This window comes from Abramis brama (genome assembly GCF_963993115.1).
Source record: "Abramis brama genome assembly, chromosome: 25".
Taxonomy (NCBI): Eukaryota; Metazoa; Chordata; class Actinopteri; order Cypriniformes; family Leuciscidae; genus Abramis; species Abramis brama.
In genome coordinates, this window is record NC_139987.1 from 13,223,121 (window position 1) to 13,511,478 (window position 288,358).

General features: G+C 37.4%; 11 protein-coding genes across 23 annotated transcripts in view; 4 read left to right on the forward strand and 7 right to left on the reverse strand.

Annotated features, from left to right (window-relative positions):
• Nucleotides 1-9,506: 9,506 nt before the first annotated feature.
• On the reverse strand, nt 9,507-32,885 carry mtnr1bb (melatonin receptor 1Bb). The gene is made up of 3 exons (XM_084104256.1): nt 32,563-32,885; nt 32,210-32,456; nt 9,507-11,309 (listed from the first exon to the last, which is right to left on the reverse strand). The coding sequence occupies exons 2-3, from the start codon at nt 32,403-32,405 to the stop codon at nt 10,462-10,464; spliced, it is 1,044 nt and encodes a 347-aa protein (XP_083960382.1). The 5' UTR covers nt 32,406-32,456; nt 32,563-32,885; the 3' UTR covers nt 9,507-10,461.
• An 11,262-nt stretch (nt 32,886-44,147) lies between these two features.
• Nucleotides 44,148-108,416, reverse strand: fat3b (FAT atypical cadherin 3b). Its single transcript, XM_084103685.1, has 31 exons — nt 108,325-108,416; nt 104,474-107,773; nt 96,701-97,018; nt 93,267-93,328; nt 82,505-82,819; nt 82,174-82,384; nt 81,545-81,616; nt 80,795-80,931; nt 79,717-79,992; nt 78,892-79,102; nt 74,571-78,665; nt 73,860-74,056; nt 73,537-73,690; nt 72,568-72,801; nt 71,826-72,218; nt 70,951-71,165; nt 70,566-70,703; nt 70,152-70,295; nt 68,933-69,130; nt 64,835-65,112; nt 62,660-63,201; nt 62,355-62,486; nt 60,986-61,143; nt 60,246-60,720; nt 60,001-60,154; nt 55,503-56,296; nt 53,353-53,454; nt 51,175-51,234; nt 47,379-47,417; nt 47,062-47,127; nt 44,148-46,320 (listed from the first exon to the last, which is right to left on the reverse strand). The coding sequence occupies exons 2-31, from the start codon at nt 107,754-107,756 to the stop codon at nt 45,773-45,775; spliced, it is 14,001 nt and encodes a 4,666-aa protein (XP_083959811.1). The 5' UTR covers nt 107,757-107,773; nt 108,325-108,416; the 3' UTR covers nt 44,148-45,772.
• A 501-nt stretch (nt 108,417-108,917) lies between these two features.
• On the forward strand, nt 108,918-112,562 carry chordc1b (cysteine and histidine-rich domain (CHORD) containing 1b). Its single transcript, XM_084104870.1, has 11 exons — nt 108,918-109,094; nt 109,617-109,666; nt 109,771-109,827; nt 109,973-110,130; nt 110,332-110,435; nt 110,522-110,580; nt 110,682-110,752; nt 111,269-111,374; nt 111,635-111,754; nt 111,857-111,919; nt 112,214-112,562. The coding sequence occupies exons 1-11, from the start codon at nt 109,031-109,033 to the stop codon at nt 112,376-112,378; spliced, it is 1,017 nt and encodes a 338-aa protein (XP_083960996.1). The 5' UTR covers nt 108,918-109,030; the 3' UTR covers nt 112,379-112,562.
• Nucleotides 112,563-113,241: 679 nt separating this feature from the next.
• Nucleotides 113,242-116,392, reverse strand: kpna7 (karyopherin alpha 7 (importin alpha 8)). Its single transcript, XM_084104869.1, has 10 exons — nt 116,174-116,392; nt 115,939-116,079; nt 115,780-115,865; nt 115,427-115,695; nt 115,174-115,256; nt 114,824-115,087; nt 114,514-114,747; nt 113,802-113,984; nt 113,545-113,691; nt 113,242-113,388 (listed from the first exon to the last, which is right to left on the reverse strand). The coding sequence occupies exons 1-10, from the start codon at nt 116,261-116,263 to the stop codon at nt 113,299-113,301; spliced, it is 1,587 nt and encodes a 528-aa protein (XP_083960995.1). The 5' UTR covers nt 116,264-116,392; the 3' UTR covers nt 113,242-113,298.
• Nucleotides 116,393-118,290: 1,898 nt separating this feature from the next.
• On the forward strand, nt 118,291-157,548 carry LOC311076109 (ras-related protein Rab-38-like). 2 transcript variants are annotated; one of them, XM_084104007.1, is made up of 9 exons: nt 118,291-118,344; nt 119,858-120,596; nt 129,907-130,156; nt 137,039-137,274; nt 138,930-139,176; nt 139,401-139,569; nt 140,247-140,373; nt 144,459-145,398; nt 147,541-150,385. In XM_084104007.1, the coding sequence occupies exons 2-9, from the start codon at nt 119,912-119,914 to the stop codon at nt 148,415-148,417; spliced, it is 3,531 nt and encodes a 1,176-aa protein (XP_083960133.1). In that variant the 5' UTR covers nt 118,291-118,344; nt 119,858-119,911; the 3' UTR covers nt 148,418-150,385. The 2 variants fall into 2 exon arrangements, with proteins under 2 accessions (XP_083960133.1, XP_083960134.1); XM_084104008.1 differs by lacking the exons at nt 118,291-118,344; nt 119,858-120,596; nt 129,907-130,156; ... (4 more) ...; nt 144,459-145,398; nt 147,541-150,385 and adding exons at nt 151,564-151,828; nt 154,233-154,513; nt 155,766-157,548.
• Nucleotides 157,549-173,599: 16,051 nt separating this feature from the next.
• On the reverse strand, nt 173,600-185,813 carry tmem135 (transmembrane protein 135). The gene is made up of 15 exons (XM_084104353.1): nt 185,620-185,813; nt 183,738-183,865; nt 183,230-183,322; nt 182,576-182,609; nt 182,296-182,361; nt 182,079-182,125; nt 181,511-181,552; nt 181,195-181,362; nt 179,356-179,425; nt 178,949-179,116; nt 178,728-178,791; nt 178,578-178,654; nt 175,226-175,324; nt 174,831-174,898; nt 173,600-174,741 (listed from the first exon to the last, which is right to left on the reverse strand). The coding sequence occupies exons 1-15, from the start codon at nt 185,758-185,760 to the stop codon at nt 174,609-174,611; spliced, it is 1,398 nt and encodes a 465-aa protein (XP_083960479.1). The 5' UTR covers nt 185,761-185,813; the 3' UTR covers nt 173,600-174,608.
• Nucleotides 185,814-186,771: 958 nt separating this feature from the next.
• On the reverse strand, nt 186,772-194,270 carry cct8 (chaperonin containing TCP1, subunit 8 (theta)). Of its 2 annotated transcripts, XM_084104422.1 has the most exons (16): nt 194,111-194,270; nt 192,998-193,088; nt 192,818-192,897; nt 191,733-191,882; nt 190,685-190,865; nt 190,520-190,581; nt 190,279-190,416; nt 189,924-190,102; nt 189,739-189,805; nt 189,499-189,586; nt 189,106-189,221; nt 188,943-189,014; nt 188,700-188,864; nt 187,763-187,882; nt 187,508-187,639; nt 186,772-187,010 (listed from the first exon to the last, which is right to left on the reverse strand). In XM_084104422.1, exons 1-15 carry the CDS (start codon nt 194,168-194,170, stop codon nt 187,532-187,534), a joined length of 1,677 nt encoding a protein of 558 aa, XP_083960548.1. In that variant the 5' UTR covers nt 194,171-194,270; the 3' UTR covers nt 186,772-187,010; nt 187,508-187,531. The 2 variants fall into 2 exon arrangements, with proteins under 2 accessions (XP_083960548.1, XP_083960549.1); XM_084104423.1 differs by lacking the exon at nt 187,508-187,639.
• Nucleotides 194,271-195,558: 1,288 nt separating this feature from the next.
• On the forward strand, nt 195,559-203,932 carry map3k7cl (map3k7 C-terminal like). Of its 2 annotated transcripts, XM_084104424.1 has the most exons (5): nt 195,559-195,815; nt 196,267-196,348; nt 198,169-198,227; nt 200,335-200,450; nt 202,934-203,932. In XM_084104424.1, exons 2-5 carry the CDS (start codon nt 196,273-196,275, stop codon nt 203,112-203,114), a joined length of 432 nt encoding a protein of 143 aa, XP_083960550.1. In that variant the 5' UTR covers nt 195,559-195,815; nt 196,267-196,272; the 3' UTR covers nt 203,115-203,932. The 2 variants fall into 2 exon arrangements, with proteins under 2 accessions (XP_083960550.1, XP_083960551.1); XM_084104425.1 differs by lacking the exon at nt 195,559-195,815 and having other exon boundaries at nt 196,180-196,348; nt 202,934-203,244.
• A 320-nt stretch (nt 203,933-204,252) lies between these two features.
• Nucleotides 204,253-212,697, forward strand: bach1b (BTB and CNC homology 1, basic leucine zipper transcription factor 1 b). Its single transcript, XM_084104421.1, has 5 exons — nt 204,253-204,360; nt 206,260-206,510; nt 206,684-207,775; nt 209,524-209,730; nt 210,690-212,697. The coding sequence occupies exons 2-5, from the start codon at nt 206,271-206,273 to the stop codon at nt 211,131-211,133; spliced, it is 1,983 nt and encodes a 660-aa protein (XP_083960547.1). The 5' UTR covers nt 204,253-204,360; nt 206,260-206,270; the 3' UTR covers nt 211,134-212,697.
• A 10,665-nt stretch (nt 212,698-223,362) lies between these two features.
• Nucleotides 223,363-279,160, reverse strand: grik1a (glutamate receptor, ionotropic, kainate 1a). Of its 7 annotated transcripts, none has more exons than XM_084105166.1 (18): nt 278,485-279,112; nt 264,956-265,123; nt 264,132-264,389; nt 260,794-260,975; nt 260,410-260,463; nt 259,114-259,287; nt 257,365-257,508; nt 249,357-249,464; nt 249,101-249,145; nt 246,384-246,491; nt 245,843-246,046; nt 244,911-245,134; nt 242,329-242,447; nt 237,005-237,222; nt 234,643-234,868; nt 233,563-233,813; nt 230,985-231,137; nt 223,363-223,818 (listed from the first exon to the last, which is right to left on the reverse strand). In XM_084105166.1, the coding sequence occupies exons 1-17, from the start codon at nt 278,606-278,608 to the stop codon at nt 231,003-231,005; spliced, it is 2,742 nt and encodes a 913-aa protein (XP_083961292.1). In that variant the 5' UTR covers nt 278,609-279,112; the 3' UTR covers nt 223,363-223,818; nt 230,985-231,002. The 7 variants fall into 7 exon arrangements, with proteins under 7 accessions (XP_083961292.1, XP_083961290.1, XP_083961294.1 ...); XM_084105167.1 differs by having other exon boundaries at nt 223,369-223,832; nt 278,485-279,099; XM_084105164.1 differs by lacking the exon at nt 230,985-231,137 and having other exon boundaries at nt 278,485-279,098.
• A 5,260-nt stretch (nt 279,161-284,420) lies between these two features.
• Nucleotides 284,421-288,358, reverse strand: part of tiam1a (TIAM Rac1 associated GEF 1a) — a 62,600-nt gene continuing 58,662 nt past the window's right edge. For all 4 annotated transcript variants that reach the window (XM_084104697.1, XM_084104698.1, XM_084104696.1 and 1 more), the window contains 4 exons: nt 288,024-288,120; nt 287,529-287,616; nt 286,445-286,617; nt 284,421-286,134 (listed from right to left, as the gene is read on the reverse strand). In XM_084104697.1, the coding sequence (XP_083960823.1) occupies nt 285,617-286,134; nt 286,445-286,617; nt 287,529-287,616; nt 288,024-288,120 (876 nt within the window). In that variant the 3' untranslated portion in view covers nt 284,421-285,616. The remainder of the gene's footprint in view (nt 286,135-286,444; nt 286,618-287,528; nt 287,617-288,023; nt 288,121-288,358) is intronic.

Below are 288,358 nucleotides of genomic sequence, written 5' to 3' on the forward strand. Positions count from 1 at the left end.
CTCAAAATTCTGTTTAATTAACAAAGTTCAGGAGGAGCACATTCAGGTAATCTACCCAATCAGCGCGAAATGAGGCTTATATATAGAGCCGACTTCAGTTCCACACAGTTTTTCCCACATCCCTTCTCCACTCCCAACTATTCAGGCCAAATTCCAAGCTCAGTGCCCTCTCCTCGCACAGCACACCAAATACACATATTCTATACTAAATCTGATTATATGAAAGTGTAAACTCGTGAAATTGTGATAATTACAACATGCCGTGAATGCAGCTTTACAATGGCCGCCGCGGAATCGATAGATAAAGCTTTAAAAATCCAAGCGCAGCAATTTATGAAGGGTAATCCATAATCAAAATCCAAATGACAGGGAAGGGTCAAAACCACAGGGAAGATAATCAAACAGGGAAATCCTGGAAACCGGGCAGAAGGTCAGGACCATAACAATGGAGTCAAGCGAGAGCTTTCAGAAATGCAGTGTGTAACATTAACAAGACTTTGCAAAGAAAGAGCGAAAACACAGGGGCTTAACAAGCTAATGACACACAGCTGAACCTAATCACACCTAAAGAGTCAGGCAATGGGTACTGGGAAATGATGAGGTAGCAAAGAAGACGGAAGGAGTGTCTCTGGTGGTGATCATGGGCACTCCAGCTGGCAGATGTGGCATTATATGTTTGAGTCTCTGTATATATATATTATCAACTATTTTAACTAACTTTACAACTTTCACTTGCACTGATATAGCAAGATATTTTCTTCTTGCTGTGTAAATGCATTTATATACTTAACATTCTTCAATCTCTTAATCTCTAATTGAATCGTGCCGACTCTTGTGAGAAGTGAATCAGTTTCTTTATGTTTCAAGGCATTTGATTATCTGTTCCCTTCTGATGTCACACTTTCATGTGCACACACTCCATGAACTCAGGATCAAAGCTTGAGTTCACAGAGAATGATGATGATCGGCGTCATGGTACCAATAAATCTTGAATGAATTGGTTTGGTTTCGTCAACTCAATAATCCTTTAATTAATATGGTATGAGCCCCACATTTAAAACTCCAATCAACAACTGATGTATAGAACCAAGTCCCCATCCTACAGTTTTTCATTTTCAATAATCCATTACACTCAGAGATTTGTCACAATTTGGAAGAAAATATCTCTTTACTTGTGTTTCATCACAACTTTAAACTGACCTCAAATTTGCTCAGCTGAAAGTCAGAGCTCTCAATATGAACTGAAACATTTCTCAGACATTTCAAGGACCAAAGTATTACCTGAGCTATGCATCTCAACCGTCTCATTCATGTCTATTTTTGAAGTAACTCGATTCCTAAATTTTCCCTAAATTCCCTAAATTTTAGGGCTGCCAAAGTTAATGCTTTAACTTATATCCTGTAAATAAATTTAATGCCATACACTTTAAATGCCATACATGTAAAAAACTTTTTTTGTTAGTTTCAGTTTTTATTTTAGTTATACACTTTTTAATTAACATTTTATTTTTCGCTTTTGGTTTGTGTGTGTGTGTGTGCATTATCATATAGCTTACATGTACACTTACTGTATTTCTCTATCTCTTCGTCTCTGACCTACACTTAACTGCACATTAAACCTGATTTATGTTTTTGGTCTTCAAAAGTCCCCCTCCCCATTACACTGTCCTTCCTTACAATCTTTGTGTGCAATTACTCAAGCCTAGTCAAAGGAACAACAATAGTATTCCAAGGTCATCGGCAACGAGTTGAGCTGACAGTTGGCAGGCCGCACAGATACACAGTAATTTACTCTGTCCTTCAGGACATCTGCCTTTCAGGAACCTGCCACGCCACCAGAAACAAATTGTCTGTCATTACAAGCAGTGTCTTCTCTCCAGAAGAACCCAGCTGAGTTCAGAAGTGTGTACTACTAATTATTTTACTATGGTGCAGATGGCATGCTGGTACACCTGTGGTTTTGCATGTGCACTTATGGGTGATGTGACTTACAGGCATTTTGGTGCTCTGGGTTTTTGTTTGGGTTTGGGTCACGGTTCACGAGTTGATTTAAGGTCGCTGGAGGAAGTGAGGTTTATTATTTCAGGCCGTGGTTTCACACTTTTTCATCTCAGTATATACACGCAAACAAAAATGCATGCACACAGAGGGCCCAGGAGGTGTTTGGACTAGCACTGTCAAAATTAACATGTTAATGCATCGTTTTATAATACAGTGGTTTTTAATCCTGGTCCTGGGGATCCACTGTTCTGCACATTTTGTATGCCTCCTTTTTTACGCACCTGATTTAGATCATTCACATGAATCCGAACTCTTTAGGAGTGAGATCCATAAACTGAACTGAGTCACTGCGTCTGAAATCGTTTGATTTCATAGATACTATATAGATGTAACATGTATGCTCACTTCAGTTTTGGTTTCGTTTTCACTGTTCCATTCCTGATTTGCCTGCCTTCCTAGTTAGTTTCCCTGGTTTTTAATACGTTCCCAAACCCGTTCCATTTTTTCCTCACTCTTCCCATGGATTTAAGCTCTGCATCCTACAATCTCCTGCGTTCTGTGTGGATTTAATAAAGACTGTTTCGATTTTCTACTCATTCGTTGTGCGCTTCACTACAGCCAACGCGACAATAGTAGATAAGTATCCGATTTTGGATGCATCATGTGTCAGATTTTAACATAATTTTTTTAGTACTTAGTTAATGTGTTTATTCAATTTGACATTGCCTCTTAAATTGATAATTCACCCAAAAATGAAAAATCTGTCATAATTTACTCCCCCTCATGTCATTTCTTTTCTTTTCTTTTTTGTGGATTATAAAAGAAGATATTTTGAAGAATGTTGGTAATGAAACAGTTTTGGTGCCATTGACTTCCATTGTATGGACAAAAATAATAATACTTGTACAGTGAAAAAAAAAATGTACAGTGCTCCGCCCACAGTGAAATCTCATTGGTTCAAAATCATGCTCTTCATAAAACATCAGAATATCAATAGCATGCTCAGTGAGCAGACACAATTCTTGTTAGTGGAAACTAAGTTTGGGCCTAGTTAGGACACAGTCTTGCACACTAGAAGCTTAAGAGAAGTGTGGTTGTAATTGTAAACTAAAGCTATTTCTTTTTAATGGAAGTAAAAGCTGAAATAAAATAAAAGTATTTGATTAAAAAAACGTAAACTTTAAGCGAAAATTAGAAATGTTGCCTCTAGTGTGGTTTGAACCCACAACACCAGAACCACCAGCCGCAGCATTGGTTTTTTTTCAAACAGCTAAAGTAAAGCGCATCCTCATGATCTGCTGAAATGTTCTCCACTGCTCTCATTAAGAACCAAAAGGAGCTCTGTGTGCTGTTTCCTCGCCTTTATGTCCTAAATATGCCTCTGTAGTCATTAGGGTGATGAAACTTGAATGCAAAATTACTCCTCGGCAAGAAATGAATTTGTGTAGAAGCTGAGGAGGAAGCTTTTATCATGTCGTGCAAGATTCAGATCAACATTTGACGGCGGCAGTGCTGAAACCCAGGGCGATTTGTGTGTGTGTGTGTGTACGCTGGAGTGTTTTGCTTATTCATGCGTGCATGTGACATTTCATGAGAAGCCGTTTTACATCAGTGCCTGTCTGTGGCCATAGAGCGTTTCCTGTCTGCGGATTGGAGATTTGATATCACATTTTCACAAGCCCAATAATGTCCTTTGTTATTTTGGAAAGACAAGGTCATAAAATGTGACATCTAAAGTTTGAGAAAAGAGCTAACGGATGTCATGATGCGTCCCTGTCATTTACAACTCTTCCTCCTGTGCTGTGTGGGACAGAGTGTGTCTGTTTGTGTTTGTTTAACCCTGTACTGCATAAAGTCACCCTGAGGCAACATAAAAGAAACATTTTGTAAGCAGTTGTTTACTAGATGCTTTAATCCAAAGTGACACTCATTACACGAACAGTTTTTCTGTAGCGACCTGGGGTTTAATGTCATGCACACAAATGTAATGGTGATTGTTAATGACTCGCTTCTTTTTTCATTCTTGCTCTTGATAATATGCAAGGACGTGTGCTAGATAATATGTACACAAACACATAGATAGATAGATGGGTCCTTGAGTACAAAGTAGTAACGTCAGTCAGGGGATGATTTTGGTTGTAGATGTTGGATTTTGGTTGGAAAATAAAGTCGTCTTGACGCCAGAACCCGACATCGGATTGATGTCAGAAAAGGTCGGGTTGACGTCAGAACCTGACTGACGTCAACCAGTTTGATTGACAGTAAAACAAGTAATTTCACAGGTTTTGGAGTGTGATACTGATACAGATGAAGATGTTTCAGAGTTAGAGGATGCTTCAGAGATTGAGGAAAATGTTGTTGAAGATACAGAAAATGAATGGTCTATGGATTACTCTGAGGAAGAGGCTGCCACATCCACCTCCTTATCAGAGAGAAATGATGAATCACAGCAACCATCAAGCTTCGAGCGATGGATGTCAAAAGATGATAAAGTAGAATGGACATCTACACCACAAAAACAGCGAGGAAGACTACCAGCATCCATGGTTATCAAGAACATTCCAGGTCCGACGCGATTTGGTATCTTAAGAGTCAACAACATACACTCAACTTTTGAGCTGTATTTACAACCAATAGAGAAGACTATGGACTATATAGACTAGACTATGTTTGGTGAGAAATGGAAACTGCTTGATCTTACTGATTTGAATGCTTACATTGGATTTCTAATTTTAGCTGGAGTGTACAGATCATAGGGAGAGGCAACTGCCAGTTTATGGAGTACAGAGTGTGGAAGGCCAATATTTCGCTCCACAATGTCTCAGGAATGATTCCACATAATTTCTTCAATTCATTAATTTTGATGACCATGAATCCATATCCAGTCGTCGGGAGAGGGACAAATTAACGACAATCAGAGATGTGTGGGATAAATGGGTAGAAATTTTGCCTCATATTTACAACCCTGGAACACACATGAACGCCTCGTACTATTCAGATGGCCAGTACATTCCAAAAAAGCGAGCCAGATATGCCATCAAAGTATGGGCAGCCTGTGAATCCAAGTCCAGCTATGCCTAGAAAATGCAGATTTACACAGGCAAACCATCAGGTGGAGCACCTGAGAGAAACCAGGGGATGCGTGTGGTTCTACAAATGAGTGAAGGGCTGCAAGGTCACTGCATAACCTGTGACAACTTCTTTACATCGTACAACCTTGGTGTCGAGCTACTCAAGCGAAAGCTGATTTTGACTGGAACAGTAAAACAAAAATAACCTGAGCTACCCAGAGAGATTCTGAACATGGAGGGCAGAAATGTGCATTTGTCAAAATTTGCTTTCTCTGAAACTGCAACAGTTGTTTCCTACTGCCCCAAAAGAAACAAGAATGTCCTTGTGATGAGTACAATGCACAGAGATGCATCACTGAGTGCAAGAGAGAACCTGAAGCCAGAAATGATACTGGACTGTAATTGCCCTCACGAAAGGAGGGGTTGACAATTTGGACAAAGTTACATCAGCCTACAGCTGCCAGTGCAGGACTGTCCGTTGGCCTCTGGTGGTCTTCTGCAACATCTTGGATGTGTTAGCATATAATGCCTTTGTCCTGTGGCGTGATATCAACCAAACCTGGAATAAGGGCAAATTGAACAAATGTCGGTTGGAGCTGGGAAAAACTCTCATCACACCTGAGATCCAGAGACGCCTGCCCACCTCGAACACCAGCGGCTGCAGCTTTGGTTGAGTCCGCAGTCAGACCCACAGAAAATGAAGGAGTGAACAAAGATGATGAGAAGAAACGGAAGAGATGTGAGGTGTGCCCATCCAAGCGCGACAGCAAAACCAGCACCATGTGTGTGAAGTGCAAGAAATTCATATGCAGAAAGCACACACTTGCTCTGTGCTCATCATGTCAGAGGTAACTTCTTGAGTTTATGAAATGAGTCTACAAAACAAAAGATGAGCCACCTTAGGAAAAGTAAACATTATTCATTATACAGCTAAATTTAATTGTTCAGTTATGATGTTCTAAGCATAAAATGAAAAAAAAAATGTAAATGGAAAAAAAAGACAGTATTCTGTTTATTTTCAAATTTTGTCAAAACAAAACGGTTTTAAAAATGTTGTAATGTTTGACAAATGTTGATGTTAAAAGTTTACAGTGTGTACCTGAATCTTTGTTTTTTTTTCATAGTGTGATTTTTGAGGAATTGTATTGAATCAAATTAGGGTCAATCTGACCAGCTCCATAAAGGACACATAAAGGGTGCACACAGAAACCGAACTGCACAAAAATCGGTCTTTACAACCCTTTTCTTGTAACGGAGTAATATTTGACAGTAGTATCTGTACTTTCACTCAAGTAAGGAAGTTGTGTACTTTGTACACAAAGCATAAAACATACAACTTTTACAATAAAATATTTTCACTACACTACATGAACTAAAGCATCTATTACTGTAATAATAACTAAGAAATATGTGTCATCATAAGTCTCCATGCTTTGACTAAAACGCAAATCATTCGTAGATCATCCGTGACCAAACTTAAGTTCTTCTTGTTTAATACTTAAAGCTATTCATACTAAATGGCCTTTAGACTGCATTTCCAGCTATGCAAAGATTAGGCTGTCTAGATTATTTTAAGCAGGGGAGAGTAATATTTGTGTTTGATGTGTATGATGGTTGGGGCTGATTTTAAGTCCCAGTTCATCCATGAACTGCTGTGACCGCATGGTTTTGAGGAAAAAGCATGCAGACGTGAATCTCTAAAGGCATATGACAGGTGCATAGAGTTTTTCTGTCTTTGTAAAAACTAAAACTAAAGGGGTATTGAAAATGGTATTGATTGATTTATAAGGAGTGTTTTTGTGTCAAATTTAACTATGGCTGTTTTTTTTAAGCGTGTGTGTGAAGTGTACTTAACAATTTTTCATTCAACAGTGCTTTCATTTAAACAATACAGTAATGTACATTTTAAGGTGTGTTATAAAAGTAACACAATACATTGTAAACATGTTGCATACCAGAAAATTATATGTCTGTTTAACCTCCTCCATAAAGCATTTTCTTTTTTTTTATCATTATTATTTGTAAAAAAAACATGTACATTTTTTATTTACAGCACACAGAGAGCATTCAGAGTGCAAGACCAAGGGTCAAGGGCTTTTCTCAGAGATACAATATGATTGAGCTCAGACAGATGGCAATAACTCACCTGATCCGTGATTGCTCTCCCAAAATCCCATGCATTTTATTAGTTTTAATATGCCCTCAGTCTTCATGTGCATGTGCATACATTGATTTATATGCAAAGTGTTGTAAGCAAGCATATGTATGCATGTTCAAAGTGTTTACCAGTCTCTGGGGCCTTTAAGTGTGTTGCATAAATGTTTTGAAATGATGTTTCCTGTATGAGTGTGGGTAAGTGTTCACGTGTGTGTTTGAGAGATGAAAGGATGAGCAAAGGTAAATTAGATGTGCCTGTAGTATGATCATTTTCCCACAGGGCAGTTTTATCTGCTGAGAGAACCATTTAGTTCTCCACTTCACGCTGTGCTTTGAGGTTTAGTTTGAAGTAAAAAAAAAAAAAGAAAAAAAAAAAGAATTGTTATAATATTTTCTTTCATTAAACCAAAGAGCAAGATGAATGTGCACAAAAAAGCAGCACATTATACTATTGCCATTATACTATTATAGCACTCAAAGCTTCATGGTTTATGAATCAATACACCCGATTACCATGAACTACTAATTTGAGTATTTTTTGCTGCATAATTGTTTTATTTTGATCTTTTGGATATAGTGCTTTCAGTGTGTATGTTTGTGTGGATAGTTGTGTTAGCTTGTTTTTGTTATCTTTGGCAGGTTTTTCAAGTCGCTGTGTAAAGCATGATCGCTGTAAGGCGATAAGAAAGAAACTCAAGTTCAGAGTCTCTCGGCTCTCTGATTGACCCACGGCTGCAAAATCAAACCCCAACTTTATTCTCAAACGTCTCAAAACCAGTTCTGACCCACACGGGAATCATTTTCTCTATTTTCTTTGTCTCTGCATTCTTTCACCACTTTCCAATAATTTAAATGTTTTGAATGAGTAACTGTATAATAATGTTTATCTATCTATATACACTACCGTTCAAAAGTGTGAGGTCATTAAGAGGTTTTTGAAAGAACTCTTTTATGCTCACCAAGGCTGCATTTATAAAACTGTTAAAAAGTTATATTGTGAAATAGTATTACAATTTTAATTTTTTTTCTTCTATTTTAATAGAAAGTGATGGCAAATCTGAATTTTCAGCATCATTACTCCAGTCTTCAGGATTCGTTAAAAAATAGAAAGTTCAAAAGAACAACATGTATGTGTATCTTTGTGTATCTTATTTCACTTTGATCAACTTATAAATTAAAATATTAATTTTAAATAAAAAATTTGATTGTCACTCTAATTATGATTCTTCATTTAACAACCCTAACTGTTTTTGTGCCTAAAAATATGGCTCTGCAGTTACATAATTTGATAGTTATGTATAAGATAGATATTGAACCCTTAAGTAACTTTCTAATTATTTAGCTACTACTAGTAAATGTTACTATGTACAAGGACCCCCATTGTCCACAATAATATTTATATGTCCCCCTTACTCACATTTTTTTTTTTTTTCTTTATTGATCAATTTTCTTATTTTAAGTAATTTTGAGGCCCCCTTGGAAGTTTGTTGAGGCCCACTAGTGGGCCCTGGGCCCCTGGTTGAAAACCACTGCCTTAAAGGGTTTTGTCAGGCACTTCATATATCAAACCTTTTAGGGGTTCCCATCATGGTATTATTTTATGGATTTAGTTTGAAATAATCAATTTTGCTTTAATTAATTGTTTTTATTTTAATTAAATTGTATTAATTAAACTATTTTTATCATAAATATTTTATCACTAGAAAATAATGATTACCAGTTAAACATCAAAGTATTATGCAATCATTTCTCCTTATATAGAACATTTTTGGCATAAAGGGTTCTTTAAAATTGAGCCTTTATATATTGAACCCCACTGAACCTGTGTAGTTAACTTACAGTGTAGGTAATTTACATGTACTTTTTCAAAAGAGTAGCTTCACTGTGAGTTAACTACTTTAAATTATGAGTTGCTTGCAAAATAGCCTGAAATTGTCAATGACATTTACTTTCTTGACTAATTCTGTATTCCAAAGGCTTGTCTACTCCCATTGAATCTCAGCTACGGTTTTCAAACTGATTCCCTCCCTGAAACCCCTCCGGATAATGCATTCAGCAAATTGATGACAAGATCGCTCTCAACTTGGCCGAGTGTTTATGTTATCAACCACTTCAGTCCTCCATCTGCTGGGATGCCAGCCACACATCCCCCATAATTCCCTGTGCAGATGTGGCCATAAGGGGCAAGCTCATCCCAATCTCTCCATATAATCCCTTCACAGCCCATTCATACCAGAGAGAGGTTGCGCAATCACAGATAGACTTGGCTTTCATCAGTTTGGTTCCTTTCTTTTATTGAGGTCAATGGAAGAGCATGTTCTCACACAGCACAATGCCACTGCATGGAACGTCTCGTAATGTCGGGAGGATTAAAACGCACATTGTAAAATCAAGTAAAAAACAAGCACAGAGAACAACAGTGATACATTCGACTAATACTTTCCCTTTTTACCCTTCTTTTAATTGAAATTCCGGTAGCGTTTCGCTCCCAGATCATTTGTTGAAGAAATACACGGTTTCACAGTCATGCACGTTTCCTGGCAAAGTAATAACCCCAAAGTCATGAATGACATTTAATGTTTGACAGATAAGAGGTGAACACAAATTGAAACTGAAGACTGACTGACCGCACGCTGTCATCGTTCATTTTGAAAAAGCTAAATTTCTCTTTGTGGAATCCACAAGAGGTGCTTTTTTTGAAGTTTGTGCTTTATCTTGCTGTGCTGGAAGCTCTTCGCTCATTAAAGAGCTGTTGATGTTACATTTAAATTAGGATGCTCTCAGAATATCATCTGGTTCGATAAGACAAACGGATTTGGTATATCAGATACTTGCGGTCAATGTATTAACGTTTGGCACCTTGAATAAAAGCATTTTTTTTTCATATTTCATGTGAAAGTTCAAGTGTAAGGCAGAATTTCTGAATTGATAAATATGTGAAGCATACTGATATATACAACAGACCCACAAAATTGTACAAAATGTCTTCAATAAATAGTCCATAAATACATTTAAAAGGTACTTAATTTTAATATAAATTGTGAGTTAAATATTCCTTAATAATAGTGTTTTGGAATGGATCACAACATCAAAAATAAAACAAGCACCCTGAGTTGTGTATAATGGTTTTGTAGCATTAAAAACAGTCAAGTGTTCACAGTTCCAAGTGTATAAATTTGCTTCATGCATCCATGACGGTTTTCTTTGAACAGTGATTGGCTGAAAACAAAAGTCACTCGTTGTTATTGATGGCCGGCGAGGGTTTGCTCCTTATCCCATCTGTGCCGGCCCTGGAGGTCTCAGTCACAAACCTCCGAGGAATCCACACCGACGTCATGATCCGCACATACTCCTTTCGGAAGTTCCGATTGAGGAGTCCGTAAATGACGGCGTTGAGGCAACTGTTGAAATAGGCCATAAAGTAGCTGACCACAAAGAGCCACTCTGGAACACGCGGAGCCATGACCTTTGGGTTGATGGCCACCACCAGTCCGATGAGATTGAGCGGAGCCCAGCAGATCGCGAACAAAACGAACACCACGAACATGGTGATGAAGTTGCGCATGTCGCTGGGCCTCACCCTGGAGCGTTCCTCGCTCTTCACCTTCCGCCTCACCTGGATCACCAGAACCCAAATCCTCAGGTAGCAGAAGGTCACCACGCCGATGGGCACCAGGAAGTGAACCACCACCACGACCACAGTGTAGGAGCTGCTGGCAGTCTGCGTGAAGGTGCAGGAGTAAACGCGGGGGTCGTAACTCAGCGACCCCACGAAGAAGTTTGGAAGAATGGCCAGCACAGTGAGCGCCCAGATCAGGGCCACTAACAGCAGCGTGTTCCGGTAGCTGTAGAGACGCCCGTAGACAAAACTGTGACAGATGTAGCAGTACCGGTTGATGGCGATGCCGGTGATGTTGAAAACGGAGCCGATCACGCTCAGGCCCATTAGGAAGCCGCTGACTTTACACTGGGTGTCCCCCAGAGACCAGCCGTCGTGGAAGATCGCGTACAACACCAGCGGGTACGGATAGAAAGCCACCACCAGGTCAGCGAAGGCCAGACTGACAACAAACACGTTGCCTGAGCGAAAGAGAGCAAGAGAAAGAGGGCTTGTTAATAATCTTGTTTTTACCAGCACAATTTGATACTGTTGCCAGATCAATTTTACGTGAATCAAACATAAAAACCATGATTTTAACTTTCACAATTTGACTGTGACCAGGTAAAAAATTTGCTTTCACATGAATTAAACAAATCATTTTTTAAAAATATATATATTATTATTCATATTTACGGTAGAATTGTGTAGATATGACTAAACCGATTATCATCTTGAAGATTCATTTGAGGTTTGGGGTCGGTAAGATTTTTTTTATTATTATTCAACAAGGGTGAATTAAATTGATCAAAAGTAACAGTAAAGACATTTATAATGTTACAAAAGATTTCTAATTCAAATAAATGATGCTATTTTAAACCTTCTATTCATCAAAGAATCCTGGAAGAAAAAGTCATGGGTTAATTAAGCAGCAAATCAGCAGATTAGAATGATTTCTGAAGGATCATGTGACACATGAGTAATGATGCTGAAAATTCAGATTTGCCATCACAGGAATACATTTCATTTTAAAACATATTAAAATAGAAAACAGAAAGCTATTTTAAATTGTAATAATATTTCACAATTAAAAAAAATAAAAAAATTCACTGTATTTCTGATCAAATGCACGCAGCCTCGGTGAGCATAAGAAACTACTTTCAAAGACAAAACCCAAACATTTGAACGGTAGTAGGGGGAGACTGGGGACAGTTGCAACAAGTCTTATTCCTCCAATCAGAAACATGCATTTGATGATGACACTCATACTGCACATGTCAGGGCAGTTGCCAAGGACTTTGCCATCTGTCACACCACCTAATTCCGAAACTTACACACGAGGGATCAGATAAGTTACCGAGAGCAGGGTACTGGACCAGCAGAAAAGTGTTGGCAGCTGACTTATACTATGGGTTAAATCCCAAAGAGGTAAGATAAATATGCGAGAAAAACAAATTTTAACAAGAGAATTAATATGAGAGAGAGAAAGACAGAGAGAGAGAGAGGGAGGAAGAGAGAGAGATAGACAATATTTACTATTTACATTTTATTTCAGGTTCGGAAGTTTGCCTTTCAACTAGCCTTTCACGACAACTGCAACTTTCCCCCAAAGTGGAGTGAGACCAGTATGTCTGGTGTTGACTGGTTCACTGGCTTTCTAAAGAGGCACCCCACTCTCTCGATAAGGCGTCCCCAAGCCACGAGCCTTAATAAAAGTTTGTTGCATTGCAAATTGTTCAGTTCTTCCTGTCTGACACTGAAATATGGAGATAAATAAATAATACTATAATATTATACATAATATATATATATAATATAATATTATTACTATAATACAGTTAATATTTTCAGAATTCTATGCTCATTGAAACAAAAAGCTAAAGTTAATTAGTGAAATTTAAGGTATTTTTTAACATGTTGCAACCGTCCCTGATTGTGTTGCAACTGTCCTATGGGTTGGGGTCAGTTGCAACATCTGGCTTCTTCCGATGTGTCATATGTAATCATCTTTAAATGGTATGGGTAATTAGCAGACAGATGCAAGTTTAATATATGCAAATTTGGTTGGTCTAGTCCAAATAGTGTCTGAGTGAGAGAAATGCAAAAAGTGTTGCAACCGTCCCCAGTCTCCCCCATTGACACTAATTGTTCTGTTTTCATGGCAACTAGCACACATTTTATTTTTTGTGAGCTGTACATGAGAATCATTTCATGCGTTTATGTAAGTAGATTTATGTTGACTATTTCGCGGTACACACGTCACTTTCAACGCACCGTTTCCCGCCTTTTCCCCCTAAGCCTGTGTGGTGGCACTTAAATTGAATATAGGGGTAAACTAATGTGGATGACAAGTTGAGAACCAGAGAATAAATGAGAGAGGAAACAAGAATCAAGAATGACAAAGCTACTGAGTGAAAAGGAAAGAGAAAGGCTGAATCACATCACCTTCAAAAGCAGGATCTCCAGGGAGTGTGAAGCCTTTGATTACACTGTGACAGCAGAGAACACATCGCTCTCTAAAACAATGCACTCTGCCCTCTCATATTCATCTCATCCACGGTCTGCTGCGTTAAAACGAACAATCCATTTACTCACTTTCTTATGTTAAACAGTTATCATTTACAGATTACTGTATGCATAGAAACAGCTGACTGAGTCATCTTAGCCCTTTATTCCATTTTACTGGTGGCAAATACCTGCGTACAGACACATTTGCTTCAGATGCATGCATGTACAGTATATTGAGGTATCATTTTCAGAAAGTGATTTCCCAGGTAGAATAATAAAAGTGGAAAGAAGTGGAAAGAAGAATCTTACAAACACATGCAAGGTCACATTTTACCAAGTGATTAACAGATGTATTTTTCATAAAATAATCAAGTCTATTTTAGATTTTTGTGCATCATGATATTATTTTCATGACAAATAAAAAAAACATTTCCCCCCTTAACGCATTACCATAATGCGTCAGATATTTATTTATTTATTTGTTGTTATATTATTTATTTATACAAATTAATTTTAACTTATACAATTATTTATTTATATACTTTAAATCAATACGTAATACTAATAACATCACATAAACACAGCATACATGAGTAGTTTAAATACAATTCTGTAGTGAGAATAAGATTTGTCTTACAGTGAAGATAACTTTGGGGCAGGGACTCAAGTGGAAAAAAGGTCATTTCTCATAATTATTTAAAACAAAAATAATTAACAACGTTAAATATATTGACAACTCTGACTTCCTTACCAATTTATTGTAATTCCCTCACATTCACACAATTGTTTCATACTCAACCGATTTCTACAAAAAAAAAAAAAAAAAAAACAGTTCACAGAGACCATGGTCTACACTAGGTTTATCACAAGAGCAGGTAACAGTAAAGGAAACAATTTTTCTATGCCACTAGTTTCAAGTATATTTAGAATAACTGACTGCACCGTTTAGAGGGACAGTTTCACAAATAATTTGTTCTTCTAAGTTAACCAAAACAAGCCAATCTGCATATTTAAACATAACATTTCAGGGGAAAAGACTCTTGATGCAAATCATTAACTGGAGAAGTTCAGTGGTGATATGCTTTAGTTATTTTGTTTATCCTATTCACCTGCAGTGCCTTGTCAAATCTATGCAAATTAGCACATTGTAATTAGTTTGCACCTAATTTGAATATAAATGTGGCGATTGTGATGACATTATTATTGTGATGACCCAAATTTTACTGCATTCACCTGTAGTGTATTAGCCTGTATGGCCATGATATATTGCCTTATAAGTGTCAGCGGACAGAAGGAGAAAACACAGGTAATGCAATCACACTGATGGTTTATTTACAGGAAGAAGAGAACGAGCAGGAGAAACAGGTAAGCTTACACTGAGAGGTTTGGTTGAATGACTCAGCTTGTGGATAACTCTCTTTGTCTTTTGCAGGTGCCTGGCGGACCATGGTGACTGATGATGGTGAAGCTGGGCTGAAGAACAGGGATCTCAACAGGTGAGCAGAACAGGTAGTCGGGTAAGTTGAGTGGTAGTGATCAGCAAGACCAGACAGTGATGGTGTGGTGAGTGACTGACTGCTTAAATACTGTGATGGTGACAGGTTTGATGAATTAGAATTTGGGTAAGGCTGATCGAGTGGGTCTGGTGTAGGATAGGGCCCTATGAAATCCGTACATTTTTTAATTTTTCTGGATTTTTTTTTTTTTTTTTACTCCATTTTAATAGTTAAATTAATTTTAATAAATTAATTGAAATCATTTAAGTTATACAGTTTAACAAAAATTACACGTTTAGGGTCCTATGATATATGTTTTATTTTATGTTTTTCTCAAATTCTGATTTATTTTTACCAAATTCTGTGTTTTCTGTTTTAAGTTTTCTGGATTCCATTTGAATGGTTTAATTAATTATTTGAATAATCACAAAGCATCTCTAATTAATTGAATTAATTTAACAACAATTTATTAATTTAAATAAATTTTAATTTCTAACAAAAGTTTTTTTTATTTCAGAAATTCTGTGTTGTGTATTTTATTTTTTCTGGCAATCAAATGAAGGCATAAAACAATAATTTAATTGATTTTTAAATTAAATTAAATTAAATTAAATTAAATTAAATTAATAAACAATAATTAAAACAAAGTTTTAATAATATTTTTTTTATTATTATTAGTGTTATTATTACATTCAGACGTAGCTAAATTCTACTGTACAACAGTAATATAGCCTATTTCTGTTACAATTTCTAGTTAATCCGAACTTTTGACGGGTTCCCGTGAAGACCTTTGAGTTTCTGTGTGTTTGTGATGTGAAGTTTTTCGCAAATGAAACGGTGAAATGTGAAGTGACTCTCAGAGCGGCTCTGGAGATGAAGTTCATGCATTCATGTCCTCATACAGTGAGGCAGCAGAGGCTGACACGTGTGTGTGTGTGGTAATGAAACCACGTGTCTGCACCATTCATTCACATAGAGACAAGCAGAACATGCAGGATTCATATTTAAATAGTCTTTTTGCGGTTTAATATTCACAGACACTAGTCTATATCGCGATCAGCCAAATTCCGTTTTTATGACTGTATTCCACGATTCTGTCCACGTTTTCCACATCACGGAAATCATAGGGCCCTACCTTAGCTAAACCTTTAGCTAACTTATTACATTAGCTAGTAGCTCATGAGTGATGCATGTTAGCAAGGCACAAATAACTATATTTGTATTTTGGCTAATTCGCTGTAAAGTCGACTGGTAGAGAGTGAAGGCATCTGAACATGACAAAGTCTCCCGACCTGATGTTTAGATTTTTGTATATTGTATATTCATTTATTTTTTTAAAAGACCCTCAGAAAAAAGGAAGAAAAAGGGCCGGTGCTCAAGCCCCCTTTGATGTCTATGTGTGCATGTGCCTGCTGTGGGGAATATGTGCTTAATTATAATAATCATGCTTAATCATGCTAATTTACTTTATGCACAGATTGCTTTTTATTTATTTATTTATTTGTTTCCCTTTTTTTTTTTTTTTGGAGTAAAATGTGATCTGGACATATTCTTGCCGAGTTTCATGAGATTCACCTTTAAAAGAATAATAAATAATTGTATCAAAGTCATGAGTGGTGAAGAGCTTTAATCAGGCACACATTTTCCCCTCACTGCCTACAGCTTTTTCGACCTCCAGACCATTTTAACATTCAGTCAGTGCCTCTCTCCCTCCCTGCCCTAAGACTCTGGAAGAAACGTGAGGGCCATAAACATAAGAACCCCCATTAATCAGATTTTTTTTTGTCAAAAGCAATTCAAAGCATTTGACATGAATTTCGTCAGATACCACCAATAGCAAAGCGTATACAAACCAAAAAATAAAAAAATACAAATTGACACGGAGGAAAAGCTGTTTTTTCCCCCATCATTTTCAGCAAATGCCAAAAATCATTCCTGGCACTTCTCAGCATGACATTATAGAGATCATAACCCAATATTCTCTTCTGTTCATTGCTGTGGCCTTTAAAAATGATCCAAGAACCCAAAAACTGTTTCGGCCTCTCATGTTGAAATGACACTAACTTTTCTCTTTTCAGCCACTTCCTATTCTTAGCTTTGTTCACAGGATAAAACTAGCGAAATGATAAACACAATTACCCTGACCTACCTGAGCCCAACCTTTCATCTCAGTGCTTTCTTCTCTTTTCTTTAGACTTTTATCCCCATGCAGCCACTATAATTCAACCTGAGATGAAAAACATTCAAGGTCATACTGCTGCTCTGTAGATGAATGTACCATGAAATAATACACAACGAGACTCAGCTGCTATAAATGCCATTTTTGTGTTCACATATAAACCAACCTGTGAGTAACATACACAGTTTTAAAATCTCTAAAGCCAGTTAATGTTTCAACTTCATACATGGTATACAATCGCTATATAGGCTAGTCCTCTTACAAAAGGGCATGTGAATGAATGCCTTTAGTATTTTTATATTAATAATGCCTTTGGTCATATTAAAAGCTCCTGTTTATATTCATATTTTTGTATGTATATACTTTTATCAAAATATGTACAACATTTACAAGAGAAGATAAATGAGTAATGTGTTTGATTAATGGTGTACTATGTATGTGTGTGTGTGTGACAGAGCGAGACACAGCAATCTAGTCTGATGTGAATATGTGCACGTGACATGAATGTCTATTTAAAGTAAGAGTACAAAGAAATCAAAATTGAGTTGTGTTCATACACCTTTCCACATTCACACCTATCTACACCTTTTGACAAATACATTTTCATGATTTTCCATGACTTTTTCATTTCTGATAGCTGGTGAATTTTTTTATTTATTTTGATCTGAGCATAACTGAAAAAAAAAAAAAAAAAGGAAATCTTAATGAAAAAGATTTTTTTTAAATTGGCTGATAAATCCAGGTTTTCCAGGACTTTGGGAACTATAATTGAATGGCATATGAATGTCACATTCAACTTTGCATCTGGTCTTTGGTCTTTTTTACCATGTCCTGAAAAGTAGCAGTTTTGAACGTAATGTAAACATAAATGTCTTTGTCAGGTTTTCTTTCACACTGTAACTTTTCCAAATAGGAAATGACAGAGGAATCTGGGGAACAGTTGTGGAGACAGAACAGATGGGAAGGGTTCTTATGTCTATAAGGCTCATTATAAAAGCACTTGAGCAGGGTCAGACAGGTTTACGAAACCCTCAGAGTACAGTATAAAATGATACATGCATGGCCCTGCTCACCTGTCAAAGACTTTAAGCGTAGAAAAGAAGAGCTACAGCTGTAAGAGACGCAGACACTCCTGCTTCAACATGCCCACAAGACTGGTGGCCTTATTTGCTTTTCCTTAAGGATCTGGACAACCTTTGCAAAAAGATTTTGGGAAGCCATGCCAAGAGCAATATTAAATCTTGACCCTGACATTTCTAACCAATGCCTTTGAGGAATTCCTTTATTGTGTCCAGGCAGTTCATCCAGACAGGTACAGGAACTCTTGGGAATGAATGACCACACAAATCAACAGAATAAAAGGGAAATAGAGCCAATACAGGGCAGTAGTGCATCCCTCATATGTGGCTATTTAATATTTCCTTTAAAAGAAATTGAGTCAATGGTATGATTAATTCACTGTATTATTTATTATTTTTTAGGGTTTTAATCATGAATGTAATAAAATTAACCCCTTGGAAAAACCAAAAGGTCAGTAAATATAGCTAGAGAGAATAGACAAAAAAAGAAGCCAAATCATCAGCAGAAATCCACGCAGTCCTTTATGACTGATCCATGCAAATCCTATTTGTATTTCAGACACAGCATCCTGAGTTAAGTATTTAGGCTTGAAGTATTTAATTGCACTGTCCATGGTGCTGAAACCAAACTCCAGCCATGTCACAGTGCGAATGAATACAATTCACATTTACATAGCTTTCATTTCAAGTTAACAACACAAACAACGAGAAGGAGTAAGTTTATATAAACTGAAAAATGCATTCATATGAAATGCCATATATACACAACAATTAAAAAAAAAATTATTTCAAGTCTCTTTTGCTCACCCAGACTCATTTATTTGATCAAAAACACTAATATTTATTTAAAATAGCTGTTTTGTGGAAAATTTGATTTTTTGGGGGGATTCTTTCAAGAACAGACATTTAAAAAGAAACGCAGTCTTTACTTGTATTTCAGTGTATCCTTGCTGAATTTTTTTTTCTTTTTTAAATATAGGGATTATATAATTGGAGATACATTTTGCATTTCAAAAACTGAAGGAAAAAACTGTTCGCTAACAGAAATTCTTTCCAGTATCTTATTGAAAACATATTCAATTTTAATAATTTGGTGCTTGCCAAACAGAAGTTACTTCATTTTTTTATTTTTTTACTTTTAACGAAAAAACTGATTTATTTATAGTATTGTTTGTAATCTCTCTTACATACTATCAACATTGTTACTCTACCTTGGTAACAGAGTTTGACGGTAACATATATATATATATATATATATATATATATAACCCCAGAACTTTTCTTTATTACACAAGAAAGTAAGCTATTGGAAGGAAGAAAATGTGAACAGGATTGACTTCTGCTCTGACATGTTTCATGTTCCTCTTAATAAACCCAAAAGAAAAACCTAACTATGAATGATTTTGCTCAAAATAAAACTTATTTCAGAGAGTGAAAGGTGATCCATGTGTAATTAGAGGAAATTGAACATCTCCTGTTTTTGCTGAGAATGGCTTACGGTTCACTCTGAGCTCAATTCCACTTGAGTTCAAGAAGTGTAATTACTAATGGAGGAGGATGACCTTGAGGAGCTTCACATGCAGCCTCATTTATGTGCTCATTAGCACAGCATCTGCGCTGTTACTCATAATTGATAAAAGCTGATACCACATGCGACCTCTCCACTGCATATGATTAAGCACCAAGTAAAAAAAAAATGAATTGAGAAAATGTTACTGCAAATGAATTCAGAATATTGGTGTTGACACAATGATAATGACAGCGACTAAATTATTTTGTTGGCTTGAGAAAGCTAAAACATGCTAGCAGTGTGCTAATTTATATAAGAAACATCCCAGCAACATGCTAAAACATGTTAGCAATGTGTTAAATCACGCTAGAAACATATTAAAACATGCTGAACCAAACCAGCATTTACTGGTTTATGAATAGGGAGTCATTTTCCACTGTGGGGCTGATAACAGAGCTCTTTGGAATGTAATACAAATGCGTCAGTCGTTGCCTTGGTAATGAACGAGTTTACAGACAATATAAGATATATAGCGACCGCATTATGAAGGATGATCAGATATTTATTTTATTTGTATTATTAACTTGCGTTAACTTCACTCAAATAGCGCATTTGGCCAGTTAGGCCGTGTGTCCACCAAAGCGTTTTTAGCCAGCTGAAAACGCTAGGCGCTCTGCTGAAAACGCCTAGCTGTGGACGCTTGAGAGCGTTTTGGCAGCGTTGCGTTTTTTTCAGTTGAGACACTTTGCTTGTTATGATACGTAATATCCGCGAAAGTGTTATAAGTATCTCATTTCACACATATTTTGTTTCTGTGTTGATTCTATATATCAATGTCGATACAATGTAATGTATTTTCTCTGGCTCTTGTTTTAAATGATTTTGTTCCGTTATTATGCTTGTTGTTGTCATCTGTTGACGTTGTACAAGCAGAATGTGGCGGTTGGTCGGTGTGGTATTAGTCCCGCCCTCCTCCACTGTGATTGGATGGTTGGGTAAAAAGTGACAGTGATGAACGCTGCGTTTTACCCAAAGTTGAACATTCTTCAACTCTCGGCAACCTGTAAAAAACGCAGAGCGCTCGGCGCTTCAGCGTGAAAAAAAAACGCTCAGCGCCTCGCTACGCTCATGGCGTTTTAAAAACGCGGCGCTCCCATTGAAAACAAAAAAACACGCCAGCCGCGTGAAAAACCGCTTTGGTGGACACACGGCCTTACAGAGAAATGGCAGCCATGCAACAGACAAGTGACCAATCCTGAGTAGTAACATCACTACCCAACCTAATATAGGTCTGTCTGTCTGTGTGTGTGTGTGTGTGTGTGTTCATCATTAGAGGAAATAGACAGCAACATCAGGCATTATGCAGATCAAATTCAAACCTGGGTTACTTACAGCTCTCATATGTCATAGGCATGTCAAATACATTACCCACTGCTTTCAATGTATCATATCAGCAAAATGACCTGATCACAACCTTTTATCATTTCAAAAGGTTTTCATGAGTGAGGAGCATGGCATTAAATGTGTAGTTTAAATGTGTAAAGTATAAGCCTCGATCCTGAAAGGTTAAAGTCCTTATCAATATTAACCTAGTTGGAAATTATACTCAGTCCAGCAGTTACATTTTTTATCCATCCATTATAACATGCAGCAGGATGAAGGACTCGGTCAAGGCAAATTACTGAGGAACAACTTTTCTGTTCCTTTGGAGTGATGTATTCACAAGGTCATTTCACACTAGGTAAAATATGGAAATCATTTTGGGATATGTAGATGAGGACGGTGACATGTTTTTTGTTGTATTTTTACGGATTGCAAATTGTGGCAGGGGTCCAGTCTTTGGGGGTATGTGAACTAGGAATGATGAAAAACTGGACTGAGGCCCAAATAGAACACCAAGGGCTAATCTTAATTGGTACCCGGAAGACATGCACTCTCAGTAGAACCAAACGACAAGCACTACTGTTGTGCCCTTGAGCCATGGCCACTGCACTTCAAACAGCTCTCCTCACTATACCAAAGAATCCCAATGTCCTGAGGGGGCTCTATGATGCTATTACTATAGTATTTTCTTTATACAACCATCATCATCTTATTTCATTAGCAATTAATAAAATAAACTTACATGAAATAACAGATATTATAGTTGACTTATTATTATTATTATGATGATTTGAATATAAGTAGCTTACTGAAAATGAACCTGCTTATTTCATGACCAATTATTAAAATGAACTATTATACAATAATTATACTACCTACTTTTATTTCATGTCATTTCATTTAATTATCTCTTTCTCCGCTGAACGTTGCCAGCGCCAGCATTTTTGATTATTTTCACAAAACTTTCATGGCCCACAGAATATTTCGTTGTATACATATATCTGAACATACAATAGATCAAAAGAAAGAACAGGGTCTTTGCTTTTAAACAAAACACAACAAACGTGGATAAACTTGAACGTGGGTAAGTTTCATAAAAAAGCATAATTTTGAACAAAAAGCTGCATTAAAAAAAATGGTAACCTAAAAAATGTGCTTAATGAGGTAGCATCTTAATTAATTGAGTTTATTCAAATAAAAATCATTTTAAAATTACTGAGTCAACCTAAATATGTTAAGTTAGATAGGTTACACCAACAAAACAAAATTTAAGGGTAAAATCAGGTAGAAATTGCTCTTTAACGTATCAATTGCAGTTTACTACTTTTTTACAGTGTGAGAAAATTGCGTTTTTGTCCAGATCGTCCACTTCATCCAAATCGGATTCAGAACAATAAGAGTCGTTCCCTCTTCCTGGGTCGACATTTCATTTGGTAACATTAGGCAGTTTTGATTTATATGCTGTTTAATGTCTGATGATCAGGTTAGTTTACAAATGTATGCAATGCTGCTGTTTTCTGCTGCTGCTTCGCTTGATTTTGGATCTGGAGATTCTTTACTATTTCCAAAGATGCTTAATAGCACCCCCTACCTTATAACAGTGAAAACATGGAAAGCCAGAAAATTCCATCAATGGCGGGGAAGCATTGAGTCATAAATGACGAAAAATTCTGTCAAAGTATTAATTGGTCGTAAAATAACCAGGATAATTTTCAGTAAGCCATTGTGCCCAAAATAAACTCATGGAATTTCTCACACCTGATCACCCTTTTCGGGTTTACTTTGCGATAACCATTGAAACCATCTGTATAATATCCATTAAATAACAATACACAAATTATGTACTACACAAAGAGGCTCTCGTCACATTCAAATTATTGCTCTTCCTGCTCTAGAATTTGTAGTTTTCCTCTCAAAGTACAGTATAACTGCCGCCTGAGTTTCACGTCATTCTGCCAACACAAATTGAAAAAGACTACAGTACCACTTATATCAAACCACACCGGCTCCTTCTCTACAATCCACCCTGTGTTCAGACAGCCCACTCTGAACCTCTGTTCCTTCCAGCCAAACTCTATTACATCATTCAGCCCTTGGAACAGCCACATAAAAAACAATATCCTCGTTGAAGGCCTGTCAAAATGTCAACATGTTGACCTTTGACTCCTTCAAAGTGAATCAGATGAGTCATGGAGTAATGTAAATAAAATGTCTCAGATTATGTTATGTAACTGCAAACTGCAGAGTAAACGACTCAGAGGTTCATTTCTCCGGCTGTGGCGAAGATATAGTACGTGTGTGGTGGGTTTGCTTAATTTTTCTTTTTTTCTGAAGAGTGTGGGTTTTTATTTCATGCTGATGTAAAAGTAAAGCTTTAAAGGGTTTAAAATGCTTTAGGCATGCAATCTTTGATCAGATCAAACTTGGGGTTCATGAAATTCAGATTGTGAGCCTCAGCCCACAATTCTCAATGATCAAATGATTTAGTCAAGAGCTTTGCATTATTATCACTGGTTGTAGGGGGTAGAATGATGGATTTCATTAAAGTAAAGTGATCACATCATGCCCCAATGTACGCATACATAAATGGATCTCGAAAATCTTGACATGCAGCACTTTTTTTTTTTTTTTCGGGTCTCTGGTTTGTGAAATCGGGAAGGATGGGTTTGAAGATCATTTTGCTGTTTTATCTCATGCCAAGGTAATGTCAGCATGCAGCATGTAAAACAGAGCATTTGCCTAGAGAGAAAAGTAAAGTTTGCAAAGCTGACTTCAGCGTCAGTTTAGTTTTGTTTAATTTAACATGCTTTATTTTTTGTGCATTTGTTTGGCATTTCCACAAAAAAAACACAAAAAAAACACGCAAGATCACAAGTGACACCAGATTACTGTCATTGCAACAATCCAACTGCAAGACCTTTAGTTGAAAGTGTCTGCTGAATGATACATCCTGAGACAACAATATCATGGTCCAGTGAGTATCAGGGCTGTGTCTGTTAAATCGGACGGAGAGAGAAAGGGTGGACAAATATTTGTTTCATGCATTCAAATCCAAGAATCTTTCAAAAAGTTCAAAAGAGGCTGCCATCTTGAGAACAGACTGGCAGAGACAAACAGTTACTGCTGTGAACCTATCAAGTAAACATGAAAGCGAAGCCGAAACTCTGTCTCTTAGATGAACCTGCAGTAGAGCTGTTTGGTAAACCGTTTGGTAGAGATTTCTTTTTCTACCCGTTAAATTTCAAATTCCTCCCTTGGCAATGACATTTGCTGGTACATCAGTGAGGGAAAGACTGGATATAAAATATAAAAAAAGTGAAAGAAGGAATAAGGGACATGAGCAAAGTTCTATTACATTGGTGAAATGCTCTCCTGGTGCCACTATAGTAGATTGAATATAATTATATAATCTTCTAAAACCTCTTGAAAAAACAAGCCAAATTCAGAAAGGGAGATGCAATCACTCTTTCACAGGGGATGTAATCGACAAAATCACTTAACATTTACTGGGTCATTCATGTTATGAAGTACACTTTCGTGTCCCTATCATACAGTATCGTTCAAAAGGTCAGTAGGATATTGTTTTAATGTTTTCGAAAGAAGTCCGTTAATCAAATTTTTTAACTAAATCAAAAATAGTTGTAAAAGTAATATTGTGAAATATTATTACAATTTCAAATAACTTTGCTATTTTGAAATATTTAAAAAATTAATTTATTCCTGTGATGACAAAGCTGAATTTTCAGCAGCCATTTTGTCGCATGATCCTTCAGAAATCATATGAAGATTTTGTGCTCAAATTACATTTCTTATTATCAATCAATGTTGAAAAGAGTTTGAAACATTAAAAATGTCTTTACTTTTGATCAATTTAATGTGTCCTTCCTTGCTGAATAAAAGTAACATATATATTTTTTTAAATCTTACTAAAAAGTAATGTTTGTCAAAATATACAGAATAGAATATTACTTTAATTTTTCACCCTAATATCACAAATAGGACACTGAACATAAATGTGAAACTAAATATTTTCACTAGGGTTGCAATGTCTGGGTCCTATTGATTAACTTCTGGCATAAAAAAAATATTCCAAATGTTTCACTGTTTCACTGTTTTCCACTATATGAAAAGTTTACTTTTTGTCTTGTTGTCTTATTTTTGTCTTGTTTTTCAGTACAAATGTCTAAACATTCTTAAATCAAGACACATTTACTTGAGAAACAAAATTACTTAAGATATTTGTAACGGTTATGAACTTTTATGCCTTTTCTCAGTTTCTGTCATGTCTGGTTCAGTTAATTTGCCCTCAGTGTGTATCTTGATTAGTTAACCATTCACACCTGTTTCTGTTCTTCCTCATTAGTTCCCTTATAAAGTCTCCCTGTTCTGTTCAGTGCACTGTTGGTGATTGTATGTGTGAGCATGTACCTTCATCTTCTGGAAAAACCATTATTGTTTGGATCTCTTTGTCTTTGTGAACTCCTTTTAATTTGCCCCACGCAGCACCGTGACAGAATCACCGATCTCAAGAAGTGAAAGTTTGGTGGCATTTTCTTTTCCTCAGCCTTTTGGTTTCATTTTTTGTTTTAGTTTTTCAATATGAATATCCCCGTTGTCCTTCTGTTGTGTTTAGAGCAGGGGGAACAAACATTGGAGGACCACACGCGGACCTTCCTCGAGACTGCATATTTGACGCACTACCCGGACTACTGCCTCTGCACTGCTCATGCAGAGAGCAGTTGAACGGAGAAGGTCCGCGGGATAACTTTGCTGCCTTTGTGGAGTGGGTGCAGGTGAGCTGTAACTCTCCCTTCATCGTCTACCTAGGAGAAGAGGATCTCGCCAGCGCCCTTCCAGAGTCTCGTCCTCCCGAGACCACCCTTCTGGAGCTTCCACGTGTCATGCCTGACCAGCCTGAGCTTCACATCATGCCTGACCAGCCTGAGCCTGTTATTCACGTCATAACCGCCACGCCTGAGCCCTCGTCTCTGGCCAAGATGGCCGCCTTACCACCTGAGCACTCGGTGAAGATGGCCGCCGCCTCACCGCTTGAGCCCTCAGCTAAGATGGTCGCCGCCATGCCTGCCAAGCCAGAGTCTGTTCACGTCAGTCCTGCCGAGCCAGAGTCTGTTCACGTCAGTCCTGCCGAGCCAGAGTCTGTTCACGTCAGTCCTGCCGAGCCAGAGTCTGTTCACGTCAGTCCTGCCGAGCCAGAGTCTGTTCACGTCAGTCCTGCCGAGCCAGAGTCTGTTCACGTCAGTCCTGCCGAGCCAGAGTCTGTTCACGTCAGTCCTGCCGAGCCAGAGTCTGTTCACGTCAGTCCTGCCGAGCCAGAGTCTGTTCACGTCAGTCCTGCCGAGCCAGAGTCTGTTCACGTCAGTCCTGCCGAGCCAGAGTCTGTTCACGTCAGTCCTGCCGAGCCAGAGTCTGTTCACGTCAGTCCTGCCGAGCCAGAGTCTGTTCACGTCAGTCCTGCCGAGCCAGAGTCTGTTCACGTCAGTCCTGCCGAGCCAGAGTCTGTTCACGTCAGTCCTGCCGAGCCAGAGTCTGTTCACGTCAGTCCTGCCGAGCCAGAGTCTTCTGTCCCTGAGCATGAGTCTTCTGTCCACGAGCCTGAGTCTGTCTCTGAACCTGAGTCTGTCCCCGAGCCAGAATCCTCTGCGTCGCCTGTGCTCGTCGGCTCTCCGGCTCCACCCTGGTCTCCTCTCCCACCTGCTTCGCCCCCGTCAGTCGGCCCGTCTCCGCCCTGGCCACCTGCACAGCTGGCTCCGCCCTGGTCCCTCATGCTTTCTGTCTGCCCTTCACCTGCTCTTCATCCTCCTCCTGAACCCCCTCCCGCCCCCCGCCCCCCGCCCCCCGCCCCCCGCCCCCCGCCCCCCGCCCCCCGCCCCCCGCAGTTGGTCATTCTACAGCGCGAGGACGCGTCTTCCGGGAGGGGGATGCACTGTAAGGATTATGAACTTTTATGTCTTTTCTCAGTTTCTGTCATGTCTGGTTCAGTTCATTTGCCCTCAATGTGTATCTTGATTAGTTAACCATTCACACCTGTTTCTGTTCTCCCTGATTACGTTCTCCCTCATTAGTTCCCTTATAAAGTCTGTTCAGTGCACTGTCGGTGATTGTGTTACCTTGTGTGTGCGCGTGTACCTTCATCATCTGGAATAAACCACTATTGTTTGGATCTCTTCGTCTTTGTGAACTCCTTTGAATTTGCCCCACGCAGCACCATGACAATATTAAGTCTTGTTTACTGAAAATTTGATCAGAATACGCGAGTTTATGCTTAAGGGGAAATATCTGCCAATGTGGGTTCAGAAAAAAAAATCTTGTTAAACTTAATTTTGATGATTCTTTCATAAAACAAGACTTAATATCTTAAGTCATTTTGCTTCTCAAGTATATGTGTTGATTTAAGAATGTTTAGGCTATATATTTATACTGGAAAGCAAGACAAAAATACTTAAGAAAATCCTTTTTTGCAGTGTTTCCATTCTCTAATTGAATTAATTTAAACCAAACAAAAAGTTTTCTTGAGGATAGTGTTTTGATTAATCGTTTTATATTACCGGTATAATTCCCTTTCCATCTTTTTCATTAAATTCCTTTAACTATAATGACATTGTTCAGGAATTGAGGCATTTGCAGTTGAATAACAATAGCAATGGATTATGTAATATGTTGTATTTGTTGTTTTATCTCTAAAACAATCCATGAAATTTTGTATGATATCAATTTCAAAAGAGCCATGGGCAAAAAATAAATAAAAATGTACTACCTTTTATTAGCTTTCAGTCATCCTGTTCATTTTATTACTGCTGTGTAAATAAGATATGCTTAAATGCCTGACCTTGAAAAGTTTATTTTCATACTGTAGATATAAAGTTGAAAAAGTATTGTATAACAAGAAAGAGCCTACTATTTTGAAAATACTAGAAAAAAAGCGAGGTTGACTTCTTACCAGAGACCTGAGGTTATTGCTCAAAGGAACACACAACAAAAAGCGCAGAAAATCATCTGCTACATTACGGTCCTAAAGGCCTTGTGTTAAAAATCCTTGGTATTGAATGTCTTTAAAGTGCCTAAAAAATCTATGTGTTTTACTGCCCTGTGAGGAGGGTCTCCAGGCACTAAATAACAGCAGGTGGCCTGCTCTCTCCCTCTCTGAACGCTGTTCAGACAGGCTTTGGCCTGCAGTCCCTCCAATTCACAGCTCTCCAGTCCAAACCCACCTTCGAACAGAATTGCCTAAATGCACAAAGAGTTCAAAACAGATATAAAAGGGATTTGGATTCGTAAGAACGGCAGTCTTTCTTTGAAAGGCTCTGTTCTTCCTTTATTTCCCGCTTCTTCTTGAGTTTCTAAATGTCAGACAAACAAAGACCCATCCGCTTTGTTATTGGTGTTGATTTCTTTGGTCTCCCTGCGTGTGTTTCTGTTCGCGTGACAGGCAGAGGTGTTTCAACACTTGTTCGGGACATGAACACCCTACTGAGTTTCAGAGGCAGGCAATGAGGACAGCAGTTCAGTTATATTACACTCTCGCCAAGGCTGAAAAGCTGAGATGAGAAAATCAAGGAGAAATTCAAAATCCCACACATTCAGAGAGAGAGGGAGAGAGAGAGAGAGCAGAAATATACCTTATACGAGAAGCACCACAGATGCTGAGAGGCTTTGACAACTCTGCGGATGGACACTGACCCGATTTAGGTTTAATCATGCATAGCCCTGTGGCCGAGGAATAAGCATGAATGCACAAACTTCCCTCCGAACACAAACAAGAACCAAACACAATATATCTCTAAAGATTCATTAAAGGAATAGTTCACCCAGAAATGAAAATCATTCATCCTTATGTTGTAAAAGAAAAAATCCTTCTGAAAAAAAATACATATACAGTATATAACATAACACATACATACAGACACACAGTGCACAATCGCAATCATATTAATTTTTTAAATAAATTATTTTATTCAGCGAGGGTGTATTAAATTGATCAAATGGCAGTAAACATTTTACACGGTTAAATGCAGGTTGTTTTTTTTTTTTACTTTTCAATTCAATCCAGAAAATTCTGGGAGGAAAATGTATCAGGGTTACACAGAAATGTTAATATTATCATTATTTAACCATGCTAATAAAAATAAATTATTCTTGAGCAGCAAATCAGCTATTAGAATGATTTCTGAAAGATCATATGACACTGAAGACTGGAGTAATGATGCTGAAATTCAGCTTTGCGTCACATGAATAAATTAAATTTTTTAAATATATTAAAAATACAAACTGCTATTATAAATGGTAATAATATTTTACAATTTTATAAATTGCAGACTTAAGAGATATTTTCAAAAACATAAAAAATGTAAACAATGTCAGTAAAGTGTAGAGTAAATGTTGACAGTTTTCTATCCCTTTAAGTCCCAATATGAATCTGAACCTCAGATCTCTGACTTAATCAAAACTTACAGCTAACGTCATACCAGTCACAGTCATTTAGCGATCTCTAATCTTCTCCAAAGTCTTGGCTTCATGTCAAGCCTAAAGTCTTATTTTGTCTGACTTCAAGCTAAAATGATAAGACTACACTTCCCCAATCACAGCACAGAAACACTCAGTCTGTCTCATTTTCATGGTGTCCTGTGGCTTGCGATGCCATATTCACCACACACACACCTCAATGCTCACAAACGTGCTGACAGTCATGTTGACTACTGTAATATCCATACTCATGTGGCAGAGCAGGGGCCTGCCAGGAATCTGACTTCGCTTGGCACTCACCCCCCTTTCTAGAAACACGATTACATAACTTCACAGGGGACAGAGCAAGAGAGAGGGGCCAATGGACAGAAATACTCCAGAAGCCCTGGTTGCCATGTGCCTTCAAATGACAGCTGTACGAGTAACACTGAATGTGAACTCGACATGGAAGTCTGATTAATAAAGCATGGCAATCTACATCCCAAGCGAAACACATGGAGAGAAAGAGAAAGAGTCTTTTTATACAGTCTCTTTCACACCCGTCCTCTCATTAGAATGTGCTTGGTTATCGTTACCAGTCATAAATTTTTTATCTCCATGCTTCATATGGGGTGATTACAAGGTGAATCTGCTCACAGGATTCTGGAAACATACCATTAGACACTTCTAGAGAATAAGGCTTTCAGTTTCCGTTATTGCTCAGCTCCTTGCCCTTGTTGTTAGTTCACACAGCGCGCACCACTAAAGATTCAATTTTCTCCGTGCAGCATTTCGTGGTGTTTTAATGCCTCTTTGGGTGTTTGTGACAGTGTTATTACTTGTGTGAGATGCCTGATTGGCCCCGGTCATGACAAAAGACTGAAAGATGAAGAAACAAATTCTCCTCCTTCAGAGAAGATCCACTCAGGCGAGAGGTGAGAAGACAGCGGCAAAAATCTGACAGCATTCATACTCAATCTAATGAGTTGGTGACGCCACCTCCATGTGCTTGAATAGCTCTGGAGGGGGAAGGCAGAGAGAGTCAGGAGTGTTTATCAGACAGAGGGTGATATGAGACTGCTAGTGCGCCTTTGAAGCAGACAGGCCTGGCTCTTGCTCAATGCGAAAAAGCATGAGCTTTGAAGCGAGCTTTTGTGTGAGTGCTCTCCACGCGGGCAAAAAAAAAAAGGCTAAACACTAAGCTTTTAATTGTCTCAACGATAAATTATTGGTCAGCAAATTAGCCAAATTTAAACAAATGCACTACTTAAAAAGGCATTGCTGTCTTTGGTAAACATCAAAGACAGAATTATGTTTTGGCCAGAAACACGAGTTGGTGATGCTCCAGAGCGGCGTCTTCGAAAATCTGCTGAGAAATATAATAATAAATGTATCTCTACCACAGTGAAGCACGGGGAAAGAGTGTCATTGTGTGCGGACTACTACACTGTGAAAAGTCATTTAAAGCTTTGGAGTAGAGGAGAATATTGCAGAATGGCTTGCTTCCCACAAATGAGAAGTTGTTATCTGAGGAATGATCAGATGTTATTTTTTAACAAGACAATTGCAAAGACAACCGAAAAGTGGCTTGAGAACAAGTCTATCAGGCTCATGTTTTAGCCTGGTCAGTGTCCAGATTTGGACCCTAGTAAAATTTGGTCTCACATTAAACTCAAATGAACTGGGTGACATTTTTCAACTACTCATGAACTGTTGTAAGCCATTAACATTGAGTCACACAAACACTCACATACACACATTGTCAAAGGCACTGAAAGAGCTTGAATCTGTCTCTCTTCTGAATCCCTCTGTGTCATACATCACAAGTCCAGCAGCAGTTTGACCCGTTCAATTTGTTCAACTGCTCCCCTAAAACAGGATTATGTGTGAAAACACAATTTGTTCATGTGTTAGGGGGTCATTCGAGTGGGTAATTAGATTTAACATCAATTTTAAAACATCAAACGCACCCATTTACAATTAAATAAAAGGTCTAACAAGGCTCAGAAGGGTGCCAGATTTTTCACGGATGTACTCATCCAACTACGACTTAACTACAGTCATAAGTCTTTGAAGCCAAAACTGCTGAGAGTGATAAGCTGCTGTAAATTTTTCATGCCATGGTCAAGGTGAGGTGATCTTAACACTGCCTTAAGCTCAGACTTAAAAATGCTGAAACAAGGTGTTTCTCCCCAAAACTGTGAAGAACTTACGAGTGACAAAAATATTGATATGGTTGCTGGAAGCCTCAATTTCTTTATGCATGAGCACATTCAGTGCTAAAATGTTGCCTTTTAATTAAAATAAACTTGTAACGTTAGCTGTCTACTTCCAAAAGAAGCTGACTTTTTAATAGACTTTTGATGTTTGGGTACGGTTACATAAGATGTTTTGCCCATTTCAAGCCTTTTTTTTTTACCACTATAATGTAATTCTTCACTAACACTATATAAACACTCTGATGTTAGCAAATTACTCCATAATTGAGGAGTGAGGTAAATAGTTATGTGTAAATGGTTTACATTTTACTAACTTAAAACCCTAAAACACAGACGAGCATCTCAGAGAATAGAAGCACGTTTTTCACCATGTATAATTTACACTTAAGGCAGCATGTCAAAGGAGACTGGAGTCAAGTAAAGGGGAAACAAGTCATTTAGTACATTATTCATTAACTGTATCACCATTCACTGGCGTCTGTGAATCTCTTTATCAATGAAGAGCGCACGCACGAGTATATAGCACATAGAGATGAATGAAAGCTCACCAGCATTTCTCAGTTTCCGATTCCTGAACACCGAAATGATGACTAACAGGTTACCCAAAACATCCACCACAGTGGTGAAGATCAGCACGCTGGCCAGCACCGCTATTGCCCAGGCGGGGCGCGCGCTCGAACCCAACGCGCGACCGACGTGCCCCAATTCTGTGCTGTTCGTCAGAAAGGCGATATTTTCTGGCATCCCGGAACAACTTGTTCTCCGAGGTTTGGTTAGTAAAGTTGTTCACGGAACCTGAGGAAGTAAAAAGAAAAACTTCAGAACGGACCGCGCCTATTAAAGTAAAAGAGTACATATTTCAATATATCGTATATTTTCTTTGTATTGGTATTTCCCATACTTGTAAAAAGCGAGTCATTCCAGCTGCCTTTCAACAGAAGTTGGGAACAGTTGAGCCATGAATCTGTGTCGCCTGTGTTTGATCCGCGCGTCCCTCATTCCTCTCTCCAGAAATACGAGATAGAGTCCGTCTCAGCATCTTCTCAGCACCTCAAACTCATTTCTGTCTTGTAGTTCAGTTTTTTGTCTAGCGCGAATGTTCACTTTGCTTCCCCCTCACCTTAAAACTACTAAGGAATCCGACAGTCTTGGCGCCGTGTTGCCCCATGGCGACCGTTTCGTTCGCTCCAAGTTATTTTTTAAAGCAGCTGCTCGGAATTGTAAATCCAGCTCGTGATCAGAGGAGAAGCTGGCTAGATGATTGGCTCGCGCTCCGAACTGAGGCAAACCAGCGCATCTCTTATTTGCGCGGGAGTTGTCATAACAACTCATGTGCTCCAGAACTGCTCGCCTCTAAAATATATACTCACTTATGGTCTCAGGCAACAAGCCTGGCTGTGGTGGTTATGTGTTATTTTAAATATAAAAGTGTTTCATGTAACGAAAATGTTCTTGTGGTGACATATAAATTGGTTTTAGGCTATTCGTCAAAAACATGACGGAATCAAACTGTTTACATTAAGTTATTACAACAACAATTAACTTTAAGGATGAAATTAGGTAAATAGATCCTCGAGGTAACAATTTTAATACTTTTTACATTGTTTACAACTATATAGCACCTTAAATTGACATGAGTAAAAATATAGGCTACCTAGGTCAGAGTGCCAATGTTTAACCCCCCAAAGGATGCCAAAAAAAGACAACTGAGGTCTTACACATACTACACCGAATTTTTTTTTAGTCAGTTCAACTTTGAAATTTTACTTAATGTGGTAACATCTACAATGACTGGGTTTGTTGAAGATTTAAGATTACTGATTATAGCTGAGTTCAACCAACCTGAAAAACAAGGTTTTCACTGAACCATAACTGCCCGTAGATATAACCTAATATCTCCGGTAAAATTACTTATTAAGTTTGATATCATCTTTTTTGTTTTATATGATGAAAGTCCTTTTCCACGTTGATGTAAGTATATTCAAAGAATAATTCATTACCCAAATTTTTAACACACAGCTTAATTTGGCTTATAGTTCAAATTAATCAGTTTAGTTAGATTAACAGTGTAGTTCATCATTATGCATATATTTTATGAGCCACTAAGTAAAGTCAGATGTCAGTCTTGATAACACTTTGAGTGCCCACAGCCTAAGCACAAGTGCTACTCTTCAGCACAATGGTAACCACATAATTCAGTAACAGAAACTACTCTAAACATAAACGAACATTAAACATTAACAGAAACTACCTTTAGGCTACTGAAAAACACATAATATAACACTTAATACCTAAAATTACTCTCCTAATGCAGTCCCTTGCAAAGCATGCCGGGAACTACAGATCCACTGCCCAGAGCTGTAGCATCATAAGCCTAAGTAGATCGTAGAGCCTTTGCCATCAATGGTCTCTACTAGAGGTCTACACCCGACCAGATATTTTGCGCCGCGGGATTAAATTTCCGACTAAAAAACGGTAGCGGTCGGTAACTCTGGTGTAATTTGAACGGGAGCGGTTGGTCATTCAATATCACGTTCCCGACGCCGACGTTCTTTCAGAACAGCATATCTTCGCTTTACCTAATCTTAATCTTATCGACCACCCGGTATAGGCTACAGTCTGCCCTACATATTGTTCGGTTAAGGCCTACATATTTTGCTTAATGACATGTCATATTTTCTTTCTTTCTCTGACACTTTTCCTGTGTTGACAGCAAAATGTTACGAATTTTGATAATACGAATAAAAATAATAGCCTACACTTCTTCTTTTTTTCGCTGCGACATTTTTTCCCCTACTGTCTGCAGCAAAATGTTAAATTTTGTATATTGACAAGGCGAATAAAATAATAATAAAAAAATGTTTGTGCAGACTACATTTTTATTTTCTCTGTGAAAATGTACATGTGAAATTCTGGGAGATCTATATTAAGCGGGATGGTCGGGTCGGGAAGAAAATTATTCTAAGCAGACAGCGGGTGAACAAATAGTGTAGGCTATATATAGCGGGAACGGGTGGGTGCGGGATAAAACCCCAGCGGGAGCGGGACTTAAAAAACAGTCCCGCGCAGACCTCTAGTCTCTACGATCTACTTACCTCACGATGCTTTTGAGAAATGCAGACCTGGGCAGTGGATCTGTAGTTACCAGCATGCTTTGCAAGGGACTGCATTAGGAGAGTAATTTTAGGTATTAAGTGTTATTTTATGTGGGTTTTTTTTTTTTTTTGCGAGTTTTTATCTCACAAATCTGAATTTTTTTCCACAATTCAGATTTTTTTCTCAGAATTGCGTGATATAAACTCGCAATTGCGAGAAAAAAGTCAGAATTGCGTGATATAAACTCGCAATTGCGAGAAAAAAGTCAGAATTGCGTGATATAAACTCGCAATTGCGAGAAAAAAGTCAGAATTGCAAGATATATACTCGCAATTCTGACTAATTCTGACTTAATACAATTGCGAGTTTATATCTCGCAAATCTGAATTTTTCTCACAGTTGCGAGTATATATCTCGCAATTCTGACTTTTTTTCTTGCAACTCTGACTTATCTCAGAATTATGAGATACAAACTTTATGAGTTACAAAGTCCAATTCTGAGGAAAAAAAGACTGACTTTTTTTTTAGTCTAGGCTATATCTCGCAAATCTGACTTTTTTGCAAGTTTATATCATGCAATTGTGAGAAAAAAAGAATTGTGAGATGAGGAAAAAAAAGTCAGGATTGTGAGAGTGGCAGAAACAAGCTTCCATAGGCTGGTTTACTTTTTGAATTAATGTTATTTCAAAGACCCCTAAAATGGGTATATTGATTTTGCGTGAAAGTGTAAAGAAAATGGTTCAAATGCATTTATTCATAGGGTACATAAACTGGATGCTATCTAATAAATAAATTCAGTTAATCTGAATAAAAAATTTCATGAACAGTTGTTCAACAGTGTTGATGAATAGTGTCTGCTAAAATTTTACATTGACAGCACATTTTAAAATGAATAGCACTAAAAATAAGTTACAGTTATGATTAGGTAAGCAGAAAATTTAACAAAGCGAATCACAGCACGCGTTTTTACCTGTAGTCCATACATGCAGGTGACAGTTACATTCGTAAATCAAGCAACAGCGGCACCGGGTGCATTTACTCTGTGTCATCATTAGGTGGTTAAAATGACAAAATTGTTGCTACTGGGAGCTAGAAAAAAAAGGTTGCTTATTGATTGAAATTATTTAAGAAAGAGGTTTATTATAAAATGTTAAGTAAGGAAAAAAAAGTAAAACTAATCAATGTTTCTTTTTAAATATACTGACATTTTTAAAACTCACACACAAATTGATTACTCCAGGCATGTTCCGTTGGGTAATTAATTATAGCGATATAATATGATTTTTTAAATCCAAACACCAGAGGCTTTTTTTTACTCAGATTTCATTGGCCATTGATGATGTATTTTTACCATTAAGTGAAGAAGTCAACTGCTCCTCAGTTGACAAATACTTGACATGACTGCTATAACGATGAATCATAAAATCTTTACATTTTAATCCTCCCACCAGCTCAATTCTGAGCCCATCTGCAAAGGTTATGTTATTCTACCCGCCTAAGGTCACTTTAATAATTAGTAATAATGTTTCTAATTGGTTCTCAAGAGCTGCCTCTGCAACCAATGTAAACAACAAAAAACACTGCTTTCATCATCATGGAATTTGATTTCTCTCAGTTCATCCAACCTTAAGGCCTATTTATACTTCTGCGTCAAACTGCCGCCGTAGCTACGTCGTAGGCTGTGTGTAGCGCGCGTACCCTTCGGCGTACCCTGACGTGCACCTCTCCAAAAATGTAACAACGCGTCAATTCTACGCGGACGCAAGCGCTGTGATTGGTCTGCCAGAACCCCTCCCTCGGGGTTTCACATGCTCCCTAGGTGCACGTCAACGCGGACAACAACGCAGAAGTATAAATTAAAACCAACACGTTGCCTACGGCATATAGGCTCCGGCGTAGGTCCGACGCAGAAGTGTAATGAGGCCTTTACTCTACTTCCCCAGTGTTGTGTGCATGAAAACATCCAGAACTTGGGAAGCCAGAAAATTGTGTAGTGTATGGGTGTTTTTATGCACTATGCTTTAGCATTCAATTAATGTTATTCACTGTATTCACACACATTGAAATTACTATATACAGATGTCAACACAGTCTCAGGGCAATTCATAACTACTTTATATTTCAGTGTACGGCATACTGACTGGTTTTGGGGTGAGGTTCAGGGTGGACCTCTTTTTTCTTAAAATCGTACATTTCCATACAAATCAAATCATACAAATTCATACAAAATAGCCAACTCATATAATAGTTACATTTTCTGATGAGATCGGGTTGAAACTGCCCAAAAAACAAAATAATCCCATTGGAACACATTGAATATCTGGTACTCTCTTTCCATTAACTTTGCTACCACCAATGACTGTGGGTCTGTCCCAGTCCGCGTCCTAAGTCTGACATCACACGTCCCCGTTTCTGGGTCTAAATGCTCTATCAGATGCCAAAAGCCTTTGTCTCCATACCAATATCCCAGATGATCAAACAGTGATTCATCTTTTATGAATAATTAAAACATTGTGGGCCCAGAGACTGAAGTGTACATGGCAAGTTTATAAAAGCATACCTTAAATGTGCAATATGAATTGCAATAGCACTCATATTCGGCTGTTGCGATAGTATTCTCATGTGAAACAGGACCTGTAAACTGCACCATTCGCTGTCTTTGCACTTGAACACTTCGCTGAGTCTGAAATCGCATACTCTCTTAAGTAGGTAATTATTTTGAACAAGTAAATGTGTGTAATGTAATTCGGACATACTACATTCATCATGTTGCCATTGAAATGTGACCTGTCATGTGTTACATCCATCAGGTAATCAAAAGTACACACACTTGTGTTCTTCATCATAGATATGTATACGTAGAGTCCACATTCGACCACTCCAGACACGTCGGTGAGTCCGCCATCTTGCAACAGTCAGCGTGTCGTCACCCTGAACCTCACCCCCAAACATATGCATATACATATACATATACATATACATATACATATACATATACATATACATATACATATACATATACATATACATATACATATACATAGATGCCTCTTTAGTGGCCATTTTAATGGGCCACTATACGTAAGCTGGCTGCCATATCGAACGTAAGTATCTGCACCCATAGTTAGATGGTATGAATACTTTGCTCTTTAAAATAAACTTTTAATTGTATGTTTAGTAGTCTGCATAACAGACTTGTCAGATTATGGTGCTGATTTGAAATAAGTTATTTAAACATGAGTTTGGCAAGCAGTTTTTGAGATTTTGGTATTTCCTCATATCCTTAAGTATATAAGAGTTGGTCTTGTATGCGTAAAATCACTGCTCAGAGGCTCTCTAAAAATGGACTTTGGGGAAGTTGCTGATTTCTTGCACTGCAAGGTCTTAGAGTCAAATCATCCTGCTGGTAGATAACGGAATTACACAGGACGGCAAATAACTTTTCCAGAGCCATTCAAATCACAAGTAATCATGCTTTCTAACAAAATATATTTTGTCAGTACATATTTTCATCTGTCTTTAACAGTCATCAGTCACATGACAAATGCTCCAAGAAAACTGGCAGCCTCCAGATTGTTTTCTTCCTGCATCAGTCGAGCACCTGCCATTTGAGACATCTTTAGGTCAAATCGTACTCGTTTAATTATGAATATATTAGACTATGACTGACAGGCATGACAGTCTGAAAAAAAAGAAAAGAATGTAATTTCCCTCTGTTTTTAATGACTCCACTAATACTGGATGGAAGCATGTGTAATTACTGCATTGATCTAAGTCTTCTCACCATGGACACTCGGGTCTGTCGAAAATATCCTCAGGGTATTTTTCTTCATTCCCACTACAAAGTAGCATAAAGAATCTGAATTGAGACAGTTTGGCAAGTGGTATATTCAAAGAAAATGTGGTAAAACTGGAAGAGTAGAGGAGTAATGTCTGAACTGTGCTTTATATTTCAGTCTTGAGAAGCTGTTAAAAAGGAGAACGTAAGGCAGCTCTTACACACGATAGCAGGCATAACATTAGAAGCGATTACGGTTTTGCTGTGTTCTGCATCAGTGTCATGCCAGTGTCATGTCGGAGTCTTTTTTTTTTCGCATTGTAATGTATTAATTAAGCATTTTATCCCATAAACCCCAAAGGTTGGCTGCACTACATTTTTTTTCAGTATAATCATCAATTGTTTATAAGCGGAACTCTCAGAGACTGAGGAAATGCACTGGAAAATAGGGATGATTAAACTCAAGCTGAATAACTCTGGCACATGGATCTCCAGCACTGCAGGAGATCAGTTTAATGAGAGAGACTGCTATCTGAGGAACACTTAAACTAAAGAACAGAGAACATGGGCTGTGATCCCATTTACACTAATCAAAATTAAAAAAAAAAGTCTGTTCCAAACACTAGTGAACCACCTACAACAGCATTTGAAGACGTTTCCCCATGCTAAGGCTGTTTCAAATGTATTACAGTAACTGAGAAAGCAATCCCACGATGCACCACGACAAGCTTAGTTAAAAAAAGGTGGACAAAGCAAGAGAAATTTTGAAAATGATTTAAGATTTGATTATGAATACACATAAGTTAATAAATAAAGACATAAATTCATTCATTAAATGTATGTGCATCTGTATTTTATGCTTATTAGAGTATCATATTGTTAGCTTGGTAACATGCTAGTGTCCATCTCTATTGAAATCAATAGAGTCCTCTGTGGACTTCATGTGAATTTCTGCCTAGTGTGTCCAAAATGAGTGCCTTATGAAGTCCCATTTCAGCTAGGATGCATCCCATAGGCAGTAGAAAGCAAGGCAATTCACCATGTTTTGGAACGGAGCCAAAGTGTTCGAACTGAATTCAGATCTCGACCCTCATGTTCCTTGCGCTTACAGCCTCTGCGGTAAACAAAAACTTGTAGGAAATCTGAGTGACACTAATAACCTGCCACTTATTTATAGATAGGCTGAGTAAATAGGCAGATTTAGGAGGAAAAATAGGAAATTGGTGTCAGACTCTAAATCATTGCCATGCAGTTATGTTTTGCAGTATGAATCTGGAACCCAAACTCAGCCTTGAAGAGCAAGTCAGGACAACTGCTTTGTGAAACTAAATGGGTTGCTATTCAGATTTGATCCACAAACAAACAAGTGGATGTGTAAATAGAACAGGACTGTGCTTTATTAGACACATGTTGCCAACTTGTGTGCAACACCGCCTGCTGTTTGTATGGTAGTTAGTAATAAAATAAGCATAAAACAATCTGTAGTCTAATGCAAATATGATTATGCCTGGATTGGGTAATTACCAGGCCTACTTTGCTTTGGTGATTTAAGGACTCAATGGAGTCTCATTTGGAGCAGTATTTTATTGATTCAAAGAGGATCGGTTTGGATAGCTGAAGTTATTTACAAGCTGCAACATGGCTCAATGCTAAAAGTCTATCAGACAAGTTCAGTTTCAACAGACAGTGCAAAACAAAGAACTACAAAACAACAAACTCTAAACTAGCCTCAAGCGTGCCTTAATCCAGTGAACTCTTTATTTCGACAAGGTGCACTTATTCTTTTCTCTGTGGTCTGATTCTACTTTGAAACAAATATATATGTTATGTAACAATGAGTTTTGTGAATCAGCAAAGCAAATGCAGTTTCCCAGCCTGAGAGCAAAATGACTGACATAGTAGCTTGTTACATATTCATTATCTTACACATTAGCTTATACATAGAGTTTATGTTTGTTTACTCTTGAGATGTCAGGTATAGGTTTACAGTATGTATGACATTTGGCTGTTTTTATGAGCATGTCATTGAATCAATAATGCAGCCAATTCATTTAAACACTGATTCTTTCAGGAACTAAACAACTGATTGTATATATGAGTGAGTCATTAAATCACTGAATCAAATGATTCGTTCAAAACATTGATTTTTTTCAGGAACACCGTGTGTTGCTCGGAGATGCAACAGTTGATTTTTCTGTGGCTTTGTTTGAAGCTATTTTTTGGATGAGCAAAAATAGACAAGTGTGCCTTTCTCAACACCATTTCAAACACAATAAAGAATTAGGATACCATTGTAATGCAGCCAAAGATAAAGTACTATGAGAAACTTTTTAGTTCACTTCCAAAGTCTTTTGTTTCTATACTCTCACCCTCATTAACCTTGTCTTAAAGACCCCCTGTGGTGAAAATCAAGTTTTTAATGTTTTTTATATGTCTTTGTGGTGTTTTTAATATGCTTTAAGACAAACCATGTGCAAATTCATAAGTCAACACCATTGCTGAGTTTTTTGTCCTTAAAACTGCAGTGAACCAAAGACTCAGTTTGAAATCGCCAGTGTTTCTTACGTCACAAACTACCTTGTAACCAATCACATCACGAGGGGGGCGGGCTTTAGCATATCATTAACTGCTGCGAAACGGGAGTCTCAAGAGAAGCCATTACCCTGGTATATATGTCATTTTGGTGATCAAAGGTAAGTTTTTAAGGAATGAAATGATTGACTACAGGGGGATTTTTAGTTTCTTAAGTTTTGTCGTTGACGTCTGAAATGTAGGGTAGAGGAAACTTTTCCCAATTATCCACTCATAAAAACTGACAATTTCCCTACTTAAACTGTCAGAGAAATCTTCTCTACATGCATCAGCAAAAGACAAAAAGAGGGAATTTGGCACAACTGAGAGCTCTGTAAACATGGCTCTGTTGTCTGTATGTCTGTATATAAGCTTGTGACGTACAGTACGTGCATCTGTTCCAAAGTGGTGTGTTTAACATCCACAGTGCCAGAGCGCGAGTGTGTGTGTCTGTCAGGAGGCAAAGGCAGATGTTTTGCGTGGAGATGAGGCCTGGTTAGTGTGTCTAATCTGGGTATTATTCAGTAGACTGTGTGGGTATAATCACCCCTAACTCTCTCATGTCTCCGAGCAGAAACAGGGGAACGATAATCCAGCATCTCTCCCCCATCCCCTTATATAACCAGCCGTCTTTCTGTCAGTTGAGCGGCTGGCTCTCACTTGTTTTAAAAGTCAAAGGAAATGGTGCTCACGGAGTGTGGATTCCCCATTGTTCGGTATACTTTTAGATGTAAACACCAGTATTAATTCAGGGGGATTACGACTAGTTTCATTTCCTCTTAAATGATCCTCCTTGCATTCAGCATCGCACGTCTGATTCAGTGGAAGTCGACTGTGAGATTATGGCGGTTTGACCTTGCAGATCTACTTCTGTTTTGTTTGGGCATTACCCATCAGTCTTCTGTGGTGGAATTTCATTGGCATCATTTTGGAAATCAGTGAAATTGCTTCACTCACAAAAGAGACGATGGAAAATATTGATATTGTAAAGAGGTGCAAATGAAACACTACACATTTGAATTAAGCAATTTTGGGACGTTATTATGCATGTGGTGCATTTTTCATTTTACTCTTTTTGACAAACAAAAGTATCCAACCTGATCTCATAAGAAAACGTAATTATTTTATGAGGTCACAATTTCACATGAATTTGGAAAACTTTTAGAAAAAATGAGCCACTGTAAAATCAAAGCACTATCAATAGCTATGTGTCCATTCAAAGTTGCAAATTTAATGTGCTAAATTAGAATATCGCATAAAACATTTGCAAATAAAACACTGTTTCCATCCCATGTGTTCAAGAGGGGGAAAAATCACTTCCTGGGAAATTGGAATTAGAACATTTTCTCTGACATCATGACTTTTATGATAAAGACTAAACAATAAATGCTGTTATGTTATCTTAGGTTTTCATTGGTTATCGTAACCTTTAAGGATCATCTCCACTTGTACTATTTGGAAAATCTGCATCCCAAGGCATCATATACTGACGCTTTTGAAATTTCGTCTACATTCGACGCACATGGCACCCTTTAGCGTCAATATGAGACGCAGATAAATATGGGCCAGAAGGCACCTCCTAGCGGTCTAACCCTAACCCTACCCCAGACCTAAACCTACCCATAATCTGCGTCACATATTGACGCTAAAGGGTGCCATGTGCGTCGAATGTAGACGAAATTTCAAAAGCGTCAGTATATGATGCCTTGGGATGAGAATGCGTTGCGTTTATTTGATGTTTTCCATCAAGAATTGTCAATTGTCACAAATAAGTTAACTTCTTTTTAAAAAAAAAACGATGTTTAAATCGGACCTCGTCGTCCATCCAAACATTTTTTCTGATCACATGATCCGTCAAAGCAGTCACATGATTATTCTTTTGTTGCACATCGAGGAATTTATTCGGTAGGCCCTATGTGTTTTCATTAGAGTTTATGTTCATGTCTTCTTATTGAATACAAAATATCTGCTTCAATTAAGTGTATACGTTTTTTAATGCACATTTTTAGAATTTATGTGCATCTTAGCGATTCCATCCAGCGATTTTTTATTTTATTTTATGCCGTATCCCAACATTTGCGGGAAAATAGATTGATGGAACCATAGCTAATGAGGCGTAGGCAGGTTGTATGAAAACTTCGACAAAACGTAAAATAGTTTCAAACTGCAATGAGAGTGTGTTGAAAGCACCATTGAGGAAATGCACATTCAACTGGCCATTTAACCCGTTTTTACAATGTACAAAGTAACTCTGTAATTTTCACATCTGAAGCACGCACTTTCAAATCTGAAAAGACAAAGTGGTCATGCCTAATGATACACCCAGAGCATAAAAGCACAGAAACGCAGGATGTTTACAAGACCTCTCTGATGAAACCGGCGTACGTCCCCGTACAACAGAGAAAAGGCCCAGAGATAAAAGCGTCATTATGTTTCGATCATATAAGCTGGACTCCTGGAACCTTGCCCGTAAACAAGCTTTGGATTGTGTTGTCTTCTGTATAGTTGTTTCTGCAAAAGGAGAAATAATGCACTTTGAAATTCTATAGTGTCTTAAATTATTTGCATTCAACAGGAGTGTCCTTTTGTGCACTTGTTGATGTAACAAAAATGATGTACTGTAACTACAAAAAAAAAAAAAAGGCACATTTTGTATAAAGATGTTGTCTGCAACTGTAACTGCTGTGGCTTTCTGTCAAGCACAGGAAAGATTGGCTTGTGCGAAGGTTTGTTTTAGTTCATTATGTGTGCATACAGTATGATGATAACTTCAGTCTAAACTGCTCAATTAAATGTCAATCAGGAAGATTTTAGCAGGAGTAAAAATTGTCATCATTTGTAAATCACATAGATTTGCATAAAGGAAATGAGAGTTCAAAGTTTTTCAGGGAACAGAAGTTTTCTATCTTAGAGGAAATTACATAAACACGATTTATTCATATCTCTATGAAAAGATATGATGTGCATTTGTGCTGAAACTGCTTTACTATTGCGACATATCCAGCAATCTTTGTTAAATCAATATATAGATGATGCATATGGTAGTTGTTCTTTTATTTTATTTTACACTGGACAATGAATAGGATTTTATTCAAACATACAAGATGAGTTCTACACATTAAATAGACAACATCAACATGTATGAACAATACAGACCATCAGAACCCTCTGACCCACAGGGTCATCCTGAAAACCATTACAATAATCTGATTTATTGGTTTAATAAAATATTCTCTGGTTTAAAGATCTTGTTTACAGAAACAAACTTAATATAAAACAAAAATAAATGTTAAAATAAAACATTATTAACATCATGCTTTGTGAAATGACCCTGGACTCTACAAAGGCGCTATAAAACAACAACAGTAATAATATTAATAATAATTATTCCATAAGTCTATTTGTACTCACTAAAATGAGATATTAAAAATAAAACATTTTTCAAGGACAAAAACTTTTTTTTTTGTCATGGACCAAGAAAACTACCCTGAAAAATCTTGTGTCTAGATTCCCAGTCTGATTTTTATACTGCATATATTATATGGGCAGTTGCTACTGGGAATGAGATACAACGAGGCATCAGGTGAAAAAACATACATTCCCATTTGTAGCCAGGTAGACTAAACGATAAAAAAATAAGTAAATTAAAGCCACCTTGATGAGAAAGTCGCTTTATAAATACAACCTTTTCTTGTTCATAAAGTCTGTATGCTTCATAAGTCTTTAAACTATATGCATTAATCAATAAACACAGATGTTAAGCATACCAGCATGACAGTTTTGTGATCCTAAACTAAATAAAAATCACAAAAACAGCAGCATAAACAGCAAAACACCATGAAATGCCAGATGTGTGATGAGTGATTCATATGTAGTTGTCATGCATTACTGACGAGACATAAAGAGAGCACGTGAATACATAAACAGCTCTTCCTTTATGTGAAACACACCTGTGCGCTTTCTGTCCTGGAATATGCACAAATTACTAGATCCTTACAAACCCTGAAGCGTCGACAAAAATGTAATTAAACTGACTTTTAACGGCTTTTGCAGTCCATGGAATAAAACAGGTTTCCTTTCTCCATCAGACTGTTTTGATAGCAAAACATTGCCGGTCCAAGGATATACTTGGATATCTACTCAGAAGATCTGCCCATCCTTATGCAGAGCACAGAGTTTGTTGGACCCCTGGTTGAGAAACACTGCTGTACATGGATTCCATCAATAACACCTGTGGTTTGTCAATAAACACAGTAGCACCTACACAAACACATAGTATCACCCTGCTTCTCAGATGCGCTGATGAGAAAGTAGATGGTAAAAACTATGCATGTTCTCTCAAGTGATAGTTCACCCCAAAATGACAATTTACTCACCTTCATGTCATTCCAAACCTCTATGACTGGCTTTCTTCAGAGGAACACAAAAGAAGATCAAAAAGTCATACAGGTTTGGAACAACATGAGGGCGAGTAAATGATGACAATTCTCATTTTTTGGTGAACTACCCCTTTAATAAGGTACATGAAGAATGGTCACTAGTGTACAGTATGATTGAGGCTGTTTCGATGTTTCGATTCCAAAGAGATCAGCACACATCTTTAGGACGAGTCCTCAGTTGCATGAACACAAGCATCCAGATTAATTAAGGACTTGTTTGTCAATGGTCAGTAATACTCTCTCATGCCGGACAAAGATGTCTTTGGGCTCTGTCTACGCAAACGTTGGGCCCGGAGAGAAATTCTGCCCGGTCTGTCGATCTCCTGCTGGCTTCCGAAGGGGTGTGTGTCCTCCCAGACATGCGGACGTTCCTCCCAGGCTAGTAGAGGAGGGTAAGAGAGCAGGTATTGTTCAGGTGTGGATCGGCCCTCGCTAAAACCCAGCGGGCGAACAGTAGAGGCGATGTCGTAGTGATCCGGGCCGCGGTATTCTTCATAAACAGGCGAGTTGTTGTCATCCAGGGTTTGAGACGAGCGGAAGTCTCTCTGGCCCTGGTATCGTCGTAACGGGTAGCCAGTTTGCAGCGATAGGGTGCTGCCGTCCAACCGAACGCTGCCGCCCAGGCGGCTAGGAGTCCCACATAACCGTGTAGGGGTCAGGGGCGGTGGGGGAGCAGGAAGGGGTGGGGGTGGGGGTGTAGGGGTCTGGTCTCGAGGCGGTGATTCCAAGCCTGGGAGACTCGTGTCGAGCCACTCTGTCGTTTGCCATTGGTAGGCTGGAAAACACATGCAGAGTATCAAAAAGTGCAGAGGACTTATGCAAATTTCATTAGACGTAACTTTATGAATGTTGCACATTTTGCAATCTTTACACAAGTCTTCAATATTAATAATAATATTAATTATAAATAATAACAACTAACAACAATCATTATAATAATAATTATTATTATTATTACTACAGATACTACTACAAATAATAATAATCTACACTACTGTTCAAAAGTTTGGGGTTAGACTGGAGTAAAATTTAGCTTTGCCACCACAGGAATAAATTACATTTTAAAACACTTTAAAATTGAAAACAGTTATTTAAAATTGTAATAATATTATATAACAGTATTTGATAGATTAAAGGTTATATATATATATATATATATATATATATATATATATATATATATATATATATATATATATATATATATATATACATACATATACACATATATATATACACATATATTTGCGCACACACACATATATATACATATATATACATACATATATATACACATACATACATACATATATATATATATATATATATATATATATATATATATATATATATATATATATACACACACACACACACACACACACACACACACACACACAAAATGTACAAAAAAATGTTCTTTGAAAATTCTCCTTGATTATATTTAAATACACAAGATGCATTTTAGATAAGAGCTACCTTGTTTAGTACAGTAAACGCAGATGTGAGCTCTTACAATTCATTAAATACTTTTTGACGAATTTCAGGCATATCCTATCCTTACAGTGGAGGTGTGGGCTTGCTGTGAAAAGACATACATGTGTTTTGATGAGTTATGAGATGAAAACAAATGAACAACAAACAGCAAAATAAAATAAAATAAAAACAGACAGAACAATCGACTTGTTTATGCTTGATGAAATATTTGAAGATGGAATGTTCTAATATGAGGTGCATGTGAAGGTTTATAAATATGCATGACCATGTGAAACAAAGGGACAGATATTAGTAAAGTAAAATGAAACAATAAAAGCAAACATAAAGTGGACTCACAGGAGGTACTGTGAGGCTGCACATCACCCAGACCTGCAACTGTTAGAAGAAGAGGAAAATGTGACTAAATCAACATTCTAGCTGGCCCGGCCTGGCCTAAACCAATCAGATTTTAGCAATAGATAACTAGTAGGGGTGTAACGGTACATGTATCCCTTCCGAACCGTCATTTAAGTTGTTTCTGCTGTTATAATGAGACATAATGAGACGCGTGTCCTGGCTAATACACTAAAGGACGCTGTACTGTACCAACTAAGGGATTAAATGCTGCTAGGGGGAACAAACTGTAATTTGCAAGTTACTGTCTGTTCAAAATAAATGAAAAGAAACCTAGCAAGACCTAGAAACCTTGATTTTTCCTGTTGTACCGAACCGTGACCCCAAAACTGTGGTACGAACTTAACTGTGACTTCTGTGTACCGTTACACCCCTAATAACTAGTGAATATTATCATTACTCAATGATTTCCTTCTTAATTTGTACATGTAAGAGTTAAGCTTAGGAGTACTTAATTCAATTACAAGTTTTAATTAAAGTAAAAATAACAGCTAATTGATGTTTAATTAACATTAAAAAATATATTTAATGTCCCCCTGTGGTGAAAATCAAGTTTTTAATGTTGTTTATATGTCTATGTAATGTTTTTAATATGCTTTAAGACAAACCGTGCGAAAAGTCACAAGTCAACACCATTGCTGAGTATTTTCTCTATAAAACTGCAGTGAACCAAAGACAGTTTCAAAAATGTGGTTTGGAATCGCTGGTGTTTCTGACGTCCCAAACAACCTTGTAACCATGTGATCGTCACAGAGTGGATCTCTGAGCTGGTGAGAGTGAGTGGAGGCGGGGCTAATTTGCATATTCATAGAACCACCTTTACTAAATGAGGCAATGGTGTAGAGTTACATTCAAGCTATTTTAAGGCATGAGGAAAAAAGCTTAAATATGTAATTTTGTAGACTTTAATATTACAACAATATTAAAAATATTAATATGTGACCCTGGACCACAAAACCAGTCACATGGGTCAATTTTTTTGAAATTGAGATTTATATATCATCTGAAAGTTGAAAAAATAAGCTTTCCATTCATGTATGGTTTGTTAGGATGTGATAATATTTAGCCGAGATACTATTTGAAAATCTGAAATCTGAGGATGCAAAAAAATCGAAACATTGAGAAAATCGTCTTTAAAGTTGTCCATTTATGTTCGCGATTGTGCTTCATTCACTCACAAAAAAATATATTTTATATATTTACGGTAGGAAATGTACTAAATATCTTCATGGAACATGATCTTTACTTAATATCCTAATGATTTTTGGCATAAAAGAAAAAACGATAATTTTGACCCATACAATGTATTGTTGGCTATTGCCACAAATATACCCATGTGATTTATGACTGGTTTTGTGATCCAGGGTCACATATTTGTAAAATATAAATAAAACTGTATTACATATATTCATTTAAAATATATCTGAAACTTATATTAATTAATATAATTAATAATATAATAGTATATACTATCATTAATAAAATTAAATGAATCTGATTACATTAGGTGACACCAATGTAATTTAACAATAGAAAGCATCTTCAAGGTAACAACTGAAAGTTTACACTTTCAAAGTAAAAGAATGCTGGTTCAAGTCCCACAAAAAGTCTTTAAACCAGGAGCATGTCCTACTTGGGTAAATCAAACTGTGCTGTTTAGCATAACCAACAAAAACAGTCCACTTTCATCCAGACCTCTGAGAAGTAAGGTGGAGCTGCGAACTCCTCAGACAGCATGAATTACCATAGTGTGTGAGACTTTCAAGCAAACAGCTTGTTTTTGCACTGATTGGAAACAGCTTTGGGCTAGGGCAGGTTTAATTAGAGACTGGTTCTGGTGCGCTTCAAAACCAGGTCACTGCCACGGAGGATAGGGATACTGTTCTTCAGTAACTGAAGGGTAGTTCAATAGTTCAGGTTTTCAATGCAACTGGATTATGTGAGTGATTAGAGAGCGAGTCTAAACCCTGGTTTTATACGAGTTGTGCAGTTTAATTAACGGATTTAATCCCACTTTCTCCGGTGTGGACTGAACTCCCGCATGATTGGACACTTCGCTCTGGGATTTTACCTTTACCTTTTCATGCAGCATGGTTTTTGATCCCTATAATATTTAAACAGGATAACATAAAATATTACTCTACAGCTCAATACTTTCTCTCAATTGCAGCATTCTGTGGTCAGTTTTTTTTCTATAATGATGCTAAACTGTGTGATTGACCGCTGTATCCAGGCAACCGATTTCCTAGCAGCGCTGGATGTCTCCCGTATAGCTCTGTGCCCTCATTCTTCTCATATAATAAATAAATAAATGGACATGAAATATTGATTTGAGTTGAAAATGTTTAATTTGCCTAGTAGCTTTAATAAGCAGGTAAATCAAGGTCCTGATCACTTTTTGGATTTATTTTGTAATGATGATGTTACTATATTCATTAATAATATGTACATGATAATATTTTTTAAATTATTACTAAATATTTTTACTAAAAATGAAATCATACTCAAACAGAACAAACAATAATTTTAATTTTATATATAAATAATTAGTTTAAAATAGTATATCAATAATTAATTAAATAATATTTAAACAGAAAAATAAATAATATTTTTTTAAATCCTTTGGGGAAAAAACGGGATAAGTTTTAGTAAAAGCCCACTTCGAAAATTTCGTCCCGTCACAAACGACTTTTTTTTTTTTTGGGACAATTTTTGACAATCAGACAATCAGTCAATCTTTCTTCACTGGTTTGGTTCCAATCGGGCGAAAAAACCTACTAGTTCACAAAAGTAGGTTCAAAAATACCAGAATTCGTCAGGGCGAAGATCCAAGACACAAGTTTTGTTCACTTTGAGCCTGCGACTAAAGGCCTCGATACACTCACGGCGAAGTTCTTTTTTGTTCTTCATTTAGGGGTAAAACAAAGTTCGAAATAGCAGCGATATCCTGTTATCGAACATCTGACGCCGCCCATATTGCTAAGAGTGGCGTTTAAATGAATAAGTGCTGTGCGCTTTGCTCTCTCAATAACAAAATAAACAAAACAAACTTGAGAAAACAGCATAAGAAAAGCATCTGATCGTAGCAACGTGGATATGTTTGTTTGCACAAGCTCTGCAATTCACCACTCTAGTAAAGTCATGTTCATGTTTTCACTTGAGGACGTCTGACCTCGATGGACTGAACAGGAGAAATGATGTGGAAAAGATTTCCACGTGGAAGAAGGTGGAGCCTACGCGCACACCTACCTATTAAGCAATCACCATGGACCAATGGTGGTACAAAGGTGTTTGTCAGCCAGGGAGAACTTTTCTGGAACGTTTGCTTAGGCAAGCTGTTTCGAACTTCGTTTTGGCCTGATTTTGACAGAAATCAGTTCATTCTTCGATTTCACTTGAAGTATATCGGGACCTTAATGGTTTAAGTTATGGGTGATTTCATAGTTTTGATCGCTGTAGCACCACCTACAGGCTGACTGGGGCGAGCATTAGTGACGTTGTAGGCGGTGTGAGTACTACCAAGTTTCACGTCTCTACAACTTACGGTAGGGTCTTCCCGATCACTTTTAGGGCAGAATGTTGAACTTTGAAAATCCTAACAATTACAATAGGGTTTCAGCGCTATGCGTTGAACCCCTAAAAATAATATTTAAAACAGAAAAATAAAGAATAATATTTGTTAAATCCTTTGAGGAAAAAAAAACCCCATTCATTCAGTAATATGAAAATTGAGTCATACCTTCATTTTCAATGGTATCCACTGCATTATTTACCAGTCGTATCACTGTCACTATGGAAGCTAGGACATTAACAAGTGTAAAATGTCAGGCAACAATTGAATAAATGATCAAGCACGTCAAACCAACATCCAATATTCAATGAAAACCTTACATAAGCATTTATATAAATCACTTTGTCTTGTTTGTAATCCTCCAGTGTCATGAAATCAGCTAAACAAAAGCAAGTGGACCTCTGATGTGTCAGTCTTACATCTATTTTGTACAGCAGAACTGATAATACACTACTGAGTCATAATAGCAATCGCTTTTGGAGAGCATTTCAAAGGCAGATGGATTGTAATTACTGCTCTGACCTATTCAGGCTGTCACTATGTTAAAGCAGGGTACGGTTATCACTAATCCTCATGATTTCCTTTTGGAAAGATCAGACAATGCAAGTCATCTTAATTAGGTGAATGGAATAATCTGTTACTTCTGCCTAAAATTAGGTTATAATATTACGGATGGTTGCGTGAGAGTGTATGTATAGGTTAATGTGGTAATGTTGCATTTGTGTGTTTTTAATCAGGTCATTTAGGTATATAGATATAGGAAGTGACCCAAAGTTGACTTAACTATCAGTCTGTCCCTCACTAAAAGTTATCGTACAGCTTTAGAAGACTTGTAATATAGTGCTTGAGGTTTACTGACTATTCAGTCAAACTGCATTTTTCGTTCCATTGACTTGCATTCAAATGCATGCGAATGCGTGACATTGGAAAAGCAAGCTCATGCAAAGAAGTTTCGGATTTCGCTGGGTTCTAAAGTTCGAGTTTGGTAAACTCTAACCTCTGAATTCGTATTACGTGATCAATACGTCACGGCATGCCCTTTTAGCTTAATAAAAAGAATACAAACTTTTTTCAGTAAAGTGGAGTAGATTGTATGTTTTTGATTTTTTATTTTTTTTTGTTATGTGTTGAATTTATGTTTTTAAAGCTACACTGTGTAACTTTTTAAGTTGATTCTTAGCAAAAAACACTTTGTTCTATCAAAAGTATATGTGCTCATTCATGTGTAATTACTTCCACCAACTAATAAAGTATTCTCGTAAGCGTAAAATCTGCCATTTAGAATACATACGAGCGAGTCGCTCGAATGGCGGCAGCCATGTTGCGCCTCCATCTTGAAAATACATTCGCCAAAGAGGGACATACCTGGAAATTCAAGCTTCGCCTTTCGCGTTTTACACTCAGTGACACCGTGACGAATGCGAGGGGGAGATTACTCGCGACTGCCGGCAGATTTGAAAGATTGCTGAAGATGGAGGATCACGCCTATTTTCGAGGACATGTAGCAGAGTCTCCAAGGAAGCGAAAGAGAGAATTAAAACGTCAACGCGACAGGCAAATCAGCAAGACCAAAGTCAATATTGGAGTGTCAATATTAACTTTTCCCAGATGGAAAGAGCTCATGAGGAGCAAAGATTTTAAAACGGACGCCGAAGTTGCCTGCTTTCTTCTCGACAAGTAATTCAGCCTATTTGTGTAAATTCGAAGTTTTATAGTTGCTTGCAAAGTTTTGCAGTTATTTGTAGGTCTATCTTGTTAAGCTTGTCTGCCTGTGTATATAATCCCTTGTTTCACTTGTTCTCTGTCAGTCGTTGAATAGACATTCTCTGGTTTAGTGTTTCCACCTGTTCCGTGTTTTCACTTTGTTACTTTGTGTTCGCACTTTAAACCTGCAGGTGGATCCGCTTCCCAGCCCGCTTCTTTGCCTCAAATTCATTACAAATATTACATTACAAAGACAAAGCTTACGTAACAAACAGTGAAAAAAACATCAACGCAGAGGGTTCATTCATTATGTTATTTAAATTACTCTGTGGTTTATTCAGAAGCTTTAGTCTTGCCCTAATGATTTTTGTAGGATCATGTGGGATTTGGACTGTGAAACGTACAATATATATAGTATACAGCCTAATATTTTGATGGTTACAGTACTAACTGAATGATTAAAGCCTAATAGGAAAAAATGCCCTAAAGCAACAGTCCACCTTTTAAAAACATTTGCTGAACTTTTCCAGAGTGGCGAGATAAACTTCAAAAGTTCTTTGAGCAGTGGAAGTTTTTTTTTTGGAGGTTGTTTGGAGGGTATGTTAAGAACTTTGGACCTTGCGATGCATGAGGAAAGCTCACCACTGTCATCGCAGGAATCAGACTGGAAAGACCTGAGGGAGTGTGCCTCGCTGGTGCTGCTGTCGGAGAAGCTGGCGACAACCTCTGCTGCATTTCCAGCTTCTGCAGAAGAGTACAACAGCAGATCTTTATACAGAGCCATACACGTGCAAATACATGCATTTGTGCTATACAATACATGCAAATACAGTCATAACAAAAGTACATGTAACAGGGATCAACGATAGCAATGGTCCAGGGCCATCGAGAGAGTTGCTGTCAATGTCTTGGTCATAATTTTCCAGCTAAAGTGTGTTTATGAATTTATAGCTGTCATACAGTAATATTATAGCTGTACAAAATTGTTTAAATCTTTATTTTTGGAAAGAAATTTGAATAAAATAAAAAAATACAAAAAAGTATTTGAATGTATTTTTAAAAAAAGTAATATTGTGAAGTAGTATTACTAATTAAAATAATAGTTTTTTTTATTGTAATATATTTTAAAATGTTATGTATTACTGTGATGGCAAAGCTGAATTTTCAGCATCATTATTACTCCAGTGTTCAGTGTCACATGATCCTTCAGAAATCATTCTAATATGCTGATTTGGTGCTCAAGAAATATTTCATATTATTATTAATGTTGAAAACAGTTGTGCTGCTTAATATTTTTAAGTAATATATATTTTGTCAGGATTCTTTGATCAATAGAAAGTTGAACATCACATAACATAAATGTCTTTACTATCACTTTTTGTTTAGACTACTGGCCCATTTGCATTCACCAAACAGACATCTAATATCCAAAATCAGACATGCACATATGAACTAATGAAACAGCATTGAAAGCTTAATGCTCTCAATCTACGACATGCAAATCTTTCAAATCTGTTAAAGTTAAAGAGCAATAATATCTGTCCTACATTCATCCCAGACAACACACTGCTAAAGCTAGCAAACAGTTCGTGACAAATGAGTTTCTGCTTGAAGAAAACACTAACAAGACCAAGATCATTCGATTTAGAACACAATGCCCAGAGAAAATCTGTGGACGCATGTAACACGGTTACACAAGCGGAAGTGTAATAATCGCCCTCACACATGTACTAGCTGCCTACCTGCATGGCCAGACTGTTAAATAATTTATGAGGGAAAAAAGGCTCCTGTTGGCCTATTTCTACAGCACGGCTCCTGCTGGCTGCTATAGCATGGCAGATGGTTCTGATTACTATAAACTGGTTTGTTTTGAAACAATTTATGAGTCCCTGGTCAATTTTCAAGATGGAGCCAATTTGAAAATTCGCTAAATACGAAATCATAGAAAGGAGATTTGATTAAAACCCAGTTATTTTTCATAAAGAAGTGGCCAAAAGTGATGCAAGAAAAAAATTAACATATTCACTCTTTATTCACATATTATTAAAAATGTGTCAAAGATTATTTGTTAAACTGTGTGGACAATTCTTGGCCAGGCACAGGCAAAAAAAAAAAAAAAAAAAAAAAAAAAAGGGAAAGGGAAAAAATTAACAAACATGAGAGAACCAAGGAAATATTGATAACTGATTATGTTGTAGTCATTATATGCTTTTTCCTGTGAGCGTTTTGTTTTTCTATGCTTTTTTCGCATAGTAAAATAAAACCTGTAGCAGTAGTTTGCCTACTACGCCTACTTTTTGCCAGATAAACACCTTAACAAGTTTAATGTTTTGTTCTTCCTTCATATTTAAAATAGCTGCAAAACATGAAATATTTTCCTCATATTCTGATGATTTCATTGAACTTGTAGGGTCATTAAAAACAAATATCTCCTCCTGCCATCACTTTTGGCCACTAATGTATCTCATTGTAATTAAAGCATTATGCATAGCATTTATCATGTGGATGTTTCTGTTTGAATCATGCGGAGAGACTCTAAATGCTTCACAACCTCCTTTTGTGTGAAAGCCTCATGTTATCTCTAAGGTAATTGCACTCCATCACACATTATTGTACGACGGATTTTACGAATGGAGACCAGGGTGCATATGTATAATCTCATCCACACAAAGGCTGGCATTTAATTGGCCATGGGGAGTTATGGAGTCACGCTGAAATCGCTCTGGCTGCAGTTCTGTCAACCTCCGTTTGATCTGAGACGAGTGGGGTGTGTGTGCGCGCCACTCCATTACCCTCAGCTCTGTACGCTTCCCCTCCATTCGCCTGATAACCCCTGTCTTCCCACTCCAGAGCTTGGACTCGATGTTCCATAATGTTGTCTTCATCTTCGTCCTCCTCGTCCTCTTCCCACGGTGGTTTGCGGATAGGACTGCGTTCGGACGGGTTTGGGGACATGGATGAGGGAAGATTGGGCGCCACGCTGCAGACGGCCACACCTCTCCGTGGCATCCCGAGGATGTGCGGCGGATCCGCCTGGAAGGTGCTCATCTGGGGAGGGCAGGAGAGGGTGGCCAGCCCTCCTTCTGCCTTCTCCGTTCCCCCTCGAGGGATTCCCTGGCAGCAGGGAAGCGTGTAAGCCGTGGGGCGCACCATGACCTGGGGCGGCCCTCCTACGCTGTCGTTTCGGTAGAGGCTAGCACGACACTCGCCACTGACCCGGACGGCTTTGAACTCAATGCCCTCGGATCCCATGCCCGTCTTCTGCAGCATGTAGTTGGTCTCTGTGGAGATGCCCACTGCCTCCCCTCGGCTCCAGTCCTTCCGGAACACTTTTTTACGGAACGCGGCCAGCAGGGTCAGCAGAACTAGCACCACGAAGAGCAACACGCCGATGCCGATGATCTCTCCCGGTCCGACGTATGACAGCGCCTCAGCCTGAGTGTCTGGGCCGTCCAGAGACGGCTGCCCGCAGAACTGACCCTCGAAGCCCACGGTGCAGTTACAGTAGAAGGCTCCAAATGTGTTCACACAAGCCCCTCCGTTCTCACACTCCTCCCTCTCACATTCGTTCACATCCTCGTCGCATCTGTGGACAGAAGGATTTATTTGTGTTAGAAAGCTAGTATTTAATTCCCAATAGCCTATTTACTGTATACTGTGCAGTATATACTGCATACTATATATTAAAGGGATACTCTATCCAAAAATGAAAATTATCTCATCATTTACTTATGCAGTGAGAGTTTTCAGAGTGAATTTTTATTGTCATAGCACAGCAACTGCGCTCATTAAAATTACAAGTGATTTACTTCTAGCATCTAACCAATGCTGTATCTCAATACTAGTTTTACTTGATCTTAGTGCTGCGTTCGACACAATAGATCATAACATACTCTTAGATCGACAACAAAATTACACTGGTATTCAGGGACAGGCCTTATAGTGTCAGTAAATTATGGAGTGCCACAAGGATCTGTGTTAGGCCCTCTGTTATTTTCAATATATATGCTGCCAATTGGTAATATTATAAGAAAACATGGAATTAGTTTCCAAGATGACGCTGCTGATACTCAGTTATATATTTCATCACAACCAAATTAAATCTACAAATTATCCAAGTTGAAGGAGTGTGTTAAAGATATTCTATTAAATTCAGATAAGACAGGTGTATTACTTATTGGACCAAAAACCTGAACACAGAAGCTCTTAGAATACAATTTGCATTTGGAGGGATGTACTGTTACTTCATCCTCTACAGTTTAAGACCTGGGTGTTATATTAGACAGCAACTTGTCTTTCGATATATTACAAAAACAGCTTTCTTCCACCTCAGAAACATCACTAAGCTACGGAACATGCTACCTGCTTCTGTTGCAGAAAATGTAGTTTCATGCATTTATGACCTCTAGACTAGATTACTGTAATGCATTACTTGCTGGTTGTCCTGCATCCTCAATAAACAAGCTACAATTAGTCCAAAATGCAGCTGCTAGAGTTCTTACCAGGTCAAGAAAATATGATCATATAACACCAATTTTATTATCTCTACACTGGCTACCCATTATGTTCTGTTTCAATTCCAAAGTAGTGCTACTGACCTAAGGCCCTAAATGGTTTAGCTCCTGTGTATTTAACCGATCTTCTATGACCCTACTATCCATCATGCTCTTAAATATTACAAAACTCTGGACTTTTGGTAGTGCCTAGGATATCTAAGTCACTAATACTAAGTCCACATCATCAGGAAGGCTATTCATCAGATGACGCAATCTCTGAATCTGCATGCACCACTGCTCAATTTCTATTGGATTGTAACCAATGTTCACAACTTGTAATAATTACTTTAATGTGCTCATTGTTTCTGCCTAAAATTAATAAATGATGTCAGCTAACTGCATGATTTGTATTGTCTTAGAACTGTACATTTCTGACATATGGACATTAGTTTTGACACAGTCACCTCTGATAACAGATCACTTTAAATTGTAATAGACATGCATTTTCTGTAAAGCTGCTTTGAAACGATATGTATTGTGAAAAACGCTATACAAATAAATGTGAATTGAATTCAAATAAAAGTGTTAATTTCTTCTTCTTTTTTTTAACTTACTGAACTCAATCTTTCAACGGTAGTGTTGGTAATTTGTCTATACAGAAAACTGCCATACAGTATACAAATATACTATACTTACTTCACACACACACTATACTTACTATAAACAGCATGAATAATAACTACTATGCTATTCTGAACATAGCATTAGTTTCTCTCTCATTATCTGATTGGTTCTCAGAAGCAGAGAGAAAGAGAGAGGTTTTTTGCTGCCTTTAAAGATTCATACATTTTCATATTTAGCAGAACTCAAATTCCCAACTGTGCTGCAAATAGCAAATATGTGATGATCTGCTTTTCAGAGACCTCTTAACTTGTACTCTAAGTGCAAGAAATTTCAACGACTTTCTCAAGTGAGCATAAGAGAACATAATGAGAGGGTTGTTTGAATTGTGTAACATAATGACACAGCTGGAAATGCAGAGAAAGTAGTTATATTGTAGTTATATAAAAACAATTATGTTTTTATTACTTTCTCTCCACAATATAAAAGGCCATTTTTAAGGAAAAAGGTTCAGGTCACAGTATCCAATTTTTCTCAGTCAGTTTTGTTCAGGTGTAGGTTTAGGTCTGCTTAAAGAAACAACAGCATCATCTAGTGGATAAATAACTCCAATTCATCTATATGAAAAAAAAAAAAGAAAAAAAAAAAAAAATCATCATAGCACAAAGAAATTAGAGAAGCCTTAATGGGATTTCTGTGATGGATTGCTCTAAAATCTGTTCTTTATTTACTAAGTGATTTTAGTAATTAGTGATAAAGGTCTAATTAACACAAGTAAACAACATACCCATTTTACAGTGTCACGCATTTATTGAACCAGTAGTCGAGGTCTCAGATGGAAAACAGAAGGTGAACACTAAGGATAATGACTTTCAGAAGAGTGTAATTAAAGTGAGCTGCTGGTTACCTGCTCTCTACAACACAATTCTGCTCAAATGCAAGGGATTCTTACCAAACATTATTTCAGAAGAAACACAATTTCACTTTTGTATCGAGATAAACATAAATATCACGTCCAAAGAATTCTAACTAAAAGCAATTTAACAAACAAAAATATAATATTATTAGCAAAATTGTAATTATGTTTTTGATTGTCAAAAGACAAAATACTTTAAACAGCTTTTAATGTTTACCAATCACGGAAAATAAAGTCCACAGACTTTCAGATTTTATGTTTTAAATACTATATTATGTACATGTACTATATTAATACATATTGTATTGGTCTTAGATCATATCTCATGAAAACTATTTGGTGATTAAAACATGACTGGTAGACATTAATAACATATTAAGATATATATGACCCTGGACCACAAAACCAGTCTTATGGGTACATTTTTTTAAATTGAGATTTATACATAATCTGAAAGCTGAATAAATAAGCTTTCCATTTATGTATGGTTTGTTATGGTAGGACAATATTTGGCCGATATACAACTATTTGAAGATCTGGAATCTGAGGGTGCAAAAAAAACAAAATATTGAGAAAAACGCTTTTAAAGTTGTCCATTTATGTTGGCGATTTTGCTGCATACACTCACAAAAGTAAATTTTTGATATATTTAAGATAGGAAATTTACAAAATATCTTCATGGATCATGATATTTACTTAATATCCTAATGATTTTTAGCACAAAATAAAAATTATATATTTTTTGACCCATACAATGTTTTGTTGGCTATTGCCACAAATATACCCGTGCGACTTATGACTGGTTTTGTGGTCCAGGATCACATATACACACACTGTATATTATTCTTAAAATGTTATTGTCTACCAATCATGTTTTTAAAATGAAACCAAAAATTAAACATGAAGTTTTCAGTATTTTAGAAAGATTTAAAAGACTTATCTCACTCACCAGGTGGTTTTATTGTATTGGACACATAATATATAACCTCTTAAAAAATATATAGTTCAATGTATTATATAGGTTGACCTGATCTATTGGGTTATTCCAATAAAATAATATGCATTATTATATAAAAATATATTTAAAACATTTAAATATTTATAAATATGAGGACTGAGGACTATTTTCCCTTTCAGGTCTCATATATTTGGTATTAACTGTCTGTGGTGTGACAATTTGAAAAGGTCTGACATGTACGCAAGATTGGTATATGGTTACAAATCACAAATAGTACATGGAGAAATAAAATGTCTTACATGAGTCCTGTGAAGCCTTTGAAGCAGCCGCAGAGGAAGGTGTTCCCCACAGCCTTACAATCACCCCCGTTCTGACAAGGTGAGGGCATGCAGGGTGACACCTCCACCTCACACCGAGACCCCGTGAACTGTGGCAGGCAGCTGCAGGAGAAATCTGAGGACAAACGCAGTAAGAACCAAGACTTAGAAGTCAAAGCTAATCTGAACAACTCTACTGAGTGTTATACGCGCTTTCTATTTCTCACCACCAGAGGGCAGCTTTGCACAAGAAGCTCCATTCTGGCACGGCCCTCCGAGGCACGGATCAGGAAATAAAACACATCCCAGCTTCACGTCACTCAGCCCGGCTACCTCTGCGTACCGGCTCCTCTTATTTTGTAAAGGGAGCTCATTCCCATTGAGCATGATGGACCCGAGGCACCCTTGGAAGCCGCCTTGAGCCCGTGGGGGCCTCTGCCCGCCTCTGCCCACTGGTCTGTTCAACACCTGAGCCCCGAAGAATAGCGTTCCGTCTGCAGCCAGGGGCCAGATGAGGACAGGGGCCCGCGCAGAACGCCGGCGCTCCACATAGCTGTCGTCCAGAGAAAGGAGAGTGTAGTTACTGGTGAGTTCCAGGGTCACGGTGTGCCAGGACCCGTCATTGATCGGACGACCGGAGATGCCCAAGCTGTCCAGTCTGTTGTCACAGTCCATCTGAAACCACAGACGTCCTTCCTCTATCTGAACAAACACAGACACACAACCACTCACTAGAGCAAACAATCAGACAATTCCAAATGAAGTTTTTGCACCTATGAAGATGATTAATGAGTGATGAGTCTTTCATTGCTCCCTTTGCCAAGCATGTTCCACATTGCTACATTATGATACGCAATGTTGATTTTTGCATTACAGTAAAATGTGGGGGGAAAATGTGCTTAAGCGACAAGAAATGCATTGATAAATATAGTGTGTGTGTGTGTGTGTGTGTGTATTCACATCTTACCTTGAGAAGTGTGCAGGGGTCAGCGCGTGTGTACATGATGACTCCTTGGCTCTGCAGCGTTCTGATTCTCAAGCCCAGCTTCATGTCTCCGCACTTATCACTGTCCGTCACTCTGTATTTGATGTAACTGTTTCCTGCAAAACTCAAAGATGTCTGGCCTACCAGCACAAGCATAGAAATCAATCAGTCCAAGTAAAAGCAACACAAAAAAAAACTTTTTCACAAAAGATATAGAAGTGTTTGACCTCAAAAATGTACACTAAAAATGTAACTTGAATATGCACCCATAGGATATCCCACAAGAGAGAGATGTTATTTGAAAGGAAATCAAACTGCTGAAGGGGCTCAAAATAAAAAATTCTATATGGTATCATTTGTATTATATCATGCTATACACTTTCCCCAGAGTTTATGTTTGTTTGTTTTTAACGCCATGCCAACTTCTGTGACTATTTTCATGGAAAGAAAAATGTATGGTAAAACTATATCAGGTGTTTACAATTTATTTTTGCTAAAAACTCTAAAAGTATATTTGGTTTAACTTTGTTAAAAATTTCTTCAAACGAGTTAACTGAATAAAAAAAGGTTTCTCACAGGGTTAAAACCAGCACAATGTAATAAAACACCCTTCAATGACAAAGAGTTTTGAAAGAATAAACATTTTGGTAGGTCTTCTATATATATATATATATATATATATATATATATATATATATATATATATATATATATATATATATACACACACACACACACACACACACACACACATATATATATATATATATATATAAATGATAGTATGCACACATCAATCTCTATACTCTTTAAAATGAATGCAAATACATTATGGAGTAACAAAGGAAAGCAGTTTCATTTCTTTTTTGTATGATTTAAAATTTGGTATGGGCAGTAGTAAAATCTAATATTTAAATAAAATGCACTTGATTTTTTAAGAAAATATTTATGTAAAACTATTCCCTTTACAGTTAAGAACCAAATGAATACAGTTTCAAATAAATATATGTAGGCCTACAATGAAAATCAGTGAGAAATATTTATTTGTAATATTTCCAGGAAAGTATATACATAGCTTTTTTAAAAACAGCTTTTCCAATGCTGTTAATGTATTTGCCGTCACTAATAAATATATAAATATTTTAACTACTTCCTTTAGCCTATATGCTGCAACTAAACACGTGACAAACACTTGAATATTTCCCAGCTCACAACTCACGGTTACATTCTACATGTTAAAAGTGTTGCTAACCCCCTTTTTGAAATATGAAATGCTGCTTTAGCCAGGGTCAAAAGTGGCCTTAAGCCAGAGTTTAAAAATGAGCAGCGTGAAAACATATTTGAGTCTAACCTGCGCATTTGTCAAGTGTGTCAGGCAGACACTGACAGAGAGAGGGCGCTGTGGGGCTGCTGCGCACACACTGCATGTCTGACGGACACGTTTGGCCATCACAAAGCTCTAGAGAAGATGGACAAATTCCTCCTGCAATGGGCACAAAAAGTAAGAGAGCAAGCAAATGGATATTCTGCGACTCAAGCCACTGCTAAAATTTAATCTACAAGGATAAATAATGCATACTATGAAATGCATCCTAGAATAAATATTTGAATTAGTTTAGCCCGTTTTATCATTGGAGACTGCAGCAGAGCTCTAACCTGGGCATGTGCACATCTCTTTGCTGCTGAAGCGTGGCGACACGAAGCTCACTCTGGAGGTGGTGTAGGTGACCAGGCCGATGGGATCGAGACTGAGGGTGAGCTCACAGACTCTCTCCTCGCACTCAAGCTCCCCTGAGCAGCTCTGATCCAGGATGTTGACCACCCGCAGCGCTCCCTTTAGTAAACCCTTCGCCTCTTCCAGCTTGAGAGCCAGTTCCCCTGGGCCCACAAAACCCCCATCCGGAGTCTCCATGGCAAGAAGCACCTCCAGCTGACTGGAGCGACTAATTGGCTGCACTCCCAAGATGTGGAGGGGGTCTGGCCCGTCGATAACACCCGTCCCATCACCAACCAGTGAGCTGCGGAGAACCTTCTTCAGGTCTTCCATGTAAACACCCACAAAATCCTCAGGGGTCAGGTCTTGGAAACGCAGAGTCACTGCATTCTGCACCATCTCATCTGTGGCTTGCTCCACCTGGACACTAACAGCCACTGTTACAGAAAACCGTCCATCACTGACTGTAGCGTTTAGGGAGTACCTGGGAGAAAACACACGGTGTTACAGATACAGACAAGGTCATTATCGTAAACTAAAACAAACTAATAAAAAACATTTCTTTCTCTTTTTAAAGATTTATTTTTGGCCTTTTTGGCTTTGTTCGGATACAGATGCAGTACAGTTTTGAGAGAGGACAGGAAGTGGAGTAAGAGAGAGAGGGGGGTGGGGTCCGGAAAAGGACTACAGGCTAGGACTCGAAATCGGGTCGCATGAAGCGCTGCCCATGAGGCTACTGAAAACACTATTAAAAACATTTCTGTTAGTTGAAATAAAGCTGAAATAAAATAGAATAGAAATATTAGTTCAAAAATGAAAATTAGAAATGTTGCATTAGCAATAAACTGAAATAAATTTAAGTTTAGGCACTACAATTATTAACTGGAAATATATAAAAACTATAACTAAAACTGTAAAAAAAAAAGAAGAAAGAATTAAACCCAAATAGCAATATATATATTTTTTTAAATGACAAAAGCACAATGAAATCACTAAGAATTAAACTAAAAGTAACATGTAAACTAAAAATATAAAACAAAAGCAAAAACTAAAACTAAAATAAAACCTAAAATAACACTGGTTACTGATTATTATGAAGCAAATTTGCAGTTTTACAAGCACAAAAACATATGTAGAAATATACATTGATTATCCAATAATATTATGATTTCAGCTTATATCTGAATCTGCTAATTAACCAATTTATTGCACTGAAGAAAGAGAGATTTATTTTTCTTTAACTACCAGCACATTTAATCGGTTTATTTTTTATTAAAACTAAATTTAATTTGGTTATATACAAGTTCACAAATAGTCTGAGAAACTATTTACAATGCAACATTTTTTTAAATGTCTAGATTTGGTTGTTTTATGCTTGTCCTAGAAAATTAATTATTACTTAAAAACTATGAAATTGTAAACAAAGAGTGAAATAAACTTATCGACTTTTCAATGTGAAAATGATCTACGTTATATCGAATTACACACATATTGACAGTGCCATAGCTGTCATTTCCACCACATTCGACAATTTTGCACCAATAGTTTTTTCCCCCAATAGAAAAAACTGATTTGTAACGCTTTACAATAAGGTCTAATGCATTAACTAACACAAACTAACTATGAGCAATATATTTTTACAGCATTTATTAGCATTTAATGTTGGTTAATATAAATGTTTATGTTCATGTTAGTTTACAGTGCATTAACTAATGTTAACAGATAAGACTTTTGACCTTAAAAATGTTTTGGTAAATGTTGAGATCAACATTAACTAAGACTTGTAAATGCTGTATAGGTATTGTTCTTTATCATGATAACTAATGTTAACAAATGAAACCTTATTGTCAAGTGTTATACCGAATTATTTTCATCATTTACAATCAAGCTGTAATTTTGTGAAATAATGCAACAAGCCTGAAAAGTCTTCATAAATGCTAGCAATAAAGCTGTACGATTTGCATTAGCTAGTCATGTTTGAGGACATGCAGGACTATTTAAACTTTAAATAAAACAAACTAGTGAGAGTATATTTTAATATCAAGGTCAACAAGGTCACAAGTGCCCATTGTTGAAGAAATACACACTTGACTTAAGGTTGTTTCGAATTAATTTACCTTCCAGGCTCCAGGCCATTTTGTGCCACAATCTTCCCGTCCTGTCTGTTAATTTTGAAAAGACTCTTAGTTTGTGGTCTCTGACTGAAAGAGAGAACATCATTCTCGTCTCGGTCTGTGGCATAGATCTTCCCTATAATCCCGCCAGGAAACACATCTGCTGCCATGACAATGTTGATTTCCAGTGGGAAGGCCACAGGTTTGAAGAGGCTGTCTCCGATGACGCGCACAAACACAAAGGATGTGGAAGACAGACGAGGCTTCCCAGAGTCACGCACCTTGTTGACAAGGACAAAAACACATTGTACAATTCTAAAGCTTTAAACTAAAGAACTGTATTCAATTCCTTAGAAATGTCACTGCAGCTATATTATAATATTAACATGCCTAAGACTTTTGCACGGTACTGTACATGAGTGGTTCTTTATCTACAGACACTTTTATGTTAAAGGAGCTGTATGTAAGATTGTGGCCAAAACTGGTACTGCAATCACTTTCAAATTACTGTAGAGCGGTGTATCCCCTCCCCCTCCCCCTCCCCCTCCCCCCTGACTCGAGGTTGCCAGATAGGCTGCAGGATCCAGCAGGAACGTAGGCTGACACGTAGCTGTGGTAACTAGAGCAGAGCTGGCAACCCGGATGCTGAAACACTACTGACTTTGTGATTGGTAGATAGGTGGAGGGTGGTGCATCAGGCCAAAACACAACATGACAACATCAACATCAGTTGAGGGCTGCAACTATCACTTTTTAAATGACAATATCCTGGCCGGACTACTGTTGTCAGTGATATAAGTATTTGAAATGAACATGATTTCTTAATGTCTAGTGACATATCAGGGCCATTTTATGATTAATTGAAATACATTTCTTACATACAGCTCCTTTAAAAATCAAGGTAAATATCACTTGTGGGTCCGTGAACCTTCTGTTAATTTGATTTTCTACTTAGAAATAAAGAGAAATAAAGAGAAGTGAGAAACGGTTTGATTTTTGTTTTAAGAAACGTAAAAATTAAAGTTTTTCGTACTTTTAGTTCATGGGTAAAAAATGAGTTTATGCTTTAATATTTGTTTTGAATGTGTGGGCGGCCCTGAAACGGCACTTTAGTCTACTGTCCCTATTCTTCTATACTACATGGTATACGCAGTAACCGTGAGCTCAGATCATTTTCTATAGAAGATACATGGCAGGCGAGACAAGTTTGTTCACGAGAACTACTAGTGGCGCTTACAAGATAAAAAAATATATATATATATATATATATATATATATATATATATATATATATATATATATTTTCACGGCTGATGCATGTTACTGACAAATCAGAGTTGATTTAATTCATAACAATAAAACGCCATTTGGCTTTATGTGATCTAAAACAACATGGAGGAAAATGTTACTCATTTTTATTAATTTTATTCTCAAAAAGCCTATTTAAGAAAAACCCCAGATGCAACATTTCACTCGCTATTATAAGCAAAACATTTTTATTTAATAATAACATTATTTGTGTTTCATGGTAAAAACCAAACCCCACATAAAAATAACTAATATTATTTATAATAAAACTCTGCTTAAGTTTTCACCATAATAATTAGTCTACTGGAGTGTCTTAATGCCCAATTATAGGCTGGAATTATGGAATTACTTTGGAATTATGAACTGAAGCGAGATCATGTTAATGCCTTACTGTCGCTATTCCAGATAATTCAAGTCCTGCATCCATTCAGTCTTCCATGTAGGATATAGTTTGGGGAAAAACCCAACTAGTAAAATGTGTACAAGTTTAATTTAAAAATAGCACTTTAACTAATGGGAGTGTGAATTAAAGGTTGTCCTCACGGAGGAGGAATGGTATCAAACAGTGGAGAGAATTTAATTGGAAGTGTTTTATGAGGTTTTTCATCACTCCTTATTTGAAGAGTAAACAACTTGGGATACCTCAGGACTGTTGGAGGGACTGTGGTAGTAGGGACCCAAACCACGCCCACATCTTCTGGACATGTCCTAAAATTCAACCATTTTGGACTATCGTTAACAATACATTACAGAAGGTGTTGGGATAAAATTTCCCAAAGGAATGTAAAGTTATGTTTCTCGGAAACATCACAGAAAGTGTGCGGAAGGAGGACCTTTATTTATCCAAGATTTTATTATCTGCGGCCCGAAAGGCTATTACTAGACTTTGGCTCAAATCGAACATCCCAGATCAACGGCAATGGACAAGTTTAATTCAAAGCATTTTTATAATGGAAAAATTAACCTACACTATAAGGTTAAGAGAATCTTCATTTAAGGAAAAATGGAGAAAATGGACCCATTTTCTGGCCCTAGAGTCTGCATAACTGTTCTTCCCAATACAACTGTACACTGAGTGTTAATTTTGTGAGATTCTACTGATTGGGTTTCTGGTAAACTTGTGCAAAAGATGGTAGAAGTATTGTATATGTAAGGTTTATTGATCAGTGATTTCGATGATCACAGTTTTACTTATTTTTGTATCAATTGTACTAAATGCCTCCTCCTTAGCTTCCTTTGATTTTGTTCAATGTACAGTATGTTACCTTTTTTGTTGTTGTTGTCATAAAACTCCAATAAAAATGAAAGTATATATAAAAAAATAGCACTTTAACTAATGTAAGTAACTCATCAGAAATGATCTCCTCTGCTGAATCAAGTCACATTCTTCCTCTAAGGTAGACTAAATTCAAGGCTTATTCCTTACGGTAAATTATTCCAAAAACAATGAAAAGTAGCCTATTTAGTAACCTGATGAAGCTAGGTGCTTTGTTTTATCGAGGTGATTATGGATGATTATCATATAATAGCTTGCACTTCGTGTGTGATAATGAGCTCAGACAAGATCGACTGTACATGTCAGATGTTTTGCTGTTTGTTCACAGTTTGCCCACTTTGTTTTTCATTTTGTTGTTATTTTGAGTGTATACAAATAGAAGTAGACAGTTTTGAATGATGTCTTACTCTTATCTATATGACTAAAAATGAAGAGTATTTTAAGTTATTTCCGCTGTTATCAAGAAACAATGCAAGGAATCGCACCAGTGCTCCGCTGACCAGAGAAGTGTGTTGTTATGCTGTAAACAAGATGTATATTGGCAAGAAATATAAGCAACAGTCAAACAGTATGAAGAAACATTATTGTAACTAATTTGCAGAGCAGTAGCTACATTAGATCTTTATTCTGCATGATGGGGCAGACAGTAGGCTATATAGAAGACAGGGTGAGTTGAAAAGGGGTGTCTCAGGACCACCCATGCATGCAAAACAAATATTAAAGCATAATCTCACATTTTTTTTACCCATGAATAAAATCTAGCTTCATTTTAATTTTTCCATTTCTTAAACAAAAGGAAAAATAAAAAAAATCAAACCATTTCTCGTTTCTCTTTATTTCTTTTTAAGTAGAAAATCGAATTACCAGAAGGCACACAGACCCTTGTGAAGAAAATATTGTTATTGTGTGTCATTCCTAATCAAATTATAATTGGGTCAAATAATATAAAAAGTGGTATTTTTTGTTAAATTATTTATAATTCATTATTTAGAATATATAAAATGAGTTATGGAATTAACCTTAGAAAAGTCATTCCAGAAAAGTGCTCATAGTTGAAGAAACACCCACATGTGATTTCAGTCATTCTGAACTCACTTTTAAAGTCGCAATGAAATTAAAAATGGACAAATCTTATTTATTTATTTTTATGGAATATTAAAGTACTTATTATAAATGATTTATCTGTGCACATCTTTTTTTTTAAATTCATGTGCCCTCATAATCTTTAATCAAAATAACTTCCCCTCCCTCGTGCAGCGACATCTCTTCTCTGATGATGTTTACTGCCGTGAGGGCGGGACAACCTGTCACTCACATGACATCACAGCAATAGCAAACCACAACCATCCAATCAATTCAAGAACAAATTCAAGTCCCACTCAAAAACATTTCTTGCTCGAGAAGCCGTTTCACTCGGTTATACATCACAATAGGGAACCATCTATCCCAACTTCTGTTTCATGTTGACTTTAACAGACATTTTACTTTTTTGAGCTGTTTTCTGGAGTTGTACTAACCTGTAGCTCAAGCGTATACTCCCGCGTTGCATCTGGACCAAACTCTCGACTTGTCCGTAATTCTCCATTCTGGTCCAAACTGAAGGCATTGCCCTCATTTCCAGACACGATGCGAAACTCAAAAGGTGCCCCATTTCTAGAGGAGTCCTTGTCAGAAACTGACAGTGTGAGGATGGTAGTTCCTGCAGGCTTGTTCAACTTGAATAAAAAAAATAAAAAAAACCAGAAATAAGGTCTCAATTCAAAAAATTCCTGAAGAGAATGTGAGAGGTGCTTGACCAGTCTTCAATGCTAGTGTGCTGTGGGTAATTGGTACGACTAGGGGATTTCTTAGATACTTTATCATCCTGGAGGTAGATCATAAGACATAGCTCTCCTCAACAAGCCGTACAAATCATTTCCATGGGGAGATGAGTTTTGTGCCGAAATGTTATACTTTATCTCATTTTTTTCTGCCTTCTAACATAAATATTTATGTATTTGCTCTGAAATGGCTTGAAAGGCTGATTTTTGTTGTTAGAGGACCCTTCATTTCAACCAAGTAAATGCTAAATGTTAAGAGCATTATATAAAATACAGCAAAAAAAAAAAAAAATTCTTATAAACAATAAAAGCAAAGAAGAATTTTTTATATTTTCCATATATATTAAGCAATATTACAGAACAATATTAGACATAATAATCATAAACTGCAACATTGACCAACATGCACTACCAATCAAAAGCTTGGGGTCAGTAAGTTTTTTTTAAGAAATTAATACTTTTATTCAGCAAGGCCACATTATTGATCAAAAGTGACAGTAAAGACAAACTGTGTTCTTTGTACCTTTCTATTCATCAAAGAATCCTGCAAATCTTGTAATGTTTCCACAAAAAATATTAAGCATCACAATTTTTTTTAACACTGATAATAACCAATCAGCATATTAGAATGATTTCTGAAGGATATTGTACACACTGAAGACTGCAGTAATGGCTTCTGAAAATTCAGTTTTGCCATCACAAGAATAAATGACATTTTAAAATATATTAAAATAGAAAATTGTTATTTTAAATTGTTATAATATTTCATAATATTACAGTTCTTACTGTATTACTGATCAAATAAATCCAGCCTTGGTGAGAATAAGACACTTCTTTCAAAAGAATGAAAGCATCTATTTTATGTATGCGACAATGTCTATTGCTGCAAATAAAAGAGTTAGACTGTGGCTCACACCTGAATCACAGCTGAAGCATTAGCGGGAGAGAAGATCGGCGGGTTGTCGTTCACATCAGCAATCTCGATATTGACATTCACAGTGGTTGACTTGGCAGGTGACCCGCTGTCAAATGCTTGCACAGACAATGAGTAGCTTGAGACCTTGTACAAGTGAGACAGGAGGATAAATGTCAGGCAAAAACAGTTTAGAATGACTCAACTCTTATTAAATGTCTTTTTTAGAAGAACAAGACTGTCCGCTCACCCACAGTCACACAAAAGCCTCAGTTTCAATCCTACATTTGCCTAATTAAAGACTTTACGGCTGATTTAAACATAATTGGCCGAAATCATGCAATGTCTCAGGAGAGTGTCTCGAAGAGATGTCAAGATTCATTAGTCAAAGTACCCAAGCTCATTCCAAGGACTAACCGTCTCTCTGTCCAGTGCCTTGTTAACTTTCAGAAGCCCAGTGACAGGGTCGATCCAAAACTGGTTGTCACGGTCCCCTTTCAGAATGGAATAAGTTATTCGCCCATTGATCTGACTGTCCAGGTCCTCTGCAAACAGCTGCACATAACAAATAAGATAAAAAGCCAAAAATCCCTGAATTTATATGGATCATGAAGCAAATTACACCCTCTTACGATAAATTATATTACAGCTCAAGTACACAGTACAAATGAATAACTAGCGTAATTCATTAAGGGGATTTATGCGAGCAATAAGCTTGATTATATGCTAGCTGTGAAATTGAAATTATGTCTGTGGCTAATTAAATGCCAATGAAGTGGCTCGGCTAATGAGAGAACTTTACCCTTGTGACGGTCTCTCCGATGGCTACGTCCTCGCTGATCAGAACATTGTAAATGTCCTCGCTGAATGAAGGCGAGTTGTCATTGACGTCCAGTAGCTCTATGGTCACTATGGTCCTGGCCGTCAAGGGAGGCGATCCGCCATCAAAGGCCTCGACATTTAGGAAAAAGTCCTTGCAGAGCTCATAGTCAAGATCGTCCACCACAGAAATAATGCCTGCAATCATACGAGATATGAGTCAGAGCAAAGCCAATTAATTTATATGCATATGATAGATGCCACATTTACATATCTTTCAATACAAAGGCTCCTTTGGATGCAAGAAAAGCAAGAACGTTTAGCTCACACACAATAGCCAAAAGAAAGCACTGTACTTCCTTGCGCCTTTAAGAGCTTAATTCTCTTAAAGTACAGGTTTAAACTAAAGCACATTATTCTTTTGTCAAAACTGAATGAATGGAAAGTGATATAACTATAAAAAGTTGTTATATTTCAGGGTTTCCACTGACTGCCTACATATTTTTAAGAGACAAAGAGCGATCTCAGTAACTGTTCCCATGTTTTCTGCATCTTAAGCACGATTATTAGAATTTTGTGGAGCATTCATAACTAATTTTCCCAATCGCTGCACTTATATTGTGCTGTTTTAACAGACACAATTTGTCAAATCATAATGTCCTGTCTAGAGTCAATAGACTCTCTTACATTTCTCTCAATGATTCATGAAGAAAGGAAATATAAATGACCTGACAATAAGCCTTTGTCTGTGTTAGTTACAAGTAAGTTCTTGAAAGAAATTGAACTAAAAACTGCAAAACAATTTCAAACCAGAAATAATTGTTTTATGTGCAGAAAACATCCGTCTCCCCGCCTTGCCTGTTGATTCATCGATGGAAAACTTTCCCAGCTCATTTCCAGACAAGAATCTAAAGTAGATTTCTGCATTCACTCCAATATCACCACTCGTGGCAAAGACGCGCAGCACTTCTGTTCCTACAGTAACATCTTCAGGCACTGTGGCCGCGTAATCTTGCTTTTGAAACACAGGTGGGTTGTCATTCACGTCCAGAACCATGATGGTGAGGTCCACCTGAGTGGAAAGCGAGTCATCGGCCCCTGCTCGGTCAGTAGCCTTGATCCTGATCGAATACAAGTCTTGCCTCTCTCTGTCCAGAGACTTTTCCAGGATCACCACACCAGAGGATGGGTCAGTGGAGAACATACCATCAGCAGAGTCAACAAGTGTGTACACAATCTTCCTGTTCAGACCTGGGAGAAGGCATAAAAAAAAAAAAAAAAAAAACAGTTTCCCTCTAGAGATTAATGTTTTATGATCCAAAAAAGGATCATTCGCTAAATATAAGGGCTTGCAATGTGATATGCTGTACCTCATCTAAAACAATTTTAAACACAATTTTGTTATTTGTTAATTATTGTGAGAGTTTTATGAGCTTATGTTTTCAGTTTTCAAAATCAAACCGTAGGACTATTTCAAATAAAATGGTGAAGGCAAAAGAGGGTTGAAACGGTTTGGAAAAAAGAGATGGTGACCAGTCACAAGACCACTTATATATTCATATAAAGTTGAACCTAAATGTTACACGTGTGAAATACACACCTTCATCTGGATCATTAGCCTGAAGGCGTGTGATCAAGGCCTTGGGCGACGCGCTCTCATATACACTCGCCATGAACCGTGTGAAGGCAAATGATGGTGCATTATCATTAACGTCCAGAATGGTCAGAGAAATTTCAGAGCGACAGAACAGCCCTCCTCCATCTGTAGCCTGCGCTACCAATTTATAACCCGCAGTTCTCTCCCGGTCCAACAGAGAGGCCGTCTTCAGTTCACCTGGCACAAAAAGAGAGAGACATAAGAAAAGCCTCACAGGATGGATCTCAGAACCATGGGCCAGAGTTGCATTAAGTAAAAACTTCAGTGAGATGAATAAAAGATACTGTAAATGATGGATGGCGGTGCTAAATATTTTTGTGTCTCATAAATGTTTCATTCAATCAAGCCTAAGGACGTCAATGAAGTAATCAATAAATCAATGCTGTCTATCTAAAGATGCTTTAAACTTCCAAGCAATCTGGTATTGTAACCAATTACTTAAAATAATCTAAAGGCTGGAATGCAGTTCACAACTTTTAAAATCTGAACAGTTTTTTAAAACAATAAGCATCATACACTTGCTGAATTTGAAAATATTTACAGAAAACAAACGGGCAGAATTCACTCAATGACACAGGATCATACACTACCAGACTTCTCAAATCACTTTGAACACAAAATCATGCATAAACATGCACATTGTTGCTAAGAGACAAATGACAAATGTCAAACATGTTTGATATCATCAGACTGGAAGGAATCAGTCTGAGGCAAAAAAAAAAGAAAAAGAAGAAGACTTTTTGTGAAACCTGTCAACTCCGACTGCACAAAATCTGCAGACATGCTCTGACTTTATGCAACTAGTGTTGACTCCTCCAGTGCAAAAATCATGTAGTGTATTCAAGCCTTAAGACACTGAAAAAAGTGTAGAGAGTGTAAAAGCAAGTGTGAAAGAAGTTTGTACAGAAATACCAGTATTTGCATCCATGTAAAAATCTTCAACTCCAATGCCAAACAGAGAGTACTGAACTTCTGCATTGACACCAGTGTCCAAGTCTGTTGCACCAATTGTCAGAATAACAGTATTAATAGCCACATCTTCTGGAAACGAGGCCTCATATTGAGTCTAAAAAAATAATGATGAAAAACTATTAAAACTGTGTATTGAATTCTTAATACAAAATACATTTGTGTAAAAAGACTTCATTTACATCAGTATGCAAGCATTAAACATGGCAGTTGTTAACTTGGGCTGTATGAGATGACAAATGCCAGCCTAAATCAATTGCTCAGACCTGATTGCAGATGGGGCTGTTGTCATTGGCATCCATGACAGTGACCTCTACGCCTATGCGGGTTACAAACAGGCCGTCACTGGCTGTGATATTGAGCAGGTATTGATCCTGCTCCTCTCTGTCCAAAGGCCGTTTCACAAAGACCTTCCACTCCCCCTGAACAGGAGCCAGCCCAAACACCCCCTTGGGGTTTCCTCCTGAGTCAAAAAGAATGGCCACAGAATTGAGATAAATGAGCAAGGAAGATTTGTAAAACTCTCTGACAGAAACCAAACTATCATGTATTTAATTTCCATAAACACATAACAATGTTTATATGCTGTAAGATATTATTGTTCTTTAATTGAAATAAAACAAACATAATATTTCAAACTATACTGAACACATCAAATAAAAATTTGTGCTTACACCCATCAAAATAAGTCTAAGAGCATGCTAAGTGAACCGAAACACTTAGGGACACTTTTGGAGAGGGTATATAAAGTATCCCAAGTTATTGAAAACAATAAACTGAGCTTAAATCTAACAATCTGTTCACATCCCCAGATGGTCTTTAAACAAAGTAATGTGACACATAAAGCAGATGGCTCTTTACTCATATAGCTTTTGCACACTTAGTTCATTAAATTAAACCCTTTCAATGTGATTATCTTTCCCGGAGAGCCTCCGAGAGCCATAAATCATCCTCCAGTGGCCTACTTTAATACGCACCTGTGATATGGAAGCTGACAAGCCGATTCTGATCAGAGCTATCCCCATCACGAGTGCTCAGCACTGAAACCACCTCCCCCAGTGGGTCACTCTCTCGCACAGCACCTCTGTAGTACTCCCTCTCGAAGGTAGGGGGGTTGTCATTGACGTCTGCTATTGCAACAGTCACTACAGCTGTTGAGGATAGTGAGACACCTTCACCTAGATCAGATGCCACCACGTTGAAGGTGTAAGATGGGCACATCTCATGGTCCAGGTCACCGAGAGTAGTGATCCAACCAGTCTTGCTGTCAATAACAAACATAGCACCGGAGACAGATTTAGATCCACTTGCTTTGTCCTGGTCTTGGTTTATGGTCGGGCCAAGGCTGTAATTAACCTGTCCGTTAGAGCCCCAATCAGGGTCAAGTGCTCGTACCTGGATAACCCGTGTACCCCTAGGCATGCCCTCCATAACCATGGCCACATAAGAACTGGTTCCGAATAATGGTTTGTTGTCATTCACATCTAGCACCTTCACTTCTACATCTACTACAGACATAGATTCAACCAGCGCCTGCCTCATGGTGGCAGCAACTTTGAAACGGTAAATGTTGATGAGTTCATAGTCAAGGGGGCTAACAAGCCTTAGAAGTCCAGTTTCTCTCTCGACCAAAAATGTCCCACCCAGGTTACTCTCCCCAGTCTCTCCATTTACCACAGAAAATGAGGCAGTCTGACCAGGACTTAAGTACACTGATCCCAAGGCTGTTCCAACAGGTGTGTCCTCTGGGACTGTGTAAGAGTACTGGGGCTGGGTGAAGGAGGGCACATTTGCATCAGGTGGTAAGACATGAATAAATGCAGACACAAGGGAATGTTTGGCTGGGATCCCGCCATCAGTAGCTTTGACAAAAAAGGAGAGGACCGTTCCTCTGAGATGTGCCATGCTTCCCTTTGTGACCATCCAGCCACTGTCAGGCTCAATCTCCAGCACATCTACTAGAGGAAGCTTTGCCTCACTGTACAGCGAGTAGCTAACTCTGCCATTGTCGCCGGCATCTGGGTCCTGAGCCTGGATCTGAGTCACCAGCGATCCCATTGGCATGTTAGCCTTTATGCTAACTCTATACTCCATAGCCCTAAAAAGTGGAGCATTATCATTCTCGTCAGCAAGAATTACCCTAACGGTGCAGAAGGATGCTCTTCCCCCACCATCAAGTGCCATTACAGTTAGCACAATGTCTCGGTTCACTGGGTTCTCTCGGTCCAGTTTCTGAGCTGTCGTTATTAGACCATCAGCTCCAATGTAAAACTGAGTCTTTCCAAGGTCATTGATAAAAGAAAACATGATCTGACCAAAAATCCCTGAGTCCTCATCTGTGGCACGCACCTGAATGACTCTGGTACCTGCAGGGGCATTCTCGCGGACCTCTGCCAAGTAGAACCGTTGACTAAAGACAGGGCTGTAAAGGTTAGCCCCCATGACTTGAATGTTCACCTGTGCAGTGTTGGTGAACACCCCATCTGATACAGACACATTGAGGTTGTACGCTGTCCGCATCCCCTGTCTGCGTTGGCTGGACAAGGAAATGACACCTGTCTGGGAGTCTATTATGAAGCTCATTTTCTCATCTCCAGAGAGTATGCTGTACCTCAAACTCTCAGCATCTGAGCTGTCTGCATCAGAAGCCTGGACACATGTCACAATGTGCCCTCTGGGAGCCAGTTCGCTCATAAAAGCTTCATAAAGTGGTTGGCTGAAGGACGGTGGGTTGTCATTAACGTCACTCACCAAGACGGTGACAGTGACTTCACTGCTCTGGGATGGGGAACCATTGTCTGTTGCCCTAACGATAAAGCTAAAGCTTGGTGTAAGTTCATAGTCCAAAAGACGGCCCGTTAACACGAGTCCACGTGTGCTGTCAATGAGGAAGTAGTCTGTGCTGTTAAATCCATCAGAGAGGATCTGATAGTTAATCACATTGTTTTTGTCAGAGTCTTTGTCTGTTGCCAAGAGTTGTATCACGCTAGAACCGATCATTGAGTTTTCTGACACAGTGGTGGTGTATGAGGCATTGAGAAATGCAGGGGCATTGTCATTTACATCCACCACAACTATGTCCACATCTACTTCAGATCTGGCTCCAGTGAGAGTGTCCATAGACCTGACGGTTAGCCTGTAGTAGGGTGTGGTCTCATAGTCTAAAGGATATATGACATTAATCACACCACTGTCAAAGCCAATGTCAAATTGAAAGGAGGGATCCCCTTCCACAATAGTAAATATAATGTTTTGGCCCTCTGGACTGGTGGCATTTATGCATAAAACGGGAGTGGACACTGCAATGTCCTCTCTTACTGATATGCCATAAAAAGACTTGTCAAACACAGGCATGGCCTTGTTCACAACTGTAACTGGAAGCTCAACAACAGTGAACAAGGAGGGGTAGCCTGCATCACGTGCAAGGACGACAAGTGGATATTCAACATTGGACAAGTCTGCATCAAAGGCCCTTTTAAGAGTAAGTTCCCCAGTGAGCTTGTTCACTTCAAATTGTGGATGGTCCTCCTTAAGCTCATAATACACAGCTCCATTTATCCCTTTGTCCAAATCTGTCGCGGACACCTGGAAAATGGGTGAGCCAGGTTCTGCATCAACCTGCACAGCAGCATAATATGGAAGGCCTTGAAACTCAGGAGCATTGTCGTTAACATCCTCAACTTCTACTCTGACGGTTACTCTAGCAACTCGCAGCTGGTCGTATTCTCTACTCACTTCTACTACCAGCTCATACAGTTCCTGTTGTTCTCGATCAAAAAGGACTCCTGTGGTTTGAATAACCCCTGATGTGGGACGAATTGTAAAGCGTGTCCCTGAATTCAAAAGAGTGTACTTTAGTGGTTCATTTAAGCGGTTTCCTACAGCATTTATAATGCTCACGGTGGTAATGTTCAAACTATTCTCCAGTACAGAGGAGGAGTAAGAGGTTTGACTGAAAAGGAGACCACTGTCCATAGCCTCCCTGACCACCACAGTCACAAGTGCTGTGCAAAAGTACCGCCCATCTGACACTTTGACATTGAAACGATAACGGTCTTTGGAGAGTTTTTTGTTTTTGACCGTGAGGACACCCGATGATGGATTTATTTCAAAGTGCTCCAAGTTGCTATCAGCCAAAGAATACATCAAATCAGTGGTCATGTCTGGATCAGTGGCTTCTACTCTCAGAACCTCAACCCCAGCATATGTTGGAAGAAGCAACACAGTGTCATAAGCTTCTTGTGAGAACTGAGGGGGAGAGTCATTGACGTTCGCAACTCTGATTAGGACCTTGGCTGGCTTCTCAGCTGTTATCTGAGGTCTACCACTGTCCCGCACATTAACAGAAAAATAAAAAGCACTGAATGTTTCATAGTCCAGCTGGGCTATAGTTCTGACTGAGCCTGTTCCCGAGTCCACAGTAAAGAACAATTTAGCTGTGTCCTCCACAATCTGGAAGATCAGGAGGGCATTGTGATTCTTGTCAGCATCTGTGGCTTCAATTACCAAGGGCTTTCCATCCTCACTCATCACCACACTATTGATAGGGGCTGCCTCACTGATGGTCCCTTTATATGTGAGCTCCTGGAAAACTGGAGGATTATCATTTTCATCAACAACCTGGATGCAGACAGTGACAGTGGAGGCAATCCCAGCCATGTTGACAACCTGAATGGCCAACATATATGAGGAGGTCGTCTCAAAGTCTAAATCCCTTTGAGTTGTGATGACACCTGTGTAACGATTTATTTTAAATCTCCTTTCTTCATTCCCTTGTTTAATGTCATAAATCAGTATGGATCGACTAATCGCACAGACCATTAAGACAAAAGTCCCGACAGCAACATTCTCCGTAATCTCAGCCTGGTATTCTTGTTGGGCAAACTTTGGACTGGAGAAATCAGACAGAGAGATGGCGATCCTAGCAGCAGTGGTGCTACTTAATGCCGGTGTACCTCCATCTGTAGCTCTCACAGTAAGGGTATAAAAACCCACAGATGTAAGGTCCAGCTCTCTGGCTACTGAAATTATGCCAGATAGTGGATCTATTCCAAATAAGCCACCAGTGTTGCCTGAGAAAGAAAAGAAAATGACACATGCCTGTCAGTTCATCATGAAAAGTGGCATTTCAGGTAAAGGATATATCAAAGATAAATCTTAAGATGCATGACATGTTAAAAGAAATGAGCTAATGCATCACACTCAGCGGCATAGACAATCAGTTACTCAAAACAGCTGAACAATGGAAATGTTATCAGGGAGCGTAATAAATTCAAGAGCAGAGAACATGGTGTTTACCTGCATCAATTGAGTAAACTATCTCCCCGTTTCTCCCTGAGTCTCTGTCTAGTGCGATCACCTGCAAAGCTGACGTTCCTGGTGGGGCCGACTCAAACACTGTACTGTCATACATAGTGCGAGTAAAAAAGGGTGGCTGGTCATTGGCATCCTCCAAAGTCACAATAATACGTGCCAGATCTCTGTAATAGGGAAATTCTTGATCTTTAACCTAAAAAAAGAAAAGGAAAAAAAGGAGGAAACACAGGGCGACAGAGCTGAGGAGAAAAACTAATAGTTTTTGCATGGAAAAGATTTGTGAAGAAACAAGCAAAATGAGAAAAAAAAGGAATAAAAAAGACAGAAAGGAACAGTTAAAAATGCAAACTGTCAAAATATAAAAGTTGGTATGCTGAGCTTTATTTCTGATAATTTAAAATACTTTAAAATACTGTACTAAAACCAGGAAACAAATAGAACATTTCTAATTTTGAACACAAAAAAAATATGTTATGAACATTTAAATATTTTCTGAATCATGCTGTATAACAAACATCAGGTTTTACACACACTTGTGGAGTCCATTCCACCATGTCAGCAAATTATTTAGCAATTAATGGTAATATAATTTAAGTATTATATTAAAGTATTATTTTAAAAAAAATATATATAATTCTTAGGAAAAATGCAAATAGTGAGGCATTTATACTAGTGATCTCAGACCTTTGGACCCCACTGTATGTCATAAGTGATTTTAAATCTAAAACATGTCATTTCACACATCAACTAATCTACCAATATATTGCAACCTCAGTTCAGTCGTATTATAGAAATCTTGTTTCTTACCATAATAGTAAGGATGTGTTGAGTGCAGACCTCATAGTCCAGTCGATCTGCTGTGTACATGACACCAGTACCAGGATTGATCCGAAACATCCGCATGCTTGCCGGATCAACGCTGCCATGGATGGAGTAGCTCAACTTTGCCCGTTCATCCTTGTCCCTGGCCCGGACGCGCAAGACCTCAGTGTCGGCTGGTGTATCCTCAGACACCAAGACTTCATATGTACGCTCAGAGAAAATGGGAGTGTTGTCATTGCTGTCCAAAACCTTTATGTAAACCTGTAGATACAGGGGACAGAGTCATTTTTACCTTTTCACATAGAAATTCATCTAATTTAAACAGATCCCTATAAGTAATCTACACTGTTGCAATATGCACTGATGTCAAAACAGCTCAAGTAAAGCAATAAGCCCCGCAAAGCCGTGTTTTACAGTGAATTTAGAACAGCTAAGGGGCATTGTTAACTGTTCTAAATTGTAAAACACGGCTTCAAAGGGCTTATTGCTTTTATAAAACGGTATTTTATTCATAAAATAAACACCAGCAACAAAAAATATAACGTTATAACACATTTATTCCTCCGCCAAGCAATTTAGTTTGCAAAGAGGTTGCTAAGCAACACATACAGCAACAAAGAATCACAAACGGCAGTTGCGCAGTAATACTAATGTTATGCGGTCACAGGTGTATGTTTGTTGAGTAATTTACAACGGCTTCGAACGCGGCTCAACCAATCAGAATCAAGGACCGGGACTATCCGTTTTATAATAAGAAATAGAAAATGCACATGCTAGAATGACAATACGATGTGGGTTTCTGGGACACTGAAATACTCAGCAGCCCCTGGCATATCTGAAGACATATTCAGTGAAGATTATATAGATCTCTTTCACACAGCAAACTCACGTTGATAAAATTAGATAAAAGTTGGCACACTGCTTAACATCTTAGAGATGTTTCTCTCTTGGATATTTCAACCACAGCTACCAGGAATACTGTTTTTGCTAGTTTCTTGAGAAGTTAGCAGTCTTGATTCTGTTAGAAAAAGTTTCCAAGATGTGTATACAACTAAAAATATACCTGTGTAGTGGCTGTGTTGGTCCCATCTGTCACCTGTACCGTCATGTTGTATAGTGATTGTGTCTCTGCATCTAGAGGTCTGGCTATTACTATGGTCCCCATCCCTCTCTGAATATCAAATGGACCATCATAGTTTCCTATTACACCAAGAAATCACAGTTAGCATGACCTGAAAAATGAAAAGTGATAGAAAATGTTGGATGTTTATTTATCCAACGAAGAGGTAAAGGTTTAGCAGAAAAGGATCAAAGGTGAACACTCTACCAGTCAAACTGTCATGCAGTTTTGCTCTTCTGTGAAAAATAAATTTTTTATGTTTCACAGCGATTCATCAAAGTTTCACAGCATTCGAAACATAAACCGCTTTATGTTGGGATCTTTCCCATCAGCCTCGGGTCTCTTATCTTCGACTCCCACAAACATCTGTCTCAGGTACAAGCCTCTTCCCGGCAGATTCTCAAATCATTAATTCAGGTCCATTCTGACGGATAAGGGCAAACTTTCTGAGCATCTTTAGTATTCATTGCATGCATCTGTTCCAATTCCACTCAATTTCCAATGCACTTAAATGAGATCAGAAGACCAAAGTCTGGAAGGAATCTCAGCACTCAAAGTGTTTACAGGATTGAGAGCTTCACGTTTGTCCTGCGGCAAATGGAGTTTTTAAAGCGAGTATCTAAAAGTATCAGATAAACTAGCCAAACCTTCACGCTCAGGAAAATAACTACAAAATACTGACAGTTAGCCTACCGCTGTCAGATGAACAGTTTCCACCACAGGAGCTCTGTGGGATATAAAACATCTCCCGTGACGTCCTTCCACCTTCTCAGAGACAGATCCAGATGAAGGGAAAGAAAACAGAAAATTGACATGGATGTCAAGAGCTCATATTAAGCTAAACAAATTCAAAAATGACTTTTTAAATGCTTATTCATTTGGGAGTTTTCCAACTAAATAACACAAGCAATGCCCCCATCGTGGTACTACATCTGCAATGCTCAGCAAAATCCTAAATACTGAGAGGGTTTAAATCAAAATGACCCTCTTTGCATAGTTTAGTTGACTAACTTTACCATACATACATCATCTGTTGTCCAACTATGAGCAGAAAATATAGGTGCAAATGATAAATATGTAGAAGAGTTGTAAGCAACGAGCAAATGGAGTAAATCATTGTCAGCATTGTTTACCATATAGGTCTACTCCTTTAAATTACATTTACATTTATTCATCAGCACGGTTTTATCCAAAGCAACTGAGGAATGCAACAACACAAGCGATTCATCCTAAGCAGACATTAACATCAGTAATATTACGGACATTAAAGTTTGCAACCCGACTTAATTTATGACTGGAACTGCTGCATTATTGATGCTCACCAATGATGTCGAACCATAAAGGAGTTGCTGTCTGCCAAACTGAGACCTCTCCAACTGATTCATACACTTTGGCGTTTTCCCCCACTGTGAAGTTGTAAACGGCTGCGGCAAATCGCAAGGCCAGTGGCGAAGGCACGGGCTTCCGAATCCATTCTACATGCAAACGGGTGGTCGACCACTTCTGAGGGGTCCCATTGTCAATGGCTTTTATCTGAGGAGGGCATAGAAAATATGAAGTAGAAAAGGCTGAAAACTTTATGCTACTAAATCTGCATATAAAAAAAACGTCACTTTTTTGTGAACTGAAATACCCATCTGTCTGGTACTTTACCGTGAGAATATCAAAGCCACCAGCCGTGACCATCTTCCTGGAAGACACCATGGCTGTCTTAGCATCGATAATGAACTTGCCATCATCATTTCCATCCACAATGCTGTATGTTAGATCTGCATTGGACCCTTCATCTCGATCATGGGCGAAGACTCTGTAGACAGGGTCACCGCGTTTGTTGCGGTCCCGCTCCAGAAGGATGATGCGGTACACCGACTCTTTGAATTCAGGCGCATTGTCATTCTCATCCTGAACATGCACTATCACCCAGACAGTGGACTGCCTAAAGGTCCCTCCTCCATCCATAACTGTAACCTAGATAAATACATACAGTATAAACAAATTATGATGAAAATGCACAGTTTGTGAAGATAAAGTTAGTTTTAACTTCAGTGCCAATTTTAACAAGTCAAGGTAGCTGCATGTACAGTTTTTGATGGGTACGTTCACTCATTGTCTCTTCATGCATTCATGAAACGTTTCTTGAGCATCAAATCAGCATATTAGAATGTTTCTGAAGGATCATGTGACACTGAAGACTATAATTATGCTGAAAATGTATTTGGAATCACAGGAATAAATTACATTTTTAAATATTTTAAAATAGAAAACGGTTATCTTAAAATGTAATAATATTTCACAATATTACTGTTATTTTTCATCAAATAATTGCTAAATAATTAATAAAGTTTATCAAATCAAAATCAAATCAAATTTTCTTTCAAAAACATTACAAGAATCTTACTGACCCCAAACTTTTTAACAGTAGTATATTATTGGTCCATTTTTCTCGGGTTAGTCTTTATTGCATCTGCAATGTACCTTTTCAACTTTGCACTACAAAATATTTTCCATTAACATTGCACATTTTAGAGTATTTTATTTCTATCCTGTAACTCGTCCCATAACTCCTCAAAAAAATGCACAAAAATGAAACCTCAAATTAAGCAATCAGACTTTTGATGTACAGACATTAAAACACCCTAGCAACCTCACAGCAATGTGCCAAAAACCATTCAAACATCTTAGCAACCCCATAGCAACTATACATTTCTCTGTGGTCAAGAGACATAAGAAGGCTATGCATAAAAAAAATAAAAAATAAACTCTACTCAAAATCTATTTTAAAATAAAATAGAAAAAAAAGATAAACTCAGGCGCATTCTTCAGAAAAGAACGCAATTGATCTCACTCTTCTACATGGAGCTCCACTGGATATTCCCAGAACTTATCAGAGACTGGACATAAAAAGAGCCAAGGGGCAAATTACACCACTGCAAACTCACAAGCAGCAGATCATGAAAGCCTCTATGGACTAAATCTTTAATGGGGACCCTCCGCAGTCAGCGCTAACACACTGGAGATGCTGATGCCAGGGCTGCTCTCTCAAAGCAGGCACCTTGAGGCGCTAGATGTAAGATATGAACTTTGAAACTAGAAGCCTTCTGCAGAGTGAATCATCATTTAGTGAACATAGAAATCAATGGCCCTCATTCCACTCTGTCCATGTAGAGCAGGGATCACGGAGAGCCACACCCATCCCATTGATCAGCGCTACTGTACTGCCCTCATTGACGGATCATTAATTTAAGGGCTGCTCAACAGACTGTATGAAAATGTGCACATCTGCACGTGTTTTGGAGTTAAATAAGAGTCCTTGGTCAGTATACGCTGGCTTTATCCTTTCTGTCACTCATAATGCAGGTGTAGGCTAGACGTTTGCTCTACTGCACCTTATTAAAAATCACATGGAAACATCATTGCCTTTACACCCTGGATGTGTAAACCCAGTCCTCACTCGATACTACAATTGCTTCCCCCTTATATTCAATGAATTCAATAGGTCACTGGTAGCAGCTCTCTATTTTGTTCAACAGACAAATGTGTTCCTAAAATAGATAAATAAACAAGTCAGTGTGTATCCTATATGATTATCAATAAAATACTTGAAGCTATTGAAAATTAATCATTTCAACTTTTATATTCTAATCCTATGGCTCAAGTTAACACTAACAAAGTGCTGTCAGACAGATTTTCAGTAAGCAGAGGCTGTCGTCAAGGCTGCCCACTCTCGCCATTGCTATTCTTGAACCACTGGCTGTTGCTGTGAGAACTAATGCTAACATACATGGTATTACAATAGGTCCAGACTAGAGGAACATCGTATATCCCTTTATGCAGATGATGTTCTGCTCTCTTAAATATCCTGAGACCTACTGATGCAATTCTTGCTGTAATTGAAAAATACAGTAATTTTTCAGGATATAAGATTAATTTGGACAAATCTCAAGCTCTGTATATGCATGTTCCCTGCGAAGCAGTTTCAAATTCCCCCTTTCATTTAGCACGTTCTGGATTTCAATATTTGGGAATCAATATCACACCTGATTTGGAAAATCTGTTTAAAACCAACTATCCCCAGTTAATTACAAAAATTAATCAGAACCCATCAGATTGGTCGACGCTTCCAAATTCTTTTCTTGGCAGGATTAATGTTATAAGAAAGAATATTGAATAATATATTGAACTTTCTGTTCCAAAACTTGCCATGCTACGGATTTTTTAAAAAAAAGATTAATTCTTTGGTTTCAAGGTATATTTGGAATCATAAAAAACCCAGACTCAAACTTTCAGATTTGATGAAACCAAGGGAATTAGGTGGGGTTTCGCTCCCCAATTTTCAGTTATATTTTTGGTCTGCACAAGTTAAACACGTGTTAAATTGGTTTCTTAATGATCCGATTCACGCTGGACTGGGACTGAATCTTTAAAGATGCTTTCCTAGACTGTTACTCTTTGCCATTTATTCATAATATACATAAAATGTAATCTCTGACTAATATTTTCACTGTGACTAATACTCTTTTGGAGTGGAAGGATGTTAAGAAATATCTAGCTATTTCAAATAAGCTGTCTCTCAAGTCTCCTATCGCACTCAATCCTGATCTTCCCCCACCCATACAGAATACTGGTCTTCTGACCTGGAGGTTGAGAGGAGTGTTGGAGTTTGGTCATTTATTTGATAATGATCAATTGAGGTAATTTCAGTCGTTAAGGCAGGAATTTAACCATCCCAGTAATGATTTTTATAAATTTCTTCAATTACGGCACTTTTTAGAGTCACACTTAAAAGAAGGCAATATACGATTTAATCTTACTGAAATGGAAAAGCAGCTTTTCTCTTCATTTACTAAGAAGAAGATATCTGAGTTATATACATTGCTGTCTAATGTTTGTCCTTCAACTTTTGACTCTTTGAGGGTGATATGGGAAAAGGACTTTCAATTTTGGCCCACAAACAAAATGATAAATTTATTCAAAGGACTTATCTAACTCCAGTTCGCCTTCATAAAATGTTCCCCAATTCTTCTCAATTATGTTTCAAATGCAGGGCAGACATTGATACGGCGATGCATGTGTTTTGGGATTGTGATAAAATTAAAGGTTACTGGAAGGAGATCCACAAAATTATTCAAAAGATTACTGGAAAGATTTTTGCATTGTCTCCAAATATATATCTTCTGAACTGTAAAGCTGGTCTGTGCCTTGATGGTGACAAAGAAAGTGTACTGAATTTTTGTTTATATTTAGCAAGAAAATGTATATTACTACTATGGTCAACTCCTCAGATACCCTCAGTCAACATGTGGATGAGTCAAGCTGCTACTCTTCTATCTCTAGAGAAACTAGCATATCTGCATCAAAGATCTAGGGCCCTATCTTGTACCCAGCGCAATTGACTTTGTACACCGACGCATGTTTCATTCCTATTTTGCACCCGCGCAAAGCACGCTTTTCCCTCCACAAAAGCACGTCGCTAAACTAGGGAATGAACTTGCGCTCCCTGGGCGGTTCAGCGCAAAAAAGGAGGCGTGTCCCGGCGCAAACAATCCCTGGTGCTATTTTACTGTTCCATAAAACAATTGCGCCACTGGTCAGAAAAAAACTAGTCTAAAGTCATGCTTGACCATAATGTATAGCGTGCACAACGCACATACACTTTGATTCTCTAATCTACACAGAAGCAGCAGTTTTCATTTTTGCAAATCATATTATTACAAACGATAGATAGATAGATAGATAGATAGATAGATAGATAGATAGATAGATAGATAGATAGATAGATAGATAGATAGATAGATAGATAGATAGATAGATAGATAGATAGATTAGATAGATAGATAGATAGACAATTTATTATAAATCTTTATCATACATCTAGCTTACACATTTACCCACATTATTATATGCCTGTTTAATTTGGGTGTGTTTCTCCATCCCCAATGTCACTTCTCTCTCTTTTACGGCCGTGACGAGAGCGTTGCTCTCCTCGGCTGTGAACCGCTCCTGGCACGCGCCTGGCAAATCCGCCGTTATAATAGCAATCCGCCATGGAAAAAGCGCGTCTGCTCTTAAAGTAGAGCTGAAACAACTAATCGATTTAATCGATTAAAATCGATTATTAAAATAGTTGTCAACTAATTTAGTCATCGATTAGTTGCTAAATAACTTTTATTTGCCATAAGCGGCTCATTTCGTGCATATTTTAAATCTGCGGTGACCAAAGTGTGGCAGTTATGAGCCACCGGAGGTTTTACTCAGCCAGGGGTGCGTTTCCCGAAAGCATCGTTAGCCAACTATGGTCGCAAGTTCCCTCGTTACCAATAGAGTTCAATGGACATTGCGATGAACTTGCGACCATAGTTGGCCAACGATGCTTTCGGGAAACGCACCCCAGTACAGCAGGAGAAGTAGTGAATAGCCAATAGCTGGCCTTGTTTTATGTCACGTGCTTCCCGCACAGCGTCTCTGCAGCATTCAGCGAGATGGCGGAGGCAGGCGGCAGTGGAGTAAGCTCGAGAAAGAAAAAAGCGGAAGATAATACTAATCGAACGAAGCAGCATTCGGCAGTTTAGGATATCGCACAAGATTTGTCAACAAAGAAAACATTTCATCACTGGAGAGTTTTTTTTTCGACACCATCGTATCAATTTTGATTAATATGCACGAGGGAGGGAGAGAGAGAGCAAGACAGCGCTCGGGTGAGTGCGCGCGCGCGGCCGGGGCGCTCTCTCTCTCTGCTTGTTCATATATGCCCTGTCAAGCGCGCCCTGTTAAACTGACAGGACTTAAAAACACATGCAAATGATACACTTTCACTCTATGATGGTTAAACTCTGCAATTAATATTTTTTTCGAACCGCGTCATAGCTCATTACCATAAAGTTGAGCTACTATCAACTTTCTGATTGATTTCACAGCATAAGCTATAAAGCTGTTTCTCAGGTATAAGCTGCGTGTTTACAGGAAAAAATAAAATAAAATGCAATTTACTACATCTGTATTCTGTTTTATTCTTATTCTTCGTGAAAATATGTTCTGCAAGATTCCTTAATAAGCTTTGTTCGGGATGTTAAACTACTTTAGGAGACCTAATGACTGCCATGGTGAAAACATTATCTGAAATCTCCTTGTGAAATTTGCTAGAGTACATAACGTTATGGGTCAGTGTTTTGATTGCAGAAGAGTTCGACAAAGGATTACTAACACATAATAAAACACAACTCCAGGTATGTTTTTGATGTGGATATGAATGCAAAATGGTTAAAATCTCTAAAAAGTCTATGTTGAATGATAAAGACCCTTTGTTAATAATTTACTTGGGGAAAAATGGGCAAAACTAAAATATAAGTACATAAACCGATTAATCGATTAATCGTAAAAATAATCGCCCGATTAATCGATTATCAAAATAATCGTTAGTTGCAGCCCTATCTTAAAGGGAATGTGAGATGACGCTCTGATTGGTTTATTTCACGTTACGCCCAAACCACACCTATGAATAATGAAGCTACTTCAGACCAACCCCTTTTAGATTTGGGTCTGGCGCAAGAGCCATTTATCCCGCCGGGAAAATAGCAACAGCGCCGAGACCCGCCCACAAAGTTACTTGCGCTTTGCGCTTTGACACTTGCGTTTCAGATCGTTAAAATAGGGCCCCTAATGTTTTCTGGCGCACTTGGTCTTCTCTATGGAACTTTCTTGAAGATGCTCAGTGACTGATATATCCTTTTAATTTTTTTTTTTTTGGTCTATAAAATTTCTCTTTTTTATTTACTTAGATATGCCCTGTTGTATTATAACTATTATTTCTATTTTTGTTATGATTTTATATGCATATGTATGAACATGTATATCCAAAGATTGTACGCTAATATTTGGCCGTACGTGCTATTATGAGATACCAGTATCACTGTTGTGTTATTGTAAAATAATAATAATAATAATAATAATATTAAAAATAATAATAAAAAATATAAAATATAATAAAAAAAGAAAAGTAATCATTTTAAATTTCTATCAGTTCTATCATAGTTTTAGTACTTGTGACTATTCATGGAAGTACATGATTTCAACATTCCATGAACTGATAAAACTGCCCTTGAGAATCAATGACAAACTGCATGTTTTGCTCCTAAAAGGAAAGTTATTTTTAATTGTCTTGCAATCATGTAATTCTAAACCTGTATGTTCTTATTTGTTCAGTATGATAAAAAGGAGACATTTTAATGAATAGACATGCTCCTCTTTTACATACAATGATAGTTCATGGCAGCTCTGACACACACTCACAAAAACACACTGCAAAATATAATAAAAGTAGTATGATGTGCACTAGATTGCTATTATCACTAGTTCAGTGAATTCCCACTAAAACCTTTCCCTCAATTGGAGCTCATAAACACATTCACACTCATGTTCAAATTCAAATATGGCACCAGGTTTAACATCATGTGTCTTGACATGTCTTGAAATAGAAAATTTGATATAGAAGTATTTGATAGAAGTCATTTGATAAGAGCTTAAAGTCTTTTGTGTGTTTGAAGCTTAATAGCTATGAAAAGAGAAGCATACATTCTTTGAAATTACTCTTGAAATCCACGGGTGGGGGGTGGGGGGGTAATGCAGTGAGTGCACTGAGTAATGCAGTGTTCCATTCAACTCAGAATTTGTAACTTCCGTCAGTTCTTTCAAAAAAGCATTTGAAGTCAGTCCTACGGTGGCCGAGAGGTGCAAAACAAATCACAATTACAAAAACAAAATAACAATTCAGAAAACAAAATAACAATTCAGAAAACACAACGACAATTTAGAAAACAAAATAACAATTCAGAAAACACAACGACAATTTAGAAAACAAAATAACAATTCAGAAAACACAACGACATTTCAGAAAACACAACGACAATTCAGAAAAAACGGAAAAGGTAGGTATATTTTGAGAATGACGTACTTATCACTGATTGGACGAGATACCTGTCAATCAAGAAATTTGTGATCAACTTTGTTTTGCTATGTGAAAATAGAACACATTAAACTTTACTTTGAAGAAGGACATTCATGTGCCGTGATTGTGGACATGCTGGCGACATACCACATATTTACTATATTAATAGTGTGTCATGAGTTTGGTATGCCTGAGCACATGGTTAGCATGAGTGTTTCGCGATTAGCGCGATAGCCCGCTATTCATTATAACTGGTCATTATGTCGATGTTATTTGAGTGTATGAGAGTACATGATGTTGTTTCAGTCTTATTTTGTTTGTAAAAAGCATGAGATTAGAGTGTTACTACAGCTGCCACACGTCATTCTGGGGCTAGCTAGAGCATGAGAACTGCACAGAGAGAGTGTTAAATAGCTTGTTGATCATATTTTGCCTTCTAGTGTGATGGAATGTTTAAAGTCACTTATGTGTGCAATGGTCATTACTGTAAAAAAAAGTGATATACATGTTGAGAATGTATGTTTTGAGCTTTTGTTATGCATATTCTCTTATGCTTCATTCTGAGTAAATACACCAACAAAGAAGCCATCACTGCAATGCTCTCTTTTATTTCATTTTTCGACATACCACGACATTAAAAGCTGCGTCGACCAGGACAGTTGTTCGGCTACCGGACAATGTGGTTAGTACTTCTCTGCAGAAGTTGCGTGTTAAACGTGATGACATATGCGGCTGCTGCAAGAACTCAACCCACCAGGGATAGAACAAGGACACGTAGATTCGTTAGGCGTACCTATCACTCCACGGGACCGAACTTTGCTCCATGGCACGCTGATGGGTACGATTTGTTTCTACCGGTACTTCCAGACAGTATCGCTTGATTGACAGGTATCTCGTCCATTCAGCGATAAGTACGTCATTCTCAAAATATACCTACCTTTTCCGTTTTTTTCTGAATTGTCGTTGTGTTTTCTGAAATGTCGTTGTGTTTTCTGAAATGTCGTTGTGTTTTCTGAATTGTCGTTGTGTTTTCTGAATTGTTATTTTGTTTTCTAAATTGTCGTTGTGTTTTCTGAATTGTTATTTTGTTTTTGTAATTGTGATTTGTTTTGCACCTCTCGGCCACCGTACAGTCCTCCAACTTGGAAGTATCTGATTTTTCAAAGGTGTGTGTATGAAAGCATGCAAACAAAGCAACACCCAGGGAGATGGTACAACAGTTAAGGATAAACATTTCCGTTTAATGAACTAAAATGCATCAGAGAGTAAAAGTTCATATAATACCAGTCAATAAATCCTGTTTATCAAACGCTTAGAGCCAGGTGTCTAAAACACAGTAAATCATCATCTCTATTAGGGATGGGAACCGAGAACCGGTTCTTCTACAGAACCGGTGGCCAGAATCGATTCCTTGGAACCGTTAGCATGCCTCCTTAACGATTCCGCTTATCGGTTCCGCTCATTCAAATGTGACACGACATCACACACGTGCTGCGTTGTTTTGGTTCAGAACGTAGCAAACACTATGAGCAAACATGGCATCGAGGCAGAAGCGCTCTGACCGCGTCCTAACTACATGCGACGCGACGGCGCGACACGCAATAAAAAGTATAATTTTCCATGTTAATCAAAGTTTAACCAGCCGCGACACGCGACGATTCTATTTGAAACGTATCCTATTTTACTGCGACGTCGCGCTGGAACAACAATCTCAAAGTGTGGCAATGATAATATCAGGTACTATTTTTGTGCTTTATTTAATGTTAAAAGCGTGTATAATGTGACTGAATATCATTTAGTGCTCCCAGCTTTGTAGCTGTAAAAACAACAATGGATAAGTCCCATCAGATCTTGAAATTAAACAAATGGAAACAAAAACGTTCAAAATGTGAAGAAAACCCGTGTATTATTTGACAAAGATTGTTTTAGTAACTCAATAGCCTAATCCAAATGAGCACTGTTAATATTCCAAAAGGCACAAGCTCTTCCTTAACTGTTGTCAGTCTGTGTTCTTAGTTTTTATGGCACATAAATGGCAGTTTTATTTATTTTTTTGTCCGGACCAATGAATGTGAAAATTATCAATTTCCTAATCCTAAGGCACTCTTCTTGATAATCTTTCAAGGCACACACTAGCGTGCCGTGGCATACTGGTTGAGAAACACTGCCCTAGGCTATAGGTCCCTGGACTTTACTTTGAGAAGTAGCTCACCTACTTTTAGGTTTGTTCTGAGGTTGCTACACATAATTTGTGTATACTCTGTGCTGTGTCTTCTGATCAGATATTAAAGCGAGTTAATACAAACAAATTTGTATTTATTCCCTCACCCAATAAGAATCGATAAGAGAATCGCTAAGGAATCGGATCGATAAGCAATATCGATAATGGAATCGGAATCGTTAAATTCTTATCAATTCCCATCCCTAATCTCTATTAGACCTGCAAATCAACTGCCATCCTTAAAAAAGCTATGCTATGCTCTACAATTTGATTGATGATTTTGACAATCAAATACCTGTAAAGCTAAGCAGTAGCATTGCCTTTTTATTTCCTTATACACTACAGTTCAATAGTCTGGGGTCAGTATGTTTTTTATTTTAAAGAGATGAATACTTTTATTCAGCAAGGATTTTTTAAATTTACCTAAAGTGACAGTAAAAACAATGTTACAAAAGATTTCTATTTAAAGGGGCTATGTGTAGGTTTTTACTTAAAAAAATCTTTAAGATACGAGTTTTCATTTGTACATGTATGAGCCAACCATGATGTAATAAAAAGAATAACACCTTGACTGTCCACCACGGTTGCCTCTATCAGCCTATAGGCTCAATTGTGTGTGGAGGAGTCGGGCCCGAATCGGCGCGAAAATTCACAAAATGTGACGTCATGCGCGTTCGCGTCTACTTGGGCTTACATCCGTACAGCACGGCAGCCATTATTAGTAAGCAGCGGCAATCGGTAGTGTTTTCAAATGGACTCTGCGGATGGAAAGAAGCGAACAGCCTCCAGCACAATTCAGACACCCAGGGACACTCCTTGTAAGTTAAAAAAAAAACTGGCTGCAGTTCCTCTAACGGCCACTGGTGTCAGTAACGGTTAGAAATTTCAGAACCTGCGCAATGCTCCTTTAAAATAAACACTGATTTTGTTTGTTTTTTTACTTTCTATTTATTAAACAAAATATTAAGCACAACTGTTTTCATCATTGGTAATAATAAGAAATGTTTCTTGAGCAGCAAATCAGCCTATTATAATGATTTCTGAAGGATCATATGACACTAAAGACTGGAGTAATTAGTCAGCATCATTGCTTAAAAATGTAATAAATTACATTTTAAGATACATTAAAATGCCAATATCAAGTAGGAACATCCCATATTTGAAGTTTGAATAAAACGCAGCATTAATAGTTTTTTTATTTTTGAATGAATTACTTCTTTAAGGTACAGTCAGATGGGTAATGTATACAGTACCTCTAGGAAGTGCTGTTCTTGTTGCTCTCTATCCAGTTTCCTTGATGTGGTAGTGATGAGTCCTGAAAAACATTTTATTTATTTTTAAATGACAAAACTGAATAAACAATGACTTTCATGACAATTGTGCGATGTAAGGGCTGCAACGATCAACGAGGAGAGCCGCTCCACTCGACAATGATTAATAACATGTCAGAAAGGGTGCATAAATTCACACAACATTGTTTGTTTATTTCAGGGGGGAAAAAAGCAGCTCAAGAGACAAGCGTCTAACGTAAACCCACAGATGGCATCTCGTGAATGCATTATTTTCCAAACCCCGGTGGCTGTAAAGGCTTTAAAACACTTCAGTGCAGACAGAGCAGCAGAAATTGAGAGCAGGAAGACATTCCTGAATATGAATGCTTCCTTAAGGCACAAGACATCTGGATGATGGAGTCTGAAGGTAAATAATTTTAAGTGGGTCTATGGGTTTGACAACAATTCCTGCTGTGTGGACATGTTGACAAGCTGCAGAAAAGAGGGCTTATTTACCCACCCTCATATAGTACAAAGCCTGTGTGACTTCCCTTCTTCTGTGGATCAAAAAAATTGTACAAATGTACAAAAACTTAAATTTAAATCTGTTTCACATCCAGATCTTTGAATATAGCACACATCAGTTGAATGGATAACTTCTATAATACTTTTTTTTTAATGTGCTTTTTCATCCTTTTTGAAGCTCGAGAGCTTCAGTCTCAATTTACTGAGAATGTCTTTTGTGTTCCACAGAACAAAGTGATATGGAAGATTCTCTGAGAGTTTTTTAAAATATGCTGTATATAACCCATGTGCAAATGTATTGCAAATTTCAGCATTTTAAAGAACACTGCCACCATTTTTACCTAAAATAAATCTATTGCACGTGATTTCTGAGCCAATGATTCTCAGTGAAATAGCCATGGCAACAAAGAACTCCTGATGGCACAGGTTGACTCGCACTGCTGGAATCCACAGTATTCCCTAATGTGTGCCATCCAGAGAGACTCAATTAGAGAAATTAGAGAAGCTATGAACTCACAGAGACGTTGAGGAACCAGTGGTTGTGAGGAAAGAGCAAATGATTTTTACTCTTAAGCCATCCATTTAAATATACTGTAAAGATATTTTTGGCAGGGCATTTGTAACTAAAAGAAATTGTAAAAGATATGACTCTATTAGAGGCAAACTAATAATCAAACATGCACTGTCTATTTTCAGGGTGCAGTAATTGTTTGCTGGCTTAGTCACAGCACATTTGTTTTTATAAAAGAGCTCACAATGCAATTTATCTGAACACTTAGGCTGAGTTCAACAGGCAATCACAAAAAGAGAGCTAGATAAGTGGGGAGCAATTACAACGGCTTTTCCCAGCAGTGGCTGAAGCTAAAGTAGAATCTATGACTGCAGCCCAGGGGCAAACTATAAAACACTCAAGGTTTGATACCTTTGGGTTGATTCAACTATAATTTCATTCCCTTCCAGGTTTTTTTTTTTTTCTTTGTATATTTCATCCTTGAACACTCATACTTGTCCAAAGGCCCGCTTTCATAAAGAGTGTATGTCATGGAGAAATACAGCATTACTTCTCTCCTCTCCACATATCAATGCATGCACACACTCACTCACATCTCATTATATATATTGAGTTAGATTTATTGAGCTTAAACCTAGTATTCCAGTGTAAATATGTGCTGCCACATGCTGCCTTGAAGGGATTTGCCGATAGTAGAATGAAAAGCTTTCCTGCTGGCACCAAACCTTGTTTAATTAATTCACCGACTACTGCTGCATACATAAGCTCCCATGACTCACTTCTTAAATGACAAGGAAAGCAGCACCAGGGTGTAATCGGCAGTGCAGAATGCACCGAGCACGCCACGGGATAAGAACTCTGCATGTGTGTTAACTCTTCACACTAGAATGTTCTGACACTGAAGCAGATTACAGCCTGTGCTTGCTCAGTTTGTTTGGTAGTACTTGTGAAAGGATCTGTGAAAGCAATAGGAGGTTTGTACTGGGGGACACTGTAATGAAATTTGAAATTTCTTTTTTGCAAATTCAGAAGTAAACTAATTATTTTTTTCATGCAGTATTTCCTGTAGATTAAAAATGCAAATGAGATAAAATGCAAATGAGATAAAATGTAAATCGCATATACATACATACATACATGCATACGTGTGTGTTGGTCAAAAGTTAATTTTTTTTTTTTTTTAACTAAGTCTTTTATGCTCATCAAGCCTGCATTTATTTGATCAAAAATACAGAAAAAAAGCAATATTGTGAAATATTATTACAATAAAAAAAAAAAAATTGCTTGTTTTTTTTTATATGCTTTGAATATAATTTATTTCTGTGAAGCAAAACTGAATTTTCAGCATCATTACTCCAGTCTTCAGTGTCACAAGATCCTTCAGAAATCATTCTAATATGTTGATATATTATCAATGTTGGAAACAGTGCTGCTTAATATTTTCAGGATTCTTTGATGAATAAAAAGTAAAAAACAAAAACAAAAAAACACATTTATTTAAAATAGAATTTTTTTGTAACGATATACGCTACCTTTCAAAAGTTTGGGGTCAGTAATTTTTTTCTTTGCTTTTTTGAAAGAAATTAATACTTTTATTCAGTAAGGAAGTGTTAAATTGATTAAAAAAGTGATAGTAAAGATTCATATTGTTAGAAAAGATTTCTATTTTGAATAAATGCTGTTCTTTTAAACTTTGTATTCATTAAAGAACCCTAAAAAATATCACAGGTTCCAAAAAATATTAAGCAGCACAACTGTTTACAACATTGATAATAACTGAGTCAAATCAGCATATTAGAATGATTTCTGAAGGATCATGTTATACTAAAGACTGGATTAATGATGCTGATTAAAACCATTTTTTTCAAATTATAATATTTCATATTACAGTTTTTTTCTGTATATATATATATATATATATATATATATATATATATATATATAAACAAATATTTATATAATATTAAAAAAATTTAAATGACATTTATGCAGTATAATCTTACAAATATTACTATTTTTTATTTCTATAATAAAAATGTAAATTACATCAAATGTAATTTGCATATGTTTATGCAGGATAATTGTATAGATCACTTAATTACTAAATGTGTTCATTTAGTGATTACTTCAAATAAACAATAAATAATGTATATAATATTATAAATTATAATGATTCTAATGATATATGATTCTCTGCGAACATTGATATATGCAATTAACTGCGATTAATGTACTTAATTTAGCTATAATTAATTTAATTAAAATTAAGTCAATTTGAAGCCCCAGTTATACAATGAAAAGTATAAGAATTTATGGGATTTTTTTGTTTGTTTCTTCATAGGGAAAAAACCTGTGTTGGAATCCATGGAATCTACCTTACCTGTGTTGGAATCTATGGAAAAGAAGTTCTGAGGATTTCCGGCAGTGATGCGATACATGAGACGGCTATCTGAAGCGGAAACGTCAGGGTCCCGGGCTTGGATACGGACAACAGGCACATCTTTGGGAGAGTTCTCCATGACGTACGGGTGGTAGATGGATTCAGAGGTCAAAGGCGCATTATCATTCACATCCTCCACTTGGATAAACACCTCAATAGAGGCAGAGAGCGGCACCACACCTCGGTCTGTCGCATATACCGTTAGCCAGTAGGAATCCTGAGTCTCGCAATCTAGGGTGCCAGTGGTGTAAATCATTCCTGTAAGAACAGTGGAAAAACATATTCAATATCGATCGCCTTTTTTGATGAATTCAACAAGAACTACTTCACACAGTTTGCGAGCTTTTATGACAAACTATTTTTATGGCACACCAACTGCTATCAGTACTCTAGCCTGAGTGAGCTGGGAACATTCACTTATTTTTCAAGCTATCCATAACTTGGTTTGTGATTCAGCTACACATCAAAAGCATCCGAGCCCACCATGAGTCAAACTTTGGTGTCAAACTTTATTAAACTGTAATGCGCCCAACATTTTGAGGAGATTAGAGTCAGACTGAAAGATTAATGTTTTTAGAGGCACTCCCAGAAACCAAAGTCAGTTCAGCAGAGTGTTTCAATTCCAGAGCTGGTGTGGTTTGTTCTGTCTAAAAGTGTAATTTCTCTTCAGATTTTCTCTGGGGAAATTTACTCGACTGTCAACGATACCTGAGACCAACCTAAAGCAATTCAGAGATTTTTTTATATATTTTTTTTATTTGGCAATAGCTTCATTCTCCTACTACAGTCCATTGCCTACAACTAAATTGTGAAAATATTAGACGCATATAAAAGTATCTTCAATAAATTATTCAATTTGGCAATGAGCTAAATCACTGGTATCAGGGTCACTGGGGCTAGCATAAAGATATGACAGTAACTATGATTTACAGCTTTCCTCCATATTGTGTGAATGCAGTTCCTTTCATTTAATTTCCTGTAGATTAAAAATGTAAATTATTTATGCAGTATATAAGAGCTTTCAATTTAATGTTGTTAATTTAGTGATTCATTCAAAAAAAATAAAAAATTGTGCTAAATAAATCAGATGTTTAATTATCAACACTTTAAATTATCCTCAGAATTTCTCAGCAAATATTGATATATGTAATTGACTAATTTCCCTATATAAATTAAAAAATTTAGTCAATTCACAGGCCCTTTTATATAATGTAAAATATACGATTTTAAGGGTTTTGTTTGTTTGTTTCTTCATAAAAGGGGGGGGGGGAGGGGGGGGTGATCAATGCAAGTTTCTTTTTCCAGGGCAATTACAAAAAAGTTCAATAGCCTAGATTTTAAGGTATGCAGGTATAAAGAAAATGTATAAAGTCATTTACTGGTCTTCTCTATATAACATTGTGTCAAACAGTCTGTTTACACTTTAGGTGTAATGCAGTTACACTTTGTAGGGGACATGCTTGCTGAGCAGACAGATTTTTGGCTGGTGGTGTCCAATCCAAACTGACATCTTGGACATACCACTAACTTTAGATGGGCTGGGAATCCCACCGCAGGGTACAACCGCTCCATTCAGAGACTGTATGACCTTCAGGTCTTCAGCATAGCACATCTAATCACTCCTGACCAAAGTGCTGGCTCTGCCATTCTATGATTAGGAGCACTTCGACATTGCATTACGGGCACATGTAAATACGATCACTGATAGGAAGGGGCATCACTGACAGAATGACCCATTTCGTGGCTGTGCTATGCAATGCGATGAGTCGATTGGTCAACCATGGCACAGAACAAAACCACTCATGCGCAAAGTGATTCAGCCGAGGGGATTCTGACCCTCACAGTCACTGGGAGCTGGAAAAATAGCAGAACTCACACAGCAAGCAGGTTCCCTGATACTTACTAAAACCTTAAAAGCATTTAAAAGTAGGACACCCAAGGGGACAAAGACACAAAGGATACAGGGACATCTGAAGCTGACTGAATGGTTTGTCAGTGAGCTAACACAGTGTGACAGGTCAGTTTGCCTAAAGGAAATCTGCTATATTCACAATACACACCTTCAAAGAAAACAAAGCCAGTTCCCCTTATAAAACTTCTCAGTCATCCTTTTAAACAGAGAAAAAGAGCACACAAAATATAGATGGAGCAGACAAACATTATCTTAAAAAGTATTTTGGACTCATTCACTAATAATTTCATACAATTTGCATATTTGTGTGTGCAAGAAAAAAAATAGATCTCGTGCAAAATTTCAGATGGCTACACATAAACTTATCGCGTTCTAATGATGCTTTCTAATTAACGGTTGCGGATAGTAATAAAGGAGTGCATGCCCACATCTGGTAATTTGCATAAAACATGCCAAAACTAAGGGCTTTCCGCACAACCTCACCTTTTCTGAAAGCATGCTCAAGATATTGGAGTACTGAAATGTGTGCCATTCTCAAAACAAGTTTAAAACAGTTTTATTAAAAATTATTGTTGGTTTAACTTTAAAAAGTAAGCAACCTGGTTGCCTTAAAATTGAGTTAATTGAAACTAAACATTTGAGTTAATACAAAGAAAGAGATTGGTTTAATCAATAGAAACTCAATATAGTATGGATCAATAGAAACTCAAAATAGTATGGTGTCTGAAAAACATCAGCAAATCTAAGTTGATTTTACAAAAGAAAAAGAAAAACTTGTATCATGATTTCTGCATGTTTGCATGCAGATTTTACGAGAGTCATAGTAAATTAAGCCCATCCTGAATTTAGTAAAGCATAGCATATACCAGAAATAGTAAGAGGGGTGTGTTAGTATGCGACTCCACATATTATGTCTGGAGTCCCAGATATTCTAATAATTTACATGTAAAAAATAATAATTGAAATTAACCTTTTATTCACCCTTCAGTCCTCCTTTGACTAATCAAAACAGACCATTACTAATAAAAAAATATTACAACTTTTTAGGACATACATATGTATATAAAGACTTTAAGACAAGCCCTGTATAACATTTGCCCCAGAGGGTTGTTCCATAAAACAATATTAGAATACAAGCCAGGCTTATTTTGGTTAGTCAGACTTATTGTTGGTTTATTCTGTTTCATAAAGCAAACTTAAAATAGTTCAGACTCAGTTACTCTGGCAACTTATGCTGGGAAACTAGCCTGGTCCATGGCAGGCTAACTGTCAGGCTAAGCCTGAGTTGTTACACCGTTCCTCTAACACTGACCATCAGGAACACAATGATATTACCACTGACACTCTGTCATACCATTAATTTATTACTTTATTAACCACTATATGTCCAAAAATAAATATACAGTATACAGGAAATCTACTTAAGGCTAAAATGATAAATGAGACAATATAGATATACAAACGTGTTCAATTATATTGTACATAAAATGTTTATGTTAAAATTGTTAAAAATACACTTACTTGTAGGTTTAAAATTAAGCAATAAGCCCCGCGAAGCCGTGTTTTACAGTGGATCTAGAACAGCTAATTTAGGCACGACGTGGAGTGGAGAAAAAAGGAATAAAAGACAAAAAAAAAATATAAATAAATATTAATAAAAATTAAACATTCACATATTTATATCAAACTCTTATAATGACACATAATTCCTAATAAGTTATTCAAGTAATATTATTAAATAATAACAATATTAAATTAGTAAATAAATAAAATAACAAATAACGAGAATTAAAAGGGGGGGGGGGGGGTATATAAAAAAGATAATTCATGAAATATGTATTCCTTTATTTTATAGAATATTCTTTGATTTTAGATAAGCCCATATCTTTTCAAAATGTATACTTTTGCTCTTAATTTCATGTTATCCTCTCCATGGTGTACTTTATAAACTAAATCTAACCAATCATTTAAAACTGGGCATTCTTGCTTTCTCCAATTTTTTTTTTATTGCTGTTAAAGCTGTAATGCTCAGCATTCTAAATAAGTATAACTCATCTTTATTAAATAGCATAGGTCATATACCCAAAACTATATTTTGTATCTTTATTATATTTGGTTTCTTGAAAAAGTTCTTCCCTGAATTACTTGTGTTCATTTTTATTATTATTATTTTACAAGTATAAAATATATGAGTGCAATGAGCTATAAGTTCACCGCAAATTATCCAACATCCTAAATATAAATTATTATAGTTAGAAGATATTTCTGGTGTTATAAAATATTGCATATTAATTTTCCAAGCAAAGTGTATATTTTAATCAGAATTTTTGCGGTCCTATTTGGCGAGCATGCGCGCAGCAGCGCTCGTTCAATGTGAAGTTTAGCAGCAAAGTGGAAATATTTGCAAGACTTTCTAACATTTACGGGTGGAGAATATACCTGTGAAATGTAAGTTTTGCACTGAGGAAAACACCATGTTTCAAACGCATAAAACAGCACAAAATATAAGCTGTTTGATGATGGATCGATGGATCGGCTATGGCTGCTTAAGAAACGCATGCACACGCAATTATCTAGACTAGATAAACCTGGATCAAATTAGTGGGATTGCGTGAACTTCAATTACCTTTTATGAAATCACATTAGCCCCAACTTATTTGTTTGGTTCATTCAAGTCAGGTGTTGGAATTTAATCCTCGCTTTTCTAAGCGGCCTTTATGGAACAACCCTCAGGTTACCAAGCTAAAAGATTTGTTTATGACCAGTTGTCATAAGCAAAAGTCAACACTTAAATGAACATTTCGAGCTATTTAATCCCCAGACAGAAGAATGAAAAATGTGCCAATTCATCTAGATGTTTCCAGCTAAAGTTAATTTGATAGATGGAGAGAAGGTTCACTAATGAGCCGTTTCTTCCTTTAAGCATGCTAGATTTGTTATACTGCAATAGAAGTAAATTGGGGTGCAATTCAGCCTGAAATTCAATCAAATGCACTCTTATTACATCCACGTCTTGCAACTCAGGGAATATAGGAAACATATAGTCCTAAAATAGCTAGCGTTTTCTAGGAGTAAACAACCTTTGAAATTTGCAAAGATGTTAAAAACGTATTTGAAATTAGCCTTTTAGTATCCACAAAACCCTTGGCATGAGATAACTATTTAACCTCAGTGACAGTGTGGAAAGTTCATTGATATCATTTCACATTCCACACTTTCATCATGTTCAAAAACCTTTCAGCCAAACTGCTGTAAAAATCAATGTCACACAAGCAAATAATGCTCACGCTCAGTATACAGCGCTCTGCTTCTATACATTCATACACTGTTAAACAACATCAGTCGAGTCAGAAATATGACAGATGGCATTAAAAAAAACAGGAACAGGACTCTACAGACTCAGACATATTTTCCACAGTTTTGATTCAAAGACTCCAGCTTTGATGCTGAGGATGTTTTGATGGATTCCCACAGGTTCTGATGCTGAGGATCAGAAATTCAACAAAACACAAGGCCTGTCCCAGCTCAAATTAAAGAGACACAGATTTACACTAAGTGCCTGATTTTGTAAAACATTTGAACACGAGATGCTAATTTGCTGTTGCAAAAGCAACTAGAGCAATGCAAATGATTTGACACGATGCAATTGACTTTCAGCTGATTGTGAATCTCAAACCACATATCATGTCATTGAAAACAGCACTAAATCCATCTGCTTCTTTTGCTTTACAAGCCATTGCTTTTAGCATTTATCATTATTCATGAAAGTCAACCAACAGGTGTGTATTCTAAACATCAAGGGCTGCATATGGAGCTAGAAGGCAGAAAATCGCTGCCGTGTCCTTCAACTAACAGACTTAAAAGGATGATTATGTATTAAAGAGGTCCTAATTATCCTCTATAGCTAGTACTCGCAAATTACAGAAATAATCATTTCAAATGCAAAACAATTCTATTGCTATTGCTATGCAACAATTGACGCACATGCTATTTATTTTGATAGCAGATGTTTTGCTGCAAATAAGATGGTAGCCTTGATGTAATTTCATATTATTCATACCATTTGGTGTCACCATTTTAATTCCAAATTCCCTGAGAAAAAAATTATAGTTCATATTTTAAGATGTAAACAATAAAATATTCATAACTTGTCAGAATTTAGAACATAATCAAGCAGAACTTAGCCATCAAGTCATCCTTAATACCTACAAACAAGATCAAGTGCAGTTATTTTCATGCAAGGTATCTTCAATTATCAGGAAATTCACAAGCATCGCAACTAAACATGCTGAAAAAGCATTTTTCTTTCAACATAAATCTTTTCCCTTTCCCTCTCATTCTACTCCAAATCTGCATCTTTGTTACGGTGAGAGAGACGTTTCCTTTGTATGCCATGCAGGCATTAAAAGGAAAACCCTTGATATCTCCCCTGAATTACAATCAAAGTTCAAGAAGTCTGTAAGAGGAAGTGGGCTTGTGGTAAAGATCCTCAACTCCCATACGCTCCAAAAATGTGTTATCTTTCAAAAACCTAAACATAATACTTCAGTTTTGTGCAGTGTTTGGGGATGTGCAGCACAATCGGTCCTTTGTGCAGGTCTCTAAGAGATTTTGACATAACCTGACTCTGGAGAAAAAGAGGCCAAATCTCAGAGGCAAATTAGAGCTGAACTTGTTTCTCGACAGGCGTCTGAGTGAGAGTGCACTCTGATTTATTTCCCAAAGTGTGGGCAGGAATACCAATGCCTGCTCAAAGCAGCAGAGTGCTCTGCCGATAAGGCCTTCATAAATCCCACCAGCCTTTTTAGTTCACTTTCGCATCTGCGCAGAGACTTCCTAAATCGGAATCACTCTACATACAAACTATGAACTTCAACACGACACATCTCGTCTGGTGACCAAGATCAAGTGGGTTTGATTTCTGCTTATTTGGAAGTGTATTGCATGAACTGCCCACTTTCAATCATCTCAAAAATCTAGTGACAATGTCAAGGACTCATAACACACCATGCAAAATGACAGCTAAACGAATGTTGGTAGCGGATATGTGGCGGGCGTGCTGAGCCAATGCCACTGTCCTTCCTTGTCCCAGAAGTTTTACTTTGAAGATAAAAGACAACTCTTGTTCTCATGTATCCGCTTCCACTACAACTTGTCTTTTGCTGCTGGTAGGGCATTCAATTCTCTGTGGAAAATCCATGCTCATTTGAGGTTCTGGCACAATTGTGCACCACTCGCTTACTTTAAACACGGGCCTGATTAACAGGCTCAGCCTAATTAGCTGACATGTGAATGGGGAACCACAGTTACATCCCACTGCCCGTTGTAGTTCTCTAATCAATAGTCATTAGTTGTAATTAATAGTGAAGCAGGCACCACACAACAAGTTGTGCAAGTAACTGAGCAGCTTTTCTTCTTCAATATTGCAAATATCAGATCTCACATAACAGATTTTGAAACACAGACCGTGTTAGAAATCACAGAAGAACACTGATTCAAACCACACAGAGGTTAATTCCTACCTTTATAGGTCAGTGGTCTTCTCCAGTGGCAGCAAATTTCAGAGGCAATTGTAGACTCAGAGCACAAATTCATTGCCAAGACAAATAACATCACATTGACCTTTTAATACCATTCAGTCAGCACACTGCAGTAAAATGTTAGGGCATAAATTCACAACCATGTTCACAGGTTTTGTTTTATTATGCAAGCATCGACTCAGGACTGGTTAGTCATCAAAAGAGATAAAACATAGTAGACAACACAACCAAAAAGCACATAAAGAATAAAATTATAGGTACCTGTTTCATCATCAATGGAGAACCTTCCAAGACCACTTCTAGTTTTGATAGAGTATCTGATCACTCCATCTCTGCCCTTGTCATCATCTTGAGCAGTCACCTGGAGGACACTTGTTCCATGACGAGAGTTTTCCTTCACACTTCCCCTCACTGCAAATTCTGAGAAGTATGGCTCATTGAGGTTCTCATTGACATCAATGACTTCCACTTCAAGATAAGACTCAGAGCGAAGTTTCACTGGAAAACCCAAGTCCTCTGCAACCACTGAGAGATTGTAGAATTGTTGCTTCTCATAGTCCAGGTCCTTGGCCACCTTAATGGCGCCACTTTCAGCATGGATCTTAAATGTCCCATTGAAGTCATTGGACAAGGAGTATTTCACCCATCCACCAGATCCAATGTCTGGGTCTTGCGTTTGCAGCCAAGCTATAACTGCACCTATAGGAATGTCTTCCAACACACGGCAACTGTAACTCCTGGGAATAAACATAGGGGCACAGTCATTTATATCCTCGAGGTACACTCTCAGGGTTGTCTCAGAGAACATCTGATTCCCTCTTTCTGCCTTATCTCTAGCCTGAATTTTGAGGGTGAAATCCGAGATGGACTCCCTGTCCAACTGACTAGACACATAAACAGAGCCGGTCTCACTGTTAATGGCAAACATATTGGTGTTTGTTAACAAGGTGTATGAGATTTCACTGTTCTGACCGAGATCATCATCTGAGGCTGTGACCTGGATCACTTCTGTGCCGAAGGCTGCGTTCTCTGGTACAAAGGCAGTATAGCTCTTGAGGGAGAATTTTGGGCTGTTATCATTCACATCATCAATGTTAACTCTCAGCAATCTCCAGCTGGATTTCTGTGGAAGGCCCAAGTCATACACAGTTATGTTAAGGAGGTACCGATCTGATCGCTCACGGTCCAGCGGCTGATAAATGTAAATTAGGCCACTTTCCATGTCAATATTGAAGCAGCTGTCGACGTTCCCATCTGATATGACATGCAGGACACGACCATTGAAGCCAGTGTCACCATCATTCGTGTTCACTTGAAGTACACTGGCTCCCACAGGCATGTCCTCTCGAACTACAATATCTGATGGAAAGGATTCAAACTGAGGCGTCTGTCTGTTGACAGAGAACAGATCTGTGTAGCCTTCATCCACTTTGGATTTGCTAATGGCAGAGGCTCTTTTCAAAAGTTTCTCAGCTAACTTTTGTGCAACTTTTGTGTCTTGACAATTAAAACTCTTTGCTGCCATTCTGCCTCTGACTAATGATATATTTACAAAGGTGGGTTCGGAAAACAGCTCGGAATCTGACGCAGCTATCATCAAGTTGAACTGTTCGTTCTTTACAATTTTTGCAGTGAGGGGTCTTCTTAATGACAACATCCCAGAGTCTGGGTTAAGACTGAAGACATCTTGCTCATTTCCAGACATAATCTCATATTTAACCAGCCCAAGCTCATCAATATCAATGGCAGACATGGTGATGATCATCTGGCCCACAGGAAAATCACGCCCTATCGTACCTTTACAAGACACGCGCTCAAAAAGGGGTTGGTTGTCATTAATGTTCAACACTTGTACCGTGACATTGACTTCACTTTCTCGTCTATAAGGCGAGCCCCAGTCTGAGGCTCGGACGGCGAACACGTATGTCTCCAAAGATGATTCAAAATCCAGTTCTGTGGATGTTGTCAGCTCTCCTGTATTGGGGTTGATGATGAACGGGAGGGGCTGAAGGCTGGCTATGCCGTATGTTATGCACCCATTGTCACCTTTATCATCATCCACCGCTGATACAGTGAGAATGACAGTGCCAATGGGGATGCTCTCATTGACAGAAACATCATAAGACGTGCTCGTAAACATTGGGGAGTTGTTGTTAGCATCCTCAACTGTAATTTGCACCTTTGCCGTCATGCCACTCACTATCTCCATCACTTTCAACTCAAGGAGCTCCTGGCTTAATGTGGTAAACTCTTGCGCTGTTGAGATGACACCAGTGAGTGGATTAATGATAAAATAAATTGAATCTGAGGTCAGGCTTAGGGCGTAACTGATGACCGGCGGTCTTGGAGATATCCTCACAGTCTCTACTATGGTCCCTGGTGGTGCAATCTCGATAATTGAGGTTTTGTAAATCTTCTTTTCAAAATTCACCTTCACAGACTGTGGTTTTTTCACCAAGAGCTGAATAGTCTGAGTGTTGGAAAATCTTGGTGGTGTGCCTCTGTCTTTGGCTTGAAAAGTGAGATTGCAACCATAAGGAAATTTATCCCAGTTGACCGTTTCAGACATCTTCAGCTTGTACTCATTTCCAAGAGGAGCTCTGTCAAGGACAAACTGCTCCTGCGGATCACCTGCAATAATGGCAACCCACTCAATTTCTCCATTGGGTCCCTCGTCCAAATCTTCAACAGTAACAATGGCGTATACTGGCTCTTTGTCTGATATTTCAGGGTAAAGTGCAATTGCTTTCAGTGCTGGTGCAAACTCATTGATACGCACAACACTGATCACTAGTTTGGCTGTACTGCTAATACCACTGTTCCCATAAACCTTCATTCCACGATCCACTGCTAAAACTTCAAGGGCAAATCTGCGGTTGCTATCTGCATTAGGCTTGGCTGTGAGTGATACCACCCCACTGGTTGGGTGGACAGCAAACTCCTCCACATCGTCTTTGAAGAAATAGTAAAACTCGCCATTGGAGCCGATGTCTGCGTCAGTGGCGGTCACCTGAGCCACACTTGCTCCCAACGGAGTACTTTCTGGAATATCAATGACATAAGAAGTGGGAGAGAACAAAGGTCGGAGGTCGTTCATATCCATAATTTGCACATTAACTATCACAGAAGCCTCCAGCATGCCTTTGCCGGTTGCCCTAACTGTTAATGTATAATTATCCTGCACTTCGCGGTTTAGGATGGCAGCACTCCCACCGTTAGTCTGTATGCGGAGAAAGCAAAAGTCCCCCAGCACAAATTCCTCAGCCTGAAACAGCCCCTCATCGTCTCCAGATTCAATTAAATATTTGATGTCCAAAGGGCCCAACTCAGATAGAGCAATCCCCATTTTAACCTCAGTCCTAATGTATGACCGAGCTGCAGAGTTCTCATAAATGGTGGCATTGTAGATGGAGGCAGTAAACTGAAAGGAGGAGGACCCTCGCTCCTGCAGTTGCCCCAAACAAGGAAGCAGGTAAAGGAGCAATAAGAAGAAACTGGTGAGGCAGATCCCCATACTGCCCCCTGGGCAGCTGTTTATAGCCATGCCATCATCCAGTTACCCTGCAAATAAGAGAAATATGCAGTAAACCATTTCAATCTAGGGCATTTATCTCATCAAGACATATCCCTATTGCTCAAATAAATGTGATGCCAGTTATTTATTCAGAAGCCCTTGGTTTGGATTAAATCGTTTGGACAAAAAATATGATAATAAATACCTGACCCTTTTCTCATTGGAGTTAAATGGTAGCCTAATCTCACTGCAAGATTTATAATAGCAACGAGGAGCACACATGACGATTAATCATCCAAAACAAATGTGTAAATACTCACAGTAAATAATTGAAAGAAATGTGCAACAAGAGAAAATGTGTCTAAATTACACAACTACAGTTTGACATTATATTTGTATTGCATTTAAAGTGAATAACTTTGATCATGTCAAACAAAACCTATCCTCTCAGATGCACGCACGACTCTACATTAAAATACGGTTGTAATCAAAGGAAACTTTCAACGCTGTGGAGTCGTAAAATATGTTTGTTACCGAGAGCGGGCAGTCTTGTTCTCCGATATGTAGTGCATCAAAAAAAATGTGAATGAGCTCTTACCTCTGGCTTAATGAGAAAGAAATCTCTTCGCTACAAACATTCAGGAGCCCGCTCTGTGAAACTACATCCTTCACTTCTCTGCCATACAGGACTCACTGCCACTCACAGTAGACTGTAATCAGTGGAACGCGCACCTCCTAAAGCGCGCTCACGAGCGCACGTTATCCCGTGAATGCGCAAACGAAACCGGAGTTGGTGTTGTTGCTGCTGTCCCATTGCAACAATAGGATGTAAACATTATCTAATACAAACATTAGCCAATTAGAATAATGTGTTTACGCTACATAGAGCGCACAAAACAATTTATGTTCTTTAAAATATCGCTAAAACGTATTTATTGTTATTTTAATATAAAAAATAACATGTTCATGGTATGCAACAAAATAAACAAAAACAATAATTTCATGTGACAGAGTGAAATAGTACTGAACAAGGTTCGTTTTCATGCACAGCCTTGTCTGTGTTTTTTATTTAAACTCCGTTAGGCGGTGCATCTCATCTCCCACTCATCCCGTAATTCCAGTTCCGAAACATTCCGAAAATACACGATTGGAGCCGAAGCTCTGAACGACAACTTACGGAAATTCACGAAAGATTCCGGAAGAGACCTCACGACGGGAAGCAGCAGCGGCTAGCTAGTAAAGACTTCGGACCATTCCCTTTTGACCACGTTGTACAACATACTTTTGCATTTTTGTCAAACATTATGTCTGTACTGTGTTATAATAAAGGATGTGGACAACGTTTTGACCCCGACAAGAATTCGGATGGTAAGACTTTAGATAACAAACGATAGCTGCATTGCTATGACTGATAGCAGGGTAAATTTGGAAAGAAAACCACTTGTGTTTAACAACATTTATTCATATACATATATTATTAACAAAACATGACCACGTCTAAAAAGGGTCAGCTATTAATTTTATTGGAACGTTATTTAGCATGTTAATGTAGTGAAGCATCTACAATGAAGCTGGTCATAACGTTTGAATGATGTTCAATCAATAGCACAGACTTCGTAAATTAATATTTGTTTTATAGATGGCTAGAATACAAGCGTTATATAAACGTCTTAATGAAAAATCCTGTAGTTGAGCAGTTAGCAGCTAGAGGAGTAGCAAACTAACTATAAGCTGCACATTGTGTGAACATATTTTTTTTTTTTTTTTTTTTTTGCAGAAAAAGTAACATATAGATAATAACACAAAATATAAACTGTGTGAACATAATATAGACAAGTGACTATATTCCTGTGACGTCACATTTCAGAATCAATCTCTTCTTATCCATAGATTCATGCACATACCACCCCGGAGTGCCAGTGTTTCATGATGCATTAAAGGTGTGGACATTCAAAAAGATCAGTTTACTTAGGCTATTTATGGGAAATATGTCACTGTTACTCAGAGTTAAACCTATTAAATTGTGTCTTGCATCGCTTCCCAGGGTTGGTCTTGCTGCAAGAGACGAACAACTGACTTTTCAGATTTCCTCAGTATTGCTGTGAGTGCTACAACTCGTCTGTGATGAGAATGAATGATCACTTTCATAGACAGAGTTGTGTAATTGCTCATATAAATTATAAATATCTAATTATATTGAAATGGCTAAGTCTTGAAATGTTTGTCTGTATTTATGAATCTCTTAGGGTTGCACGAAAGGCCCTCATAATCAGGAGAAGCCCTCTGAGCCTGTTAAACCAGAGGTAAAGTTCTCTGCGGACAAGAACGTGAATGACGTGAAGCAAAAATGTGATGAATGCATAACCCAAACACCAAAACCTCTGGAGTCTATTCAGCGACCAAGGTAAAAATGCACTTGGAAAGTACAGGGTCTTCCCCATTTGTATCTTCCAGCTCATTAGTTCAGATGATAAAGTAATGCAGCATTAAATCTATAGAGAACAAGTTATTCTCATTAACAGTCCACCCAGCCAAAACTCACATTGATGTTAGAACCTCTTAAGGATAAATGACTGAAAACATCCATTTTTAATTGTTTTTGTAGTCCAGATGAGCCTTTCTCTATTCTACAACGGAAGATCTCTCCTTCGCTCAAACAGGCTTTAGAAAAGCTAAAAATAACTGAAGAAAATGCACAGGAGATAAAAGGTAAGAAAAGCCAGACCCTCTTTTTCCCTACCTGTCTATATTTGTCTTCTAATCTGATGTATTTTATTTTCTTTCTTGCATTATAGAGGAGGATAGTGATGAAATTAAGATAGGGACGTCCTGTAAGAATGGAGGCTGCAGTAAGGTACTGTTCGCACTCTCTGCTTCTCCGATTAGAAACCATGGCACATAAAGTTTCTTTAGTTCATTATATAAACAATGGATTCTCATTCTTTTGTTTTCCAGACATTCAGCGGACAAGCCAGTGATGACGAGACGTGTTTGTATCATGCTGGTGTACCTATCTTCCATGAAGGGTAAATTAGCATCCGATCAAAACTGAAAATGACTACTAGAAAAGTGTAGATGTAGAAATCTCAGATATATCTGCGGATTCTGCAATTTAGGGTACGTTTACCCGACAATGATGTACTGTTTTTTCCTTAGCGTTTTCTGCGTACAGGCGACAACGTTGTCAAAACGATCCCCATTCACACGGATCCGCGAAAACGACTAAAACCACTGTATTATGTTGCCAGGCCAGTATTTGGCGATGTCACTTTGTAAAGAAACACTACGTGCCTATAGACTGAACACGAAATTCGCATGACGTCATCATTTTCACAAATTCATGTTTTTGTTGTTTACAAGGAGACGATAAAAGTAACTGTTTTGTACACAACCCGATTTCAAAAGTTTGCGTTTTCAGGCCCCCAAAATGCAGTTGTCATGTAAATGAACGGCCAAAAGGTATAAAAAGTTTTCCGTTTTTTGGTTGAAAACCGTGCCATGTAAACTGCCCCTAAGTCTTTTTTTATCTTTCCTCATAAAAGGATGAAATATTGGAGCTGCTGTAAGAGGAAAACCTCAGACTTCAACACGTTTCTGTCTCTGGAGGGCTGTACCCGAGGAAAGCATCAGTGGAATATGAAAAATACAGTAAGTGCCTACCATGAGATTTAAATGTCAAAGAACTATATTACTTGCATTGGATTTTTCCCCTCTGCATTTTGTAGATGGCAATTATACTGTATTTTTACATACTCTCCAATTAAACAGTATCACAACACTGTGCAGCTCTAGCAGGCCCAAATGCTACTTTCAAATTAACATAATTTGTTGAAGACCAAATTATTAAATACGTTTACATGTGAATATTGTTTGAAGTGGAGGATGACATTTTTTTTATGTGTGTACAGGGAAAAAAGGTTGTACCATGCAGGTTTGATTGGCACCAAACAGGAAGTCAGGTCATCATTTCCATTTATGCCAAAAATTCAATACCAGAGCTGAGCTCGGTGGAGGGGAACAGTACTGTGGTAAGACATCAAGGCAAAATTATTTGCAAAATTCTGTATACTGGTAGTTATATTTTATTTTCCAAATTTTCCAAATAAGGCTATTTTTTTTATTCTTTGCAGCTCAAAATCCACATTATATTTGAAGGAGAGAAAGAATTTGAACAGCAGATCAGTTTGTGGGGCGTGAGTATTCAGTTGTAAAGTACTTTTATCATACTTTTTTTCATTAAAGCTTGAAGTGAATACATTTTGTGGCAGTAGTGTTACTGGATAGAATAATAATAAAAAAAGGTTTCCCAAAGTTGTCTCTGCATATGAAAAAGTATTGTAATTTCACAATATTTTATATTTTCATGTAGTTCTGGTCCTAAAGGAATTTCCACTCCAAATCATTGCTTTAATATAAACTTCAGCACCACAATACAAACAAAGCATGACTTTAATAATTTTAAGATTGTCTGTTTGCTTTTACCTAAGGTGATCGATGCAAGTAAAAGTTTGGTGAACATGATGGCTACCAAAATTGAGGTTTTGTTGAAGAAGGCAGAGCCAATGTCATGGGCCCGGCTGGATCTTCCACCTCCTCCAAAGGATAAAGAGAAAGAAAAAGATGTTGACAGTGAGGATGAGTGTGATGATTAAATTAAGAGACTGTAAGAGGACCAACATTCTTAGCTCTGAGTGGGAATCATTTTATCTTATTGTATGGTTTGATGCATAATGAAGCATGAATGTTATATAAATTCTCAAATCTTTGTCCAAGGTCAAATTATAGATTTATTGTACAGAGCATGTTTAGAGGGTTTTTTTTTTTTTTTTTAAGAAAGCTCTCACAAAGAACCATCAATTACTCTGAATAGGTTATATTGATTCAGACCAAAATGTGTCCAATCCTAGTAAGTGGAGCATTTCACATTCCACGTTTTCTGGCTGAAGCAAAGAGTCATTAAAGATGCATTCATTAATATTGGTTTATTTGGAGTTCACACTTGCTAATGTGTCAAGCTGAAAGAACACATTTCTCTTCTATAAGATTACTTGGTATTCAAAATTATTGCTGTGAAACGGTTACAATTTGCCAATTTAAAGACACCTGATACAGTAGTCCAGGATTTGTACAAGGGATAAATCTGTTTTGGGAGGGAGTACATTTTTCCAAAAACAAAAGATGCTCAAGCATCAAGTTTGATTTGAATCATTGTCTAAAACTATCGAGCATGTTAATATCTATATGTTATGAATTTAGGTGATCCTGGAGACGTGTATACTTGACTGGTCTTAGTTTATACCGTAATGATGGCACAAAACTAATGTTACAGTGGTTAACCATTGCCAACACCAAATAATACTTACTGTAAGCCATTTGTCATGACTCAGCACGTTAAGTGGCTCTGGTGGCATTTACAAAAAACAAATCTAAAACTGGCACGATCTTTCATGAAAACTTGTACTGTACAATGCAGTTGCCTTGCCGCCCCCCAAATCAAGAAAAATAGGCCAGAACATGCTGCAAAAATAATCCTTTATTCAATTGAAGCTTTAAAAAAAAAAAAAAAATGATATCAAAAGTCAAATCTTTTTTGGACCTCAGATGCTCCAAAGACAAAGTTTGTGTCTGTGGCTTCCGTTGTCAGGCACTGATCTTCACCATCCTGAGAGCGTCGTGGGAAGACAGAGGGTAAAAAGAAATGGTGAATGGTTTATGGAAAATGTCTTAGTTTTCCCAGATCAAAGTGCATTTGCAAACAAAAGGATTATGAAAACATTTGACAAACTTGCTAACAAAAATGAAATTCAGCGACACCCACCTCACTGAAATACTTCTCAATAAGAGCTTGAGCCGCTCTATAAACAGTATTGTTCTCATGGTTTTGAAGAAACTCAATTCGATCCAGCCCTCCCACCTCCTCCACCAACAAACAAAGCTTATCCACCTCACCAAGTTTCTCAGCAGCCTGCAGAAGGTACACAGTTGATATTTTAGCATCTCACAATGCAAAGCACTGGGAGTTGCAGGAGGGTTTTTGCAGATTTCTTTATGAAGCCACACACACTGTGAACTCACCAAGAAAATGTTATTTATAGCATCTAGGATGACCAGGACAGTCTTGGTGTCTTTAACTTGAAGCAAGTTCAAGATGGCCTCTAAAGCACCACACTTGACCAGATGAACAACTTGGTCTACGGTCCCACCACTTGTGTAGTTAGTCACTGCCCATACTGCCTCTCGCTGGGTTTTGAAGTCACCCTGCAAAACAAGGAGTTTGAGTATCCCAAAGTGTCAAGTACTGGCCAAACCAACACTGAAAAAGCACATTGTATTTTGGTACGCAAGACATTTTAATCACCAAATTAGACATCCATTTATGAATCCCAATTAGAAGAATACACCACAAAATATTGGCAAACTAATGCAAAAATCAGACCACCACTGCGGCCCAAAAAGGTTTTGGTTATCAAAGACAAATCATGATATAACCACAAACATTAAAAACAGAATTTCTTGCACAAGACATTCATTGTAATGATTTGCTTGTACAAGCTCTTTCCATACAATTACCTCAAAGATTTGACAATGCATGTTAGAGTATAGTTTTCCCAACTAGAAATGAAACCACATTTCAAAGGGCCTCAGGAGGGACTACTTCTATAATTGGCCTCATTTTATGCCCAGCTTTAGGAGAAGCATGCAATCACGTTGAAACCAGAACGTTTTATAGGCAACTCTGCGGGGGCAGAAAACTCAACATAAAAGCAAGACATCAGTTATGACATACATTCCTTAGGAGATCCACCAGAGGAGCCAACAATCCACACGTGATGAGCTGTTGAATCTGTTGGCAGGGTCCAGCTGCAATGTTGGACACTGCCCAAGCTGCCTCCTTCTGAACACTGGACTTAGGGTGTCGCATCAGCTGGGGCAAGGCACTCAACACGCCTGCATCAATGGCCGCTTGCGTCTGCAGGTCTGAACCGCTGACAATGTTCCCAATCGACCGTAGGGCTGGTGTCTAGAGAATATTAGTGAAACTCCTCTTAAGTGGCCCAACATCAAGACCAAAAAGGTAAAAACACTGGAGTACTTACCACCACAGAGAGTTCCTCAAAGCCCAACAGCTCAACCAACCGTGGAAGAATTCCAGTCTTGATGACCACGTCAATTCGTTCATTGGGTCCATCGGTGAGGTACGAAATGGCCCAGCATGCATCAGACAGGACGGATTTGTCACCGTGGTGGAGCAGTTGGATTATGGAGGGGAGCATTTGTTGGACAGCACTGAAACGAGGGAAGGGATTCTTGTTCCTACAAAGGTTCGACAGGGTCCATGTAAGGTTGCGAAGGTACCCCACCTGCAAAACATTTTATGTGGTTTACATTCTGCATGTTTGTTTACATTTGCCATTTCAGAGATGTGGCGAGTCGAGAAGAAACTCACAGGAGCATCTGGTGTGAGCCGTGCCAACAACGCAGGGATGACGCCACAGTCGATCAAGGAGTCTCGATAGGATGGACCATCACCTAAAATGGAAGCATGAACACTGGGGCAAATGGTTCCACAACTTCAGAGTAGTACAACTAGCACAGTTTTCTACAAAATACCCAAGTTTCACCAAACATTACAGTGCAAGTGTTCAACCTCCATATTCTTTTAGGATGTAGAGGCCCCCTGAAGTTCAAAGTATCCTCACCTGCAATGTTGCCTAAAGCCCAGACAGCCTGTTCACTGATGTTCAGCATTGGTGAAGCCAGCAGGGCGATGAAGGCTGGTACCGCTCCATGCTCTACCACTTGCTGTGTGTGCCAAGAAGTGCCAGATGCAACATTAGTAAGGGACCAGGCAGCCTCAAACTGCAGCATAGGGTCATCGTTCCTCCCTAGAAACTCCACAAAGCGAGTCAGAAGTCCTGCTTCAACGATCTCCTTAAGGGGAGGGTTCCTCTCCCGAGAAAGCAGCTTCCTGTAGGGATCAATTTGAAGGCTGGTAATGCTCTGTAACATGATTTGAGATGACTGCTAGTCAAGTTAAGATTGGTTACTGTACCTAGCTGCTTGACAACCTTGTCTCTGCATCTCTGGGCTGTCAGCGTTCACACTTGCAACAATCTCTTGAATCGTTGCAGATATGACCTTAACAAGATGAAAACAGTGAGATAAAGTATTGTAAAAACGGGTTTTAATTGAAGGTAGAAGTAGTAAACACCTGTTCGTTGTCAGTGTTAAACTCTGGTGACAGAGGTTCCTCATCTCCTAAGGATGAAATATTTCTCCTCTTCAGAATACTTTCAACCCTATGAGCTTTTCGAAGCTCAACACATTCTGCAATTCTGCGGTCACGCATTTTCTGCAAGCAGAGATAGGGTGAGTGAATCAATCAAGAGATTAAGGAGAGAATTGTTGAAAGTGGAAAAAATAGCCAGAATGGATGCACAGCTCACCGTTGGCTCCTTGCCCTTATTTTTGAACTTCGACATGCGTTTATCAGACAGATTTTCAGTAGGCATTTTGACACTCAATGCACTAGCCATAGGCAAATCACTCCTAACAAACTTCTACAGGAGGTTTTAAGATGAAACGTTACAATAACTGCTAAAACAGAACTGACAGCAGGAGTTTGTGTACAAAACAGATCTCTCAGCGCTAGACTCAACTGCAATAAAAATTTAACCAGCTGCAAAGAGCATTAAATAGACAAGTACAATTAGAATCAGGTGATATTAATTTATAGCCTTGGGACACACCTCAGATCAGAGGATTCACCCTTTGTTTGGTGTGTATTAGATGTTCTTTCACGTTTTAGATCACACAACTACAGTATAATAATTATAAAAGTCAGTCAATAACCATCTAATGCCACAACCTAAGAAAAATATAATTTTTATTTTTTTGAAATGTGTGCCTGTGAAATAAAAAAGTATGTTATTGCCATCTAGAGGCCAATAGTGATATAATAAGACACAGAAAAGCTGCTTGTCTTCATTGTCTTTTTGAATGAATGTCCCTTGCAGCCATATATATATGGTATATATATATATATATGTGTGTGTGTGTGTGTGTGTGTGCGTGTGTGTGTGTGTGTGTGTGTGTATAAACCATTTCTATTGAAGTACATCAAATATGAAAAATAGTACTATACATTTTACCTAAAAATACATCTATATATTTTTAATAAAACCTTTAAATACATTACATTTTATTAATAATACAATATCTGATACCTCAACTTCATAGTGTCACTTGGATTTGCTCCGGAAAAACTTAGTATTACAGTATAAAGTATTACATATTTTACAGTTAACGGTTGTATTGCTATAACTGTAGGCCTGTATAGCATGACTAGTTTTGAATGTGATCTACATCAGTAATTCAAGTGTTCAAATGAATATGTAAAAAAAAAAAAAAAAAAAAAATTGATTACACTTGTAGTAAAATAAAGAGATAAATTTTTACATTTCTTACTTGTCTTACTCAAACTTCTCTCTTCTGTACAGCAAAACAATGTCAGAAGGACTGGACACAACCACAGAACTGTCAAAATTTTCTCATTAAAACGAGCTACTTGGATAGTCTGTTTTTTTTTATATATAGTATGGATTGTTTAGTTTAAAAGTGAATCAAATCACATCTAAATGTATTTTTAAAGCGCCAGAGTGTACAAAAGTGCAGTACAAATTTTATAAGGATAAAAAAAAAACAACCTCATATTAGAGAAATAAATAAATAAAAATCAATAATAAACAAACACCACAAATGCATCTAATCCAAACCTAATGGTCCTTACAAAGTAGCAAAGGCCTCATCAAACAAATACGTCTTGAGAAAGGTTTTAAACATGTTTACAGAGCTAGAGGATCTAATAGACATAAGTAAACCATTCCACAACTTAGGGCCAGCAACTGAGAAAGCACATTGTAAAAGTGTGCAACTGAATAATATTAATGATAAAACTAAATTATACCCTGTAAGTTGTGAGTTATTTCTGGTCTGCTGTTGATGGTATAAGTGACTAACTGATCTGATTGTGTTGTGGGGTTGTAAAACCAAAAGGTTATAAACAGCACTGACATGATAAATTATATCATTTTTTGAGTTACCAGATGATGGCGCTGTGCCCGTATGACTAAGGGAAGTGGTCAAAGTTCTGCATCAGTCCTTATAGTCACTGCAAGAAATATTTAAGAGAAAAAAACTAATAAAACCGGTCAAGGAATGACCAGATTCTTGAACCTTTACAGCTTTTTAAATATGACTTTTAATTAAAAAAACAGCGAATACTGCAATGGACGATAAATACCTCTATAGTTTGTAAAACAGAGAAGTTTATGGGTATACAAAATAAAAGATCACTTGACAAAAAAAAAAAAATATATATATATATATATATATATTTTTAGACTTTACTTATACAAAAAGAGGTGACTGTGAGTTTGTAACTTCTGTATGGTTTTCATCTTCATGGACTGTTAAAACAAGATGTAAATATTTAGAAAAATATATGTCACGTGACGCGCGCGAGAGTTGTTGCTGAAGTGAACGCGCATCGCACGCGCTCATACACCCAGAGACACTCCAATTGTGAGAAGAACACGAGCAAAACAACGACCGAACGGTAAGTTACATTATCACTGGTGTTTTCATAATCATTAGCGTTGGTATTTAACACTTTTCAATATATGTCTAATGCCTCACGCTTAAATTCATGGTCATGTTTCTGATGATTTGAACGGTCATGTGCTTCCTTAGTGAGTTCTTCATGTAAGTTCTTGATTATGTGTTATGGCATTGGCAACACATGAAGTGGTATTCCGCCACAGTGTGATTTTCATTGCCATACATAGATTCAGATTCACTGGATTATCAGCACCATATATTTCAGCACCATGGACAGCTCATACAACAGCGAATGCTTATTGGATCGTGTAACTTTTGAGTCTCGCACCTTAATTAATCAATCTATTAATTAAGTAATATCTTGCTAATGTTTAATGTCTCTTTTAAATGAACTATTACATGAACAAAATAATGTACAACAGCTACAACAAAGAAAAGAAAAGAAACCGTTCAACCATTAGCAAACTGTCTATACAGTATGGATTTCTGTGTACTATTGAGTTACTGTTGGTGGTTTGTCACGAATTCAATTTAACGGAATGCACTTTGTAAGTCTCCCCAACAATAATGTGTTTAAGGAATTCAGGGTTTTCTGTCGTTTTGGAAAACTTAAGATATCCTGTCCAGTCCTGGCTGTTTAAAAATGCATCGTAGTTCCTTTGAAGTTAGAGCGCAAAACATACAATAGCAATAGAAGAACATAAATAGTGCATCTATGTCCCAATACCAACTCTGTGTTTTGAACACAGAATTGAGTATGAAGAATCAATCTGATTAAGTATACATGGGGTTCTGTGTTCATACAGTGGGGTTCTAGTATGTTGCAAACAAAAAGTATAGTATAAATCCCTCTCCCGTGTTTTCTTGACGTGACGTCATTTGGTATGATTTCTCCATGTGATCTGTAAAAGTATGAGATATTGCCCTCAGGTCATATATATATATATACATATATTATGATATAATGGCTGGCTTATGGCTTATAACCAACAATCATTCTGGGGAATTCTGTATTTATCCCTTTAAGCTGTGTAACTCCTTTTTAATCAAATTAATAATTCATTTTGAGTAATGAAAAAGAGGTTAAGGGTAAAGAGGCAGTATAAATATTCAGTGGCTGCAAATCTGCATAAGATCATTATCTTCTGGGTCTCGGTGTTTTGGAAAATCTCTGAGGTTATGAATACATGAATCTGAATCAATACATCTTTTAAGATTTGCATGCTTATTGTTTCTAACAGGTGTTAATGATGCATCCCATTACTGAGATCCGACTGGAATAAGCACGTTTCACGAACTTCTTCATGTGCGTTTCAACTTTGTTTTCCTCCTGATCTCGAGATATTTAGAGGAAGGCAGAAAAATCCTCACTCTTTAGAATAAGACGTTGCCCTGGCGACAGCTCATCCTTATCACGACTCTCACAAATATGCACCTCTGTGATTCAGTGGGAGGTTGATGATCTCTAGGGATATTGCTCTGAATATTTCTGCTTCTTGTGACTCTTTCAGATGCCCTGAGGAACCTTCTTGTATTCTACACTCTGATCTGAGAGGGCCGAGGAAATGGGGATTTTGCATTTACTGTTGTTTGTGCTGATCGGAGACAGATTGGGTCCTACACGGCCGGATAATTTAGCGAAGGCCCAGGCGAGCGAGCGACGCGTCTTGGCCCACATCCCCGGCGACATCATCATAGGGGCGCTCTTCTCCGTCCATCATCAGCCGCCAGCCGACAAGGTTCACGAGCGCAAGTGCGGCGCCGTACGCGAGCAGTACGGCATCCAGCGGGTGGAGGCCATGATGCACACCCTGGACCGCATCAATGCGGACCCACACATCCTACCCAACATCACGCTGGGCTGCGAGATCAGAGACTCCTGCTGGCATTCGGCCGTGGCTCTGGAGCAGAGCATCGAGTTTATCCGTGACACCCTGGTCTCGGCCGAGGAGGAGGAGGGCATGACCAAGTGTTTAACTGAAGATGGAGGGACTCCCATGAAAGGGAAGAAGCCCATTGTGGGGCTGATCGGGCCTGGGTCCAGTTCTGTGGCCATCCAGGTTCAGAATCTCCTTCAGCTATTCAACATTCCCCAGATTGCGTATTCGGCTACCAGCATGGATCTCAGCGATAAGTCTTTGTACAAGTACTTCATGAGGGTGGTGCCCTCCGACGCCCAGCAAGCCAGAGCGATGGTGGACATCGTCAAACGATACAACTGGACCTACGTGTCTGCCATTCACACTGAAGGTACGTGATCTCTCTCCTTAGAGAAGCATTTTTCTTCACGGTTATCATGAGATTTTCCAATGCCTCTTAGAAGAACTGAATCTGCCCTGAAACTCTTTTAGCTCTGGAAGTTGAATTTCTTCCTCATATTAGTATTTCACAAAAGTCTTCCAGTGAAAAACACAGATCTCCACCAGCACGTAACACTATTATTTAACCCTTGTGCATTGTTCAAATTTACTACCTTTCGTTATGTTCGTGGCTGAAAACAGCCACTACATTAAACTGCTGTAAAAATGTATCAGATAAATATATTTTTCAATTTTTTTTGCATAAATCTATTAATCAACCTCAGTCCTGCTCAAAAATACTAAATGTTTAAAAAAAAATCAGGATTTTAACTCTTTAATTGCCAAATACGTAAATGATGTCACCGATTTGGGAAAAAAAACACACAAAATGACTCATTTTCAATATAAAATGTGATTGTGGACTGGATTTTTTTTTACCTTTTATCACAGTCTTGGACATGTCAAAGATTAGAAATAACATTGGTTTTGATGCATTGTTAGTTTTTCTGCAGCATCAGATTTTAACTTTTTCTCCCTCATTTACTGTTCGTGGCTGTTTTTGCCCCATTGACTTCCATTATAACCACATTTTTTGATTGCAAAGCCATGACACCATATAAGCATGCATTTTTGATTGTTGGAGGTTTTCCCTGTTGGGAAGAGGTAAAATTTGTAATTTTTACTGTTGATAACCAGGTGGCACCATTAACCCTTTAGATAGGCCTGTGCAAAAAAAAGCTTAGTTTCTGGCTTTTACATGGAGTTATATGGAGTTTATATGGAGTATAATAGCATAATAAAGTGTGTGTGTGTGTGTGTGTGTGTGTGTGTGTGAACTCACCTTGATGCGTCTGAGAAAATCAAAATATGCACCTCAGCTCTCAGAACTACATGGAGTAAACAAAAACAAAGTAAGTGTATTTATGCATCTGCTGCCTTTTGATGGTGAGAAATGCAGACTAAACAAAAACAAAGCAAGTGGATTTAAACGCGTGCATGCAAGCCTGCTGGTCATTTGATGGTGAGAAGAGCAGCAAGCAACATGAGAAAGGGCTTGACTTGTAGTGAAGTTTTAGAGATGATTATGCAGCCTGACCCTTCCAGCGAGCTGCAGGATGTATTGTCTTCTCCCTCTGACACCACAGACTCAGGAGAGTCAGATCCTGATTTGGATGTGGCACCCTCATCATCCTCTCTAGCTTCCACTGAAGGCGAGGAGGATTCGGAGGATCCTGGATCTGGGTGGATTGGGAGAAATGGCGAAGCGGAGACAACTCCCTTTCTTCATCCTGCCAGAGGCGTGACTCCAGGGCCGACGCGCTATGCCATCACAAGGCATAGTCATACATGTTTGTATGACTGTACAAACATGTATGTGTTGACGCAAGTCATGCTGACAATGAGGTCAATCATCTCCTCCGTAAAAAACAGATTGAACACGGAATCCATGTTCTGGGCCCTTGCGAAGGCATAGCGCGTCGGCCCTGGAGTCACGCCTCTGGCAGGCTGAAGAAAGGGAGTTGTCTCCGCGTTAGTGGAAAACCACACTTCGCCGTTTCTCCCAATCCACCCAGATCCAGGATCCTCCGAATCCTCCTCGCCTTCAGTGGAAGCTAGAGAGGATGATGAGGGTGCCACATCCAAATCAGGATCTGACTCTCCTGAGTCAGTGGTGTCAGAGGGAGAAGACAATACATCCTGCAGCTCGCTGGAAGGGTCAGGCTGCATAATCATCTCTAAAACTTCACTACAAGTCAAGCCCTTTCTCATGTTGCTTGCTGCTCTTCTCACCATCAAATGACCAGCAGGCTTGCATGCACGCGTTTAAATCCACTTGCTTTGATTTTGTTTAGTCTGCATTTCTCACCATCAAAAGGCAGCAGGTGCATAAATACACTTACTTTGTTTTTGTTTACTCCATGTAGTTTTGAGAGCTGAGGTGCATATTTTGATTTTCTCAGACGCATCAAGGTGAGTACACACACACACACACACACACACACACACACACACACACTTTATTATGCTATTATACTCCATATAACTCCATGTAAAAGCCAGAAACTAAGCTTTTTTTTTGCCCAGGCCTATCTAAAGGGTTAATGGTGCCACCTGGTTATCAACAGTAAAAATTACAAATTTTACCTCTTCCCAACAGGGAAAACCACCAACAATCAAAAATGCATGATTATATGGTGTCATGGCTTTGCAATCAAAAAATGTGGTTATAATGGAAGTCAATGGGGCAAAAACAGCCACGAACAGTAAATGAGGGAGAAAAAGTTAAAATCTGATGCTGCACAAAAACTAACAATCCATCAAAACCAATGTTGTTTCTAATCTTTGACATGTCCAAGACTGTGATAAAAGGTAAAAAAAAATCCAGTCCACAATCACATTTTATATTGAAAATGAGTCATTTTGTGTGTGTTTTTTTCCCAAATCGGTGACATCATTTACGAATTTGGCAATTAAAGAGTTAAAATCCTGATTTAAAAAAAAAAAAATAGTATTTTTGAGCAGGACTGAGGTTGATTAATAGATTTATGCAAAAAAAATTGAAAAAAATATTTATCTGATACATTTTTACAGCAGTTTAAAGTAGTGGCTGTTTTCAGCCACGAACATAACGAAAGGGTAGTAAATTTGCCCACGGTGTACTGTTGAGTTTTTGAAAAATTTCAAAGCATTTTCCCAAAATATGTGTCAAAATAAGATTTGTCACCAAAAATCATTCCATTTGCTGAAACACAGAGAAAGTTATGGCCAAATTAAGACTCAAAAATACCCCGTAGTGGATGAAAACATCCCCAACAGCACATAAGGTAGTGCTAAATCTTCCACATTCTCAAAGTGAGAGATTTCCAGAGGGATTTTTTTTAGGTGATAATGTATCACTCTATCTGTCGTGGTTCACCTTTATCTAGGCCTAAACAGCAAAATCTCTTTATTTTTCATAGAGGGAAATGACACATCACAGTCCTTATAAAGTGTGTATGTCTCATATGCAGAATGTGCCACATATAGTCAAGATCCATTATTTTTAAGTACTTTTTTTATTAAATTATACTTGGTTAGAAAATATTTAACACCGTTTAAACTGCACAAAGTCAAACTCTATATCTTGGAGTATCATACTATTGTAGTTTTTATAAATATTTTGAATTCGTTTTTATTTTTATTTAGTTTTGTTTTCATTTTAATTTTAGTTAAATTTTGTTGGGTGTTCTTGTAATTGTATTTATTTATTTTAATATAACTATATAGTAGTGCTGGCAACAATCCAAAATAAAAGTTTGTGTTTACATAATACTGTGTATAATTATTTTGTATATATAAATACACATGCAAGTTAGGCCTATATATTTAAGAAAAATGTGTTATTTAAATATAATATAAATTATGTATAAATATATATACAGTATATACATGCAAATATTTCTTAAATATATACATGCGTATGTGTTTATTTATGCAAAATAATTATGCACAGTACACACATATATTATATAGACACAAACTTTTATTTTGGATGCGATTAATCACGGTTAATCGTTGCCCAGCACTACAGCTTTTAATCCTTTTTATTTGAGTTTTTTACTGTATATTAGAAACTGTATATATCAAGCAGATTGGCTGAAAGATTGATGATCTCACAGACAGGTGTTAATTGCCAGCAGGTAGTTAAATGTGGAGCCCACCACAGTTTTCACCCACATACAGAACAGGGAGCTGTGAAAAGCTCCATGATGTTGATTTATTTGCTTGGATATTCTGTAGCTCCTGTTTTTTATTATATCATACTTTGACATTTGTAATTTCTGGGCTCATTTGTCGGCTATATTAATAAAATGGACCAAATGTTTGTTTTGATTTGATTTGACTGGTTTTTAACCAGCTTGTCAATCACTGAGCACCAATGGAAAATAGGTGTTTTGCCTTGTTTTAGATGAAAATAACCCTTGAAATGCCTTTTAAAAAGTATGTTACCGTTTTCTCTGAATTGCTAAAACACTAAACCACATTTTCTGAACCACATTCTAAATAGCCTAAACCAATTTGCTGAATAAATCACTCTTTCTGTAAAACATTAAAAAAGTTCAGGTAAAGACACCATTTGCAATTTTTTTGCAAAACTCTAAACACATTCTCACTCACTAAAACACATTTCGCACTGTGCAACTACAACACAGTTGTCATCGTTTACACTCAACGACTCAAAATTGTTCACACTTGTTTCTAATGATGTGACCAAACCAACTGTACATAATACAAGTCCGTTCAGAGTGCCTAAATTGACTCAAATGTTGCACTGAATGTTTATACAAACAATGGATGGAAACGATGTAAGAGGGAGAGGAGGAAGAGTATGTGTAAGAGGTGGTGAACAAGGAGGATGAGAAAGAGCAAGGTGTGCAGAATGTTGTCAAGGCTGGATCTGGCATTCCAGAGGGTTTTTCCCTTTGCCTGGCAAAAGACGACATTTCCGTTGCCAGCCGTTCTTTTTAGTCCTTAAAATGCGATTTCTGCAAAAGAAAATATCTCCCTTTGCTTTGAACTTTGAGCGTTGTAACTTTGCAGATGTTATTTATGCTCAAACAGCAACATTACACACTAACTAAAGTTAAAAAAGTGAAATCATAATCAACCACCCCTTTAACCTTTTTGGCTTTTGCAGTCGGGTCACTGTATTTTTACAGTATGCAAGTGCTGAATATACAGACATTCAATAGGCCTACTATACAGTATTCAGTACAATGCTATACTTGCAGTGCATACAGTATCCAATTTGTTCACCTTTCTACTGTAAGTTTTTTGATGTAGTGTATAATGAGCGTTTATAATATTATATAATATCGCTATGTGTATGATCGGTAAGCATTATTTGATTTTGAGCACAGATAAAATGCTTTTGAGGCAATTGTTTGATTTTGCCAGAGGAGTCAGATGTTCTCTGAGTGTAGTTTGAAGATTTGGTTTTCTGTTTAAGGTTTTGAGAAAGTGGGTGATGGTTTCGACAAACATGTTTTGCAGTAATGAAAGCTTTGTACATAATAGTGAGATTTACTGCATTAAGGTATTGATGTGCAAAATGACGTGCCAAGCAGAATCATCCCTTCCTGCAGATTTGTCTATCTATTGTTTCATCATGTTCAAGAGTGTCTTTGATGTTTGCACACAGCGCACACAGAATGAATGGTTAATAGCCACGTTCACTTATTGTGTTGCTGCTGTGCTTTTGTTTTGGCCTTTTTTTGGCCTCATGACAGATCACAGAACAAACAGAAATCATTAACTGAAAGGCGACCATGACGATCATTTACATCTTTAGCTCTGTTTTCACTGTCTGTGGGCGTTTAATGAATTTTCCCGTTTGAGTGAACACACTGTTTAAAGACTTGTCTGCAGTGTCTGTCTCTCTGTAGGAGGGAAAGAGACAGTTGACGTCATCAAAATATCTGTTACTGTGTGCAGAGGTCATATTAGCCACATTTGTTATCGCTTCTTATGATCAACCAATTGGATTTTGAGACCACTTGATTACTGCTCTTTATCGATGAAATGCCCGGAAGATATTATGTAACTCCGATTTTTTAAATTATATATCCATTTTTATCTGAGACAGAAGGTTCTAGTGAAGTTTGAGCGCAGCAAGAGAATGAATTCACCGAACTGGCAGAGAGGAATGGAGTGAAAGATTTGAAGAAGTCCTTCCTTGGGGAGAGAGATTAGAGATGGAATCGTGCGCATTTGGAAGTGCATTTCTCAAATCTTATTCATCAGAAGGATGAGATGCATTTGAAAGTCATGAAGTTATACATGGGTGACACACATATATGATAATTTACACAATGGCATTAAAGTAAACAGAATGTCTGGTGCTAAATAACCTGTCATTGCTCGGTGAGGGATTGAGAAATCATTCTGTTGGTTTTGTTTTTATTTTTCCAAATTTCGATATTATCGTACTGATTTCTGTAATTGTAGCAAACATTTTAGAACGTTTTATAGTGAGGCAAACCACAAAACATTGCAGAATCCATCAAATCCATTACTAATACATACTGATGCTTGCGTTGTTGCTGTTTTTTGTCATTAATTGGCATTTGTTAGTTAAAAGATTACAAAACAACATTTAAAGCTAGGTAAAGTGTTACAATACTAGCTAATATTTCACATTTTATCATACAGACAAGACACTATACTTTTCAAAAGTTTGGGGTTGCTAAGATTCTCTCTTTATTCTCTTATGCTCACCATTTCTGCATTTATTAAGTACAGTAAAACAGTAATATTGTGAAATATTATTACAACTGTTATTATTTGAAATAACTTATTTGCAATTGTAATAATGTAATTTATTCCTGTGATGGCAAAGCTGAATTTTCAGCATCATTGCTCCAGTCTTCAGTGTCACATCATTCTAAATAATTTCAGAAATCATTATAATATGCTGATTTGCTGCTCAGAAAACATTTATTATTATTAATGTTAAAAACAGCCTTGATGCGTAATATTTTTGTGGAAACCATGATTCATTGATGAACAGAAATTTTAAAAGAACAGCATTGATTTGAAATAGCATTTAATAACAATAAAACAAAACATTATAATTGGCTTTACTGTTACTTTTAATCAATTTAATAATATATGTATATATATATGAAGAGTTCGGATGCAAAAGCCTCTAAGTGCCATCTGAAATTTTCTTCTAGAATGATCATTTTTATCAAGCTTGTATATTTAAGTTGCAAATTACCTATTGTCATTTAAGTGAAATTACTGAACTTAAATATACAAGCTTTATAAAAATGCGAAAAATTTCAGATGGCACTTAGAGGCTTTTGCATCTGAACTCTTCATATATATACATATATATATATATATATATATATATATATATATATTTCATCTTTAATCTTGCACCCCAAGCATTTGAATGGCAATGTACATTATTAATATATTGAGACATTATTAATGAGAACACACTAAAATGTACTGCATAACAGTACAGTTCCTGTACAGTTGGTACAGTTCCTCGAAACTTTCATGTTAGGATGAATAACAATGGACAGTTTTCCCCTTGACAAACACAGCGTACTCGCTGGAATGCTAATAGCGAACTGGGGTTAAATGCTTTCCTTTGGGACGCAGTGGTGATAGGGCATCTCAGAGACTTAACACCCCTGCAAAATTTGAACCTGCAACCTTTAGGTTACAAGTCCAGACTGTTAACCACTACGCTCACTGCTGATGTACTGATTTTTATTTTATTTTTTTAATTAATAAAGCTCAATCACTGATAATCTTCATTACCAGTGCTCATACTCTTGGGTATAATTAAGATTTTTTTGTGCATTGATTTGGAAGAAACTGTGAAAGTAATGTTTTGGGGGGATGAAATTAAGCTGTATGTTTGCTTTTTATCAAGCCATCTCTGCAATTGTATCAAATTCGCACCTCATAAAATGCGTGAAGACTGGGAACATTCCTCACACAAAAGTAGGTGACCTGATTTTTATGTAAATTGGGGGAGTTTACCCCTGACGCTTTGTGAAAGAGGGGCACCATGGCCTGTTTTTCATTAGTTTTTCTAAGCATGAAAAAGTGAAATCTATTTATGTTTCTTACTAAATATATACAGGAAGCAAAGCACAGAACATGGACACTTTTATAGAATATAGATGATTATTTTGGAGTCTTTGCAGTAAATCTGACATTACATTACTTTTTTGTTCAACAGAACTGCTTGAAAGGGTAATTTCATGAGAAATCTACATTTCCATGATCTCTCAAAATAGTGTTCAATGTTCTATTGAGAAACTCACATAATCTCACGCTTTCCTCCACTGGCCCATTCATCATTTTCTGGTAATAAGGAAAAAATAGGATATATATTATTTCTAAACACCAGAAGAAAAAATGATGAGAATAAAATGTGAGAATGTCAGTCAAACCTTGTGCTGTTCTTAACTGTGAGTAGCAACTATGACTCATTTCCCCCTGAAGATTTTAACCAAGTCATTTCAGCATGATTTTGACAGGTTGAGCATCACATTTTAGTGTGGATTGTTTTGTGCACCAATCAACATGTTTGTGACATCTATTGCTGTCACAGAGTTACATTATAGCTGTGCAATTTATATTAAAAACACAATGACTTATTTTATATAAATATTTTATTGAATCAATGTTTAATCAAAATGCTAATATAATATTATATATAATATAATAAATCATATAATATATTTTTCAGACACTTATATAATATAAGCACAACATAAATAAATGCATTTTATAATATAATATAATATAATATAATATAATATAATATAATATAATATAATATAATATAATATAATATAATATAAAAATATATAATATAATATTTAAAAAAATGCAATACAATATAATATAATGGCAAAAAGTGATGTCCGGCCAAGTAAAATTGACATATTCACCCTTTATTCAAATATCGTTACAGATTTTGCAAGCATTTTGGGTAGATTGTGCTTGGAGTCAGTTGTTTTATTTGTGAAAACGCAATTAAACATGCAATGATATACAAATAAACAAATAAATTATTAACACATGCAAAAACAAGAGATCCAACAAAATATTAATAACTGATTATGTTGTAGTCAATTTGTCACATTATTGTCATGTTTAGTTTAATTAGTTTAATTTAATTTAGTTTTATTTTGTCACTGTGTTTGTTCCAGTTAATTATTAGTTTACCTTCCTTGTTTTCATATGCTGCCTTTAGTTTCCTGTGTTCCTATTCCTCATAAGTTGTCATGGTTACAGATTGGTACACCTGGTTCTTGTTGAGTTGCTTGTTATCTCTTGTATTTAAGCTCACAGTTTGTTCTGTTCGTTTTTCTCTGGCCTGGATTTTCTCTTGTTTGGATAACTCTTCCTTGTTTTGTTGTGTTAAATAAAGTATCTTTAAGTGGCAAGCTATCTGTTCACTCACTTCCTTCATCTTCCTCCTCAACTCCACGTGACAGCTGTAGTTTGCCAAATAATTTAGTCAGTTACATACCTTAACCAAGTTTAGTTTTGTTCTCCCTCATATTTAAAATGCTTTAAAATTATCCAATTTTCCTCACATTTTGATGGTTTAATTGAACTCGTAGGTCATTAAAAATAGATATCCCCTCTGGACATCATTTTTGGCCACTACTGTAATATAATCTAATACAGAACTATATAAATTATCATTATATATATATATCGTTCAATTTCTCAATCTTCAGGGAACTATGGTGAGAGTGGAATGGAGGCCTTCAAAGACATGGCAGCAAAGGAGGGCATCTGTATCGCCCACTCTGACAAGATCTACAGCAATGCTGGAGAACAGAGTTTTGACCGTCTTCTCGATAAGCTCAGAAGCCACCTGCCCAAAGCCCGTGTGGTGGCGTGCTTCTGCGAGGGCATGACCGTGCGTGGCATCCTCATGGCCATGAGACGCCGCCGCCTAGTTGGAGAGTTCCTGTTGGTCGGCAGGTGAGTAACCAAACACGTGTACTCCATACACATGGATTTCTATTCTTGACAGACGCTTTCTTATCAAAGAAACAGCCAGAAAACACTCCTGAAATTGTGCCTGCGGCAAGCACTCTGGGCAGTTTTGGAAAACAAATCTATTTTTTTCTCAAATTGTATTAGAAAGCTTACTCACTTGAGAAAGATTGTAGGAGAGACCAGGGCTAGTTGCCACATGTGTTACTCTAGAGAATGTCTCAGAGTAGATTTGTTTTTGAGTAGATTTGTGTTTGGATGTTACATTCTGTTTTGTAATGACTACCCAATCTCATTAAACATTTCCACTGTTACTGCTTGTTGCGGCATGTTATCAAATGGGATAAGTTTTCAAAATAGAATCCATCTAATTTACATTTGGGCTTTTGATATATCAAATACACTACTATTTTGAGGTCTGTACATTTTCTTATACTCACAAATGCTGCATTTATTTGATCAAAAATACAGTAAAAACAATAATATTGTGAAATAATATTACAATGTAACTATTTTCTATTTAAATGTTTTAAAATGTAATGTATTTCTGTGATGACAAAGCTGAATTTTCAGCATCATTACTCCAGTCTTCAGTGTCACGTGATCCCTCAGAAATCATTCTAATATGCTGAGTTGATGCTCAAGAAACATTTCTTTTTATTATCAATGTTGAAAACAGTTGTGCTGCTTAATCTTGTTGTGGAAACATGATAATTGTTTTTAAGATTTCTTTGATGAATGGAATTTGATGAACAGCATTTATTTGAAATAGAAATCTTTGGTAACATTATAAATAACTTTGCTGTAATTTTTGATCAATTAATGCATACTTTCTGAATAAAAATATTAATTTATAAATAAAAAAAAAACAGAGGCTATATATGCAAAACTAAAAAAACAGACTATTTAATGGTTTTTACTGAGCCACTAAAGGGACATGGTGATGGAAAAATATATATTTCAATGGTTTTGAATTCTCTCAAAAACATTTGCGTTCCCTCGAGAAACTTCACGTTCGCTCGCAAAGAACACAAAAGAGTTTGGGAGTTTTCTCAAGAGAAAGCAAACATTTTGTGAGCGAACGCAAAATTTCTCGAGAGAACACCGAAATCTTTTTTTTTCCATCACCATGTCCCTTTTAATTTTTTGTTTCTCCACAAAAATGTATTTATTATAAAGCACAAAATTAATCAATGAACAACAAAAATGTGTAAAACAAAGTACTAATATAAAAGTAAAAGAAAGATAGAAAAAAACTGTTGTTATAATTAATCAATTTTATAAAAGTATGCATATGTGTGAATATATGTGTCCTAGAGTAAACATACTGTATTTGGATGTTTGATTCAAAACCATTATAGTAGTTATGAGATATAGCGCATGTGACAACCAGCCCCGGTGACACCTTTCTTCTGTATCTTCTTCACCGCCTGTTACCTTCTGTCCATTTAGTGCTTTTTCCACAGATATTGTGGGTCAGAAAGGGCCACACCATGCATCAGGCAATTCTGTTGGTATCTCAAAGAGACTGTGTTTACCTTTTGAATGTCCACCCACGCCTGTTGATCATCATCTGCATCTCTTTGCTTGTATGTGTGTGTGAGAGACAAAATCAAGATGGATCAAAACATGGAAGCAAGGCTCATCTTTCTGTCTGTTATCACCACAAATGTTGCCATCACCATCATCATCACCATTATAGTGAACAATCATCTGAAGCAAGGTATGTGATTTATGATTGTTTTAGAGATAGGCACTTGATTCGTGTAATGATAATGACTCCTCTTGAGTGAGCTTATTGACTCTGTAATCAAGACTTGAGAGGTGCAGTGACACCCAACTAATTCTGTAACACTGTATCTGTTTCAACAAGTACAGACTGTCTCTTAAACTCTCTTACATTTCAACTTTACCTAACAAACACGTCATAGACGCTTAAGCTATTTGTGAAAGATTGCTTATTTCCCATTCAATGACTTATAAAAAGATAATTGTATATGACAGATCCTGTGAAAAGAGTATTTTAAGAGTTTGACTTGGCATCGACATCTTGAAAAATGTGCACGTGCTATTCATAGTGTCAAATGAAGTAAGAAATGATTCTTCCCATTTATAATCTCCTGGAGTGTGACATCTAAATCTATTTTTAGCTTCACCCCCAATTCAGTTCTCACTGTTCCATTAATAAATCGCTTATGGATATTAAGGACTGAAATAATGTATTATGTCTTTGAGATATTAAACTAAGAATAATCCCTCCAATTTCTGCTTCTGTTCAGGAGCTCTTCGGTTTGGTATTGAGGCATTCGCTGACTCTTAAAAGTGAAGTGTCTTTTTTTTCAAAGATAAAATTCCTTATCCTATCCCAGTTTTATATGCAGAGATGCCTATAGGTAAGTTCAGTTGAGTATCAACAATATCTGTCTCAACCAATGGTGTATTTTTGGGGTGGGACTACCTGTTCATCCAAACAATGGAAGACATGCAGGGGCTGTTGGGAGCGTTTGGGAAAACATAATTCTTTGCAGTTCTGTTTAGTGCTTCACCTTTAAGGATGAGCTTACATTAAATGGACTGGATAAGAACACCTTCTGCTAAATGTAAATGATGGGGAAAAAATTTATAATTACTGATATATCATACCTTCAACTGGCAACCGAAATGGCAACCTAATAATGGTAACAGCTAAATGAATTGGTTTTATTAAATATTGTAAAACGTATGCGACATAAATATGTGGAAAGAGAGAAGCTGATATTTTTAATTACACTGAATCAACAAAGTACATTAATTTATACCAGTGCATTATTTATATGCTATTGTAGTATTTATTAATATTTATTAATAATTAGAATTAGCTCTCATTTTTCAGAGCATTCACTTTCATCATGTTTTGTTTGTTTTTTAATGTTTCTATTTAGCTTTAATTTATTTTTATTTCTGTTTAAGTTTTAGTAATTTTAGTATTTCAACTGAAACTTATGTATTTCAGTTAGTTGCCAAGGCAACATTTCTAATTTTGACTTTCTTAATTTTGTTTTTGTTTTTCATCAATTTTTTTTTCACCTTTATTTCTTTGACCAAAAACTGCTCTTTAAGGTAACAATTGCAAGTTAAACTCTCTAAAAATCACCATTTTTAAGCATGTGCTTTGAATATTTTGCTTTTCTTCTCTAAAGAAATATTTTTGTGAAATTTTGATTTTTGATTTAATCCGGATTTAATATCCAATAATTTGCTTTGGCGTTTTTTTTCAGTGCCCATAGTTTTTCAAATCATAAACAAACTCCATTGTTTTGAGATCGGCTCCTTTAATAACTTCGTAATCGGATAATATAAACCTGCATGCGCCTGGAAAATCTTTGTTTTGGTGAAGTTTAATGGCATTTGTTCTGTGGTAAAGGCCTATATTTCAGAATATTTAAAGAGGATCTATTTCAGAAAATGGTGTCATGGTATTCTGGGCCTCGGGGCATTCCAGACAGCCTGGATGGGCTGAGAAGATGCCATGTTTATGGGGGTGCCAGTGACTGTGTGTGTGTCCATGTGTATGCGTGGGTGAGGTGTGCTTGTGTGTTCATGAGTGGATGAGTTTATGTGTGTGTGTTTGTTTGATGAGGTGTCAGACACCAGGGAAGGTAGCCGAGTGTTGAGGGTTTTTTTTTCTTTGGTTCAATGAGAATCTGGCCACTGTGTCTCTGTTCCAGTTACTTGATCTCTATGTGGCTGCAAAAGTGATAAAGTGTCTCAAGACATTTTAAAAACTCTCCACGTTCTTTCTTTGGTATCTTGGCTGCTTTCTGATTTCATTCATTCACGTAATGCCCTGCATATGCATGTTTGCTTCATTGGCTTTCATTCGTTAACCCTACTCAGTGGCTTCAATTCACCAAAAGCCAAGGTATGGCAAACTTATGACGTCATCAAATGTCCCTCATATTTTCTTTATTTCCTAACTCTATGAATGCTGCTGCTGCAGCCATCCTCAAATATCACAACAAGCACATCTACACATATTGAAGCCATTTGACAAATTGAAATGCATGAAATTGATATTCATGCAAAGACATAGCCAAAACATAGCAAAACACAACCAAAATGCTGTTGACAACAGCGCCAAACTTAAAGGGATAGTTCACCCAAAAATATAAATTCTATCATTAATTGCTCACCCTCATGTCGTTTCAAACCCGTAAGACTTTCGTTCAAGATCTTTTTTTCATGAAATCTGAGAGCTTTCTGTCCCTCCATTGGAAGAGACACAATCGCTATATATGATAAACAGGTTTAATTTAGGCTTGTGAACATTCATCAACTCACACATCAGTTGTGATAAACGGAAGCTCAAGCATGTTCGCTTGACATGCGAGAACCAATGAGGTTCATTCTCGTGTGTTAAGCAGCACATTTGAGCTTCAGCAAGAACCAATGAGGTTTGTTCTCACGCGTCAAGCAGGTTCGGTTGCGCTTCTGTTTAAGTTCAATGATCAGTGTTTATATGTGAATAAAAGTCTACATTCAATCTGTTCATCATATAAAGTGACCGTGTCTCTTCAGAAAATTTGCTCAATTCATATGGATTAGTTTTACGATATCTTTATAAACGTTTTGAAGCATCAAAGTGTTCATTGCATAGCTGCCAACGGAGGGACAGAAATCTCTCATATTTTATCAAAAAGATCGTCATTTGTGTTCCGAAGATGATCGAAACTGGTTTGTAATTAATTTGTGGGTGAGTAATTAATGACAGAATTTTCATTTTTGGGTGAACTAACCCTTTAAAATACGACAAGTGTGTGTCCAGTGCGTCCAAAGATGAATCGCATATAGCTTTGATTATAACCCAGAAAATGAGACAGTTTGTTATAAGAATGAAGAACTTTTCAAGGACTTTCAAGTACTTCAAAACTTTTTCCAGCACTTCAAAGCTCAAAAGTCTTATATTATCCAATTTAAATGTTATTTTTAATATGGTGACCAAAAACATTTTTTGTTCATCCTTCAAAGATCGTCCCGATTTGCAAAACAATTGTTACGAAAGGCTATCTGAAAACATCTGCTCTCAGCAGCCTATTGACAGCCACGAAAGCAGTGATGTCCGAGCTCTGCCGTTTCACAACTGAATGGCTTTCAATTATTTACTAACGAGCAGTTTGCAGACTGTGCCCAGCCATCTGTCTGTAGTGAGTGAGAGGACACTGCATTGTATTCTGTTGTATTATCTGTCGAATTGTTCATCAGTGAAGTGTGCACAAGAGCTGATCCATGGCTGATGAGGGCTGATCGGACTCCACCCCGGGGATGGATAAAAATGTAACCTAATTTAATCACTTTGCAGCTTATTTGCAGCATTTGTTGGTGTAAATGTGTTATTATTTTCTGTCCTTAATACAGCAGCATCCCACATAGGCGTGTGTGTGTCATTCCTCTGTGGGCTAATTGTTAACGGATTAAAACTGTGATTCGTGTAGATTCCAAAACGTGAAACGCCCACAGACATGTTTTTCCTGAAACACTGATGTATAAAGCGTATATCTTTTTATAATTATTATTATTTATTTATTTTATTCTTTATTTTTCATTTTTAATTCTCACTAAATCCAGATTTGGTGTTTTTGTTTTTATGCTATACAAGTTCTGTATCTGGTTGAATAAAATAATAGAAATAAAATGAATCAATATTCTTTATGCACATGTAAACGTAATAAATGTTTTTATTGATATAGACATTTTATGAAGTCTAACCATAGTCATATATACATACATAGGCTCTGTGACAAAAAAAAAAAAAAATTCTCAATATTTTTCACACTTTATTTTCCAGAAGATATTCAAGCTTGATATTATTATTGTATTTGAACTGATTTGGTTTTTAGGGTATTTTTTAATCATTCAACCTGAGGAACTTTTATCAGACCCAAATCAATTGAATCAGTGTTCATTTAAACCGTTTCACTTAAACTGACCGTTCAAAAGATCCATGTACTGTATTCATGTACTGTTAAAATAGCTTTAATGTCACCTACGCAAGTTATAACACAAAGAGCAAGAGAGAAATGTCCTGTTTGTTGATTAATATTATTTGGCACCAATATAAAATCAAATATTCCGTAAATCGCCCCAGCATCATTTTGCAGTATGCACATGATGCTTTAATGTGCTGTAAATGCTGTCAGACATCTTTGTAAAGACTGTGGCGCGGTTGCTTTGGCATTTTTGTTGTCTTTGTAAGTTTTCCTGCAGGAGCAGTGGGCAGAGGGAGGCTGACCCGCTGGGGTCAGTGTGTGGGTTTACTGAGCTGTTCAGCTCTTTTCCATGAGATGATTCAAGCTCCTGCTTACATGCTCCTCTATGCTTTCCCTCCCATTGCTTTTGCCTCCAAGGACAAGTTATGAAAGCCTCTCCTTACCTACCATGAGAACAAAAATGATACCTCCCACACACTGCTGAGTTGTGTAACATTTAGCGCCGTGAGTTTAGGAAGTGTTAGAGAACATATAGATGGAGAGGATGCTGAAAAGTATCATTTATTTTGTGTGTGTTTGTATTAAAGAGGAGGACGAAAATAGATTAATCTCTTGTCATCCAAAGATCCCTTTGTTGCTTAATAGGGAAGCCTTGGAGCATATCCATCTCATGGAGAGGTTTATTATACCCGCCAGAGTCTGTGACAGTACTGTCAGTATGAAATACTGGCCGGCTGTGTCCTCAAGACCTAATTCGTAGTGTAACCTGGTCATAATAACTACTGGGCTTTGGCTGTTATGTGGGTCAGTTTGGACTGGGAGGCTCCCTGTCTGTGTCTCAAGGGAGTTTGTTCTATAAAAAAGCCGTTCATTACTCACTTGTCTCTTGCACACTTTGCAGCGACGGCTGGGCTGACCGCTATGATGTCACTGATGGCTTCCAGAGGGAGGCAGCTGGAGGAATCACTATCAAGCTTCAGTCTGCTTACGTCACATGGTTCGATGATTACTACCTGAACCTGCAGCCGGACACCAACCTCCGGGACCCCTGGTTCGTCGAGTTCTGGCAGCACCGCTTCCAGTGCCGACTGAAGGGTCATCCTCAAGAGAGTCTCAAATACAACAAGACCTGCACCAGTGAGTGGAAGATGATCTCTGACCATGACAGACCCACAGCTTACATGATTTTAGGACATTTTAACTCTTGTCTTTATCAGTTCATCCATCCATGCATGCATGCATCCATCCCTCCATCTGTCTGTCAATCCATCCATCCATCCATCCATCCATCCATCCAACCATATACCGTATACATCCATTTGTTTTTCCATCAGTTGATCTGTTTATCTATCATCTCTCTCTCTCTCTCTCTTTCTCTCTCTCTCTCTCTCTCTCTCTCTCTCTCTATCTATCTATATATATATATCTATATATATATATATGTCTGTCCATCCACCTGTCTATCTGTCTGCCTGCTCATTATTTCATCCATCCATCCATCCATCCATCCATCCATCCATACATCCATCCATCCATCCATCCATCCATCCATACATCCATACACCATCCATCAGTTATTCAATCTATCCATCCATCCAGTTGTCCATCTATCCATCCATCCATCCATCCAATCACCCATCTTTCATTGCATCTATTCATTCAATTCATTCATTCATCCATCCATCCATCCATCCAGTCGTCCATCCATCCATTCATCCATTCATCCATCCATCCATCCATCCATCCATCCATCCATCCATCCATCCATCCATCCATCCATCCACCCACCCATCTTGCATTTCATCTATTCATTCAGCTATTCACTATCCATCCAGTCATCCATCCATCCATGCGCCTAAGTTATAGAACTCATTACCTGCATCTATTAGGAATTCTGCTTCTTAAGACGTATCTTTTTAAGCTTTTAATTTATAATGTATTACTGTGTATTTTTTTTATAGTAATTCTTTTTTTGTTTGATTTGTTATTTTGTTCTGCACATGTTGTAGTGCTTTGAGTTTTAAAAAGGCGCACTACAAATACAATTTAATATCATTATTATTATCCATCCATCTATCCATCCATCCATCCACCCGCCCATCTATACATTAGTATTTTATTCCATCACTGAATTCAGCTATTCGTCATCCATCCAGTTGTCATTCATCTATTCATTCATCCATCCATCAGCTATCATCCATCCATCTGTGTTGCTGTCTTTCATTCTATCTGTTCATTCAACTATTCATCATTCATTTATCCATCCATTTATCTATACATTCATCCATCCACCCATCTATACATTAGTATTTTATTCCATCAATTCATTCAGCTATTCATCATCCATCCAGTTGTCCATTCATCTATCATTCATCCATCCATCCATCATCTATCATCCATCCATCCATTCATGTAGCAGTCTTTCATTCCATCTGTTCATTCAACTATTCATTATCCATCCATTAATTCATCCATCTATAGTCTATCTGTCCATCAATCCATTTATCTGTCCATGTCTTTTATTCCATCAATTTATCTATTCATCCATCTATCATCCATTCATCCTTTCATTACTTGATCTATTCATCCATTCGTCCATTTATTCATCTTTCAACAAAAATGTTATCAAATGAATTACAAAATATCAGTATATGCTGAGAAAAGCCCCCAAATGATGATAAAGACATTACCATGGCAGATGAAAGCACTGAATCGATATTAATAAAAAAAGTGACTTTAGAATTCAATATATTGTTTGTTTCATTGTTTGTTTTCACTACACCATTTCACAGAGAAAGAGTTGCTCCGACACCAGTATGCTCAGGACACGAAGATGGGCTTTGTGATCAATGCCATCTACTCTATGGCTTACGGCCTGCACGCCATGCAGAAGTCTCTGTGTCCAGGCTATGCAGGCCTCTGTGAAGCCATGCGGCCGATTGATGGAGGTAAACTCTTAGAATTCCTCATGAGGACAAACTTCAGTGGTGTCTCGGGAGAAGTAGTGCTGTTTGATGAGAACGGAGACTCCCCGGGGAGGTAGGAATCTTTCATATTCTGCTCCATTCACAAGTCAGAATGTGCTTCTAAACTCCTTTCAAAGATAATGAAAACAATCTCTCGCTGATGTCATTGTGAAGTAATTTTCAAAAGTATCTTCCTTCAGACTGAATGGCTGTATGGGCAAACCATGTTGATGGTTTTAAGAATGACTCTAGGTTAACCATTTCACGCCCATGACATTGCTTTTACATGTGTTTTAGGTATGAGATCATGAACTTTAAACAGATGAGTGAGGAGGACTATAGCTATATCCACGTGGGCAGCTGGGACAACAGTGGGCTGAAGATGGATGACGAGGAGATTTGGGCCAACAGCAGTGCCATCATCAGATCAGTGTGCAGTGATCCCTGTGAAAAAGCTCAGATAAAGGTGAAAAATGCAGTGAAGGAATCTTTGTAAAGAAAAATGTGTTATGTGAGTGTGTATGTGTGTTTTTTTTTTTTTGAAATACACAGACTTTACACAGACTGTTTAATGTTGCTCAGAGGTGGCATTAATGTAATTTACACAGCAGTTCTAACTGCATATTGTTATACAAGGGGCTTAGGTGGATCAGAGCAGGCATAATTTAGTCTGGCTTTTATGCTGCAATGTGTTTTACACAGAATTTTGAGCAGGCACAAAGCAGCCTTAAGTCAGCTGTGTAAAGATGCCTTAATATAGCCTTTTTTTCCTCAAAAACCTGATATCTCTAATCATGTGGCTTAATAGGAGAGGTGTTTTCAGCAGAATTACAAATTTGAGTGTGACTTACATTTTTGATTGCAAAGCGCAAAAAAAAAAATCCAGATACAGACTTATGCAAGAGTCTGAGCCATCTTTAAGGAGGAGACTATCATCTAAACTTGGAGGTGGAACTTTAGCCACTCAAAACACCTTAGGAACCACATATCAATGCACTAAAAACCACTTAGAACCCCTTATTAACCACATAGAGGTGCGCTGCAACCACCCACAACAATATAGCTTTGTGGTGGTGGCTTTGAGAGCAAGCATTTTCTTCACAAAAAAACTATAACATGACTGGTCTGTTCTGACCACCTCAGGTTATCCGTAAAGGTGAGGTGAGCTGCTGCTGGACCTGCACTCCGTGTAAAGAAAACGAGTTTGTGTTTGATGAATACACCTGCCGTGCGTGTGAGCTTGGATCCTGGCCTACAGATGACCTCACAGGTGATTCTACATCCACTTTCAGAGCAAAATGTTCTTCTTGTAGTTAATCTAGAAGTCACAACCGTCTTTTACCCATGATTCTAAAATGCTTAGACCAGCCACATAAGCTTATCATCTTGTACAACAGTGTGTGATATAAGTATCTGGGTCACGGAATAACATAGGAGACCCATTTATCTCTTAGAGCGTTATTTGAGAATCTGGACCATGGCAACTTAATGCCAAAAACAGAGATTTGGACTTGGCGGGGGTGCCCGTCAGAATGTTCCAGAATTGCTGTCAAGCGTAAGCCCTGTAGCAGCAGTCTCTCAGCATGTAGTACATTACTGAGAGCCGAGGCCTCTCTGCTATTCATGCGAGAGCCTGAGTGCCAATTTTCGACATTTAGTAGCAGTTTATTTTATACCATATATTTATTTTACAAGGATCTTCAATATAGTTTATGCACTGTACAAAGACTCTGTAGCAAAGATGGCGCACATGTAAATATATAAATAGGAGAAATCCAAATGTTCAATGTGGCGGCTACAGTCTCACTTAAAATTAAAGGGGTGGTATAATGCCCTTTTCACAAGATGTAAAATAAGTCTTTGATGTCCCCAGATTGTGTATGTGAAGTTTTAGCTCAAAATACCCCACAGATATTTTTATATAGCATGTTAAAATTGTTACTTTTTGATGGTGAGCAAAAACGCATTTTTTGTGTCTCTTTAAATGCAAATGAGCTGCTGCTCCCAGCACAGAGGGCGGAGCTACAACAGCTTGCGTCCTTAGCAGCTTCGAGTACCTCACACAGACATGCACTGAAAATGTAAAAAACTTTTAGCCTTTTATGTTTAAACCGGAGTCTGACAATGATGGAGAGACTCAAGAAGAAGTGACAACATGTAGACAACATTTCTGATTGGTTAGTTGATGAATTTATGTAGCTTATGTGTAGTTATCTTCTAGTCATTGATTAGCATATTCTGTCATGATAATCTATAAATCGTATTCCTCTTAAAAACTGTATTTTTCAAGCTGATCTAGCTAATATGTAGACGCTAAAATTCTCATAATCAAGAGTAAATGGTAAAACTTTACAATATAATATGTTAACACTAATCAGTGCATTCGGTATCATTAACTAAAATCGAGCAATACTTGAGTAATTAATAAATACACTCATGTATTATATATATAAATATATATAATAAATATATATTTATTAACCTAGATTTGTATTTGGAAGATGAAAGATGAAGGTATTCCCCAATAAGTATTCCAGAATAAGTATTTCCCAATATCAGCTAGATTTATTCAACACAAGCAAACAACACGAAACTGTGTGCTACGCACAAACAATACTGGACCATGAGTGATACAAACTTAAATAGACAGAGATATTGAACTAAATCATAAGCAGGTGTGATGATTAATCAGTGTCCATATAAACTAATGATTAACTGGAAACTGAGACAAAGGAGAACATGTAACAGATGTGGTCAGGGAGGAAAGGTGGGGGCTTGGGAGGGTGTACAAGGAGCCGATGAAGGGCTGATGAGAGGAGATTGTGAAGGGCTGGTAAAAGCAGGCAGGACAGACCAAGGAGGTGATGGAGGAAGAAGTCAAGGAGGAGATGATGGATTAGCCGGGTGGTGATGACCCAGAGCTCAAGCCATGACGATAGCACGTGGAGGGAGGAGCCAAGGTGTTGACGTGGCCGACGACATCCGTGGGACGACCGACGAAGACAGAGCCGATGTTAGGGGATCCCATGGCGCAGACGGAGAGCTGATGGGCTTGAGTGACATCGCTGGCTCTGGAAACCAAGGCAAGGGTGCAGTGACGAGTGTTCGAGGTGAAGCCCGAGTGCTCGAGGATCCAGGAGAGAAGGCGGAGCCCGCTGGAACCGATGGGGTGGAGAGACGGAGTGCCGCGGATGGCTCATAATTCCGAGGCACAGGCAGGGTAACGGCTGACCAAGGTGGAGCCGGAGATATGAGGGTCTCTGGTGGAGCCAAGGGAGGGAGGAGCCAAAGCGAAGCCGACAGGTCGACAGGACGAGGTGGAGTGAAGGAATCAGAGGCCGGAGGCGGAGCCAAAGGATCCCCTCGCTCAGGCCAGGCAGGTGGTAGCATGACCTGAGGCTTCACGTCGCTGCAAGGCGTCACCAGGGAAGGCAAAGGGCTGCAGGCATCCAGCAGAGGCGGGGCTGGAGGACTGGCTGAGCTTTGCAGTGATGGTGACAGAGGTAAGTTTGAAGGGATCAGTAGTGTTATTTGGTGTTTTTGCTGAACGATGATACCGTTTCTCCACTGGCTAGAACCAGCGCTGATGATAGTTCTGCTGATGACTCTGATAATGAAAGTTCAGGGTGGGACAGGGTGGGACGCACAGCTTCAGAGTCCCAATCGATCAGCCAGTCCTCTGTGTCAAGCTCCACCAGGACAATGTTTGCCGGCTCACACCCCTGGTCTGACTTCCGCTCCGGGGCGTTATTAGGCACTGTCGTCATACTCAGGGTTCGCGGTGGGCGGAAGCTCTCCATCTGCGGGGGGCTCTGGCGTTGTCGTCTCCATGGTTAGGGGTGGTGGTGAGCTGGGCTCTGGGTTTGGCTGCGGTCTGGATCGGGGGTAGACGCTCTACTGGGAGGTCTACTGGATGGTAGTAGTTAGCCCTGACCCAGAAGAGGGACTTTAAAGTCTCATCATCGAAGGTTGTCTTTAAAGCAAGCTGACTGAAATGAAGGTCAAAGTCCATTAGAGGAAGTTCTTCTTGGACTAGGGAAGCGATTTTTGCTGCATAATCCATTAGTGGTCTGGTATTCTGTAACAATCCCAGGTCAAAGATGATGAAGAAAGCAGAATCCCAATAACAGCTAGATTAATTCAACACAGGCAAACAACATGAAACAGTGTTCTATGCACAAACAATACCGGACCATGTGTGATACAAACAGAGGAACTTAAATAGACAGAGATAATGAACTAAATGATAAGCAGCTATGACGATTAATCAGTGCCCATATAAACTAAAGATTGGCGGGAAACTAAGACAAAGGAGAACATGTGACTGAAAAAACAAACTAAAAGTCCATGGAAATTAAACTAACTGAACAGAACCGTGACAAGGGGGTTCTTCAAAACATATTTAAGGTCAGGGGATTGGCTGACAAAAAAGTTTGGAAATCCTTGATCTAGATTAGTGAATGTGGTAAAAAATGTTTGATCATTGTGAGAGTATGATTCATAAACTAATGTTAAGTAATGAAACCATATTGTAAAGTGTTACTGTTACTTGAATATAAGCATTAATGCATGTGCTTTAGCTGGACCAGTCTGAAAAATACTGTTTTTGAGTTTAAGGAGCACAATTTATGCTGAAATTAGTGTCATATTTTATTCCTGATTTGAAACGTAATTAAAGTGTAATTCCGTCAAACATTTACAGAGATTTTGGAGCATGAATAACTGCCCTGGGGCATTATAAATATGGCTGCCGATTTCGATGACTTGCCCTAAAGGGACTTTCACAAAAGCCTTTGATAATCATGGAGATAACTTTCCAGAGTAGCTCTTGGTGTCACTAGTTTGGGACTGACAGTTTATCTAACCTGTAAAAACAGACCAAACCTTCACAGTCTCATTTGATCAACCTCATTGAAGGCTATCCAAATTAAGACTCAGTTTCATCCTTATTCTCTGTCTCTTGATGCAAATCGCACATGCTAAATATATCAGCGCTTGTTGATGTCAGCCTGTAATGCATAATGCATGATGCTTGGTTGAACGGATGGTTTTGTTTGTTTTTGCACAGTTTTATAAAGTTGTACAGTAATTCAGCCGCCAGTTTTACTGTGTTATCTTCATAACGATGGATGTTCTCCTTGCAAGTTTAAATGTCACACATCATTGATTCTAAATAATCATAGGCAATGGCATTATAACGACTTTTTTTTGCTTAAGCTGTTTATTTAACTTTTACAATACTATCAGGAAAAAGATACAGGAGGATAGTAAAACATATTGTCCCCATTAAATAAATAAATATATAGACTTGTAGTAGTGCCTAATTACATTAACGTCGAAATTCTTGTCCCTCAGGCTGTGAGCCAATCCCGGTGCAGTTCCTTCTGTGGGGAGATCCTGAGCCTATTGCCGCCGTGGTCTTCGCCTGCCTTGGCCTGCTCGCTACCATCTTCGTCACTTTAGTCTTCATCAGGTTCCACGATACGCCGGTGGTGAAGTCCTCCAGCAGGGAGCTGTGCTTCATCATCCTGGCTGGCATCTGTTTGGGGTATCTGTGTACATTCTGCCTCATCGCCAAGCCGCATTTGGCCTACTGTTACTTGCAGAGGTTAGGCATCGGGCTCTCGCCTGCCATGAGCTACTCAGCCCTGGTCACCAAGACCAACCGCATCGCTCGCATCCTCGCGGGCAGCAAGAAGAAGATCTGCACCAAGAAGCCTCGTTTTATGAGCGCCTGTGCCCAACTGGTCATCGCCTTCATACTGATCCTGATTCAGCTGGGCATCATCGTGGCGCTCTTCATCATGGAACCTCCACAAGTGATCTACGACTATCCGTCCATACGCGAGGTGCACCTAATCTGCAACACCACCACACTCGGAGTGGTGGCACCTTTGGGCTACAACGGGCTGCTCATCCTCAGCTGCACCTTCTACGCCTTTAAGACCCGCAACGTCCCCGCCAATTTCAACGAGGCCAAATACATCGCGTTTACCATGTACACCACCTGCATTATCTGGCTGGCTTTCGTGCCAATTTATTTTGGTTCAAACTACAAGATAATCACCATGTGTTTCTCCGTTAGCCTCAGCGCCACTACTGCGCTGTGCTGCATGTTTGTACCCAAAGTCTACATCATGTTGGCCAAACCTGAGAGGAACGTACGCAGCGCTTTCACTACGTCGACAGTTGTGAGGATGCACGTGGGTGACGGGAAAGCTGCCTCGGCCGCTAGCCGGTCTAGCAGCTTGGCTAACCTGTTCAGACGGCGAGGCTCTGGCACAGACACAGTAAGGTCAGTATGAGAGCAGTGTTATTTTAGTATTTTTTTATATACTGTACTAATAGTATACTATATTTACACTAGAAACAACCTTGTTGTGTTATTTTGGTTTAATGCTGTGAAGCTGCATTGATGCAATCTGTATTGTGAAAAGCGCTATATAAATACACTTGACTTGACTTGACTTGACTATATACTATTTTAGCTTTTATTAATATTTGGATTTTTATACATATTTTCAGTTTTTGTTTTAATGTTAATGTTGTTTTGTTATATGCATTTGTCATTTACCATTTAGGTGTAATTTTATATTTATTTCAGTTTCATCCTTAGTTTTTGTCACAAATTTTAATGCTTTTGTTTAGCTTAAGATTTATTTTATTTTATTTTATTTTATTTTATTTTATTTTTCAGTCACCAAAATTGTTTTGAATAGTTTAAGTTGTTAATAATCCTGCATGATAGGTTTCAAAAAAATGTTTGGTCATAATTGCAGACTTGATTTTTTTTTTTTTCAGCTATCTAAAGTTGAGTATTGACATCTTATTTTTTCATTTATGCTTCTTTGGTTTAATTGGATTTACACTGAATGAATTTAAGGATAATGAGGCATAACGTGTCAATTATTTTTATGTCAGTTTTGAAAATCCTTTTTTTCCTCTTTATAATAAGATGATGTGCAGTCACTACTCTCAAATGCAGAAGCCGCTTCTGACAAAATAAATAAATAAATAAAGCTCACATTAAATCTGTTTATCTCTCAGTAATGCCTGCCAAAGGTTTGCTTTTGAGGATGAAAATGAGTTTAGACTGAAAATGAATCAACTCTCCAACTGAGCATATTTTAGAGCACATTAAAAAACTGCCAATATTCCCCTCGAAAGAGAAAAAGAGCCCCAACCAATTACCCTGTCTGCCTGTGAATCATTCCTGGAGCAACTTGAGTAGTTTCGTGCATTTGGGTTGATGGGTCCCCAGGTGCATTAGGAGAACTGAAGTTAGAGATTTCCTGTCTGAAGTACAGGACTGGATGAGGGTAATTGCGCTTGGAATGGATGGATTTAAATGGCTAATGGTAGGGTCAGTTCTCTCTTGCCTTTAGCTTTAGGGCCCTATTTTAACGATCAAAGCGCACGGTGCAAGTGCACTTTGGGCTTGTCCGAATCCACTTTTGCTAGTTTAACGACAGGAAAAATGGTCGGCCCGCCCAGAACATGGTCTGAAAGGGTTGTCCCTATTCTCTTAATGAGTAATGGGTGTGCTTTGGGCGTAACATGCAAAAAAACAAGCAGAGAGTAATTTTACATTCCCTTTAAAGGCCAGTTGCGCTCGCGCCATGGTGGATTCGCTATTCACATAGCAGAATTTGCAAGCGGAAAGACTGAACGTCTCCAGAGAGCAAACAGATTTGCTTGTGCGCGAGGTTAAAGCGTGCAAGCAGACCCTCTACAGGACAAGCCGGATTCCACCATATCTTTATGTACACAATATTAATCTTATACATTGTAATCCTTTTATTTTTTATATTTGGTTAGTTTGTGTGCTGCTGCACAATAAGCAGAGTACACACGTAGTGCACCCGCCTTAAGGGTGCACAATACTAACGTGCTCTTTAAATAACAAAAAAAATAATAATTTAGTTGCCTCAAAATAGCAACGCACCAACAATGCATCTGAACACACCTTGTTTTCAGACAAGCACGCCCATAGGCGCACAAATAGGTGCAAATGTATTTGCTATTTAAACAACGTGGCGCAGGATGTGAAAATGATAACTGCGTAGGGCTGAAACTAGAAAAAAACACTTGCGTCGCGCCTGCCGCTGCATTGCACCGTGTGTATGATAGGGCCCTTACTGTTTCAAACTAGCAAGGGCGTAGCAGCCATGTGGGGGAAAGTCCCTCTTCATTTTTTGGTGATTCTGTGCCCTGCATAAATCCATACCAAAAGTCTATAAATTCAGTCTCAATTTCTCCGTTTTGGGAAGGCTCTGTAGTTGCTCAACTGATATACACTATATTGATATATATACACTTTATAACATTTAGTACACTATACTGTACTATACTAAATATTAATTATGTTAAATTGTTATGTGTATTTATGTATATTTAATTAATCAATCAAATACACATTGCTGTTTTCTTTCCACAGTTCCAATGGCAAAACGGTGACTTGGGCACAGAACGAGAGAAGTTACAGGCCAAACCTGTGGAAGCGGATCTCAATCCACATTAAGAAAAAGGAAGAGGCCAACCAGACGGCCATTATTAAGCCCTTCTCAAAGGGCTGTGATCGGCCACCAGACCAGGTGAAGCTAGCATACGACGGGTCTCAGAAAAACCAGCGCTACCCTGTAACCTACCACCCCCGGACCCCTTCGCCGCTGCCGACCGTGTGTCAGCGACCTCCGCTGCAGAGGTGCGAACTGGAAGAGCGCGATGAAGAGCGTGCGACAGTGGTGACTATACCCTCATACCTGACGGAGCGCTTGCATCATGGCGGCCCGCCCCAGACCTCCATCATGGATCAGATCAGCTGTGTGGTCAGTCGATTCACGGCGAACATCAGTGAGCTCAACACCATGATGCTGCCCGGGTCACCGCCGGGAACAGCCGTGAACACCACCGCCCCGGTCCCTAGACCCTGCTCCCCCTCTTTCCGTATCCACCCGCAAGAAAGGCCGCATCCCACCACTGTCACCACCTACGCAGATGTGGTGGCCGTAGCAAACACCAACCCTCGTTCCGCGGTCGGCATCACCGGGGGCATCATAGCCGGTGGGAGTAGCAGGGCTTCACCTGCCAGCCTTTTTGACAGCACCTATGACTCCTCGTGTGCGGTCAGGACCACTGATTTTGAGGATCTGGGCGCCTTGACACCACCTTCGCCATTCAGAGACTCCTCCGTGGACTCGATCAGCGAGTCTCCCACATCGCCAGCCTCGGAGCTGCCGCTGTGTGAGCCCTGCTCCCCAATATACGACCAGCTGATGCTTCGGCACTACAGCCAGAGCTCCTCTTCACTCTGAGAGATTATTCGGAGCGCAGGAAGGAGACTGAGAGGCAATTTCTGAGAGCGTGCATCTGCTTAGATTGCAAAACCCAGTTGTAAATGTCAAGGAGTGTAAACTCTTAATATAGAAGCACTCGCTGAGGACGTTTTATGGTGCTTGGAATCCAGCCCGTCCTCAAAATCCCGATGTGCGTAGGGAAAGGCACTTCACCAAACTGCTTTTCAGATAATTAAGGATGTACTTGATATGCTCTCGTGCTCTGACAAAGTTTATGGCCCTTCTTGCCAAGAAGTTACTGATTTTGGTCAGTCTGTAGACCGGAAGATTTAATAACATTCCAACGACGTCAATCCACACAGGTGTGTAAAATAACAAAACTCCTGCTCCGGGTGATGTCATTTTTATCTCTCCTGTTGCCTGTCAGCAAGATGTCTTAACGTCTTGCACGATTCTTCACATACAAGGGAAGTGCAAATGTTTGAATGTAGGACCAAATTGAGCCTTTGAGCGCAAAGCAGTTTGTTTAAATATTGGTCATTTTCTTTATAACCCTAGTTTAGAAGTTGCATGTTGTGCCACTTTATATAACTAAAATAATATCTATTATTATATTTTTCTTAATCAATCAAATAGAAGGAATGTAAGGGCAAGTTTATTTAGATACCGCAGAAATCTGACATTTATTAATTTATATAAACATGTCCCAGACTATTACTTGAAGTATTTAGTGATTAATCATTTTAATTTGAAACATGTAATTTGAAATTTTAGGAAATGATGAAAACTGATAGTTGATACAAGAAAACTCAACTTTTTACACTATCATTCAAAGGTTTGGGGTCAGTAAGGTTTTCATTTAATGAAATTAATACTTTTATTCAGCAAGGATGCATTCAATTGACAGTAAAGACAGTGTTATAACAAAATTCTGTTTCAAATAAATGCTGTTATTTTGAAAAAAAACGTATCATGGTTTCAAAAATATTAAGCAGCACAACTGTTTTCAACATTAATAATAATAATAATAAGAAGAAATGTTTAGTTGAATGATTATTTGAAGGATCATGTGACACTGAAGACTGGAGTAATGGCTGCTGAAAATTCACCTTTGCATCACAGAAATAAATTATAAATTGTAATAATATTTCACAATATTACTGTATTTTTGATCAGATAAATGCAGCCTTGGTGAGCATAAGAGACTTACTAACCCCAAATTTTGAATAATATAAGTTAACAAGTGATTTATACATAAAGCAATATATATGAATGCAGGGCCTATTTCAACAAATATAAGTATATGATTTGCAAATCATTTCCTTTTTTTTTTAATCCACTCAGGCTTTTGTTCCAAATACATAAATACAGTAGATGAGCCAAAAACAAAGTGTCATTACACTGTGGACATGATTCTTACACAGGGCATTACAGTTTTTGTTGATAAAACCTATAAAACACATTAAAGTCTCTATTAAAGATAAGATTTTTTTTTTGTATGAACTTTATGAACTACTTTAGGCTAAAATGCTCAGACTTAGAAGAATCGCACATTGTACCTACCAACAGACATCTATATTCTTTTAATCAATGTGCAATATTCTTCTTGAATATGTGTAATGTAATATGGTCATGTTTGCATGCAGAACAGTGCCATTAGCTAAAATAAGTGCTTAATGTTCTTTTGAGAACTTTTGTACATTTTCTATAAGTCTTTTGCATTTTTCGCTCTTTGCCTTTTCTGACAAGATGTTCATAGAATGTAGATTTCGACCGTGTGTGTGATGTATTTTTCTACTAAATATTTGTGCTTATTCAATATGATGGTCATAGTGGATTAAGCTTTGTGACAGTGGGACGAATGTAGCTTGCAATATTTCTGTTACTTGGAGGTTTTATTTATGTTGTGGATAAGTATTTTTTATTTCTCTTCAAAGCGTGTAAAAAATATTGGTTTTACCTGAGTGTTATTAAAGGGGGCTCAATTACAAATGTTTCTCTCTTTTTATTTTAATCGTTTAAAAAAAATATTCAGGGTGAATAGTTGGAGTATTGAGGTATTTGGAGATGCTGTGCTCCAAGGCTGGAGTTTGCGTGGTTGTGTTATTTTCACAGTTTCCATGATTAAGTGTGGAATGCAGTTCCACCCCCTCTTTCGTCTCTTCCTTTATATACTTCTTTCTCCCTTTATGTGAACAGTACATACATAGTAGACAGACTGATAGATAGACAGACAGACAGACAGACAGACAGACAGACAGACAGACAGACAGACAGACAGATAGATAGATAGATAGATAGATAGATAGATAGATAGATAGATAGATAGATAGATAGATAGATGCCTGTAGACAGACAGACAGACAGACAGATAAATAGATAGATAGATAGACAGACAGACAGACAGACAGACAGACAGATAGATAGATAGATAGATAGATAGATAGATAGATAGATAGATAGATAGATACTCTAGTCAGACAGACAGACAGATAGATAGATAGATAGATAGATACTCTAGTCAGACAGACAGACAGACAGATAGATAGATAGATAGATAGATAGATAGATAGATAGATAGATAGATAGATAGATAGATACTCTAGTCAGACAGACAGACAGACAGACAGACAGACAGACAGACAGACAGACAGATAGATAGATAGATAGATAGATAGATAGATAGACAGACAGACAGACAGACAGACAGATAGATAGATAGATAGATAGATAGATAGATAGATAGATAGATTCCTGTAGACAGAGTCAGACAGACAGACAGACAGACAGACAGACAGACAGACAGACAGACAGATAGATAGATAGATAGATAGATAGATAGATAGATAGATAGACAGATAGACAGATAGATAGACAGATAGATAGATAGATAGATAGATAGATAGATAGATAGATAGATAGATAGATAGATTCCTGTAGACAGAGTCAGACAGACAGTCAGACAGACAGACAGACAGACAGACAGACAGACAGACAGACAGACAGACAGATAGATAGATAGATAGATAGATAGATAGATAGATAGATAGATAGATAGATAGATTTCCTCATGAGTAAACGCAGAATAACAGGTAATCTTGCCATGAGCAAACATAGCTTGTCTGACAGCTGGTCACAAGTTTCTCCACGCCCTGGGCGGTGCCAGTTTAAGTTCAATGACAGATGACTAGGTAGTGTGATTAACTCTGGACACACACATGTCCTCAGCGATGCATAGCAATCAGAAAGAGCATTTGTATAAAATTCTTGTCATCGGTGATTTGGGAGTAGGGAAGACCAGCATCATCAAACGGTATGTGCATCAGACGTACTCCGCAAACTACAGAGCGACTATCGGGGTGGATTTTGCGCTCAAAGTTCTCAACTGGGACTCAGAGACGGTCCGGCTGCAGCTGTGGGACATCGCAGGTAAGAGAAAGTATATAGACTACAGTAGCGAGTCAAAGCAGGAGACACATCCGTGCCAGCATTTATTAAACATATGCTGAAATAGAATGAGAATGAAGAAAGTGCCCTACCTCACGTGATGGAGTTTATTCCATTAACACACTGAATATTAATGTAGGCTAACATAACGTCCTTACCATAGTAGCCTAAATCTAAACCATAGATTCCGCCGAAATGTAATAGTTACTGTTACTTACAAAAAAATGTACTCTGTAAAAATATTAGTAATTTTAATGGAAAATAATTTAACTGTTTTTGTACATAATATTGTGTAGGCCTATTATTATTTAGCAAAGCATATATTTAAACTATTGTTTAATGTTTTATAAGTAGCCTAGGTAAAGTGCCTATAATTGAAGGCACTTTGAAGGTAAAATACATAATTAGATGTTTTGTTGGCAGCCTGTACAATTAGGAACTTTAAAATAAAGCCACCAAAATGTAGGCCAATAGTTTTATCGTAAATAAATTAGTTATTTTGGCTGTTTTGTGTGGTTAGCGGTGGAACACTGGTCCGTAAATGTGCAGCTCAATTTCAATATTAGATTAGTCCATTACGACTTAACAACGTGAAATTTAATGTTAGTTGATCTTATTCTGCAACCCAAAACAGAAGTCTCTGCTCTTCTATGTTTATCGTCCTCCTCACGTGTCAGGCACGCGCAGCTTAAAGAACTCGTTTTCCGCGTGCCCGCATGGAAAGGTCTCATGTGAGAGAGATAAAGCACGACATTGTGGGGAAATCTCTGTAAGCAAACCACGGGTTAGTGTACTTCCAGTTCCAGCACTTAGGCTACTGTTGAGAGATGAGATGATAAACTGTCATACATAGTCATAAACTCCGCATGGGCTTCATAAACTCCTCGTTGCTGCCCTGGAAGTCACCTGACATACAATTTCATGAAGTGAAACATGCTGAGTTCATTTTCCTTGTTAGTGACTAATAGTTTTCTCTGAACGCACGCACATGTTGCCAAGTTAGGTGACCATAACAATTTCATCAAATTTAAGTCAACGATAGCAGTAACAGCAGCACATCTTAAGTTTTCAAGTGCAAATGATTTCATAAACACAACTTGATTGATGATTTACATTATAATCCATTATTCATAATTCATTGTTGTTGTTGCTGTAGCCTACAACACCTGTGTAATATCTCAAAACCCATATGGATTATCAAAACCAATACAGCATCTCGTGTTTCGTGGTTCATCTAGTGTGAAACAGACTGCTGTCATACTCATGGAGATCAACATGCACCTCCTGATTCTAATTTGAAATAAATAACAGAACTAACTGAGGGAAACAGCTGTCCTAGGAAATGTTGTGTAATGTTGGCAGCCCAGAAGAGTGGCTGCATTCAGAGTCAGACAAGAGAAAGGCACACAGATGGAATGTGCCATTAGCTGGAAAAAATCAGCAGTAATGAGCATATTCGACTGAATAAGAAAGTTTGCTGTGAATAGCGCTCAGAACGATGCACATTGCTGGAAATTACACAATGAATTGTATAGACTCATGTGTTTTTGTCCTGTAGATTCATTATAATAAATGTAATCATGCCAAATTTATCTTGGCACAGGCCTTTTCTTAGAATTTGAGAGTGTCTGGCATGAGCTGCTAAAATATCTTACTGTGTCTGTCTATGCAATTTATTTATACAATATACACTAGTGTAGTGTTCAAACGTCACTAAGATTTTTCTGAAGAAATAAATAGATTCATTCAGCAAGGATGCATTAAATTGATCAAAAGTGACAGTAAAAAAAACAAAAAAAAAACACAGTGTACCAAACTGTACACTTTCAAAGAGCTCAGATATAATACAAAGAAAGAAAGGGATAAAATAAGAGATAAAACGAGGAGAAACAAATAATAAAAAAATATAAATGCTGTTCTTTTGAAATTTCTATTCAATAAAGAATCCTGAAAAAGCTGTATCAAGGTCTCCAAAAAAAAAAATAAAAAAAAAATTGTATTAACATTGATAATAATAAAAAATATTTCTTGAGCATCAAAACAGAATGATTTCTGAAGGATCATGTGACACCAAAGACTGGAGTAATGATGCTGAAAATTCAGCTTTGCATCACAGGAATAAATTACAAGTAGAAATTTATTAAAATATAAAAGTTATTTTGAATTTTAAATAATTCTTTCACAAAATTACTGTTTTTGCTGTATTATTTATCAAATAAATGCAGCCTTGCTTGGTGAGACTTCTTTCGAAAACAAAACAAAAAAATCTTACCAACCCAAAACTTTTGAACAGGAATAATATATCTGTGCTGCATTTGGCTTGTTGTGTTGTGCTTTTCCCAATTGTTTTGTACCTTTTTTCCTCCCTCTCCATCTGCACTGGAAGGTCAGGAGAGGTTCGGGAACATGACGCGGGTTTATTACCGGGAGGCCGTGGGGGCATTCATTGTTTTTGATGTTACCAGACCCAGCACGTTTGAGGCAGTCTCCAAATGGAAGGAGGATCTGGACTCAAAATTAATACTTTCAAATGGCCAGAGTGTCGCCACAGTGCTCCTGGCCAATAAGTGCGACCAAAATAGAGACTTTATGACTAACAACGGCCTGAAGATGGACCAGTACTGCAAGGAGAATGGATTTGTGGGCTGGTTTGAGACGTCTGCTAAGGTAAAATATAACATTTGCTGTGATTTTAGATGGAGCAACAGTAATGACAGAGAATGTTTGTGTTCACACTTACTAATATACAGAACCATGGTATAGTGAGGGTTTTAGATGCTAATACCATACCATACCCTAATTGTATATATGCCACTGTACTATATTCACTAAGTGTATTCATGTATGGAATTTAAACTAACAAAAGACACGTTTTTGGACATGGTATCAGGGTAATACGGTGTTTTGCATGGTATTCTTTGGAGTACCTTGTAATACTATGGTTTATGAATATAGTAATCATCTCTAGTGTTAAATATCAAATACCATGGTTTTACCATCTGTTACCACCACCAGGGTACCGCCACAGTACTAGTTTGGAAAGTCATTGGTTGATTTTTATTTCACTGATTCAACATTAGTCTTAGAATTCATATTTGTCCTTTTGGTGTGAATAGTGCGTCACGCAAAAGCACGTTTTTGTATTTGCAGGTGTATTTGTCACCAACAATAAATTGAATCCAATTGTGAAAGTGTGTGGAGGATTACCAACAAAGAGAGTTTGCCATGTGATGGCTGCCCGAATATTTAGTCCTAACCCTACCCATAAGTAAGGGAAATGATTGGTAAATAACACTGATGTAGAAGCACCTCAATTGTAATCCTAAACTTGACAAACTGTAAACTTGTCCCTCAAATCTGATTGGTTGATTGAACGTTGCACTTGGCGAAATCACGTTCACAATAAGCGGGGACCCCATTTATGTAGGCTACAATAAAATAGCTTTTCTCGCCTGCTGACCGCATACTAACAAATATCTTTTGATATAACTTGTATTGTCAGAACCTTTAGCGCTTGATTAAAGCTTCTGATTGTAGCTTATTAATATTTGCACGCTAATTACAGCTGCCACTCACATGCAGAGCAGTTGCCGAGGGAAACGGGAGAATGGACCTTTGGTACATGTAGGCCATCTCATTAAATCCCATTGAGATGTTTCAAAGGCATATATTTATTTATTTATTTCATTTATTTTAGAACCTCTATCCATTCTTAATGAAGAGTCCAGTCAGTCTTAAATTAATCTCCAGCTATGAGCATTTTCATGGGTTTTAATAATTCATTCCTGTTCCCAGGTCAAGTTCAATGGGAGATGAGATCAAACACAGTCTCCTTCCCGAATGATCAAACTGAACATTTTGAAACCTGGTAATCAAAAAAAAGTTTCATGTATGTTCTTTCTCTCTCTCCAAATTTAAGGAAAACCTCAACATTAACGAAGCTGCCAACTTCCTAGTGAAACACATCATTGCCAGTGAGAACGATATCCTGAAATCAGTAGTTCCAGATACCATCTCTCCTCAGCTCAACTCTGGTAAAGAAATGACCTGTTCTGCATGTTTCAAACCTTGAGAGGAGGTGGCAACAATGTATGGCAGCAGCATTGGTGGTCCTTGGACTGAAGAGGATGTAGATCTTCACATCAGAATCCCTCTGATTCCAGCACTATTGTCGACCATCGAAAAGTCGCAACCAGCAGAAAGATCTGTCCGTTAGTTACACCTGTCTACAGCATTAAATTACAGACACTTTGAGCTTGCACATAGAGTAAATGTATTCATGTTTGAAGCTGCACCTTATGTTTTTGTGAGTGAATTGTGTGAGTTCTGGACTAGCATGCTTGACTGCACAAGGTGAGAGATGAGAACTTCTCTCTGTCAGACTCAGACATATGACTTTAGAAGTCTAGAGTCTTTTAATCAGTATGTAATATAGTTGTGTGTGGTTCTGGTGGACTGGGGTTGTCAAATGAAAATGTACAACATCAAGATATTTTCAGAACTGGTTTGCATCTGCATTTCAGCTATATTTCTGACTAAACTCAAAAACATTTTTAAAGACCCCATAAAGTTGCACTAAGAGCAGTTTTATTCTCTCTTTAAGTTTAAGTAGGACATACCACAGGGCTTGTTCTTTTTCTTTCTTTCTTTCTTTCACTTTTTTGTTTAAATAAACAGGTATGCTTTAGTTATGTCACGAGGTGGTACAGGTGGTATTTGTGGGAGGGATATTCTCACTCTAGAAAGCATTTGATTGGACAAATATATGTGTAGTGCAGGATGAGTCATCAATATTTTGCTTTGGATTTCTCATCAGAGATAACTGCTCATTTCAAAAGCAAAAAGTTTTTGTTAAAGTTGGCCCAGACTTTTTCAATTATTTAGCCTGCTTAAACTCCGCCCCTTTCTTACAATTGATTGCACAAGCATTAAGATCTGCCTCCATCCAATCAACAACCAATGGACCAAATCCCCGCCCAGCTTTCTTTTTCTTTTTCGATATTCCGTTACACTTGGATAATATACGTCACAATACAGAAAAAAAGATACTGTTGACACTGTTAATGGACTGGCATGCTAAGATAAATACTATTTTATGGGATTTTTATCATTTTAATTCATGGGATCTGAACTTGCATTCTGATGCTTGCATGTCTAGAGTGTTAATAATCAGGCTAAATGTCTATTAAATGTTTGCAGAGAGTAGATATTTCAAACTGTATCTCTAAAAAGAGAGCTGCCAACCTCTTCCCTCATCCACTCCATCTCCTAACACCCTGGCTCTTCTTATCTACTGCCATCCTTCCCCCCTTCACTCCTATTCCACTCTCTGCATCTCTCAGTGATTCAGTGTATGACTCATTGACATTATATAAATCTCCCATGATTCCCTACATCACCATGTGCTTTATTTAAATCCTTTAATGTGTATATTGATCCACAGCCTTATCCATCTGCACCTGCTGCAAACAGAGTTTTTTATTCTCAGATAGTATTTGTCTATGTGGGAGGTGTTGTATATTAGGGATTGTATTGTTTTGTATCATTAAATAAGTGTTCGTGAGCCATTTTGTCAAAATGTTGTCAGTTGTTTCAAAGTATGAAGAAATACTTTATGCTATGTCACATATTCGCTTGAAGAATGTGTGGTATAATGTCTACATTTAAAGCTATAGAGTGAAATAAATCTCTTGTTTTGTTGACTGGATTTTAATTCTTACAGGATTAGCATTATTAACATAAAAGTTATTATCACCAATTATATTTAAGTGCATGTATAACAACATAAACGTGATCTTTCAGGTAGAATAACAGGCTGTGGGAAAGCTAGACAAATTACAGCCTTGTAGTTATTTTCCCACCTATACTCAACTCTTGTGTTATCACCATGACAACTGCATGGCGCTTTTTTTGCGTCCAAGCTTCTGCAGGCTATACTTTTGTGCTTTGATTCTTCATAAAGCTTGAGAAGGTGATTCATACCAGGTTCCTGGAAATCCTTACAAAAACCCAAAATTCAGAGAATTCACTCAGAACACAGATTCAATCGATAATGTGCCTAGCACTCACTTTTTCTAGAATGAGAATTCTAGCGAGTGTTGAGTTCATTTATTTGCCATGCAAGCTAGATGTTCATGGGTGAGGACACCAGTGCTCTGAGAACCTTTGTGTCCTCTTAATGGACCACATGACTGCATCTGCTTTTCTCACAGGAATTAGATTTGACTACCACAGGTTTCTGGAAAACACACAGGCTTTCTCATAGTCACATGAGTGCCATTACTCAGCACATAAGAGCTTAAGAAGAGAGATAGAGAGTGAGGTGAAAGTAAGGTATTATCCTCATGGACTCTTCAAACTTGCCTGATATATTCTAAACTTAATTTTTGCAAATACTCTCCAAGCTGACGAGTTATTTGTTCTCTATTTTTATATCTGTAGTCACAATGATACAGTTACTCTAAAAGTATTGTCGAACTCCTAAAAAATGAAATTCTGGAAATTCACCCTGACTGTATGCTGTCATAAAAAAACTTTGATTTAGTGATCCGAATTCACTGGACATAACATGCAGTGAAGTGTAAAATTATTGTTAGATTACGTAAGTATACTTACATTTTGTTTACTTACTATTCTGAAGTTCACAACTTTCAAGAACACAAAACTTTCTTATACTTTTAAGTCGAACCAACAAGCATAACAGGTGAGTTGGATGGTAGGTGGGGATTTTGAGTCATTTGAATGACTCTCGACTGTTTTAATCCATTCCCCCCAAAAATTCATTTGTTTACTGATTTGTTCCATTCACTGATCAATTTGCGGCAATCCCGTTTTTTGGAGGCCACAGAGAGTTGGGGACGATCGCGTGGAGGCCGAGGAGGAGACAAGGTTTCTCTGGCTGCCCTTGAGTCTGAGCAGAATTTTGACTGTCAGGAGGATGATTTTGTCTCGCTGGATGCAGACAAGAAATGCTCTGCCTATATTTTTCAAGCAGGGAAGATCATGTCACTTTGCATGTCACCTTAATCAAACACACCTGTCTGTCACCTGTTATGCCCTCTGCATCCTCAGGATTGGCATATATCGGTGGATTTGCCCGATGCATACTGCCACAGTCCACCCGGGCACAGAAAACTTTGGAGGTCTCCGTCAACGGGATTGCCTACAATTCCCTAGCACCACTCAAACCTGTAAGATGTGCAGAAGCGGTGTTGTCTCTGCTGTGTCATCAGAACATAAGATTGTTCGTAGTTCTCCTGTAAGTAGTTCTCGTGGTGCTGAAACACTTGGCCCAGCAGGGCAAACATGTGTTGGTCAGAATGATAAATACGACAGTGGAGTTGTATATAAGCAGGCAAGGGGGTACTCGCTCTCTTCCCCTGCTACAATTGGCACGGACAGTCCTGATATGGGGCAGACCTGCGGTCCCCCCTGGAGTGGCATTTGCATCCTCGAATAGTGGCGCAGATCTGGGATCTGTTTTCGGCAGGGCCGATGTGGATCTTTTTGCGCCTGCAGAAAACCGCACTGTTTTCTTGATTATGGACAGGAGTGCCCAGCTGGGGGTGGATTCCCTGTCTCATGTATAGCCCAGGACTCAGCTGTCCGCTTTCCCACCGGGGGAACTGATACAGCCTACCCTGGAAAGGGTGCGGCGGGGAAGGTCTGTCACTGATTTTGGTGGCTACTTTCTGGCCAGCAAAGACATGATACGCAAGCATCATGACGTTGCGGTTAAGGACAGCGTGGTGTCTTTCCCTATGCAGGGACCTGCTGTCCCAGGCAGGAGGCAGATTCTGCACCCTCTACCTGAACAGTGGTCTCTAGGGGCCTACCTGTTGAGAAGGAGAATCTGATAGCTACAATATGGAGCACTTGCATTTTGAAGTGCGTTGTGTTGAAGTAGCGCGTATTTGAAACTTGGGGCAGGCGAAGATCTTTGTTTCCGTTTCATTGCCCAATTGAGGGGATATTAATTTCTTTTCCATAGGAAGGTCACTCCCATTCCACTCTGGAAGTTTATTGGATGGCCGTTTCGGCTTGTCATGAGGGCATTAATGGTGCTGCGCCAATGAGCGTGAGCCTTTCAAAGTATACTCTTTTGGTTGTGCGAGTGGAAAGATGCATTTGGCGTGTGTGGACTTTTTCCAAGTGCTCAAGTCACTCGGAAATGCTCTGTTGTACATCCACCGTCCGCACGGACACAAAAATCGGGCTGAAGTATACTTTGGGCTTTAAGAGGCTCAGTGTTTTTAGGCTGTTATAAAAATTAATGGTGCCGTCATGACCTGATCATAGGTCTGGAGGCTATGTGTGAACCTCTGTTTGAGCCTTTAGAATCCTTGAATCTAAGGATGCTGTCATTGGTACTGGCATTAGCGAAGCGCGTTGGTGATCTTCATGCACTGTTGGTGCATCCCTCTTGCATCCAATTTGCGTTTGGTGGGGTTACGTTAAAACTGGGCATACTATATGCCTAAAGTCATGTCGGGAGTGTGCTCTCATTCAAACTGCTTGCCCTGTAAATCCTCTGACTCAAAGGAAGACAGGAGACTTGCTTTGTGCCCTGTGCCCGAGTTCTACGCAGGTCCATTGAGCAGATGCAGGCTGTGCACTGACAAGCTTTTTGTCATCTTTCCAGTGGTTCGCATTGGATTGTAGAGAGCTATGTCTATAGCACATAAGACGTTGCCTGCAGGGGTGCGTGCACACTCTACAAGGGGCATGGAAACATTATGGGCATGGTTTAAGATTTTCGTGCGGCTGCCAGTTGGGCTTCACCACACATGTCCGGTTTACAGACTAGATGTCACTGTGGCAATGGTAGCTTAGTCCGAGCTCCCCGCAGGTACTTTTTACCACGGGTCATCGCTCCCTTGAAAAGGGAAAAGGGGCATGTGGTTGTGCTGGTCCCTTATGTTTAGTTCAGCAAATTTGCGGGTCGGGAATATATGTCCCATGTCATGTGTTGTACCAAGTGAACCGACTGAATGAAAACGTTGAGTTTTGCATATAACTACTGTTCCCAGAAGGAGGGAAACGAGGTCCAACACCTCTGAACCCTGCACAGTCGGAGGCTTAGTGAAGAGCTGGACTGAACAAAGGGAATGTCGCATGTGTCTGCATTTATATGCTGTGGACAGGTAACGTCGTCATTCGTCATTGACCTTTAAGGCGTGAATAACGGTGTCTTCAGCAAATGGCTCATGAGCGTGATATCCCAAAGTCATATGTTGTACCCCGTTTCCCTCCAGGAAACAGTATTTATATGCATAAATCAACATTCGTTGTTGCGTAAGTATGTGGGCAATGAGAGTGTGTCTTTTATGTGTAATGAACACAGAATGAGTCATTGAATCATTCGCTGAATGAATGACCATGCAGGCATTTTACACATTTACCATTTTTTTTCACGTATCACCACTATTGGGAGTGTTGTCTCATGAGTGTTTATGTGATTATCAATTGTCTACGAAAAAGAAAACACTTTGCTTTCCATAACATTTAGTAGTACATTTCTCCTAGAAAACATTAGATCAAATCAAATTAAATAATACAAAAGTAATAATTTGCATATAGCTCTTCTTAAGAAGATACTATTAAAGAAATCCCCATCTTCTAAACAGGTAATTGTAATAATGATGGAACAATTTAAGTCATGGCAACATTTAAAAGGATAGTTCACCCAAAAATGAAAAAAAATATCATAATTTACTCACCCTCAAGTTGTTCCAAACCTGTATGAATTTCTTTCTTCTGCTGAACACAAAAGAAGATATTTTGAAGAATGTCAGTGACCAAACAGTTGATGAACCCCATTGACTTACATGGTATTTTTTCCCTCCATACTATGGAAGTCAATGGGGCCTTGGGCCAGTTTGGCTGCCCATATTCTTCAAAATATCTTCTTTTGTGTTTAGCAGAGGAAAGAAATTTGGTTTGGAACAACACGAGGGTGAATAAATGATGACAGAATTGACATTTTTGGGTGAACTATCCCTTTATCTTTGTCCATTCAAGGCATGTAGGCTACTTAAAATAATTAAGTAGCCATACAAAACAAAACAAAAAACAAAGCCAAGCAAACTGCATTTTCAACAGCAGAATATAAGCATGCTAAAATAATTTATGCGCAGGAACTAGCTTTGGAGGCAGACTGCTCATAATAAGTCTCAAATTCCAGCGAGTGAGTGAGCGAGAGAGAACGAGTGAATGTGATGGAGAGAGTGAGGGTGTTACTCCTCTCTAACTGTGACAGATACCAGCTGCATCAGGAGCAAATTCCTCCTCAGCCCTTCATCAAAAAAAGTCTGATTAAACAGTCTTATTAATTTGCTGAAACATCCCCATGCCTTTGTCGTTTTCTGCAACTCTCGCAGATACGCAGAGATAAAGATGAAAGCAGAAAATTGAGTTGGAAGGGGAATTTTGCACATCCTGCGCAGGACGCCAGGAGGACGTTTTTAGATCCAACAAGATGCTTAATGACATAATTGCCGTTCAGGTGGTGCCATTGAAATAGAATAGAAGAGCCTTAAATGTGGCGTTTATGGGGGAGTGGACATTTGCATGGCTACCTATGTTTATTAAAAGCTCTATGCGCTTCTCTTGAGCTCTCCGAACACTTCACATTAGCTGTGCTGGAGAGAGCATCCCACACACAGACACCCACACAGCCTGACACACAGACACTAATTCTCTCTCTCATATAAAGACACACACACACACACACACACACACACACAGAGTTACTCTCATATAGAGAGACACACACACACAGTTAGATGGAGATGAGCACACATAAACATCCTCCCACTCACATACTTTGCATTGTCCAGACTTATAGAGATAGAAATCGCTTTCTTATTTTCCTCATACTGTGGCAGTACCATGTACTGTACATGATGTAGCCTACACTTCAAGGATTATGATGGTACTGCCATGATAAGTCCAAAAATATTGCACTGCTATGGTTTGTCCTAAAAAACATGGCATTGTGATGGCAAAACAAAACAACAACAACAGAAACCATGGCACTAGTGTTGTTGTAAATGAAAAAAAAAGTCAAAAATGTCTCTCAATTCTTGAAAAAAATTAGATAAAACAATACTACTTATAATCAAATAATAAAAATGTGTAAAAAATATACTGGAGAGATATCTAACATAATAATAATGATTTATTATTATGTTAGATATCTCTAATTATGTTAGATAATGATTTATTATTATTAAAAATATGTGGGAAATATACTGAAAATATATCTCAAATTTAAACATTACAGTATGTTCATGGACACTGCAGTTTCTAAAATGTCTTTCTCACTTCTTGAGAAAAAAAATTAACAACAACAATAATAAACATTATTGTTTTAATTTTTGTTAGTAGTATTAAACAATAAAATGTGTGTAAATATCCTAGACATATTTTGCATATAATAATAATAATTATTATTATTATAATTATGTGTTCAAATATACTGTGTGAAATATGTATTGCATATGAAAATGGCAATGTTCACAGACACTGCAGTTTCTAAAATGTCTTTCACGTCTTGAGGTACATTTATATCTGCAGTGCCGTACATCTGGTGGCCAGTAGTGCAATTTAAACCCTGATGCACACAGTCAGAGGAAATATTGTGACTGATGGAGAGATAATAATTGATACTGATTTGATAGATTCAAACTAACACGTATCCAGCAGTATACTGTATAACTATAGTTCATCTCGTGTATTGATCTTATCAGTCAGTCACTCCAAATGTGAGAAAATGGCCAGTTTCACACTAAGTTTCATGGATAGAGAAACTTTGTGTGAGAAACTGTGTATAAAGATATCAGATGTGTTTAGAATAGCATTCCATCACACTATTCATACTATTTTTGCAGCATGCAATACTATACAATAGGCAGTGTGTAGTGTATACTGTCCAGTATGCAGTTCTCTTCTATTCTAAACACAATCAAGTTCTTAATAAGAAAAAGATGATCACTGGATTTTGTTGGATCTACTGGGTTTAAATCATAACAGACAGAAGAGCTCATTTACTTCTAATCAAATGCTTTTAGGATGTTTAAAAAGCCAGATATTGTCCATTATGATGTCCATTCCTTTCTTTTCTCAGACTGTTTCTCATGTCTGTAGCTATAAGAGTGAATCACTTGACTGGTATTAGCAAGACAAAACACTGACCTAGTTAATGTGTGGATGTGAGCAGGGCTGATGCCTTGAAAATGCTGTTTTTTAATTCAGCTTGTCAGACTCCACTAATGTAAATCCACTATCAGGGTCTATAACAGCATTTGTGATGATTAACATGATCAGCATTATATTATACATGTTATATTTTAAAATGTATTGTGTACTAGTTGTTGGGTACAATAAAGATGATCTTCAAAAACTGATGACACATCCCTTTAAAATCTACAGAAAAAAGAGTGGCGCCTTTAATGAGATTATTATTGCAAGATGCTTTTTTAAGCAATCAGACTAATGATTTTTGAACTGGCAGATGATAAAATGAAAAAAAAAATATTGAGACCAGAACCTCATCTTCTTGTACTTCATCTTGTTGTCAATAAGCAACAACCATAGCAACCACGTAGCAACCATTCAACTGGATAGCAATCCTAGCATCCACTCAGAACATCCTAGTAACCATATAGAAACCATAGCAACCACAAAGCAATCACTCAAAACACCCTAGCAACCACATAGCAAACCTAGCAACCATTCAAAACACCCTTGCAACTGCATAGCAACCCAAGCATCCACCTAGAACATCCTAGCAACCATTCAAAACACCCTAGCAACTGCATTGCAACCACTCAGAACATCCAAGGAACCGCATAGAAACCCTAGCAACTACTCAGAATACCCTAGCAACTGCAGAGCAACCCTAGCATCCACCCAGAACAACAACTCTAACAACCACTTAAAACACCCAACTGCATTGTGACCCTAGCAACCACATAAACCACTCAGAACACCCTAGCACTGCATAGCAACCCTAGCAACCACTCATAACACCCTAACAACCGCATAGCAACCCTAGCAACCATTCAAAACACCCTAGCAACAGCATAGTAACCCTAGTAGCAACCACATTACAAGGTGCCCAAAAACACTCTCAAAACCTTAACAACCACATTGCAATTGTGCAAATGTGTCACAATCTGCAAATGTGTCAATATTTTAAGGTTGGTGAGTCATCATATCTATTATAGAAATGACATTAGTTTAATTTCCTGTTTAAAGATGAGTAGAATGATGCTGATGAAGTCATGATGCTGAATATGCAAGTTGTCCCTGTTATTGGATCAACTCTCAGGGCTATTTCAGGAATCAATGAACACATTTTGTCTCTTCTGTCTGAAGTGACAGATATTTGACAGCCTTCTAAATGTATGTCAGTCAAAACAGGCTGTGCTGGAGGAGGATGTGTGGTGACGACATCAGTCGAGCGCAAGACTGAATCTTTTACTGCTCAGGTGTGTGACGTACTTGTGTTTTCCTAAAACAGCCCTTCAAAATATACTTCGAAGATTATAAATCCTTTGTTAGTCCAGTAATAAGACAGATTTGGTTTCAAAATGTTGCATTAATATTGTCATGTTTTGTATCTCATTGATCATTTTCAATTCACAAAGTTGCAGGGTTCATTGCATGCCATTTTGTTCAAATCACAGGTCTGTCATTGTCTTGAGGCAAGACTAGCACACCTCCTTCCATCAATAAGTGGGACATTTGAAATAGACCCCGGAGTGGACTCTCAACGGACTAGAGTGAATCAAGAGCAGCCAGTGCTCAATATAGAATATAGATTCATGTTAAATGAGGTACAGACCATACAGTATATGCCTGCACATATCCCATCAGAGCTAGAGAGCACATCTGTCCAATACAGCTGCCTGTCAATAATTACAACTGTACAGCTCTGAGGTCAGTGTGTGTGTATGTGTATATATACACCGTGTATACGTATGCATAATGTATTTACAAACTTTTATGTAAGATGCGATAAATCAATTTGACAGCACTAAATTTTAAATATAAAATAAATAATATTTAATTTTATTTTATTCATTTAAGAATTGTTTGTCTCTGCTATCTGAACAGACCAATGAACCTCCAGGCGTTGTTATTCCATGCAGGCAGTGTTATAATTGTGACAGCACTAATATTTAATCATTTTTATACTTTGACAAAAAATTAAGCCACGTCCACAAAGTTTTTGTTTGATTTTTTTGGGATAACGCTTGTATGATAAACAATTGTTGAACAGTGTTGAGTTGCCACCATTTAGTGTAAAATCTGCATCCTAAAGCAAAACCAGCCTAGGTCCACAATTGTGAAACAGAGACAGCGAGACTACAATCAGACCCAAGCGACCAAGAAAAAACCTGTTTTTCCCCATAAAACACAAGGACAGTGTCATGGCCGGAGATAATGTCCTATATTGGCTGGTCTAGTGACTCACTGGCTCCAGTAAGCTCATTTATGTCTGCCTTGGCCTCTCCATCCACTCTATGGCACCAGACAAAGTCAAAGGGGGTGACATTTTGTCCCAGATTTTATGGTTATGTTGCAGGTTTATGAGGACCACACAGCAGTAATGTGTAATGTTTAACTCCGTTTAGGTCGCAGAGGGATCAGAATACAGCTAAAAATGTCCTGACTCATTCAGTCTACTCCGCATCCAAACCATTATGGGAACAAAAACTGTTCGCAGTTTGGTTTGCATTGCAGTGGATTCTGCAAATAGGCCATAGAGCAGAGGTGTATAATCAGCTCTTTCCTGTAATTAGACAGAGCACAAGTGAATGAGAGAGGACATAATGTGTCCCGTTCTGTTCTGTTTGGCACTCTTGGGCCTTGCCCTCCAGACATGTCTAATAGGAAGAGAGTTTAATTAAAAGAGAGAAAGAATGAATTTGGATGTCTCCATGATGAATGAGCTGTGGAGGGCGGTTCGAATATTTAGTAGTGATGAGGTGGGCAGCGATTGAAAGCGTTCGGCTTTTGATTCATTCACAATATTTTTCTCATAGAAGGGAAAAGTTGTCAGTTTCTAATCGCATAAGAGTAAGTAAAAGTAAAACCTAAAAGTGTTATTTAACTGCACTCTCTCTCTCTCTCTCTAGTGACTTAAAGCAGATTTGTTGACACATCTGAATGACATATAATGGTAGTTTCTGGCATAAATGGGTTATTCCTATACAGTTTGGTTGATTTTGGAATGAGCAGGTTTGTTGAAAACATTTTTTAGTCTTGTCAATAATGTCTGTCTATCTTAAAAACACACTGGTCAAGCTCAGGCTATAGTAGGCCTATAACCTAAAAATCCTGACCAAATATTTTACAGTTCACAATCACATTCTATGGAATTTGTCCACCCTGTTACATGACTTACTTACAATGCAGTGTAACAGGGTGGACATTTTAAGCTAATAAAGGCCATTACTAGCTAAGAAAGACATGCTAGCAGAAGATTATCATTAAAGAAGAATTTGAATAGATATATAAAATAGATTTTCATGTCAAAAACATTTTCATGTCCAGTTTAATTTGACACAACAGGGTGGACATATTATGTTTTATGCTTGTTAAGGAAAAACCTCTCTGTTTTAACCCCCTTTGGTCGGCTATCGCGCCGGCGCGATAGGCTCGTTTTTTTCCGTATCAGTGCAAAAAAAATAATAATAATAATAATAATTTTTATCTTATATGCTTGTGTTATACATCAATCGATCATGTTAAGTGTGTATTATTTTTGTGTATACTCACAATATAAACAAAGTGTTGTTTTTTGCCAAATAAAGAAAAATAAACATGATGCAAGTTCTGCCTCCTCTCTGTCAGTGAAGTCCATTCTGAAACGCGTCCAAAAATGAACCATAACTCAGCGAATACTCAGTCAAACAGACATACAGACACACAGGCATGAAGCTTGAATTCTCTTCTTGAAGTTTGAAGTTTTTCCATTGAGTTTTCTGCGTATAGACGACATCATTGTCAAAACGACTGCAAAAACTACTAAAAAGGCTGTATTCTGCTGCCAGGCAATTATGGCAATAATGGCGTTTTCAAAACTTTGCGTTTTCAGGCACCCAAAATGTCATTGCATGAAAATAAAACGGCCAAAGCGTGTAAAAAGTTAAGTTTTTAGTTGAAAACGGTGTCATGTAAACAGTCCCTAAGTGATCAGCTGTGTCCTGTTGCATTAATTGTTCTAATTAAACACAGGGAATAAGTAGTATCAGCTATATCCATTGCTTCTGCATTCTGAGTCTTGCGTTTGGGGACAAAACACATAAGCCAGAATGAAGATGAGGGAGCTGATTTGGATGCTAAAGAAAAGAGGAACTCAATTAGAGATAGCCTATAGGACACACAGTGGGCATGGCCAACAGTTTGGAATGTTCTGAAAAAGAAAGAAACCACTGGCATCTTCAGCAACTGACATCAACCAGGGGTGCATTTCCCAAAAGCATTGTTTGCCAACTTTGGTTGCATGTTCCATTGAACTCTATTGATATCGACGGAACTTGCGACCATGGTCACATTGGCTTTGGAAAACACACCACAGGTCGACTGAGGATAAACAACAGCAGCTGATGACAGACAAATCATAAAAGCTGTGAAAAAGAACCCTAAAATAAGTGTCAGTAAAATCACCAATCTCCAGAAAGCTGAAATGGTCTCACAATCTACCGTTCACAGGAGACTTCGACAGAATAATTACAGAGGCTACACAGCAAGATGCAAACCTCTGATCAGCACCAAACATAGAAAGGCCAGATAAGAGTTTGCAAGAAAGCACAGAGATGAGCCTGTAGAATTCTGGAACAGTTTAATGGACAGATGAGACAAAGACGAACTTTCATCAAAGTGATGGGAAAGCAAAAGTGTGGAGGAAAAAAAGGAACTGCAAATGATCTAAAGCCTCATCGGAGGTAGTGTCATGGTGTGGGCATGCATGGCTGCCCTTGGAACAGGTTCGCTCATCTTTATTGATGACTTAATAAATGATGGCGGCAGCAGAATTCAGAAGTGTACAAAACCATCTTGGCTACCAATGTTTAAGAAAATGCCACCAGACTCATTGGGAAACTCTTTAATATTGCAAGAGGACAATGACCCAAAACACACTGCCAACTCAATCAAGGAGTTTAACAGGGGAAAGAAATGGAAGGTCTTACATTGGCCAAGTCAATCTCCAGATTTAAATCCTACCAAACATGCATTTCACCAGCTGAAGAGGAGACTAAAGGCAGAAACTCCCCCAAAAACAAGCACTTGGCTGCATTATAGGCTTGGAAAAGCATTTCAAAGGATGAAACCAAGAGTCTGGTGATGTCTACGGGTCAAAGACTCACTGCTGTGATTGTGTGCAAGGGATTTGCAACTAAATACTAGCTTCTAACTTGTACATTTGCAATGGGTTGCAATACCCAATACTAAAATTAAAATAATATAATATAAAAATGAAATAATAATATAAAAATGTAACTAAAACTGGATAAAAGTCCTCTAAAAGGCTGTAATTGTTACTTGAGCCCTTTTCACACAGCGCGATGATCCCGGGAAATTGCCGGGAAATTGCCAGAATGCCTTGTGTGAACGCAAACACGACCCGGGATTGATGCCGGCATCGATGCCGGGTTGGGGACCTAGTAACATTGCCGTGTTCAGTCCCGGAACGCGCGCTGTGTGAACAAAAGCCGTAATAATGCCGTGTCATAGTGATGACGCTGAAGCCAGGATCGTTCGCCAGCTGTGAAACGGTACGTAATGCGCAAGTTTATGATCGAATCAGAGAAAAAAATGCACAAGCGTAGTTTCTCGAGAGAGAAATCACAGCTCATAAGCAAACTTAAGATGCTGCTGAGACATTACAAGTCACATCGATGTCACGTGTCTTTACGGGATTTTTATGGGTTGTGTGTGAACGCACTCTAAAACGTATGTGTTGAAACAGCTAATAATGAAATGTGACATTCTGTACTTTTGACTCATATTCATGCTTTAATCATATTTAGAGATTTCTTGACTCCTGAGCAAACGGAACAATTTTGTCTTAGTTCAACCAAAAATGGAAACCATTTTCTCACCCTGATGTCGTTCCAAACCCATAAGACTTTTGTTCATCTTCGGAACACAAATGAAGATCTTTTTTGATGAAATCTGAGATCTTTCTGTCCCTCGATTGACACTTTTCAAAAAGTAAATAAAGAGATTGTAAGACGTTTGAGCTTCAGCAAGGACCAATGAGGTTCATTCTCGTGTAACGCAGCACATTTGAGCTTCATCAGGAACCAATGAGGTTCATTCTCAAGTTACGCAGCACGTTTGAGCTTCAGCAAGGACCAATGAGGTTCATTCTCAAGTTACGCAGCACGTTTGAGCTTCAGCAAGGACCAATGAGGTTCATTCTCATGTTACGCAGCACATTTGAGCTTCAGCAAGGACCAATGAGGTTCATTCTCAAGTTACGCAGCACGTTTGAGCATGAGGTTTGTTCTCACGCGTCAAGCAGGTTCGGTTGAGCTCCTGTTCATGTTCACTGATAAATGTATATATATGTGAATAAAAGTTTAAATTCAATCTATACATCATATAAAGCGATCATGTCTCTTCAGAAAATTTGGACTAAACCGTTCAATTTATATGGATGGATTCATATTGAAGGAAAAATTCTTTGTCTTCTATTCTTCTGTGTTCCGAAATGAAATCCTTATGTGTTTGGAACAACATGAGGGTGAGTAATTAATGACAGAATTCTCATTTTTGGGTGAACTAACCCTTTAACGTCCCAAATTCCAATACTTATGGAGGGCACTGTATAATAATCTCCAAATACTTCTATAATAACACTGGCTTTCCTCTGCCTGATTTTAAAATCAAATAAGCTGCCATGCAAAATGCCCCATTACTTTTTACAAAACAGACTTTCAATGAGGAGGGGATTACGAGTTAATGAATGTAGTGAGTAGTATTAATCTCCTCAGCAGTCTGCCTGGAGTATTCCTCACTCGATACCTGCCAGACTCATTAACATCCCGGGTCTCATTTAATAAATGTGTTAAAATAGGCTTAAGTAGATTAGATTTTATTATAGATTTTGTCTGCCGGTCCATATATTAAAATCCCTGCAGGTCAGCCAACCGCTCTTCTGCGACGGTTAAAGCTGGTAAAATATTCTCAAGCCAAATCAATCCAAAGTGTAGCGACAACACACGATGACTTCTCTGACATCAATACAACAGCAAGCAGACATAACCGCATCACTTTGATCAGAGCATTTGTGTGGCCTCATTCTGCCATGGATCCTGACAACCTGGAGGCACAGGCAAGAAAGGACATGCCATGATTAGGTGTGCATCTGAGGCTAACCACACACACACACACACACACCTCTCGCCGGTTTCTAACAAACATGACAGCTTGACATTGCACCTGGGTTCGATTCATCTGGATCAGGTCCCAGACAAGTGTGAAGAAGAGAGACAGCACTGGAACTGAGACAAAGAGAGTTTGCAGCCCTCCTAGTAACCTTGTAGAAACGTTGCAGCTTTTGTACATTTTGAGGAATGCTCAGCTGCTGCATGTACAGTATACGGATGATGTTCAATAAATGCACACTCTGGCCGCACACATTCACACTCTCATCCTTCAGACTGTTTGATGAGATTCAGTTGCCATGGAGACAGCTGAAAGTGATTGATTGGCCAGCACCTGAAAAGTGCTCACCGAAACTTCTAGATCAACCAGTTATTTTTAAAGGGCCCTGTGGGAAATCTCAGCATGAAGGACGTGAATCAAGAGAAAGTTTGCTACATCAGTGCTGAAGGTCACTGCAAAGATACTGGCACAATTAAAGACGGCTCTCCCATTTGCGTCGCACATTAATGCGTAGGTTTGCTCTAGAAGTTTGCGTTTGCACTGTTTTGAGACCACAGCATGGATATCTGTCCTTCAGCTCTTTCTCTGGTTAAGAAATAACCGTGAAAATGAGAATCGTCACCAGAAATCGGAGATCAAATTAATATTTATCCTTGGAGATGCGGTAAGGACAGTCTTAAAAGCATCTCACATCCCTTTTCCATCAACAGAACGGAGATGAAAATGAAATGGAATGGCATTCTTCTTTTTTGATAAATGAATAACCATTTATCAAAAAAGAAGAATGCCATTTCATTTACATGCAGTAGCATGACATCAGCAATGTCAAGGTCACTGGTTTGATTCCAAAACGTACAGTGCATTAAGGGTGCACATTTTATCACTGAGCTGCAGTATAGTCTGGCAAATATATAAATGTAGAGGTCAAATGTCTTTTTTGAGCGTTCTGAGTTTTCACTTATCCGCCAGTTCAGATGAATCATTGTTCATGAACAGGCATGAACAGATCCTCTCTCAGGACTAGACATGACTCTCACTGGGCCGCTCAGAGGGCCGGAGACTGGACAGAAAGTCGAGAAGCATGGACACAAATGCTTGTCTGTAACTAAAGACAATGTGAAAGTGAGAGGACAAAACAAAGCAATTTGTAACCATTTCGAAGACAATTTCTGCTGCGTCAGGAGGATCATGTGAACTGAATACAAAGTGCAACACTGAGAAGATTCAGAGCCTCTCCTCGATGGACAATTACTGAATTTTGTCATCCAGGGCCATAATTTAAGATACAATGAATATATATATATTTTAAAAAAAAGTCTATTTAGGATGCAAATAAACAAAGTTTCAGTATTAAGTTGGTCTACTACTAGAAATAAAGATACTACTATTATCATCTCTGTTTACAAATAAACACCTATATTAGTCTTGCAAATGTTTTTAAATTAATGAGCACTCATGGATTCAAATATTGGATGATCTGCGATTTAAACGGAGTATAACATCGCCCTCCAGTGGACGTTTGAACAAATCGGTTTTATAGTTTTTTTTTTCAATGTATCACTCATCAAAATAGCATCCGTTACTATCAAACCAATCTTTAAGAAGACAACATGATAATTTTTTTATAAAAAGAAAAAGTGATTATTATAAAAGTCATAATTATATATTTATTAGTCAGTCATATTGTGTAATAATATTACAATTTAAAAGAACTTTTGTATATTTGAATACATTTTAAAATGTAATTTATTCCTGTGATGCAAAACTGAATTTTCAGCATCATTACTTCAGTCTTCAGTGTCACATGATCCTTCAGAAATCATTCTAATATGCTGATTTGATGCTCAAGAAACATTTATTATTATCAATGTTGAAAACAGTTCTTGTTCCTTAACATTTTTGTGGAAACAATGATACCATTCAAACATTTGTGGTAAAATTACAAAAAAAAAAAAAAAAGAGCAGGATTAATACTTTTATTCATCAGGGATGCATTAAATTGATCAAAAGTGACAGTGAAGACATTTATAATGTCACAAAAGATTTTCTGTTTTTTAATAAATGCAAAATAATTGCTATTCATTTAACTTTCTATTCATCAAAGAATCCTGAAAAAAGTATCACAATTTCCACAAAAAATTATTCCACCGTTTCACAACCGTAAAAATATATTATTTTGAAATATTTCACTGTATTTTTGATTAAATAAATGCAGCCTTGTTGAGCAGCAGAGACTTCACTCAAAACATAATTTTTTTTTAATGTTGCCAAACTTTTGACAGGCACTGTGTGTGCATGTGCGTGGGTGCGCGTGTGTATATATATAGCTAAATAAAACACTAGACCTTATTTCATCTGAACATTTTTTAATATAAAAGCTTTTGCTTTTATACAAACATCAAAGACATAAGGCTTTCTTTTTTTCTTTTTACATAAATTACATTTCAAAAACACAGCAATACTGCGATTATATTGTCAGATTTTACACTATATTATTATTAATAAAAATAAAAATAAAAGATTTGCTACTGAAAATGATGGTGAAAGTCCATTAAGATGAGTTTTAATCTACTTATCTCTCCTGAAAGAATATTTGCAAATAATAAATCTGCAATAAAAGGTGGGTAGTAAATGTGTAGTTCTATACTAATAACATTCCATAAAAGCCTCTACTTACCAGAAGGTCTCAAATTATCTGTACAAGAATTAAGTGCACACTAAAGACAGAAGAGATCATACACAACCCTGATGTCAGCAAGATCTTTTTACATTGGCTGAACCCGCATTTCCTGACTATGGCAGACAGTTAATTACAGATTTGATCGTTTTTGGTAGGATTTGAAATGACAATGACCAAAAATAATCCAGCATCACCTTTTAAGATGGCCGACGTTGTGCTGTAACAACAGTCCGAATTTTCTAACTAAAATTAAAAATGTAAATCATTTTATATTCTCAAAGCCGATTAGTTAATGCTACAGACTAAAAAACACAGAGGTTGCAGGTCAAATCCGAAACAGTTCAGGAATTGCTGAGTTAGTGTGAACACATTCCTAGTCTGTCATTCTGCCCTTGAGAATCCAATAAGCCACCATTATCCTATAAACCTCAAATCATCTTCAAATGCTTATAATGTGCGTACAGAGAGGTCACATCTTGCCTGCGGTAATTACATTGCAAAATGTTTCAGATCCATATTAACGTAAACGTATAACTGCCTTTACACTTTCACTTCACATTTAATGAGCGCCAGGCCGAGAGAATGTAAGACAGAGAGATTGTGTGCAAGAGCTTTCCGTGCCTTCGTGCCATTGTTGGTCTATGTGAAGACATCTCACAGGTATCCACGGGTCTGTCAGCCCAACTGCACGTCCATGTCGATGGGACACAGCACGTATCTGGGGTCAAGTTTAGGCGTGTAGTCACCAAACTGTCTGGAAGCCTCGGTTCCGAAAACATCAAGCACTTTTCTGTTCATCAGAGCAAACCTGGACAAAGAAATCATAACTTTATGTGTTCAACAATTCATATGCATAATGGGACTTGATAATCAATCAGATTTTCCATTAATACTCACCTGCCCTTTGTCAGCCGCAGTAGAAACTTCCAGTATGATGGTCTCAGATTTTGCACTTCCATGACCGCCTGATCAGATCCATCCAGGACATATCAAACAAAATTATTTCAAAATAAATCACATGAACTATGGGCATGTTTCCAGTAGGTTTTTGAAATTGTCTTGAATTTATTGCTTTGTAATTTTAAACCTGGCAAACCTATTTTTGCCTTACTTTAATTTAAACCGCACTTGGCGTGATTCTCATTCAGTTCATGACGGAGTCATCAATAAGTCACACAGGCACAAACAGCTTCTGCATTTTAAAGTAGTTTGTATTTTCCCTTGGTGTAAAACTGTCCTTGGATATCCAGAAGGTCCTTTTAGGTAGATTTTAAAGAACATTTTAAACTCACCGCTTGAAAACAGATGGCGGTGGAGATGGCGTAGATTATGGTGTCAGCTTCAGGGAAGTAAGGAAACCTGCCTGCCTCGATCCCTTTGAAATACAATGTCTAAAAAGACAGTGAACAGATTATTAACAATGTATACACATACACTGAGTTATATTTTAAATAAAAAGAATAATTTTAATGATTAAATAAAAAAATAAATACACTGAACAAAATGATAAACGCCACTTTTTTTTTGCCCCCATTTTTCATGAGCTGAACTCAAAGATCTATGACTTTATCGATGTACAGAAAAGGCCTATTTCTCTCAAATATTGTTCACAAATCTGTCTAAATCTGTGTTAGTGAGCACTTCTCCTTTGCCGAGATAATCCATCCACCTCACAGGTGTGGCATATCAAGATGCTGATTATACAGCATGATTATTGCACAGGTGTGCCTTAGGCTGTCCACAAAAAAAGCCCACTCAGTTTTACTGTATTGGGTGGGGGGACCCTTTAAAAACACAAAGCAAACATCTATGTGTGTGTGTGTGTGTGTGTGTGTGTGTGTGTGTGTGTGTGTGTGTGTATGTGTATGTGTATGTGTGTGTGTATGTGTGTGTGTGTGTGTGTGTGTGTGTGTGTGTGTGTGTGTGTGTGTGTGTGTGTGTGTGTGTATGTATGTATGTATGTATGTATGTATGTATGTATATATATATATATATATATATATATATATATATATATATATATATATATATATATATATATATATATACACAGTGCTATGCATAAGTTTAGACACCCATGCTAAAGTTGACTAAAAAGAGGAATAAAAAATCATCTTTTGGAAATTGAACTTAATGCCTTAATTAAAAAAATTAGGAAAAATCCAACCTTTAAGGACACCAATTTTCTTTGTGAATGAATAATGTATCGTAAATAAATAAATGTTTTTCCTTAAAATACAGGGTGCATAAGTTTGGACACCCTTATATTAAATTCCCATAGAGGCAGGCAGATTTTTATTTTTAAAGGCCAGTTACTTCATGGATCCAGGATACTATGCATCCTGATAAAGTTCCCTTGGCCTTTGGAATTAAAATAGCCCCACATCATCACATAGCCTTCACCATACCTAGAGACTGGCATGGAGTACTTTCCATAAGATCATCTCTCAATGCAAATCAAACTAGCTATTAGGCTAACTGAAATAAAACCATGCCAATCTCTAGGTATGGTGAAGGCTATGTGATGATGTGGGGCTATTTTAATTCCAAAGGCCAAGGGAACTTTATCAGGATGCATAGTATCCTGGATCCATGAAGTAACTGGCCTTTAAAAATAAAAATCTGCCTGCCTCTATGGGAATTTAACATAGGGGTGTCCAAACTTATGCACCCTGTATTTTAAGGAAGAACATTTATTTATTTACGATACATTATTCATTCACAAAGAAAATTGGTGTCCTTAAAGGTTGGATTTTTCCTAATTTTTTTAATTAAGGCATTAAGTTCAATTTCCAAAAGATGATTTTTCATTCCTCTTTTTAGTCAACTTTAGCATGGGTGTCTAAACTTATGCATAGCACTGTATATATATACAGTGAGGAAAATAAGTATTTGAACACCCTGCTATTTTGCAAGTTCTCCCACTGGGAAATCATGGAGGGGTCTGAAATTGTCATCGTAGGTGCATGTCCACTGTGAGAGACATAATCTAAAAAAAAAAATCCAGAAATCACAATATATGATTTTTTAACTATTTATTTGTATGATACAGCTGCAAATAAGTATTTGAACACCTGTCTATCAGCTAGAATTCTGACCCTCAAAGACCTGTTAGTCTGCCTTTAAAATGTCCACCTCCACTGCATTTATTATCCTAAATTAGATGCACCTGTTTGAGGTCGTTAGCTGCATAAAGACACCTGTCCACCCCATACAGTCAGTAAGAATCCAACTACTAACATGGCCAAGACCAAAGAGCTGTCCAAAGACACTAGAGACAAAATTGTACACCTCCACAAGGCTGGAAAGGGCTACAGGGAAATTGCCAAGCAGCTTGGTGAAAAAAGGTCCACTGTTGGAGCAATCATTAGAAAATGGAAGAAGCTAAACATGACTGTCAATCTCCCTCGGACTGGGGCTCCATGCAAGATCTCACCTCGTGGGGTCTCAATGATCCTAAGAAAGGTGAGAAATCAGCCCAGAACTACACGGGAGGAGCTGGTCAATGACCTGAAAAGAGCTGGGACCACCGTTTCCAAGGTTACTGTTGGTAATACACTAAGACGTCATGGTTTGAAATCATGCATGGCACGGAAGGTTCCCCTGCTTAAACCAGCACATGTCAAGGCCCGTCTTAAGTTTGCCAATGACCATTTGGATGATCCAGAGGAGTCATGGGAGAAAGTCATGTGGTCAGATGAGACCAAAATAGAACTTTTTGGTCATAATTCCACTAAACGTGTTTGGAGGAAGAAGAATGATGAGTACCATCCCAAGAACACCATCCCTACTGTGAAGCATGGGGGTGGTAGCATCATGCTTTGGGGGTGTTTTTCTGCACATGGGACAGGGCGACTGCACTGTATTAAGGAGAGGATGACCGGGGCCATGTATTGGGAGATTTTGGGGAACAACCTCCTTCCCTCAGTTAGAGCATTGAAGATGGGTCGAGGCTGGGTCTTCCAACATGACAATGACCCGAAGCACACAGCCAGGATAACCAAGGAGTGGCTCTGTAAGAAGCATATCAAGGTTCTGGCGTGGCCTAGCCAGTCTCCAGACCTAAACCCAATAGAGAATCTTTGGAGGGAGCTCAAACTCCATGTTTCTCAGCGACAGCCCAGAAACATGACTGATCTAGAGAAGATCTGTGTGGAGGAGTGGGCCAAAATCCCTCCTGCAGTGTGTGCAAACCTGGTGAAAAACTACAGGAAACGTTTGACCTCTGTAATTGCAAACAAAAGCTACTGTACCAAATATTAACATTGATTTTCTCAGGTGTTCAAATACTTATTTGCAGCTGTATCATACAAATAAATAGTTAAAAAATCATACATTGTGATTTCTGGATTTTTTTTTTTAGATTATGTCTCTCACAGTGGACATGCACCTACGATGACAATTTCAGACCCCTCCATGATTTCTAAGTGGGAGAACTTGCAAAATAGCAGGGTGTTCAAATACTTATTTTCCTCACTGTATATATATATATATATATATATATATATATATATATATATATATATATATATATATATATATATATATATAAATAGACATGAAAAGCCAAAAGCAAACACTGAACCAGACACCATTGAGAAGCCCTACTCATTTGAAACCACTAAAAAACAAGATAATTCTTACCTCCACTAGTTTAGAGAAGAGGTACATGGAGATAGTGGTGCTCTTGTAGAAGAACATTGACGTACCGGCAAGAAAACCTGAAAAGATGGAGAAAAAGGTGAGAATCTCTAATGGCTGTGCAAAAGGAAAGGGGTTCAAAACACAATTTACCTGCTATGAGAGCATGGAGCTCGTCGTCCAGGTTCCGCATCCATCTCAGTAAACAGCTTGTGCCCTTACATAAAATGGAAGTGAGATGAAGAGAGAGAAATATCACATCTGAAAAATAGGTTACTGAGAAAGGTGAAGGAAACAAAAAACCCTACAAGTTGCAGAGAATCTTCTTGTCTCATAGGAAAGACAAGCACTGGATCTTAGTGGAGATGAAGTACCTTGTATATACTGACAAAAGATCCCAGGAAAGCTCCTAGCTGGAAGTTCTCTTTGTTGTAGAGCAGCCAGAGCAGACGAGAAGGTTTGGTGAAGACCTGTCTGAATGCTGATGGAACCTTCAAACAGCACTGAATGAGGTAACCCACGCTGAACATTCGGATGAAACCCTTTAAAAACACAAAGCAAAAATCTCAGAAGCTGCTCTCCAGAAAACATCCAGCAACTTCACATCAGCTGCCAGTTAGTGAGCAAAGGGCACTGCTATTTCAACAGAGCCTTTCCCCCAGATGAATGCTACACGTTTATGCATTCGCATTCGGTCTCTCTCCCATTTTAAACACATATGCTCAGAACAAACAGATGGATGGTTTGAAAGACAGCAGGTTTGGTGGTCTCAGACTCTTACTTTAACACAGTAGGAGATGCAGTTGTCCTGATAGTGTTTGCAACATCTATGCCTGGGTCCATGTTTGCATCTAAAGGGGACAACACACACACAATGAATGCAAATGCACAATACCTTATGAAGCAGGGGAACATTCACACATGACAATGAAGCTGACTGCTGACTGAACAACCAGGAATAAAAATCAACTCACAAAGTGGCAAATGAAAGTAAAACCATTTTTTCCCATTATAAATGTATAAAACAGCACTGTATGAGGTAGTAAATTTTTATTTGTGGACAGTAGGGCTGTGCTCAGAATGTCGATACAACGATACATCATGAACTCCTGACGATACGCGTTTCGATTGTGTAGCGTGAGAGTTTGAGAAAACCAAGTTAAATTTAAGTTGTTACAATTTTTGCTTTTATGGAATGTTTTAAGTTTTGTTTAGTCATTGAGCATTGTTGACACGCTTCAGTGTCACTATAATTGGCACTATAACTGTCATTTTAGTTATAGAGGCAGAGACTTTAAAACCATAAGGAAGAGCCATTCTAAACATTTTTGTGACAATTTTTTTTATTTCATTTAACTCATTGTTTTTTTTAATGACAAAAACTAAATAGTTTTTCAGTTATCACAACTGTTATAACACTGGTTATTCAATAAACAGATATTACTGTTACTAAACTCTGCTCAAAAGAAATTTAAATTCCAAATTGATCCATATTGTGATCCATATTGTATCGTGGCTTTAGTATCGTGATGCGTATCGTATCGTGACATTGTTGGTGATACACAGCCCTAGTGGTCAGTAATAAAAAAAGATATAAAACAAAAACAAATTAATACTTGTATTGATAAAGGACGCATTAAATTGATCAAAAGTGACAGCAAATACATTTAGAAAAGTCTTATAATGTAAGAGATTTCCAATTCAAATAAATGCTGTTCTTTTGAACTTTCCATTCACCAAATAATCCTTAAAAAAAAGCCTCACGGTTTCCACAAAAATATTAAGCAGCACAACTGTTTTTAACTTTGATAATAATAAGAAATTATTCTTGAGTATTAAATAAGCATATTAGAATGATTTCTGAAGGATCATGTGACACTGAAGACTGGAGTAATGATGCTGAAATTTCAGCTTTGCCAGCACAGGAATAAATTACATTTTAAAATATATTAAAATAGAAACAGTTATTTCAAATTGTTATAAATATTTCACAATATTACCGTTTGTAATGTATCTTTAATATCAATGCAGCCTTGGTGCGCATAAGAGATTAAAAAAATCGTATTGACACCAAACTTTTAAATGGTATTGTGTACGTGTAGTGATATAATATATATATATATATTTTATGACATTTTTTTTTCTCAAATATACATGCAGATTTGGTTTTAATTTGTATTTTATATTTTTTTCTCAAATATACATGCAGATTTGGTTTTAATTTGTATTTTATATTTTTTTCTCAAATATACATGCAGACTTGGTTTTAATTTGTATTTTATTACTGTGGTCAGTTAGAATAAACTGATCTCATAAGTTCTAAAAGTCATTCAAAAGAAAAAGGAATAACACCACATTTGATAAAAGAGTATAACTTAGTTCACAATTCATTTATTTTACTTTGACAGTTCTAAATATCTTTTTTTCTTAATTTTCCATGAATTAAAAAGTCTTTAAGTAATTATGTCAAATAAAAAAAACTGTCTTAACTCAGTTTTAATGTTTAATTATATAATACTTTTGGCAGAATTGGATAGAATTAAATACATTTTTCTGTCAAAAATACCGGTCTTGAATACAAGTTTGAAATGTATGTTTTCTAGGTGTGTATCTCACTCACACAGAGTCTAGGAGTTTGCGTGTAAATGCTGTGATACAGCTCCCCCTGGAGGCAGGCGTGTGCTCTGGTCTCTCATCCGGTGGCTGCGCGTCTCTCTCTGAACCCTGTGCGTACGCGTGCTCAGCCAGGCTAGAGTGTGTCGGGATCTCCTCCTTCCCAACTATAAATCTGCCACAGCCAGACACATAATCTCCTTTAGCAGCCTGACATGACTTTAAACTCTGAACAAGGTGTTTCCTAGGGGGCCGTAGGATTAACAGAAAATCCTTGGGAATTTAAGTAGTATGTACAGAAGTCATATAAATTATAAACTTACTTTAAAGAAGAGAAAGCGAAGCCATTCAGTCCGTCTTTGCATCTGAAGATAAAACCAGAAATGGAAAGGTCAAAGTTTGTAATCGAACAACTATATATGTGTTCTGAAGAGTGTGCTTGTCCATCTTAAAGGGATAGTTCGCCCAAAAATGACAATACGGTCATCATTTACTCACCCTCATGTTGTTCCAAACCTGTATGAGTTTCTTTCTTCTGCTGAACACAAAAGAAGATATTTTGAAGAATGTTGGTAACCAGACAGTTGATGGGCTCCATTGACTTCCATAGTGGTTTTCGTCGATTGGGACCATTAACTGTTTGGTTACCAAGATTATTCAAAATATCTTTTGTGTTCTGCAGAAGAAAGAAATTCATACAAGTTTGAAACAACTTGAGGGTGAGTAAATGACAGAATTTTCATTTTTCGGTGAACTATCCCTTTAATGCTGGTCCTGGAGAACCTCAGCAAGTCTTGGAGCCTCTACTAATGAGAATGAGAAATAAATGAGTTAACCAGTGCTGGCGTCTTCCAGAACCAGGGTTGAGAACCAATAAGCTGACCAACATACCTGAAGAAAAACATGTAGAGGGATGCAGTCAAGCAGAAGAGAAGAACCTAAGGGGAAAATTTTTTAAAATATGAGATAGACATCAAACAAAACGCTGTGATCAGGTTAAAAACATTTCTGTTGCTTTTAATCAATTGAATGCATCTGTGCTGAATAAATGTATTAATTTAATTATAAATAAAAAAAATCGTATTAATGGTAACGTAAACTAACGTACCTCTCCATGTTTCATAGGCTTAACGAGACCCCTCGTGACAGCCATCCGAAAAATCGTCTCCGTTGCCTGGAAATAACACAGAGCACTTTAGATCAAAATTAGCTAAGGGTTCCTTGAAACAGACAATTTTTGATCACAGCTTTCCAGAAACAGTCACATAACTGACAGATAACAGATGCAATGTTGACAACTGCCAGGAAATGCTCAAGCAAGTATGAAAAAACTGTCGAGAAGACTTAACACAGTGGAACTGAAAAGAAGCGATGCTGAATCGTCTCACCAGGTTTGCCATGTAAATTGTAAGAAGTCCTCTCCTGCATAAGAACACAGACGAATTACATAGGATATCTCTAACCTTTTTGCGATGTTAAGGCCCAGTCACACAAAGGACGATAACAATAAAGTTTTAATAATCAATAAAGAACGATTAAGTTTTAATAAATGTTTTAATTATATGAGAAAAGATACATCCACACCACAACTATAACAATAATTACACAGCAGAAAAATACTGTTGGAATTACTTTCAGAACAATTTCCCAGCTGATAAATGATAAAAACACTGACATCCAATCAGAATCCACCTGACTTTAACTCTTTCCCCACCAGCGTATAGATCAAAACAAAGAACAGAGCCTTTGCTTTTAAACAAAAGAAAAAGTTTTATTCTAGCTTCATGCATTCTATTATCAACAATTGAAAGTGGGTTTCATAAAAAAAGCAACATTTTGAACAAAAAGCTGAGAAAATCAATCTTTTTCCCCCAAAGACTATAACGTGCATAAGCACTGCTTTAATCACTTGTTTCTGCTCTTTTTTTTTGCCTGTGTTTTGATCCGGAGCTTCTCTACTTTTTCAGAAGTTGTGTAATAAATGTAGTTTAAACTTTGCATGAAATTTGTGTAAAAGGAAATCTGAAAACGTCAGGGCTAACCTGCTTTTCCGCTCTATTAGTATGGCGATGTATGAGGCCGGCAGTGCCGCCCCAAAGCCGGCCGACCAGGAGTAGAAACGTCCCAACAGCTTCCTGAATAATGGAAGAAAAAGAAAGGAAACAATGGAAAGGACAGTAGGTCATTTATATTCATAATCTACACAACAGAGCTATCTGACGTGCTTTCAACCGAGGATAATATCGCTGTTGAGTATTTGTCTCATTTTGAAGGGATTTCAATGTATTCACAAATTAAGTGCGCTTCATTCCATTGAACCGGTCATGCAGAATAACAGTCATAAATCCAAAAGTTTATCTCAGTACATAATTTATTTGATGTGTCAATGGTCTTAACAATCCTATTTGGACGAATATGAGCGTAGGCTCTGAACAGCTGATAAGGACATGGATTCAAAGGTTGCTTTACAGCTCTTGTTGCAGCAACAGTACACGTGGGACAGCAAACATTTCCAAGTATTGCTTGTTAGCAGAATTCGGTTAAGATTACCGGAGAATGCAGAAAAACGCAATGTAGAGGCCTCCATTTGCGGTCAGGAAAGACGTGGATTGCAGGATCTCAGGAAGCAGCCTTTTCTTGTAATAATCTTTTTTCCTCCTTCTTAAAATGGCTGCAATCTGGAACACAGAAAAAAAAAAATCTATTGAATGTTGAGGATATTTCCTGTTATTCAGATAAATCCATTTCGGATTTTACTCTGAGCTTTTAAAGTCACCTTGTCACATTTTTATGGAATATTGCAGTATTTATTATAAATGATTTATCCGTTCACAATCACATCATTTTATTAAAGTAATGCGGCCTCGTAATCTTTGATCAAAATAACTTCTCCTCCCTCTTGCAGTGACATCTCTTCTCTGATGATGTGTTTTACTGGCGCGAGGGCGGGACAACCTGTCACTCACATGATCAACCAATAGCAAACGACAATGATCCAACCATCCAATCAATTCCCCATGGACAAAATCAAGTCCCGTCCTATATTTTTTCTTGTTTGAGAATCTGGCAACTTCAGTTTCATGCCAACTTTAAAGGAAAAAGAATGCACTGAGAGCTTATGTGGCACAATAGACTACAGTACAGTTTCAATATGACATTGGCTGTAACCTTTGTCGTGGCATTACACAAACACATTGGTTTCTGTAGATGCTGACACTGTGGTTTGTCATCCAAATACCACTGACCTACTGTCTAATGATAGACTGACTGAGCCATAGTTTTTGCGAAACTGAATCGAATGCCAGCACTGCACTGCAACCCTACAGTTCAGGTGTTGCACCACTATGAACTGGATGATCCCTCTATCAGATCTATAAAGACTGACAGCCAGTTATGCCAAGTCATCACAGGCACGTACATACAAGATAACATTCCCTGATTAATAAATATACTAATGTGATGTGCCATTTAGCCAATCAAAACTGACAATTCCTTTTTTATGGAATATTGCTCTATTTATTATAAATGATTTATCAGTGCACAGCATTATTAGGGCCAGAGCACAGATGGTTGCTAATTACCAGTTTATTTAATAAGGCAAAATTCGTGAACAAATCGTTCAAGCAGGTGTGACATCAAAATCTATCTCCCAATGAGATTATGACTCCCCTGCTTCTCCCTATGCCGGTTAGGATTAGGATTAGGTGTGAGCGTTAGAGATAGGGACCAACAGGTAGGGGCACTGAATCAATCAATCAGAAACAAGTGTGTCAAAATTTCGCTAGAAAGATTCAACCGATTTATTGAAAAGATCCAAAACTCCAAAAACGATTCGTTCACGAATCTGATTGGCAAGTTTTAATGTGAGACAGTGAACATCCTGGCCAAATAAAACATCTGAACCTAAACCTTGCTTTGATAAACTAATAGTTCATCTTAAATCTGCAGTTTCAGTTTAATGAGAATGACTGTGCAAATCTAACAGACAAACCAGGCAGTTTATCATCAAATTAAGTATGTCAAGCATCATTTCAATTCACAACATATTTCAAAGAGGACTGTAATGCGGAAACGTGAACATTAAACAATAAGACAATGAACAATGAAAGCGAAAGTGCCTACGTTTTGCACAAAGTTACGCAAATGAGCATTTGACAGTTTGATCAGTATCATTCAGCAGCTCTCTCTCTCTCTCTCAGCTCATCCGAGCATGTCATCAGATTAACGACCTTTCCTGGACGATTTGAATGCTAGTAAATGTAAAACACGACGGGTTGAGACAGACTTTTGTGTTTTTATTACTAAATAACTTAGCAACTGTTACGGGCCCTCGCTCGCATCGTCCTGCAGGACTCTGATGTAACTTAGCTACCAGGCTAACTGCGCCCTTGCCAGGGTAAATTAACGTTTAGATCCGCGCAAATACACTCACCAGATACAGAGGAGCGTATATCTTGAATGAGACCTCCAGAGCACCGGCTGTCACCTGGAGGGTGGAATTCGTACATGAGGTACTCCATGTGTGCCCTATCTCATAGCAGCTATGCGGTATGGACTTACTGAGAGCAGCCATGATTAGTACCGCACGTCGCGAGCGCGCGTCCACTGTTTCTTGCAAGAGCGCTCCCGATAAACGCGCGCGCACCCTGGAAGGTCAGATAATGACAACATGACCAGATACCATAACTGCAACGGTTATTGTTTCCACACAATAAAAATCATTTAATTGATTATGTAATAATTATTATTTGTTAGTTACAATATAAGTGAACAATTTTTAATGATATTAATTATTTAGCAGACAAAGCGCCTTAAAAATAACTAGAACAGAAGCAATCAAACCAACAACAGGGCAACAATATGGAAGCGCTGTGACTAGTCCCAGTTAGTCCAGCACACTACATGTAATTACAGAAAGATTCGGAACATTTCTCATAACTAAAGCAAAACTAAAGAACTAAAGCAAAACATTAACTGTGGTAACCATTTTTAGCTGGAGGGTGTGATGTGATGTATAATCGATTTTTAATAATACTGTCTTTGAAATTACCTTTTTTTTTATGCATTCATTGCTATAATGAATCTGATTTTTTAAGATTTCTAAATATTGGCACCCCAATAACAGTTAGCAAACACATATCTATAAATTACATACAAATTTAGTTTACTATATAAATTAGTGTGCGCCAACTTAACAATTAGCAAATCTGTCTATATCTGTAGACTTTGATATAACCAGACCTCCACAAACCACTTGCACTAGTGCTTTTTTTTTTTTTTAAACAAACATTTATAAAAGCTACTTAAATGTCCTAATTGAACTAAGGCTTAATCCTGGCTTAATTTAAACCCTGTCTGAGAAACCTGGCCAATATTTTTTGGGGAAAGGATTGAATCAACTCAGCACAATAATAATCCAATCTGCACAAAAATAGTGCTGCAAGGACTCCCATTACTATGTAGAGACATAGTGTTAATTTAACTTTATGAATATAATAACTCATTTTCAAGAATATCAAACTGTTGCAATTACACTGCATTTTGTTATACACCAAGAATTATTTAAAAGAAATGCCAAGGATGCTGACAGCTCAAGTGCCTTTATTGGGACAAGAAAAACAGCTCAGAGCCACTCATTGTTAATGTGGATGGCTTCTAAAAAAAAAAAAATACAAAAAGAATGGGGTAAGATATTAAATACATAACACTTGAAAAGCTAAGACGATGACAGAGACACACAGGCTAGTGACATCAGTCATCCTCATCCCAGTCCTTCTTTCCTTGTGGAGCTTTGGGTCCACCAGCCGGCTTGGCCATTATAATCTGTGGGAGGAGAAGCAGACATAATCAGACACTTAAAAGACTAGAGTAAAGACGCACAGTGCAAACGTTAGCAGGGGAAAATCCTGAGGAAAAAGTGTTTTTAGTGCATGCGGCATGCAAGTAAACTGCACTAAAATCCCCAGATGACATTCAAAGTGTCACAGAGACTGAAGTTAGTGATGCTTGTGAAGTGCAAAACTAGATCTTAAACTGATAGTTATGAAACAACCATTATACTCAGTCCAATCATTATCTCTTGGTTTTCAGGATGAAATTATCCAATTAAAAAGTTCTAGGATAAAAAGCATCTGAATTTATATTTATCAATGCGTTAATACAAATTAACAGCATAACTGTTATCTGTGATGTAAAGACTGCAGCCAGTCAGGCTAGACTTATTTTAACAACAAATTCAAGGTGAATTTCCACACAGTGCTCATGCAACCCGGTTCACTCCAGTGGTTAATCACTCCAAACAGTGGCTTTAGTTTGTGCACCTTTGCTATTATTTTGATTTCTTATCAGTGATGTGTATCAAATTTTTCTGGTTGGTCTTCCCAATCGTCCTTGTCCCAGTGTCCTTGCTGTTTGGGGGCTCTGGGTCCCCCTGCTGGTTTTGCCATAATGATCTGGCATACACACATCACATTATAATCCCCCCAAAAAACAGGCTAACAAAGCACCTGAATTGATAAATATGGATGAATAAGATATTGAATGATATGCAAATAGTTGTAAAGTGAAGCACTAACCTGATCCACACGGAGGATGGTGATGGCTGCGTTTGTGGCCAACTTGATGCCCCAGTGCTTCACCAGGTATGGGTCGAGGATACCGGCCTCCAGCATGTCCTTCACCGCAGGCCCCTCTCCCTAAATGGTTTAAAAAGTACATAGAAATCAATAACACATTAACAGGATCTCAGCAGAGTTTTTAAAATCTAATTGAAGGCTTAAGACCTTTTTTAAGACCTGCACAAATAAAATTATTACCGTATGGGCAGGATAGAGCAACGTCTATGATAACATAATACAAGTTCAAATAAAGTTTTATAAAATGATAAAACCTTACATTTCAGCCTTTAAACCATTTTTATGAAAAGGGATGAGTTCAAAATGATACATTTATTCTAGATACATTTTTAGAAATGCGACGAGTTTGCAGGTATGATATAAACAATTACAAACACCTTAAGAAAAACATTGCCATAATTCATCAACAGTATAGCATAAGCAATCGCCTTGCATAAATGTGTGGAATTCATTAATTGCGAACCGCTGTGAAACTACAAGCCTGTAAAATGCATAACAGCACCGCATTTTTACATTGAAACGACTCAGCGCTCAATTAAATTTTACATTGAAACGACTCAGCGCTCAATTTTGAAGTTTAATATTCAAATTAAACCATAAGGTGATTAGCATTTTTCTGTACCCAAATTTAAGACCTCTTGAAATGATAATTAAGACTATTCTTACACTTTTTAAGATATTTAAGACTTTTTGTAGCCTTAAATTGTATAAAACCTGAATTCAAGACTTTGAAATGTATTATTTAAAATGCATGATTTAGGAACCTTCTTTAGTTATTTCATGATTGCTGCCTCTAAATTATAAATAGCTTCTCTTCTCCCATTGCTGTTTCTACTTGTAGCCCTTACAAAGCAAGCGTTTGCTGCGGGCCCCTCACCTCAATATCAAAGCCATAGTTCTTGTTGCCCTCATGGTGTGTGGCGTAGAGTTTGGAGATCAGCTCATTGCCCTTCACGCCAGAGTTTTCAGCCAGAGAACGGGGCACAGCTTCAAACGCCTCTGCAAACTTCTTGATGGCGTACTGCTCCAGGCCTGGGCAAGACTTTAGAGGACGTTTTCAAATTATTTACACTGTTTAAGGTGTGCCAACAGCAAAAGGAAATTAGATTAATTTACTTACTTCTCCATAGGAGGTGAGGTGTTTCGCAAGCTCAATTTCAGTGGCACCGGCACCTGGACAAAGACGCGCATCCTGAGGGGACATAGTTCTGTTAGTGTCACATTTTTTTCATGATTTAGTTAGAAGTGGATTGGATTAGAGGTGGATTTTTAAACTAGCTCACCCTGACAAGGACTTTAAAGGTGTTAACACCATCATCGATGGCACGTTCAATGTCATCCATCAGGTTGTCTGTGGACCCACGAATTACTAAAGTAGAGATGGCTCCATCATCTTTATCTAGAAATAGGAGCGAGATGGCATGAGCTGTCTGGATGCGTCACTCCCAGACCAAACAACAATATTTACAATGCAAAATTTGCTAATCAAGCTACAGAGTGGCAAGAAAACAAGTCTCAGTGAGTGACTCATTTCACCCCAAGGCTGCATTTATTTGATCAAAAAGACAGTAAACATTTTAAATAACTGTTCTCTATTTTAATATATGCTAAAATGTAATTTATTCCTGAGATGGTAAAGCAGAATTTTCAGCATCATTACTCCAGTCTTTTCTTACCATGTTTGAAAACCACAACCTGCGTATCTCCAACCTCGGACAGGTAAACACTGTCACAGCGTCCCATCTCTTCTGGAGTCGGCGGAGTCTGTTTGTCCAGAGGAAAAATGAACAACAGAGACACTGACACAGAGTGAACATAATGATGCGAACTGGCTTATCACCAACTCACTGCTTTACACAAAGTGGCACTAGTGAAGTAGAGCTCTAATCCAGCCTGGAAAATCAAGATTAACTCACCAATCTGGGCAACGCAGTGGCTCCAACAGTTTTGCATAGTCTTCTGAGGTCCCATTTTGAATTCAGCCTTGGTGAAGAACGAACAGCGTTCATAAATATCAGACATATAGCTAAATTCTCATTTAAAAAGCCAAAAATGCTGAATCAAGCTGCACAAAAAAGGGAGGAATCTTCCTCTCTCTCACCTGACCACCATGAGCTTGTACTTGTTGGCGTAATGAAGGGCCATATCAGCAATTTTGCCTCCAGTCACAATCACATTGGCCCCTGAATCAGCAATAGTCTTCACCTGGAGCTCCATCAGGTCCTCCTCTCCTTTACTGAAATTCATGAGCTCCTCTGCGTTCTTTATAAGTACTGTGCCCTATGAAACATCAGAAAGAAATGAAGGAAGAAAGCCCGAACAGCAATAAATAAAAAAGGAGAATGTGATTTATTGCTCTTTTTTGAACATCACACAAAGAAAATACTGTCCAGCCATTGAGACTCAAGGTAGACAGTATAAAGACATTTAATCTAATTCAATTAGCTTTTTTCTACCTTGGTTTCAGTAGTCATGCAGTCAAACGGACAGGAGAACACTGCTATCTTTGCGTCTTTCACTGATGTGAGGTCTCCTTCGGTCTCTTTCTTAAATACCATCCCATGAAGCATAGTAGAAGAGTTCAGTCCACAGCCCTACAAAAAATACAAAAAACAATGTAACTGACCCACAGGCACTCTAGGAATCATTTAGTTTAAAGCAATGGTCTAAATTTTATTTATTAAACTTTATACTTACCAAAATCTTGCACACTCTTACATTATCAACATTGAAATTGCCAGACTCAGGGAATATAGACACTGTAAAATAAATAATACAATTAAAACGACCCTTAAAATTATATCACAAAATTCACTTTTGAAATTAACTTTCCCAAAGTACCCCAAAGAACTCATGCCTTACCACAGGCCTGTGCAATGAGGTTGGCCAGGAAGTCCTCGTTGCCGTACTGTTTGCTCATGACAGCTGAGCGGATCATGGCCGTGGCCTCTTCCAGATCGTGCAGGTTCTTAGCAGACGAGCAGACGCAATCAGGCAGAATTTCCAGAGCTTTCTTACATGCCATCTCATAGCCCTCAATCACCTGGGATAAATAATCAACATAATCATCAGCTCAGGCAAATAAACGATCTATAATGAAAATAAATGATATATTAGTTCACAACTTGGCATTAACTTGCAAGGTCAACACATTATGAAAAAATGTAAAATTCAAAAAAAAAAAAAAATGCATCGTTTTTATTGTGAGAACCAAACTTTGGGAATTTGCCAAGACTATCAAAATACACAATTTAATTTAAACTAGTTTAAAAGATAATGAAAACCTCGATCCTGACAGTAGCTACGTTTAGGCTACATTCACCCACATAATCATTTTATAATTGGATTGATGGCTCAATTGGACTGTAAAGCTTTCATGTAAACACCTAAACTGATCTGATTGAGCTGGATCCAAAAAATTTTGGATTGGATTGAAGGGGGTGGTGTGGACCTGGAATGATCCAATCAGCAGGACAAAATGAATTATGTAAACGCTTAAATCGGACTATTTTCAGATTCAAAAATACCTTGAGCACATGTGCAACACCGTGATGTGTAAGATTACGTACGTTTTAGGTCATATGAACATGTTTATTAGGTCAGGTTCAGTCTCATCCATTGATCAGTTCATATTTGCTAAATATTTGCTTAAAAAAATGTCCGCTTTCTTTTTAGACATACCATCATGTCAAAAACAACAATTATGCTCACATCATCTCTGGAGGCATTATCCCACAGACTTTAAACTGTGGATTTTTTAAAAAAAAAAATTCATGTAATGCAGATCGGATTGCAACGTTTAGGCTTCTTATAAACAGAACTTTCTGAATCTCAAATCAGATTGGATTTATTCTGATTAATGAAAATTAGTGCACAGTGACATACTGCATTAGATCTGTTGTTTACTGACCTCTGAAACGGACAGGCCCATCCTCAGCAGCTCCTCTGCGAGCTCCAGCAGAGCACCAGCAAACACCAACACAAAGTTTGTACCATCACCTACTTCCTGCTCTTGCATGTGGGATGCCATCACGATCATTTTGGCTGCTGGGTGCTGAACCTTGGAGGAGGGAAAAATAGACACAATAAATGGAGATATTCTTTCAAATTATAAGCATTAAAGGTGCAGTAAGTGATTTCTGAGAAACACTACTGACATTTGAAATCAACCCAAACAAACCCTCTCTTTGTCTCTTTATCATAGGTGCAGCAAAACAAAATAATGCTCCGCGAAAAAGCAAACATGACAAAACGAACGACTAAGAAGAACTAAAAATAAACTGTACACAAGAGTATATTCAACCAAGAGTTTGTTAGTCGCAAGCAGCACTCCAGCTCTGGACAACTGGCCTGTTACTATAGCTAACATTACAACAGCATATCTCTGTTCTGTGAAACAAACTGATGTTACTCACATATGGTGCAAAAACAATGCAACCTCTGTGTCTGTTTTCAGGCTTTCCCGCTTAGGTCTATTATTACTTTTAGAAGTACATTTTAGTATACAGTAATGATATATTTTCTATCATAATTTCTTGAGGCTAAACCAAATTTTTATTTTTGACAGTTTGTCATGAAGAACTTTCAGTTTTAGTTTGAGTGAATTTGATGCAAGTTTTTCTCAAATGAAAGGGTGAAAAGCCTGTGAAGTGACACAAAGCATCTCTGGAAATGAAGTTCATGTCCTCATATATTGAGACGGCAGATGCAGAAAACACTGGTGTGTGAGATTGTGTATCAGACAAAACCACGCCATTCATTCACACAGACACATAGAAATGTTGTCGCATTTATTTCTGCTGTGATGGGCTGTTAGATTAATCCATATCGAGTAAAAAATATCCAGAGCTTATCATCTTTATCAACGAATATCATCGATATGATATTGTTTATCGCCCAGCCCTAGCTCTCAGTCCGATCCACTTTCAACAGCGTTTCTCAGAAATCACTTACTGCACCTTCAATTAATGAGTTTATCACAATTACTAATATTACCTCCAGCTCTCTCAGAATAGTGGCAGCGTCATTTGTGACAAAGAGTTTCTCCAAGTGGTTGATGACCATTTTGTTCATACCTGTACAGAATTAAATGAACATGCACAGTCCAGTCAGAATCCAGTAGTTTCACATAAAAAAGGTCCAAGACATCACATTAAACAAACAAATTAGCCTCACCATTGGGTCCATATGCAGTTCTTGTGGTCTGTGCCAGTTCCTTGCATGCCTGGATGTTCCTGTAAACAGCCTCTTCAAGACCCGAATAGTGCTGATTGTGTAGAACAAACAAGACAAAAGTAATTTCATATTTTGAAAATATAAAACGTGGGGTTTGTTAGTGGTTTTAAAATACAAAATTGAGTAACACGCAACCTGATTTCATTTTTAAAAGTATTTAAATGTAAATACAAAATTAAATAATAGGCAGTGACAGAGCAGCCATTCAAGTTGATATTTTCATAATGTATAGCATAATAAAAAATGGGGGCCAATTTTGCTTTCATTGTGCAGTAATTTTATAATTAAGTTTATGATTTCTAAAAAAAAAAAACAATAATTTACACACCCTTACTATATCATTCAAATACAACTAAATGGATGGATCAGAAAGAATAGTATTTTTGATATCTGTTGGATATACTGATGCTCATCAAAACTACATGTCAGAACTATAGGTGTGAAAATCTAAAATAAAAAAAATAATTAAATCTCAAACGCTAAACATTTAAAATCTAAATCTTTACAAAAGTTAATTCATTGCAAACACTGAATCGTTAAAAACAAGTTATTGTGCTAAATACAATAACTAAGTTAAATGATCAGCATATCAACAAACGAATACGCAGAAAAATGAGAAACCACACAAAACGGCATTTTTATAGAAGCGAAATAAAATTGTAGATTTTAAATAAATAGTGTTGTAATTCTGACGTTTAACAAAAGCATTTTCCTTTCCTAATACTGTATGATCACAAGACATTTGGATGAGTGATGGAAGTGTGAGGAGTGTCTGTCAGTGGCACATGTTTTAAGCTAACATGCTAACTTCATACATCATTTACTTTCTAACGGAACCCTTTCACTATCTAACCTTCGATAATTCATGAATACCTAATGTTATTAACGACCTTGTACAAAACGTTAATATTCAGATGAAGTCCCAAGCGTCTGGTAGTTTTACCGGTAGTTGGACGGCATGAGGCCCATGTTCTAGAAACATCTATGGGAAGTCACTGCGTGTGCTCTTAAAAACAACACAATACGAGCAAAACACGGTTTCAGCAGCCCTACCTTTGCACCATCCTTTAACATCTGGGCAAAGCCCGGGGCTTTGGGGACGTGAAGAGCCATTTGGACCAGATAAAGTGGATATTAGACTGATGCAGGGTGAGGCTGCAGCGCACTGGAAGCATGCAGCTAAGAAAGAACAGGCGCAGCAGCAGAGAGCAGAAACACGGATTGCTGATCCAGATAGGCGAGATAGTGGAGCGCCGATAAAGTGCCCACCCAGAAGAAAATCTGCAAAAAGCAAGCTATTTAATATTCATTAATCATAAATAATTTCGCGATCAAAATGACTGATAATTTCCAGCAATTTGCAAAGCTTTTTATTTATTTATTAAAATACCACATTTACGATATTATTATGTAGCCTATTATGTTAGATGCAAAATAGTCATAGGCCTACATAACACAAAAGACAAACAAAACGCATAAATCTTGTTAGATAGCTTTTCTATAAGATATCATTAGATAGTTAGCTAGGCTAGTGGTGTACTATCTAGCTTTAAATGGAGCACCCAAAACTAAAAATAAAAAGTGCCCTAATTTACTCACCCTCAAGTTGTTTCAACCTGTATGAATTTCTTTCTTCTGCTGCACACAAAATAATATATTTTGAAAAATGTCAGTAACCAAACAGTCGATGGTCAATGAGGCCATACTTTTTAAAATATCTGCTTGTGTTTATACAGGTTTAGAACAACTTGAGGATGAGTAAATGATAACAGAATGTTGATTTTTGGGTGAACTATTCCTTAAAACAGTCAAGTACACAGTCAGCAATAAAATAAGTAAATAGGCTAGTAAACACTCAATAATAAAATAAGAACAGAAACAAATGACTACACACACACACACACACACACACACACATATATATATATATATACATATCACTTTTAATAATACACTTTTAATAATGTGTGTATATATATATATATATATATATATATGCCTATGTCTATATATATATATGCCTATGTCTATATATATATATATATATATATAGAATAGTCACTATTAATAATTAATTATCAAAATATTAAGACATTTCTAAATAGTTTCCTGAGCCTTATTTACTTATTTTAAATGTGTTTTATTTTTTTTACTTATTTAGATAAATATCTTTATATTTTTTATATTTTCTCTCTGTGTGACTGTTGTTTTTAAACAATTTGATGTACACAACTGAATGATTGCACAGATGATTATTGTTTTGCAATAAAAAAGACTAAGCAAAAAGCAAAAAAACAACCTATCAGTGCTCAAAAACACACAAAAAACTACAAATCACAAGCCCTAACCATCTTCAAAGGACACAATTACAATGAAAATCAAACCTTTGCATTGTTCTTGTCAATGTGTGGGTCACTCAAAGCTGATTGGAGAGGTGGACATTGTTCTAGTGTAAAGTCACGCCATCTGAGCCATTTAATTGGTGTCCGTCTCACACACACACACAGAATCACAGTGGCACTCTGACAGCCTCCTGCTGAAGATCTGTCTTTCCTTTGGCTGTGTTTTGTGAACCTGCTTCTTGCTTCTCATTTTACACTACGAGGATTATGACTGATTTAATGTGACTTTTTACAGTATAAACAGTCAAGAAGATCTACAGGCTTCTCAATGGAGTTTCTTCAGCTCTGTGTCTTTTGCTGAGCGACTCTTAAGATTTGTATTAGAGAGTTTTCTGTAAATACGTTTCTGTTGTCAGGTAAGGGGTTTTATTGTCTCATATTATCATATGAAACAAATTAAACTTCTTGAGAATCTTCTTTTAATCTTAACAAAGCAAAGTTACAGTAGCCATCAAGTTATGCTTGTAGCCTCTTTCATGACATTAACATTGGACTTGTGTCTTCCTCAATGTTCAGCCATAAAATACAGCATTAGCACATAAAATATAGTAAATATGCATAACTATAGTGTTAACATACACAAATATGATTTCATAAGAAACACTGTGCAACCAATTCAGAAGTATGATCTCATTTGCTGTTTGGAGAGGATTTAACTTCAATTGTTTAATCCCTGATGCAACTTTGGGCACATGATAAAACCTTTTCACGATCCCCTGAAAGGCTGCTGATCTCATTCTTCTGATTAATAATAATATATAAGGTTTACATCGAGCCTTGTTTAATCCAAATCTGTTATTTTTCTAGGAATAAATGATCACCTCAACTCGACGAGTCTCTGCAGATAAACCTGAAGTACAAATCGCTTTCAGCCTCAACGAAAACTCAGGCAAGGCATCTAATAAGAATGTGAAAATGATTGTTTTAGATGTTTACATCATGTGTTTGACAAAGACACTGTGAATGAGAGACTAAAATAGAGTTGCGTCCCCTCGCTCTGCTCGGTCCGTGCGATGCGTGACTTCTACCAAAATGGCAACAAGTAAAACCCACCTAAACCCTCTTATGTGGGATCAATTCAACTTTTGCCATCCTTTACAAAGAAACAGGTGGCCCCTCTATTTTAGTTGATCTCTGGCATCTTAAAAACAAAATATCTACCTAGCCACAAAGTCAACAGTGCTGTCAAAGTGTTTTACAGCTATTCGGGCAAATGCTTTGATGGCAGCTGCTGCCTGGGCATTGCAGCGTCAGGTTTCTGTTTTAATACCTCACTGCTGCATGATTCACTCATTTGCTTTTAGAACACTGGCCTAAATTTAAAAGCATTTAATGCTTCACGCTTCGCCGCTACTTTGCCCCGCGTCCTTTTCTTGCGTTCCCAAAAGTGGAACACAAATAGAACCCAACACATAAACACACTATATTTATCTGTCTTTCCCATAATTCCATACAAACTTGTTTTGAAGCATGTAGACCAATCTTTTATGTAATTGACAACAGTCACTTGTTAATGAAACCATAAAACGAAAACGAAAATTTTTTTGTTTCACTGAAGTAAATAAATAAATAAAAATGAACATAACTGGGAAAATCTAAACAGCAAATAACTAAAAAGGAAACTTAAAATAATAGCAAAATAATTTGATATATAAAATAATGATAATCTGGGAAAAACTGAAGCTAAAATAAATTACAATTAATTTTAATAACAATTTAAATCAAAATAAGATCAAATAAAATACATTTTCATGACTCCAAAACTAACTTAAACTAACAATAACACACACACACACACACACATTATACAACATGATGTATTGTACAGTATATATCATATAGCTTTGTGATTAATTTTAGCAGCTATTTTTATATTTATAGAAGAATGTGTGCATATATTTACACTAAATAACTATTTAATTAAATTGAAGACTAAGTTGCTGCCTTACATTTTTAAGTACAATAACTTGGATGTTATAACTTGGAGTACTTGGATGTTTTAACTTAAATTACATTAAACTGACTTTTTTATTTTTTTTATGAAAATTACTTAACTTATTTTGAAGATTTAAAGCAATGTAAAAACATATGTTGTCAAAACTTATTGATCTCTTTAAAAAAAAAAGAAAAAAAAAGTTCATCCCCACCTGGCCACATTCTGCAGGAATAATGTGCATATCATGTTTCAGATAATACCCTTGCAAATTTCAATGTATATATATCTTCTAATTGGCCGTTTGGCTGATGCATGACCGTAAACAGGCCTGTTTTTAGCAGGCTGCATCAGAGGATTCTCGCTTGGACATACTGTAGCTCATAGCTGGCATGGCGGGAATCAGTACAGACAAGCTGTCTGTCAGAGTGCTCGTTACAGACAAGTCATTGCGAAGAACATAGGAGATAGTTACTTTCAATCTGTCCGTTTAGGATTTAGACTCCATGGTCGAACAGGTGGTGTTCGAATTTGGCTTATTCGCACTGATCCGGAACCAGTTTCCTGGCGAATAACCATGTGAATGTTTACGCTAAGGAAACTGGACCTAGATCAGTGTAAACAGCTAACTGGACATGCTGCGGTGTCATGTGAACTGTGGTATGATTTAGCTGATTAGATGGATATAGATGTCACCACTAAGGCCTTGGAGTAAAGATCTCAAACATTAGCATTCTCATACCAGACATGTTCATCTGGCTTTCTTTTCCTCTCAGAGTTGAAAGATGCAGAAGATCCCTTTCCATCATTCCCTGACCTTGAGCAACGCCTGCAGGTAAAGTTATTAATAATCTATTTTGCTGTAGGCCTATGCTTGGAATACAATTACAGAGTCTGCTGCATAGAGAATACAGCTAAAATAAGCCTTTGATGGCTGCAGATATTATGTATCTGACTCTATATCTCACAACTAAAGGTGTACTGTATATGATAATAATGGCTTGGGGTCATATGGTGTGACTTTTGGCGTAGGAAAAACTGCAGAAAAGGATTAATCCACTGTACTAATATTAATGCTATAGTGTGTGCGTGTGTGTGAGTGGTGGGTTTGTGAGGCAGGGTGCAATTGAAATGTTCCTGCATGTAAGATTCATGAGGAAAGAAGCTAAATCAGAGAGGAATAGTGTCACATCCACCCAGACAACATTATAAACAACATGAAAATAATATACTGCTGCCTTAAAGGGATAGTTCACCCAAAAATGAAAATTCTGTCATCATTTACTTGCCCTCATATTGTTTCAAACCTGTATGAGTTTCTTTCCTCTGATGAACACAAAAGAAGATATTTTGAAGAATGTCGGTAACCAAACAGTTGTAGGAAACCATTGATTTCCATAGTATATTATTCTATGGAAGTCAGTGGGGAACACAAACTGTTTAGTTACCCATATTCTTCAAAATATTTTGTGTTCAACAGAGGCAAGAAATTCATACAGGTTTGGAACATGACAGAAGACAGAATTAACATTTTTGAGTGAACTATCCTTTTAAAAGCGTTCATTGATGTCTATTGGCTGAGGACATTTGTTCCTTCTTATTTTCACATATTGTTACACAACTTATTATTCGGATCAAACTTTCTCAAAGAGGGAATATTTTAGCAATGCTTCTGTAAGACCACAAGATGGCATCGGTTACTTTTAAAGTTCTCGCTACAGTAAACAGGAAATCAATTTAACTTATTTACATTATTAAAGGTAAGCATGTCATTTTTAATAGTAATAACAATAATAATTATTTTAATTATTAATTATTAATAAATAAAAATAATTGTGCCACTAAAGGGCCATGTGACACATAGTTTTTTATATACCATTTTTGGTCTTATTTTGGACAATCTATGTATGAAAAATAAATGCTTGTTTCCATAATGTGAAAACTTGCTTTTCTTTTTCGGGTGATGTCCTTAAACTTTTCAGAGTCCAATCAATTCCCGATGGACAAAATATCCAGGGCTGGCCTACAATTTTTTTAGTCAAATATATTTTGAGAATGCTGTTTCATGCTGACATGAAGGGTTGGGTTTGACATTTCCTCATAACTAGTACAAAAATGCCTCTGTCTCTAATATGAAATGCTCACAGACAGGTTTTTTTCTTTCTGTGAAAGAAAGCTTTCTTAGAAAACCTTTCTCTTAGAAAGAGAGCTTACATTATGAGGCATGAACTGCACTGAGTAGTGTGTGTAGATAATAAGCAAGCACTATCTATCAATCTATTGTTTATCAGAAATTATTGTGTTTTCATTCAAATTTGGTTTGTCATATTGTTATGATATAGGCTATTATATGATTATGGATTATCAATGCCACGTGGTGTTTAGAATACCAGTGCCGCTCAATGTGACAAGGACTGTTTAAGGAAGATTCCCCATCTGAAACCTGAAATTGTCCTACCTGAAGAAAAAAAAACACTGGGTTAACATATATGCAAACGCACAGATACACCCACACACACTTGAGGGGAAAAACTGGGAGAAGTTGAAGCGCTTAGTCGTGTGGATGATATTCTGTAGTAATGTGCCGTGAGTCATTGCGAAAGAAGAAGTTCCTGACACAAAAGGAATAAAAAAAAGTCAAGCGTCTCAATAATGTTTCCACATATTGCGTTTCATCTGTTGATTGAAACCTTCTTGTCAGGCTGTATGACGATTTTGTGTATATTCCAGGATGTAGCAGACAATCCAAATATAACATCATAAAGAAAAAAAACCAAGTTCCTCAATTTATCCCCAGTCACTCTTGTCGCAAAAGTATACTGTATTTGTCAATTCACTCTTTAAAAAGAGCAATTGTGGGTTGTACTGAAGTATTAGGAAAAATAAAACACTTACAGTTTTATTTACATGTAATAATGTCATCATGTTCCTACCTTTAACAGCCGGTGCTGCCGTGTCGGTCTCTAAAGGAGTCCATAGAAGTGTACAAAGACCACTGCAAGATGGCCAATGAGTTCAACCAGGTCAAACATGAAATCGCCTGGCTGGAAGACAGAAAGTAAGCTTTAAAAATAACTTAAAACTCAATACATGTATTCATGATGTTACTGAGATTCAGAGCTGTTAACCACACTATTGATGTGCTATTTTGTTTCTACAATCAATAAATAGATTCTGATACAGTATGTAGCCTATACATATAAACACACACATCTTTGTAAGTATGAACAGACAGATCATTGATCAAAGCTGCATTTGTCTGGAGTTTCCTTAATAGTCATGCTCTGTGCCTGTGTAATCATGACCAGAGTTGACATATGTATTGTGGTATACAGGGCTTTTTTTTTCTTTTTTTTACATTCACATAGTAAAACTACACTTTGATGAAAATGAAAGTGCACTGTAAAGCCTAACATTTGAATATACTCCACATTTTAAGATTGCAAACAACACTTTTTTTTCTTTTCTTTTTTTCAAACTACCTAGTATAGTAGTATCATTTTGTAAACATAACTACGAATATCTAATCAGCCGATTATGGCAGCAAGTTGGGGCGATCCTAGGATTTCAGAATTGGGGGGATCAGCCCCCAATGAGGGCATATATATATATATATATATATATATATATATATATATATATAGTGTGTGTGTGTGTGTGTGTGTGTGTGTGTGTGTGTGTGTGTGTGTGAATATAGGGTAGGAATAAACAAAACAGTAGGTTAGGTCATACATATCAAGTCAATCCTTGAATATTGATTTAATTTCAAATCATTTACCAACTAATATTCATTAAGAATTTTTTTTTTGCTTTCTATTTATTAAAAAAAATATAACAGCACATGAATCAATTTTCCACTTTTATAATTCAAAGTGACATCGAAAATCACAAATGGCTTTACTCTAAGGCTAATAAATGTGTCACAATCACCTGCTGGGTCAATATTTAGTTGAATGAAATAACTCACATGATGTTTCTCTGTCTTTGTCATTTACTCTTATAAGCAGTTTAAATGCAGAGATGCAAACTCATCAGGGGTGAAAAAGGTAAAAAAAATAATTTTAAACACGTAATATTTTAAACACTTTATAATTTTTTTAACTCTACAGCTGTGCAGTTGTGAAATAAGAATTTTTCAGGAGGGGCTGGGTGGACATTTAGGGGGGAAGAAGCCCTCAAAATAGGCCTAGTGATACCTCTGGCAGCAACTCATCGCATTTAGGTATGTAGATATGGTCAAGATGATCTGCTGAAGTTAAAACTGAGCATCAGAATAGGGAAGAGAGGTGATTTAAGTGAGTATTTCAGAAACTGCTAATCTATTGGGATTTCCACGCTCAACCATCTCTAGGGTTTAATACAATGGTTCGAAAAAGAGAAAATATCCTGTGAGTGGCAGTTCTGCCTTGTTGATGCCAGAGGAGAATGGCCAGACTTGTTCCAACTGATAGAAAGGCAACAGTAACTCAAATAACCACTGGTTACAACCGAGGTCTGCAGAATCTACAAACCATCTCAAACTGGTTTCTTGAGCATGACAATTAGTTCACTATACTCGAATGACCTCCACAGTCACCAGATCTCAGTCCAATTGAGCACCTTTAGGATAAGGTGGAACAGGAGATTCACGTTACAACTACGTTATGCTTTCATGTCAATATGGACCAAAATCTCTGAGGAATGTTTCCAGAACCTTGTTGAATCGATGCCATGAAAAATTAAGAGAGGAGTCCAACCCAGTACTAGCAAAGTGTACCTAATCAAGTGGTAATTATATATATATATATATTCCAGGATCCATGGATTGTTTATGGAGGGAAACACAAAAAAATTCATGACATCTAAATGCCACTGAAAATGTCCAGAGTTTGTTCTCTTTCTCATTTGCTTTTTTTTCTTAAAGAGGAAAACACATGAACTTTTCCAGATACACTGAGTTCTGATAAAGTGCCAAACTCAGCTGTTCAGGGATATACTGTAAATCAGTTCTGTACATTGTCTGCAGATTTATTACTCATAACCATTTGCTGATGTTCCCTAATGGTATATATATATATATACAGTTTGTGTCTGATTCATCCTTGTGTGGTTATAGACACTTTTAACCCTTCTTTTCACATTTTAAACATACATATTAAACGTGCCTGTCACCACACTACAACCCTGCTCGAACTATATACTTGGTCCAAAGGGCAAAGCAGAACGGATCACCCGCTGACTCAGTGTCACTGTGAGCTAGAGAAACATTACAAAGCACAGACAAGTCATCTAGACTTCTGCAGTTCTGTCTATAATAAAAATGTTTTGTTTGTTCCACGATTGAGATTGTTTCAACCCAGCTACCAAAAGCTATGGTGCCAACAGGTTCACTTCCTATAAAATAGTTTCGGGCACGGAACAGCCACCTGTAGTCGTGTGTGTGACACCCAAGCTAATGTGTTATTTTGGCACACACCTTTCATATCATCATTACAGTCATTAAAAAAGTTATGTAATGAATGATCATGTATAACATTTATTATATATGTGTGCCATTCTCAGGAAAGAGCTCATGGCTGAGCTGCTAGAGGACGAAAAGGCTTCGATGGAGTTTGCGCAACTGGAGGAGGAATACAGGATACTTACGGAAGAGAACCGGAACCTGATAACAGCCCACAGCGAGCGAGCGCAGCAGCTCGAGACGCTCCGAGTGGTCAGTCAAAAGAGACAGGGCTCCTCGTGACCTTTGACACCAGTGCGAAAGATTTTTCTCTTCTGGGTCTTTACTACAGCTTCTAAACATCTCAGCGTTCCTTCAGTGGTTATGTACTGAAGCGGAAAACTGATTTTGAATCAGTGTGCTTAGACTGAGACACTTAATCAATGTATATATATAATATTTTAAGCTAATATGGGTCCTTTTCAGAGCAGATGGTCTTGTGGCCCAAAGATGAGGTGAGGGATCACCTCACTCATATATTTCTGAATTTGTATTCTGAATATATACACTTCTTTGTGTGATTTAAGGGCGTGTTTGTGGATGTACTCGCCTATATTGTACAGTTGAAATTTTATCAGTGTTTTACCATGTAAACTGCTCTGCTGAAAAAGAGTAAATGTTACTCTGAGTAAAAGTTTTTACTGTTTACTGTCTGTCAGTTGCATAAAAAAGGAATTGAGGATCTACATTTCTGTTTAGCTATTTGAGTTGAATCAAGGTGATAATAGACGTATGACTACACATTGTGTAGTCACTTAGCAATAGGGAACTTGAGTTTCGAAATGTGATATGATCATTTTAGGATTGTGAAACCCTTCAAAAATATCAATGGCTGACACCTCCTACCCCATACAGCTAAAATACCAGCGGTGTTTGTCCACAAACCAGTTTAGCAGCATGACATGTTTGCTTCTTCAAGATTCAGTATTTTAGTTATGTCTACTCTAGACTTTTGTAGTGCCGGTTTCATTTTCTTTGTCTGACTGATGAAAGACCATTTATGTAAAAAAATGCCATTTTTGTTTTCACATTGGTGAAAATAAAGCAGAATATCAGATTTCATATAGGTCCGAATGTTCAATACAGACATAGAATAATTAGCGTATTGCATTTTGCTATTTAAGTTGCCGTTTTCTCTTTTTGACAAAGATTGTTTATTTGTAAGGTTTCCCAACTCTGGACTGAGAAGGTTAAATTAAGTATACGTGCGTGCGCGTGTGTGTGTGGCGTGGGTGGTGAAAACCAAGAAGGTTTGGTGGCGATTTTTTTTTAAGGAAGTCTTGATTGATTGACAGGACAGAGGGCCAATGAAAGGGGGCTGTGTTTGAGAAGGCGGGACAAAAACAATTTTGGGCTGAAGTCACACGACACCAGAGTGAAACACAAGCACCGCCTTGTTTTCATAGTTACAAGTGATCGCTTTAAGCAACCCGAGTTAGTATGTAGTGTCAAATTCTTCTTTTACTCTCACTCTCCGGTGATATGACAGGTGAGTATACGAAAGCTAGTGGTTTTGTTAGTTTATGTAAGTTATGTCGAAACTGAGAGACAGAAAGTCATGGAAAATGGAGATCGTTCAACTCTATAATTAAAAGTTTCAAATATCTAATTTAAATGTTAATACTTATGAAAGAAGTTCAGTTATTCCACTGTTTCACGACATATCGGTGGAAGTTTTTTAATGATCACGATCGTGGAAGCGATAATATTCTTCTATACAGATGTCTTTTTTTCGTCGGACGTAGGCTGTCTCAAAACATAATGAGCTTCCTACCTAGACAGCATATTTGGGCATCATATCCGCGCTTCGATGGTTCCATTCAAATATGTAAAGCACCTGAGATACCTTATACTGTCTATGTAGGCTGCTCACTAGGTTTTGTAGCACAATCGTAATGTTCGGTATTTATTACACAAAATGCGCGTCTGTTGTTTTTACTCGACACATTACGGAGTTAAGATGTTTTCGTTTAACAACATAAAATACTCTAGCTGAACTGTATGAGGCAACTGGTCCCTAAGTTCTTTATAAAGTCGAGGAGTTTAGAGGAAAGGGACAGACGGGGAAAATGCTTGCTCATCCTTTATCAGCAAAACCGAATGAGTCAGCAGAGCGCGCACGCTCTTGCGCCACACACACGCTCGCGCGCATGCATACATACACACTCATGACTCGACTAGGTCAAATTATTATCAGTAGTGTATTATCAGTTGAGATAAAGAGTTCCCGTTGGTAAGGACACGTACGTATGGAGTGTTTCAAAAAGCATTTCTTCTCGAGACACTTTTGTTGTCGACCGAGTGTGAGGCTTTTTTTCTTTTCTTTTTTTTTTTTTTTAAGAAGTATTACGCGAGCATGAGCGCTGTTGTTCTGAAAATAAGGTCGGCTGTGATACCAATTTTCACCTTCACGAAACGAAGCGCCGCAAGCTAGACTCAAACTGGAACAGAGTCGTTAGTGCTACTCTGAGTTCCAGAAGTAAACCCCATTAATTTTCTTTTTAATTTATTACCTTTAGCTGACTTAGACCTATTGTGAGCTGAGGTTGTTAACCAATGGCAATGGCATATATGCTTATGTTGAAGCCAACAGTCCATATTATTTCAACTTATTTTTAAATAATAGTGTTCAACAGTGGAATCCTGGTTGAAAAACTACATTACCATGATTCTGCAAAAAATCTGGAAAAATACTCTAGCGCCCACCCACTTCCTATGCTCTCAAACTACTTAGCCTAAATATTTGTGTATAGATGCATATTTTGCCATAAACGTAAAATCTACTGATTCTGAATACAGTTTAGATCAATAGTTTTATATTTATCCATTTATTTTTAAATTCGATTGTCATGGGATTGTAGTTATTTTACCTATACTCATTAAAGTACATAGCCTTGTACCTTTGTCTTTCTGTACGATTTTCAAATAGTTTTTTTTTCTTCTTCAAATAAAGGTTTGTAATGTTGTGATTCAGACTCATAGCTGGTTGTTTTTGGATCATGGATTATAACCCTTTAATGAAAATACTTCTGGAACCAAATTCTCAACAAAAAAAAGTGGATGGGCAACTGTTGCACACTATAAGGTGTTTGAAAATCACAGGGGATTATAAAATTGTGTTCACATCACAACATGAAAATCTTCTCTATAGTGAATATATATATATGTATGTATATATATGCAACATCCATACAATGATTTAGAAAAATCTTTACCCAAAAATAGAACATTGAAATTCATTGGTCAAACTGTGTGATGTCTGATTTATATGCCAAATGAATGAGTTATCTTAGTCTATTTGTCAGGTTGCGAATCATTTTAGTATACACTTGACAGTTTCCTTGAATTGAGCACATGAAAATCTATTGTTTATGTTTTTACCATACAGATTAACTCAACATGTCGATGGAAAGCTCAAAGTTGTTTAAGTTCACCTTCCAGTCATCTGTGCACAGTTCCTACGTTCTGCAATGTCTGAATGAGCAGAGGAAGAAAGATCTTCTGTGTGATGTGACTATTGTGGCGGAGACCCAGAGTTTTCGGGCCCACCGGGCAGTTCTGGCATCCTGCAGTGATTACTTCAGCGCTCGTGTGTCCAGTCATACACCTGGAGGGATTGTCATCAACCTTCCTGATGAGGTAACAACACAATCAGAGGTCTGAATTGTTCAAGGAGGAAGTTCATGAGATCTTTGGCTCAGCATTGTGGCAGAAATATTTAATTCTTCAGTGTTAATATGAGATGTGATGCAAAGAAAAGGCAGATTTTCATGCATTTGATTTCAAATCTATTGTTTTTTTTCCATCTTAAGATTACCTCAGAGGGGTTTGAACCCTTGCTGGATTTTGCCTACACCTCAAAACTCATCTTTACCAAAGAGAACGTGCTGGATATCCGTAACTGTGCTTCAGTTCTTGGTTTCAAGAACTTGGACAAAGCCTGCTTTGACTTCCTTCTCCCCAAGTTCTTTGACAGCAGCAGAAGCACATCAAAAGTCCCAAAGAAGTGCTGTAAAACCAAATGCTGCAAATCACGAGGAGCTGAATTGAGCTCGATTAACAAGGACGATGCCATTGATGAAGATCAATCATTACTTCAACCCTCACAGCCTCAGCTTAAAGCCAAAGAGCCATCTTGCCCTCCGTCGGTGGCCATTGAGGATGTCGCAAAAAGCTGTTACAGTGGGAAAGACACAGATTACTCCTTCCTGTGCCCGAAATACCGCAAGTTTCAAATAGCTTGCGGGAAGGAGCGATCCTGTCTGGATGTCTGCGACTCGACACCCATGTCCCTTGACAAGACAGATGACGACTGTCCTTTAAACTACATTCCTTGCTCAAGCAATGGAGACTGCAAGGAGAGATTTTCATGCAATAAAACAGATGAAGATGAAGATTCTCTTCTTCCTGAATTTTTCCCTCTGAATCCTGGTCCTTGCACTGGCCAGCCATCCTTTCCAACCTGCAACGAGTCGGCACATTCCATTTGTGACTCAGGAGACTTGTCTAAACGGGGAATGTCCCCTCGCTCAGGAATAGATGATGCTGAGAGAACATACATGGAGTTCAGAGATGACCAAAGCAATGAACAGAGGAGCACAGAGGAAATCGAGGTGGCCAAGCAGCTTACATCCTGGCCGGATTCTTGTCAGGCGACTCCCTCTGGCCTGGGCTTGGTGGAGAAACCCTCAAATTGTCTGAAAAGCTGGTACCTGGATTCCAGAGCATTAGAGTGTCCATTTATGCAGAGCTGTGGCGCGGTGGATGCTCAACTACACGATGGAGAGGGGGGATCCACGTCCCAGGGCAGTCCGTACTTACACTCCAACCAATCAGGGGAGGACTCTGATAGTTTTGACACAGAGGGGGACAGTGAGTCTTACAGCAGTGAACGAGTGTGTGAGGTGAGGACTGGTTGTATTTATCAGATGTGCTTCATTGATCTGAACAAACCCTTATCTCAAAGTGTGCAGTTTGTTGAGGAGAGGTGTGTATTACATTAAGTGATCAAACTTCCAATAGTTTGACAACTTTCTAATAGTCCTGATGGATCAATAAAATGGGCAAAAAAACTAAAATAAATAAAATGGCAGACTTACTTTATAGATGGAACATGAATAGAGATTGATATATTGCTTTATTAAAACTGATATGATGAAGATTATGAATATTTTATGCAAATACAATTATATATTTAAATTAATTGTTGTTGTAGTTGTTGTTATTAACATCATTTTAATAATAATGATGATAATAATGATTAATATTGATATAATTAATTAATTAATACAATTAAATGAATTGCATTAATATAAATATAGTATTACAATAATAATAATTATTATTATTATTATTATTAATATCATTATATTTATCCAAAGTTGTTTTAAAATCAAAATGGTTGCAAATTTATAGAATTTTTTTTGCATTTCTTACTGAAAGGAGCTGTATGTAAGATTGTGGCCAAAACTGGTACTGCAATCACTTTCAAATTACTGTAGAGCGGTGTATCCCCTCCCCCTCCCCCCTGACTCGAGGTTGCCAGATAGGCTGCAGGATCCAGCACGAACGTAGGCTGACACGTAGCTATGGTAACTAGAGCAGAGCTGGCAACCCGGATGCTGAAACACTACTGACTTTGTGATTGGTAGATAGGTGGAGGGTGGTGCATCAGGCCAAAACACAACATGACAACATCAACATCAGTTGAGGGCTGCAACTATCACTTTTTAAATGACAATATCCTGGCCGGACTACTGTTGTCAGTGATATAAGTATTTGAAATGAACATGATTTCTTAATGTCTAGTGACATATCAGGGCCATTTTATGATTAATTGAAATACATTTCTTACATACAGCTCCTTTAAGTATGAGTTGCTGTTATTTTTATTATTATTATTATTATTTTAGTTGAACAATTAGCCAGCCATACATATCATTAGTTACTTCACTTGTTAATAGCATTGTTGGGTGATTTTCTTTGGAGACCCTCCATTTGTCAGCATACCTGCTATTAAGTCAATATTAGAAAAAATATTGGTCAAGCGAATAATAATAAAAAAATACAGTTGGTGGTGGAGCAGTAAGCTTGTTTCCACCACAGAATAAAAAGTTTACATCTAGCAATTCTGACTTTTTTCTCGCAATTGCGAGTTTATATATCGCAATTCTGACTTTTTTCTCACAATTTCTCACAACTCTCCATTGAGAGTTATAAAGTCACAATTGCGTGACAAAAAGTCACAATTGTGAGATAAAAAGTCGCAATTACCCTTTTTTTATTCTGTGTCTGAAACAAGCATCCATAGTAAGCAAAAGCCTGGCACCTGTGGTACGAGTTTTCTATTTGTTAATGCATGTTGGACTTTGCCCTGTTCAGTGCCTTTTGAGCAGGCTGGAATGTACCTACTTTGCACACCTGATAATGACTAGTCAGACTTACAGTAAAGTCAAAAGTCCACAAACGTCCTGAATGAGGACTTAATGAAATCATTAACCCATTAATCTTTTACTCTTTAATTATCAAGCAAAGTAACATTACAGTGTTTAAAATATAAACAGACCTGGTGCCATGACTAAGCAGGAGGAATCTGACATGTGTGTTTAGTTGATGATAGACATGTTGACCCATTTCCGTTCTTTCACTCCAGATGGCGCTGCCGCTCTCCGTGGATCAGATCGTGTCTCTGAGCAGGAACGACTTCCAGCAGATGCTGAAGCAGCAGTGCTTCACACGGGAGCAGCTCGATGTTGTGCATGACATCCGCAGACGGAGCAAAAACCGGATTGCAGCCCGTCGCTGCCGCAAGCGGAAACTTGACTGCATACACAACCTGGAGTGTGAAATCGAGAAACTGGTGAGCATCCGAAGTAATCCCTAAAGGCTCAAAGGTCATAACTGTACACAAGCACCTCAAATACCTCATTCAGGATGGAAGTTTTGATCTACAGCTGCTATTTCAGTGAATTTCACAAAAATGTGATCACATTTCACCCCAAAATCAAAGAAGAAAAATTTGAGATTTTATTGTTATTAAAGAAAATACAAAACTATTTTAAGGATTTAAATAAATAAAAAAATTAACAGGATTTTATAGATAAAATATTTGTTTAAATTGTGGGTTTCATTAGTTAAAAATGCAAAATAAAATAAAGCAATACAATGATAATGTAGAAATATTTTAAATAATATTTTATTTATTATTTATGGTAATGATAATTTAGGGGGGAAAGGTGATGAAATATAATTAAAATATATATATTTTATTTTCTTTAAGAAAAATCTGATTTGTTATTATTTGATTTGTGGGTGAAATATGACCTGGACAGGTTTTTGTGAGATTATACAGATCCACCTACAAATATTTGTGTAAAATTATAAAAATAAATACAATTATTTGAATAAATGTAATTGTTTTCACAATGTTTTTATGCTGATTCTAAGACATATTTGAATGAATGTTTTTTGAATATATGACTATTTAATTAAGATCAAATAGATGCAAATATGTATGAGGTAATCGATTTGAAAGCTCCAATATATATATATATATATATATATATATAATTAAAATGTAATAAGGGCTCATATTACTTAAGTATGCGCATGCGTATATATATATATATATTAGAGCTTTCAAATCGATATATAGTAAATTATGTAAAGTAACCTGTTTCATTTATATATGACTGACAAATATGCATCACAATATTAAAATGTTTTTGTTCATGTTAAAATTGTGCAATCCAGTAAAATTGTATATGCAATTCAAATGCATAAATCTTAAAAAAAATAAAAATGTTTTGTTCTCTGCAGAGGAGCGAGCGTGAGAAGCTGACAGTAGAACGGATAAAGCTGAATCAGATGAAGCTGAAGACCTGGCAGAGTTACTCAGGCCTGTACGAGAGGGTCTGCGCTGAAGCCGCCCTCAAACCGGAGCAGCTACAGGTGCTGGCCAAATATTCCTCTCCGGACTGCCCTCTGTCTGCTTTCCTGTGCTCCTCCCCAGACTCACACCCGGCCCAGGCTTCAGACCTTTCCACGCACACCTGTTGCTCTGGAGCCAAACCACCAGTTCATTCCTCAATGGAAAACACCGTAGCACAATCAAGCTCGCAGAACCTGTTACCTCTGGGGGTCGTAGAAGATCAGTCACATACCTGTCCACCTGACGCCTCGGCTTTTGAGAAAAGTGAGTGTCGTTCAATGGTGAAACTCAGCACAGATCTTCTCAGCAGCAACCATGAAACAAACAAATAGCAAAATTAGATGTGTTGGTTGAAGGAAGGAACACAGAAAATCACCGAAGGATTTTTTTACATCTTAAACTGGCTCACTGAAGATGCATTTAAAGGAACACTATGTATCTTTTCAACCTTCATAATATATTTCCAAGACCCTTGTGATGGTACATCGACTTACAATAGGTTGAATGACGCGTCTGCCATAGCAAAAAAGAACTACAAAATTCGACTGCTTTACGGCATACGTCACTTCCCCCACCACTTCCTCAAATTTGGACGTGAGAGGCCAACCAGCGTTTGTTTTCGGCTTTCGTGCGTATGTTTTTGTCATGGGGGCTGTTTACACCTGGCCACTTCATGCGTTTTCTCAGATGGGATAGCTATCCAAACGTGAAAAGACCAGGTGTAAATGCCCTCCGAAACGCATTCGAGACGGATTTGAATCCGATCGCTCAAACCACTTCAGGAGGAGGTCTGAGACGCATTCCAGACAAAACTGGACAAGTGTAAATGCATCTGGTTGTTGAAACCACATATGTAAATTGTACTCCTCCCAAAAATGCAAAAAAAAAAAAAAACCGTGTGAGAGCGTGTTATAGGCTATAGCCAGATATGACGACACTACTGGAACACGCATCACCGCAGATAAGCAACTGAGCATATTCATCAAGACAACGTGCAAACTATCGCAAATCAAAGTGAAAGTAAGTCGCAGACGCTTAACACACAGTCATCATCATTAAAAGTAAAGAAATGAAGTGATCTTACCAGGGCTGTTGCCGCTCTCTCTTATTGCGGTCTTTGATTTTGAAATTTTAGCTGATGATCAATAAAATGCAGTTCATATCTGGGGTGGGGGGGTGGAGGGGTATTTACGACAGTGCAAGTATTCCAAAGCGACTCTAGGGGTCGCTGTTTGACAAAAACACAATTTCTCCAGTGTGCCTTTAACAAACGTGACATCACTACTGTCCTCGTCTGATTGTAGGTTGTACGTCTTGTGTGTGTGTGTATATATATATATACTTCTTTTTTTTTACTCAAACCCTTTAAGCATTAGCATTTAGTTTGTACTGGTCAGTGTTCAATGAAGTATTCCTTTACCTAACACATGTCCCTGAACATCCTCGCATCCTCATAGAATCAATCAGCCAGGATCATTTTTGGACTCGCAACACAACAAACCTCATCTCGCAGCTCAATAAAACCTTTTCTTCTTCTCAGGGGACATAACGCTATTGGACTATTATTGTGCTGTTGTCTGTTTTTGCTGAAACTGTGCCACTCATTTGAGTCTGGAAACTTTATAAAAGAGACTAGTGAATCTGGGATCAAACTCTCAGGTGTTCAGAACTGCACTTACTGTAGTTTCACTAATGCTGATTTTATGTAATTGAACTTTTTTCCAAAATCTAACGGTCATTTGTAAGCAAAAAATAATAATTATCTGATCATTTTTCTTTTTAAATTTAATGTGATTTTATTTTGATTATTGTGCTCTAACATCTTGCTTGGGACCAAATTATTCTCTCTTAAGAAACTGAAAGCTTAATAAATTATGAAAATGTGTATATTTGAAACAGACTTGGTTTCCTGATTAGTGTATTGTTTTTTTTTTTGTTTTTTTTGTTTTTTAATGCTTCACAGTATCTAAAGGATGAGCTACTGTACATCAGGGTTTCCCAAACGGGTTCGGGAGTTAATAAAAACCAAAAATTAAATAATTTAAAGCAGTGTTTTTATTGTTAACTAAAACTATTATAAAAATATTACAAATATTTTTTTAAAAGCTAATATATATATATATATATATATATATATATATATATATATATATATATATATATATATATACACAGTACAGGTCAAAAGTTTGGAAACATTACGTTTTTTTACATTTTTGAAAGAAGTCTCTAATGCTTATCAAGGCTGCGTTTATTTGATCAAAAATACAGAAAAAAAACAGTAATATTGTGAAATATTATTACAACTTAAAATAATAGTTTTCTATTTGAATATACTTTAAAAAATAATTTATTCCTGTGATGCAAAGCTGAATTTTCAGCATCATTACTCCAGTCTTCAGTGTCACATGTGACATCCAGTCTATCACATGATCCTTTAGAAATCATTCTAATATTCTGATTTATTATGAGTGTTGGAAACAGTTCTGCTGCCTAATATTTTGATGAATAAAAGGTTAAAAAGAACTGCATTTATTCAAAATAAAAAAATATTTTCTAATAATATAAATCTTCTTTACTATCACTTTTTATCAATTTAACACATCCTTGCTGAATAAAAGTATTGATTTATTTTGATTTATTAGTACCCAAATTACTGACCAGTAGTGTATATTGTTGTTACAAAAGATTTCTATTTAAAAAAAATTTGCTTCTTTTTTTTATTTTTATTTTTACTTTTTATTCATCAAAGTAGGCCTATCCTAAAAAAGTATCACAGGTTATGAAAAAATATTAAGCAGCAGAACTGTTTCCAACTTTGATAATGAATCATCATATTAGAATGATTTCTAAAGGATCATGTGATAGACTGGAGTAATGATCCTGAAAATCCAGCTTTGCATCACAGAAATAAATGATAATTTAAAGTATAATAAATTGAAAACCAATTATTTTAAATTGTAATAATATATCACAATATTACTTTTTTTTTTTTTCTGTATTTTTGATCAAATAAATGCAGGCTTGATGAGCAGAAGAAACTTCTTTCAAAAACATTAAAAATAGTAATGTTTCCAAACTTTTGACCTGTACTGTATATATATATATATATATATATATATATATATTAGATGAAAAATGTAAACTACATAAATGAAAATTAGAAATGTTGAAACTACTGAAATAAAATAAGTTGAAGTACTAAAATGACAAAAAAATACATGTAAGCTAAATATAATTTTTTTTTTCAAAAACAGAAACTAATAATGACAAAAGAACAGCACAAAACGTCAACTAAAATTAAAACTAATTCAAAATAAGTACTATAATTGCATATAAATACTAAGATAACACTCATTAAATCATATACAAACAAAACACAATGTTTTATTAAATATTGTATATGAATAAATACCTATTAATATAAAAGTACATTCAATATTTTATTGTTTACCTGCATGTCATATGACCATTAACTGACATCAGAGAACCGTGATCATGCAAATTTATCAAAATATTAACTTTACAAATGTACAGATACTTCAAGTAAATATTTGAGGTTAAATGGGTTTGGCTGAGACAAAAGTTTGGGAATCCTCGAGTTTGACATGACGGTTTTCATTATTTGCAGTTATACATTTGTACCAACAGATGGCAGAAGCCAACCAGACAAAGTTTCATATTTGCATCCCTTCATGCTTGATAAACTATCATAATTACAGCACTGTAGTTGCGTCTGTAATATGTAAACACGCTCCAGTCTAAACAAGGACAGCTTGAAGATAAATTCGTGAAATTATTTCATATAACAATGTGTGTTCTCGCAGAACTAAGAATGGGCGCGGGAAAATGACAGGCTGTGAGGCATTTTTCATAATTTCAATCACTTTGATGGATATTCTTAACGACTGTCAGCCACAGAACAGTATGTTCGTGTTTGTGTTTGTGTGTGTCTGTTCCCTTGGGTTAATCTGCCATGATCATCACTTTCTGCACCCAGACAGCCATCGGATATAATTGATCTTCAAATGACAAAGGAAAGTACCATCAGAAAACGGATTCTTTTTTTGGCATTTCACTATTCAAACACAGTATTCATTGTGCAATAGCATATTAATTGTCACATTATAGTCAGAAAAGCAACATAATGGTTAAAACATCCTAATAATCAAAGAATAAAAACTGAGGGAAATAGGTGAGCTGGATGTGTGATTCTGTAAATGTATTCATTCAACATACAAACACAAATCCCTCTGAGACCACAAGACACGTGGATTTAAATCTTCTCTTTCTTAAAGGGACAGTTCATCCTCCAAAATAAGAATAAAAGAAATAAAAAGAACCATTGCCCATTTGACTTTGTTTACGCTGTGGAACACAAAAGAAGATGTTTAGCAGAACGTCCAGGCTGTTATTTTCAATGAAAGTGGGCAGGGAATTAATTGTACAGTCATTGTATGGGAAAATCTTCTTTTGTCATCTTCGGAAGAAAAAGTTATACAGGTTTTGACAGATATGAGGGCGAGTAAATTGTGATGGGCAACATTTCATGCTGTTGTCTGTTTCAAAAAGACAACTGATGCTTTGCGCCAGGGTTGTGGTCATGAAGCTTATGATAAGACAGAGGAGGACACAGTTGCATCCTTCCTAAATCCCTCACTGTTCTGAGAGGAGTTTCAGGTAAAATCAGCGAATGTCATGCACGTAATCTGTGACCTCGATTACAATATATATATATAAAAAAAAACGCTTGGAGGTTTTGATTAAGAGTTATGAGGTTAGCAGATTAGGGACAGGGAAAACAGTATTACGGCGGTCTAAACTGAATCCCAGAATTAATCAAAATACAAAAAAAAAAAAAACCTTAAGCTGGCAGTAAACATCATCACATTCAGCAGCACAGTAATATTACGCCATCTGTGTGGATTTGAATAAAAGCTCTTAATCACTGATGTACTACACAGTTCAGAGATACGATGATATTCACTAGGTATGAGTCACTAATAGTTTGCTGTGTTTTAAAATAAGCATAATTTCCATGGTTTCGGGCGTTATAGAACAGGGTGTTCCACGTTTTTTAGTCTATGGTTGGGATCCTGATCTTGATTTTCTGAAACACCTTGGTCAAGACTAAACCATCTAAAAAGGTTAGATAACAGCACCCACTACACAACTTCTGACTTTTGTCTCTTGACCTTGGGTGTCTCGATGAGATCTGTTTCTGCAAAATATCAACAAAAAGAAGCTAAATCAAAAACGTAATATTAAAAAGTTCCACAATAAATGGCACAATGCATATAAAAATATTGGACAAGTAATATTGACAAGGTCATTATTTAGGCTACTTCCCTGTTCTTAACAAGGTCTGACATTCCATGAAACACAAGAGAAGATGGTGAACAAAATGTCCAAGCTGTTTTTTTTTTCTCTATAAAATGAAAGCAGACTGCAACGAGGGGCTATCAAGCGTTTAAAAAAGACAAAAGGAAACTTCAGGTTAATTTTATTAAGTAGCCTACTTAAATAGGCTATAAAGTTCAAGTATATTTTAAGTAGACTTAATGTAAGTACTTTATGTAGTAAGTATACTAATATCAATGTAGTAGGAGTATAGCCTACTTGTAAGTGTACTGTTTCAATACTACTTGGGACTAAATTGGCCCACTTTTTAGTGTATAAAAGAGTAACAGTAAACTTTGAGTAGCCAACACTATCTCATGACCAATTCGTACGAATTCGTACGAGTGATAAAAAGGTGGCTAATTCGTATGAATTCGTACGACCTCACTCATACGAATTTGTGCGATTTGTCTAAACCCACGTGATGGGTAGGTTTAGGGGCGGGGTCAGGGGTAGTTCATTCGTATGAATTCATACGAATTGGGCAATTCGTAAAATATGTACGATTTAGCAAAAATCGTACTAATTCGTACAAGTGAGCTCGTATGAATTCGTACGAATTAGCCACCTCGTTGAATTGTTACGAATTGCCGTGAGATCAGGTTGGAGTAGCCTATAGGCTACACAACTAGATTAGCCTACAACTAAGTTTTTATTTTTGCACGGCAACTTTTTCGTAAAGGAAACCTGACATGACGTGACCATGATTGAATATGCTAATACACAAACGGGACCTGAGCTGAGATTATTTTTTAACAAATAATGACAAAGTTGTAAGAAACGTTGCCTAATATGGTGCTATTTTCTCAGTTTTGGAGCTTGAGCCTATGGTCACTAAATCTCTGTGATGCAGACAGACAGACAATAGAGCACAATAACAACAACAACAAAACGCATGTGAAGGAACACCATACAAAAATACAGCAACACTGTCACTGAATTTACATTACAGCACAAAACCAGCTGTGTAGTGTTGATTATAGCGCATGACTCTTGAATGAGTCGGTGAAGTTCGATTTTCGAATGAATCAAAAATAAAAAAAATCTAAATCAAAACAAACAGCCCAACCAGTGAAGTCTGATTCCCCATAGAATGACTGTTAGTCGTTCTGAAGGGGAACAGAATCCGATGGCAAAAAATCCAGCTGTCGAAATCTGTTCCCCCACACCCATGATGAGAGATGTTGATGTAGTATCTTAAAAGATGATGATTCATCCTGTTCTTAAAAGCAGAGAAGTGCCAGTTCCATTTATCTGAAACCCAGGTTTCCGTAACTGGCCAATCCCCTCAACAGTCAAATTACCCCAAAGATTCCTGGGGTTTGCGAACTTCTACCAACCATTCATTCTTGTTTTCAGTAACATTACAGTTCATTAACCTCCCTTCAGAGGTAAGCCCAAGTCTCTGTCTTGGTCCACCAATACCACAAAGTCCTGGCTTCCTGCAGTGCTCCTCTCCTGACTCTCCCTTACCCTGAAAAGTCATTCATAGTGGAGGTCCATGCTGTATTTTCCCAGCAACAGGGGATGCCTCCAAAACTCCATTCATGTGCCTTCTTCTCCCGTAAGTTAACCCCGGCGGAGAGGAACTATGACATCAGTAATCGAGAAGTCCTTGCCATCAAACTTGTACTTTAAGAATGGAGACACTGGCTTGAGGGAGAACGACACCTCTTCACGGTGATGACTTACCATAAGAACCTCCAGTTTCTCCGGGAAGCCAAACACCTTAACCCACGTCAAGCTCAACGGGCTCTCTTTTTCAATCGTTTCACTCGATTTCCAGATCTCCTTTCGTCCAGGTAACTCATCCACTCTGCACATTCTTCAGTGGGCACTGGCCACCCAGGGGCCAATCAAACCCACTTACTGTGACAAGATCGCTTCTGGTGGCCCAGAATGGCCAGAGAAGTCAGAAGGTTCTGTCAGGGATCCGCCAGGCTCCACCTTCACTCCCTCACAATGCTCACTCTCACAAAAGTACTGATCACAACCACCTGTCATCAATCACCACTCATCAGCACCCGCTACAAAATCCTGCATCACACGCTCTCATTGGCTGAATCTGAAATCGCCCCCTATACCCTCAAATACGGCGTTATTTGAGGGGACAGCCATTTGTAGTGGTGTCCAAACCATAGTGGACGTTATTGAGTGCACTTATTCAATCACACATTGCACTGCAATAACAAGACGATGTACACTCAACGGCTGTCCGAATTCGCTCACTCCTTCAAGTGAACAGTATTAGTGGAATAATGCAGGGAATAGTGAATGAGGGTTTAGGGGGCGATTTCGGATTCAGCCATTGTCTGGTCTCGACTAATACTCACCCAAGCTATGGATGTTATTCTTACCTGAGATATCTATTCTCCTCGTCTCCTATCCTATCATCTCCTTCTCCAGTCTCCAGTTCTCCACGTGTGTTCGCCAACTCCCTGTAAGAAGAAACAACATTAATTCAAGTACTCTGCGACATAGTGGTGTATAGGGTGCGTGTGGTGCAACGTACCTTTATTGAACTGATTTATCTTCATTATCATCTTCATGGTTATTGTCTGCCTGCAATATACTTACCTTGCCATACACCTGTTTGAATAAAACTTGTTTATTGTTACTCACTACTTCTGCGCATCTTTGTTTCCTGACATTGTCATAGTTTTTATTTAATTTGTCTCATTATTTTGAGCTAATTGGTTGTATTATTTGGAGTTGATAATATTGAGTTATTTGCCTTATTCTTTCATATTTCTTATTCTTTGTATTTTTGATGTTCCCACTTCCCATCCTGCGTGAGGGTGGATGTTTAAAACCAAATTGGTCACATTCCAATTCTGTTCACCTGATTACAAGAAAGACATTTACTTGTTTTTAACTAACTTCCCCTCAACTATAGTGTCAATCTAGTGGTTGATGTCCCATAATACAAAGACCTCACTATTAACAGTGCTGTCTAATCAGGCTTGCCTCTCAAACAAAAGTGACTGTTATTTGGCATAAGAGGGCAGTCATTAGTTCTAATAGAGGACTTGTCTTGGACTTTTGCATGTCATCTCCCATGGCTTAATGCGCGTTAGAGAAACCCTGCACCTGCAGCCCTCATTCAAGTCTTTGTCACACCCACATGTAGACAGGATGGCTTTATCACAGCCAGATGTGTTTGTGCATGCTGAGCACTGGGTAACAGGGACAGTGTATTAAAGGCTTGAATGGAAATCTCATGCTGAGATAAAACAAACCAATAGCATACTGCATGCATCTGGCGTCATGTCAGACAGCAGGTGCATACCTTTAACATCTGTACTTGAAAATTACTGTCTGAATCATTGGGGTAATCTGTTATTGAGGTACTCTGTTGAAAAGACCATTGATTTTTTTTATTTTTTTTTGGTTTATGGTTTATGCAGCATGTTGGTCTAGTCTGAAAATTCAACATGAAAAATCAAAATTGAGCTTATACTGGCAAGGGCGTAGATTTGGTTTGAACATGGGGGGGGGGGGGGGGGGGGGGGGGGTTTGGGTATGCCTCCTTTTCATGGTATAAATATCACCCCCCCAACCCCCCCCACAAACTACGCCCCTGTATACTTGTCTTGTATATGATCAGTGCATGTTACTGGAAAAAAAATATTTTAATAATCATCAAAATAATCAAAATTGAACAAGTTACTCTATCTCTGAAACATTTTTTTTTTTCATCTAACAATCTAGGCTATGCAAACTATTGGTCAATTGTTAACAAATGTATAATGCAGGCTTTCTAAAAATCTATCTTGAAATGATGCAGATTTAAATAGTTCACACACTGAATGAATGAATTAAATAAATCAATCATTTACAGGCCATTTAATGCACACTAAGGCTGCATCTGGCAGCTGACTTGTTGCCTCAAATCCAATTAATGACTTTGCAGGCACACAAAGGTATACCTCACGAGACTGATATCAGACAGGATTCTGAGGCAGCGTAACAGTTTAATGGTCTACAACAAAACAGAGGGCGCTTTAGTAACTAAACTAATATTTTAATAGTCATTTTTTGCTAGAAATAACATCAAAAGTGGAAAGAATTAGTCAAAGATGTACATTTACACACAAACTAACCACCAACTGCAACTATGCCATATTTGTTTTTGGAACTGTCATGGAATGGCATGTACAGGATTGTGGGATTTCAAAGGCAGCAAAGGTTGCATCTATGCTGCCTTCAAGAAATCGATCAGATGAAGGAAGAATCTCAGGAGACAGGAAGTGAAGCTAACATTGGATTCGGAAGTGCCTGGATGCCTTCCTACCTTGAAATGCGTCCTCTGAAGGCAGCAGTTTTCTGCTTTCGGACACAGCCTAAACCCACACTATTTCTAACACCGTTTCGGAGCAGTATTTGAGGCTAGGCGTATCCAATCATTCAAGAATTTATGTCCCCCGATTTCACGACATGTCTAGTAAAACTTTCCAGAGTAAGTTAAATGAATTAGATAGTACATATAACTTAGTAAAACGTGTTGGAAAAGTTATTGGTGCTGCAGAGATAAAACATTTGCAACTGCTTTTTATCACTTAATTATGCACACAATTTAGTTTGTTACATAGCGACTGAACAGACATTTTAAAGTTTATTTTAAGGAGTATTGAAAATCAAAATGTGTAAATAAGGCTATTGCATTTTTTTACAACAGTATGTTGTAAGTATGTCCCATCAGGTAATCAAAAGTTATACGCACACTCATGTAAGCAGACAAGTGGTCAAAGACCGCAAGTGTGGGTAATGGCACAGGCCAAATGTTAACTCAACGATTTAGTGAATGTGCCCCATTGTCTGGCTTTGACAAGAATTCAGCCAGCATACCGAGATAACGCATTACGCTGGGGAACAACCTGACGTCTTTCTCTCTCATCCTTGCTTGAAAAAAAAACACGTTCAGTGTGGTTGCTTTGACACACACCTTCCCATAGGTCCAACAGGGCTGTTTAACAGACAGAGTTGGAGCAGACCTGTCAGTGAGTTACAGATCAAATTTTCCCCCTCTTTTAAACTAAAGCTTTCAAAATTAATTTAATCCATTTGTCAGATTATACGATTCCAAATGCAGGCTTCACATGACAGAAACAAAGAAAAAAAGATAGCTTAAAAGCACTGTTGTTGTCCTAAATGGCATCCATTAACATAAAAACATAAAGCACAAGACTGATTTGTCATTAGTGTGAAAGTGACACCATACTCTGACAGACAGATAGTCTCTGTTCTCTCCTATTAATCATCACAGAGGCACTTTTACTCGGATCAGATATGCAAGGTTTGTTTATTAAAACTGATCGCATCTGTTATCAGAGGACATCAATCTGACCTTTAGCTATGACTGAGATGTTGTTACGCTGTATTGGTACTTGATCTAAATCTAGCAAACTAATTATTCATGAGGTTAAGGTGATTCTCTTCACGCAACACAACCATGCGATTTTTGGGGGGTGGAAAACATTTACATAACATTAACATACAATGCAGTCATTAAAATCAATATAATTTATTCAAATGAATTACTTTTGTATTATTTATTAACTTTAAAGTGGAGGCAGATGAATGTGAGCGTGCAGTGACGGGGTTTAAGCAGAATTAATTATTGGAGAAGTCCTGCATTCGTCACCGGGCGTTTTGATTAAACAGTACGGGGTCCAAAAAATAAAATTAAAAAATTAATAAATGCTCTGATTAGTGTTCACAATAAGATCTATAACATTAATTTAGAAAATTCAATTTTATAGGATGAATTTTCATTTTAATAAATTAGGATCTCAGTAGATTTCTTAATGATTTTGCAAGGAGTCTCACCAAGACTGCATTTATTTGATCAAAAATACTGTAAAAGGAATATTGTGAAATAAATTTACAATTTAAAATATCTGTTCTATTTTAATATTAAGAAAAAATATAATATCATTTTTTTTTTCGTGATAGCAAAGCTGAATTTTCAGAAGTCATTACTCCAGGCTTCAGTGCTGACAGACAGACAGACAGACAGACAGACAGATAGATAGATAGATAGATAGATAGATAGATAGATAGATAGATAGATAGATAGATAGATAGATAGATCTATGGACGGACGGACAAACAGGTAAATTATCATATATATATATATATATATAGACAGACAGGTAAATCATCAGATAGATAGATAAATAGATGTATTTTCACTGAAATTGTTGTTAATAATATAATTTAAATAAAATAAAAATAAGCTTCTGCATGTTAATAGCTCCTGCTTTTAAAGCAAGGACTCCATGTAAGTCGTTTTCAATGGCCATCACATGTGTTCAGTGAAATCTGAGGCCTTTGAAACAAACTGCCAGGCCCAAACAGCTCAGAGCAGTCCTTTTCTTCTTAAGTGTGAATGGCCCTCTGTCTCTCTGAAGCTCTAGAATTTCTATACGTTTGCCAATAGCCCACAAGCTTCCCCTCACATGTCCAGACTCACAAACACCACAAAACATCTTTCATGTCTACACTTCCCCAAGGCCAAAACTGAGCAAGACTTGCATTGTCTTGTCCAGACATGGCTGACCTACATATGCATAACCTGATTTACATAGGTTTGAAAGGGACACCAGCATATCCAGATATCCACGCCTATAATATTTTGTGTGTGTGTGTATATATATATATATATATATATATATATATATATATATACACACACACACTTTCGGGCACACTTTGTTTTCGAGCAAATTCATCCGTAGCGCTAAAATCTAATCAAGAAGATTGCCTGCATCTCAGAGCGTCTTATCTTTCAGCGCATTTTCTGATATGCATTAAGACACATCTGATGTATTTTTGAAGAAAAGGCGTTTAATCTTCAGAGTAATTTGTCTGGGTCATGGAGCAGGTAGCTTTTTGAAGCAGAGGCTGACCTCTGAACTCGCCTTGATTGTGCCTCAGTTTGAGAGAAAATACTTCGGTCATTCCCTTGAGGCTGGCGGTTTGTGTGTAGCAGGCAGAACGTCTTGAAATGTTAGGGTCAAAACAGGAACAAAGTAATGGAGAAACATTCTTGCCTAACATTCCCTTTGGAACCGTCACGCATCAGAAGCATATTGTTATATAACACTGCAATTAATAGAACCTGCGTCACTGAAAAAAGAACCACTGGAAGATAAAATTCTTCAAGTTTGTGTAAAATGTACACTTTTATTTATTAAATCAAGGACAGCACAAGAAAATGCTACCGTTTTATGCAATGTGCTTTGTACGCCTCAAAATTATTCCTTTCATTTTCGACTCAAGCTATTACCAAAATCTGTGTAGCTGACACAAAACGAACACAATCCAAATAATACTCGTATAAAAACTTGCAAATTCATAATTAAATAGCACATAGACAAATTTCAATGAAAAAAATCAAACAGCCTCAGAGATTCATTTCACGGGCAGGTACGTCAAAAGCAGAGTTGCTCCCCGCGCGGCTGTTGGAGGTGGATCTAGGCCACTGTCTCTTTCCTCGAGATGCGTTTGGGGTTACATAAGACTCCAGACAGGCCTGCTCTTCCTCTGTGTCTGCCCCTCTTCCTCAAGGCCTTGTGGCACCTGAGGGATATGCCCAGGTCTTCCATCACAGCACTGAAAGAGACACACTGTCAAAAAAGAACACGGGGTCTTGCGTGAGTCTCTACACACACATGCATACGCACAGGCACACTGACATACACACACAAACACACAATCTAACAGTGTCCACTTCAGCTATTCAACTACATTTGATGCATATAGTGTAAATTTCACTGCAAATAGCGGTTTCAACTATTGTTTATGATTCTATTTTCAGGCCCTGATATACTCACATCAAAGTTCTTTTATGTTCTTCACTTAGGGGTAAAAAACAAGTTCGAAATGCCTTTTCAGCAGCATACGGTTAGCAAACATCCGACGACGCCCACACTGCTGAGAGCGGCGCTTAGATGTAAATATGTAAATGAATATGTAAATATGTGCTGCGAGCATAACACAACAAAAATGACAGTGGTGAGAAAACAGCCGTTAAGAAAGCATCTGATAATAGCGATGTGGATGTTTGCAAGAGCTCGGCACTCCAGTCACGTCAGGTTTATTTATATAGCACTTTATACAATAGATTGCTTTAAAACTAGCAGCTTTACAGTATGAAAAAAACAGTGTGTCTCTTACTATTAGACCTACAACCTCAATTCCTACTTTAAAGCAGACCTCCGGTGTGTTCATGTTTTAACTCGCATTTGCCCTTGATTGACTGAACAGAAGAAATGAACTGGGCAGAATCCGAAATCGCCCCCTAAACCCTCAATCACCATTCCTTACTTTAGTCCAATAATACGGTTCACTTGAAGGAGTGAATAAAAACGAGTGAACGAATTCGGACAGCTGTTGAGCGTACATCGGCTGTACACTTTGCGGTGCAATGTTGGATAGAATGAGTGCACTCAATTACGTCCACTATGGTTGTCCTCTTAAATAATGCCATATTTGAGGGTATGGGGGCGATTTCGGATTCAGCCCCGGAGAAGATTTCCATGTCAAAAAAAGTGGAGCCTCAGCACACACCTATCTTGGACTAATGGTAGTATGAAGGTGTTCACCAGCTGGAGTCAACATTTCCGGAAAGTTCGCTAGGCAAGCTGTTTCAAACTCCAGTAACGAACTTCAAACGAATTTCGTTTTGGCCTGATTTTGTTCACCAGCTCGTTCTTTGATTTCGCGTGAAGTATATCAGGGCCTTTAGGATAGTGTGAAAACAACTGGAAATGATGTGGAGAATAGGGTCGGGACAACATGGTTACTTTCATGCTATGAAACTCTCATGAGATTGACTTGCAAAGACACACAATAGACATGATACATTGCGGTAATGCAGATTCCGAGCGATTCTGCACGTCCTGGTCTTGTCTGTCGGAGGTGTTGGAGGCATGAAGGCCACAGCTCTAGAAATGCCGCTGGGATATGGGAGGCAGATAAAGCGGGGAATTAGCTCCCGGCTGATTACGGTTATACTGTGGGCTAATTTCAGACTTTTTAATTGTTCTTTCTTTTTGAGTGCATCAATATTTAATCAAGTCATTATGAAGACTCTCCTCTCGATGTCTTTTCTCTTCTAAGTTAATTACATTCCAGAGACTGATATCACTGTTTCATGACTGTGTGCTCAGTGTCAGGCGTTTCTATAAAAAAGAAGTGAATGAGTGGAGTTCACTGATTCTTGAGATGGCACAAAACATATACTACAACTTTACCAGTTGTTAGTTTCTGTATGTACTTTTTGCATTATCAACATTATCTTATAATCAAAATTATGACATTACACGTACTACCCTGAAACCACCTGCCCTTTTAAAGCAATAAGAGTCAATATTTTACATAGATGAAAAACAGACATCATATTTAAAATAATATTTTTACATTTTTTAATGCATTGATGTTATAATTAAATTCTGATTATTATCTATTCTTAAATATAAAGAATATTTAATACATTAATATTATCTTTAACAACAACTATATATATATACGGGTCAGTGACGTGCCGCACTGATTTGCACTTCCAGGAGCAATAAATATTATATATTTATATAAAATAGGTTTAAAATTATATATATGCTTTAATCTCACATCATTTGTCCTCCTCACTGTTCATAATTGTGTGAAAAATTAAAAAATAGGTAGCTTTTAGACTATTAATGTGGTCAAATGTCATACAGTCAAACGGAATTCACTTAAAGTTATTTAAGACAATTGCATTTAAAATGATTCATTTTTCATTTGGCATATTTTTTCAAGTCTTAAGATAAGCATATTAAAGTATCAGTGAGATAGACCTTTAAGAAATGTCATTAGTATCTAAAACAAATTGTTCCGCAAAGACACATTTTCCCTATGTCATACAGTAAAACAAAGTTTGGAAGCCATTTTGGAACTGAATATTAATGACTTAAGTCATGTGACATGTGATGACATCTCTCAGAGGACCCCTGAAGACCAGCCAAGTTGAAAGTAAGTTTAAGATTTTGCTCCTAAATTTCAGGTAATTTCACCTTTTCCAAGTGTGTTACCATGTGTCACAGATTTCGGTGTCATATGGTCAAACGTTAAAAAAGGGTTTAATACATTTAAAATTTGAAAAAATATTGATTTACAGGTGAAATATAAAGTTTAAAAGTCAAGGTCAAGGGTAAAGGTGGAAGGAGGTGGCCAAGCAACTGCCTGTTATAAATGACAAAGCATGAAACTGTCATAAGGGCAAACAAAAAATGGCATACGGACAAACGATTTTACCGTATGACATGTTGTTATACCATATGACACAGAGCATTTAACTGAATTATTTAGTTATTTCTTAATTGTTTTGATCACATATATAGTTTGTACAACTACTATGAATTAATATTAACATATATAATATATTTCTGCCTATTTCAAGCATTTTTTCACATTATTACAGATGCCATTATTTCAGATTATTACAGATTTCCGTGCAAAGCTAAGGGCAGATCCTGCAGTTAGAGAGGATAACCTAGCCAAGAGGAGGGAAAGGTATAACTGTGAGAGTATATGATGTCTGAGCTCTGAAACCTTGGAGAGAGACCGATTGGTACCGGTCAGGTGTAAGCCTGGGGACTTCCTCGAGTGTGAAGGTGGTGTCTACGGACGCCTCCTCCTCGGGATGGGGAGCGCTGCTTGAGGGCAGACCGTTCTTCGGCCAGTGGTCAGAACGGGAAAAGCTTCTACACATAAACTGCTTGGAAATGATGGCAGTCGACAACACGCTGAGGCGTTTTTGTCCCCAGATAAAAGGACACCACGTTTTGGTCCGTTCGGACAACATGACAATCTGCGCTCGCTGAGAGCAGCGCACGTGCCAGGTCACCTGAATGTGGGACCAGACAGACTGTCCAGGAACAATGTTCCGACAGGAGAATGGTCTCTACACCCACAGACAGTCCAACTGCTGTGGAAGACATTCGGCAGAGCGAATGTAGACCTGTTTGCGTCTCAGGAAAACGGTCACTGAAAACGGTCACCAGAGTTTTTCTCCAAAAGCATGGATGCGCTGGACCACGTCTGGCCCCGCTGCCCGCTCTACTGTATGCTTTTCCCCCGTCACGCTCCTACCTCAGGTATTAGAGCGAATCAGGGAAAACGGATGCTCAGTGCTACTTGTGGCTCCGTTCTGGACGAACCAAGCTTGGTTCCCGGTTCTGATGCAGCTGACGAGCACTGCCCCATGGCCAGTACCAGTGAGGAGGGACCTCCTCTCTCAGGCCAAGGGCCTGATCCGGCATCCTCGCCCAGAGCTTTGGTCCCTACATGCGTGGGCCATCAACGGGTACCCGCTAACCTCCCGGAGGGAGTGCTAAACACAATCACGCAGACTAGGGCCCCGTCTCCTAGACGGCTCTATTCCTCGAAATGGTCTGTGTTCTCCAGCTGGTGCACAGCTCGTGGCTTTTCACCCTCAGACTGTGGGGTGACGGAGGTTCTTTCCTTCCTGCAAGAGCTACTGGATAAGGGCAGAACCCCATCCACGCTCAAGGTTTACGTGGCGGCCATAGCAGCGTTCACTAACCGACGCTTGGCCAGTCACTTGGAAGAAACGATCAGGTCATCCGCTTCCTTAGAGGAGCTAAGAGGCTGAATCTCAGTTCCTCCCTCAGTTCCCATGTGGGACCTTTCTACGGTTTTGAAAGCCATGAAAGGTGCCCCATTCGAGCCAATCCAATCAATAGATATCAAACACTTGTCTTTCAAGACAGTGTTTCTTCTGGCTCTCGCTTCAGTAAAGCGTATAGGGGACTTGCAAGCGCTCTCAGTGAGCGCGACATGTATGGAATTTGGGCCAAATGACTCGAAAGTCATACTCAAACCAAGGCACGGGTACGGCCCTGCCTGTCGGCCCTGCCGGTCTCTAACAAGGAGAAGGACGCAAGCTTCCTTTGCCCGGTCAGGGCTTTAAGAGCTTATGTGTCTCGCTCGACTGTCTTCAGACAGACGGAGCAGCTCTTTGTTTCGTTCAACGGACGTTCTAAGGGACTAGCTGCGTCAAAACAGAGCCTATCCAGGTGGATAGTTGATGCTATAGCGCTGGCTTACACTTCTAAGGGCCTGCAGTGCCCGTTAGGTGTCAGAGCGCATTCCACAAGAGGCATGGCCTCATCGTGGGCTTGGTCTAGTGGGATTGCCTTGCAAGATATCTGTATGGCGGAAGGCTGGGCTGCGTTTTTCGCCCTGACTGTGTGGAACACTATTGATATAATTTGCTCCTTATAGGATGCTACTTATTACAGGAATGATGCTGTTCCAGCCCCTCTTTCCTGGACTCTAGAAGAGGGAACGAGTACTGCGTATCTTTGCCGTGCATGCATCACACTCTGGTTCGCTTCGGCGATGAAAAACCAGATTCTACAGCCTGTCGAGCTATATTTATAGGCCCAAGCCACGCCCGTTTCGGCGGGACGTGACGCAGTGGGCGCGAAGCGCCCTCATTGGATCTGACGTCACGAGGGGCCTCTCTCGATAGGCTGCGGCAGTTGCCGCAGGGCAGCCAATGGGCGCGCGAGCTGTCTCGCCTATGTCTGCATGCTGCCGCAACGCGTTTTACATTAATTCAAAATTAAGGATAATTTTTGGCTTCACTATCTCGCGGAAAAGAGGTTTTCCCACATTCTCACAATGTTACTGTTATTTGTTATACGTTTTTCGTGAAAAAGTGATGAATCTTTTGATATGAGCTAAAAGAAATGTTCAAGTGTTGGGAAATATATTCTACTGTTAATAAAAGGTTCACTTGAGATGCCTTGTGTTTCTTTGAAATAATTCTGAATTGGGCTACATCAATTTATTACATTAAAAATGCAATGAAACATTGAAATTGTACTATGTCATACGGTAAAACAAAATATGTCATATGGTAAAACATTGAATTTTAAAAGAAATAAAAATAAATACTTTGTTTGTTTACATGGCTCATGAAAATAATGGAGGAGCTAGTATGATATATATATATATATATATTACTTCAAGGCATTTTTGACTAATTTCTAGCAAAAAAATAGAACAAATGTCCATAGATGACATGCTGTAGTCGTTAAAAAACAAAATATCTAGTATTTGTGGTGTAGGTGTTTATATTTTGCAACTTGTTATAGAATACTTACAGATCAACTATTACATTCTTGGTTGTATTTAACCATGTCATGAATATCAAATTTAATTTATTTCTAAAAATCACTTTGTTTTACCGTATGACATTTTCAAAGACTGTATACAAAGAAACACATTAAAATGTCATATATTGTTATTTTTTATAAAGGGCACTAATAAAAACAAAAAATATACACATAGATTTACTAAAAAAATGCTATATTTAATTTGTCTTTTCATTTTTATTTTTTTACTGTTTTGAAATTCTAAAACGTCACTGACCCATATATATATATATATATATATATATATATATATATATATATATATATATATATATATATATATACATATACATATACATATATATATATATATATATATATATATATATATATATATATATATATATAAGAATGAATGTAATACAGTGCATACATTTAGCAAAAAAGTTTAGTTTAGTTTTTTTAACTAACTAATGAGTTTATTGAAGACTTTACTTCATATTAAAAGTAACAAAGCACAAATCTTTTTGCGATTATTGGATGGCAGGCGCCCTACAAATGTCAACAATATCAACAACAGCACCGACTAAAAGATTTTAGATTTAAGAAAGCATATTACCGATTAAAATAAAGAAATTAATTTTGTCAGTCTAGTCAAGCTAGTGTCCACACAGCTGACATGATGTTTAACTTTTATAGCTTATCCATGTTGTGTGCACAAAATAGATGCTGATCACAGTAAAACGTTTCGGTCACAGATTTCAGCACCTGAAGAGCTGTTTTGGTAGAAAATTTTCGGGAGGCGAAATCCCTACATATATTGAATATAAAGACCATGAAATGCCAACTCAAATGTCATTTTCAGGTCCCATTAGCAGCAAACAAAACTAGAAAAAGAAATACTGCATTTAGAACATCAAAATATGATTTATATTTTGTTCACACAGTAATATCTGTTTGACTGTAGTAGCAATTCAATAGAAGGATCTGAAACCATCTCTCATGCAGTCTCATTTAATTAAAATGAAAGCTAGATTGGTCAATAATTATAAATACTTCACACATTATTTTCTATCTGACAGTCTTAATCAATATTGAGTAAATGGCAAGCACCCATTTTGTATCGACACTGGAACTTTACAGATCAGATTAACCGAAAATAATTCCATTAATCAAACTTTTTTCTGTATTGCAGCCTGTTTTGTCTCTGTACTCAAGAATCAGTAGGCTATAGCGCAAATGATTATCATAACCCTCATTATAATTATTATTACCCTCACTGTGTGGGTCGATCTTTTGAGAAAGCACTGAGAAAATGAGAGGGAGAATTTAGGACATCAAATGTAGAGAGTTCACACTTCAAATTTAGCTTTGAATGGCTTCTGCCAATATATAAAAGTTTCTGAGAGCACTCCATTTCTTATCTGTCCGCAGACAGGGTGTGCAACAAAAAATGAAAGTGTTCTTCATCTCTTTGAAAACCGTAGTAAATTTTTGAGCCGCATCGGTGCTGGATTGAGGTCAAGGGTTTGGGCAGATGGTTTGGAAGTAACCAGTAGATGGGCGAATGAGGGAAAGGAGTTTGTATTTCTTTAAATAACGCACAGCCCTTACAGATACGAGAGTGTGTGGCTAACGCGAAGAACATATGTCATCCCCGAGGAGCCGCCCGCTCTCTAAATCTGTCGATAAGGACGTGCCAGTGGAGGAGATGGAATCGCTTCTTTGCAGCTGCCGGGATTGGACTCCGTAAAAGAAACAGAAGGCCTTGTGCATGCAGATCAATGATAAAAAAAAAATAGAACAGAAAGACAAAAAGCAGGATAAGATTAGTAACATGCAAATGATCAATATGATAACAAAATATAAGCAGCATTCACAAGCAACTAAAATAAAAATCATGCTAAAATATGCATTCAGCTAACAAATGTACAAAAGCATTGGATCCGTACCAAAATGTTGTCATTAGTATGATACTAACCTTTTATACTCAAGTGATACTTTAAGTTAAACTAGGGCAGAGTCCTGCACAGGTCCATTTTTGGAGACCTGCCCCCGCCCGAATCCCCAAAGTTCAGCACCAGATCCGACCCGCCACCCGTGATAATATCAAAATTAAATCCGCACCCGCCCAGACTCGTTAATATTTGGCCGGTTACCCGACCCGTGCCCGCGATAAATCACACACAAGCTAAAATCATTCCAATTAAAGTGCTCCAGTTCACACGCCGGCGCCTCCGTGTCCTGATTATATTGCCTGCTATATTTAGCCTAACTCTTATTAAATCCAGGAAATTGGTTGATGAAACATTGATTAAAATTAAGATACAATTAATACAAAACGAAATTCACTTTAAAGAAAGGCTTTCTACAAAAACAAACCTAATGAAGTGGTCAAAATCATGTCTGCCCACTCCATTTGTCTCCCGATATTCGGGATCATCTTATCTTATTCATGCTTTTCATTTTTCATATAATCAACATGAAATTTGAAAAAAATATTATTTTATTTAAACATGAATATGAAACTAAATCGTTTTTTTTAATGACTAGGGCTACAACACATAGGCCTATTACCCTGCCCTACAGTACAGAGAAATTTAATGTCGGAACGTTGCCGGTGAGCATGTGGGGGGAGAGATGCGATTTTCGATCAATCATCGAATATTATTTTGCTTGATATGCCATTTCATAATATTTGGTGTTTTAAATGCCAGTTTGAGATCTCTGTGAAAGTTTTAACTGTAGGTTCGTGGCCCTGAGTGTCGCGATTTCAGTTTCATTTTGCATATAGCCTACAGCCCTTACACATAGATGACGCCATGGGTTTTTATTTAAAAGAAAGAGCGTAGCCTACGTTTGTATGTAGGCCTATATATGGGCAATTTATATACAAAATACTTACTAAAATATAATTAATATAATTTTATTGCATTTGTATTAGTTGTTTGAAGAGTAAAAAAAAAAATTCGGTCGGTCTTAACGCAAGTTTACAACCGGCAAGTCGGTCGGACTAAAAGGAAAAAAAAAAAAAAATTAATTGGGTCGGTCCTAAATTGACAGGGTCGGTCGGGTTACGGCAAACAAGAATATTTTTAAGGATGGCCTGACTAAAACACATATTTGCGTATGTGTAATGGTAATTTAGACATACAAATATTGCACATATTTTTCATCCGCTACCCGCTCGCAAGGAGTTCGTTATCCGCCCGCATCCCCGCCCGTGAATTTTAGGAATGTCACAATCCACCCGTTTTAGCCACTTTTATGCGGGTACCCGTCGACCCGTTGCAGGACTCTGAACTAGGGCTTTGTGATTAATTTCATCATCTATTTTGTTTTTAATTATAGAAGAATTTATATATTCAAGTTAATAATATTTTATATAGAAATATATGTATTTATATATTTCATATAAAACTGAGGTCAATACAATTTATTCTGCAATAATTAATAATAATCAATATATACAAGGAATTTAATAATTAATATTTACAAAGCAATATATTAATATATGTATACATTTAAATTATAAAATATTTTATATATTCTAAATGAAACTAAATTCAATACAATTTACTTTGCAAAGATTTCCCCTAAACTTATGTACATTATCAAAATTACTGTAGTTGTCTAATGGCCTTCTTTTTAAAATCTGAAAATCTGATATTTAATGCTTGTCGAATTTCAGTGATAACCAAATTCTGCTATTTAAAGAGTGCAAATGACTTTACTTTTGTTAAACATCCCATCTGGATTTGATCTATAGATCCAATTAAGCAATCAAAATGTCAATGCATTACAGACATATGTTATGGCTGTTGTGCATGAATGCATTAATTTATACACTTCACATCACACTGCCTGAATTGCCAAACTGTGTTGAATAGCAGTACTTTGTCATCCAGATCAGGAAATAAAATTTGCAGGAGGATGATATTGACATTTATTGCTTAAGTTTTTGTCACTTTGGTACTTTCGCCAAACACTTTGTATGTCATGCAAAACAAGCATGATAAACAGCATGTGCTTTCAGTCTGAGACAGGTTCCTGACCAGTGGGCTGCTGCAAAAACATCCCGCAAGTGTCTCGTTTGTGTTTACATGGCTCATTTCGGTTGCGACAGTGGTGAGGTAATTAGCTCCTGTAAGATTCGGACCCCACGGGGCCGTTCTACCAGCCTCCCACTCACCTCTTCAATATCGCTGTTTTTGTGCGACTTGTAAATGAACTCTCCGATGGCCACAAACACGGACAGCACGAGACCGGCGGCCAGCACGATGAAGATGCCTCCAATGTTCTCCACACCCAGGGCACTGGCTTCTTTATTGTCCTCCTCAGGACATCCGTTACCTCGCCACCATTTTTCCTTCATCATGTGTAACTTTCCCTCTTCCTGGAGCTGCAGGATGGCGATGGTCACCCTGTCCCGGTAGGGTGAGCCTGCAAACAACCACAGATGTTCGAGTTTAGAGAAGAGTCCTACACAAGTGCAACAGAACAGCACCTGAAGCTAAACTTCCAACTTCGATCATTTTAAGTAGGGATGCACACAATATATAATTTTTTTTACATTTTAGAGTTTTATTTAATTTAGTGAGGCTACACTTTACTTTAAGGTGTCCTTGTTACAGTGTAATTATACATTTATGTGCTGAGTAATATACTATACAACATATACTATAGGTTAAGGGTAAGGATTAGGGATATGTGCATGAAATTATGCATAATTTACTGTTATTACTTGCATACAATATATTATGCAATAATAATCTATATATACATAATAATATAAATAAAATATATATATATATAAATATATATATACATTTTATATTATACTATATTTATTTGATGTATTTTATGAAACTGAAGTCAATGCAATTTAATCTGCAATGATTTATAAATAATATTTATAGAAATATAGAATACAGGGACATATATTAGAAATAGATTAAATGTATATCAAAATAATTTATATAATTAAAATATTTTTAAAAAATATTTCCCCACACATGTATTGGAGACATCAAATGAGACTTGATGGAATGGAGCAAATGTTCAGGCCAGAGCTAAATCAAGCAAAGCAACTCAAACTCAATTGGCTGTGTAGTGTCTTTTCTTTTATAATAAATTCAACAATACAATATAATATAATAATAATAAAAAAACAGTACATATTGAAAAAGATGCCACGTTTATTGCCTGAGGCAAGTAAGGTCATGGTTAGAGGGCTCAACAGCCTGTCAGATGGTATGTGGGGCATCATTACCTATTGGCGTGCCAACTCCATAGCCCTTAGAGTCGATCAGACCTCCAACCTGGGTGAGGTTGCAGTTTCTCTGTGTGATGTACTCTATGCTGGTGGACTCCATTAGGAGGGCATAGTCAGTGGTCAGGACTCTTGTAATCCCTTCCTTGTTGTTCTTCACCAGGGCTGTGTTCTTCCTGCTGCTCATGAACGCCCACATCTTCTCGTATGTTGAGATTTTTGATTTCTGAAAGAGTTTCAAAGAGTTCATTTAGCCTTCAAAAAGCACTAAAGACACATTAAAGACATGAGTCACGCCACCTGGATCCATATTTCTTTTCATTCTACAAATCATCTTTGGATCTTGTTATTTTAATCAGTTACTGGTATAGGCTTTTCAAGTCTGATAAGTTCGCCCTGATCCCTCATTAGGCCGAGTCAAAAGGGGACAAGTTGTAAAATGTTGTCTCTGTGTGTCAGAGGACAGCAGGGGGGCAGCTGTGTGCTAAATCTCTCACATCTGATTCGATTTGTCTTGGTTCTCCACAGGCCTGTATTTTTCCAGATACACGCGGATGTAATCATACTCTACAATCTCGGTGGATAAAGCTCTCACCAGCCTCTGTACACACTTCTATGCTTTATCTGTGTAACTCGTTTGTCTTTCTCTCTCTCTCTCTCTTTCTCTCTCTCTCTCTCTCTCTTTAAATGATGAATGGTGCATGTGTGGATCCTACTTATAAAATAGATCTCTGGATTATTGGAATTACTGGCTGGATTGGTGGAGGTAAAAAGAGTTCAGTAAGATTCAAGCGGATTTGCGAACGTGTACGCTTGAGGTATTAGCAAGGATTCTGTGACGTCTTGTATTGCATGTATAGTATTTTTAGTGCAAAAAACTGCATCCAATATTTATCTTGGATATTATATTATTATATTTCATTTAATTTATTACATTCGATTGTATATGCTCATTTGCTGTACATCACATCTGCTGTAATTCAAAGCTTACAAAGTAAAGTTCATTTTTAAAAACACCAATCATTTAATAACTGTTAAATGTAATATTTAGCAAGTTTCAAAATAAATATCCATTTTCATATTGTACATTACTTTGACGTGCCAAAATGTACTTGTAGTACATTTATTTGTGGTAAGATTTAGTGATGCACCGAAATAGGCTATGTGTGTGTGTGTGTGTGTCAGAACCTGCAGTTGCTGTGTGACGCGCGTTCGCTGCGAGCGTATACTGTAGTGACGAGCTGGACGCGCTCCGAGAGAAGGCCGTTAAAATCGATTCCCTATTTTCGTTTTCGAAACTTGTGTTGGTTGGTCCGATCGATTGTGCAATAAGTGACAGCCCTTTGACATGCTTAATCTTTGATAGGCAGACGTGTGATAATCTGCTCTAAATAAACAGGTGCAATTTACTATGGTTTACTAATGTTTCTCAAAGTTACAAAGCAGAAAGTTGGCACAGAAGCCTTTTTACGGTTTTACGTCATCAAATTGCGATCATTTCATTGAATATGATTATCAGCCGATAACGATCGATCGGAGCATCCCTATAGTCCCAATAGTTCCCACAAAAATATTATCCAGCACAACTTCTACGATTTTGATAAGAAATGTTTCTTGAGCTCCAAATCAGCATAATAGAATGATTTCTGAAGGATCATGTGTCACTGAAAACTGGAGTAACAATGCTGAAAATTCAGCTTTGCCGTCACTAGAATAAATTAGATTTGAAAAAAATATTCAAATAGAAAACAGTTATTTCACAATATTACTGTTTTCACTGCATTTTTAATCAAATAAATGCATCATTTTGAACAGTATAGCGTAAATACATACACAATATGTAATCATTTATTTGGACAAAACACCATAACACTGTTATCGGTGAGAATGCAAATAGAATTTTCGTCAAATTCCATTTAGCACAAATTTTGCTCTGTGTTCGCATTGCTACCTGATTAGCATCATTTATTTTGTAAATGGCACTAAAACAATGCAGACATCCTGTGCAAATAAGCGGCACAATTATCTAGTGCAATTTATTCATGGAATTCCCCTCTTAGTATGAAATGTTCTGGTTAACACAACTCAAAACTCATCTGTGTGTGACTCTGCATCCGTTTTATTAGTTTGTGTCTTATCATGAGACACACAGGATTGATCTCCTTTTTTTACTTCCTAGCAGAAATCCAATAAACTTACTCCTAAAAGCTCCAGCTCCTTCTGTGCAGGCAGCTTCTTGTAAAATTGATAATTTTCTGAGAGTTTGGATTGTGGCTGGCTGTTCCTTCTGTATTTTAGTAGCTTTTATGTGAACGGTGTGTTAAGGCACATCGATCCTGCGTGCAAGATGAGAACGTGTTACCTTAAAGAAAGTCATTGTGGAGCCATCTCTCACTGCACCATATTCAATTCTAGTCTGCTTGGCTAAATCGTCAGCTGAATCGATTGGGGAGTCCATTCTCTCCACTGTAAGGAAAGCAGCCAGGTTGGCCGTGTATGAAGATATGATGATTAAAGTGAAGAACCACCAAATCCCTCCCACGATTCTGGTGGATAGAGCTTTAGGCATCAGCTCAGATCCTGAAATAAACAAAAGCTTAGCAAAACACAAAAAAGTACTTGGACACTTAAGCCATGCTGGATTTTTTTTTTGAATGTCATTGCAATAGATAACAAAATTCATAACAAAGTGACATTTAAACAAAGACAGCTTTACAAGCAAATGACATTTAACAAAAAAAGTTGGGTTGGTTTTCAATTAAATAACATTAGATACAATTTTCAAATGTGATGAACACATTTGACACAGACGGCAACAACAACAACAACAACAACAACAACAACAACAACATGAAATGTGAAACCAGTGGCCAAAATATTCTTAACCTTTTAATTATCTCTTTATGCTATGCTATTGCCAAATATTGGATTAAATCTTTTAATCAACTTATTTTCTTTTAAATAGTTTCTTTTTGAAACTGATTGATCTTAGGCCTCATTGATCTGAGCTTCTGCATCTCTGTTTTTTTTTTAAAGTGAATAAGCTTGAGTGAAAGAGATACTGCCTCTCTCTGAATCTTTATCTGTTGAACAGTATTACATTACAAAAGTGGTTTACACACCATTTCATCAACTATTTTGCAATATTTGTTTTGTATTACTTTTGTACTGTTAAAGAGTTTTCATTCTGATATTTTAAGACACTGTCTCCTCTGAGAAAACAACCCTGACACACAAGCAAGCATACACACATCCTCAAACAATCCCACACACAAGGGACTGAGAGTCACCCAGGACCCCGTGAGCAGCGTGAAGCTCCCTGTGACAACCTAAATGGGTTTATTTTTTTTATATCAAAGGCTCATATTACGTTTGTTCTCATCACACTGACTTTTAACCTTCAGCTTAATGAGAAATCTAATGTGTGTTATTCTAACTGAGGGTTTTCGTTATGGCTGGCTGGATGACTCAGGGCTTTGATCGCTAGAAAATGAAACCATCATAAGATCCTTGTGAAAAGCCAAGAAAAACAGAATACTCTTTTTTTATGAACCTTATAAGCATTCACCACTCTGATAAACTAGGTGTGCTATCAATATATATTAATCAGTTAATACGAAGTTCTCCCCCCATATATGTTCATTTTGTAATTAGAAAGACAGACCAGTGAGTCAAAGTCTGATGTATGATACTGAAGACGCAGTGATTGTCTTTCATGCATGGATGCCCAGTTGAGATAGCTGGATGTTGGAACGACAGCACAAATTCACATTGTGTGTACTGTGCATTTGTATGTCTTGCGTCATGTAGAACACAACTCTAAAATTGGCAGCTAAATTATTACCTTTGATCCAAGCAATATATCTAACAACAGTGATTACCAACCAAAGCAGTCGGCAAAAAAGTAGTACTTTAAAGTAGTCAGCCATGAGTAAAGAGTGGATAATGGTTATGTATTATGATCTATATTTCTTTTAAATTCAAAAGGAGGAAAATTGCTAAATGTAAAAATAGTGTTTATTATTTTTTAATGGTTCTATTAGCATTAGTGTAGCTAACTGAAAAGACAATACCAAAGAAAAAAACAAGTTTAACCTCAATTTAGTGTGTTTAAGATGGTCAGGCTAATTTGTTTTGGTTTTAGTTGGGCTAATCAGCTAGTCTGGCTAGCTAAATTGGATAAAAACCAACAGCAAAAACTATTTAAGGGTTCTTTAATGTTTGTTTTTTTAACAGGGCTAATGCATGCTCTTGGCCTTTCAGTAATGATCATGCTAATAAATCCTTTTTAAAGATACCAAACACTTTTACATTAGCCACCTGGGGAACAACAGCTCATTGACAGACACCATGAGGTGTGTTTGTTCCTTTGGAAAAGCTGTACTGCAAATCTCAGATAATTAGCATGGCTAAATGCTAACTACTGACCTATGTCTTACTCTTAAATGGCATGAGGAGGACACAACTGTCAATCATAGCCCTGATATTATAACAATGTAAGACAAGACTATTGAGATGGATTTTTAATAGATAAGATAGTAAACTATCTTTTAAACTAAACCATGTTTCTAACATCTAAACCTTACTTCCCCTTTTAGGTCTAACATTCTGTTCTTTGTCTATTTGTGTTATGGAAAATTCTCAAGTGCTGACCATGACAAAATCAAAAATATACTGACTGTATTATATCATGATATATTGAGTAATCAACTGAGCTCTTAACCCTTTACAGTGTTTTTTGATGATTCAAGATATTTTTGCTTATGCCAGTAACAGAGGGTAAAAAGGTGGGGGCTTGCTTTCACCAATTCAACCAATCATATTGATAGAAGGTGACGCGAGTTAAGTCATGAGTTAGTGACGATGATCTAATTTGTTGTGTTTGTATTTGTCCTATAAAACTTGATGTTTTCTTCTTTTTGAGTGGGATTCTCTCTGAAATTTGTCTGAGATCCTCCGGCCGTGCTTCTTCTTGGGGGAGATTCTCTGAAAACTGCTCGGGAAACTCTCCCGGCCGTGATTAAAGCATTTAAAGGTCATTTGCTGAAGTCTGTGTTATTATTCCTGTGCAGAAAGTTAGATTGGGGAGCAAGTTAGTTAAGGGAACAAGTTAGGGTAAGGAACTCAAAGCCAGTTGTCGACAGTAGACGCAAGAGCTAGAGTATAAAGATTATTGGGTGTCGATTGTAGACGCCCCAGATATATTTATTAAGTGTCGACTGTAGACGCTTGGGTGTCGACTGGAGACGCCCCAAGTAAATTTATTTATTAAGTGTCGACTGTAGATGCTTGGGTGTCGATTGGAGACGCCCCACGTAATTAGGTTCCAGGTACGTGGTTAGGTTTAGGGAAAAATCTACCACACTATCAATCTATTTATTGAAGAAAATAAAGAGGAAAATCATCTGGGTAGGGTTGCACCAGCCGTTCGTAAGTTCTTTCTTAAATTGGAACGTAAAGTCCACACTAGAGGCTTAGTAACTACTAGCTAGTTTGTAACTAACTCTGAACTTTATTCCGTTGCACCATTTGTTCGTAAGGCAGAACATAGCTAGTAGGTCGTAAGCTCTCTGTAAAGTAATGCGTAGTCGCATAATATGACGTTTAGCCTCGATGATCCAATAGCAGCCTTCAAATACGTGAGCAGATGTTGTGTTGAAATACTGTGAATTTCAGTTTATCCTTCATTCTTTTGCCTCACGTTACTAACGGTAAAAATAAGTTTCCATTAAATACGATACTTGATCATGAATAGCATAAGTGTTTTTATATGTAAATAACATTCAGAAACTGTATTTGAAATGAAATGAATAAGGATCAATAGATAAATATTGATACAAAAAACCTAAGAAATTACGTTTATTGATTATGACTGATATTTGACATGCACAACATGGACCGATGCACGCAGCGGCGCGCTGTTTAGGATGGGTTCGTGTTAAAGATAGCCGCTAACAAAGTAATCTTTTCACATAATGTTCTCTCTCTTAAAATGTAAGCGAGTGTAAATGTCAACATAATCATATATGTCTAAATAATTTAAGTCTGTCAGGTAAAAGAAGAGCTTATTGATGCAGTTCAGTCTGTCTGATATTTTATTCCATCCGTTACTCCTGATCGGAGGCTGCCGTAAATATTTAGTTTATACGTAGAGTTACGCTTCAACTAAGTTTAATGGTGCAACGCAAAAATATTTAGAAGTGCGTAAGTCGTAACTTAGTGTCCATTTACGTCAAAACTAGGCTAAGTTATAACTTGCGCACAGCTGGTGCAATCGGCCCCTGGACACCTGATGAAAACCCAAACAATAAAAATATCTTAAAATATAGTTCTGTCAACACAAGGACAAAAACTACTTTTTGTAATTTTATGTTCTCACTGTTTTTCTACCGTTGGCTACTTGGTAAAACCCTGCATGCTTTAATATATGAGATAAAAAAAGATGACAAGGTTATTTCAGTAACCTCATGTAGGAGGTTTAGCTGTGGTAGGTAATAATGTGAACACATATGCACAACACATCCACACAAGATGAATACCAACTAAATCAGCCCAATTAACACTGTGTGTGGGTTTCAAAAAGCTTGTTGATCCTATTAAAGAGGTCATGTAGTAAATAATTATCACTTTTTTGATCATAACCAAACCTTTTTTTTTTTTTGTGCCAACAAATCTAATCTAGTTTTACATGACCATTTCCCACTATCTCTCTCTAACCCTTAGAATGAAATTAGAATGAACCTGGTATTTGCTGATTAAGGCTATGTCTATTTTCTTTGTAAACACCCTATTCTACATCAGCATTAGTTATTTATCAAATTAATTTTTTAGATATTCCTATTATTATTAATAGAAATAAAATGACTTGTTTATATCCATCAGTTGTTGATTGGATTTAGAGATGTAGGTGTCACGCTCAAAACTGCGAGTTTGCAGTCAATTGTAAGAAAGAGGCTGGGTTTAAGAGGTCTAAATAAGTCCAGCATACGTCATCAGAGAGATATTTTTCTGAAGATATTGTGATTGTGAAAAAAAAATAAAAAATGTATGTGGATGAATTGTTCACAATAAGATTAATAACATGCATTTACAAAATAGATAGTGTCAATTTTCCTTTCATGCTGACTTTAGCATTTTTCTGACATAGTATAAATATGACCTGCTTTAACTATAATGGAATAACCTAAAATCCACCAGTGACATGAAATGCCCGCAACTGCACTCCACTTTTCTGTAAATTTCCATCTTCATGGCTGAATGGCCCCTCTGATGTAAATAAGATTTATCTAATATTTCAGAAGAAATCTCTCTGTAACGTGAGGTCAGACTATGCTGCATAATGATTTGTCTGGTTCTCCTGTGCTCATTAAAGTCGCTCTTGGAGTTTTACACTTTTCTGCACACCTGACAGGTCATCCATTTTGTTTCATGCCTTCTGTAGCGGAACCTACAAACCTCTTCTCACTAGCATCTATTACACCAGAGGAAACCAAGCTAAAAGTTTGCAAGTCAGAACAAAAATCAATTCAATTACTGGTTGTGACTTATAACTGTGCCTGAGGTGTGTTTTCATCTTCATACCACTACAATTTCCTACTGTATGAATGTCATTGAATGAAATCTCAAACGAAAAAAAACCCCAATGCTAAACAATGCAGAAATGTTGCAGTGTTGTGTGTAACATACCTTGACGCATTAGAGCTGCGACACCAAACCATAAACTATTCAACAGTGTGAAGTTGTTCTGAACCACTTCAGATGAGGGGTTGCAGGGGTGAGGGTTATACCATTCGTACGGTGTGAACCTGTCGAGAATCAAAGAAAACAGACTTTACAACACAGAGGACACAGAGGTGTTTGAGAGGCTGCATGTTTGGCAAGAACAGCTAAAAATGTTTTCTTCTTGCCAACAGGGTATCAATAACTGCTAGGAACGAAGGTTAATAAACATCTCATTTTATGGGAAAACTTTTCAGTGTTCTAATCTGTCCAGTTAGGTCGAAGTCCATAGTAATCGATTGTCGAGTTCACGCGCATAGTTTTAGTACCTATGATGACTTCGACCGAAAACAGGATGTAAATACAGGTATGTGCGCTGGCTGAAATAACATCATTTTTATTCATATCTTTCACATCTACTGCAGTCAGATTCACCCGTGTTCACTCTGAAGGAATCACTCACATTGGCTGTGCACTTGTAATGACACATCAAGGATGTTAAGAGGCTAAAAGCAGGTTTAAAACTTGCCCCATTGAAGTCAACAGGGTGCAAATTTTAAAAAGAGGATAACATGGTGTAGGCAACACCGATTTTTGTCGTTGTTCTCTGTATTGACAGCACTCCAAATTTACAAAAAAATGAGCTCAATGTTAAAATTGACCGGAGTTCTCCTTTAATTATATTTTCAATAATTAAGTTTATCATTTGAATAATATAATTTTATAATTAATCACACTAATTTTACATTAAATTGACAGACCTATAAATGATATTTTTTGTACATTTTGACATTAATTAAATTAAAATGTTCATAAATAAGCACAGAAGTTTCTTTTCTTTTCCAGCTCTCCCTTCGTTTTGCTAACTGGACAGATTAGAACACTGAAAAGTTTTCCCATAAAATGAGATGTTTATTAACCTTCGTTCCTAGCAGTTATTGATACCCTGTTGGCAAGAAGAAAACATTTTTAGCTGTTCTTGCCAAACATGCAGCCGGAGTTCTCCTTTAATATAATAAAAAATGATCAATTCAATTCTGAAGTTCTTGTAAATTTTTTTATTGATTTTGTCTGCTTCTATATTTGAACAAATTTAATGTTAAATAGCTGTTTTTATTCCTGTGAGAATTCACAGAAAACATTATTTATAGGGCTGTCAATTTAATATTTAAAGTTAGTGTGATTAATTATAAAATAAAATAATTCATATATTAATTATTACAATTATAAGATTCATTATTAAAAACTAAATAATTCCATAAAGTGCATTTTGTCAACATGTTGTTGTAATGCTTATTCATTGCTTTTGTTTTCCACGATTAATTAATCGCCAAATCGTATAATGTATACAATTTTTAATCAACTGACAACCCTTATTATTTAAGATGACCAGATTAACCTGACTACTAGACTAAACCAATAAAAGTCCCTATACGGTAGCAGTTAGACATTCACTTTTTACACTTTTACAGTGCTGGAAACCAGAAAAGGAAACAACTGGGAGACATTTCAGTTTGACAGACATTATGATTACACAAGAGCGTCTGAAAGACACATCCTCCCTTTTACCACTCATAAATTGGGTCATTTATAAAACTCCCATGGTGAATCGATGCCTGATCAGAACATGTCACAAGACTCATTAGTCATGCCTCACGGTGTGTAGACGCTCACTCTATAGACTGCTGTTTGTCTGCTATCAAAGCAGCCAAATTTCAAGATCACAGTTTAAAAGGCCTCCAGCAGACAACAAATGGGTCACCCAGTGCACATGAACCACACTAACACCGAGACCCCACCAGATGTCCATTAACAGAGTCTGAGTGGACGGTGTTTTTATTGACCATTTGCATTTTAATTGAAGCAATCAATCATCTGGCTCTGATGAGGTAGCATAGCTCTCTTGATATTATTTTTAGGTAGATGTGGACAGTTGCCCGGGGCTAAGGATTATGAACTGGGTTTCAATACAGACGCAACCTTGTGCTCACTCATACAAAATACAAAACATTACCAACTGAGAAAGTGCATTATGCATTTGGGGAAAAAGTGGATCTGGACAAACATGGCTGAAATTTTTACATCATTAATCTACTGTATAATCCGACAGCAATATAATAAAGTCTGGACGCTGTGTTTATTACTTATTGATCTGTTTCAAGATCAAATCAGCATTTTGATTCTGGTATCTCACAAGCGCAATGATATATCATGAGAAAAATACAATGCTTTAAATGCACTCCCACAAAGAAACGTGATATCTGTTTTACATTTTAAATCAGACTGAAGTCGAGAGTGAAAAAACATCTTGAAAGCTTCAAAGAGAGATGTACGATGTTCCCTTCAGATGCAGATAACAGCAATATCATTCAAATGACAGCCTGATAATGCGTCTCCTCATGTTATGTCAAACTATAAAACATCTGAAAGACATTTTTGAACAATTGGGTCAGTGTTCCTAGATCTGAAACTCAATCTGCACATTTGTTTTGCTATATTTCCAAGATGCAGAAGTAATGTTTGTGTTAAACCGAGAACTTCATCCATACCTGGCTATCACAAAAAGCACGCAGCTCACTCCAAGACAGGCCAGCAGGACGTACATCCAGATATCCGGGGTGAGGGGGTTGAGGAAGGAGAACACCCCTGGATTGGTGCCATTTGGTTTTCGGTACAATATGCTGATGCCCAAGGTCATGAAGGGTTTGGAGAAGTCGATAACTTTCTCTCTGACATAAGTGATGGTCAGCGGAGCCACAGCCAGGTCAGCTATCTGGTTAAGGGGACAAGAAGAGGTTTACAAGGCGATGGGAACTTGTACTGCTGGAAAAAAATGCAGATACTGTAGATGCAGTTAATATTAAGAGTTCAATCACTAAGATAAAAACAAGTGACGCCTGCGGAGACGGATCCCACAACAGGGCTTTGATGAAAAATGACTGGCTGTTTGAAGCTTCCTGTTGTTTTATGAAGTTTATTTAAACTTTAGATGTGCAAAAAGGCTCTTTTGTAGATTGTCAGTACTTCTACCATACTGACAAATAAATGAGTTATGAAGACACTGGGGGTTGGCAAAGTATTAAGAAAAAATATTGACATAAAACAGCCAGATGAAAGCACAAATGCCCCTTTCCTTGAAAAAAAAAAAACATAACGATTTTAATTATCATTAAAGTAGTAGTTTTAATGAACCTGCACCTTGATGTTTTGTATACACAATTGTAGTCTCCCTATCAAAACTTTTGGACTACTTAAACATAATTCTCAGCTCTGCTAAATTGCCTGAGATGAGCCAAGTTACAAAAACATCCATTACAAGCTGAAATATCTTGGTTAATCAGTTGTCAAAGACAGTCTGGTTTTAGTCTCTAAATAGTGTGATATAAACTGAAATATGATAGGGTGGAAAAGCAGAAGATCATCTACAAAGACTGCATTTGGATGATATGATAAAAAATACCCTTTGTGGGAGATCACTCACATGGTCGATTAGTTCCCGAACCATGCCGTTCCATTCGCCTTTTTCATTCTGAGCTCCATATTTGCCGTCAGAAACCAGCTTGACCTCATAGGTGAATCCCAGGATGTTAGAGAGCTCCTTTAGCAGATCTAGACAGTAGCCTTCAAAGCGATCGTTCCCAAATAGCACCTTGTCAGACTTCTTAAACATAACGTAGGGGTTTTCCTGTTCACAAGATAAATTCACATGTAGGTCAGATGTCACAGAGGCAAAGTTAGCGGAGTTGAGATGAACTGCTCAAAATTAGTCATTTTGCAAAGTGTGCAGTCTACTTTTTGGAGTGTTTGAGTGAATTTATAATGGCTGTCGAAAAAACAACAATAAAATAAAATAAAATAAATGGAAAATATATATTAGTATATATTTCGTTTTTCATTTGGTGGACCAGTGAAACTATTCACAGGCAACTACATCTGACCAACTAAAAATAATTGTGATCTCTGAATAGATTTTTAAGATAACATGGAATTACAACTTTTTTTAAAACTGATTGGATTCTTACCAGGATTGTGGTGACGATAAGCGTTCTGTTAGCCAGAGAGTCTGTGATGTTTTTACTCTCTTTAACCTCAGTCACGTTGAGGCCTGTATAAGAGTTCCACACTCCAATCTAACAATACAATATAGAAATGACAAGGCATGAAGCACATGAGTCTCTGTTTCTGAGCACATGAGATAACAGTGAAAGAAGGACATACTTTATCACTGTAGACTCATTAAATAGGTCAGGAAAAGGAAAAAACTAAATGAAAGAAAATAAAAAAAATCTAGTCTTAATTCACTGAATCCATCGGACTGTAAAACACTCTTTCCCTGCTCAATAAAACCCAGTAAAATCCTTCCTTGTTTAATGCATGCACTACGAATTATGAATGATTTTTATGAATGATTCAAAATCTCTCTTTTTTTACCTTAAAACAATAATATAATCATTCCTAATATTTCTTTCAGTGATTTATTTACAGAGTTACACATCTGTCCAATAAAATAGAAGCTCATAAATACACCATCTTAAGTGCATCACTTTTCACTTTTGGTAGCCATGTTGAATTGATGTTGTCATAAATAAAAAACACAACATATAAAGATGGAGGTATGAGAAAGGGTCAAAAAGAAGTATGAGAAAGGGTCGATGGTTATCAGACATGTTGATTTGGATGCAACATCACACCATAAATGCTATAAATGTCTTGTAAAGTTCTGTGCACTGTAACATGTATGTTCTGTGTTCCCCCCTTCGTTATGTTTCCTTTTGGTTTAGTCCTGTGACCTAGTTTTCCCCAGTCAAATTAGTCATTTCATTCACCTGTTCCTTGTCATTAACTCATCAGCTCCCTTTGTTTGCCCATGCATTTATACCCTGTGTTCTCCCTCAGTCTTTGTCTGTTCTCGTTAATGTTAAGTTGTGTTTAAGTGAGTGTCTCCTGAGTTTTTTTTTATTAAATACTGTTATTCCTCTTCATCGTGCTTTTCACTATGCCACGTACTGTAACATGCACTGTATCAGAAGGTTAAATAGTTCTCTTGAAATAAAAGTTTGAGCCTTTAGTAATCTACTACTTAATAAACAAATATATATATATATATATATATATATATATATATATATATATATATATATATATATACTGTATATGTGTATGTATCTATATTTATAGAGCTCTAGAATATTCAGTATCATTTCAAGATGAGGACAAGTAGGTTTATACTACTGCTGTATTTCCCCAGGTCAATGAAGCAGAAAAAAGTTCTTTCCAACGTTTCAACAATTGATGAAGCTTTTCTGTTATCTCCACTGCTATTCCGGTTAATGGACTTCAAATATGAATATGAAATATTAACACAACAAGCATAAGAAGATTGAAAATGTGTAAAGATGTGAAGATATCAGAGCCTCAGAGTGCTTTAAACTTTTGAGGCGTCACAGCTTCTATAAAAAATCTATATTTTTAAATGACAATATATAATCAGAAAGTACATTAATGGGAGTTTTTTTTTTAAGTTTCTCCTAGGAAAACATTACAATTTTTATCAAATGTAAAGATTTTATATAACTGTTATTGTTATTATTGTTGTTATTTTTATTTATTTATTTATTTTATATTTGTATTGTTTGTTTGTAGAGATAATTTGATATACAAATAATTAAAATAATATTGTGGTTATGATTATTTTAAATGTATTACTCCTGAGTTTGATATGAATACTGCCTTTGATGCTGCTAGATAGATAGCTAGATAGCTAGATAGCTAGATAGATAGATAGATAGATAGATAGATAGATAGATATAGACAGAATACTGCCTTTGATGCTGCTAGATAGATAGCTAGATAGATAGATAGATAGATATAGACAGATGGACAGACAGACAAATATCTTATGTTACAAAAGAAGGTATTACCCAATTACCTGACAGCATAGCTCTTATTTAGACTAGAAAATACGTTACAGGAATCAAATTATCCTTGATCTTATGAGATAAAATGTTTCAGAAATCAACAAGAATTTATTACCTAATAAATAATGTGTAATAAAATCAGCCCATCTAATTCTAAGGATCAGAGAGATAGTATAAGTGGCTTGAAAATCTAAATTAAACCAATTTGACTAACATTATACAGGATCTTAAAAAAAAAAAGAAGAAGAGAAAAGTATGACATTACTCCTTTAAAACAGGATGTCAGCAGTAAAAGATTTAAACCGCTTGATGGAGGGCTTGCCTTTCTCTGTTCAACAAACCCTTTGTTAACACAAGCCTAATCTAGTCTATGTTTATGTATGGCACTTGTCACACAGCTCATATGAGTCTGAAATGAGCGACTTATTCAAATGAACTTTGAAAGTAGATTACAGCTGCTCTCTAAATATCTGCCTGTGGATTCATGCACATTTTTCTGCGCGCCTGAGCAGGCTTTTATGGAGATGCGTTACTTACTGAGGCGCGAAGCATTGTGGAAAAAAAGTGTGTATTTTACTGTGCTGGATATTGAGGATGGTGATTTAACTGTCATAGCTAAAACTGGCAGACATTATTCATCTCAGCAAGACAGTCTGGCTGAAGTGACTGGCAGCGATCTCTTTCGATAAGGAAGTGAAGGGATTTCTGCAGGGAGAGGGAAGCTGATGAAAGGGCACTTGGTTTACTGAAGGAAAGGAAATCCAAGCTCTCCACAGGTCTTAATCACAAACTCATGGAATGAAACCAAGACTGGAACAAACCTTTGTCCATAATTTAGTAGGTCGTGATGCACCATCAGCCACTCGCTTTTAGAAAGAATTGAAGAGTTGTGTAATCAGCATGGGAGCAACCAGGTCAAAACAAATGATCTGGCTTATAAATATGTCTGCTTTCAAAACAACATATTCAGTTTAATTTAATCCATACACGAAATACATTAAGACACTTGGCTCAAGGTTTCCATTCACTCCGCTAATAGCAGCAGTCTCTCTTCAGGGTCCAGCTGAGCTGACTCACCTTCGCCGTGCCGTCCTCCTTGAGGCTGATGAGGTCTAAGTTGAACTCTTTCCGCAGACCATCAGTCTTGTTAAGAACTATCCGTCCAGTCAAACCATCCCACTGGGCCTGAGGCACAAAAACAGTATACAATGAGAATGATGCACAACATTGTTTTTACTCCTGTGTTTTTCAATCATAGCCGTAATGATATATTATGTAGCCTCAGGGAATGTGCGTCTGTAAACCCCATAAAAAAACCAAGAGCATTTTGCTGGTCAATTAAATTTTAGTTGAATGGACTATTGTGCAGAGTCTGAACGGAAACACTTGGATCATGTGCTTCAGGTTTGCCTAAATGATGAATAAAACAGTACATTACTGTAAAAAAAGCAGCACTTGCTCTGATATGTAGTAAAACAGCAATATTTAAATGTAGCATAAGTAATTCATTCATTCATTAACCATTTCAGCTGTGTCCGACTCTTCTATGGGCCACCTCTCGCAATATGCAATGATTTTTCCAGGGTAGGTTGCCAAGTCTTTCCTCAACCCTCCCCATTACATGGCTTGGGACTCACACACACATTCAATATCTACGGACAATTTATCGACTCGATTCACCTATACTGCATGTTTTTGGATTGTGGGGGAAACAGGAGCACCCGGAGGAAACCCACACTGACACAGAGAGAACATGCAAAGTCCAAATAGAAAGGGGAAGAACCGGGGACCTCCTATACCCACTGAGCCGCAACATACAGCATTTCAAGCCAAGTAACTGTCAGTATGTTAGATTTCATTGTTTTCATTCATGTGCCTGTTTCTTGTGTTTCTTTTCTGTTTAGTCTTGTTAATCCCCTTGTTAGTTTCCTTGGTTTCTGATTAATTACACCTGTGCCTTATTTAGTTCCCTTGCTTCTGTGTATATATACTTCCTGTTTTGTTCAGTTCACTGTCGGTTATCATCTTTACTTTAAGTGTGTTTAAGCTAGTTTTCCAGTGTATTGTCCTGTGCTCTCCTGCATTCTGGTTTGCTTTTTAAAGACTTCTGAATTAGTACTTCCTCAAGCATGTTGACTAGAACACACCAAGATTGTGACAGTAACAATGCCTTCCTTTGTAATTTTTAGATTTATGGTCACAATTTTATTTATAATAAATCAAATCATACACTACCATTCAAATGTTTGCTGTCTGTAAGATTATTTTGACTGTTTTTGAAATAAGTCTTTTATGCTCACCATTTATTTATCAAAAATACAATAAAAACTTTACCATTGAAAAATATGATTTAAAATACTGTTTTCAGTTTTTCTACATTAAAAGACCAGCTTTTACTTTAAATATTTTGTAACATATTATAAATTACTTTACCTGAATAAAAGTATTCATTTAAAAAGTAATAATATATAACAAAATATTAAATATTTAAGTATTAAAGTGTGTATGATTTAAAACAAGTGTACAGTAGATTTTACACTTACATTTTGTGTATCTTAGAGGTTCAAAGTTTATAAAAATGTGTACTTTTCATACTAACTTTCTTACGGCAAGATTACCCATTTTTAATAATCTTAAAATGTTTTAGTGTTTGAGGATGTTTTGTATTGATTTTAGCAAGTGTTACAGAGCTTTTTCATTTACTGTTACATTTTATCACAGGCCACCACAACAATTATGGTCATTATGAATGGAAGATCAGACATATACTTTTAGTTTAATGGCATAGTTCTCGATTAAGTTTAAAAATATATTTTTTAAATATATATATTTTTTAATACATTTAATTCACACATAAGCTGTTTGAGGCAAAATTTCAAATCTTTAGGCTAAATTTTCTGAATAAATGACAAGTGCCCTTCCTTACACTACACATGGTCAGGCCTGACTGCATTTTTTCCCAAAAAGCAAGAACATCAAGCTGGTGTACCGTCATTTCATTTCCCCTAGCTTTGTTGTGCAAAAAAATGAGAGAAAGCAATCCCAGAATTCAATCAGCTGAGGCAACTAAGGAAGAGTAATAGCCCTGCTCAAGCTCTTTGATAAGTGGGTGGGATATCAGGAAAAAACACTTCTATTATCAAGGTTGCTGTGTTTCTCAGAGCACATCTCAAAACAAGAGGCTGGCCTTCAACATGTCACCAGACTTGTTCAGGGGGATACAGCTTACTATTCCGCAGGACACCTGGAGACTTGATGCTGACCTCGATGTGAACCATTTCCACCATTGCAGGGAACTGTAATAGAGCCAATGGAGACAAGGGGTGCACTGCATTCTAATTCTGAAAGTGATTTCAATGATATAGTTTCTTTGTGCCATTATTGTTATAGTTGTGGTGTGGACTATTCTTTTATATTTAGAACGAATTTGGAACTATAACTTTATCATTATCGTTATAGTCCTTGGTGTGAACGTGTCTTTACTGTCATGTTCACCGAACTGCAGTGGTGGTTATAACAATGGTTGACTGACTAGTCAAATTAAATGTCTCTACTTTCTAGGGTGAGAAAGAAAGAATGACAGTAGGTGTTTTAAGTACTTTTCAAACCTGGAAATAAAACAAGGTTTTTGAGACATTTAAAACAAAGGAATGAAAAAAACTTTATGAGAAATATTTCAGATTCTGCACTGTTTCTAGGCCACTAACCAAACAAATAAGCAAGTTTGTCACTTTGGAATAAACCAAATACTAAGAAATTCTGAAATAAAAAAAAATCACAATATTTATTTATTGATTTAGTCAAATTGCTCTGTTGATAATACGATTTTTTATCAACAGAACAATTTGATAAAATTGTGAACAATCAGTGCTTGTATTCCAAAGAAGAAAAAAAAATGGAATTTTTCTTCTTTGGAATACACGCACTGATTGTTCACAATAAGACCAGGAATGTGCATATCTTATAAACTTGCTTTAATCTGTGTAACTTTAAAGTGTAACTCGAAAAATCACTAACATGTACTGCATAATTTGATAATGACAACACTAACTTTCCTTATTGGTTTTGAGAAGCAGAGGGTGGTGACCCTAATGGGACCACAAACATTTTTGGTGCCGAAAATAACATAATGATACTTATTTTTCACTTCAACCCTACAATTTGGCCCCAAGCAGGGATAAATACTGTGAAAACCTCCCCTAAATGTGTCACCAGAGCTGTGGGTCTTATATTGTAGTGCCGTTATGTCAGAATGGCTTTGCCAAGTCCTATGCAGTGTAATATAATCAAAGCTCCTTAAATGGAGTGTAAAAACTTTTTTTTTTTTTGCTACAGTACAGGAGCTACACAATTTAAAATTATATGGCACATAATACTTTCTGTTAGTTATTTCCTCATAAAATGCAGCTCATAAGCAAAACCGCACTGTTCTGCATCTCCTGCTCAATGGGTCAACATAAACAAATACTACATTTAAAGCTGTTCAGCCTTCTGTCACAGTTGATTAGTTGCACCAAAATTCCCATTACTGTACTTAAGTGAGTGAAAATGACTTAAATGGACAGGACAAGCAAGAAAAAGAATAAATGAAATGAAGAGGGTTTTTATTTGTCCTGGCAATCTATTAAAAGCCCTCCAGCATGGCTGCTTCTGCTGTTAAAGTGAAGAATTTAAACGGCTACAGCACATACGCAGTTCACAGAGTGATGTGTTTTTGTATCCTACAACATTTTGAATATTAAAAATTTTCTAGCTCAGTGTCTGTAGAGAGGCCTCTTACAACAGTGTTTTATGGCTTTAATGGTGCTGTGATACAGAGTTTATGGGTCGTTAAAATATAGCATCTGGACTCATTAGCAGTTCATCATGGTGTTGGCATGAACAGAAAAATAACTCTACAACTCAAAACAACCCTAATTAGACACTTACACACACTTAAAGCAAAAGTGCATCATTTTTCAGATGCTCAATACTTTCTCCATTCCCAGTTGAACATGTGGAAATTACTATACGTAAGCCATTTAAAGGTTCATTTCCCTCAAAAGTGTAAACACTGTAGCTCTGTGGAGCAACACTGGCTCACCAAACGGCAAGAGTTTGGGGGTGGAGCTACCTGTTTTTTGATCAACAAAAGATGGCGAAAAAGTACCGGAAACCCATTCCTTTTCTCCTGTGGGCAGGGGTGTCCAAACCTGCTCCTGGTGGGCCGCTGTCCTGCAAAGTATATTCCCAACTTACCTCAACACACTTGCTTGGAAGTTTCTAGTATGCCTAGTAAGACCTTGATTCGCTGGTTCAGGTGTGTTTAATTGGGGTTAGAGCTCAACTCTGCAGGACAGTGGCCCTCGAGGAGCAGGAATGGACCTGCCTGCCATAGGGGAATTGATTTTTAACAATAACTTATAAACCATTAAAGAACTACTATAAGCTACGAGGTTGTTTATAGATGGTATTTGCTTCTGTATAGCCATCAGCCCACATTATTTCAATTATTTTTTAAACAATAATTTTCAGCAGTGGAATTCCTGGTGAAAAACTACATTACCCATGATTCCAAGGAATCTCAAGCAATGAGAGAATCGCTTTGCGAAAGACGCAGTAGAGTCAGTCTCCCTACGCTCTCAAACTACTACATTTATGTGCTTATACAATACACACAAAAGATTGTTTCTATATACAATCACCTTCTTTAAATCAATACTTTTATCCTTCTCTTATTTTTTACTTTGAAATAATTTGTTTTTAATTTCCCTCAATAACACCATTAAGTACACAGTCTTGTACTTTTGTCTTTTTGTAAGTTTTTGCTTCAAATCAATGCTTATAATGTTGTGATTCACCTCGTAGCTGGTTGGTTTCGTTTATGGCTTATAATTCTTAAACAAAGACTTTAAAAATCCCTATGGGAAAAATTTATAGAAAAAATACTTCGGTAACCAATGCTGCTGAAATAGTGGGCGGGCACTGTTGCACTCTATAGAACTGACACACTTCAACCTATAGTATGAGTTTGGGGGTGAAGCTATCTGTTTTTCTGGAAGACGAAGGAAATGTTCCAGAAGCCTGTTTGAGAACAGCCATTATGTTTCCAATTTCATTTGGTGACACTAATGGTGCAGAAATTACACTCTTCAGCTTTAAAAATGTAAACCACATTTCCATCACCCAAACCACACATCTCTTCAAAAACCCTCTAAAGACATGTCAACCAACCAAATGTCAGCAAATCCAAATGTACGAAATGAATAACAGGCAGTGTGATTTCCTCATGAAACATGAGGAAATCACATCTTTAAACATCTTTAAAGGAACACGTCCCCCAGAGCTAGTCCATTCATTCCCTTTTCATCTCCGTGCATGCCGTAACTCTGTCTGACGCACCCACTGCTAGCCTAGCTTAGCACAAAGACTGGAGATAAATGGCTCCAGCTAGCATACTGCTCCCAATAAGTCACAAAATAATGGCAACATTTTCCTATTTACATGTTGTGATGTATATGACGTGGATCTCACATGTGTCTCATTCTCTCACAACTCTTTACGTTCATATAAGACTTCATTTAACTAATTTAAGGCTGCTCTGATGAGGATACTGAGGATACTTGACAAAACGGACAGTTTGGCATCACTGTGTTATTGTTCAAGCACAAGAGAGAACTCGAATGTGGCGAGCTGTCTGTGCGTATTCTTTCCAGTTTAACGCGTTAAAAATATTTAACGCAATTAAGTTTAAGTTCTGTACTTTTTCTTTTTCTGGCATTGCCGCTCTGTGAATAAGGTGCAAACTGAGTACCGAGGGTTTGAAGTACAAACCGACACGGCAGACTCAAACAGGGAAACAAATTCACTCTCTGTACCACTTATCATTGCTGGGCCGCCCCTTCCCTAATGCAATGTGGCACTACTCATTTTTAAAAACACCCAAAAAGCCTCTTCCATTTCAAAAGCCAGGAACACTCTGACTGCCGAGTCACTATGCAAGTGGAATTGAAAGCATATCTAAAAATGACACTGAAAGGCCTATTCCGAACAAGCTTTCGTTCCCCTAGACAGCCATTTTGAGCTATCACAGGCATCGCTTTTTGAGTTCTCAGAGTGGATGGACACACACCCCACACTCAAACATGAAGGAGAAGTGTTATGACCCCTCAGTTCAAAGGCGAGAGCATCCAGCAGTGATCTGGGACTTAAAAAAAGATCAAAACGCAAAAGTACTAGCATCCATTTTCAGGCACCTCTGCCCTGAAAACATGTTTTTCATTTACAAATACATTTTTATGTAACCTACGGATCAAAAATCTAAGGAAAAGTTGTTTAAAGTCTAAAAGAGTACAAAAAGACTGTCTGATAAATATTCCACCATTAAGCAGTATTCACACATTCAGTGATCATACAGTGATCTACCAAATTAACTATTTTTCAACATGAGTGGTAGCGACTGTTGCAAACATGATATGTGCATGGCTATCAACGCAACTAAAGGTTTGACTTCATACAAATGAGTAACAATGCAATGTTGCAACTACTATAAGGAGTGACACTGAAGCTCTTAAAATTTATCCCCTTTGAGATATTGTCATTTTCACCGTTCTCTACGATTTATTTGTAACCACATAAAGGGATATAATTAGTGCTGTCAATCGATTAAAAAAATTAACTAGATTAATCACACATTTTTTTCTGTGATTAATTGCGATTAATCACAATTAAAAATAGTTTTTTTTAATATATTTTATAATGTAATAACTTCACAGTTAATCTCCAAATTAATGTAGAAACAACATAAAGACAGTATATTTTAAATACTTGTTTAAAGGCATCTTTTTAGGCCAGTATCACTGATACAAATACAGCTAGTGATGTCTTGGTGAAAATCCCCCCCCCCCCCATTTTAAACATTAATTATAGCCATTCAACATGACAGTGTAATTGACAGTGTAATTTTTTACATTTGTTGGGCTTCAAAAAATATAACAACTTAAAACAATCCTCACATAAACCCATAATAAATGTCATATTTACAGTTGCCCTTCCTCATCTAACAGGTAGAAAATATGAATCCTTATTAAAGCTACAAAAGTTCTTTAGTCAAGAGCAGTGAGTGATTTTTTTCTGTTCCCTTTGTTCTTGGATTAACTTTACGGACAGACAGAATTAGTGGCTGCTGTCACTTTAAGACCTGTCGCTGCTGCACATGACGTGGATCTCACACGCGTCTCATTCTCTCACAACTCTTTACGTTCATATAAGACTTCATTTAACTAATTTAAGGCTGCTCTTATGAGGATACTGAGGTTACTTGACAAAACGGACAGTTGGCATCACTGTGTTATTGTTCAAGCACAAGAGAGAACTCGAATGTGGCGAGCTGTCTGTGCGTATTCTTTCCAGTTTAACGCGTTAAAAATATTTAACGCAATTAACGCAGCCCTAGTTAACAGCCCTTGATATAATAAATAAAATGATGCATGAAAAAACATATCAGAAATTGTCATAATTCAGAGTTTGATTCATGCATTAATAACTGCTCATCTTCTTAATGATATGATTCATTATGCACTGCTGCAATTTCTATACACTTCCGTTCAAAAGTTTGGAGTCAGTAAGATTTTTTAATGCTTTTGAAAGAAGTCTCTTTTGATCAAAAACAAATTATTTTTACAATTTAAAATAACCTTTCTTTTTTTAATATATTTTAAACTGTAATTTATTTATGTGATGGCAATGCTGCCATTACTCCAGTCTTCAGTGTCACATGATACTTCAGAAATCATTCTAATGTGCTGATTTGGTGAAACATTTCTTCTTATTATTATTATCAATGTGGAAAACAGTTGTGCCGCTATATTTTTTCTTTCTTTTAAACCCCAAACCTTTTTTATGGTAGTGTATGCGTTTTAGCAGCATGAAAACTTATTCCTTGACAAAATAAAACTCAATTTTTATAATTTTAACTTGATTTAATTGTAATCACTGTTTCTTGGAAAGTTAAAAATAAAATGTCCATAATCGCATACAATTAAAATCAAGTTTACGATTCAAATCAATTGAATGTGTTTTGCTACATAAAGGACAATATTCTCACCTCTTTAAACAAGTTCATGAAGCGCGGGCCATACCTCCAGGGTTTGTGTCTGTGGCACTGTAGGGAGCTCACTGTCATCTGTGTGGCCCGCTGAGACGCGACAGCAACCATGAACACTGCGTCATACATGAGAGCAGCCTCGGTCTGTGGAAGGAGGGAAGAATTTACCAACAAAACATGCTCTAAATATAATCAAACTTCACATGAATGCATTAATATACACGCAGAAAGTGTTTTTGTTTACCATTCATTCAATATTGAACGTTACGTAATGGCATTTAAGTTTAATTTCCTTTCCATCTGATCACAGGAAAAGAGCTCCTCCCCTGTCCCCTGCCGCACACCTTATGTTTCTCTGGGTATTATTCAGTGCTAAAATGTGACCTGGATGGTAAAAATAGATTTGAATAAATCTCTGGATGCTTTCTGCTTTAAGCTCTTCATGCATGTCTAATGAGGCTGAGTGTGCTAGCAGTATACACTGCCTTCTGGAGGACGGGTAGATTAGTCAACAGCGGTAAGTCTTAATCCTAGTTATTCTAACTGTGAAGGATGTGCTTATAAGAAGTTAGGGACTGGTTTTAGTTCTGGTCTATATGTAAATGAGGATTTTGAGCAGTGCGATTGGCTCGTTTTACTGTGCGTTCACACAGTCAGTGTTTGGGATCGACAACTGTTTTTACTGAGAGGTTTGACTCTGAATTGACCTATAGGTAAGCCCTGCCCCCCTTAGGTAGCGAACTCAGACAAACAAACAGAGTTGCTAACTGTCATTCAGTGACAGCTGTCAGTGTGAAAACCTTGTCCCAAGATGTTTTTGATAAATTTTGGACACAGAAGCCACCTCTCGTCGAGGGGCATTCATGTGGGACTTAAATATGCCATTGAGAGATATTTAAAAGATTTTAAAATAAATATGGTGGATAACAAGATTAATTTGAAAGCGAGGGTTTACAGATCACAATGCAAGCAGGAGAAGCCTCATGTTACGGTCGTCACGATCGCAGACGACAACATCCAGGATCAACACTGTTCATGTACCGCAGGATAAGATTAAATTAATTTACATTTAACCAGTTTAATATGGAGAGGCACTGAATTGTAGACCAGTCTGTACATGATGTAAGAACAGTCAGCTATTTAGGTTTGTACATTAGCATGGACTCACTAACTTTAATTTTAACTTAATGAGAGAAATTAACGTTTTCATCTTCATTGGGATTGGGGTTGAATCCTTAAGGAACCAGGTTACTGCGTCCACATCATTGAATTAATACACAGCAGACATTTTGCACTGTCTTGTTTGGGTTTAGGAAACGGAATAAAATAAATTCAATTGCCCATCCTCTCAGGATACCTGGAATCAGTGTTACAATGACTCCAGGCACATCGTTTTACTATTTTTGTAGCATAAACACCATCAAACTGATGAGAGCTTCTTCAATATTTCTCCAATGTTTCTCTATGGCAGGAACCTCTGAAACCTAAAGATGAGTTCCGGTCCCCATGCAACTGATACTCAACTGCCATTGGCTCATCTGTGTTCGAGGGGAGTAGCTTTACAATAGGTCAATTGTCCTTTTTATGCAACATCTTACATCTTACTTAGAATTCTGTCAGTATGAACTCATGAACTCATAAGACAAGACTTGACTCCCAGAATTTGATTGCGAGTGCAGAAAATTCAAAAAAGCAAACTGTATTAGTACTCTAGAACAGGACTGAGCATGACAGCAGAGCGATCCTCACAGTCATAATGCCACTCATCAATCCACTCTCAGGTTTGGGCGGTGCCAGCTGGCGCTCCATGGACCACTTCTGGATCACGGAAGCCACATACGGATCATCTAGATTCAGGAGGCGGAAGGCAGTCATGTTGACGCCACTGTAGCGGTATTGCTCAAGATCCAAAGCAAACAGATCCTGCAAGACAACAAGAGTTTGTTCAGATTTAGCTTTAAGAGCTGTGCAAACTTTGCACAAGATATAACCTCTTCATGCCATTACATGCGTTTCTTTGTCATAAGAGATGAAATGGTCCATTTTGATTGTGGTGCAGCCTTAAGCTCTTGTTAGGAGTCCATAAATCTTGGTTGTGCAAAACTCTGGAAGAATTGTCTTCCTTTAAATTCATAAGGTGGAATTTGGATTGAATTGGCCACAACCCACAGGAAGTAGAATTGGAATTTAAATAGCAGAAAGCTGAATTTACTGAATTCAACAGGTAATGTTATAATTTATTTCTATGATGGCAAAGCTGAATTTTCAGCATCATTACTCCAGTCTTCAGTGATTCTTCAGAAAACATTCTAATATGCTGATTTGGTGCTCAAGAAACATTTCTTATAATTATTGTCAATGTTGAAAACAGTTGTGCTGCTTAATATTTGGTGTAAACTGTACGGTAATACATTTGTCAGGATTCTTTGATGAATGGAAAGCTCAAAAACAGAGAAATCTTTTGTAACGATGTAAAAGTATTTAATGTAAAGTCAATTTAATGTGTCTTTGCTGAATAAAAGTATTCATTTCTTTAAAAAAAACCCTTTATAACACTAAACTTTTAAATGGTAGCATATCTGCTAGCCCATCTGTCAGGCCTTTTTGTCAAGGCCTTCAGACTTTTTAAACTTATTTAAACTTTCTGATAAGGTTTCCAAGCCATAATTCAAAGTTTGTCTTGATGACTTTCCTTTTCTAGTTATAAGTTCATCCCTAAATTAAATTTCACTCTGATCTTTTAAAACCTTTTTTAACATTAGCACAAAGCTTAGGATTGTGCGCTACCATTTCAGTTTCATGTGTCAATGAGTGAACTCAGTGAACACTGTCAAACATAAATCAGAATGAATATTATACAGCCTGACATAAGACAGTTGATGTCACAAAGGGTGTATAAGGTAAGTCAAGATGTCAGTGGGGTTTTATCATACAATCTGACAAGTAACAATTATAAGAAACAGCAGAAAATCACTTCGCCTGCTCATCATCTAATGCAATGAAAAGAGCTCTTATTAATAGCAAGCAGGGAGCTTTCAGACTCACCAAAGTAGTGAAGAAGAAATGATAATACTCTGTCATCATACCCATCGACATCAGCTGTGGGGGGAGAAACACAACAAAAGATGTTTTTTGGGAAGAATCCAGAAGAAAACGAAAGCAAAGATGGATTGAGTGTGAAATAAGACGATTTCAGCAGCATTCAGAAATACAGGCAGCATTGCACATATTGCAATGCTGAAATACAGGCAGAAATACAGGCAGCATGGCACATATTGAATTACATGTCTGCTTTAAAGTACAGCTCTGAGAACCTGCTGGGTCACAGCATGCAAGAGCACTTGACTCTCATTTTCAATCCACTTCAATCTGCGCAACATTGAGTTCAACAAAAGTTCAAAACGAGAATTTATTGAAAGGATGATGCACCTGTTTGAGAAGCTCGGCGGCTACTTGGTAGGAGCAGTCGAAGATGACGTAAAACTCTTTTTCTTTCTTCATCTCCTTTAGCAGGGGGCGACTGTCACCTCCTCCCGTCGCCAGCTGGCGGATTCTGATCTTCAGGTTGTTTTTGGACGGAGCTTTGATCAGTTCCTGCATACGCATTAATCCTTGAAAAAACAGAACACAAACAAAGTGATCGAAGGTGGGGAGCAATGGAAGAGAAACAAACTCATCACGAGCTGCAGTGATTACACTTTTGATTTCCCTTGTGTTATAGCAGATGTTTACAGAGACCATAAATTGGGACTCATTTATTCCGTTGATACATAACAATCAGATGCATTTGGGGCTTCACTTTAATAAAAACACTCAGTCTATAGTAGCGAAAAGTAATGCATTAAACCGCAGCAGGTCAAAAAGTGATCTAAAGGTTGAACAGACCTGGGAAAAGCAAGGGCCACTGCAGAAAATGACAGATTCAGTCAGTGTTATTAGTTAATAAGGATCCTCTATGTTATTTTCACTAGAATATGATTGCATCTCTCTAATGATTCCAACAGACTTGATAATAGTAAAAAGCAGTGAACATAGTAAAGTTTTTTAAATTTAAGATTTTCATCTAATTTTTATATGTATTTATTTTTTTCAGCTGTATTTCAGTTAATAGTTTTAGTTAACAATAATAACACTGATACAGATGAGCAAACTATTAAGCGGCTATCTTGCAGATCACTAAATTAAGTGTAATTCTTGTGCATTAAAATGTGACAACAGTGATTGAATACAGATGGTTAAAGACAGACTTCCTTCTCATGCATATTACTTTAATAACCAGACAAGCTCAGATTCAGGGGTTCATCTCTCAAGTTCAGAGTGCTCTTGGATGAGACTAAACAACCTGTTTTCATTTCTGATGACGCTGGTATTGTTTGTATTTTTGTCTATAATCTCATGATGGCTTTATTAGATCATCACAGCGTTTGGTACGTCTTTAAAATAGCTTTTATTAATTATCTCTGTATGGTAACCGAAACTTATAGGGATTCAAATTGGATTAAAAATCAAAACCCACATTTCTTAAATTTTTTGATATTTTGAAGAAAATATCTCCCATGCAGGCTCAGGGGGAAAGTCAATAAAAGTGGTGGAAGACTAATATTAGGGACATGAATTTCTTATAAAGGCTGTGCAACTAAATTCAGTGACATGGATAAAGAAATATGTCGGCCATAATAACAGTTTTGGGCAACAAAAATTCCTTTGATGCTCAGTTAAAAAAAAACTAAAAAACTTTTAGTTCCAGGCAAGTTATTTGCCTTGATTTAGTCTTGGCCATATAATAACGTACTTCCAAGCAATGATAAGATCATAAATCATGCTATCAAAGCATAGAGACAGAAAGTTGTGTGTAATTTGTGTTTTCAAACAGATGGGATGGGCACACAGGAATCCAAGACAAATCACACTACAGCTGAGATGGTGTGATGTGTAAATACAAGGGTAATTTGAGCTGGCATCTGTTCCCTGAGCTCTCCTAATGATTTCGATCTAAGTTACTGGCTATGAATCAGACACACTAATCATTTTGAAACTGGTCAATTGACACAATTTCTATCTGGTGAAAGCAAGTTGTTACAAAGACATTGGCTACAGAGTCAGCATGTTCATTTTAAGCTGTAGAAATAGAAGTGTTTGCAGGGCAATTTTCCATTTTTTATTATTATTATTATTTACTTGTGGTTGTTTTTCTAGTTTGTCTGCATTTGATTTGCTCTCCAGATTAGTTTGATGCCATCAGGGGAACACTTGAAGTGTGTTGGTGAACTATAGCATTATAGCAATTTGCATATTACGCATTATGCTGCAGTTGCATGTGCAACTATTTAGGAGTAACTTGATTGTGTGGTGATATTGGTGCTATGATATTTTTTATAGGTTAGTATTTCCCCAACTGCATGTCTTTGATTACATCAAAACAGAAGTAATCTCAGAGGCTGAGAAAGTTATTACATTTTGATTTGATGAAAAAGTTTAAATGATACATTTTTGATAAAATATGTACAATATTGACAATTTATTAAAAATGCTGTCAGTCACCCTTAATGTCATGTTGATTTCAAGTGTTTCATATCTACAGTTATTGTTTGATTCTTGAAGGTGATCTTCAGAGTGAGTAATCAACACTTTTTATCACCTCTTTGAGAGAAATAATAATAATTATAAATCTGAACAACCATTCCAATCATGATATTTCTTCAGTCTGCTGACACATGAGCCAAGGCCTATGAAATACATGTCTGTAATCAGCAGGAAACAACATGGGAGGAGATCAATATTCAGTCAATATTTCACTGTTTTCAAAACCATTTTAGTTTAGAAAAGGTCACAGAAGTCAAAATATATAGAAAATGAAATATGGTATTGAAATAATGCTGTCAAAAGGAAATTAAACTGATAAGGGCAAAGGCGACCTAGAAAAAACAAAAGAAGACTTCCCAAATGAAATCATGCATTAAACATGCCAATGCCACATATGAAATGTTTCATCACTGTGCATTTCAATGCAGGAATTTAAAGTGCCCCTATTATGCTATTTTAAAGGTCCCTAATTAAGTTTTGAAGGTCTCCTGCAATAGGTTTACATGCATTGCAGCATCACCTTTTTTCAGTTCGATCAAGGATTTGGTATCTCTAAACCAACCAATCCAAGAGCCTATTGTGCTCTGATTGGTCAGATGGCTCAGTCTGTTGTGATGGGTCTACCGCTTACAGCGAGTGTCGGAAACAAAACGCCATATAAAAATACTATATCTAACATTAACAAAATAGAAAACTCCTTATATTAAAAAATTGTAAGTAGACACAAAAATGTCTAAAATTCATGAGGGGATCCCTGCTGAAAAGACCAGTTTAAACCACAAGGCATTTGCAAACTGGTTTATGCTGGTTTCATATTGGTTTATAATTGTTCACCAACAAAACTTGACCAGCATGGCCTGAAGAGGATACCATTATTCCGTGCTTGGGAACCAGCATTCAAAACATATGATGGTGATAAGCAATGCTAGGGTTACTGTTGAATTCAGTTTGAATTCCCATTTGTTTTAAATATAATAGAATGTAAATATATGTGGACATCAGTCACTCTTTCCAGCAGAAAAAGAGTGAAAATTTTCAGTATAAATGTTGTGGCCTGCAGTGTCCCATTTTAAAGCACAAAGCTGTGAAGATCCCATTGAAGATCACAAAACCTCAAAAAGCACATTGAGCTGCCCTTCAAATATCCTTTTGTCTCCTCTTTCTAAACCATAACTGTCACTCACCTGTGCTGTCTTCATAAACCACAGTAACACACTTCCATTTGAAGAAAATAACAATGTCCAGGATAGCCCTGCTTATGGAGGTGTACTCAGGGTAGAGGTTGATGTAAAAATTGTCTTTATTGTCCACAGATGGGTGTTTCCATCGTGTCTGGATGTGTGGCACCTCTAGAGCATTGCAAATGGATTGGACGGCACTGACCGAGGAGCTGTGAGAGGGGCCGAAGACCGCCGCAACCCCCAGGGCCAGCTGGTCACATACTGAGAGAAGAAAAAATGGAGAGACAGAGAACAGACAGGGAACAGAAAAACAGGTGACATGAAAAAATGTGTATTAGAAACAAAAAAGAGGAAAAAACAGAACAAAGCATGTACATAATAAAAGCAATAGTCTGGCCTTTTCAGTTCTGGGTTATCATTAAATTAGCTTATAATGGCAATTTCCATGAAAATGGTATAATTTCAATATTTAAGTATTAGAGTCACAAATACCATGTTTTTGTTGTATCAGATACATTAAATACATAAAATTAACAAAGTAGCTAATTTTACACATTTGCCCCTTAAAATGGTTATTTTGGCGTGTCCTTCATCAGAGGTATTGACCTTCTCAACTGTATCCAGCAATTTAAAATAATTATAACATAATATATTGAATTAACATTAAATTAACAATAAAATATAATAAATATAATATTATAAATCTAAACTACAAACCATTAAAAGTACATGTATACATTTGATTTAATATATTCCACTTAGCAAATTTCAAAGAATAAAATAGTCAAATAAATTCAAAATCAAATCAATCAAAAAAAGAGTCATACCCCTTCGGGAGGCTTCAAAGCTGTCAAAGAGGTTTACTCTCTGGATGTCGTAGGTCAACGTGGTGTTTGGCATCAAGGTTCTGTTTCGGTTGATACTTGTAACAGCAAATTTAAAGGCGAGTTCATCCATACTGACGGGTTCATTCTCCCGCGTCTCAAAGATTCCCCCTTTAACCAAAATAAAGAGTGCTAAGCAACAAGTAAGTAAGTAAGGAGTCTGATTAATCTCATTTGTACTGTAGATTTCCAAATATGTTAAAAGTAAAATACATTTAAAAATTAGTACAATGTATGAATACAATTAAAGAATGCCCTGGTAATGCATAAATCCCATTAAAATCTAAATTTTAATAGTGCTAGTGCTAGTGCTAAATACAAGCCAAAGCAGAAGTTATTTAAAGTTATTTTAAAACACATTTAAAAAACAGAGCCTAGTTAAATTTACAAATAAAAAGAAAATTAATCTCCAGGTAATGGATTAATTCCAGTTCCACACTAATTCAAAAGCAGTTACAAACAATAGTGCCAAGCTAAAAAAACACAATCCAGTTTTTGTTACAGTTCCTTAAAAACCAGTGTCTAGCTAAACGTACAAAAATAATATAAAAAATAAATAAATAAAACCAGTGCCCTGGAAATGGATACATTTCAGGTCCATACTAATTTAAAAAAATTATAAACAATAGTGCCAAGCTAATGTTAAATACAAATCAAATCCAAGTTAATGATAAAGTATATTGAAATAATTGAGTCCAGCTCTTGAAACTCTAGATGACGTAGGCTGATAAGTCCTTAACTCAATCTGCTTGCAACAACATTCGCTATAGGGCGCAGCTGATTGGTTCCTGCTGTATCAGTAGCCAATAAGCTCGCAGCTCAACCTTCAAATACTTGGTCAGCATTTGCTGTAGCATTTGCAGCGTGCTTTTACAAACCCCCTACCTTCCCCAGCTCCACCTGTATAGACCTTCTACAGGTAAATAATGAACGCTACGTTGTAAAGCAGCAGCATGTCATATATGTATTAGCAGTAGCAAGTCCTTTACTTTCTCTGCAGCAGAAATAACAGCAGCAGTGTAGCAGATCTATTCCGCCAATACCAAACATATTAACATTGTCATATCCATTACCAACAGTCAGATAGTCATGAAACCATCTGTTAGATACCCATTTAGACAAAATTAACCTTCCCAAAAATTACCCATCCAAGCACATCCCAGCAAAAGTTGTCTAAAACAGGCTAATGCACACATTTATTTTGACAAATCATATTTTTGTCCTGTCTGTTTACACTTATCAAAGATATAACTTCACTATTTTTACATTATCTTGCCAAGATGAGCCTTTAAACAAAAAGTTCACCTTTAGTGAAAAATAATAAGAATAATAAGAAATGGTACAACGATGCTAAGACACATGTAAAGAATATACAATTTGGCTCAGGTATAGTCAATGGTTTTTTCAAACAGCTGACAAAGTTCATAGTCTGTTCTAGATTATCTTTTTCCCATCCAGACCACATTGACGCTTGGCACACGTTATCAATTTAGGATTGCAAACTGAGGATCCAGGCAGAAGTCTTGCTGGACTGCTCTGTATTACCATCCCTTGAGTGATGGTCACTTTTTTCAATTAAATAAACAACATCAGTAAACAGTCTGTAATAAAATGAAGAACAAACAAATCATTTACAAGCAAAGGAACAAAGAGTGTGAGTTTTTCAGTATATCTAACTGTAGAGGTTTATTAAAGTTACAAAAGCAGTGAGCTTTTCTTGACAATTTTGCTGTTTGATTATTATTAAGAACATAAAAGAGAGTGACAAATGCATTATCTTAATAATTCATAAAAAAAAACAGAGTGCAATAGCTGTTTTACTTCTGCTCTTGAATAATTCCAAGTCTGATCTAAATGTCAATACCAAGTATGTGATATAATTCGCTAAACAGGTTACACCAGGTCATTCAGAAATTCCATAACATTTAGAAAATCTGAAATGGCAAATCATGCAGATTTAGCTGCTTAAGAAATTTGGACTAATTGGCCAACACTGCGTTTGACCTTTAACACGCCATTTTTAAATCACTTCCCTTGCTGGCAGTGAAGTTTATTCTCACAATTGCATGAGGTTAATCAACATCATCTCTTCTCAATGATCATATGCAAATCGCACAATCATCGAGATCAAAACAAATTGTTCACACCTTAATCAGCAAATAATCATGATCAAAACATCAGACTTTGTTACTGAATATGCCAATCAAGAATCTATTTAACTTGGTAGGGTGCAAAGCCAACATTGCGTAAATGTGTGGACTAAAGGCCATTGCACACTGAGTCCGAAATTTTCGTATGCGTTTTTTCGTGTTCGTCAGCCTTAAAATTCGTCACGCACAGAAACCTTGCACACTGAGTCCGATGCGTATTTATTAAACCTTTGCGGAAAAAAACGCAAAAAATACAAAATGGATTCGTCAAGCAGTGAGGATGAATTTGTTGCCCTTTCTTCTTAAAAAGAGAAAGAAAAAAAGAAAGAGGAAATATTGGGTCCATCCAATCCTGAGATTGCGCTGAGAGGAAGGAGAGTTTCACCTCCTTATCAAGGAGTTGCGAAATTATCCCAAACGATTCAAAATTTACCTCAGAATGTCAGTGGAACAGTTTGATGCTTTGCTAGCGATACTGGAGCCACATATTAAAAAGAAGACCACCAATTTCCGTGAACCAATCGATCCTGAACAGAGACTGACAGTATGTCTATGGACGGACACACACACACACACCGGCGGAAGCGCTGGGCAGACAGAACAGCTGTATACAGGTTATATTTTATTCAGTGTCTTTGTAAGCCGCATTTTGTTTTTCATACAGTACTTGTGCTGTGAGACGAATAGTGTATCAACTTGTCAGACGTCATTCTGGATTTTGTCGTTCGCTTGTACGGTGGCTCTGAATTAAAAAAAAAACCTCTCAAAACACTGGCTGTGGATGCGAAAAACGCAGAAAATCGAACCCAATCCGAATTTTTTTTAACGGACGAAAGTTTCGTAGACAGTGTGCAAGCGTGATTGACATAACGTGAGGTCGATTTTTTTTTTTAACGTGCGAAAATTTCGGATGCGAATTTCGGACTCAGTGTGCAATGACCTTAAGTAGCCAAGACTTGCATTGGAGTGTATCTCCACAATTATGCATGAACATCTGTTAGCAAGAGCATTGTCATGACACATTACTTGTAATGCTGGAGATACTAAAACTACACAACATGCAAATACAATGCAACGGCGAGATCCGCATGGAGGACATCCACCTGAGATCGGGCTCTATTCATAGACGGCCAGCAAACAGGTCTCAGGAGGAAATAATGGGCCATTAACTCACCAATAAACAGCCAACCTCCAACAGTGAAAGTGACAGATTGGCTCTTTAATGAAAAGACTGTGAATGAAGATAAGAGTAATTAAATGGAAATGTTCATGTGTGTGAGATGAAGCTCATCAGAGTGCAGATACGAGCTTCTACCAAACTCGGTCTCAGTGGCTTGTTTTGGCTTTTTGAAAGCTGAGTTGGAATGAGCAAAGCCAAAAAGTCCTGCTGTGGATAACACTGTCTGATGTTCAGATAGTCCCTCGAGGAAAGAGCGCAGCCCGAGCTCTCCACACAGGGAGAAAGGAGAGGAGATTTCGTCTGTGAAAAACTGATTGCTTTCATATAGAGGGAGATGGTCAGACTGTGTCCGACTGGAAGGCCGGAGATGAAAATGAAGCCTGAGGCTTTTCTAGACGAGGCAGATGCACTAACATGAAGGAGAGTTGATAACAATGAGTCTGGCAGCAAACAAGTCTCGGTTAGTTTTTTACGAAGTTTCGGATCTGTGTTTTTGCTATGTTTATTTACTCTGAATATTTCAGCTGACTGAAAAGTCTGATCCCTCATTGATCTTTTATTACCTGGAAACACCAAATCAATCTAGCTTCAAATTTCCTTTGATTGACACGTTAAGAGTCAGCCATTTGGAACCAAATAGATTTCCAGTGTCTTTAAGACATAGCATTAGATTAGAGTGGAATGAAAAAGCAGACAGAATGGCATATAGACACTTGTGTATGTGTGCGTAGGCACAGTGATGGTTACTTGAGCATGCTTAATGCTTTATTTCTATTCATTGGAAAATGGTCCCCAAGGGATGTCCAAAGCCTCTGCGGCTCACCTTGGAGGACGCAACTTTAATTAATTTCTTTTTTTATCATGTTTGTGCCATTCAATGCATTTTGACCTTGCAATAAACATTATAAGTTATAAAATAAAGTTATAAGCTTTGGATCAATATGCTTGTAGGAGTAGAGCTTTGCATATTTTTATGATTAATCGGAAAAAAAGAAAAAATATTTTATTGTCTTTTATACATTATGTTCTTTACAAAGTGTTAACTTACAAACGTTACACTATAAAACCAAAAATATGTTTGGACACAGTTTGGAAGCAGGACAATTCAAATCACTCAAGAGAGTATGCAAGTGATGGACCCAGCCTATGTCTGATCTACAAACTACGTGTCACAAAAACCAAACACCACGAGAAGTGGTACAGACAGGAAGTAAGGAAATAAACATGATGACACACAAGACACAAGTCCTTTTCACGCAGGACTGGATTTCTTCTTGTCAAAATGATAGCCCGCAAGAAGCCTGCGATCCAAGTTGTCTGTGCGCTGATTTGCAGGGGGAAAAAATATGAAGGAGAGAATGGTTGCTTGCAGAAGCCATGCTTGCTGATGTTCTGGTCAGACTCCTTTCCCTTGCCCTGTATCTTGCTCTCTCATTGGCTGTAGGTCGTCAGCAGTAATTTCCAGACAAAACACATTTCACACTGCAGACAGGTCCAGATATTTAGCTTTTGTAAAGTAAAGAGTTACAGATTAAGAATACAACTGTCAAACGTAAGCTCGCAGCACCTGAGAAGCCCCGTGGTGAGGAGCAGAGAGTTCGCTCAGAGTTGGAGTAAATCACTCCGCAGAAGTAGCAGTGCTTCGCCTTCTGAGAATATAGTTCCCTGTCTGTATACGGTTAGAAGATGGCTGTGTCTCATGTGACCTTGTTATTTGTACACGCTGTGACTATATAAATCACAACATGTAAATAGGAAAATCTTTGCGTTATTTTGTCACTTATTGGGAGCAGTATGCTAGCTGGAGCCATTTACCTCCAGTCTTTGTGCTAAGCTAGGCTAGCGGTGGGTGCGTCAGACAGAGTTATGAAAAGGGTATGGACTTATCTAACTCTGGGGGATACGGTGAATAAGCTAAAGTCCCAAAAAGTCAGCATGTTCCTTTAAAAAAAGCAACTTTTTAAACAAAAAGCTGAGAAAATCGCTTTTTTGAACCAGAACGGATTCAGAACATAACACAGATTTATGTTAGATAGACTTTCGAGTAGATCGAATTCATCACCACCCACAAAGCTTTAAAGTCGTTATCCTTGGGTCGACATTTCATTTGGTAATGTTAGGCAGTTTATATGCTGTTTAATGTTTGATGATCACGATGTTTTCCATTTACGTAAGCAATCTTCTATCTGCTTCTTCACCTGTGTTTTGATCCGGAGATTCTGTACTAGAAGATGTGTAATAGCGCCCCCTACCATATAACGGTGAAAACATAGATAGCCGGACAATTCAGTAAATGGTGGGGAAAGAGTAAAGTAGATTTGAAGAAAATTCCTAAGTACACTACCAGTGGACTAACCTACACAAAAAATCAGATCAGTTAGGTATATCTGTTTTTTTATAAATCAATATTTTCAGACAATGTAAGTTTATAAGACAGTATGTAAAACTATGTGAAAAAAAATATTTAATAGGCTACTCAATCAAAACTACAAGCCAACTATACTTAGAGTACTTCATTATACTTTTAAGTATATCTCGATCAAAAGAATGAGTACAAGTATTGGCCAAATATACTTTTTCTGTCAGTATAAATCAAGTATACTTAAAAGTGCAATTTTAAGTATATTTCTGAGAAGTACATAAAAAGTAAGACTAAAAGTATACTTTCTTATTTTTTTAGTTTAAAAGAAGTATACTAATAGCATACTTCAATAAACTTCTTTTTCGTTAGGGTGTATTTCTTACATTTTTCAAATGTGTTTTCCCCCCACTACTTTAAAGTGGTGGCAAAGCTTCTCCATACAGACCCGAATAATCGATCGTGAATTTCGTTACTGATTATTAGCTGTTTTATCCAATAGTATTCAGCTGCAGATCCACAGTGCCATATGTCACAGCAGGATCAGGCCAGCACGCTCATTGATATTTTATCACTGCCCTAGTTCAATCTATAGTCTGTCAGACAATATACAGCACATCCTCCTCAAAGTATTCTCACAGTGGACAATTTATTAATGCAGTTCATGGTACTTTAATGTAGAACATGTCCTACCTTCCAGATTGTGACATACGCAGTATGCAGTGCCTTCTCTCTAGCTTTGATCAACAGACAGTTCAAAGGCTCCCAGAGTTGGTAAGCAATTGGTAAGGTTTTAGCAAGCAACACAAACTCCAGTGGTTGGCAAAAAGTATGGACTAAAAGTAGTAGTTTCTGCTATAGATCATTTTTTCAATCTTTTACCACTGATTTGACCCCCAAATAGCCTATGCAAGGGACCTTAAATTTAAAGTCAAAAATCAAAATGGACAGTTCTGTGCAAGCTGTCTTAAAAAGGCAGCTTTATAAGTTAATGTATAAAGACCCAATTTATACTGTGAAAAATTAATAATATTAATATTAGATATATGTGTAAAATAATATTTGGAAATTATTATTTTTTATCAACCTACATCACTAATCACCTAAACTACTCACTATAGTACTGTATTGTTAAATGATTTGAATAATTTTTTATACATTTTATTATTTATTCATTTATTATTTAATTTATAAATGTATTAGTTTTAATAATTGTATGTATTTTAATCATTTGCTTTATCAAGATTGAAGATATCAAAGATATACCAAAGATATCAAAGTACAGAAAGACTAAAAGAAACTTTTAAAGGCCTAATTTGACTGTCAACGAACCCTTGAGTGGAAATATTTGCTTCAGTTTTTTTTTTCATTAAAATTCTTCACACATGAACAAAAATGGTGCAGAGGTTAGGCAGTATTTACATTTAAATTGATGTAAATTAGCTGAATTATGGGTAATTGTCGCCATTCCCAGACTGTGTTCCTGGATGCATTGTCTTTTTGCCTTTTAGCTCACAAATCCTTTGTGCCTCTTTCTTATTTTTGCACATGTATTCATTCTCATTTCCCTCAGGAACTGGTGGACAAAGGAAACCAGTCTTTTCATTCATAAAATAGAGGAGATTTTCAGCTAATAGCTGTAATATATACCCTGATGAAGCATGTGTGCAATTATAGTCAATTGCTAAGATTTCTCAACTTTTCTTAACATTTGACCAAAATTAACACCTCAAAGGCCTTTTGGAGATTATGTCTGAATGCAGCCCTGAAATGCTGCTGGGTTTTTTCCCCTCCAAATATTGAGCTCAATGAACTTTAGAATATTAAACTCTGAGACAACAAAACAAAATGTCACTGAAAGTGACGTAAAGGCTGCATCTAAAACACTCTCTGAATACGTACTTTTTTACGTACTTACTTTTTGACCATTATTTTTTAATTATGAATCCCGTCACAACATTTGTCATGTTGTCATTGTCATGTGACCTACAGCATCAGTTTTGCTGCTTCACTGTCATTTACAAATCCTCTCCTGTGGGACTGGATGTGCACTTTAAAATCGGTAAAGGTCATTTTTGCCTACTGTTTTATACTGTTAATTCGGACATACTACTCTTTTCACTACTATATAGTTGTGAAGTATGCATATTTGGATGCAGCCCGAGTCTTTTGATGCACAATAAGCAGATGATTGTGCATGCATAAGTGTTTAGTGACTGTTTTGAGTGCATCTGACCTTGTAGTGCCATGAAGGATCTCAAACTTTGCTCTGTGCGTTCAGCCGGTACTGAACGGTTTTTCATTTTCCTCTGGATCATTCCGGGAGATGTTCAGTTGAGGCTTTTCAATGCTACATATCAGTCAGCTCTAACTATATATCATTGTCCTCAACCACGCTGCTTATATTCTGACAGAACACTCTGCACAACGATACAGTAAGAATGGATCAGAATGGATGTGTTTTCATCCAGCATTGTTTTGTTTTTTGGCAAAAGAACAACCAAATTCAGCAGTTTATAAAAGCAAATATTTCACAAACGCAGAGGGTAGAACTGGGCTGATTTATATAATGTACTGTTAGTATGATTAAAATCAATATTTAATGTTGATGAGTTTCCCTTTCCTCCACTTAATGTAATTATTCAAATTTGAGTCAGACCAGTATAATTAGTCATGGAGAGTTCAAGTTAAAGGTGCACTTAGTAAATTTTTGATCAATTTAATCATCACGGTTGTATTGGACACCTAGTGTGATTACAAACTGCTAAACTGTTTATCTCTTTTTGATCCTTTTCGTCTGTTTATCTCGGTCTCATGCTGCATTGCACTGTGACCGCTAGCTGTCACACTGTGGTTTGGATGATCAAAGAGGCATTTCGTGTGCCATGGATTGTTTCATCATTCTAGTAAAAACAGCCAATTTGGATATTTAATTTTTCCAATTGATTTGCTTGTTTTGTTTAGAGCACTGGCTGAAAAAACGAACGTAAATTACATGACACGTCTCGTGATCTTAACATGGCAGGTGTCAGGGATTGTGCCGGTATAATACACACACAGATTACGATAATTAAGCAGTCTTTTTAATAAATCCACAGGTTAATCCAGAGTAAGAGTAGCGAAACACATCCAACATAGACGAGACCCGACAAGAACTTGGTTCTACCCATCGGTTACTGATTAAGTGGAGGCAGATCCGAATGACCAGAGAGAAGTCTGATGTTTCACCGGAAGATTGAATGATCACAAATTTAAAAAAAAAAATTGAATTGTTCATAATACGATCAATAACATAAAATACACTGGGAATTTTTTTTTGTTGTAGATTTTATGGATTTACTTGCATGTAAATGGCAAGTAACATTAAATTAAACATGAAATTGTTAAGCAGAAAGACTGAAAAATGTTCTTTTCTTGTAAAAAGTCCTTTAAAGTCCCCCTGTAGTTAAAAATTGTATCCCTTAAAACTGGGAACTTTAAAAATGCACATTTGTACAATATGTAAAACTTTTAGCTTAAACTTTTTATTAAAAGCTGTTGAGTGCACCTTTAAATTACTTAATTTATATAATACTTTGTCATATTACTTTCGTTCAACAATTTGCTGCATACTGTGGCTTGTAAGATGAAAGGCTTGTATCATATTCCTCATTGGTAAGTCATTTTGGATAAAAGCATCTATGAATAAATGTAATGTACACAGTTCTTAATTAATCAAAAAAAGATCATGCGAACCTTCTAATGCACAAATGAGCAACAACCAATGCAAGCATGCACACGTACAAACACATACACAAACCTGCACATAAGCCACTGCTGAATATCATCTCGGACACAGTCTTTGTCTTTCTGTCTCTGACCTTCTTTTCAACATTTCGGTCACTGATGTAGGCTATTCCACACACTCCTTATAAAGACATCACAATGATTTCTGCAAACACACAGGCCAAATGCATCATCGAAGAAAAAAGCTTCTCTCTCATTCAAATTCATGAAATCTTGTTCAAACACATCCCTTCTGACAAACACAGGAAAACACAAAGGGATAAGGAGTCAGCATGCATACCAATGCTTTAGCAGAGAAAGAGCGAGAGACATTAGCTATTCTCCTCTCTCCGCCACTGTGATCGAACCCTTCGATTTTCTCATGGGGATCATCCTAAACGCTCGAGTTCATTCACTGTTACTTTAAGCTCAATCTATAAGAGGTTTATTAACAGTAAGTATTTTTTGATGCAAATATTTACAGCCAACTTTATTTGTTAATTAATTGACAAATACTTTGCAGAGTGTTCCAATAGATGCACAGAGGCATGCAAACCATCTCCTAATTCACCATATCCGTACAGACTTTTAGGGAAATTCTGCTGACCGTCAAAGAGCAGCGCCATTTCACAGTCCTGAACATACATCTGAGGCCACGTGGATCCAAATCTAAAAGGATTAATTTCCACTCATGGCCTGTGAAATACTTCCATCAGCACTGCACATTTCCTCAGTCAACACTGTGATATATACAAATCATTCATTTATTAAACTTTTGGTAACACTTTACTTAAAATCTTTATATATAATGCAGTATAAAATATTAATTATGCACTGAGGGAGGCAAACAGCCAAATTGTTTACATTGTTTTTTTCTCCTGCTTCAAGTTAATAAAACATTTTTTTAAATTTTTGACTACAGACACAGGTCTTAGCACCTAATTAGCTGGGAGAGCATGGCGAGTGCTCTGATTAATGCATTAATTATGCATTGTAATAATGCATTGTATGGTCTCATGAATAATTGTAACCACAGTTATAATACACTACAATACGGATCTATTCCTTTAGAAAGCATAATGCATTAAACACATGGCAAACAACAAATTTCAGATGTTACAAGGAATCTGCCAATATTATAATGCATTATGCCTTTGGTTACAATTATTTATGAAAAGCTATAATGCATTATAACAAACATTATAAATACCTTTATAATGCAAAGGCTTTAAGTAAAGTATTATCAAACTTATATTTCTTCTCTGAATAAAGAGGGATATTTTGGGAATATTTAATTTAATTTTTATCAATCAATAAATTCCACTAGAAACAAACGTTGTTGTATTATTTTAATTTAATACTGTGAAGCTGCTTTGATACAATCTGTATTGTGAAAAGCGCTATACAACTATACTTGACTTGACTTAAAGGGATACAATTAATATAGAGGCAAATGAAAATGAGTTGTTTTAAAAAGCAAACCTTAAAAATTTTGTTTCCTTATGTATCATCCAACATCTATTTTTAATCTTTGCTCATCATATGTGAAACAGAAACTATAGCTGTACACTGTCATACAATGTTGACAAGAACATTTGTGAAAAGCCAAGGAATGTCAGTGTATCAACTATGGCTCACTGTTATGCAAACTAATCCCACCATTATTGCATGTCTCCAGTGGTGCGCTTTATAACATGCCAATCATAACATTCAGATGACAGATGGCAGGTGGATGCACCTGTATTTTTGAAAGCACATAGGGACAGTGTCTCCAGCCTGATATACAATGTCCTATCCAATTCATGTGTATGCATAAGGGTGTGTATATCTAATAATAAGATTCATTGCTTCAGTGCACATCCATCTTAAAGACAGAACACTGTGTGTTCAAGGCGACAAAACATCTGTAAACCTACAATATCTGATACACTTTGACAAATGACTCAGATAACAAGGTGTGCTCCACACATGGTGTGCTCTAAACAAGTCCCCTCCAGGACAGAACTGATGAAATACCCGTGGAATCAATAGGGCAGTTCGGAGGTTACATCAGGGGGCTAAAATAACTTTTTCATTCTGCTCTACACACAAGTATACATCCTGGGAAAAATGACCAACATTAAGAGTGGATCGTTGCAGTAAACCTAAATTGAGATCATTTCATTGTAGTTTATATATGGATGGATGGATGGATGATGCATGCTTTTTTTTTCTTTTTTTTACATCAACACTGTAGGTTGACATATACAGAAAGAGAAAGTGTTTGTAAACCTTTTGTTTTAACTAATTCATTTTAAATGGTCCCGTGGTGTGCCTATATCAGACTACAGTTTGACTGTTATCTAAAAATGAATAATAACTTTAATAAATTAATAATTAATTTAATAAATTATTAGTACTATTTATATGTATGTGTTTGAGTAAAAATTACATTTTTGTTTTATTCTATTAACTACTGGCAACATTTCTTCCAAATTTTAAGAAAAAACTGCATTTATTTGCAGAAAAATGGCAACTGGTTCAAATCGCAAAAAAAGACGCCATGTTTTCGGACCTCGAATAATGCAAAAAAGTGTATTCATTTTTAAACAACACAATACTAATGTCTTAACTTAAGAAATTAATATTTGGTTTAAACCCTGATTTACAATCACAGCTTTTGCAATATCTACCAGTCTTGCACATTGCTGTTTGGTGACTTTAATGCCACTCCTGGCACAAATATTAAAGCAGCTTGGCTTTGTTTGATGGCTTGTGACCTTCCATTTTTCTCTTGATCACATTCCAGAGGTTTTCAGTGGGGTTCAGGTGTGTAAATTGGGCTGGCCATGACAAGGTCTTGGTCTGGTGGTCCTTCATCCACACTTTTATTGGCCTGGCTGTGTGGCAAGGAGCATTGTCCCGTGGGAAAAAACAATCCTTCGAGCTGGGGAATATTGTCCGAGCAGAAGGGAGCAATTTTGTTCTACCAGGATAACCTTGTACAACATTTCTTCCAAATTTCAAGTAAAAACATTGTCTTTATGAAGGATGCATGACTCAAGCCACTTCATAAAGACAATGTTTTTACTTGAAATTTGGAAGAAATGTTGTCAGTAGTTTAAAAAATTATATATATATATATATATATATATATATATATATATATATATATATATATATAAACTTTTTTTTACTTAAACACAAATATTAAATCCAGAGAAACTGCTAATTTTGCAGTGGTCTCTTAATTTTTCCAGAACTATATATAGGCTATTATACAGAGTATTTCCAGCTCTGTTTCACAATCTATCCCACAGAAGCAATACGCCAAGCTTTCTGTTTCAACTGAAGTCCCATCTTTTGGAGAGGAGCATCTAATCAAGTCTTGAGTAGGAAAGAGGATTAATGTAGGTTGTTAAAACTGCTTTGGGGATTTACTGTGCTGCCAAAGTCAGACAGCAGCAATCATCATACAGTACTGTTCTCTGTGTGACTACAACAGGCTTTATCTCAATAACACATAGAGGGCAGCCAGTTATCAAATCTCTCAAATCACATTTTAGTGATGATGACGGTTTAATATTAAACATAGGCCTAATACTTTCAAGATGGCCCATCAACGACACTTCTTATGTCAGGAAAGGTCAACCATCACATACAGAACAAAGGACTTTGAGAAACCTATCTTTGTTAATGATTTCATCCCAATTTGTATAAAGTTTTAAAGTCTGAATTCTGGAAAAAACATTATTATTGTAGCTATATGACAATGTTGATAATTTCAATGAATACGTAGGCTATTTCTATATACATGCATATTCAGATACAACTGCACAATACTTTTAGAGAGGTCACAAAAATAAATAGAAGATGAAGATATTTTGAAGCGATAACAAAACACTTTCACAAGTCGATTAAGCAGTGACCGTGACAAAAAAAGACCCACGGTGCCGAACACCGAAAGTTTATAGATTAATAAGTAACTGCAGGTGACAAAGTTACAACAATAAACGTGACATGATAGACAATCACTTACCGATTCGTATGACCTGCTGGTCACTAAGGTAAAACTTTGACATCAAGTAAAAAAGGAAAAATAACAGTCTTTTGCGCTTATCCATGGCTTTGTGATCAAAATTGGTGAAAATAAAAAACTTCATGTCATAAAACTGGATTCAGGGAATCGTAGCGCGCGCTCATCAACCATTCACCTCCCATCGCGCGCAATGGAAACAGCTCCTCGAAAAAGCCAGTTATTGCCTCAAAAACAACACATTATCATCCTTTACCGGAAAATCCACGATGTAATAGAGTCTTCAAGAAATTTCAGGTAAGATTTTGTGCTGATATCCTCCGTTCATCGCTTCAAATACTTGTAGCACACCGCACGCGCACTATGAGGATAGTAAAGTGCGCGCGCCACTGGCAGACACATGATCCAGACGCAGGATTAAAGCAAAATTTGCTCAGCGTTTTGGCTTTCTTCACGGTGTTATCTCCTTTTTTAAGCCCGCACAGACTTTTTTCCAGGGTCTTAAATTATTTCCCCCTCCAAATAGCCACATTGAGACAATCCGTTTGAGGTAACTGGATGCTGTCATCATCATGGAAGTTAAATAGTTGCTCTCATTCACTTCATGTTCAAAAAAATATGTATGAGAGTCCTCAGAATTATAGTGACGATGTTTTGTTCGCACGAAATGTTTTGAACCGATTCTTGATTGACTCAGTCGAAACGATTCGATAAGCGTTTGTAGAACACTCGACGGAAAGGAATGACTTTGTTTAGGAGCAATACTGTGAAAAATGGAACACATATGTTAATCATATTAATATTTATTATTACTATTATGATCTTCTTAATAATAATAATAATAATAATAATATGTTAGTAATAATATTGTTCGCCCATTACTAACTAAAATGTTGGAACAGTAATCACAACATTTGACATAATCTACATAATTGTGAAAACGTAGTGAAAATTATCAAAAATCAAACGTAATACAACTGGAAATACTTAAATGACTTGAATTTGGTCTTGTTCATTGGAACGAACCGATTCGGAATTGGACCAAAAGCTGACTTGCTTTTTGCCAAATGGTGGAGCAACGCCATCTGTTGGGCAAATCTTATAACAGCCCCTTATGGCTAAGGAAGAAGCTGTAGATAGATGTTATTTGACAAAATTAAACATGAAATTAAACCTTATTATAATGCGAAGTCTTCAGTTTCTGGGCTTGTGGTACACATTAAAGTATACTTTCTGTCTTTATTTTCCGTATTTATAAGTGAATTTAAAAAAGACAATGTTTAATTAAAGGGATAGTTCACCCAAAAAAAGTAAATGTTGTCATTACTTACTCACCCTCAAGTTGTTCCAAACCCGTATGAGTGTCTTTCTTCTGTAGAACACAAAAGAAGATATTAAAATAAAAGAATATTGGTTCTCCAGAGAGTTAATGGCACATATTGACTTCAATAGGAAAAAATAATACTATGGAATTCAATGGGAGCGGTCTAGTTACCAACATTCTTTAAAATATCTTCTTTTGTGTTCAACAGAAGAAAGAAACTCATACAGGTTTCGAACAACATGAGGGTAAGTAAATGATGACAGAATTTTCATTTTTGGGTGAACTATCCCTTTAAAAAAGACTACTGTCACCAACTCATCCATTTTTACAATTCACTAATGCCTGCATTTGCATGAGAATCTAGGCTGGCTGAGCTAAACAGTGTGTCCAAACTGATGTTGCTGCTGATGGAGGACTCAGCGATGGTGGTTTCTTCTCCTGCCCTGCCGAGGGGGCCAGAACAACACTGCAACAGCCCAGCCGTGCATAGCAAACACGAGGCCAGCCAGCCTACAAACAGAGCCTCCCCCATGTGGAACCGAATGGAGCTCGACCATGATCGGCATTGAAGATGCTGAGTGCCGTCCAGGACACAGGGATGAGAGTAGTGAGTGAAGCGAGCAGGTGCAAACAGGCCGCTCCAACCAGGCAAAACCTGGCACTGTCGGGACGGGTGCACCGAATGCTCACGAGTGAACTCACCCATGCAGCTGCAGACAGAACCAAAGAGAGAGTTATAAAATAACAAGCTGACCACGGGGCTGGATCTAAATAAGCTTTGCATGTTAATGAACTGGCATTAAAAGAACATTTAGTCCTTCATATTCTGCACACAGAGCGTACAGTCAGCTTCCACCTCGGTAGTCCTGTGATCACGACTACACAGAGAAAGCCAAAAGAATCACAAATCAAAGCTACTATATCAACACAGAGCATTCATCCTCTCCTCAATCTGATGAATGTTTCATCTGTGTGATTCAGCGACTCATCCATGATTTCTTAATATCGATGGTCAGCTGTGGCAGGTAGGAGAGATGTAAAGTAGAATTTCAATTTCAATTCTGGAGCATTTCAAATAATGCACGGCTGCATTTATTGACAGATTTATGATTTATTATTCATTATAATTGACTAGTCAGCAGGCAGCAGTGTGTGGAAAGCATAGGAATGCATTGCAGTTTGTTTGTTTTACAATTGTTAGGACACATTTTTCAATACTTAGGTATTTTTTTCCAAAACCCTTCCCATAGTTCAACTTTCAGCTTGGCACAGCAGTTCATTTCACATTCAAAATGCAACAAAACACTTCATTCATGTCTCAAATCAACTCATTCTTCTATAACACTAGGAAAGATTGTCATCCAACAAACAGTGTCACTCATTAAACAACGACCTAAAATACACTAACAACAAGAATGACAGTCAGCTATCTGCTGTTTAGAATCGACTGCAGTGTACAAAATTATTCCTACATGTTTTCTTTTTTATAGATAATAGGTAATGAAATTGAAAGACTAACACCTGTGTAGGTGTTCAGCTACATTAATAGTTTTGACAGTATTTCATTTTTTAGATTGAGAATATATTTCAGTGTTGCATTAGTGTAGAAATGTAGCAAATTGCTGTCTTATTAAATGTTGTATTATGAAAAGAGTATGTAAACTTGCAAATTGGCCTGTATAGGTACATAGAGTGTTTGTCTTAGTGAGAAATGTATTCATGTAATTTGAAAGATGCATTCTGTGCCAAAGCAGTGATAAATGATAAACAGTTTAGCCCACATAGACTGATGTTGTGATATTGAGAAATGGGTCCTAGTGATAGTAAAAAAAAAACAAAAAAACAGACAAACTGTAAAATGTTACAAAATCACAATCTAAAAGCCACTATACAATACAAATAATACAAATAACTTTGCAACCCATAATATAACAGTTCAGTGATCAGGAAGCCCAACTAGCTGGTCAAAACCGTACAATTCCAGCACATTTTGTATTTTAGCTAACTAAACATAATTTAAAACTCATCATACTTACTTGACAGTGTATAACATTTCTCCAAGACACTGCATGGAATCAGAGCTGGACTGAGAAGGGCCATAGAAGTGTTAGTTTATCAGTGTAAATTTCCTAAATTTACGCCATTATGTGAAACAACTGTCCATCTTCTTCTTCCCTCAGGCTCTTATGGTCTGACAGCTACCTGAAATAGAAATGTGATGTGCTATTCAGCAAATGGCACATATCATTTATTTTTCCTTTGATGGATCTCATGGTAGAGAACTGGTTATAGGACTGTTTTATTTACAGTAAACACTTTTTTTCACATTTTCTCTACAGCAGAGCAGAAAATGATTTCCTAACTTTATGGTGCATTTGATGTTTAAACTGCTGCCCAGATGAATATGATCAAAATCTGTAGTAAAGGTCTATAAAGTTGAGAAAACACCTTTTTAAATTTAAGAGTAATTGAGCCAAAGACCAAACTAATATGGGTCCTACTTTAAGGTGTTTTTTACTATGCATCAAAGAATAATAAAACAAAATAATAAAAATTGTTAGGTACAATGTAGCCTACTTATTGTGTTCATGTTGTATTGCAAAACACTTTTGCTGCTATTGAGGCGGAATATGGTTAAAGTTAGCTACAGGTTTCGTGGTATGGTTAAGTTTAAGGGTGGGTTAATGGGTCAACAGTGTAATTACAGAAATTAATTACAGATGTAATTACATGCAGGTATTTTTTTTAATGCAAGTACAAGTGTAAGTACAATTTTAAAGCATGTACATGTATGTACACAAATGTATTGTATCAGATGATTAATTTAATTGTTAGTACTTATAGACCTTATGTAGCCCCGCCCCTTTTCAGCGCTGCGCTCGTTGTCTTTTGACTTCCGGTCTGTATTTTCATAGCGATCTCGCGTATTTATGAATGAAAGTCTCGTTTTAAAATCTTCCCGGTCTACTGACATTTGTTAAGACATCTGATTTAAACATCACAATCCTCATGATAACTTTCGTTAACTTTACATTAAGTAAATCTACTTCAAAAGCTAATTACTCCTGGACAGCAATCAATGCCATAGAAATATATAGAGCGACCGCAAAAACGGAAATTAAAAGACAATATTCTAAAGATGGCGGCGCCCTTGTTTCTCTGGCGCGTAAGGTCTATAAAGGCACTTACTGTTGTTGTTTTTTTGTTTGTTTGTTTTTTTCAAAACTCTTCACACAGTGATCACAGCATCAGTCTATGTGGGCTAAACTGTGGATCATTTATCATTGCTTTGGCACAAAATGCATTCAATGATGGCATCTTTAAATCTACATTAATTATTTTCTCACTTAGACACAAACATCACCAAAACTTTATGTACTACACAGGCCAATTCACACTTGTTTACATATTCTTTTCAATACTCTTAAACTTAAGTTCAAACCATAGCACAACACAAAAATGAATAAGACAGTAATACGATATTGAAATACTGTATATTCTAAATATCTAAAAAGAAAAATCAAATAATATCAAAGCAGTTAAATGTATCTGAACACTTAGTCTTTAAATTTCATTACCATCTATAAGGGGAAACTTATAGGAATAATTTTGTACTGTAATGTAAACATGGACCGTGTAACATATATTGCAGTGCTTTATAAGCAGTAGAAAGTGTCATTCTTGCTTTGTAAATACATTTTACACATAAAAACATTGAATAATGCAACCTTATGTTAGTGTTTTTCAGGTTTGTTTAATGATTGACAAAGTGTTTGTTGGATGACAATCTTTGCTAGTGTTATAGAAGAATGAGTTGATTTGAGACATATATGAAATGTTTTGGTAGTTTTAGTGAATTTTGAATGTGAAATTGACTGCTGTGCCAAGCTGAAAGTTTTGAAAAACACGAATCAAGTTTTGAGAAATGTGTCCTAGCTATTGTAAAAAACTGAAATATAAAGTGGGTCCCTATAAATAATAGGCCTATGTGAAAAGTATAGCCTACATTTTAGACACTAGACTAAGAAAATGTGAATAAACTGAGAATATCACACCAAAAAACAAACAATTGAGGATTCAAACTGTTCTTGATATATTAATGCATAGAGCAGGAACTTCTAATGACGTTTCAACTAGCTTTAAAAGTGGCTAACTTGTGCTTGAACCTGAACACACTGTTGCCTCATCAAAAAAACCGGCAGGAGAGATGAGGAAATTTTGGCTTGGCTTAGTTCCCATTAAAATGACTCATCTGTTCCCTTTCTGTAAGTGGAAAAATGCAGAATAGCTATATATTGTTTTGTTTTCGGTAAAGTCATTTCGTTGATGTATATTCATGAGGGGAAACATTTCGCAGGGCATCACTGCCACCTTCTGGTTATATGTCTTCTCCCTTTGAAGTTTAAAATAAGAATTAGAGATAGGGACCAATCAGGTAGCAGCCTTCACTTAATTAACCAATCAGAAGCAGGGGAGTCAAATTTTCACAGGGTAGTAAGATTTCAATACAACACTGAAACCTGAAGCCTTATAATCTGCTAAACATCTCAAGTGTTTTTTTCTTTTCTTCTTTTTTCCCCCCATTTTCTTTTATTTAACAAGACAAGCCACTGTGTTTAAAAACCTCACCAAACTTTATTTAAAACACGCAAATGAGTGCCGTGTTGACAAAAGAACTGACCACATACAAAGTTATTTGGATAAAACTGCAAATATAAATTAGGAAAATTTATTTTAGGATAATTATTTCCACAGTATGAACATACACAGTCTCAAAAAGGCAGAGGGTAAAAGCAAGGAGTTTTTACACTTTTGTCTTAAATAGTCAATTTCATTAAAAAGGGATCCATGGCTGAAGGTGCAGTGATTGCATTTCACGTGGAAGGGCATCTCATGTGTTTAAAATACACATGCAGGGCTTAACGTGTTCATCTGTATCATTGTACAAAATACCATAAAAGACTCAAACTCTTTAAAATATCATTCTCACCAAGTATGAACAGGACAAATCTGCTACATTTAACAGTTTTGTAGGGGTGCTTCGAATTATAATGCCATCTAAATGTCTGGCTGTTGAATTTGCAAGCACACCAAAGCCCATAGAGAGAGGACTATGGGTTTGATTTCATAACCGAAAAAACTAATTATTATTATTGCAGTTCTTACTTCAATATTCAAGTAGAAGAACATTTCTCTGCATGTTCGGTGAACAGTGATCTTTAATACTGGGTTGCTGGTGACCTATAAATAAAAGGGAACAAAGACAGCAAGCGAGGAACTGTTGGGTTTGTAACAGGAACAGCATTCAACAGCTAGTCGAAACTGTTGAGACACTTCCAGGGTATAATGCCACGCTCTACAAAATCACCTGCGTATAGCCATACAAAGAACTAGCGAGGTTATACGAAGCGTTAAATCACAAATCCCTGAATAAAAATAAAAAGAGGATATGGAGTACAACTGAACAGATCGACCGCGATCTTGTGTTTAATACAAAACAACAACAAAAATACAAGATCAACTAAAAGAACATGTAGCTGCCTGTTGTCTGTCAGTATGAAGCCTCTATAAATACATTGGCTGTACAGTTGGCATCTTTGAATGTTACTTGTGATGTCTGGATTCAAATGGCAGGAAGCTTGCGTTAAGGGTGGAGTGGTTTGAAGCATCTCAAGAAGTTTTCGTGGTGCAAGTTTTTCAGTTCTGGCTTTCAGTAGGATTGTCAGTGCATCGTGTCTGCGAAAGGCTTGGACTTGGCGGGTATCTGCCTTATTCTTGCACAAGTTCACAGTTTGCATATTCTCTCTCCGCTCAGAAGATGTCGCTGTTGCAGCTGTTTTTAAAATCGTCCCTGCGAACCCAAATAACCTCACAGTCCCTTTCGGAAGCGACGCCCTCCACTGCGCACTGCTTTCTCAGGAGGGTCAGCTTTGGGGGGGCTTGGGATTTTGGAGATTTGTCCTCCGAGAGTCCGTTAGGATCCTTGACTTCATCTTCCACCGAAAGGGCCTCGAAGGATTCCTCCAGGCTCGGATCGGAGGAAGGGCCCCGGACGGACTGGCAGTACTCGTCGTCGTCGCTGAGGATGTCCGTCTCCTTCACGTCATTCTGGTTTTCGTAGTGCTGCAGGTCAAACTGGTCCTCCACCCAGCGGTCTGTGTCCTGGATGGGCTGCTGGGGTTTATGGAGTGAAGACGACAGCGGGGACTCGGTCGGGGTGACGGGTGACAGGTCCTGGGACGAGCCGTCGTCAAAAACCACACCTGTGTCTATGGTGAAACGATTACGGATCAGCTTCCGGCGGCCGAGGGTTCGAGATGGGTCTGAAACTGCAGATAAACATTAAAGAGAGTGTGAATGCCAACTAGATTTTTTTTATTCAGTAGACCATTTTTTTTCAAATTAGGAACGAAAACAGCAATATCATCTGGGGGACACTAGGATTTAAATTTGTTATGTAATAATCAGCTCACCCTAAAGCCTGAGACAAAAACTGCAGCTTTAATCATGTTAGCGAGAGATAGACAGAGCGATATTGTGGGAGAGTTAGTAGGGATATAGGAAGAAGAGCAGAGAGAAGGAAAGTGTTGCAAATAAAAGTAATCAATGTTCAGTTTGCGTCAGACATCCCAAACCTACCCGCTCTGTTTATGGCGGGTCGTGAACCCTTTAGCGCACAAAGCCGTTTCCCTCCAAATGGAATATACTGCTGATTTGGAGGTAAACTCTCGGTCTTCATTAACTGACGTCGCTGTTTTTCCCTCAGGATGGAATGAACCGTCTTTAGGAAGTCTTTTTTACTCTCTGGAGAGCTAAACAAACAATAACAACAAATTCAGATATTTTACTGAGGAATGGAAATGTACAGTTTTACACAATTTACAGTGGCCCCAAAAGTATGAAAATAAAGTATAATTAATAGTTCACCCGAACAGTTGATGGACTGACTTCCATAGTATGGAAAAAAATATTCCATACTATGGAAGTCAACTATTTGGTTACCAAAATTCTTCTAAATATCATCTTTTGTGTTCAGTAGAAGACGGAAACTCATGTGAGACTTTTTTTTATTGGCCTGTAGGTCCTATTTTACACAAAGATTACACATTATCTCTCTTAGAAATACCTTTTAGTTGAAGGACTAAAGCCGTAAGATCATTATTAAGGGGATAGTTCACCAAAAAAAATCTCATCATTTACTCGCCCTTATGTCATTCCAAACCTGCAAGACTTCAGTTCATCTTTGAAACCCAAATTAAGATATTTTAATGAATGTTTCTCCTTTGAAAATCCACTAACTCAAAACTTTGCTTCAAAAAGAACGAATGAAGTTTATTCTTGTTACACAAGCATGTTTGAGCTTCTATGTACCATATTTGCCTTGCATGTCATTGCCAATGTGAATAAAAGCCTAAATTAAAATGTTCATCTTATAAAGCAATCTTAAGACTTAAGATTAAACCGCTCAATTTATTTTTTTTCAATTTCGATCTCTATATTAACTTTAAGCATCAAAGTACTGTGTGCGTGGACTTTCAATAGAGGAACAGGAACAGAAATCTCTTAGATTTCAATAAAAATATCTTCATTTGTGTTTCAAAGGGTTTGGAACAACATGAGGAATTGATGAGTAATTGGGTGAACTAAGTTCCTTGTGCGTTTAGTTTTTCTTTGCTTTGAAGTCTATCTGTCAGTTTTCAGGGCGTTCTGGACTTCATCTCACCTGTAGCAGATGTGGAAGGTCCTCTCGGGTCTACCTTCAGATTCTGACCTCATGTGAACAACCTCACACAATGCAGATCCCTCTGAATCTGAGATGAAAGAAACATCAGGTTAACTGTAACTGTAAAAGGACTGTGGGAAAGCCCATAAAAACCTCTTCAGTGGTAGTACAATGAAAAACATTTAAAAACCCATGAGATCAAGACAGGGTTAATGAACCTCATGGAAGACACGGACCCTGGGACAATGAACAAGAGTGCAAACCCCAAGTTCCTGTAGGATGACCTTTGACCATCCACCATCAATAGGGAATAGCGGCATTCTGGCCTGAGCCCATAAAAGTTCCACTGAGCCAAAAGCAGACTTTACTAAGCTCATCAGGGTTCATGGGATGTAAAAAGCACTGTACAAGTGAATCTACAGCTTGAAGCTAATAAATCACACAATTCTCAATAGGTCCGTGGGAAAAGAATAAGACTAGTAGACCAAAACTTACTTGGGAGGTTGCGAACTTGGAGAGCGTCTGTAGAGATCATGTGTCTAAAACGAAACGGGTCTCGCTCATCAAGGACTGACGCTCTGTGAGATCCACCCTGAGACAAATAACACCAAAAAAATGTGAGCACACTTAAAATACATCATTATGCCGTCAACCACCTGACACACTGAAAACAAGAAGTTAGGGAAGTGATATTTTCTCCAAACCACATTATAGTTTTATAAGATCACAAACAAGTGAAAGGTCTCCGAGTCCATGGTCACAGAGATTTGTTAGCCATGTGAAATAAGCCGAAGAGACAGCAGAAATTAATCAAGTACAAGATAAGGGCA

What these genes read in the sequence shown, in the direction of transcription:
- mtnr1bb (XM_084104256.1), bottom strand. Translation starts at nt 32,405, where the DNA reads ATGCCAGAAAATATCGCCTTTCTGACGAACAGCACAGAATTGGGGCAC. An exon ending in TCGGAAACTGAGAAATGCTG is followed by an intron (nt 11,310 to 32,209) that starts GTGAGCTTTCAT and finishes TCTTTCGCTCAG; the next exon opens with GCAACGTGTTTGTTGTCAGT.
- fat3b (XM_084103685.1), bottom strand. Translation starts at nt 107,756, where the DNA reads ATGGCTATAAACAGCTGCCCAGGGGGCAGTATGGGGATCTGCCTCACC. An exon ending in ACAGCCCCATCTGCAATCAG is followed by an intron (nt 73,691 to 73,859) that starts GTCTGAGCAATT and finishes TTATTTTTTTAG; the next exon opens with ACTCAATATGAGGCCTCGTT. An exon ending in GGCTAATGATCCAGATGAAG is followed by an intron (nt 72,219 to 72,567) that starts GTGTGTATTTCA and finishes GCCTTCTCCCAG; the next exon opens with GTCTGAACAGGAAGATTGTG.
- chordc1b (XM_084104870.1), top strand. Translation starts at nt 109,031, where the DNA reads ATGTCTGTACTGTGTTATAATAAAGGATGTGGACAACGTTTTGACCCC. An exon ending in GTACCTATCTTCCATGAAGG is followed by an intron (nt 110,753 to 111,268) that starts GTAAATTAGCAT and finishes TCCTCATAAAAG; the next exon opens with GATGAAATATTGGAGCTGCT. An exon ending in TGGAGGGGAACAGTACTGTG is followed by an intron (nt 111,755 to 111,856) that starts GTAAGACATCAA and finishes TATTCTTTGCAG; the next exon opens with CTCAAAATCCACATTATATT.
- kpna7 (XM_084104869.1), bottom strand. Translation starts at nt 116,263, where the DNA reads ATGGCTAGTGCATTGAGTGTCAAAATGCCTACTGAAAATCTGTCTGAT. An exon ending in TTAACACTGACAACGAACAG is followed by an intron (nt 115,866 to 115,938) that starts GTGTTTACTACT and finishes CATCTTGTTAAG; the next exon opens with GTCATATCTGCAACGATTCA. An exon ending in TGGTGGATCTCCTAAGGAAT is followed by an intron (nt 113,985 to 114,513) that starts GTATGTCATAAC and finishes CTTGTTTTGCAG; the next exon opens with GGTGACTTCAAAACCCAGCG.
- LOC311076109 (XM_084104007.1), top strand. Translation starts at nt 119,912, where the DNA reads ATGGGGATTTTGCATTTACTGTTGTTTGTGCTGATCGGAGACAGATTG. An exon ending in ATACAACAAGACCTGCACCA is followed by an intron (nt 137,275 to 138,929) that starts GTGAGTGGAAGA and finishes ACCATTTCACAG; the next exon opens with AGAAAGAGTTGCTCCGACAC. An exon ending in GCCTACAGATGACCTCACAG is followed by an intron (nt 140,374 to 144,458) that starts GTGATTCTACAT and finishes CTTGTCCCTCAG; the next exon opens with GCTGTGAGCCAATCCCGGTG.
- tmem135 (XM_084104353.1), bottom strand. Translation starts at nt 185,760, where the DNA reads ATGGCTGCTCTCAGTAAGTCCATACCGCATAGCTGCTATGAGATAGGG. An exon ending in AGCCTATGAAACATGGAGAG is followed by an intron (nt 182,126 to 182,295) that starts GTACGTTAGTTT and finishes TTTTCCCCTTAG; the next exon opens with GTTCTTCTCTTCTGCTTGAC. An exon ending in GCTCCATGCTCTCATAGCAG is followed by an intron (nt 178,655 to 178,727) that starts GTAAATTGTGTT and finishes CCATCTTTTCAG; the next exon opens with GTTTTCTTGCCGGTACGTCA.
- cct8 (XM_084104422.1), bottom strand. Translation starts at nt 194,170, where the DNA reads ATGGCTCTTCACGTCCCCAAAGCCCCGGGCTTTGCCCAGATGTTAAAG. An exon ending in TGGGCCTGTCCGTTTCAGAG is followed by an intron (nt 190,866 to 191,732) that starts GTCAGTAAACAA and finishes TATTTATCCCAG; the next exon opens with GTGATTGAGGGCTATGAGAT. An exon ending in ACCTCACCTCCTATGGAGAA is followed by an intron (nt 188,865 to 188,942) that starts GTAAGTAAATTA and finishes CGTCCTCTAAAG; the next exon opens with TCTTGCCCAGGCCTGGAGCA.
- map3k7cl (XM_084104424.1), top strand. Translation starts at nt 196,273, where the DNA reads ATGATCACCTCAACTCGACGAGTCTCTGCAGATAAACCTGAAGTACAA. An exon ending in CAGCCTCAACGAAAACTCAG is followed by an intron (nt 196,349 to 198,168) that starts GCAAGGCATCTA and finishes TTTTCCTCTCAG; the next exon opens with AGTTGAAAGATGCAGAAGAT. An exon ending in ACCTTGAGCAACGCCTGCAG is followed by an intron (nt 198,228 to 200,334) that starts GTAAAGTTATTA and finishes TACCTTTAACAG; the next exon opens with CCGGTGCTGCCGTGTCGGTC.
- bach1b (XM_084104421.1), top strand. Translation starts at nt 206,271, where the DNA reads ATGTCGATGGAAAGCTCAAAGTTGTTTAAGTTCACCTTCCAGTCATCT. An exon ending in TCATCAACCTTCCTGATGAG is followed by an intron (nt 206,511 to 206,683) that starts GTAACAACACAA and finishes TTCCATCTTAAG; the next exon opens with ATTACCTCAGAGGGGTTTGA. An exon ending in GCAGTGAACGAGTGTGTGAG is followed by an intron (nt 207,776 to 209,523) that starts GTGAGGACTGGT and finishes CTTTCACTCCAG; the next exon opens with ATGGCGCTGCCGCTCTCCGT.
- grik1a (XM_084105162.1), bottom strand. Translation starts at nt 278,608, where the DNA reads ATGAAGTTTTTTATTTTCACCAATTTTGATCACAAAGCCATGGATAAG. An exon ending in GTGCTTTTTGTGATAGCCAG is followed by an intron (nt 242,448 to 244,910) that starts GTATGGATGAAG and finishes GATTCTCGACAG; the next exon opens with GTTCACACCGTACGAATGGT. An exon ending in AAAACAGCGATATTGAAGAG is followed by an intron (nt 223,833 to 233,562) that starts GTGAGTGGGAGG and finishes CTTTTTTGACAG; the next exon opens with TGTGTCTCTTTCAGTGCTGT.